We start from the raw sequence: 288,358 nt of genomic DNA on the forward strand, positions 1-288,358 counted from the left end.
AAGTAGAATGTAATCTTCAGGAGGGCCAGCACTGTTTTCATTTTTATCTTTGTAAACCCTGAAGCTTTTACAGAATCTTGCACACAGCAGACATTTAATGTCTACTAACCTGAAATTACAGGATTTGAAATCCCAGAAAGCTTTACAAAAAAACCAAAACAATTAGTTATATTATTTAGGTATGAGAAATTCAATATGAAATACAAAAAAATTAAATAATGTATACTTTTATTATAAAGGATGTCTCACAAAGCTATTTCATCAACATAAAAAATAGCATTTTGTAATAGTCATGATTAAAAATTTACAATAATTTAAAGAATAAAGTCACTTAACAAAACAAGATCCATATAGCAACTAAGTTTTGTGTCCTAAATCAAATAAGGAAAATTGACAGGAATGCTGATAGTATATTATGAGGGCTTAGAACTGACCTTTTCATTTTTATTACAACTGTTAAATGGGAAAACAATAGAATGTAAGTCAAAACTTTTGTCATGAGTCACTAGTTATCAATTGTGATCACTAGGATCCAAATTTGGCTGTTCCACGGATCTGGTTTACCAGCTTAAAGTTGATGCTCTATATTTCAAAACTGGAACTATAAATTTATCAGAATTCATTAAATATGGTATTCAGTGTCTAAACAATATAACTAATCAATAATGATAAAACAAAACTAAATCTATTTTCATAATTTTAAAAAATTTATTAACTTGAATATTAAATCACTTTTTTTTTTTCACTGGAAGCATATAATATGTCCCTCATGGCACAAGTGCTTGCTTAACAGTCTCTGGAACACGGCTTGCATAATAGTCATGATTCCTCAATGTGGCAAGGACACCAGCAGAATTCATATGCTTTACCTCCTTATGATACTGAAGGGCATTTCCATGAATGTCAGTCAATTTGCCTGGAAGTAAAAACATATAATACATTGATTCCTCATCAGAAACTACATTTCAGGATAGAAAAAGAAAGTGGTTGTTTTTTGTTTCCTCTCACACAAATGGTTTTCAATTACTTCTAAGTATCATATAAAAACACAAAATTAAAGGAGCAACTCAAGTTGAGAAGATGAACAAAAGGAAAAAATTTAGATTAGAAGAGTGAAAATTTGAATTTGTTTAAGAGCTATATCTCTAACTCAATTTTCAATTAAATGAAAGATAGAAATCATAAAATTTAAAAGCTGGAATTGACCTAAAAATTTTATCTAATCCAATTCCTTAACACTAATTCTGAGAATCATTTTATTCATGTTAAGTCTGTAGTCACCAGGACAATTTAAATATGAGATTAAAAATTCCAGGATTACAAATCCTAAAAAGAACAGAAATCTTAGCCCTAATATAAGATCAGTTGAATATTCAAAACAGGAAATGATTTATGCTTTTTCTTTCCCATTTCAGGGATAAGGCAGAATACTTATTATATATATATATATATGTATAAAATAATGTACTACATAAAAAATATACTCTATTATATACTTATATGACATCATATAATAAGTGTGGAAACTGTATAATGTCAGGATTTTTCTATGTATTCCTTCCTTTTGTTGAACTATTTACATTCTTTTTTATGAAGAACAGCTCTATGGGAAGGTGAGGTAAGGAATGTAATAGGAAATGTAGGTGATATAAAAACAAAAGATATCAATAAAATTTAACTTTTTTTTTTTTGTTTGTTTCTTTGTTTTTGCTGAGGCAATTGGGGTTAAGTGACTTGCCCAGGATCACACATCAAGGAAGTATTAAGTGTCTGAGGCCATGTTTGAACTCAGGTCCTCCTGACTTCACAGCTGATGCTCTATCCACTCTGCCACCTAGCTGCCCCAAAATTTAACTTTTTAAAAAGAAGACATTATCTAAAGTAAAATGGATGAATAAAAAAAATCAAGCATGTTCCTTGAGTTTATTCTAGCTGATAAATTAATTTCATGAGGCAGTTTTTACTAATAGTAAAGATGGTCCAAGAAACAATTTTTAAAGTCATCTTAATGTTATGTGTTTACCATATTCTTTTAGATGGGGTGGAGAGCTTTCCTCTAAATTAAGGCCTAAGGACAAGAATAAAGAGATTACCTTCTTCTGCTTTTTAAAATATGTGATATCTTTTGTTTTTATATCATCTACATTTCCTATTACATTCCTTACCTCACCTTCCCATAGAGCTGTTCTTCATAAACATATGTGAAATCAGGTCCTTCCTAATTTTAAATATGTGGGAAACTACGAATTTGAAATACTACATAGAACATCAGACTTTTTTGATATGGTAGTTATTACTTTTGCTGAACTTTTTTTCTAAAGTCACTTATTCTATGGAATGGATTTCTAGGACAAGGTAGATGTCAGGATACAATGAGAAATGAAGACGATAATTTAAAACAAAAGTTATTAATAAAATGTATGTGATGTTATTGATACTAATAGATCTAATAATAGATACTAAAATTTCTCTACTTCATCCAAAAAGTCTCTGAATTTGCTTACTTACCTCCCACAGCGTGTAAAATAACTTCTGGAGCACAAGTATCCCACTTCTTACATCCAGGACTTGCAAATACATAAGCAGATGCCTTGCCTTCAATCAGCTGAATGATCTGTAAGGATTTTTTTTTAATGTTTTTTAATGTTACAGGCTCTAGGAACATGAATCTTTTTGCCTATAGCAATAAATATAGCCAGTTCAAGTGCATAACTTTCAAATGAAATAATGCCTTTAGTGGATTTAGATGTCTACAGTATTACAAGAAAAACAGCAAGACAGTTTGATGACTTTGTTAAAAAATAAAATAAGTTTAAGGGGCAGCCAGATGGTGTGATGAATAGAGCACCAGCCCTGGAGTCAGGAGGACTTGAGTTCAAATCCTACTTTAGATATTTTTCTCATACTAGTTGTATGACTCTGGGCAAATCATTTAAACCCAACTGCCTCTCAAATTAAAAAATAAAATAAAATCAGTTTTTGTATGTTCAGAAAATCAGGTGAAAAAACACATACAAATATGAGAAAAATTTATTGAGCTCCTCAACAATTACTCCTTTCAGCATCACTCATGTTCAAAGGTTAATTTTAATTTGAAACCAGGCAACAAAAAAAAGATTCTGACAGCCACCTAAAAAACTTGCTATTAGCTTTCTCAAAAGACAAATATTGGGATGCTTAGGTCACTTTAACTACTTTCTAGCTTAGATGGGCTATTTCTAATGTAAATGAATGATTACTTCAGAAAAAGTGCAAGAAAAAACCAATATATCAAAAATTTTAATAGGTTTGAATTTAGAATTTAAAAACCAGAAATAGAACTGGTTTTATAGTTTATAGTTATGTTAGTGGCATCATTTTACAACTTCCATTCTTTCCACACGTTTAATACTAATATACCAAATGAACAAGTTTAAACATCATCAAATCACTGACTCTGTATAACAAGAAGCTTAAGGGTGGAAATGATAATAAATTTAATATTTCCCAACTCCCCTCAATGTTTTATTTCTGACAAACACCAAATGTATTACCTTATTTCCTGCTCCTCCCACTCTGAGAACATTATCAGGATTCATAGCAGAAACGCAATCATTTACCAACTTGCTCGAATGTGAACGAGTAGTGGTGATTATATGTTTCCCATCAGGCACTTCATTCAGCTGAAACCCAAAGGCACCCAAACCTAAAATTCCCCAAATTGTCCTCCCGAGCACAGCATCTGTTCCTGCCTAAAAAAAAAAAAAAATCAATGAAACAATAATATGTAATAATTCTGTAGCAAAAAGCCAATAAAGGTATGATGTTTTATTATTTTATATGAAAAGATATAAGATTAACAAAAAATTATTAAGTACCCAAATAATATGAATTATTTTACTATTTTGTGAAATAATATAGTTTGAAATGCATGGAATTCTAGTGCTATCAGGATCACTCAACAGATTTTTCTTTCTTTTTTTTTTTTTTTTTTTTTTTTTTTTTTGGTTGGGGCAATTGGAGTTAAGTGACTTGCCCAGGATCACAAAGTTGGGAAGTGTTAAATGAGGCCACATTTGAAATCAGGTCCTTTCTAATTTCAGGGCTGGTGTTCTATCCACTGCACCACCTAGCTGCTCTTCAGATTTTCAATATGATACAGGACAACAGTTATGACTGAATAGTGTCAATGAAAGGCTGTTGGGAAGAAAGAGGTAAAAAGATAAAGATAACATAACTTTGGACTTGAATCTACCTAAAACAAAATTAGATTGTGAACTCCTAGAGAGAGCAGGGACTATAGTCTGCCTCTTTTTGTATTCTTAACATATAGTAGGTGCTTAATAAATATTCACTGATTATTTTAATGATTGATTTCAAAGATCCTAAAGTGTCTTTGTATAATTTATCATTTATACACTTACAAATAAATGGTCCTATGGTAATTTTATTTCTGATTAAAATATCCCTTTTAATTATCAGTCTGATTTCTTTTTAGATTTTACACTGTGATCTTGACTGTATCACAATCTGAATTGGCACTTTGGTGTGGATAATTCCAAAAAATATATGCTTCGACTAATAAATAAAAATCAACCACCAAAGGCATTAAGGAGCAAATATCCTATAATGTTGTAAAAAGTGTTAAAATGTCATGGAAAAACAAGTAAAAGATGTGTTTTTGAAAGGAGCATATATCTATTCCTAGTTAAGCATGATATATATGATGGGCTTCTGATTACTTGTTTTCCCTGTGAGTCTTAAAAGAGTTCTTTTCTCTCAGTTCCTTCATTTAAAATGTATAATTTTAGAATACTATATTTCAACTCTGGAATTACTGAATGATGGAAACAATACTGAGCTTTCTCCTTTCAGTCCTTGGGGAAAGAAAAAAAGATCATTATATTAGTATAGCTGACACAGCACTTAAAAGTTCTTCCCAGTGTTTTACATACTTTATCTCATTTGATTCTCAGGACAAACTCTGTCAGATGGGTACTTCAAGTATCATAATTTAACAGATGTGAAAACTGAGGCTAGAGATCATGCAATTGATCACATATTTAGTAAGTGTTAGAGTTGGAATTTGAACCCAGATTTAACTAAATGCAGCACTTTTCCCTCAGTACCATGCTGTTTTGTTTTTTTTCCCAAACTGATTAGGAATGATACCAGATCAACAAATAGAGCAAATGGCAATCTAATGTTGGTTATTAAATATTACTCAAAAGAAAATGACTCATAGTATTGCTTGTTCCTAATATGTCATTTTTATGACATATTCCTAGCTCTCCTTAAGAGATGGGTGTCCAGGTTAACAAACTAACTCTAATTCCATTGATACATACCTGCAATCACATATATATACACACACACACAAACACATTCCTAAGAGGTCAAAGACAGAAAAGTCCCATATATACTAAAACATTTATAGGAGCACTTTTTCTATACTAAGAAAAAACTAGAAACAAACTAGATATTAATAGACTAGAAAAACCTGAACAAACTATGTCATCACTATGCTGTAAGAAACAATGAATATGATTCAGAAAAGAATAAAAAGAGCACATGAATTAATGCAAAGTAAAGTAAGCAAAATCAGGAAAACAGTATACAGAATAACTACAATGTAAATAGGGGACGGAGTAGGAACCAGCAATAAACACTTCAAACTGAACAATGAGATTAATAGTAATAACCAAGGATAGTCCCAACCAAAAGTTTAGAAAATTAACTTTCCTTTACTACAAAGTTTGAAAGACTAGGAGTTTGGAATACTGAATCCCATCACCATCTTAAAAACCCTCTTCTGTACATACTATGTAGCCCAAAATTCTTAGTCCGTTCTTAAGCTTTACCAGTTTTAGGCTTCAATAGCTTAAACTTAAACTGGTAACTTCTAGTCAATGTTGCTCCTCAAATGTGGTGAGCAAAATGAAGATATTGTACTAAGAAACTGAGAACACAAAAAAAGGAAAAAAAAAATTTCTTCCTCAAGAGCATATGTACTCTTAATAGTAGAGACATCAGTCAAATGATGTATTAGCAAATCTTTCCCAACTTCCTGTCATCTATTAGATAACAAGCTATCAAATTTTTTTTATTCAAGTCCTTAATGACAGTGTTAAAAAAGTAAAGACAAAAGCTGGTCTAGATCTCAGATGGCCCTTTTCCATGCCCATAACGGAAATTTACAAAATTTATTACAAAACAAATGAATTTTTCTACATTAATATATTATACCTGATAGTTGTAATAAGGCTGGTTAATAATTCCTGCTATTGCTTTTCCTTCATAAGCAATTCCAATAAGGACTGTTACATTATCCAGGAGACCTGTATATACAAAACAAAGTCATTTATTTATTTGTCCATTAGTTTCTTGAATTATTTTATGTGAAAAGAATGAGATAATAAATAGATTAGAGAAACAGAAAATAGTCTACTTCTCAGACCTGTGGAGGAGGAAGGAATTTATGACCAGAGGAGAACTAGAGATCATTATTGATCACAAAATAGAAGATTTTGATTACATCAAACTAAAAAGTTTCTGTACAAACAATACTAATGCAAACAAGATTGGGAAAATATTTTTAAAGTTAAAGGTTCTGACAAAGGTCTCATTTCCAAAATATATAGAGAACTGACCCTAATTTCTAAGAAATCAAACCTTCTCCAATTCATAAATGGTCAAAGGATATGAACAGACAATTCTCAGATGATGAAATTGAAACTATATCCACTCATATGAAAGAGTGTTCCAAATCACTACTGATCAGAGAAATGCAAATTAAGACAATTCTGAGATACCACTACACACCTGTCAGATTGGCTAAGATGACAGGAACAAATAATGATGAATGTTGGAGGGGATGTGGGAAAACTGGGACACTGATACATTGTCGGTGGAGTTGTGAAAGAATCCAGCCATTCTGGAGAGCAACCTGGAACTATGCCCCAAAAGTTATCAAACTGTGCATACCCTTTGACCCAGCATTGTTGCTATTGGGCTTATATCCCAAAGAAATACTAAAGAGGGGAAAGGGACCTATATGTGCCAAAATGTTTGTGGCAGCTCTTTTTGTTATAGCTAGAAACTGGAAATTGAATAGATGTCCATCAATTGGAGAATGGTTGGGTAAATTATGGTATATGAAGGTTATGGAATATTATTGCTCTGTAAGAAATGACCAGCAGGAGGAATACAGAGAGGCTTGGAGAGACTTACATCAACTGATGCTGAGTGAAATGAACAGAACCAGAAGATCGCTGTACACTTCAATGTTGTATGAAGATGTATTCTGATGGAAGTGGATATCTTCAAAATAAAGAAGATCCAACTCACTTCCAGTTGATCAATGATGGACAGAAATAATTACACCCAGAGAAGGAACACTGGGAAGTAAATGTGAATTGTTAGCACTACTGTCCATCTACCCAGGTTACTTATACCTTCGGAATCTAATACTTAATGTGCAACAAGAAAATGGTATTTACACATACATATTGTATCTAGGTTTTATTGTAACACATGTAAAATGTATGGGATTGCCTGTCATCGGGGGGAGGGAGTGGATGGGGGGGGATAATTTGGAAAAATGAATACAAGGGATAATATTATTAAAAAAAATTACTCATGCATATATACTGTGGAAAAAAATCCTAAATAAAAAAAAAGAATTATTTTATGTGATCTATCTAGTATGAATTCATTAAAATGTATCTGAAAACAATATTTTCATTAACACATAAAAAAAGAAAATGTAACAATTGTCATCCTACAAGGGCAATGCTGCTGATGGCTGCAGGCCAGCAGGGTTATAGTCTTTCTTTGTAGAATCTAAAGTGAATTTAACACCAACAGTTCATGGCAAGTTTAATTCAAGCCCAATATTTTATGTGAGGTTCAATGAGTATTATTTACTTGCTTAAGGTGACATAAGCAGTAAATAGAAGATCCAGGATTCAAACCTAGGGCCTCGGACTCCAATTTCAACTGTCTTTCCATTGAACCACACACAGCACATAAGCTTGTTCCTGCCATGAGGAGTCCTAGACCCCTCCATGGAACAGATGGCTCTAAGTCATGGAAATATGGATCAAAATGGCATTAGAAATATAAGATTATTCAAGAAAAATGAGAGGAATAAGGAGCTATGCATTTGTGATTTAGTGGGTGGTGACTCTACTGGTTAAGACTCTACTGGTTAAATCCTAAGCCTGCTATTTGTTGAAGTGACGTTCACAAGACACAGCATGTGCATGTATCTAGGGCAGGGATGGAGGCCTCCTGACCTTATCAAAACCAAGAATAACTATCTGATTTTACAATTCATAAATGGTCAAATGATATGAAAAAGATTTCCAAAGAATACATTAAAGCTATGAAAAAATCTTTTAAATCACTGCAAATTGCAAACTAAAATAACTCTGAGGTCTCACCTCACACCTATCAGATTGGCTAACATGACAGAAAAGGAAAATGAATATAAATACTGGAGGGGATGTGGGAAAATCAGACATTGATGCACTGTTGTTGGAATTGAACATCCATCCAATCATTCTGGAGAACTGTTTGGAATTATGCCCTAAACTGCATATTCTTGATCCAGTAAGACACTACTAGATCTATATGGCAAAGAGAAATTTTTAAGAGAGGAAAAGGGTTCATTTATACAAAATATTTATAGCAGCTATTTTTTGCTGGCAAGGAACTGGAAATAGAGGGAATATGCATCAATTCAGCAATGGCTGAACAAAATTATATGATTGTAATGGAATATTTTGGTGCTTTAAGAAATGACAAGAAAAAGGAACTGCTAAGAAAAATCAAGGAATAGAACATTAAGACCGACAAATAGATGCTGTGGATAGAAATCAGGCATGAGATTAAGGCTTAATTTAAGAAAAATCTTTCTTGCAATTGATGTTATTTAAAAGTAGAATGGCTTCCTCAGGAAGTAGTGGGTTCCCTGCCTTTTAAAGATATTTAAACAAAGATTATAGGATCCTTTCTTTAGCACATTATAGAGGAAACAAGTACAGGGATGAATTGAATTAAAGGGAATTCTTTCTTTTCTCTGATTCTATGAGGGGATTGTATAGGGAATGTTACTTAAACTGGAGTCAAATATGTATTAATCAATGTACTTGGTAATCAGCTGGCAAGAAATGTTTGTTTAGATCTCTATGACTAAGACTAATCTTATGTACTGGTGCCATTCCTCTTAGTATCCTTCTTTCTTTCTTTCTTTCTTTTTTGCTGAGGCAATTGAGTTTAATTGACTTGCCCAGGATCACACAGCTAGGAAGTGTTAAGTGTCTGAGGTCAGATTTGAACTCAGGTCCTCCTGACTTTAGGGCTGGTGCTCCTTATCCAATGGGCCACCTAGCTGCCCCTTCAGTATCTTTCTTAATCTGCTCACCTTTCCTTCAGATAGCTCTCCTTGGGCATCAGAGTCAAGATTTGTATAGAGACCAAAAGAAGAATGTTCCTATCTGTTTGAGATCATGAAAGTTCTCGTACTTCTCTCTGGCACACAGTCTTCCCAATTAATGAGATACCCGAGTTGCCACCATATTTCTTTAACATTTTAATAATAATCTAATATTCCTCTATCATGAATTTTTGTTGAGCATCTATCTACTGGAGTATAAAGATCTAGATGGTAATGATAAGGGAGGTGTCAGTCTCCCTATATATTGTCAGTCAGTCAACAAACAATAACATATTAAGCATTTACTATGAGTCAAGAATTATGTTAAATGCTAGAGATATAGCCCAATCAATATATGTATTACCTCTTTAGAGAAACTAAATTCTATGATAAAAATATCAAATGGCACAAGAGTCAAGGACAAATCTCTAAAGGACTTTAATAGAAACATCTTTCCTGGATGACATCAATTAATCACTACTTTTTGATTCTAATCATTAAACAAATTCTAAATCTACTTCAGTGCATTAACACACAGTAAGCATATTTACATTTCACTGACATATCAGAGAAGATTTTATCAAATGCCTAATATCTGAGATCCATGTACATTTTTGATCTGATGTCCAAATGTTTCCTTTTTGTCTGACTCTGTGACCCAACTGGGCTTTCCTTACCAAAGACACTGGAGAAGTTTGCTATTTTCTTATCCAGCTCATTTTATAGTTGAGGAAACTGAGGTAAATAAGGTTAAGTGACTTGCTCAGAATCACATAGTTAGTGTCTACAGAGGAATGCGATCTTAGAAAGATGTCTTCCTAACTCCAGATCCAGCATTCTATACACTACCCTATCTAGTTGCCCCAATGTATGTTATTCTGTGTCATTACTTTGGTTTATTAGATTATTAGTAACCCTGTCAAAAAATTAATAAGGCTAGATTAGCATGATCTATTCCTGATCAAACCATACTGGCTCAAAAAAAACATTTTTCCTTTTTTTCCCCCACAAATAAGACCACTAATAGTGACTCAGCAATCATACCTGCCAATTCTTTCAGTATTATTACAGATAGGTAACTTTTACTACCTCCTTATTTAATATGGCTTTCAATACCTAATAATTACTTTTGTTCTACCCTCCCTCTTAGATCCCAAGATTGGCAGAACTAGATGCAACAGGTGAAATTAATTAAGTTTAATTTAAGGAAAAATTTTCCACCAATTGATGTTATTTAAAAGTGGAATGCACTTCTTCTGGAAGTATTAGATTCTCTTTCACTATAAGTACCTAAACAAAGATCATGTAACCCTTTTCCTTAATAGAGAAAATAAAAGCAAGATTAGTTATTGTTAGCTCTGCTTTTTATTACCCAATGCCTATCATGAACTTCAAAGGACAATGAGTAATAATGACAGGCTAGAAGAAAAGATGGACAGTGCATTTTCACAAGCCACTACTCATATCTGGATTATATTCCCTTTACATTTCTTTACTTGGTGAAATTTTTTTTCCTTAAAAATCTACATAGGTATCAGCTCTTTAAAGAAACCTCTTTTGATTACTTCTCTAATGAAACTGATATCACTGTCCTAAAATTTCTTATTTCACTTTGTCTGAACCTCCTCTGTACTTAGCATATTAACATATTATTTTTGTACAGATTTTATGTCTTCCATTATACTGGAAGCTCCCTGAGGATAAGGAAAAACTTTTCATTTCCAAATTCCCAGAAAGTAAGAGATTGGCTAGTAAAGAATGTCATTTAGTAAAGCCTTTTTAAATTGAATTGAGACAGAATCTCCAACACCACTGAAATCTAGAAAGAGTAAAATTATGAAGGTTTCTTCATGTCCACCTGTTTCTTACCCAAAATATACATGCTTCTCAAGAGAGGAATAAAAGTGAGGATAAAATTAACTAGAAGTGCTAGGATGTTAGAATGGCCTGGGGCCAGGAATTGGTGGTAATGTCTCCTCCAAAGGGCTCCTAAATTTAGCCTTGTGCAATAAATCATAAGCTTGAGATTTATTTTGCCTTCAGAATTGATGGCCACTGGTGGTATTTGAATCGGGTCTTCAAAGATCTATCTAATTAATAAAACAAATTCCTCCAGTAGAAAGCTGTCTTAGCACTGCCATAGAACTAGAGCTAAGTAGTCAGCAATGGAAATGGAAAAATTCAACGACAAGGGAAGCAGTTGTTACAACTAGGTGAAAGAATTTGGAGTTCAACATCCAAAAACCTGTGAGTTTACTTTAATGCAAGGCACCAGCTTAAGCCTACATTAATCCCTTGCAGCTGTGTAAGTACTAGAGGCAGATCATGATTTATCATCAACTGTAATGGTAATATAGATCAAACTAAACTATGCTTAGTCTTTGTTGGTCAAATGTATGAAATTTCATACAGCTGGCTGAAGAAAACAAAATTCTCTTACTGGTCTATAGGAGAATTAAACTCAGCTTCATTATTACCATACTCTAAATCAGTGGTGTTTCAAATAGACATGAATCATTGTGAGCCCCATATCAACTTAGAAAACCATAACATTACTTAGATCAGTGGTTCTCAAACTTTTTAAATAGGGGGCCAGTTCACTGTCCCTCAGGCTGTTGGAGCGCCTCACACTTTGTCTCCACCGCCTCAGCCCAGTGCTGGAAGTGTGCATTGCTAATGCGAGTTTAGGTCAAAGTCACTTAGGGTCTGATTTTGCCATAGGCAGGCCGCATAAATGTCCTCAGTGGGCTGCATCTGGCCTGCGGGCCGTAGTTTGAGGACCACTGACTTAGGTTGTATATATTTTGTATTTTATTTATTTTCTTAAACATTTCCTAAGTACATTTTAATCCCTTATTTGGCATTCATTTTATGGGCTGCCCAGAGTTTGACGTCTCTGCCCTAATTACTGAACTAGATATAAACTATCATTATGCTTTGTATCATATTCTATCACTGGATTATAAACCTGTTCTGAATTATTAAAGTTGATACCTTTTCCACCATAACTTATTCTTTTTTCCCCCACTGTATTACAGAGAATACTCTGGTATATAAATAATGGCAAACAACCCATCCCTTTTGCTAATCTCCATATCTGATGGCTACTTCAAATACATTTAATGTTTCCATTAGAAAAGTCTGAATAATAACAATAACAACACATTTATATTATATATCATACATAATAGGACATAGTTATCAAAAGTTTTTAAGACTCCTGAAATATGTTCTGCTTTAGACATGAAATATGCAAATGATTTTTTAAAATAAAGTATGTCCTTTTCTTCATACATGAAAATAAAGGAAACATGAATATTTGGAGGTCAAATCTCTGGCTTTCTGTCTCTTTCCATAAAGAGGATGGCAGTTTTAGTGTGATTTGTTGACTCTTTAATTTTAATTCTTCTTATTATTAAATACTAAAGGAAACTTTGGAAAGGAAAAAATGATGACTTTAATTAAAGATCATCTCTATAGAATAAAATAAGATGTAAGAAATAACTAGCATTTATACAGTGCTTTAAGGTTTACAAAATACTTTACAATTATTTCATTTAATCCTCACAACAAGCCTATGAAGTAGGTGCTATTATTACCCTCATTTTACAGATGAGGAACCTAAGCCAAACAAAAGTTAAGGGACTTGTCCAGGGTTACACAGTTACTGTCTGCACCTGGATTCTAATTCAGGGGTTTCTGTCTCCTTGTCTGGCACTCTATCCACTGTGTCATCTAGCTGCTTCAGAATGTGGAAAGCAAGGTACAGGGTAAGGATAAAAATCTGGAAGGATGTAACCAGGATAATATATGTGACCAGGAAAGGATAGTCAGTTGGTGATAGCATGGATGCAATGTCTCTCTTAGGAAAGGTATGCTTCCTTTTCATATAAGGGACCGAAAATAGGTTCTGTTATTTATTTGTATTAAAGTGTTAAGATTAGTTTTGCCATATAGAATTCCAAATAAGAGACTAACCTTCAGTGTATTCCTTGGTTCCATCCAGAGGATCAACCCATACAACAAGCTGAAAAACAGCAAGAAAAATATTATACCGGGAAATAATATCACAAGTATAAATCTAACTACATTAAATGACAAGAATTATTTTCCTTCTCATTGAAATTAAGTTATACTTTTTTTCTGATATGATAGCAAAAAATTTAAGGGTACTCACCAGTTTCATTAGGCCTCACTACCTTGTTTACAAGCATCAGGGAGAAAGCCTAACTGAATTGTTGGAAAGTATTGGTATGATACATTGTAGAATACTTTAGTAATTCTAAACGAACAAAGCTTTACTATAATTCTACAAAGTCATTAAAGAACTAAGAACAATGTCATATATCAAATAGATTCTAAAAGGAACTAAGCAAAGATGGGGATATAAAAAAAAGCTTTCAATTGAGGCACAAATCTGACTCTAACAATATACCAATTCAAGAGTATAAACCTTAACTACAAAATAATGAATAGGCTTTTTTTAAAAATCAGAACTATTTTTATAGCCAAATGAATACCATACTTTAAAATAAGATAATATACTTAATTCAACAATCATTCCCCAACATATTACTCAAAACATTTTTTGGTACTCCTTTTTAGGAATTACCCTAAGTTAACTTACAAGAAAATCAATTTCATTATTTTATATTTCAACCTCAACTTTAAACCAAAAATCTGCTACTAGTTTGATAACTTATTTAGGAAACTTGATTCCAAATAATTTATGAGTATTTCAAAAAAAGTTTCCTCCCTCAAAATACAGACATTTCTCTCTACTCCAAGAATATACCAGATCTCTGAAAGGCAACTTCAAAACAGAAACTCCAAAAATATTTTAAGCAATGGCAGCTTCATTGTACAAGGCAGACCATGATGAATACTTTTAATGGGGGCAATATTAAACGAATAGACAACTTTGAATACATTTCCCCACCCTGAGGCAATTGGGATTAAATGACTTGCCAGGGTCATACAACCAGGACCCTCAAGTGTCCAAGACCACAGTTGAACTCAGGTCCTCTTGATTTCAGGGTTGATGCTCTATCCACTCTCGCCACCTAACTGCCCCAATACTTTTTTTTTTTTTTTTTTTTTTTTTTTAAATATCAGTTGTGTTACCATATATGTATATGTTTTGGTACTGGCTTGTTATTTCATCAGTGTATGGAATTTCTAGAATAGAAACTTCTACAAAGTCAGATTAGCAATTTGCAATCTTAGTTTTACTAAGATTGCAAGAAGTTGTAATTAACCCACTGAAAATATGCATCAAAGGCAAGACTTGAAGTGAGGTCCTATCTTTCTAGATTCATTATATATTACTTCCCTTCTCTGTACCTCCTCACTTTCCATCACACTATGATCCAATAAAACTGGTCTTATCCAATTTCCTTGTCTTCACTGCATACCTCACATGTCTTATGCACTGCTTCAGTATTGCCATCTCACAGACTTCCTTTTTTCCTTTAAGACGAATTACCTTGGGGCAGCTAGGTGGCGCAGTGGATAGAGCACCAGCCTTGAATTCAGGAAGACTCTGGTCTCAGAGTTCAAATCTGGTTTCAGACACTTAACACTTCCTAGCTGTGTGACCCTAGGCAAGTCACTTAACCCCAGACTCACAAAAAAAAAAAAAAGATGAATTACCTTGAAGGCAACTAGATGAGCCAGTGGATAGAACACCACTCTGAAGCCAGAAGAATGTGAATTCAAATCTTGCCTCAGACACTTAACACTTACTAGTTATAAGACCTTATAAGTCACTTAAGTCCAATTGCCCTCTCCCACCAAAAAAAGAAAGAAAAAAAAATCAACTATCTTGGTGGTTTAGATATTTTTTATTAATTTATATTTCATCACTTTTTATACATGGTGTTTATGTGACCTCCCAGACTGCTCTGGTGATGTAATCACACCTGGCTAGTCTGTGTATAGCTTGTTATATTTCTAAGCTGTACTTTCCCAGGCAATTCTGGCCTACTCAATCTGCACTCAGTTTGCAGTAATTTGTGTCATTCTGGCACAACCCCCCCCCCCCACTTTGGGCTGGCAGAGTCTGAGAAGTTTTGGGAGCAGAGATGTTATGGGAACGGATCTGCAGGAGCGATAAGCCACCTGCCCAGATTAGGAGGAGAAACAGTTTATCTGAGAATGTTAAAATTTCTCCTTGAACCCAACTTTCACATAGTCCCTTCCTACACTGACTGACATCTACTTTTTGTTTTCATTTGTATTTCTTTAGCAACATTGTGGTTAGAAAGCATTTAAGGGTACAGTCAATGATAAACTACCTCCTTTTTATTTGACTTCACTTTGGAAGAACATCAGTGTCTTTATGTCTTTTTTTTCTCTCAACTTTTCATGATCTTTGTGACAGGCAGAATAGCTGGTCTGACTTCTGGCATTTTCACGGATTGTGCATCCCACAGTTTACATTTATATGTTCTTATTGTCTCCTTCATTACAATATAAGCTTGATGACAGTAAAGATTGTTTTATTCTTTGTACTCATATGCCCAGTACCCAGAATAATTCCTGATGATCTATAACAGGCACTTAATAAATGCTTGTTGATTTATTTATTGATTTTCTGACTCTATATTACTATCTGTTTTATTATGATGCCGCTTCATTTCTTTTATATACAACAGAAAGATGAATAGACTCACAACTGGCAATAAATCAAAATCACTTTCTCCACAAAGTTTAAAAATCTAGTTGTGGACACTGAAAACTGGAAATTATTACCAGTAGTGATATAAGTAGACAGATTTTTTAAAAGGATATAGTATATCTGAGGCTAGGAGGCATACCATATTTACCACTGTGTATCCAACAACAAAGATGTCAAATTCAAAGCCCTTTGTACCCAATATGATTAGACTGCAATGCAAATGGACTAAATGCAATTGGGAAATGTTTAACAGTATTACCATAATTGATCATATCAATAACAAAACCAACAGAAATTATATGATAATCTCAATAGATGCAGGGGAATGTTTAACAAAACAAATTAAAAGCACAAGTAATTCATGTTTTCTAAGCTATTATGTGGCCAGCAAGGATCCATTTCTGTTACTGAGCTAAACTATCTAGGTAGTAATACTGAATATGTGTTTACAAATGAATAAACAAGTTCAATTTGAAGAAAGAAAGAAATGCAGTATATATTCATGGTTACAGGTTTAATATAAGAGGATACACAAAGGCATCAGAATAGCTTTTAATTTCTCCCAAGAAGATATAAAAGGACATTCTACTTCATCTTCTCTTTGAATGATGTTAGTTAAAATTGTTTTTTGTGATCTTAATTCTCTAAATAAAGACATGGCTTCAGGCATTTCCAGAGATTATTTTATCAAAAATAAAAAGGCAAGTAATGGCATTATATCTGTCTGTAAAATCGCTCCTGGTTCAAGGACTAGACATATTGTTACATTATTTGGAGAGAGAGACAAGGAATCAGGAAAGTAACATCCTGTCTCTGACATATGTGGCTGTGTGACCACAATCACTTCAAAATTTTCTGACAAGCAACTCTCAGAGACTGTAAATTAGGCAGTCTATATAGATTCACATCAATAAAAGGAATTCCTTCAACAAATGATTATATTCCAAATCCTGTCTAAAAACTTTTGATTACACTTTCTCAGCTCTTAAGGAATTTAATTTTCATTGCAGGCATCTTTTATAAATGTTGAATAAACATTTTAAAAAAAAAAATAGCACCACATGAATAGCCATAGTTATATACTATATCTGCAATGTTCCTTTAATTTAATGTCTTTCTTAGAAGGCAAACTCTGGTCTAAAATTGAGTTAATCATAAATATTAAACTTACATCTTCCTCTTTGATAGCACTGTATTGTGTGGGACATGGTTTCTTCAGAATTTCCTCCCATTGACCATCTTCAATCAAGTCTTGATCTACCTCTTGATCAGGCAGATCCTAAAGCAAAAGAAAGAACACTGGAAAAAAAATATCACTTTACCGAAATTGTACATCAACAGCATTGGGAATCGTTTCATATATTTCAATACTTCTACCCAGCCTACCATTTGGGGCAGGGATTACTTCAAAAGAAACCTCAAACAAACCTGATATTGTAAGGAACATCTGGTTCATTATCACTATTTAGTATGTGTCAATTTCACTCTCAAATAGAAGAAGGAAGTAAGGAAGAAAAGTTGGAAGAAAGGAAAGAAGGAAGGGAAGAAGAAAGGAGAAAGGAAGGGAAAAGGGAGGGAAGGATTAAAAAAAGAGGGGAGGGAGGAAGAGAGAAAGAGAAGAGCAGGGAGAGAGGGAAAGGAGGGTAGAAGAGCAAAAGGAAAAAGGAGAGGAAGGAAAAGAAAGATGGAGGAAGAAAGGAAGGGGGAAACAGGAAGGAAGAAAGGGAGAGAGGAAGAGAAGGTAAAAGGGGAGGAAGGAAGAAAAGAGGGGAAAGAGGAAGGGAAGGAAGAAGGGAAGGGGAGAAAAGAAGGATGGGAGGAGGGAAGTAGGGTGACAGAAAAGGGAAGAAACAAAAGGAAGGAAACAAGCATTAATTAAATGCCTACTAAAGGGTTTTACAAGTATTAGTTCATTTAAACCTCACAACAAACTTATGAGATAGGTGCTACTATTGCTCACATATTACAGTAAAAGAAACAAAGACAGATAAGATTAAGTGACTGGTCCAGAGTCACACAACTAATGTCAGAGAGTCTTCCTGACTCCAAGTCCAGGGCTCTAATATATTGTTCCCTTATTTCCAGTTAAGTAAAACCTTTAGAAAAAGAAATTAAGGAAAAAAAAAAAAAAAAAGATTGGATGTAGTCCCAAAACCAATATACATAAATCTGTGCCTGGATATTTTAAAATTTCCACCATCCAATTCAAATCAATAAATATTAAATACCTACTATTAACAAAAGCGCTGTGCTAGGTACTGTGATTACAAAAACAAAAGTTAAATAGTTCCTGCTCTTTGGAAGCTTACATTCTATGGGGAGGATATAACAATAGCTAGGGCAGCTGGGGAGTGCCATAGTGCACGAAGTGCTGGCTCTGGAGTCTGGAAGACTCATGCTGAGTTCAAATGTGACCTCAGACACTTACTAGCTAGGTCACCCTAAGCAAGTCACTTATCCCTGTCTGCCTCAATTCCTGAGAACTGAAGAAGGAAATGGCAAACCATTCCATTATCTCAGTTAAGGAAAACCCAAATGGAGTCAGAGAATCAGATAAGACTGAAAAGGACTGAACAAAACATGCTACATAATTAAGCAATTAGCACATGACCTCTAAGATAAGGTAGTTCTAGAGGCTACAGGACAAGAGTCCTTAGGTGATTCAATTTAACAAATTAGGAACACTGAGTTCATTCTAAGTGAATGAAAAGAACCCTTGAAGGAAATAGGCAGGGAAGAATTGAGATGTCTGGGGAAGCTGGTTCTTCAAAGATAAGGGCCTAAGGTAATCATTGTTCTATTTGATGAAACAAAATGTTAACCTGAACAATGTGACAGTTTTATCATATGAAATCTCATTGTTCAATGTAATATTTTTCTCTAAAATGTAATATTCTCAGTTGAGGTTTTCTTGAAGTCTCTGGAGGCAGCCTTCCTTTCAGTTCAGTAATCACCATAAGTGCAGCCAGGTATTAAGGTCCAAATCCTTTATTGTCTCTTTCCTAGTCTTGTCTCCTTTCCTGAGGCTAAGTTAGCTTTTCAGGAGGCCTATCTGTTCGAGAATCCTATTACTTCAAAATTCAAAATGAGATGTATGAGGGCATAAGGGACTCTGGCAGTTTGGACATTTCTCCCTCAATGATATGGCCTGAATTTAAAATAGCCAAATTAATGAAAATTGTTTCTGAAAAATTTGTGCCTAATAAAGAGTACAATATCCCCCCCCCCCCCCTTTTCTCTCTAACTCCCTACTTTCTGGGGAAATCTTAGACAAGACTTAAATTTGTTAGAGGAACATCGATGGTGGCAAGTTATTATCAAATCAAAGAATTAGAGTATAATTGCTTTTTAGAATAGGGCACTTCTATCATTGAACCCTACATAAAAATCATGTAGCAGAATAAAGGAGTAAGAGAGGTTGCCAGTCCCTGTGATCTCAGCCACGGGATAGTCCTATGGCAGAATTTAAACAAATCTAATGCTTCATAATACCATACTTTTCCTCTAAGTTAGAAGGAAATATGGTGGGTATAAAGATTGCTAGACTTGGAGCCAGAGGGTTTGAGTTCAAGTCCCATTTCTTGCTACTTATTACCTATGTAATTTTAAGTAAATCATTAAATATCTCTGCATCTCAGTTTCCTCCTCTGTAAAATAAGGAGGTAGGAATGAGGTTGATTCCATTCTAAATATATGTTGATATACTACAGCTAAATGTAAAGTTTTTCAAACTGCACTCTGTCGCAGTGCAAGACCTGGGTATGGGGATGAAGCACTGACCAAAATTATTTAATTTTATTTAATTACTTAGCACACAAGTAATTAAATTTTAAAAATTGAAAAAGTTCAAATCAAAGTTAATAAAAGAAATAATATCACAGAAAATTTTGTCCAATTGGCAATGAATGAAATGTAGCAATTATTTAATGTACCATGCACAAAGTCAAAGTTGGTATTGGAGAGTGATCTCAGCATAATCTGTCACCATAACAAGCTGCTAGTGATATCTGAATACCTGTTTAAGTTTGAAATTAAACTGTCTTTTGTGTAAGTTAAAAGTACTATATCTATTATATTTTTAACATCAGTTTAATGATGATATAAATTGGTCTAAAAATCTGCAATTTCAAAAAACCAAAAAAAAAAAAAAACTTTAGAATGGTTAGTAAGAAATTTGCAATAAATTTAAATGTCTTACATTTTTTGCTGTCTCTAATTTTTATATAAATAAATAAAAAGCCATTCATGATAGAAAACAATTGTTTTGAAACTAAAACCCCCCAAATAGCAGAAAATCTAATAAAAACAATGGAGATAGCTTTAATTAAATTTAAATTAATTAATAAAATGGGGGAAAGCAAGAAGCCCAAATCCAAAATATATGATTCACTGTACTGATTATAAAGATTCAAAAGAACTGTTACTGCTGAAAAGACAATATCGTCTGCTAATATTTTAACTTCCAAGTACGGAATCTAATTAGTTAAAATAGCTTGAAAGTATGCATATACAATACGTTGACAAGGCAAGAAAACTTTTCCAGAGAAAATATTCTTAATAAGGAAAAACATTTTTAAAAATTGTTTGTAACAGCAAAAAAAAAATATTTACATTGTATGTCAATGCTAACAAAATTGCTAAATGTAAAAAAACCTTTTTAAATAGAAATTTGGTATCACTTGATGCTATTGATATGAATGAAATTCATAAATTATGCCTCCAAACAAATCTGACTTCATTTACAATCCATTTGTTGCCCCTGATGAACATACTTTTAAAACCTGTGTCCACAAAATTCCTTCTTCCTTTACCTACTACATGCTAATCACTGTACTAAGTGCTTTACAAATATTATCTCATTTGAAAAACCAGAAGAATTCTCTGAAATAGATTCTATTATTATCTCTATTTTATAGATGAGGAAACTGAGGCATATAAAGGTTATTGCCTTGCCCTGGGGCACTTAGCATCAGAGGTAGGATTTAAACTCCAGTATTCCTAACTACAAACTTAGCGCAATACTGCACCACTTACACATGCCCTTCCAGATTCTCAGGAACACTAGTTCTTTTAATACCAAACTATAGTTATACTTTGCTTCTTTATTACACATGTACTGGCACATATACTTGGGTCATCTCCACCCAACTCCTTCAAAAGACATTGTTTCATCCTTTGAGCACAGATTGCACATGATAGTGAGTAGAGATTTCTCAAGCTCAGTAATCAAATGAGAAACTGAAATCTTTTAATTTTGTATTTTAAGGAGATGAAATTATGCATAATTAAGAATACTGACTTGATTATGTATAATATATTGATGAAATCAATGCTAGGGAAAATGTTATTTTGCAAAATCATTGATAATGACACATAAAAAAGAATTTTTCTGATACTTTTAAACAAAAATGATAAAATATGAGGTAACTATACTCGGTCAGTACAGCTCTAATGATGTCTGGATATAGAAATGGTCATATATAAGAGCCACAGCCAAAAAGATCTTTGAAGGTCACCTAATTCAACCCTCCTGCCCAGTATTAGGTGGCAAGGTGACAAATTAAATCCATTCCTATCACTGCAAATTATGGGCTTTTCCCACTATACTAGTCTAAAAGTAGAAGTTAAAGATGTCCTCATGCAGTCAGAACTTATTACATGTTTCATAATCACTTGTATTGAGAAATATGAAGGTGTAGCTCACTTTTTAAATTACAAGAGTAAAAGACTAAGTCTTGAAAAAAAGATTCTTTAGGAAATTATATAAAAATTTAAGGGTTAAGAATAAGGTATTTGTATAGAAGTGCTTATCAATGGGACATACTGATTTATGGGGGTTCCTGAAACCTGTTCAGGGAATCCATGTGGTTAAAAATACTTTCACAGTAAAATTTTTACTTATTAAGTCACTTTTCTTTCTCAACTACACATGTGTGACGCTAGATTTTCTTCATATACTTCCATCTAAAACATATTACAATAGCTTGAATGCTGAAGCAGATTAAGACTCCAGATGTCTTGCATTAAACTAGGTATTAAGGAAATTTGCAAACATATGTAATATTCTTCACTTAATTTTTTTTTTGTTTTGGAAAAGTTTTTTTTTTTTTTTTTCATGAAAATGTTCACATGTCTATGGGAGGGAGAATAATTTGGAATACAAGGTTTTGCAAAGGTGAATGCTGAAAACTATCTTTGCATGTATTTTGAAAAATAAAAAGAATTAAGAAAAAAATAAATCAGCTAATAAATTTTTTTTGTAAATGTTCAACCAACATGCAATTTGTCCCAGGCCCAAAAAATTTTGATGTCCTCCATTCTATAGTACCGTCAAACCCTCTGGCACCAGCAAGACAAAATGCAAGTAAATTCATCTTACAAAAATGTTTTTCTCTTGAAGCTTTTATATTTGTTGGAATGAATAAATCAACACAATGTCCTGAAGTTAATATACCAGTCAAGAAAAAGATGAAGTTCCTACTCTTTAAAAAAAATTTGGAGCTAAAATTTCACAAAATTTTTTACATTTCCCAATTTTTAAAATAACTGCCCTAAAAATGAATTAGAAACGGAGCTACTTATTATTAATCACTTAACTAGTCTACAAAAGCAATTCTTATTTTAAAGACATTCGCACAGATTTCTCAATACGCCTAGACAAGGAACACGCTGACAAAAGACAAAGTGACACGTTGGTTCATCATCTTAATAAGAACCGCTGATACACCAGTCTTGGGATGGCTCATCTTTTTCTTCACAAACTCATTAGTCTTTATTAATGATTTTTAAGTGTTTCCTTATGAAACATACAAAACTGGTTTCAAACATAAATGTTATTTATCTTCATAAGAATTTTTTAGGAACCCCCCCCAACTTAAGGCTGTTTTTCTCAACCAATATTTTAATTGAAAAATGTTTACAGTACACTAAAAGAACTGGCACGGGATGGAGTAATGCTTCATGATTCCGGCTGCGGTTGCCACGAAGGAGGCCTTTTGGGGCGGCCGTCAGGCAGGCGAGCGTCAGTCCTGGATTTTAAGACTGCATCTCTTTTCCAGGTCATTCATTTCTTTCAGGATCAAGGCCACGTTGTACCTTAGTTCCTGGAACTTGGCCACCGGCACTTCAAAGCGATGAGCCGCCCCGTCCGAGAGCCTCAGCTGCATCAGGATGGACGGCTGCAGGGAGCGGGCCAGCGAGCTGGTGGAGATGGCCACGTCCACCCTCCACCTGAAGTCCTCCACCGTGGGCAGCCGAGCGCCCCGGTCGCGGGCCAGTCCGTCCAGGCCCGGGCGCCGGCTGCCGAAGACCACGCTGGCAAAATCCGCCACAAACTCGTCGGGCACCTGGAGCTGCTGCAGATCTTCCCGGAACACGTCGGGCTTGAGGGCGGAGGCCGGCAGCCGCAGGGCCTCCCGCAGCAGCGCGTACATGCCCGCCACCAGCACGCGCAGCTGCGCCTCGGACAGAGGCGACGAGTCCACGAGACTCCGGGTCTCCTCCCGGCAGTCCTCGCCCTGCAGGGCGCTCACCACCACCTTCAGCAGCTGCCGGAACAGGTCCTTGTCCAGGCCCGACAACTGCCGGGCCATGGCTTCCACAGCTGCCGGGGGACGGGGGCCCAGGAAACTCCCTCGGCTGCCGGGCCCGTCCCCAGCTGGGGGCAGATAGGGAGCCGCCGGCTTCAGGCCGCGGCCGGCAGCCGCCCCTGCCGCTGACATAGCGGTCGCAGTTTGCGGTGAAAAGAGCGGAGCACCAAAATGCGGGAAGTAGGGGACCGAGCGGGGCGGGAGGGGAGGGAGGAACCGGCGCCAGCAGCGTCCGGAAGCCCGGGAAGCCGCTTTCCCGGAGCTGGGAGGAGAGGTAGCTGCAGTCAGCCTGCAACCCCCTAGCGGGCGGAGGGTAGAGTGCACGTAAGTCCCGGATAGAGCCGGCCGCCAATCACGCGATCTCCTCAGACTCCGAGACCGAGCCGCCCCCCTCCCCCAAACTCCAGGGTAAGGCACTAAATACGCCGGCAGACTAAAAAATCTTTTTTGGACTCTAAGCAATTAAAGAGCTGTGGTTTATCAAATAAAAAAATGCTACTTGATAACTGTGGAAATATGTATACTAGAATTGCAAAGAATATGTATAGAAAACTTTTAACATGCTGCATTACTTGCTGTCTAGAAGGAGAAAAAAATTGGAACATAGTTTTGCAAAAGAATGTTGAAAATTTTGAAAATAAAAAGCTGAAAACATTTTGCTGATGTTAATAACATCTGTGTAAAATTGGGCTTGATTATTCTTTGATAAATAATAAGTCAATACTGCCTACTATGTAGCATGTGCTATGCTTTATAATTAAATCATTTGATCCTCACAACAACCCTGGGAGGTTACTGCCCCATTATTATTTCCATTTTACTGCTGAATAAATCGAAAAAAACAAGTTAAGCGCCTTGCTTAGGGTCCCATTGCTAGTAAGTGTATGAAACTGCATTTGAACTCAAGCCCTGATTCAGGACCAGAGAGTCACCTAGCTGGAACCCAAAAAACAATGAGTAACAATATCAATGATACTGTATTTTAAGAAAATGTATCATAAAAAAGTGTACCCAGCACAATAATAATATTATTATGATTATTCATAATAATTTGAGATGATTTAAATAAAATTTATTATTAGTAGTTAGGATTTGTTGCTATAAAATTGTAGTATTTTCTTAACTTTGTTTGAATAAAATATAAGGTAAAGGTAATCCATGGATTATTTTATGAAAAATTGAAATATGAAAATATTTTGTTTTTTAAGAAAGGCAAGTATTTACTATATGAAATCTGAATATCATTGTCTTAAAATAATGAGCATCCAAGGCCCTACTTACTAAGTATTATAACTAGTTAAATTTTCAAATGACAGTAATTAAATTTAAAATCAACAAAAGAGAAGACAAATTTTGTCACCAGAAAACTTTTACCTCTTCTCCTATTATTGTTAGTTTGGGGAATTTCTGTGCCAATGAAGAACATATACTCATCTGCACCAATCGATCAGCTTTGGTTTGTAGATCTATCGAGGATGTCTACAACAAAAGATGAAAATTATTATGAAAAAATTATCTCTACTGTGAGCAGTCTTTAGTCTACATCCTATAGTAGTACACAGTTTCTATTTTTGAAACCACCCTACAAATTCCCAAAATTTCTCTCTACTTGAACTATCCCTGATTTTCCCAGCTTTCCCATTTTGTTTCATAATTATATATTTAGATAATCATAGAGCTTCAAAGAAACTTACATTTCATCTAGTCAAACATCTATTCCCAATATGAAATCTCTTCTGCAATATTCCTGATAATCAACCAATGTTGGCTTGAACTTTCTCGTGATGGAAACTATCTCCAAGGAAATCTCTGCTCCTCTTTAGTCCCTCTCCTCCCCCCCCCCTTTTTTTTTTTTTTTTTTTTTTTTTGGTAACTGACTACTCTGGTTAGATAGTAAGCTTCTTGAGGGCAGAGAGTCTTTTCTTATCTGTATCCTCAGTTTGTAAGGGATGGGAACAAGAAATAGGGAATCAGGCAGTAGAGGAAAAAATAGAGCATAGATGATGATCTAAAGGAGTACAGAATCACTAGGATGTAGATTATTCATCATTAAGTAAAAATTTTAGAGTTTTTCAAAGGCAATAATAATATGACCCAAGGATGGAATACTTTCAGAGGTTTGGACAGTTCAGGTGCAGGGGACAAGAACTTGGATCAGAAGGAGCAGCATTAGTACCTTTCCTTCTCCTTTTGAGTACTCTTATCTAAGTTTTCATGACTGACTTACTGGTTCTCTCATGCTGGCTTGGCCACTCTTCTGATCCTCCTTTGCTGGGGGTGTCCTACTGCAGGTGTCCTCTTCTAACCTTACTCTGTCCCAGATAATCTTATGAGTTTTTCACTATACTTTTCATATTCATGCCACATATCAAATCATTCTGTTGCCAAATCTTGTTTTCTTTTTGTTATTGTTGTTTTTTTTAACCTTAACATCATCTCTCAAACATGTCTCTTTCTCTCTACTTGCAAAGCTACTGTCCTTGTATAGGTCTCACAGCCTCATGCTCAGTTTCTTGAAGCTTATTAACTGCTTTCTCTACTTCAGGTTTCTCCCTATTCTTATCCACACATTATTCAGCTAGGATTTTTGGTGGTTTTTTTTTTTTTTTTTTTTTGTAACTGTAGGTCTCATCATGTCACCCTTCTAGTAAATTAACTCCAATTCTTCCTTATTACCTCCTGGATCAAACAGAAAATCCTCTCTTGACATTTAATCACAATCTGGCCCCTTCTAATTTCCCCATTCCTTTAACTCTTTTCTAGCTGAGTAGTGAGTGGATAAGTCTTGTGGACCATTTTTCAACTAGATAAACAATGGGCAGTGACAGCTTTTCCTGGCCTTACTCCCCAAACCTGCTGAGTTCCATGGAGTCTTTTGATAACAATTAATTTTTAAGTCCTTTCATTTTTTTTTTTTGGTCTGTTCTAGCAGGAAAACCACCTTACTTCTGCAGCACAGTAAATAAATCGGTAATTACATCAAGCAGGATGACACACATAATGCACATTACATACACTAATTTACTGGAATAAAACCTTTTGGGTCCTATTTTTAAAAGGACCAAGTTGAATAACATTTATTGATTATTTTTCTCCATAAATTGTCATTAAAAATTCTATTCCCACTCAATTTAAGTCTTATTTTCATGTATTTTTAATAGTTTGACTTCAGCAAATGATATTAATGTTTTTCATTTTTAACTTTAATTCATTTTCCAGAATATACTACAAAGATCTATAAGTTTTTTTCTTTTTCTATTATTCTCAGTTGACAGTTTTCCCGCAGTGGGTCTTCTAAGTTACTCTTTAAAATATTACCTGAGTTACTACAGTCCAGCCTTCCAACAGGATTGGTTTGATTGTTAGTAGAATTTGTACTATGAGTTTATCTACTATGAATCTATACATTTCTTGTCTTTTTTCCAAATCAGTAAAATGTTAATGATTAACTTCCATTCCATAATTTGCTTACACAATGATATGATACAGTTCTCAAGTTTACTATAGTTTAAGGAAATGCTATATTTATTAAAGACTGAGCAAAGCATTAGTTGTGCCTTACTCTATCAGTTAGTAAGTCAACTAGCATCCATTAAATGTTTACTATATGCCAGGCACTGTGCTGAATTAGGGATACAAATAAAGGCAAAAAACCAGTTTCTATACAGTGATATAATATTATTAAGCCCAGATAAAGATGAAGGAAATTCGAGAATATTTAAAAACTTGAAATATATACATAGTAATAGTTACTATCACTATTATCCCAACTTGTAACTCTTGTATTAGAGAGAAAAATATTGTGTGAGGATTGTGGATTACACTATATCATCAAGACTCCTTAATTGGTCTCCAATGAAACTTCAGATAAATAAATACTTGGTAACATCACATTTTATTAAAATCATCATACCAAGGATTATGTAAGAAATAAAATAGCTGGTCTAACTAGAAGCCTAGCTCTAAAAATCATGGAATCATATATCTGGAGTTGGAATAGACTTCACAGGCCAACTATTCCAGCTTCCTCATTTAGAGAAATGAGAAACTGAAACCCAAGGAGCTTAAGTGTCTGAGAATGAAAAGATAGTGAGTGTCAGAAGCAGGGTTTGAACACAGGTAATGTTCTTCTAAATATTGTTCACAACCAAGACTTAAGTAAGTCACACATAAAGCTTGAAACTTCTACTTATTCCTTCTATAAAAGTCAAATGATAGAATATATGTGAAGTGTTTTGGGAATAAAGCACTCTATAAAATGTTAACCACTATTACTGCCTCATACATATGGCACAAAGCTTTTATACTTTCCCAATGAAAAACATGCTATTTTTGACCATTAGACTGTCAGAATTGATTATTGAACTGCACCTAAGTATACATAAAATTAGTATGAAATGAGATGTGACTTAATACCTTCTCAACGATTCCAAGATCACCCCCAGCCATCACATTTCTGACTATCATTCCAGCTTTCTGAGCAATAGAATATGCTGAAGCAACCAAACGAATCAGGATAGTTGGACTGGAAGCCATGATTAACACTGGAAAGAAGTCAAAAGAAACACTCTAAATATACCAAGGCAATAAAAACTACCAACTTAATTTATTCCTATATTTGCATAAAGGCAGCAAAATTGAATTAAATTCATATAGTATGAGTGCTGCCAGAAACTACTATCCCTAATATTTTGCAACAAAAATATTTCTATACTAATAAATTATATATTATATAATTTTAGTAACCCCAAAATGAATCCAAGCAATTTTGTTTTCTACTTAACTCACTTGTATTTTTTCTTTATTTTACTCACTTGTGTTTTTGTACTTTAAACTTACTTTTACTTGAATACTTGAGTATAGCAATAGGAAGAGGGGTTCCACTCCCTTCTCTGTCATACTTATTAACTGTGTATAACCTTAGACAAGTCCAATTTCATATACATGTTAATCTTTCAGTGCCTTAGTTGTTTATTGCCCTCAGTTCCTAACCAAGACTATAGGTGTTTACTGTTTATTAATTATTAATTTATTCATATTACATAAATTAATTTATTAAATATTGATTAATTATTTATTAAGTACCTACTATATATCAGGCACTGTGCTAATCCAGGAGAGAGTCAAAGAAAGGCAACTCATTGTATCTGGAGGAGCTCACAGTCTAAATGAAATCCAGACAGGATAAATTGGAGGCACTTTTAGAAGGAAGGCACTATTAAGGATAACTGGGAAAGGTTTCCTGCAGAAAAGCAAAATTTTAACTGAGCCTTGAAGGAAGCCAGAGTCAAAGAAAGTTTATTATGTGGTTTTCAACCTTCTGGTGATTATAAGGATGTTAGGGCAAGATTATTAGAAACCATATATCCAATTCCCTCTTTTGAAAGATGAGGAAACAATATTAAATAAGATTAAGTTAAGGCAGTATTTGCCCAAAGTTCTCCTTGCAATAAGTGATAGACCTTAATGAACTTTTTCTAATTTAAGTAGGATGGTTCTTAGATAACGGATACTCAATCCATTTTAAGGCCTAGAACTGAAGCATTTAGATGTGTCAGAGTTTGTGCTTTATGTTGACTTAGCAATCACCTTCACGATCCACCTTCATATTAAAATGAGGCACCCAAATGAGACTTTAGTGGAAGATGACTAATAAAGCTTTTCTCAAAGTCAAGTTATTGCTGCTTTGGAATCTAATACATCTTTCAAGGTTCACTCACTTGCTATTTGTGTTTTTAAAAGAAATCATGATTTTATGAGAACAATTATTTCAATATGGATTCATGGTAATGATACTAAGATAATACCTACAAATATAAACAGCATGCAATTTTTTAAGTACAGGAAACTCCCAGACTGTTATCTCCTTCTACCAATAAAAACCTTTGTGATTTAGTAGAAAAATTCTAGTTCTAGGCTTCTTGACTTCATGCCCAGCATCCTGTCCACTGTGCCACCTAGCTGTCCTACTTTATTATGCTTTACTGGGAATAACGGGAATCTAAGATTAAGTTAAAATTATCTTTTAAAGGATATGAATGCATGGGTCACAAATAGTAATAGAGTTCCACAGCTCACAGATGCTTCAAAGATTATCCAAACCAGCCTACTCATTTTGGAATAAGAAAATTAAATCCAGAAAAAATGAATTAATTTGTCTAAGATCACAGTTTGAAAACACACAGGAAAAGGATTCAAGACTAGATCTTCTGACTTCAAAGCCAGGGCTCCTTCTATAGCATTATGCAGCTTCCTTTCCTCCACCACCACCCGTCACATATGGCCACAGTGAAGTAAAATAACAATATGAAAATTAAAGAGAAGTTAAAAGTCTTTGGGGAAATTAGATGGTTTTTCCATTAGGAAGTCACTGGAGGGACAATTAGGGGGTGGCCCAGAAGAAAGAAATAAACAGTTTCTAAGAAAGTATGTATGTCTTTCAGAAAGAAATTTGATTAGCTTCAAAGCAAAGAGAAGTCTCTCTATACAAAAACACACACAAATATATTTATTAAATTGAATCTTCTAATTCTAGCTTCATTATTCTCTTTTCATCATCATGACAATGGAGCAGACACACATCAGAATTGAGCATGATTGCAGAATTGAATTCTTGTCTTCCCACAAGGAGAGAGACCTCCAGCAAAAGAATTAATTTTCTTGGTGCTTTAGTTTTTTCAGCAATAAAATAAGGAAAATCAATAATCATGCTTTTGATAGTTCATGGTTAAATAGTTTAATGTTACAGGATCATACAACTTAGAGCTAGAAGGAATCTTCAGTCAGGTTCAAACCTTTTATTCTACAGATGAAAAGAATGAGGTGGTAATGTGACCCATATGTACGAAATATTCCTTATTCCAAATAAAATTTCCTACTACTCTACCTTGTTGTGTTTACAAAGCATTTTCTGTATTCTCTATAGAATTGTGAAATCTATAAAACATGAAGTGCTTGAAAGCCTTCTTAAAGACAAAAAAAAGATAGGAACAATGTGTAATTCTGTTCCTGTTCACTTTATTTAAATTTCAAAAACAATCAATAGCTTCTCCTTTTTCTTTTACAGTACACAGCACATAAAGCATAATGTTTAGAAGAGATGTTATAGCTATTACTAATTTAGAAATCATTTAATAACTGGAAACCGGAGAAAGTGCATGAATATGACTTGCCTTCATATTTCTGTTTATACAAACCAAGAGTCTGATTTTCATAAAAGTCATCTTATCTCTAATTTGCAACCCTGATTTGCAACACTCAGAATTTTTAAATGCCTGCTGCTATTTTGTCCTTATTTCATTTAACATTTCTATTTGTTAAAGGCAGATAATTTGCTTCATTATATTGTTAACTTTAACAAATACCAATACCTTTGAACTCGTTAACCTTTAAACCAATTAACCTTTAAACCACACCAGACTTCACCGGAGGTTTCCACACCTTTCCACAGGTTTGTAAAACTATATTTATTCCAAAGAAAACATTTTAAATGATTTTCCTTTCTTTCCCCACCATCATACAATTGAGCAACCTGTCAAAATAATATTAACTTACACAATTAGAAGAAACAAGGAAGAAGGCAAATACAATTTGTCATGAAAGGATGCTTAAATCCTTCATGGGTTGGCTGCAAATAATCAACAATCTCCACTTTGGCCTCATACATTTTTTTTAGTTCTAACTGAAATAAATAACTTAAATGTAATCATGAAAAATTTGACCCTTTTCCCCATCTTTTCCCAAAACAAACAAATCTTGGCTTATTTGTTGAGAGAAAATGGGATTGATCTGGATAATTGAGGGCTCCTTTTTGACTCCTAATTTCCCCCCTCATCCTGATACTTGCCAAAGATTCTAAATAAATGATTATAGCTCCGAATGAGAAATACCTCTTTTTGTAGCAGTAGCACGTGAAGAACAAAACCAGCTACCAGGAAATAATCCAGGTCCTTAAGAACAGCCCAAACTACAATTCAATCAGTGTTTCCTCCCTTGGATTTCTATAAAACCCTCTGGGTCCTAGAGCCCTATCTTTCGAAATTCTTGCCTGACTCAAAACACAGAAAAGAACCAAAACTTCACTCCGTAGATGCTGAATATCAAATAGCGGCTGTACTTTAAAAATCATTATAAGTTCCTGGTACTGTGTGTTATTACTGATGCCATACGTTAACACAATACTTAAGGGGGCGAGGGGAATTGAGTCAAATCAAAAAAGCTGAGATATGTCGAGGGTTTAAAGCACCTTTTTAAGTAGCACACCGAATTGACAAGATAGTGGAGGAATTTAAAGCATGTTGCCTTTTCTCTTACCCAGCTTCCAAGGAAACAACAGAAAAGCAGGGTGCAATTTGGTTTTATATATTGAAATACTAATGATAACACCAAGTTAGAGATCAAAAAATGGATTATTATCTAATCTTGGGCTATAGGGACAGCTTAATAAATGTCATATCTAATGTCAGTCTTTTATTGAATGACAGGTAAGATATCAGGAAGCCATGACAAGCACATAAAATAGAATCATAGCTTCAAGGTGTAACAAAATGGCGTAAGACAATACCATTAACTTTTAGCCATAGGTTGTCAAACCATGTTCCATGAAATCCAAGATTTTTCCTAAAAGCATAGACACAGTAGACATGTGTTTGCTAGATCATTCATGGCACCGTCCTAATAGTAATAGGATAATAATATTTATATAGTGTCTTAAAGTTTGCAAAGCACTTACATCATCCCTTTTGATCATCACTTCACAGATGAGCAAACCAAAGAAAACTAAAGCCTACAGTAATTGTTGGAGGAGTACGCTTTTTTCTTTTTCTTTTAAATAATCAAGACTCAAAGTTAGAGTTCCACATTAAAAATTTTTGGCTTCAGAATGCTTTGTTTATGTTTACTAAGAAATAATGGCTTTTGTCCCCATATGATTAATATTTTGTGATTCTCCCCACTTCTGTTAATTTAATGCATCAATTAAACCTTGAAACAAACCATGTTAATTTCTTTCCATACTATTAGGACAGCAATTGTTCTTTGATCCAATAATTGAAAAATGAAAGTCTGTCATGCTATTAACATGCAATACAGGACCCATACACTTAGTTGTTGAATTTATAATACTATTAGAATAGTAGAAAACGATTCAGTATTTTCGTTTCCTTTTTTAATCTTAGATGTTTATGTGAAGTAATTGAGATTTTAACTATCAGACCTAGCACTCAGGTCTGTTCGCTATCAAAACATTCTAGGCCCTACGTGAAGTGTTAACACTATTTCTAACGCATTGGCTGTGGGAGTGAGTCCAGGGGGTGGCAAGTTTTGAAATTGATTTCATTAACATGAATACCTGAAAACCCTCAGACACCAATTGAAAGTAAGATCGAGGTGGTGAAACCAGTTGAACTTGCTCTAATCCTCTGCTTAATATGCGGGGACTTGTTTGACCAGAGGGGAAGGAGGTAAGGAACTTACTTGTGATAAACTTGAAAACACTCCTAGATGCGACGCAGATTTAAAAAAAAAAAAAAAAAAAGCAACGCATTTTTAAGAGGTGAGTCCCTCATTTGTTTCCGTAAGTACATTCTTTACGTTAGAGAGTGACGTCGAAACGTACGGGCATAAACTACTCCAACCCATGGGGACGGGGTAGGCTCATCCGTAGGCGCATGCCCAAAATGTCATTCCGCTTTCCTGAACACTTTAGGAAGTACATCTCAATTCGTTTTCATGTCACCTTGAAACGTTTTCTTTTCCTCCCTGACCGCGCGTGAGGCAGGCTGCTTGTCTGCCCAGCCACCGAAATTACTACCCCACCCCGTTCTCCCCTCTTTGGCCGGCCACGATTTCGGCTTAAAGTCACAGGAACCCTTTGGATCCTCACCTTCCGGTATCAGGCCAGAAGTGAACCTTGCACTGCTGTGGTGCCAGGAGACAGTCGTGCTCTCGGCTGTGAGAGTAAGTCGGTCTCTGCCGCAATGCCTCCTTGTAAGCATCGGTTTCCTGAGACGCGAGCAAAATCGGCCTCCCTAGTCCTCAAGAAGCAGTCGATGTCTAAATATTCTTTGTGGGGTGGAGGTTAAACGATTACAACATAGGTGCCTCGGAGTCTAGGGGCTTCTGTTTGATCCCACCATCCCATAAGATATAATAAGGAGCTCTGGATTCCTAAATCCGAGCTGTTGGAAGTGTGACTATACTCAGACACAAACATTTGGCACGATGGTTGACCTTCAGAACAATCTATTAATCAGGAGCCTTTGGATTCAGATTGTTCTGACATTTCGTCTCTTTGCAACACAACATTCTGACATTATTGGAATGATGGTACTCCATGTGGATGCCCAGAAGCCAGGGACCAAATGATTAAATGGAGCAAAGGGAAAAGCCCTTTCAAAATGGCTCAAGGGACAACGGCAAAAGGCTAGGTTCTGGACCGGGTCAGGGATGGTTGCCTTCCCGATCTCAAATCTAGTCTCAGACACTTACTAGCTGTGTGACTCTCCAAAAGACTCGACCCTATTGGCTTCAGTCCCTGATCTGTAAAATGAGCTGGAGAAGGAAATAGCAAACCACTCCAGCATCTTTGCCAAGAAAACTGCAAATGGGAATCACAGAGGCTAGGACTAGGAAAAAATGATAACAACAACAACAACAAATTACAGTTCCAAAGAGAGTTTTTATATCTGATTCTAGAGGTGATAGGGGACAATGCTCTTTATTGAAATTGGAAGGGGAAGGGGCTTGAAATAGTGAGACAACTTTAAGATGGATTGGAATGGGCTAGAGGCTAGACTAGAAGAGACTGTTTTGGGGTATGCCTGGTACATAAGAGGTGCTTAATAAGTGCTTATTGACTTGATAACTGGTCCTTTAATGTTTGGCAGAGTTTTTTCTTAAACATGTAGAAGTTTATCGATAATAGTAACACTTATTTTATTTTTTTTACATCCAATTTTTTTTTTTACAAAAATTTTGTGCATAGGTAATTTTTCAGCATCGATAATTGCAAAACCTTTTGTTCCAACTTTTTCCCTCCTTCCCCCCACCAAGGCCTTCCCCCAGATAGCAGGTTAATCAATACATTTTAAATATGTTAAAGTATAAAGTAACATTTATTTATGTAGCATTTACTATGTGTCAGTTACTGTGCCAAGTGCTTAATCGATATTCTTATTTGAGCCTCACAACAATCCTGGGAGTTGGGTGCTATTTTTGGGGGTTTAAAGGAGACTCTAAAAAGGTTGAGATTCCAGACTTAGTGTCCTCGAGGTGTCTCAAAAGAATTTGCAGGCTGGGATCCCATCTCCAAGTCAAAGGGCAAAGTTTATTAAAATTGTAATGCCAATTAAAGTGAGCTAAGTTTCAAAAGAATTTCGAAAAGAACCAGGAGCAAAAAGAGATATTTATAGGAAAAATATCTGGTGCTTCATGTCACCAATATGCTAATTTTATGGTCTTAGTACTGAATTCTATGGCTTAGAAGTGGAGTTAAGGAGCAGTCTGATATGCACCTCATTATTGTCTCTGAAACTTTGTTATTACTGACCAACAGATTATTATCTGACAGCCAGCATTGCTTGTGGAATACAGCACTCCCAAGGTCAGGGGACCTTAGGGTTATTGCTACATTTTCTGTAGGAGCTACACCACAATGCTATTATTATCCCCATTTCACAATGAGGAAACTGAGGCAGATGGAGGCTAAATGACTTGTCCACCGTCCTACAGCTAGTCAGTGCCTGAGGATGGATTTGAACTCAAGGTCTTCCTAATTCCAGACTTATTCGGTTTCTAAGTGTAATCAAGAACACAAGTCTACATACAGGTTTGTGTGTGTGTGTGTGTGTGTGTGTGTGTGTGTGTGTGTGTGTGTATACAGACACATACATATTGAAGATTTTATTTATATACACACTCATATTAGTCTTGATTGACTATACTATATATATATATATATATATATATATATATATATATATACACACACACACACACACACACACACACACACATTATTTCTTTATTGACCTACATCAGGTTTCTAAGTTCACAAAATTGTAACAAAACCACTTAAGTTGTCACCCCTTACTAAACGAAAGCAGGGAATGTCTTTTCCCTCTTTTTGCCTCCTCAGCCTACGGAGCGCAGTCAGAAATGTAACGAATGCTTAATGCTTTACTTCCCCCCTCCCTTAGCCGAAGTCATTAGGACCCAGTAGGGAGTGCACAGTCTAGGTCTGCTCCTAGAACAGAGTGAGCATGCGCCCAGAGGGAACTGACGCATGCGCCGCGCCGGCGTGAGGGGTGGGCTTCCTTGGGAGCGTCAGGGGCGGGGGCAGCACAACTCCTCTGGACAGCGGGAGCATTGCACCTCTCGCGCGCGGACATCCTCGCCATGCTTTGGAGGTTGAGCATAGGAAACCTCAGCTCGCTGCGCCGACCTCTGTGGGGACCGGGATGGCGGGGAACAAAGACGACGAGCTTCTTACGGAGGGTCAAGTCGGTCAATGGGGCCCACGACCAACAGACACCTTCGAAGGCCAGCTCTCACCGCGAGACGGTGCTGCTGCCGAAGACTAGCATGCCCATGAAGCTGGTGGGCCGTCAGCAGACGGACATGGAGCTGGAGATTCAGCAGGTGGGCGGCCCCACCCGGGGGCGTGGTCAGGGAGGGGGCGGGGCTTCTGCCGCGGAGTAGGTGCGCGGGTAAGTCACCTAACTTCTCTGAGCTTCCTGCTGGTTTAACTTGACTTTGCCCTTTGCCACGATGATCCCGTGTGGTTCTCGTTGCCATCCTGGGATGTCGGTGCTATTATTATCTCCACTGTGTGCAAGGAATAACTGAAGCAACTATACTGAACCATTCTCCATGACCCCATTTGGGTTTTTCTTGGCAGAGATACTGCAGTGGTTCACCATTGTCTTCTCCAGCCCATTTTACAGATGAAGAAACTGAGGCAAAGAGGATAAATTGAGTTGTCCAGCTCATAAGTCTGAGATCAGATTTGATATTGGGTCTTTATAACTCTAGAAACTCTTATTTAAATCTAACTCCCAACTACTCAAACTGAGGTAAACTGAATGACTTGCGAAGGATATACGGGGCTCCCTACTGTCAGAGGTCGAATTTGAACTCAGATATTCCAGCCACTCCACTAGTGGAGTATGTATTTAAAAATATATAAAGTAATTACATCAAAAGAACTATACAATATGTTATAAGATTGTTATAATAACAAAAGCGAGTATTTACAAAGTTCTTCAAGATTTTGGAGAGTCAATGACTCATTTTCTCCTCACAACAGTTCTGAAGGATAGATTATGTTATACCCATTGAGGAAGCTGAGACAGAGAGTTACATAGATTGTTTGCTACCTTTGGGAAGAAACTTAAGGCAGAAAGATCACTTAGAAAAGTATTACGATAATCCAGCCAAGAGGACTTCGTAAATAGAGAGAAACATTTAGGTAGCAAAGATATATGGGACTTGGCAGTTGAATATATGGAGTGAGGGAACCAAGCTGTAATGAAGTTTTTGCTGAGGCTGTGAATGTGGACTGTAGTGCCTTCCACAGAAATAGGAATGTTTGATGAAAAAGAGGGTTTGGGGGAAAGTTGATTTTAAGATACCTACAGAATATCCAATCTGAGATGTTCCAGAACAATTATTTGAGACTGATCTTTTATTAGGTGAATATATAAGGGTTTGAAGAAAGAAAGAAGGGTCCAGAACAATCTTGGGACATACCACCAGATTAAGACTGTGAGATGATGAGAGAGTAGTCATTAAAACCCAGAGGGGAAAGTACAATAGGTGTAGCAGAGAGGTTAAGCATGGTGAGGGCTCCAAAAATCCTTCAGATTTGACAATTTAGAGATCATTAATATCTTTGGAGAAAAAATTTCAATTAAGCATATAAAATTGCAAGATTGTGAGTATTGAGTGGGAGGAAAACAAATGGAGTCAGTAAATGTACTTAACTTTTTCTATAGTAGTTTAAGTTTAGGGGAAAGGATACAACAAAATTCCATTAATTTGTACACTCCCTTTCCATATTGATATTAAATAATTTGGAGAACATTCAGTAAGGCAGCCAAGACTGTCATAGTTTTGGACCTGAGAAGACCCTAACAAGTCATCTAGTCCAGTTCCCTGATTTCAGAAGAAAGTTGATAACTTATAGAGGTGAAGTAATTTTCCTAAAGCCACACAGACAGTGAAGGGAAACACCATGATTTCTTTTTCATGAATTATTTTGTTATTACTATAATTAAAAGTGGATTTCAGTTACCTATTTTATTTTTTTTTTTCCATTACAAGAGATGTGTTTGTTACACTATTTTATGGAACATATAGTAATTATCTTTTAAATGGTAGTATTTTATTGTTAAAATTATTTTTCATTTAAGTGTCCCTTCCACTACACTTTTTCCCTCCCTGAAAAGGAATGTTCTCAATATCTAGTTGTCATATAGGGAAACAAATTGCCACTTTACCTATGTCTAAAAAATGTTTCCTTGGACTCACTTCCAGAAAGTGATTAGCCTGTTTCATCTTCGTTCTTTTGGACTTGTATGAGTCTTCTCAGTTTTCTTCAGAAATTTTCAATTTTGTTTTTTCTAATGGAACAGTGATTTTTTTTTTTAAACATTCATGTACCATAGTTTTGTTTAGCCATCCCCAGTAGAACAATCTCTTAGTTTCCAAATTTTTGGCTGCTATTAAAGAGCTGTAAATATTTTTTGTATAGATTATACATATAGGATTTTTTTTATACAACCTTTTCCTTTTTCTTTGAGTTCTTTGGAGTATAGCTTACATAGGTAGAAGACTAATAAGCTGATTATGATAATTTAAGTAAAATGACCATGCTATCAAAATTAATTTTTACAATTTAAAGTTAATTACAGATGTGTTATATTAAGCAGATCACCAAAACTAAACCTAGACAAAATGATAGAGTTAATTTTAAGAACCAAAAGTTCTAGAATATCAAAGTAAAGAATAAAAAAAAGAACTTAAGGAGGGATAGCAATTTTAGACCTCAAATTGGGCAGAATCCTTAAAACTATTTGATTCTAATTAAAACATAGAAAAGTAGCTCAGTTGAACATTCTTATAAAGAAGAGTCAGAAATTACTGAACCCAAAAACCTAAGTGATAAACCCTCAAACATAAATTATGTAGCTAAGGAATCCCTGTTTGTAAATATATTTCTAGGAAAACTGTAAAGCAGTTTGGCAGAAATTAAGCTTAGACTATTGACTTAAATTATATTCTAGAATAAATTTTAAATTATTTAAATTAATATTCATGACATGAATATTAAAGATCATACCATTAAAAAACGAAAAGAGAAGCAGATCATACACTTTTCATGGGTAGGAAATAAATTCTTAACCAGTTAAGGAATAAAAAGAATTGTAAAAGATAAAAGAATTTTGAATGAATGAGTTTGAAAATCAGCTCAGCAAAATGACAAAACATGAAAACCATGAATGTTGTAGGGCTAGGCATATAGGAAGACTGCATGCTAATGCATTGCTAATGGACCTGCAAATTTGTCAGTAATTCAATAGTTGAGTTGGAATTATGTAAATAAAATTACAAACTTATCAGTGTTTGATGAATGTCCTAAGAAAGGTCATTGACAAAAAGAAAAGTTTAAACAAAAATATAAAAGTAGCACTTTTTGTTGTAGCAAAATAACTGGAAACAAAGTAGATTCCCAGCAGTTGGGGAATGATTAAACAAATCATAGGACATAAATATATTGGAATTTTCCCATGTTATAAGAAACAGCGATTATGATGAATACAGAGAAACATAGACATATATAAACTGGTTGAAAATGAAGTATGATAATATAAATAATGACTACAAATTTGTCAATATAAACTCTGTAATATATTTTTAAACTGACACCGAATTGTTTATTATTTTATTAAGAATTTATTTAAAGTAAGGTGAGTTGTTCATATATTAAGTGTACACAATGTATTTTCTTCTGTCTTTACAGAAATGTGAATTTTCAAAACTTTATTCATGGCAAGAAAAAAGAAATGTAAGGGAAAATTTTTGTCTTCATGATGGACCACCATATGCTAATGGTGAAGCCCATGTTGGTCATGCCTTAAATAAGGTATTTATAATTTTCAATTTATTTATCAATCTTATGTACTGCACATATTTTCATGTTCTTTCCCCTGAAAAATATTTTTCAACTCAACAAAAATATGTTATAGTTATGTACCCTAAACTTGTACTTTGATGCTTCATTATATTGTAGAGAAATTCTGGTGCTCTCAGAATCTGTTCTAGGAAAGCACAAGCTTAGGTAGGTTGTACAGTTTGGAAAAGCTTTGAATATGGGCTCTTTAGAAGCAAAGACATTTGGTGGAAATTTTAAAACATAAGTAAAGCTAAATTTTAAGATGTCAAAGTTAAAAGGAGACCTAAAGAGAAGAAATGGAGACCTAAAGACACAATGTGTCTTCTCCATTTTCAAATAGCTATATATGGAAAAAATCCATTACTAGAATATAGATCCTTTAGTTTCAGACCTCGTGATGTCTTCCATTATATTATGGTAGTATATTCCAGTATCATTCACTTCCTCTCGCTCTTCTCTTGGATTATTTATAATGTGTTTGGTATAGGTACTTTTTTGCCTGTACAGGAGGTAACAAACAGTGCTTTTTTTCACAATTGCTGGCAATATCAATGTTAACTGTCTGAAATAAAAAGAAACTACAGACTGAGTGTTTTGTGATTTAATTTGCAAATCTAGCATTTGCATGTAGTGCCAGGTTATCTGACTCCTCAAATGTCAGAGACAAAGGAGTGTTATTTTATAACAGAAAGAGGGATACAAAAAAAAAATTACAGAAACTTGTTTTGAACATTCAGTTGGATAGGGTAGGTCATCTGACTAATTAGCTCCTCCAAGGCTTTCTTCATCCTACCACAGAAGTCCTTGATTTAGAAGTGTAATCAGAAATGCTACTTTGAAGAGGGTCCCAAATATTTTCCAAAAAGAGGAAGAGGGAATCCAGAAGAAAAGGGAACTGTGACTGGAAAAGAGGCATATGTGATTGGTGGTTCATAAGACAGCAATCAACCCCATCCTATCAGTTGCCAGAAAGGGAAACTCAACTTTAACTTAACTTTTGGTTAACCCCACTTACTATAGCTTCTAGAAATGGTGGACATAGCCTTAAAAAAAAAAAAAAGCCTTATAAGCCTATGATTATTTTATTTCTCTAAATCAGAGCTTCTTTAGCTTTTTCTACTCATGACTTTTTTACCCAAGAAATTTTTACATGGCCCCGGGCATATAGGAAATAAAATAAGTATAGAAATCAAACATTTACTTATTCATGGTCCCTACATTCAATTATGAAACCCCACATAGGGTTGCGAACCACAGTTTAAGAAACTGGGCTCTAAATTATCTGCTTTTATATGATAAAGTCTTATTGGTTGATCTATTCACTAAATCTATAAGTAACTTAGATTCAATAGACTGTGTTAGTTGGGCTTAGTTTTTCCTAAAGAAGAGAGCTTGATCCTATAATCAGATTAAAAATAAATCAAAATAATTAATACTAACTAATTTCCTTTTCAGCAACAATCACAAAGGTATGCTGCACTTGATTGTGCCAGGGGCTCATGACACCATGATTCTCAGTGTTTCACTTCTAAGAATATAAGGTGAGCTGTGTTTTTAAAAGACACAACTGTTAGCAATTTCACCTTATATTCAAGTCATTATGGTCAGTCTCCTACATTACTATGTTCTTGTTAGAATTTTTTGTTAAAATTTCATAATGAGGATAATAGGGGATAGATGTAAGTACTGAACCTATTTTCCATTTCAAAGTATCTGAAGGGCAGTTGGAGATTTCCCAACCACAAGTCAGCAGAGAAGGTAGGGAAAAATAGGTAGAGTTGAAATCAACATAGACATGTCTGGGGGACTAATGAAATCACCTTGTGATATGTATAGAGAGAAAAGAGAAAAAGACCCAGGAAAGAACCTTGGAGAACACCTAGGGTTATAGTAGGGAACACTGTGGATGAGGATCCAGCAAAAAAAAAAAAAAAAAAAAAAAAAAACACCAAGAAAGAGTGGTAAGCAAGACAGGAGGAAAACCAGGAACTATAATGTCCTGCTAGAGAGAAGAGTATCAAGGAGGAGAGCATGATAAACAGTGACTGCAAAGAAGTCAAAGAGAGTAAGTATTAAGAAAAGGCCTTTGGATTTGCAGTGCAGAAATAATTGGTAACTTTGGAGAAAGCAGTTTATGTGGAATGATGATGTCTGAGCTAGATCTAAGAAGAGAAGTGGAAAGTACAAGTTGTAGATGACTTCCTCAAGGAATTGCAACATGAAAAGAAGATAAAGGATGATGGATAACAAGGATGAACATAAAAAAATGAGAATTTTTTTTGTATGCAAGAGGAAAGCAGCCAGTAGACAGGGAGAGATTAAAGATTAATGAGAAGAAGGGAGATGAATGAATTTCTGACTCTTAAGACTTTTCACCTTGACTCCCAACTATATTCCTATACTGGGGACACCTCCATCTCTGTTGATTTTTCTTCCCATTAGAGATTTCCTATCTGAATCCTTCATTTGAGGAAATATCTCTGATAAACATACTCATTTCTAACTAGGCTTAGTTCCTTCAGAGTTTCTCATGGTACCTTTCTCCATTCCTCCCTACCCTGCCTTCAGCTCCTTTGTTGTACTGTCGTTTGTCTCTCTTCCTCCCCATCCCCCCCCAATAGAATGTAGACCTCTTGAGGGCAAGGACTGGCTTTCTTTTTGCTTGTATTTGTATTCCCAGTACTTACCACAATACCTAACTTATGGTATTTTGTAATAAATGCTCTAACCTGTAATCCCTTTTCTAATAATAATAGAGTAGGCAGAACTGCTTAAGAGCAGGGGTTTTCAAATATGGCCCACGGGCCACAGACATTTATGCAGCCGCCGGGTTATGGCAAATGGGTTGAGGGGCGGAGACAGAGTGTGAGTTTTTGTTTTTACTATAGTCCGGCCCTCTGGCCCCCCTATTTAAAAAGTTTGCTTAAGAGGATGGGATGGAATGGATTCACTTGTGTATATCACTTCTTTTGATGAGATGGGAAGGAATTGATAGTGGGAAAAGGTATCTGGAAGAAATTATTAGTGTACACCTTATACCAATCAAACTATCACAGGAAGTCATTTTAGATTTTGATATAAGAATTATAAAATTCATTTGGGGAAACAAAACAATCTAGATATCAAGAGGAAATTAAAAAGGAATAGCACTTTTCATACCTCAAATTATTCTATAAAGCGGCACTCATCAAAAAGCATTTAGTATTGGTTACAAAATAGAAAAGTAAATCAGTGAAACAGTATAGACAAGGGTAAATCAGAAACAGTGGAACTCAGTAACCCAATATTCAACAAACCAGAAAGAAGCATATATACATAGTTAGGAGAAGAAATCTCTATTTGATTTTAAAAAACCAAAAACTTCCAGAAAAACTGGAAAACATTTGAACAGAAATTAGGTTTAGACCAATTCTTACACCATATTCTGGGTTGTATGTTCAGGGAAGACTAGTACTTTTGGTGTGATAGCTGCCAAGCCCAGAACTGCTTTCTGTCTTTGGTGTCTACCTGCCACCCAGCTCACCCAGCTTCAAGGAGCTATAGCATGCAGAGGCCATACCCCAGGAATACTATCCAAGCAGATAGGCTAAACCAGTTTGAGGGCAACCAATAGATCTCAAATCTATTAGTGAGTTAGAGGAGTCAACCTCAAGCAGATGAAGATTTCTCTGGTGTAATAGATAGATGTGAGCAACTTGTTCCAAAGAGCCATAAAAGGGGTGGAAGCAGGTATCTGTGGAACTCTTGGTTTGGTTAGACATCAAAGGCCCCAAGGTCATCCTCTGCATCTTAAACCTTTGCCAATTGTCTTGATTTTTGTCTTGCCATTGCACTTCAAAGACTGTAAAAGAGAGAGTGAGGCTGATGACATCAACCATGATAATTTTATCATTTACTCTTTCATCATCTTAATAGATCTATGGCCGGAGGCAAGTGATGACATAGCTGATATGTATACACTAGGACCCATAGTTACAGCCTTGATCAAAATGGCTAAGGCCATAGGGGTGACCTACTCACTGGACTGAAGCATCAGTGATAAAAGCAGGGATTCAATAGATTGTCCAAGTGTATTCTTTTAAGGACTTGCACTGATCTTGGCAGGAAGAAGGGACTAAAGAGGGGGCCTAAAATTTTGTCTTTTTCACCTAACCCAACCCTCATCTACTTACCAAAGCAGGCAGGTATCCTAACCTGTTGGTCAAAATACAAAAAACTTGTACAAAAACTTTTGTAAAGATAAATCCACTCATTATTGATACATGGAATGTGTACTTGCTCATGAATAAGAAATCCATTAGATCTGAAAGAGAAATTAGGAGGTATTGCATCCTAATAACAATACCGAGTGAAAAAATGCCAGCAAATTAAAGTGAGCTTACCAGAATCAGAACTGGATACTTCATAAAGCTATGGAGAGGAGATTTTAAAAATTATTATTATTAATATGATTAGTTTTTACATTATAGGTTTTTCCTACTTCATGAAAGGTCTCATAACAAAGTGAAAAAAATAAACCTAATAAAATAGTGACCTCATCTGGGCTCATGATTTCACATATGTGGACCCTCCCCTCTTCTCTTTTGAAAAAAATTAACACATTTTTATTTTTTGTCAAGGCAATTGTAATGAAATAATTTGCTCAAGGTCACAAGCTGGTGTGTATTTTGTATTTTTTTCTCCAAGTCTACCCCATTGGGGGGGAACCCAAATTTTCAAAAAATGAATATGAATAGTAGCAGCTAGGTAGCATATTGTATAAAGCACCAGTCCTGAAATCAGGAAGACCTGAATTCAAATGTGACTTCAGATACTTTCTATTTGGATGATATAGGATAAATTACTTAACCCCAACTACTCTCCCATCCTCCCCAAATAAATAAATATACATATATAAAGAAAAATTTCCATATATAATTACATAAAAATATATATGTATCTTAATGCACTGTAAATCTGTCACTTTGTAAAGTTGTTTGGTTTTTGGTGAGACATTTGGGGTGTCTTGCCTAGGGTCACCTGCTAGTCAGTGCCAAGTGTCTGAGGCCAAATTTGAACTCAGGTCCTCTGGACTTTAGGCCTGTGCTCTATTTGCTATGTCATCTAATTCTTTTTTTTTTTTTTTTTTATTCAACAAATAATATATTTGCCTTAGTTGTTGAAAGGGAAGTAACATTTTTCCTACTTAGCAAATAAAATCATTAGGAACAGGATAAATTTGGATGAATACATTAAAATGAAAACATTTTTGTCCAACTGACATTTGTTCTCATTATCATCACAGTCATAACAACAAAAAGTAAAAGTGAAAGAAAAAGGAAAAAAACGTGGAGGAAAGATTTTTGGCAAATATATCAACTTGACATTTTGAATAATAAAGAACTATTTAAAATTCCTTTAATACAGTGGATAAATAACCAATTTTTAATGACCAGTTCAAAAAGAACAAAAATATATTGTTAATAACACTTGAATAAAATGTTCACTCTCACTAATCAAAGATATAAATTTCAGAAACTTCAATGTACTATCTCCCACTAATGAAATTAGCAAAAATTATTAAAAGCAGCAAAAGTCAGTGCTGGCGATCTGAAGCAGATATAAACTTAGATATTCATTTCTTCCTGGTAGAATTGTAGACTTGTAGAATTTTATTTACTACTATCTGGCAATATGCAGTGAAAATTACCCAAAACAAATCATATCTTTGAGCATATACTTTAAAAATATTATGAAAAACCACCACAACAAAAAAATAGTCTATTAAAAGATTTAAGAGCATTGGGTTTGCCAGAAATTTGACAATTTGAATTTGAATTCAGGTTCTTCTACTTGCCACCTATGAGACTTTAAGCATATTGAAGTCTTTGGAAATCTTATCAAGATTATTCCTATGCAAAAATTGGATTAGATAAAATATAAATAATCCTAGATGATCTTTTTTAGCAATATAGCTATACTTTACAATAACATTATTTGAAACCTAAATTTCCAATGGAAGGAATGTTAAATTATTGTAATAATATGCTATAATATAATTAGGGCCAAAAAATTCATGAAAGATAATGAAGTTTAAGTGAGAACTTTGTTTAATAATGCTAATTTTACGGGTATGAAGATCAAAAAAATAGTATATGAAATATGACCATATAAGGTAAAAAATGAAAAATTTGATGACTTTTAAGGAGAATGACTAAAAATATATATTATATGTGTTAGTTTGCTTATTTTACTAAAACTAAAGAGCACATTTAATCATTAAGATTTTAATAATTTTTTTATTAATAATTTTTTATTACATATATATATTTTTTATAATATTATCCCTTGTTTTCATTTTTCCAAACTATCCCTCCTTCCCTCTATTCCCTCCCCCCGATGACAGGCAATCCCATACATTTTACATGTGTTACAATATAGTCTAGATACAATACATGTGTGTGAATATCATTTTCTTGTTGCACAATAAACTTTAGATTCCGAAGGTACATGTAACCTGGGCAGACAGATATTAGTGCTAACAATTTACATTCACTTCCCAGTGTTTCTTCTCTGGGTGTAGCTACCTCTGTCCATCATTGATCAACTGGAAGTGAGTTGGTTTTTCTTTATGTTGAAGATTTCCACTTCCATCAGAATGCATCCTCATACAGTATTGTTGTTGAAGTGTACAGTGATCTTCTGGTTCTGCTCATTTCACTCAGCATCAGTTGATTTAAGTCTCTCCAGGCCTCTCTGTATTCCTCCTGCTGGTCATTTCTTACAGAGCAATAATATTCCATAACCTTCATATACCATAATTTACCCAACCATTCTCCAACTGATGGACATCCATTCATCTTCCAATTTCTAGCTACTACAAAAAGAGCTGCCACAAACATTTTGGCACATATATGTCTCTTTCCGCTCTTTAGTATTTCTTTGGGATTTAAGCCCAGTAGTAGCGCTGCTGGGTCAAAGGGCATGCACAGTTTGATAACTTTTTGGGCATAATTCCAGATTGCTCTCCAGAATGGCTGGATTCTTTCGCAACTCCACCAGCAATGTATTAGTGTCCCAGTTTCCCCACATCCCCTCCAACATTCATCATTATTTGTTCCTGTCATCTTAGCCAATCTGACAGGTGTGTAGTGGTATCTCAGAGTTGTCTTAATTTGCATTTCTCTGATCAATAGTGATTTGGAACACTCTTTCATGTGAGTGGATATAGTTTCAATTTCTTCCTCTGAGAATTGTCTGTTCATATCCTTTGACCATTTATCAATTGGAGAGTGGTTCGGTTTCTTATAAATTAGGGTCAGTTCTCTATATATTTTGGAAATGAGACCTTTGTCAGAACCTTTGTTTTTAAAAATATTTTCCCAATTTGTTACTTCCCTTCTAATCTTGTTTGCATTAGTATTATTTGTACAGAAACTTTTTAGTTTGATGTAATCAAAATCTTCTATTTTGTGATCAATAATGATCTCTAGTTCTCCTCTGGTCATAAATTCCTTCCTCCTCCACAAGTCTGAGAGGTAGATTATCCTCTATTCCTCTAATCTATTTATTATCTCCCTCTTTATGCCTAAATCATGGACCCATTTTGATCTTATCTTGGTATATGGTGTTAAGTGTGGATCCATATCTAATTTCTGCCATACTAATTTCCAGTTTTCCCAACAGTTTTTTCCGAATAATGAATTTTTGTCCCTAATGTTGGTATCTTTGGGTTTGTCAAAGATTAGGTTGCTATATATGTACCCTTTTTTGTCCTTTGTATCTAATCTGTTCCACTGATCTACCGTTCTATTTCTTAGCCAATACCAAATGGTTTTGGTGACTGCTGCTATATAATATAGCTTTAGATCAGGTACACTTAGACCACCTTCCTCTGAGTTTTTTTTCATTAGTTCCCTTGCAATTCTCGACCTTTTATTCTTCCATATGAATTTTGTTGTTATTTTTTCTAGGTCATTGAAATAGTTTCTTGGGAGTCTGATTGGTATAGCACTAAATAAATAGATTAGTTTGGGGAGTATTGTCATCTTTATTATATTCACTTGGCCTATCCAAGAGCACTGAATGTCTTTCCAATTATTTAAATCTGATTTATTTTTGTGGCAAGTGTTTTGTAATTTTTCTCATATAATTCCTGACTTTTCTTTGGTAGATGGATTCCCAAATACTTTATACTCTCAACATTTGTTTGGAATGGAATTTCTCTTTGTATCTCTTGCTGTTGCATTTTGTTAGTGATATATAAAAATGCCGAGGATTTATGTGGATTTATTTTGTATCCTGCCACTTTGCTGAAATTTTGAATTATTTCTAGTAGCTTTTTAGCAGAGTCTTTGGGGTTCTCTAAGTACACATACTTAATCACCTTCATATACCATAACTTATTTGACTGTGCTTCCATTAATGTATGTTCCCTAAGTTTCCATATTTCACTGTCATCAAAAGAACTGCTATAATACTTTTATATATAAAGATCTTTTTCTATTTTCTTTAATCTCTTTTGAATATAGGCCTAGCAATGAATCAAAATTATCAGCACACAATGGTGCTGATAGGCACTGGTAGACAAGAATTCTTCATAACTTGTTATCAATAAAATTATGTATTCTCTCCACTTGTCTATATTTATCAACATTTCTTTTTTATGTAATGGAACAAACTGATCTTGAGGTCTTGAAGGAGTGGATCAGTAGAGCACAAGCTGTGGTGTAGACAATGTTACACATGACTCAAGTTCTGGCTATAGGTTTACATCTGCATTATAGAGGGCATTGCTACGTGGATAAAATCATAGATGTTTGAAGTATTGATATACAAACTTATTTTCATGTTTCTTTGATTAAATTGTAAAATATGTATACATTTTCATAGCTATATGATAAAATCATATTCATATGTTATAACAATTATAAATTTAAGTATATTACATAAAGATATAAGCAGTAGGTATATTTACATATATGTCGAGCTCATATTTTTTTCTTTTTTTTTTTTTAATAGATCTTGAAAGATATAACTAATCGATTCCAGATGATGAGAGGTGCAAAGGTGCATTTTGTGCCAGGTTGGGATTGTCATGGATTGCCCATTGAATTAAAAGCACTTTCAGAACTTGGAGAAAAAGCTCAGAATCTTTCACCAATAGAAATTAGAAATGCAGGTAAATTTTCTGTGTCTTATGCTTTTAAATAAGGACAAAGATTCTTGATCAAACTCACCAATTTCTTTCTAATTAAAAAAATTATCCTATTTTTATTGATGTTTTCTATTTTCATATCACCTTAATATGTAAATTTACCTTTTTCTATTCTCCTATCTAGCCAACTATGCTATGTAATAAAGCTTAAAAAAAGATGGAAAAGTTCAGCAAAACAAATCTTGCATATTGATCATATCTTTAGATACAATCCTATAAATGTCACGTACATTTCTAATAAATTACTGCATGCTCTGCAAAATTATACAATAAAAATCACAGGGCAAATAGGAAAAAAATGAAAAAACTTTGTTAGTGATTCATTTAAAAAGATAGGAATTTTTAAAAAAAAGCAGCACCAGATTTAGATTTATTAAATGATTAAGAAATATATAAGTACTGAGTTTAATTGTAGCTGTGTCTTAGGCTTTGGACTAGTGCTTAACTTGTGTCCCAGTTCCTCCGGTACAGTTGACAACTTTGAGAGATTTGTCTCAGGCACAACTCTACAATGGAGTGACCCTTGTGGAAGAATGGAGAAAGCAGTTGCACACCAGTCCTTTGCCTATAGCTTTTTACTACTAAGAAGATACTTTTAAAAAATATATGCTATTTTACTTTGGGCAAGTCCTAAAGTTTGCTTATGGAAATAGTTATAGGAAGATTTGCAACTTGTAAATTATTTTGAAGAGTTACACTTTTCTGCATTCTCACTGAAGTTCAGCAAAAGCAAATTCATAATTCAAGGTTCCTTGTATATCAGTTATGTTGGAATAAACGTAAACTTTCAAAACAAAGGTTATGACAAACTGCCTATGTATGCAATAATCTAAAAGTGCGTTTTCTAAATTTTTCTGGGCCTTCATTTTAAAACTACAGTTTCCCCTCCCTCCCTTCCCTCCTCCACACCCCCACCCCACCCCTATAATACAGTGAAATCTGTCGGGCATAATTTTGTTTTTCCTATCCAAAAAACTGATGTGTTGTTTTCTACAAAGTATGGTCTTACTGAATCAGAGCTTTTGGATCTAATGAGAAACTTTTAACTGTTGGATATTGGAAGAAGAAATTAAAAAACCTGTATATAACTGTGTTCATATTTAGCCCTGTCTTCTAATTGCATGAACTTCTTATTTCAGTCAGTAGTTGTATTTCTGATTTAAATGAAAAGCAAGTTTAAAATTTAAAATTAAACTCTTTCATGTTCTTCTTTCTACCTTCTGGAAAAAGAATCTCATATAAAATTATACTGTTAGTGATTATTGTAATTTTTTTCCTTTTTTGCAAAGAATAATCCTTTTTTAAAGATAAGGGATTAAACCATTTATCATAGTTCTTTCATTATGTATATTGAAATGCCATTTTGTAAAAACTTAGCAAGAAGCCATAAGAAGGAAGGGAAACACCCTGTAGAAATTATTTATCTTCCTCTCTACCCTGCTTTTCTGTGTTAAATGTTTTGTGGCCTATGATTTCACTGTCACAATCCTGTTTTACAAATCAGATCTATATTAACATGTAATTATGCTGACAGTAGGTAATTTTTGACATTTTGGAGAACATATATTTAACATAATTTTTTAAAACTTGATTGAATTTTTTTTTAAGAATGTGTTACCTTTTTCAGCCAGAGCATTTGCAGAAGCAGCTATTGAAAAACAGAAATCTGCATTTATTCGTTGGGGTATAATGGCGGACTGGGATAATTGCTACTATACATTTGATAGAAAGTATGAGGCCCAACAACTTAAAATGTTTTATCAACTGTATACTAAGGTATTTTTATGAATACTTTTAAAACATTTTAAAATTGTGTGTTACAAAAATACTGTTTTAATATAATTTTATCTTCCACAGGATTTGATATATAGAGCTTATAAACCTGTATTTTGGTCTCCTTCAGCAAGGTAAGTTTAACCAGTGGGCTGTTAAAGGGGACAGTTTTGAGTTAATTCAGAGCATTCATTTGTTAATATGGCTATGACAGAAATGTTTTGCATTGACTTCACATGTATAATCAATATTGTATTGTTTGCCTTCTCCATGGATAGGGAAGGGAGGAACAGAAGGAAGAGAATTTGGAACTCAACATTTTTTAATGTGTTAAAAATGTTTAATGTAATTGAGTAATAGTTAAACAATAAATGAAAATATACATATTTTTAAAAAGCATTCATTTGTTAATGTTGCAAAAAAATTTAGGACTGCATTGGCTGAAGCTGAACTTGAATATAATCCTAAGCATGTCAGTCACTCTATATATGTCAAGTTCCCGCTCTTGAAACCTCCTCCCTTGCTGGCCTCTGTCTTAGGTAAGATATAATGGGGTTACAGTTATGGCATCGGGTTATTTGCTGTTCCCTCACTCCAACCTGTGATTTTTTTTTTCTTGCCTTTACCTTCTTTAATTCATGTTTTTTCCATGTGCCTAGACTATCTCTGCATTCTCTCCTCCTCCCCTTTTTCCCTTCTCCCCCTCCCCCCAGTTCCCTGCCACTTGTACGGTAGAAATCTTATCCATCTTTCGTGACTTTTCTGTCATTTGGAACTGAAGTCTTAAACATTTTATATGTAATTCATCTGTTCATATTTTCTAGATTTATTTGTACAAATATAAATTTTTTATTATAAGCTCTTTTGGGGCAGGAATTAACCTATTTCCTAAACCTCTTCTCTTTCCTTCAACACTTCAAGTACCTATATATAGTAGGAGTATAGAATGCCATTTATTGGGCCACTCATAATGCATTTCTGTCTCTACTACAGAAGGTTCATCGCCTGTCAGCGCAATAATCTGGACCACACAGCCTTGGACTATTCCAGCCAATCAGGCTGTTTGTTATATGCCAGAATCTAAGTATGTGTGGGGATGTTTTGTTTTATCCATATTTGATGGTAACACATTTAATATCAAAAATCTTAAAAGCTAGTGGATACTACTATCCTGGGGACAATACAAACTTCATTAAGTTTATTTAGTTTCTTATAAAGTTGTAAGGTTTCTTCTTAGCTATATCTTTTAAAAATGTTATTGGGAATGGATAGAGGAAGGACCTGGACCTGTGATTTTATTAGTTACAGGAAACTCCTGTGAGTTCACTTCCTCAGAAACTCTGAATCTTGAGGAATTAGCCTAGAACACAAGTGTCAAACATATAGTCCTAGGTCTTATGATGCCCCTCTGCCCAGGTACTCCATGTAGATTACAATAGAATTGGTAAATATGTAGCAAAATAAAAATGCAAGAAAACATAAATAACCTTACATTTTAAAACTGAGTCAATAAGTGGCCCAGAGGGAATCTTAAGTACTGAATAGTAAGCCCTGCTTCTCTGGTAATTTAACATCTCTGGCCTGGAGCACTGAGAGGTTATGTGACTTCCTAGGATCACATAGCCAGTGTGTCAGATCCAGGCTTGAGCCCTAATTATCCTGGCTGGGATTCTCTCCTGTGACAAGCTAGGCAGAAGTGCAACTGTTATGTATGTTAGGAAAAGATTAGAAAGTAGTATCTTGTCTAAAGTCTTTCTAAGAATTGCTCTTTTAGTTGGTTCTAGTATGATAAGCATAGACATATCAATGACTTCTGTTTTATCACCACTAATAAGCTTCTAATATTTCACTTTAGGTATTCCATTGTCAAATGTACTAATTCAGGAGAATTTTATTTACTGGCTACTGAAAAAGTATCATCTGTGGCTAACGTTTTGGGAACAGAATTTGAAGTTATTTCAACATTTTTAGGTAAAGATTAATAAATAATTGGAACGTCATATTTATCAGTTATGTAAAGCATTGATTTGAATGTAATGCTTTGCTTCCTATTTTTCATAAATGGTAGACATCTTTCTCTTCTAGGAATTTGCCTTTTAAGGGTGGGGGGGTGAAATTAAAAAAAAACATGGATTAGATGTGTGTAAAATATAGAATATTAATAAAGTAAGCAAAAGTTATATGCCTATTTTGGATAACTGATTGAGTTTTTAAAAATATCTACATAATAATACATAACCCACATATGTGTACACACAATTGAATACACATTCATACACACACATATACACTCCTAAAATTTGTTTAATACATTTAAGGAGAAATTACATTTTTGAGAGTCAAAATTTTGATGGTGGAGAAAATGTATGAATTCTAGAAAGTATGCCAAAAGCAGCTTTCAACCAGTGTCCAAAAAGACAGCTAAACATCAATAAGAATTTTTAAGATGAGTGAAAAGAAATGAATAAATATCAATTTTTGGAAATTGTTATATTAACTTGCTAAAGAACTGGATGATTAAAAGTATGCTTTATTTTTTTTTTATCCATTATCCCTACCATATTCCCTGATTTTTAAGTTTTAGGATAAATTTTATAAAGTAATGTTTTTTATAGCATTTTATTTTTCCAAATACATGCAGAGAGTTTTCAACATTCACCTTTGCAAAACCTTCTAAATTTTTCTCCCCCTTCCCTCTCACTCACTTACTCAGCAAGTAATCTGACATAAGTTAAACTTGTGCAGTTTAAAGTAATGTTTTAAATATAATAGAATAGGCATATAGAATTTATTAACCCAGGAAGTGGTGCAAGTAATAGATATAAATAACTTTTTAAAATATTTAGATAAATTCAGGCACTAAGATCAGGAAAGTTCATGTTGGATTATAGACCTAATCTTTTGAGTTAATTTCCTGTAGTACAGGTACCCTATTCTCTCACAGATCCTTAAGTGTGGACCAACATTCATATTGAACCAATTTGGTGTACTTTTCTTAGGTGGTTATACAATATCCATATATCAGGAAACTTGTTATCAGCAATATGCTGTTCCTCTAACCCATATGCTGTTCTCCTAATCTTGCATCCGATTCAAAGTAACAAACATATATTAAATACCTTCCATGTACTGTGGCAGGCATTAAGGATGTAAGTATTGACATAAAACTCTTTTCTCAAAATGATTAGGGTTGGATCCACTAGGAAGAGAAATCAAAACATCTGAACGCAATTTTTTGTTTGTTTTTTTTTTCCTTTTAGGAGCTGATTTGGAAAGTGGATCTTGTGTTCATCCTACAATTGCTGACAGAGTTTCCCCATTGTTACCTGCCCATCATGTAAATTTGTCCAAAGGCACAGGCATGGTTCATATAGCCCCAGCTCACGGGATGGAAGATTACATTGTGGCTTCCAAGCATGAACTACCCATGGTAGCATTTCTTGTTCTCTCTCTCTTTTTTTTTTTTCCTTTGGAAGAAGGAGAGCCTACGAAGACTAGCTATTGCATTTATCGAATTAATGTGATTCATTCGGATCATTTTATATTGTGTTTTATTCTATTATTTTTTATCCATTCCCACTTTTTTTTACTTATTACTTGTATTTCCCTTCTTTAGTTCTCACTTTCTGAATCAGAAGATTTGAGGGTAAAACTAAATGATCTATGGTTATTTTTAGCTCTAAGTGAAATCTGTAAAAATTAGGATTTGTTAAATTTCAAATTCTATAGTAAAATCTTCCTTTTGGGCACTAATTGTGAAAGGTCCTAGAGTTAAAGATTATAAATTGGGAAGCAATTTCACAAACCATCTAATCTAACCCCTTTCTTTGACAGATAAGGGAACAGACCTGGAGGGGTTAAGTGAATTGATTCAAGGCAGATAGGCAGTGTCAGTTTGAATGGAGGTTCTCTGGTCCTAGAACAAGTATACTTTCAGGTATACCAGCTGGCTTTAAAAGAGTGTCATTAGTTAAGATAGTGATAAATAGAATGAGTATTGGAAAAGTAATGTAGTTTTGTTACTTCCCAAGGTACTTTAAACAAACTAATAGTTAACAAAATTGTCTTAAGAAGAAACTCTGTCTCAGTTATTTTAATACTTTAAGGGCACTTCCATTTAGTGCTTTTGAGAATGAAGATGGTTTTTAAGTGTTATAAATGTTTATTAAGTCAGAAAGAAAAGTATTCCTTTATAATTTGTGATTCTGACATTTTATTATTTGAACAGAAACGTTTTGATAGCTTTTGCTATTAAAATTAAGGTGTGTCCCTACTACATTAGAACTAAAATGTATCCAAGTTTTCATCTTAGAGCAAGAATTGGTTATTAGATCTTACATCATTGAATGTCCATTGAATGTCGCAACAAAATGATGCCTCTTAACATTTTGTTTTAATTGACTAAAATGAACTTCCTAGGATTGTTTGGTGGATGAAGATGGGAATTTCACAGAAGCTGCAGGAAGTGAACTTGAGAACAAGAAAGTCCTTGAGGAAGGAACTGATATTGGTCAGTATTTCCTCCTCTTGTCATGCAGGCACATTCTGTGAATAGCAGGAGCAAGTAGCATCTCTGTGTCTCTTTTCTTTAGGGTTCTTTAGAGTTCTGTAACACAAGGTGACTCTTCCGTGAAGAAAGCAAAATCTTTAAGTGGCTTAACTTAATTTATTTTGCCAGGTGGTATACTTCTTTGTGTTTTTAACTGATTCTAATTAGTAGCAATGTTTCATTCACCAGATTCATGGAAAAATGAATTTATAATGAAACTATTCTCCTTGAATCAGAATAAATTTGGACATTTCTAGGATTCCAAAAGACTTTAGAGTGATATTGTGACGTGGCTCTGGTTCTTATGATCCTATGTAGTCACTTCGTTTTTACACTTTGCTTTCAACTGAAGAGGCATCTGCCATTATGTGGAATAATAGTTGTTAAACATATTACCTGCCCAGACTTTTCACTCTTTTTTTCTGAAAGAGTGACTGACCCGTTTTTTTTTCTTCCCTCCCCCCCCCCTTTTCCTGAGGCTGGGGTTAAGTGACTTGCCCAGGGTCACACAGCTAGGAAATGTTAAGTGTCTGAGACCAGATTTGAACTCGGGTCCTTCTGAATTCAAGGCTGGTGCTCTATCCACTGCGCCACCTAGCTGCCCTTTGACCTGTTTTCTATCAGGAGTTCTACAGATTAATTTTTTTTTCCCATGATAGTAGATGTCTTCATTGATAGCAACTTCTAGCCCAGACTTTATCCTGTCAAATGATTTTTGGGATTGTACTTAGAAGGTTTTAAACTGCTATGTACCTTCTTCTAAGAGTCCCTCCTCCCCCTTTTTTTATTAGTGATAAAGATGCTTCGATCTACAAAGAATTTGCTAAAAGAAGAGGATGTTATACATAGTTATCCCTATGACTGGAGGACAAAGAAACCAGTGATAATTCGCTCTAGCAAGCAGTGGTTTGTAAAGATAGGAAATATGACAGCTACAGCCAAGGTAAATAATTTTTCCTATAAATATAGGATAACTCCTCTCCCTGATTTACATACATTTACAATCTTTGGAGAAACATATTTCCCTTATACTTGCTTATATTCATAGGATCATAAAATCTATGACGTTTAAAGCTTAATAGGACCTTCAACATCATCTATAATCTTTTATTTTATGAATGATAAATAAAACATGGCCACAGAGGTTATGTGATATGGATGTGGCTGCACTGCTAGCTAATGAAGTGTGAAATGTGTAATCAATCTTTTGACTCACATTATGCTACTAAATACATATACACTGCTACATTAAATGATAAGAAGAATCTCTACAAAAGTAGCTGGGTTTTGTTTTCAAAAAATAGAGTTTAAAACTATAATATTTCCTTTATTTAATAATTATTAATCATTCAACTTAGAATTCTATGCTTTGGAAAAATGAATTTTCATTGTGATTAAATAATATTTTTGAATTTATGGAGTAAAGTTTTTAATCATGTTAGAAACATTTTTATGAAGTATTAATTTCTAAAATCTTTATTATGTTTTTAGCATTCATTTTAAAATGTTGAATCCCAAATAATTTCCCTCCTTCCAACCCATCCCCACTATTAAAAAAACAAGCAATATAGTAATTATACATGTGAACTCATGTAAAACATGTTTCCATATTAGCCATGTTGGAAAACATGTGCATGCATATATATATATATATATACACATACACATGAAAAAACAAACTGAAAAAAATATGCTTCACTTTGCACTCGGAGTTCACTAGTTGTATCTCTGAAGCTGGATAGCATTTTTCATCATGAGTCCTTTCAGATTGTGTTGTACCATTGTATTGATTAGAAAATCTGAGTCTTTCATTTAAGTCTTTTAGCTTTTCATAGAGCATTTTAGTAGTTGTACTCTGAAAAGTTTTGAATTGGGATGCTATATTGATGGACTTGGCTTTTCTAACCCCATATATATTATTCAACTTTGAACATGTAGATTAATTTGAAGGTTAGTTTAAACCACTCTTTGTTTTGGGTAGTGTAGAAAAAGACCCTATTATTTCTGTTGGCCAATTCCCCATTATTGTTTTGATCTCCTTTTGGTTTTAGGGACTTGAGCGTCTTTGACTTAGCATGATCCCACCTGAATTTGGTTAAAAGGTTAGTCTCAAATTAGGAATATAGTGTAAATGGAATCTATTGTTATATTAAACAATCATTATAGTATGGGTCCTTACTCATTCATCCTTTCACAGATATGTAAAGTTAAAGTAGGGACAGGGAACATTTTTTTTTCCTAACTGGAGGCAATCAACACATGTTTTAAAAAATTATTTGAAAGCCATATATTTTTTTAAAAAGACATTGAAATTTTTCTTGAGACAAGTATAAGATGTTCCACATATTTTTCAAATTTATTGGAGGAAACCAAAAAATAGCAAGTACCACAAATAATAAAAAGTATAATAGTTTAGTGTTATAACTAAAGGAGAAAACATCAAAGTAAAAGGTCACAGAACTACATTGGATAGCATTGCCATTTTGGGGTACTACAATTGAACACGAGTGTTTTTTTACAGCTAAACTCAACATTTGTCCTGTGGGTTGCAATGAAATAAAAGTTTCCCTGTTTTATATCAAAAGAGAAATTCTTACAAAAGGATAATTTGTGGCTATTTTTTTTTTAAATTTTTTTTTTTTTTTTTTTTAAATAACAGGAGTTCTTAGTCCTTCACAATTCCCTTAGAGATCCATGGAGGAATTTCATGTGGTTTTGGAACTTGGTGGGGAAATTACAACTTTATTTTCACCAATCTCTAATTGAAACGTATTCCAATTCTCAATTAAAAAAACAAAACAAAAACAGTTTGACATTTGATCTATAGTTTCCACTAAACAGAAGTATCCATATATAAAGGGTAAAAAATGTTTTCTAAAATATCAATTGAGCTGACAGCTTTAGGTTCTGAAATACTTCTTTAAAATATACTAATTTGTTTTCTACTTGTTTTTCATAAATTTTTATGGGTATATTTTGTTTTTATGTCATATACATATTTCACTATATCCCTTTTCTTCCTACATAGCTAGCCTCTATTTTTAAAAATAGAATAGAGAGGGGAAAACAGTTGAGTAAAACTAACCAACATAATAAATAAGATAAAATAAAATTGCCTATGTAATGTTCCATATCCATATTCTCCTGCTTCTTCAAAGAAGGAAAGATGGAAAGGTGCCTTCTCATATATCTTCCTCAGCTTCCTCAAGCTTTGTCATTATAATTTTATCAGCACTCACTGATTCTATTAGTGATTTTTTCCCCCTTCACATTGTTGTCATTCTGTACATTGTTTTCCTGGTTCTGCTTACTTCATTGCAATCAGTTCTTAAAAGTTTCCATGCTTTTGTGTTCATTTTTGTCATTTTACTACATAGTTGTATTTCATTATATTTGTGTGTCATAATTTGTTTAGCTGTTCTCCAGTTGGTGGACTTCTAATTTATTTCCATATGTTTGCTATTATGAAAAAAATAGATGCTGTAAATGTTTATGGAACTTTTGTTTTTGTCTTTTGACTTTCTTTGGATATATGCTTAGCAATGAAATTTCTGTGTAAGAAGCTATAGACATGTTAGTCATTCTCTTTGCATAATTCCAAATTACTTTTCAGAGTGGTTGTACTATTCTCAGCTCCACAAAAATTCTTTAATGTGTCTCTCCATAATCCTATTCAGTGTTGACTATTTTTCCTTTTTTTAATACCCTTGCATTTTCTGAGATGAAACTTTTTTTTCTTAGTAATAGTAATTTAAATTATTATTTCATATAATTGTTAATAGTTTACAATTGTTCTTTTGAAAACTGTTTATATCCTTTAATCATATAATGCTAATTTGTTTTTTATGATTGGAAACAGATGCAATTAATTTTATTTGTCATTAATGAAGTTTGGTAGTTCTAATCCTATCTGTTGTTATGGTCTTTGATAAATATCTGCCCTGGATTATCACTTAATGGGTTCCTCCAGTAAACACCTGAAAACATTTTTAGTTTCTTTTACTAATTTTATATAATTTTTTCTTAGCATAACATCAGTACCCCAATTTTAAAAATACATTTGTAAACTTCTTGCAGGAATCATTAAGAAAGGTGAAATTTATTCCTGCGTCAGCAATGAACAGTTTGGTGGATATGACAGAGAGAAGGCCATATTGGTGTATCTCAAGGCAAAGGGTTTGGGGTGTTCCAATTCCTGTGTTCCATCATAAGACAAAAGATGAAGTATTGATCAACAGGTAGAAACTTTTTCTGTATGTTTTATAAAATTTTAGTAAGTTAAAAAATTATTCAAAAATGGAAAAATATCTCAACTTCACTGATCTTTGTTTTTATGTTTTTTGGAATACATTATAGGATGTATACTTTGTTCTCTAGATAAAAATTTATCAAAATTTTCCTCTTTCATTATTTGGTAAACAATTATTTTTTCCTAAAGCCAAATACTTCTGCTGCAGGAATAAATCTATAGATAGCAACTACCCATTTCTTTTTAGGAAATAACACCACTATTCTAGTTTTTTCCCTTTTCCATTATTCTCTTCCTTTAACCTTAGTTTATCTATCCATGATCCTAAGTTTCTGGAACCCCTACTTGCAATTGATGAGGAATTGGTATAAAAGGTGCGGTTTTAAAAATTTATAATTAGATGAGGTAACTTTTTCTGTTGATTATACCTTGAAATAAGTAACTTGTTATTTTCCAATGAGAATTGAGGAATTTATTTTAGATTTTAGATAACTGAAGGAATTTTGGAGACTAGATCTGAGGTCTCCAACAGTTTTGGGAAGAAGAGGCACTCTTGACCTACCTGAATTCTTGAGATTTTTAATGAAATATTGACAACAAAATACCTGGGTGAAATTGGGGAGAATATTAATAGAGTTTCTTACTGGAGCTAGTAAAGTGAATACCTACATTTCCTTTTTTGGCAAATCAGGGGTTTGGTAGAAGTAGGTGCTTTGGTTTGATGATCACTTACTAGTTCTGGCCCATGGAGCTGGTTTTAAGATCTGTCATATAGTTGCTGTAATTTTATAGTTATTAGACTTACTTTTTCAATAATTGCTTTATTCTTCTAATCCGTTCTACTTAGTGAATTTATTGCAAGTCAAATTTAATTAATTTGAACAAAATTTTTCTTTCTAGTTGTGTGTGTGTATGTTAAAGAGGTTGGAGGTATAAAAGAATCTGATGATAGATGGATTTCTTTTATGTCCTGCAACTTTGATGAGTTCAGTGTTTCAATTAACTTTTTGGTTAACTTCAGGATTTTCTCAGTAAATCAGGGCAGCAAAAAGCAATTGTATTTCCTCCTTGCTTATAATTATTCTCTCAACTTTTTTTTCTTATTTTATTGTAAGAGTCTTAAAAAAGTCAGTTTAAATCAGTTGGTTCTAATTAAGGGCCAACATTTTGCCTGTCACAAGAAGTTAAATAATTTGCCTGTGGTCATGTGTCTAGTATAATGTCTCTTCTAATTCTAGGATCAGCATTATTACCACTATATCATGTTACCTCTCACTGCTAAGAATAAACCCAAATGATAATAAAATATTTTTTAGTTTACAGAAAGTATAATAGAAAAGATATATCATCATAATATGGCATATTTTGGTACATGGTAATTTTAACTCTATTGATATTTTTTGTTGGCAAAGATAATAGAGTAGTTTGATGTTTCTTTCTCTAGCTCATTTTACAGATGAGGAAACTGAGGCAAACAGGGGTAAGTGACTTGTCCAGGGATACACAGCTAGTAAGAGTCTGAAGCCAGATTTGAACTGAAGGTGAATCTTCCTGACTCCATGCCAAGTAGTCTATCCATTGTATCACCACTTAGCTACTTAGACCTGATATTGCTATTACTACTTGCAAAAACTTACAAATCAATAACTTTATTTTTTTCTAGCTTAGTGTTTGCTTATTTATTGAAAACAAGTATACCAAACTTATTTATACATTCTTAAGAATTTCTTGTATTCCCTGTGAAAGTACTGCTCATTTTATTTTAATTTTTTCTTTTGAAACATTTTATATTGTTATTCCCTTGTGGTATAATTGTGCCACCTAGAGAAAGAAGGTACAAAGATCCCACCCAGATATAATCATCACTGAATCTATGGTTTATGATCTAATACCACAGAAACTGTCTGGCCCCATCTTCTCATTTAAAAAATAAGGAAATCAGAGCTCAAAGAGTTTTAAGGGACTTACCTAGGATCACAAGTAGTAAATGTAAGATATGAAATTTAAACCCAGATATATTTTTATGTAAAATATTTTACCAGAAAAATTAAGGATAGCTTGTAGACATGTTTATTTTTTCATCACCATTATTAGGAAAATGTTTTCTGAATGTTTCTATATGAAAGAATCTTAAGTGTAAATAAAATGAGCAAGTAGACATTTTTCAGTCCGTTCCTTCTGTTAAGGAATGTGGACTCATTGAAATGAGCATCATAAAGGTGAAACAAATGAAAACTTTTATTAAAGTCTGAAAAATTCAATTGAATTTCCTTTGATTATCAGTATTTTATTGATGGTTAAGAATTAATTTTATTTATTTTTTATGCTGTAGCTGCCTTTAAATTGTATGATAACTAATAGGTTTATAGTTTTGAAGTAGCACAGATATACATTGGCCTACAGAAATGACAAACTTAAAGTATACTTTCTGTAAATTCATAGGTCATTTTCCTGTATCTATTTCACTGATGGCAGTAGTTCCTTCTTCATTACTATAACATTTGACTTCAGAAAGGGAAAAATGTGCTTGGTATTCATCTTTACATGAAATAAATTTTAGAAAACAAATTGAGTAATTTTTTTGTCTCTTGTTCTCCAACACCAACCTTTCCCTGTCCTCTGTCCTCTGTCCTCTTGTACCTAAATTAATTGTGTGAAGCCAAATGATTCTCTTCTTTATATAGTAGTATGCCAGTGCCCATCAGGAATAACAGTACTCTACTGGAATTATTGTTGTATTTGATAATCCCGATTTCCTCTACATGATTGATTTTTCTTTTTAATATTTGGACAACATAAAACTGGGAAATTGCCTATCTGGATACATATCAAATCTTTAAATAGAAGAAAAACTAGATTTAGATTCATGTCCTAAATTTAATGACTGGTGGAGATAAAATAATAAAAAAATTATTTCGGTCATGAAATCTATTTTCTGATCATTTGCATTTTATATTTGGTATTATATCTTAAGAAATTCGTTTTTCTTTTTACATAGGTAGTAGTATCTTTCTAAGATTATAATTATGCATTTTGATATAGTGTGAAAATTGTTTGTAGGTTATTTTAACAAGATAACATTTAAAAAGGGACACTGTATTTGAAAGGAGTAAATAATGATTTGATATTTAAAGTTAAGCTGTTAAATATTTCTGTATTTTCCCATTTTCAGGGTTTTTTCTTATTACTAAGTCAACAACTAATGATTTTGTAGAAAGTAATTTCTTATATGTAGGTTTAATATCATTATCAGTTACCATAGTTGGTAAGTAAAGCATTTATTTCCTGAAGAATTATAGCAATATTGAAATTAGCTAAACTATTCTGGAAATTTAAAGTACAATTTATAAAGTTTCTTCAGTTACCATATAATCTTATTTATCTTAGTTTTTGAAGAGTTCTCTAGTTGGAAATTATTGATTTCTTTGATTTTTCCTATTTAAAATGAAATTCCCTCTACTAAATTGTCCTACAAATATAAATTAAAAATTTAGAACACAGGATTTTATTCTTGGAACTTTGTTCTGAACTAGCATTCATCTCATTAACCAAATTCATACCTCTTTCCAAATAAGCTACCCAAAGAAGTTGTTTAATATTGTCTTGTAAATGAAAACTTATCTTTCAGTGCTTGCTCTTCTACTTATGATGACAAAAAAAGTGATAACTTTGAAACAGAAATAGTTTCTTTATTCTTTTAGTAGTCATGATACTGCTTAATTTCTGGTAACAGGTCAAATAAGCATTCAGTATAGTCATTTTCAAAGTTCAGAATGATTGGTGTTAAGGTAGCTTGAATGTTATTACTTTTCACTGTTTGAAACCTGCAAGTAATTCATAAAGTAATGTTTTAGATAAGGTCTACATATACAGAAGTTTTATGGACTTCCTGCTTTATGAAATGAAATACCTAAATAACTAGATTACATAGTGATAGGTGAATTTTCTGCTACCTTTATCAAAGGTAATGTATACTATCTTAAGCTTATCAATTAAATATTTAATGTAAGGAAAATAATTTGGAGGCTATTATATTCCAGAATAATAAAATGAAGAAAGAGCCTTGGAATTATGATTATTCATCTGATTTGATCAACTATAGCATTTACCAAAATTAGAACTAAAGTTTTAAAGGTGTGAGGAGGATTTATATTCTCTTAAAGCAATAAAGTTTTGCAGTTCTGAACTGTAGTCTTTAAATCATAGCATTGTGCTGTAGTGATATTAGAGAGATTTAACTCTGAAAAGCTTGAAATTGATTTTGGCACCTAAACTAGACAATACAGCTCATGGGATTAGAGATTTAAGAGTAGAAAGAGCCTTAAAGGACATCAAGTCCAGCCCCCTCATTTATTTTATATTTTTGCTTATTTGTTTGCTATTATTAGGAGGACTTCAGTTCCTGGGCAAGTCACTTAACCTTGTTTGCCTCAGTTTCCTCATCTGTTGATTGAGTTAGAGAACAAAATGGAAAATCGCTTCAGTATATCTATCAAGAAAATCCCAAAAGGGGTCATGGAGAATCAGATATGACTGAAATGATTCAATAATAATGTCAAGAACATATTTTTTGGTACCTTTAAAAAAAAATGATAAACCTTCTGTCAGGAAGGCTTTCTGAACTTATATTCTCTTGTTAAAAAAGATTTTCCAAAATTTGGGCTAAGTCTCCAGGAACCTGAGATCACCTATTTAACTCTGTACCACTGGACTAGTTTGGTGTAATCTTAAGTACATTTTTATCATTTATCAGAATAAAAGGCACTAGTCTAAGGACTAGTGGACCTAATATATTTTATCCTAAGGACCAAATATATTTTATTCTAACATCTCAGTTAGTGTTGGGAGCACACCTACCAGCACCTGGGACACTTTTCAGACCTGCAGCCAGCCTGGAGCACTGAGCCTTAGCAGCATGAATGCCATCCAGATATTGTCCTTTATTTATAATAGAGTTTGTTTTTTTGTTTGTTTTTATTATAGCCTATTCCATCAGGGTAGCTAAGCTTGATATGACTTTAATTCTTTCAAAAGTTAACTCATCCTTTTTGGACTTGAGAAATGGCATGAGCAGCACCTAGTTTCAGCATTTTTTGAATCTATCACCCAAGAAGTTTCTAATTTCAAAAAATGAGTCATTTTCTTGAATAGTATTTTTAAAAATTTTTTTCTTTTCTTTTTTTTTTTTAAATTAATTTTATAATTATAACTTTTTTTGACAGTACATATGCATAGGTAATTTTTTACAACATTGTCCCTTGTACTCCCTTCTGTTCTGAATTTTTCCCTTCCTTCCCTCCACGCCCTCCCCTAGATGGCAGGCATTTTTATATATATTAAATATGTTATAGTATATCCTAGGTACAATATATATGTGCAGAACTGAATTTTGTTGTTGTTGCAAAGGAAGAATTGGATTTGGAAGGTAAAAATAATCTGGGGAGAAAAATAAAAAATGCTAACAGTTTACACTCATTTCCCAGTGTTCCTTTTCTGGGTATAGCTGATTCTGTCCATCATTGATCAATTGGAATTGGATTAGCTCTTCTCTATGTTGAAGATATCCACTTCCATCAGAATACATCCTCGTACAGTATCATTGTTGAAATGTATAATGATCTTCTGGTTCTGCTCGTTTCACTTAGCATCAGTTGATGTAAGTCTCTCCAAGCCTCTCTGTATTTCTCCTATGTTCCTCTAATTTATTTATGATCTCGTTCTTTATACCTAAATCATGGGCCCATTTTGATCTTAGCATGTGGTGTTAAATGTGGGTCCATGCCTAGTTTCTGCCATAATAATTTCCAGAAAACCAGCAGTTTTTGTCAAATAATGCATTCTTATCCCAAAAGTTGGGATCTTTGGGTTTGTCAAACACTAGATTGCTATTTTTATTCACTCTCTTGCCCTGTGAACCTAACCTATTCCACTGATTCTTGAATAGTAATATTGATAGGGAAGTGATTTATTCTGGATGTCATCTTGATCCCCAAACTTAGGGCAACTCTTCTGATCATGTTTTGCACACTTACAGAGTATGTAGACTCTGGTAAATTCTTTTTAATTTTCTTATCATTTGTCACTCATGAGACTTTTCCCCTCTTCTTTAAGGAAATTGAGCTTTTAGCATTGTTATGGTAGAAATTGGTCACTTGATTTTTCTGAGACCCTTTATAATAACTGTGTAGCCCTTCAGAGAGATGTTAGCATTTTCTGGTTTATTGATGGTGGTTTTTTACAACATTTTTCTTCATTTTAGTTGTGTATTGGTCAAAGAGCACCATTTGTTTTGAAACAGGATTTGTACTGAGGTCTTCCTGACTTCAGACTTAGCACAGAATCCATGGCACAAATGATTAAAATGTGAATTAAGTAGTATGCATAAGTAATTTAATAGAAGAGGTGACAAAATTGGAGTGTCCAGGAAGACCTCATGAAGGAGGTAAAAACTGAAGTGAGTCTTGAATGTGTGGGGTTAAGTCAAAGAAATAGGAGGCATCTTCTTAGATAGAATGGAACAAGAGGAACTGGATGAGCAATTGTTGGAAAGCACGAGTCATTTAGAAAAAATGAATGGCTCCATTGGCAGAGTTAAGAGATTCACTATAAAAGAGTATTGGAAGTTAAGAATAGAAAAATAGGGGCAGCTAGTTGGTGCAGAGAATAGAACACCAGCTCTGAAGTCAGGAGGACTTGAATTCAAATGTGGTCTCAGATACTTAACACTTCCTAGCTGTGTGACCCTGGGCAAGTCACTTAAACCCAGTTGCCTCAGCCAAAAAAAAAAAAAAATTAAAATAAATAGAATAGAAAAATAGGTTAGGTCCAGATTGGAGGTCTTGAATACCTGGCTACTAATTCTAGTTGGTTTTTAACAAGAAAGTAACCCAAGGAAAGTTGGGTTTTAGAAAGAGAAATATGTCAGTGTTTTGTTTAGTGAGAGTATGTAATGAATGTAGGCAGGAAAATAATTTAGAGGCTATTATTATATTCCAGGCAATAATATTGACAACTGTCTCTAGCTCAACCAGACCATAATTCTTTGCTTCATATCCATCTGTCTGTCCCTAGCCATTTTCTTATTATCTGCACTGCTGCTACATGTGTATGTCCTCTTCTACTTTGAACAGTTTTTTTCTCAGAACATAATTAATACATGCATTGCTCCTTTTGAAAATGGATGTTGACAATTTTTTTTAACATCACCTAATTTCTTCCAGTATCATTTTCCTTCCCCAATCCAGAGAACCATTTCACATAACTAACGATATTTTTTAAAGACCAAAAGGAAAAGGAGAGGGGAAAAAGCAGCATAACTAATTTTAAAAGTCTAAACATGTGTATAAGGTACAAACCTTGTGCATCCCTAATATCTGCAAAGGATTGTGAGGTGGGAGTGTTTTGTCACAATCTCTTCTTTTGAGCTAGTGTTATGCTTTATAATTTTGCAGCATTCCTTTTTGGGAGGGGGGAGTGTTTATGTGTGTAGTGGGTTTTTTCATTAATGTTGTCATAGTCCTAGTACATAGTGTTATCTTGGTTCATTCTTTACTCAGCATTGGTTCATATGGATCTTACCGTATTCATCACATTACATCGTTTCTTATAGTATGGTTATGTTCTTTCTTACAGCACAGTTACATTTCATTCGTGTGTCATAGTTTGTTTAGCTATTCTGCAGTTGGCATCCACTTCCAATTCATTATTTATTTATTTATTTGGGTTTTTTTTTTTTTTTTTTTTTTTTTTTTTTTTTGGTAAGGCAATTGTGATTAAGTGACTTGCCCAGGTTTGCACATCTAGTTTCTGAGTTAAGTTTCTGAGACCACATTTGAACTCAGGTCTTCCTGGCTTTAGGGCTGGTGTTCTATCCATTGCACCACCTTGCTGTCCTCCAATTCATTGTTATCAACAAAAAAGACTGCTATAAATATTTTGGTATATATGAATATATATTGCTCTCCTTGGGGTATAAGTGAAGAAATAGAATCTCTGGCTCAAAGCATTTGGATATTTTAATCACTTTTGTTTCTCTAATTTTCAAATTGTTTTCCTCAGTTGGTGGTGCTGATTCACAGGTCTGACAACATTGCACTAGTGTGCCTGCCTTCCCTTAAACCTCCATTATTGATTATTCTAGCTTGTATTACCTTTGTCAGTTTACATTATGGAAGATGAAACCTTAGGGATGTTTTCATTTATTTCTCCTTACTAGTGATTTGCAATGTTTATATGGTAGTTATTCTTTCGAAAACTGTTTATACTCATTTATTGGAGAATGATCTTTGTACCTTTACTTTTTTGAAAGGGAATGTCATTAGATTTCCCTTTAGTTCCATTTATTATCCTTATGCTTTAGTAAAACCAAGCACCCATATATAGTACATCCTAGTTCATATATATGTAGCTTCCTACCTTTAAAAGTGCAAATTCCTAAAGATAGGAACTTTTGCATTTGTATCCCTTCCATGTGGCACATATTAAATATTTAAATGGTTTGGTTCATTTGAGGTGATTAAAATATTTTGAGTCTTTTAATTGGTAGAATAATGATTCCTTTAAACATAATAAGAAAATTTTGGAGCATAAATTTTAGTTTTGTGGAAAAAGCAGAATAATGGGTATGTTTCTGAAATAGTTTGAAGCGAACTGGTGTCTAGTAGTTTACAGTTATAGTTGTGTAACTGTAGACCTCAATTTGGGGTTGGAAATAAAGGCACTAATTCTATTATTTATTTATTTTTATCTTACCTACTATCTCACTGTCTCTGATTATTTTTTTCCCTTCACTAGTGAAACTATTGATCATCTTGTTCAACTAGTAGAAAAACATGGAAGTGATATCTGGTGGACTCTTCCTCCTGAAAAGCTTTTGCCTCAAAAAGTCTTATCTCGGGTAAATTTCTAATTGCAAATTTTGAATAGTATAGGCCTTAGGGGGTGATTTCTTTCTTTCTTTCTTTCTTTCTTTCTTTCTTTCTTTCTTTCTTTCTTTCTTTCTTTCTTTCTTTCTTTCTTTCTTTCTTTCTTTCTTTCTTTCTTTCTTCTTTTTTTTTAAACTTTAGTAATTATTTGATAATGTAATTGATAAAATACAAAAATATAAGAAAAACACATTCTAGCCCTAAAATAGGGCATGTATGATTGGACAGGATAGAATTTAATTTAGTGGTAGATAATATCGAAGCTGTATGATATAAAAAGAGCATTAGATTTGGAATCAAAAAGACACATATACAAGTCCCAAATCTTATAATGTCTGGCATTCTGCTACTATGCAAATTATTTCATTTTTGAGCTTCAGTTTCCTCATTTGCAAAATAGGAGTAACAATACTCACATGAATTATTCTCAAGATTGTGATGGAAAAAAGTGCTTTATAAATGAAAGTTGTATGTATGTTTCTGCTAATATTGGTGATTTGGAGTTCTTTATTAAGCTGCAATGTATTACACATCCTTGCATTTGTATTGAAAGTTGCTCAGTGTTAGTTTATAAGAATTGAGAACACTTGAACTTTGCACAATTCACTTAAAAATTAATCAGAAATATATAGTTGATAGTTTTAGCTGCTCTTTAAATAATGATGTCTGAAAATGTTTATTTTCAAAAAAATAATAATGCCCAGACATGAGCTGAAATTGTGAGTGTTATCTAGTGACTATGGAAATTACAGTCATTTAATTAAATATTTAGCAGTTTATATACAACACTAGTTAAAATGTTCTTTTTACTTATATCTCATTAGCTTGGTGATCCTGGTGCATTGGAATATGTGCCAGGTCAGGATATCTTGGATATCTGGTTTGAAAGTGGAACTTCATGGAATTGTGTTCTTCCAGGTATTTAATAGAGAATGTTAATATTATGTTATCATTGAAAGATTTAAGATTTTTAAAATGTGAACAAACTCAAAACCTGTAATAAATTTTCTCCTTTTAAAAATTAGAATGTCTTAGAGTTGTAACATAGCCAAAGATTTTTACAATGACAATATTAGACTGATGGAGGTTAAGTAACGTATTTTGAGAAATATTCTACTGTAGGACTGTATTGTATATAATATAGGTTTGCAATAGACCATGCTTTCTATATACTTCACAGTTTTTTTTTCTTTTTTTTAAATTACAAGTACATAACTTAAATACTACTCTTATGCTTAATTAGTTGTGAATAGAGTAAATTAGACAGGTGAAATGAAGAGGGGAAATGTTTTCCTAAGGTAACTAATCATGAAAAAATAGGGAAAGGAGAAAGCGATTGAAAGTGGCTAAATAAATAATGAATTCGGAGTAGTTAGATTTAAAGCGCTTATTTTTTTCTAGAAAATTTAAACTTTTTAGGTTTTTTTTCCCTCTAGAAATGTCACTGATGAGCAATGTCAGGATTTAATATCTAATATTTTCACATATCACCTTTGCTTCCAAAAATTTTATTTCAAGAGGTCTTTGCTAGCATGTTTAAGAAAAATATTAGGGCTGCTAGTTGGAACAGTGGATAGAGCATCAGCCCTGAAGTCAGGAGGACTTGAGTTCAAATTTGGCTTCAGACACTTAAAATTTCCTAGCTATATAACTCTGGGCAAGTCACTTAACTCCAATTGCCTCACCGAAAAAAAGAAAAAAGAAAAATGTTTAAATTACCAATGTTAATATCATTAGTGAATGAATTCTTAAAAAAAAAACAGTCACAGAAAACAAAAGTCTTTACTGAGTATAAATTAAATAAATTAAATTCAGGGCTCTTAATTGGTTTCAAATGTAATGAAACTGTGTCACTGATTTTCTTAATATATGAAGTTCAGACATTGCTGCTTCTATTAGTATCTTATAGAAAAATGATATCCACTCTTAGTTCAGCATCAGATCATGTAAGTCTCTCCAGGCCTTTCTGAAATCATCCTGTTGGTCATTTCTTACAGAACAGTAATATTCCATAATATTTATATACCACAATTTATTTAGCCATTCTCCAATTGATTGGCATCCACTCAGTATCCAGTTTCTGACCACTACAAAGAGAGCTGCCACAAACATTCTTGCACATGTGGGTCCCTTTCCCTTCTTTAAGATCTCTTTGGGATATAAGCCCGGTAGTAACACTGCTGGGTCAAAGGGTATGCACAGTTTGATAACTTTTTGGGCATAATTGCAGATTTCTGCATTAGTTTTGTTTGTACAAACACTTCAATTTGATATAATCAAAGTTTTCTACTTTGTGATCAATAATGACCTCTAGTTCTTCTTTGGACATAAATTCATTCCTCTTCCACAGGTCTGAGAGGTAAACTATCCTATGTTCCTCTAATTTATTTATAATCTCATTCCTTATGCCTAAGTCATGAACCCATTTTGACCTGTAAATAACTATTTTTTAAAAATAATAGCTTTTTATTTTCAAAATATATGCAAAGACAATTTTCAACATTTTAATAACTATTAACCTATATTTTTCTTCCTCTTGTCAACTAAACTCCTTGAAAAATTGCCTATAATCAGTGCTTTCTCAAATTCTTCTCTCAACTCTCTAAACCCTCTGTAATCTGACTCCTGACCTTTTGCTTTCCCATGGTTACCATCTATTTACTGTATCCTCTATTTATTTTCTTTCTTCATCATTATAATACAAACTCTTTGAAGGAAGCAACTGTTTTTGCTTTCTCTTTGTTTCTCTGGAACTTGGCACAATAATTGACACAGTAGTTAGTAAATGCTAATTGATTGATATCAATATTCTGAATAAACAAGACTGTTAAAAGTTGTAGTAGCTATCCATGTTTTTTTAAAAAAAAAAAGGAAGACAGCAAATTTTCATAACTGCAAGATTTTGAGTATTAAATTATCTTTTTCTATTGTAATTAATTTTGAATTTTTTTTTTCTACATGTTTCTGTAATGTACAGATCAAAGAGCAGATTTATACTTGGAAGGAAAGGATCAGGTTGGAGGTTGGTTTCAGTCTTCTTTATTAACTAGTGTTGCAGCAAGGAAAAAAGCCCCTTTTAGGTAAGTATCTAAGTCACAAGTAAACTAGTCAGTAAATTTCATTTAATTTTAGCATGAATTTATTGAGCACCAAAATGGACCAAGCACAATATTAGGAGTGGAGTAGGGTGCCAAAAATTTTCTAAGATGCTTCCTGCCTTCTGAGAGCTTATAGTATCATTGGGGCATAACTTATATGTGAAATAAAAGGCTAATATATATTGAATTATAAATCCTCTAGGGGAATCATTATGGTTTGTTATAATTGAGGGGAGGGAATTTGATTGAGGAATGGGTAAGCTTTGGATAGGCAGAGAAAATGAAACATACCCAGAGGGGGAAAGAATATCTTATAAGCTTCAAATGCCATTATATTTCTTGGCAAATGATATATAGAGCCTGCAAATTAGCATTAGGCTTAAAACTACAGTACTGTAATCTTCCAGCTAGTATACTTCCATTGGATTAGAAACTAAAATATACCATAAAACTATGAGTTTTATAAAAGTAGGTTGAGATTAAGAGGCAGTGTGGTATAAATAGCAAGTATAATAGAAGTCAAGAAGATCTGGGATCAACTTCCCCCTCTGACAAATATGCTTTTATGACTTTTAGGAGGTCATTTTTAATTTTTCAGTGCTTTGAATAAATTCTTTTAAGACTAGAAGTTGCAGAGCATTTGTTTATGTGTATTATAGGAATTATCTACACTGATAAAATCACAAGTTCAAACCAGGGGGGAAAATGTATTGTCACAATGCTTTACTGGATTGATTACTGGATTACAGTGAATTACTGGATTGAAGCTCTTATCTTTTGTCCATTCCATCATCTTGACTTTCCCCACATGAAACCAAAACAAAATAGTTTAATGTTTCTTCAAGCTTTCCAGTGTTTTTCATCTCCTCTTGATGAGATGCTCTGAGAGCATCCTTTGAGAGAGCTCAGAACAGAAACAAATTTCTTAGAATTTTATAGCCAAAAGGAGAAAAAAATTTGACTATTGTTGTCAATTGTGCCTACTTCTAGAACTCAATAGAAGAGTAGTGTTTTTTTTCCCCCAGATTCCCACATTTTAAAAAATACTTATTTATCTTACTCATTTTTCCTTCTTTTACTCATGAACTGAGTAATCACATTTAGACTTATGTTTTCACCAAAGAATTTGCTGTTGACTTTTTTTTTTTTTAGCAATCTATTTTAAGCAACTGATGAAGTATATATATATATATATTTTTTTTTTTTTGACATCTATTCATTTTGGTGATGATAAAAAAAAAAGTTTTATTAAATTTTAAGGCAATTTGTGTTTTATCACTTAATACTTAAATGGTTTATTTTCTTTTTTAGGGTTCTTTTGGTTCATGGTTTTACTATTAGTGATAAAGGAGAAAAGATGTCGAAATCTCTTGGAAATGTGATTAGCCCAGATGTTATCATCAATGGAGGCCAAGTAAGTGACTCATAAGAAACGATTGACATTTTTCTTATTTTTCAAATTTTAGATTGTCCTAACACTTGGTTCCTTAAAAAATTTTAATTGCCTTATGTTTGCTTACATATGGGTTCACTTGCATGGGATTTTGTTTTCTGCTTTTATTTTAGAAATGATGATTCTTAAAAAATGGAATTTGTATATTCTACCAAAGATTTTGCTATTATTCAGTAAAAGATCAAATTTGGGTTTGTTTATTTGGGGAGGGGCATTCTTTTCTTCTTTTTATTTTAGCTTTTTATTTACAAGACATATGCATGGGTAATTTTCCAACATTCACCCTTGAAAATCTTCTGTTCCAACTTTTCCCCTCCTTCCTCCCACCCCCTCCCCTAGATAGCAGGTAGACCAATACATGTTAAATATGTTAAAGTATATGTTAAATACAATATATTTATACAGTTATCTTGCTGCACAAGAAAAATCAGATTTAGAAATAAGGTAAAAATAACCTGAGAAGGAAAACAAAAATGCAAGTAAACAACAACAGAAAGAGTGCAAATGCTATGTTGTGGTCCATACTCTTTTCACTGGGTGTACCGGTTCTCTTCCTTACTGAACAATTGGAACTGATTTGATTCATCTCATTTTTGAAGAGAGCCACGTCCATCAGAATTGATCATCATATAGTATTGTTGTTGAAGTATATAATGATCTCCTGGTTCTGCTCATTTTACTTAGCATCAGTTCATTTAAGTCTGTCCAAGCCTCTCTGAAATCAAACTGCGGGTCATTACTTACAGAACAATAATATTCCATAATATTTATATACCACAATTTATTTAGCCATTGTCCAATTGATGGGCATCCACTCAGTTTCCAGTTTTTTGCCATTACAAAGAGGACTGCCACAAACATTTTTGCACATACAGGTCCCTTTCCCTTCTTTATATGTCTTTGGGATATAAACCCAGTAGTAACACTGCTGGGTCAAAGGGTGTGCAGAGTTTGACAACTTTTTGAGCATAGTTCCAAATTGCTCTCCAGAATGGTTGGATTCGTTCACAACTCCACCAACAATGCATCAGTGTCCCAGTTTTCCCACATCCCCTCCAACATTCATCATTATCTTTTCCTGTCATCCTAGACAGTCTGAGAGATGTGTAGTGGTATCTCAGAGTTGTCTTAATTTGCATTTTTTTGTCTCTCTGGTAAACAATTTGTCCAGGTTTTTTTTTTTTTTCTGTTGTTGTTGTTCTGTCACTTTTTCAATTATGCCTGCCTCTTCAGTGACCCTATTTGGGATTTTCTTGGCAAAGATACTGGAGGGGTTTGCATTTCTTTTTCTCCAATTCATTTTGCAAATGAGGAAATTCAGACAAACAGTTAAGTGACTTGCCCAAGGTCATACAGTTAGTAAGTGTCTGAAGCTAGAGTTGAACTTAGGAAATTGAGTCTGACTCCAGGCTTAACACTCCATTCACTACACCAACTAGCTGCCCTGGTTTAAAAAAAAAAAAAAAAAAAAAAAGTTTAATCATGAACAATTAGTTTTTAAATGTTATCCAGCTTTTTTAGATATAGTCATAGGCAAAGTTTCCAGGAAAAGATAAGACTTCAGAAAATGAAAACTGTTAAATATTCACTTTAATTTTGTACTTTTAGAAAATATTTTTCTTTAGAGAATTGATTATCATTATTGCTATTATTATTATTGATTAGCGGACACAAGTCTGGTATTACTGATAGCCTGGCCCTTTTTACACATAAAACAGATAAAACTTATTTTATAAATGACGAAACTTAAGTCCAACTAGATCTAGTGCTTTGTCCATGAGTACACAGATAGTAAATGTCAGACTCAAGTCTTTTAACTCAGAAACCTCTGTCTCTTTATAATAAGCCAGTTTTTTTTTGTTTGTTTTTTTTTAATAAATGAAATTTTCCAAACCAGTAATATATTCCTATTCTGGTTTGTCAATGATCTGCTGTTGCCCATTGAATGCATTGTTCCCAGAATTGTTAGAGAATATTGGAAAACCTTTCTTTGATGCCTACCCCTTCCCTTTCATTCTGTTTTATTATGCTCCATCTGATAAACTTATATGGAGCTGTCTATTCTACTTAAATATGTGTGGCAGTGCCTGATAGATGAGGTAATAATTAAAGTATGCCCTTGATGAAAGTAAAGAGTTTGACTTGAAATTGTTGAACCTCATATACTTATGTTGCCATTCTAAACCTTCAGTGTTAAGCTGAAATGTTCCTATTTCATATACTGCAATGTATATGTAGTTTATATTTGCTTTTTTTTTTTTTTAATAATATAATTTGTATTGCTAATTTGTATTTTTCTCACAAAAAGGACCATAGCAAAGATCCTCCCTATGGTGCAGATATCCTTCGGTGGTGGGTAGCTGAATCACATATCTTCAGCGAAGTGAAAATCGGGTCACGTATACTTAATGCAGCCAGAGATAATATTGACAAGGTTAGAGTAATTAAGCTGTATATTTCTATAAGCAAAAAGTTGCCAAACAATTGTAATTAAAAACTATATTTTCTCTTATATAAAGAAGTTTAGAAAGTTATTTTAGTTTGTCCTCTAATTATCATGCATTTATAGAGAATATTTTTAGTATGTTTTCACACATGCTAGTTTAGCCTCTACAAATAATAGTTTTTTGTAATAACTTATATGCTGCTTTAACTTTATACTTAATGTATTTGTTTTATCTCGTTTATATCAATGACACATTTCTGAAGTAGCTAGCAACAGATATTAATTTAATGTAAGCAACATTTTCTGCTATTTCATTTTTTAATTTTTGAGTTATTTTACAGCACATTTTTGAATGTGCTCCTCCCTGCTTTCCCTTTGTAACTGGATTTTTAAAAGAAAGAGAAAAAAGTTAGATCACCAAAGCCCACAAGTACATTTACTATATCTGATGTGCAGTATTATATCCATATATCATGTCACTGCCTCCATTTTCCCAATTACATCTACAGTTTTTAACATTTGTTTTTTAAAATTTTGAGTTTCATATGTTCTTTTTTCTCCACCCCTAAGAAAGCAAGCAGTTTTATATAAGCTATACATGTGCAATCTTGTTAAACAGATTTCCACATTGTGTTGTGAAAGAAAACACAAACTAAAAAATCCCAAGGAAAAAAACTTATTTTTTAAAAGTGTGCTTTGATATGTATATCAGTTCTTTGAAGGTACATAACATTTTTATATTAGTAGTGATTTAGAGCATTTTTTCATTTGACTCTTGATCGCTTAAATCATTTCTTCTAAAAACTGCCTATTCATATCGTTTGACCATTTATCAATTAAGGAAATTATTTGTATTCTTACAGTCAAATGACTTAATTTCTCTACATTTTTGAGAATTGAGTCCTTTATAGAAACATGGTATAAATTTTTTTTTTAAGTTAGGATTTTTAAGTGTGTATTTCCCCTATCTTATTTCCCCCATTTATCTTTCTTTATGTCTTGTTCCTCAAAAGTGTTTTGCTTCTGATCATCACTTTCCCCAATCCGTCCAACCTTTTGCCCTCTCTCCCAGTTTCTCTTATCTCCTTCTCCTTCTCTGTAGGGTAAGATAGATTTCTGTACCTAACTGAGGGCATATGTTATTCCCTCTTTGAACCAATTCCAATGAGAGTAAGGTTTATGTACTGTCTACCACCCTATCATTTTCTCTTCTACTATAAAACTTCTTTCCCACCTCTTAGGTGAGATAATTTACCCTATTCAATTTTTACTTCACTCATTTTTCTGTGTATCCCTTTCTTACCCTCTTACTCTAAGTGCTGGGAAATATGAAACAGACATGAAACAGTCTTTGCCTTCTGGGAGCTTACATTATGTTAAATGAAAATAATTATGTTATTTATATATAGTTTCAAGAGAGGCAGTGTTGTAGGTCTGGGTTCAAGATTTTCCTCAGAGAAACATTGGTTGGATATCAGTGGACAACTTGTTCATCTCTCAATGCCAATAGCTTTAGTTGGCGAGAGTTTACTGATTTGCATCAGTGAAAGTAATTTCCCTATTGGGAATATCTCATTTGTAGGAAAAAATGGTTGTAAACAAGTTTAATTATATTAATGTTTACTATAAATTTTTAATAAATGATTAAAAATCAAAATGCAGAATGAGAATGGCTACTGCGAGAATTTGTTCTGCTTGATTCTGCAAGTGTTTTGTTTTTTTTTTTAACTAGAAGAAGCAGGTGGAAGGGATCAGGAAATAAGGAATAGGGTTCCCTCTTCCCCCAAAAAAACTGGGAAGTGAATAGAAGGAAAGCCAAAAGGAATCACAGTCTAGCAAGACAATTTAGAAATTCATGTTGAATTTATTACATAGTCAAAAAGAAAAAAGAAACTCTATATAATAGAAATTTATAGTTTGATATGTCTTTTACTCTATAGTATGTATGCAAAAATCCTCATTTTGGGGTGCTTTAAAATTCAGAATCTGAAAAAGGGAGAAAATAATGAACAGTTACAAAATAAATTCATGCTCTATGTTTATTTTCATTTATAGCTAAGAAATACACTTCGCTTTCTTTTGGGAAATTTGGCTGACTTTAATCCTAAAACAGATACTGTTCCCTTTGAAGAGATGTATATTATTGACCAATACATGTTACATTTACTTCAAGATTTTGGAAAAAAGGTATGTTGTTAACTATGTGTAGCACTATAAATATTAGGAGGTTGGATAAAAATGCAATCACATTAAGTGATTAGTCTGTAGTTTGGTGTCTCTAGGATTGGTATCTTTCTCCCTGGGAAGGCTTAGAGCTTTTGGAATTGGGTAATACTCTTATTTTTCTTTCAGATGAAGAAATGTCTTTCTGAAATAGTAGCAACATTTTATTCTTATGTAGGTCATCTATTTTTTTTTTCTACATAGCAGTAATATATAAACTTATTTTACTGTGTTTCTCAGCAAATGCCTCTTAATAAAGCAGTTTAGTTTTGTTTTTAAGACACTTATTCATAATTGAAAATTATATGCTTTGGTTTTGAAATTTTTTAAATTTAAATTAAATAAAATTTTTCTGAGATTTTGTTAATGTGGCTCTGTCTGGGATAGGTTTTTTTACCCTGTGCACAGAGTGTATTGGTGTAATTTTGCCTTGAACTTCCCATTGCATTATCCCCATTCATTTGGGGAAATGATGATGCAATAAATTACAGCTGTCATTCTAGGTAAAAAATACAGTTTTTATCATTAAATACATACTATTTTGTAGATATGAAAGAACAATGTATCTTAGTATTTATATACATAATCTTTTATTCCCTATTAAGATGTAAATTAGGAACATATCTATTAAATGTGAGCTGAGTGAAACCCTTTAACATTATTATCTAAATTTTTCAATTTGTTTTCCTTTCCAAACAAAGAAAAATTTGTAGAAGCAACATTGTTTGGCTCATGATTACTACTTGCAATATAGATCTTCACTATTGTTTTCACTTTTTTTTTATTCTTTCTCTCAGGTTACTGAAGCTTATAGGCAATATGATTTCGGGAAAGTTATTCGGCATTTACAAGCATTTTACCCTAGCCAACTTTCTAATTTTTACTTCAGCGTAATCAAAGATAGGTATGTATTCCTAGATATTGAAGGTGTGCTTGAAATTATTAATTTTATATTAAAGAATCTATCCTGTAATATTTCAAGATATTAAATATCTTGGAAAAGGAAAAAAAAATCCTTCATTTTTATCACTAAACTGTAATTCAAGGAGAATACTGAAAAAAAACATAGAAACAAACATCTCAAAATTCAAGAGTTCCTTATTTAAATTAGAAGATGGCAATTTGATTTTATTACAATTGCCTTTCAGAATTTGTGTATCAGAGCTTCATTTATTCACTTTTTTAATAAGATAGAGTATACGTAACCTAAAAATTGGGCTTTCTTCTCCTCTAATACTTCATTATGAATGTAGTCTGGCCAAGCCCACTGATGGTTATAAATCTGGGGATGTTTCAGGGATCATCCTAAAGGAACAGGTTCTCTGTAGCAAAACTGCTTAAAACTCTCCACTTGGGACCTTTTTTTGCCCAAGAAATTTTTTCATGACTCCAGGTATAAAGATATGCAAATCAAATATTTACTGATAATAAATCATAATTTCATGACCACATATGGGGTTGCAACCCACAACTTAAAAAGCATTGCTCTATAGGATGTGTTACTGTACCTCTTTAACACAGAGAAAGGCTAACACATAACTATTATCATTTAATAGGACTTTTAGCTAAAAGTGAAAATGAGATGGAGACAGAGGACATACACCAGAGTAAAGGTGTGTTAATTAGGAAGTTTGGGTGGGAAGGGCAATGAGAAGCTTTGCTTGGTTATACTTAGAATAGGCTGCTAACAGGTTGTCACCAGTTCTATACAGCAGATAGCTGCTTTTAGACATTAAATACTGGTAAATATAATCAGTATAATCTTTGATTTGTTAAAGGGTAAATGGAAGCATAAAGGATTAATAAACAGGGATCTCACTTGTCTTAATAATCCTAGTTTGTGAAAACTGCTAAGCTCAGAATATATTATTCTTTTGTAGGCTATATTGTGAAAAAGAAAAGGATCTCAAGCGGCGTTCTTGTCAGACAGCATTAGCTGAGATTTTGGATGTAATGGTGCGTGCGATTGCACCCATTCTCCCACATTTGGCTGAAGAGGTGTTCCAGCACATCCCCTATGAGAAAGGTGAGAAGTGCTCTGCTTATAGATAGTAATCACTTAGTGGTAGAGCCTTGAGTTTTAATGGCCACACAGGGTTATTGTAAGAATCAAGTATGATCATGTATAGTGAAAGTGCCATGAGAACTCTAAAAGCAGAAGTTAGGGGGCAGTGCTGTACACATTTCTAGGGAGGCAAGGATTTAGAACCACAAGTCTGTGTGTTCATTTTCTCTCTATGTTCAAGGCTTCGATTATCACAGGTTACTAGCAACTTCCAAGAGAGAAAAAGATTAAGACAGGCTATGTTTTTTTCATAAAAAAACTTCTTAATCACTCAGACTCAAAACTCTGTCATAAAACTCGGATCTCTGTGCTTTGGATTTTTCTTGGAGCATTGCAGATCACAGCTTATTTATGTCTGTTCATTCTGTGCATGTTCCCAGGGGACACCCAAAGCACCTCATTACAAGCATACTAGGCAAGTGATTACTGGTGATAACCATTTTCAACTATTAGGAAATTTTTTTCACATGTCTAATAGTCATATTACATCACTAGCAGAATATTGATTTTTTTTTTCCCAAAAAAAACGATTAATTGGTTTCTAGAAGGAATTTTTGAAGTCTTAACAGGAACTTGGTGATTTCTTAAGGCAATATAGCCTGCCTTACTGTTTAATTCTCTATATTTTACACTTTTATTCCTTTTTTCCCCCATTGTGGCAATTGGGATTAAGTGACTTGCCTAGGGTCACACAGCTAGGGAGTATTAAGTGTCTTGAGACTGGACTTGAACTTAGGTCCTCCTGATTTCAGGGCTGGTGCTCTGTCTAGCTGCCCCTTAATTTTACATTTTAAACTGAAGAAAAGTTCTAGTGATAATTATGATATTTTTAAGTTCACATAGTACATTGTAATTTATGGAGAATTTTTATCTCATTTATTATCTCCTCTTCTTTTTTTTTTTTTTTTTTTTTTTTAATTTTAATTTTTTTTTTCCTGAGGCTGGGGTTAAATGACTTGCCCAGGGTCACACAGCTAGGAAGTGTTAAGTGTCTGAGACCACATTTGAACTCAGGTCCTCCTGAATTCAAGGCTGGTGCTCTATCTACTGCGCCACCTAGCTGCCACCTAGCTGCCCCCTTATTATCTCTTCGAATAAGCTTGTAACACCTTAGATTTAGAAGGTCTTCAAATCTTACCTCCTTTTAATAAGGGAATGGAGACCCAGAAAAGTGATTTTCTTAGGTCTACAAAGTGAGATTTTAGAATGAAGTCACTAAATTTCTGTCTGCCTCAGATTTGACATCTGAAAAATGCAGAATAACCATCTTAGAGAATTGTTAGGAGGATCTAATTATAATTTGTTTAAAGCACATTGTAGTCCTTAAAACCAGAATAAATATCTGCTATTATCTTCATCCTATGTGATTCTTCACTGCTCTCTAACATAAATTCTCTCTAAAGGAGAAGTTCTTAATTTTTTAGGTGCTATAAGCCTTTTTGGCAGTCTAATGAAGCCTATGGACCCTCTTCTCCGAGTCAGATTTGTAAATGCATGAAATAAAAATTACAAAGGAAACCAATCACATTGAAATATGATTTCCTCATTTTCCTAATTGAGGAAAGATATTTCTTTCCAATTGATCTGGTCTACATTTTTCTCATAGGGTCTCATATTTCGATTTGCATCATATTTATTTGTGTGTATAGCTTATTTTGCTTATCAAATACTTGTTACATAGATTGTAGTAATAAGCATAAAGTTTATGAATAAATGCAATTTATGAAGGGCTTGTTTGTTTTGCTTTAAGAACCCAAGAGTGTATTTCGTTCTGGATGGATTACTACAAGTACTCTCTGGAAGAAACCAGGGCTAGAAGAAGCAGTGGAGGCAGCATGTGCAATGAGAGACGCATTTCTTGGAAGCATCCCAGGCAGGAATTCTTTGGAATATGATGTTACTGTTGTGATCGATCCTGGACTACTGTTTGAAATTATTGAGGTTTGTGGACTACCATTCTTTCTTTTGAAATAACATTAGTGTTTTCAACTATTCCATAGATCTTTATGGTAACAGTTGCTGTACTTCATTTGAAATCAGTTTGAAGAACTTCTTGGAATTCCTATTCCAGTACAATTTTATTCATGGGTAAAATTTAAGACATTTCAATTCTGCTCCAGGCTTTGCTTTTCTTGTAAAATGTTAATCTATGTTGTGGTTGCTTTAGTTACTTGCCTTTCATAGGAATTCCTGTCTGTAAAATTAAATTTTTGTAGTTACAATCTATCTAGACAATAATTAGGAACTGTTGTAACTCTCTTTGCATTTTTCAAGTTAACTTCCATTTTATAAATGAGTATTAAAATGGCATTTGATTTTTTCATTGTTACCTCAGTGATAGGTAAAAATAGGTAGAAAATACTGTTACTGTTGATTTCTGTCAAAAAGAATATACTTTAATTTAAAAATATACTCATTTAAAGATCTAGCTTAAGATATCTCAAATAGAATGAAAAATTGTGAATTTGGTAATTTTTACATTTTCTGTAATTAAAAAAGTGACTGCTAAATCTCAGGAAGGACTTGTATAATCTCCGATTGGTAGCAGTGATCATTATTGGCCAAAAAACAGGGAGGGAAGAGAAGGGGAGAGTCCTTAGGATTGAATTGAAATGCTAATTTCTTTATACAAGGAAATTTACTGGAATTATATTTGATTAAAGCCTTTAGTATTAGTAATGATTGATGTATTCATTAGAATGAGGACAGGATACTATTATTATTTAAAAATGCATAGAGACAACCTAAACAATGTCTAGAATTCATTGTTTTCCTTTGTATTTTTGTTATAAAGAATTTTTGAATAATTATAGTAGTGACTATGTCAAATTCTTATTTCCAGATGCTACATGAGCAAAAAACCTCTGGTATGTCTCAGTTAAGTGAACTAATGATGGCTTCACAAACATCTCTGTTAGCTCAAGATTCAATAGCAATCTCTGGAGATGCAATTGAACTTAAAGGGAGTTATGAAATCAACTTAGAAGGTAAGATCATGAGATACAGCTAACAAGAGATATAACTGAAATCTAAGGAATCAATTAGAATACTATATATACCCTCCAAATTTAACAAAAGATTTTATTCCAAAAGAATTAAGTCATGTTAAGTCACTTCTGAAATATTTTTAAGAATTTGAAGCATAGGAGCAGTTAAGTGGTTCAGTGGATAGAGCACCAGCCCTGAAGTCAGGTTTTGAGTTCAAATGTGACCCAGATACTTAACACTTCCTAGCTGTGTAAGCCTGGACAAGTTACTTAACCTCAATTGCCTCAGCCTCCTCCCCCCAAAAAAATAAAAGAATAAAAGAATTTGAAGCATATAATTTTCCCATAGAAATTTTAATGATCAGATTCTAAAATCAGACTACAAAAAGACTTGTAATATAGTTGGAATACATTACTAATAATAGCTTCTTAAAAGGTATAGAAGAAAATGCCAAATAGGATCTTCTTATTTGCTTGGGAAACTTGTATGGTTGTATTATTCAACTGAAACTGCATTTTCCAAAGTTATCTATTATAGTTTGTTTTTTAATTCATTTTGTCCTTACAAAATAATACAAAAATTAAAATACAAAAGTACCAAAAAAAATTTCCACCTATATAGTACAACAAAAAAAAGAGGATTTAATGTGATACCAAAAATTTTTATTCACATTTTACTTTTAAATTATGCAGTTAATACTACACAGCTACTTTTTTTGTTTCCTTTTGAGTTTTCTTTTGTTCTGTGTTGTGCATTTTTTTTCCCTCCATCACTTAAACACAGTCAAGTCTATATATGTAAAATATATTACACATACTTCTATTTATCATCTCTTTTTTTGGAGATGGATAGCATCTTCCTTCATAGGTCCTTTGTAGTTGAGTTTTTATAATATAACTCAATATTAATTGTTTGTTAGTTAAAACAATTAGTTATTCACCATTGTTCTTTGAGCAGTATTGCTATTACTGTATACAATATTTTCTAAGTTCTGCTCATTTCACTCTTCATTATTTTTTGCAATGCTTTCTGTTTTTCTAAAATCAACCAGCTCATCATTTATCATAGTACAATAGTACATACCAGTAATTGTTTAGCCATTCACCAGTTGAACTGGTGATATCTCAATGGCCAGATCTGACATCTCTTTTTCATTCCATTTTGGCTTCTTTGCAGCACTTGTCATTGACCACTCTCTCCTCCTGCATGCTCTCCTTTTCAGGGTTTTTCTGATACTGCTTTTATTCTCCTGCCTACTTGACCACTAGGGGCAGTTAGCTGGCCCAGTTTATAAAGTTGGGCCTAGAATCAGCAAGACTTGTCTTCCTATGTTCATATCTGGCCTCAGACACTTATTAATAATTGTGTGACTTAGGGTAAGTCATTTTACCCTGCCTCAGTTTCCTCATCTATAAAATGAGCTGGAAAAGGAAAGGTCAAATCGCTCCAGTATCTTTGCCATGAAAACCCCAAATGTGGGACAGCTAGGTAGCATAGTGGATAGAGCACTGACCTGCATTCAGGAGCACCTGAGTTCACATGTGGTTTCAGGCACTTAACACTTGCTACTATCATGTGACCTTGGGCAAGTCACTTAATCCCAATTTCCTCAGCAAAAAAAAAAGAAAAAGAAAACCACAAATGAGGTCACAGAGAGTTAGATAGAACTGAGACAGCTGAACAACAGCGACAACACTTGATCATTGATTTTTAGTCTCACTTGTTAATCATCCATAACATGCTCTTAGCTGTGGGTGAACCCTAAGGTTTTTCCTGGACCTGCTTCTCTTGCTATACTCATTCACTTAGTGATTTTATTAGCTCCCATAGGTTTAATTATCACATTGCCACTTTAATTCTAAATGCCAATCTAACCTGTGTTCTGATTGGATATCTTCTGTTGCCTTCAGGATTTTTAAATGGAGGCATCTCAGGTTCAGCATATGAAAAACAAAATTTTTCAGTTTCCCCAAACGTGTCTCTTCTTCATTTCATTGTTTCTGCTGAGCATACCACCATCAGTGTCATCCTTGTTCTAAATCTTGTCATTTCTACCTCATCTCTCGCCTGTGGTTTTTTTATTGTCTCCTAATTGATTTTCTGTCCTCAGGTTTCTTCATTCTAATACATCTTCCATATTACTGATAAAGTGATTTTCCTAGAGTGCATATCTGACTATGTCATTTCCCTACCTAATAAACAACCATGAGTAGTTTGCTTCCCAGATCAAATCTGACTGTGTGACTTTTATAACCTTTCATGGCCAAACCCCATCCTTATCTTTCTATTGTAGTTGTTGATGAATCATTTCAGTCATGTCTCACTCTTTATGACCCATTTGGGGTTTTCTTGGCAAAGACAATGAAGTCATTTGCCATTTCTTTCTCCAGGTCATTTTACAGGTGAGGAAACTGAGGCACACAGGGTGAAGTGACTTGCCCAGGGTCACACAGCTAGTTAAGTGTCTGAGGTTGAATTTGAACAGAGCTCTTCCTGACTTAGGCCTGGCACTCTATCCCCTTTGCCACTTAATTATCTTTCTAGCCCAAGAATTTAGTTACAATGGCCAAGCTCCCATAGTCGCCAAGCAACAAGCTTGATGCTGTCTCCCACTTCCATGCCTTCTCACAGGCCCTCCCTAGATCCTGAAGTGTGCTGCCTCCAGTTTGATTCTCAGAGAAGTTAAGAAGGAAGTAACATGGTCAGATTTGAGTTTTGGGAAACCTGTTTGGTAGAGATATGAAAAATCATTTGGAAGGAAGAGAGATGTGAGGCAATAAAGCCAACAAAGAGGGCTCTATTGGCAAGGACAATGGGCTGCGAAGTTAAGTGAACCAAAAAGACAAAACCTTAAGAGTGAGGTTTTTAAGTAGCTGAAAATAATCTCTTCTTACAAGACATGTCTGAAATTTTTAAGGCAGAATGGGAAAAAAGGACTAGTTAGGGAATCTTCCTTTTAACTCTCTTAAGCTATTCCTGCTCTACAAGTCTTTTCTTTGATTGCTGAACTCATTTTTCTCTTGAAATTCCAGAATCTTCTTGCCCTTCAACCTCAGGTTTCATGGTGATGAGGGGACCTCTCCTCAAAGCATGGGTAGCTGCCTAGCCTGGATTTTAATGCACTCTTGTGTCTCCTTTTCTCCTTATGTAATTTAAATCTGTTGCTTACTTTAGATGTCTCTGAGAATATTTCTGCCACTGATAAGCATCTTATATGTGATTATTATCCTCTTAAATTCGTCAAAGAATAGCTATTTAACTTGCCTGCTTGAAATTTTTTCATTTTTTTTTTTTTTATCATCTTGGCACATCAATCAAATTGCTTTTCCTCACATTATCTATTTGTCTAGCCCAATCTACTTTTCTAGGCATACATTTTCAATATCTTCTGCTATACCTTTGCATCAGAATATTCTTAGGGAGATATGTTCTGAGTAAAATGAGCTATCAGTAATTCTACCACCTATTTTCCTTTTATAGGTATTCGTGAAGAGAGTTCATATAAAGTCATTGTCACACCATCTACCAAAGAAAAATGTCCCCGCTGTTGGAAGTACACATCTGATTCTCCAAATGAACTTTGTCCCCGTTGCACTGAAGTTCTTGCTTGAAAAGCTAATTAACAAAGCAAAACACTCTTTACATGAAAGCAAAAGGTCTCTGGCTTTGAAATTTCTAGTAGCTTATCTGGATTGGCCAGTGAGGGTAAGGGTAAGGAATAAAATTTTGAAAGATTTTATGTTCAGGCTTGAACCTCTGCTAGTCATTGTCTAGATTTTGGATTATTTTTCCAGTGAAATGGAAGATATGGATGATGGTGAAAGTGAAAATCACAGTATTATAAAATATTTCATGTGACAAAATTTTCATATAAAAACCTAAATATAGATTACTGACCCTGACTCTAATCCAATCTGCCTTCAAATGTATAGGTCAGTTCAAAATGCTTTATATTTTGTAAATATTTTCTTTAACAAATGTATTCAGAGTTATCTCTGAAAATAAAGCTCTTTATTATTGAGTTTGTTGCTGTGCAGTTACATTTATTTGAAAGATGATTAATTGTTGTGGGTCTGCTTCCCTGCAGCTTCACTAGAAACTGAAAGTTTCTTACTGCACGCTTCATGCTATCACCAGCCTTCGGATGTCTCGGCCCCGCTCCAGAGACAGGAGCGGGGAATAAGCAAACAGAGAGCCAACATGTAGCAGAGCTATTCTTTATTGTCTGCACCCAAAATGTCTCCCCAGCGGTTGCTGTTCCCTACTTTTATACAGAATCTTCTTGGACCCTCCCCGATTCCTCCCATCGTGGGCGGGGCCAGCTCCTTTAGCAATGCCTAGCCGTTTTTCTCCTTATATGGCCAAGCAACTCATAGTTCCCCGCATCTACTGACACGTAGCTCTATTAGTCGACCCGGAACCACATCCTGGAGATGACTGACATTAGGGCGTCTCCCTTCCGCACAGGGAAGATCGGTTCTAGGTCCCTTACAATTCCCCCTTTTTGTTTAATACGAGGGTAGTGGTTCAAAATTCAAGATCTTTCTTTTGTAGCTAACACAATTTGGGGTGACAAAGGCGAAGACAAAGCACCAAGAATGACAGTATCAAAAATATATATATAACAAACAGTGCATCAAGAGTGGTAGTATCAAAAAACAATATCAAAAGACCAAAAATATTTGGCATCAGACTCATTGACCAACGGTCAGTTACAATTGTATTCCCTTCTTTTGTTTAAAGCATAGGACGCTTTCATTTCAATCAAAATTTTTTGAATTACAGCAAATACAACTCGAAATATCAAAGGGAGGATACAAAGCATCAATAACAACAGCAGGAAAGCGACAGCTCCTATAATTAGCCAATGCATGATATCATTGAAATTAACATTTTTCCACCAATTAATAAAATCATGTTCTTTTCGTTCCCACTCATCTTCAAATGTTATAGTAGCGTTTTGCATAGCTAACAATATCTCATCCAGAGCAGCAAGTTCAGAAGTAGCATTTGTCATAAAAGTAGCATTTTTCAGAATAATTTCAAGATCATTATACAGAGAAGAATTAAATGGAATAGGAGTTACACATAAAGGATAATATTTATAGTGACATTGCATTCTCATATATCTCAACATCAATGCCTGTTGATGTACAACAATTTGCATTACATCAGATAACTGTGAGATTCTATTTAACATTATCCGATCCTAACTTTCTTGATGCCGCCAAGCAGCATTGTTTTTTAATCATAAATTGTGGTAGACTTGCAGCTAAAAAAGCTACCTCCTGTTGAATTTGATATATTTGTATTTCCTCTATCACATTAAGAGCCAAATTAACCACTGATATACCTGTATCAAAAGAACTGTCTCGTTTCATTCTAGTTAATTTTCTTATCATGTCTATAGACAAAGAAGGATTTTTGCCAAAAAATTATATAAGGGTTTGGCACATACATCTGTGTAGGTGCGGGGTAAGGAAGGGCTTCACTAGTTGACTCGTTCCGTATCATCTGTATCTTGACAGTTCTTTATTAATTGTCTATGCCCAGGGAGGGAGCCACTCTTCTCTGGAGCACAAACATCTCTAGGAATGGCTAGTTCCTAGCATCTAGTGTCAAAAATATACAGAGTCCATGGAACGGTCAAGTTCCCATAATTTGGAAGCTGAGGCCTGTTATATTTGAGTGAGTTTATAATCCTAATATGAAATTTTAAATTTCTTATTCATTTGGCCTTAAGATCACGAAAATAATAAGAGGACTGAGCTAGTGGGGTGAAATTAGAGTAAATTAATTTCATTTTCCAATACATAAGACAATTACATATACATAATATAACTAGAAAGAGTAATAATAATACTATGGGTATAGCTAAACTATTAAAATAAATGGTAGCGCTACCTGATCTAAATAAGAAATCGTACCAATGGTGGTTAGTATCCGATGTTACTAAATGAGAGGCCTCGATAAGTTGTCCTGCAGCTATAAGAGTCTGTATTCGATGTTCATTTAATGCGCACTGATAAGACTCTAATAGTTTCTTCATAACTAAAAACTTGTTCAGGATATCCACAAGAGGTTGTAGTGACAAGGAGACATGGGGTAAAGGAAGAAGCTTGGGTACCCAGGTTATAAGAAGCTATGTTGCGAAGATACCTCATATATCATGGAGAAGTTATTCACAGGGTACAATGTTAAATCACACAAATTGGATGAATGTGAGAGAAGGCAGGGTTCCATCTGCCGAAACATCATCCCACGAACAATCCCCCTATCAGTTGCAGTACAGTCAGACAAAGTGTGGGTTACATTATTCAAATCTATCAGTTTCCATACAGTTTCCATATAGTTTCCATATATATGAGTAAAGCAAAGTAATTAGGTAAGACAAAAGGTAACACATGAAATTGACACATAAGAGCCCATATCTTAACTTGACAATACACAATAGTTCCAGTACACCAAAAAGAAGTACACATAGCATTTTCAGATCATTGTTTCTTCCATGCTTCTAGTAAATTAAACATATAATCCCACATTGCAACAATCTGAGTATTTTCTTTTTGTATCTAGGTATACATATTTGTAAAGAGCATTTGGTCCACTTAAATAATTTACTAATATTTCCAGTAAAACCCAAACTAGTAATAATACTATCATTAAAAATCTGTAGAAATTGGCCTTGATATTTTAATGTATTTTGGTGGAGTAGGATCGTCGTGGGCAACTATTGAGCATTTACAGTCAAAGCCTGAGAAACAGCTTGTCCAGCACTGCGCAGTCTGCTGGCCAAGGTCTCAATTGAATTAACTATATCCAAACCAGTTCCAGCACCACCAAATAAAGTGTCATACCAGGTTCTTTTCTTTCTAACACAATTCATCAGAGGAGGAAAAGTTACATATTGGTAAAAGTTTTTAGGAACTCTTATGATTGATGGAGGATGTTTTGTAGGAGGGGGAGGTGTCAGTAATAGATATTTTATCTAATAGTGAGGTTTCAATACCGCTATCAAGATTTTATATGCACAGTTCATCAGTTGCTTTTCAATGTTTGTCTCAGCTTGTTCTCTGCATTCAGTTGGGAAGTCCACACCCTCAGAGTCCACTCTCTTTCCTATGTAGCACTGCTGGATCTGGATCTGGATCAGTCCTTTCCAGCTCAGGGTCAGCTTGTCCTCCTTCCATGTCCCAACCAGGACCCCGTCTCCAAGCTAGAACTCATGCACTGTTGAAACCCTAAGGGAGGAGTCTGAGCAATAAGCCTGTTTAGTTATAAAGTTTTCAGATGTTACAGTAAAGACATAACATATTTCCTTAAAAAACAAATCCTTGGTTTCAAATATTGGATACAAGGAAGAATTTTGAATCCCTTTAAATCAGTTTGCTTTCTTCAACCAGAAACAGCTTCAGCTTCCTGTTGCTGCTTTACCCCTGCAAAAATACGTCCTGTCTCGCAGTCATCTCTCCGTGTCTACCTTTTCCAACAAGTTCCTTCTTTTCCCCACTGATTTCTTCTTGAAATCATTTGCTCCCACTAATAAATCCTTCTTAAATCACCTTTATTCTCCTGTCCCATTTCTCTGTTTCTCTCTTCCCAATGCCTGCTTGTTCAAACTTTCTCTGACATATTTTAAACACTTCCAAACCAATAACTCTTCTGACTAGATGCTTCATTTAAACTATTAATTGCTTTTGTAAATCAATCTCTCTTGTCCCTTTTCTTCAGGACCACTTGTGGACTTCTGCTTCGTGAGTGGAGTATCTGTCCTCTACTTACCCATCTTCTGGGTCTTTGGTCGTCACCGGCTTCCAAGAAAGAACTAACACAGAGACGAGTTGCCAAGCACGAGAGGTGTTTATCTTAACACGGGGGAATACTATTACCCCCTCCCATCTTCCCTGCTCCCAGCAGAGGCGTCTCTGTGAAGGCAGAAAATCTGCCGAGGCAGTCTCTCTACACTTGCGAAAATCCCTCAAAGTCCCTGTTCTTTAATCACCCCATTTTTTTTTTTTTTTTTTTTTTTAGACTTTAAACTTCAAGATTCATAACCCATAATGATAACAAATTACCCAATGTTTCAGAAGCAAACCAAATAGTTTTTTTTTTTTTCTTCTGCCTGAGTGCTTCAAGGCCACTAGTAAGAAGCTTCCCAGGTGGTATTAAGCAGATAAGATTGTATTGCCGTTACTCCCCTTTAGCAGACTTTGAAAATCTGCTTTTCAGAGAAAACTTCCCCACCAGTTTAAAATAGTCAAGTTTTTTTTTTTTCTTTGTTTTACTTACAAATTGGTACAACAGGTTAAAAAGTTTAAAATCACAATTTTTAAGACCAATACATTTTGAACCACTCTGAAAGAATTACTATTCTGAATGAATTTCAATTTCCACAATTCAGCCTGTTATTTTTCTAAGCCTGTAACACAGAGGCTGAATTCTTATCTTTTATGAGCTTGCTAACTTTTAACACAGAACAAAAAATTCAAAGCAGACATACACAGACAGACACAGAGCTCTATTTTTTCTATCCAGGCTCTGCATGCTTTTAAGTTAAGATCCACTCCATTCTTTTTACAGAGTTTATGAGTTTATATAGCTGTGAAGCATATACTCCTGAATCTGTTGGCTCGATTTGGGCTTTAACTGCTTTCTGCCCCATACCTCATCTAACTGCGTCTAAGCAATTAGGCTGTTTGCTTCTTCTTGATTAAAAATCAAGGAGCGCGTCTTTCTACTTATCTTTCCTCATTCCAGCGAATACACTGCCCAGGTCCCTGTTCAAGGCGCCACTTGTTGTGGGTCTTCTTCCCTGCAGCTTCACTAGAAACTGAAAGTTTCTTACTGCACGCTTCATGCTATCACCAGCCTTCGGATGTCTCGGCCCCGCTCCGGAGACAGGAGCGGGGAATAAGCAAACAGAGAGCCAACATGTAGCAGAGCTGTTCTTTATTGTCTGCACCCAAAATGTCTCCCCAGCGGTTGCTGTTCCCTACTTTTATACAGAATCTTCTTGGACCCTCCCCGATTCCTCCCATTGTGGGCGGGGCCAGCTCCTTTAGCAATGCCTAGCCGTTTTTCTCCTTATATGGCCAAGCAACTCATAGTTCCCCGCATCTACTGACACGTAGCTCTCTTAGTCGACCCGGAACCACATCCTGGAGATGACTGACATTAGGGCGTCTCCCTTCCGCACAGGGAAGATCGGTTCTAGGTCCCTTACAATTAATTTTATTAGTGTGAGTACTCCTGTCAATGAAGATCATAGTTCCTTTCCTGCCCTAGAAAATCATCATAATGATTTGCTATTGCCAAAAAAAAAGTCACCTGATAACCACCTTTCTAATAATGAACACCTTGGTCTTTCAGTTGTCTCTTTTTTTTTTAGAGGAACACATATATGTTGTGCCATTAAGCTTGAAGTCAGTGCTCTTCCTTTGTAGAATCTGGCAGAATCTGTGTGCTTTATAGGCATAACTTGTGAGAATGCCACAAACCCAGAAAGAAAAAATTCTTTAATTCTCTCCACTAATATGTGACATTTATATAGACAGTGCACATTATTATTAGACCCACAAAACAAATCCTGCAGTTATTACCCATCCCTATTTTTACAGATGAATAAACAGTCTTAGGAAAGTTATTGACTTGCTCATGGATGTAGAGATACTTGGTCTGAGGTGGGATTTGAGTTTAATAAGTCTTTCTCTGACACCAAGTCTTAATACTTACTAGCTATATAGCATTCTGTCTCTCATACATTAGTTGAACACTGAAAATAATTCCTGAGCATAAATTAGCTTTGGAGAATTGAAATGGAAAGACATCAAGAATGCTAAATATTTAACTCAGTATTTCCATTTATAACAATTAAGAATAATAATAAAAAAACTCATGTCTCTAAGAATAAATCTACAAAGAATGATAATGAAAACAAAAATATATAAAATCTCTTGCTTTCTACAATACAATTAAAATGGGAAAAATACCTTAAGCATTACTAGAATAATATTTATTTCTACAGTACACATAGCAAAAATCTTTCAAGAACCCAGGTAACTTTTTCTGTTAGCTTGTGATGGTCTTCCCACTGTTTCAAGACTTCAATAATTCCTAGGAAGTTCAAAATATATTTTATCAATGCAAAGGTTTTGCTTTAAAGAGAACAATGGATATTTTGTGTGCCAAATACATGTACTTGAAACTATTTAAATTTTAGAAAAGTAAAATTCCATGTGCAGAAATGTGTGACACACTTGTTGGACATAACTTTTCTGGGCCCTTTGAAGGGGTTTTACATCTTATCTGCCACTTCTGAGTTCTTTTAAACAGTTAATCTAACAATTCAGATTGTAATATCTTTATGACTCAAAAGGTTGCCTTTAAGAACTGATGATGGAGGGGCAGCTAGGTGGCGCAGTGGATAGAGCACCAGCCCTGAAATCAGGAGGACCCCAGTTCAAATCTGGTCTCAGACACTTAATACTTCCTAGCTGTGTGACCCTGGGCAAGTCACTTAACCTCAATTGCCTCAGCAATGTGATGGCAAGATGGCAGAAAAAAGGTAGAAACTAACTTGAGTCTCCCAAATTCTCCTCCCAAAAAACCCAACTTTAACACTCCAAAGAAATTCTGGAGTGGCAGAATCCACAAAAGGACAGGACTGTTTTCTTTTTTATGAATGTGCAACTTTTAAAATTTAAAAAAAATTTTTTCCTCTTTGGCCCCACCCCCTCCCTTAGATGGCAAGCAGAATAGGAGTGAAGAAGATTCAAGTATAGGCCAAGCCCCAGTAAAACCGCAGGAGGCCTGGGTTGTTGAATCAAAAATGGCAGCAACAGTTTCTGGAGCTCTCGTCCACAGATGGTACAAGAGTTTTTAGTGGCACTCTATACAGGACTATTTTGCTTATGTGTGGATTTAGGTCATCATTCAGGGCAAAGCAGCACTCTAGAGCTTGTGGCTATGGGACTGGGTTCAATATTTGTGGTTGCTCACAGACCATAGCAAGGTCAGTAGAGTTGTGGGTTCAGAGGTCCTTAGACTGCATGGAGGAACTGAAAATTTAGAGACTTCCAAAACTAGCACTGAGAGCTATAGCAAGAAAAGTCTGAAACTTGGGAAAATGCCCCTTTTATTTCAGGAACAAAGCCTCACTTTAATAGAGAGGTAGTCAAAAAATAGGTTGGAAAAAGTGAACAAAGTACAAAAAGAACCTGAACATCATAGAATATTACCGTAATGATAAGGAAGATCAAATCAGATCTTCAGAAGACTACATAGTCAAAACTGCTACATCCAAAACCTCAATGTGATTGGGTCTTTGTTTCTACCCCAATTCCTGGAAGAGCTGAAAAAAGGATTTTTATTTATTTTTATTTTAAAAATTTATTTTTAATATACATTGCTTTATGAATCATTGGGAGAGAAAAATCAGAGCAAAAGGGAAAAAAACTATAGGAGAGGAAAAAAAAAAACCAGAAAAAAGTGAACATAGAATGTGGTTATTTATATTCAGCCTCCTCAGATCTTTTTCCAGATGCAGATGGCATTTTGTGTCCAAAGTCTATTGGGATTGCCCTTGGATGACTGAATCATTAAGAAGAACCAAGTCTTTCATAGTTGATCATTTCACATTTCTGCTGTTACTGTGTACAATGTATTCCTGGTTGTGCTTGTTTCACTCAACATCAGTTCATGTAAATCTTACCAGGCCTTTCTAAAATCAACTTGTTCATCTTTTTTTTTTTAATAGAATAATATTCCATTACCTTCAACTTGTTCAGCCATTCCTCAATTTTTTCAGTTCTTTGCTACTACAAAAAGAGCTGCCAGAAACATTTTTGTACATGTGGGTCCGTTTCCCTCCTTTAAGATCTCTTTGGAATACTGGCCCAGTAGAGCCACTGCTAGATCAAAGGTACTGTACATTGTAATAGTCTTTTGGGCATAGTTCCAAATTGCTCTCCAGAATAGTTGGATTAGTTGGGGGAACCCAACAATATATTAGTGTCCTAGTTTTCCCACATCTCCTCCAACATTCATCATTATCTTTTTCTGTCATCTTACACAATCTGAGATGTTATGAAGTGGTACCTCTTAGTTGCCTTAATTTGCATTTCTCTAATCAATAGTGATTTAGAGCATTTTTTCATATGACTATAGATAGCTTTAATGTCATTATCTGAATTGTTCATATCCTTTAACAATTTATCAATTGGGGTGAGAAAGGATGTTAAAAGACAGGCAGAGGAAAAAATGGGGAAAGAAATGAGAATGATTCAAGAAAAACATGAAAAAAAGAGCCAACTGATAAAGGAGTCACAAAAAAAAATACTGAAGAAAATAACACCTTAAACAAACAAAATTGGCCAAATTAAAAAAAAATCCAATGAGAAGAATTTCTTAAAAAGTAGAATTGTCTAAATTGAAAAGACAGTATAAAAGCTCACTAAAAAAAAGTAATTCCTCATTTTTACATTTAAGGGTTCTGATAAATGCCTCATTTCTAAAATATATAGAGAATTGACTCAAAGCCATTATCCAATTGATAAATGGTCAAAGGATATGATCAGACAATTTTCAGATGAAGAAATTAAAACAATTTCTAATGAGAAGGTGCTCTAAATCATTATTGATCAGAGAAATGCAAATTAAGACAATTCTGAAATACCTACTACACACCTCTCAGATTGTCTAGGATAACAGGAAAAGATAATGATGAATGTTGGAGGGGATGTGGGAAAACTGGGGCACTGATACATTGTTGGTGGAGTTGTGAACGGATCCAACTATTCTGGAGAGCAGTTTGGAATTATGCTCAAAAAGTTATCCAACTGTGCATACCCTTTGATCCAGCAGTGTTACAACTGGACTTATATCCCAGGGAAAGGGAGCCACATGTGCAAAATGTTTGTGGCAGCCCTCTGTGGTGGCAAGAAATTGGAAACTGAGTGGATACCCATCAATTGGAGAATGGCTGAATAAATTGTGGTATATGTATGTTATGGAATATTATTGTTTTTAAAGAAATGACCAGCAGGATGATTTCAGAGAGGCCTGGAAAGACTTACATGAATTGATGCTAAGTGAAATGAGCAGAACCAGATCATTGTACACAGCAACAAGACTATACGATGACCAGTTCTGATGAACATGACTTTCCAACAATGAGAGAATTCAAATTAGTTCCAATGATCTTGTGACGAAGAGAACCATCTGCATCTAGAGAGAGAGGACTGTGGGAACTGAATATGGAACACACTATAACATTCTCACTCTTTTTGTTGTTCAACCTGCATTTTTTCTTACTCATTTACTTTCTTTTTTTGATCTGATTTTTCTTGTGCAATAAGAAAATTGTATAAATGTTTATACATATTGTATTTAACATATTTTAACATGTCTAGCATATATTGGATTGCTTGCCATCTAAGGTGGGAGTAAGGAGAAGAAAATTCTTTAAAAATTTTAAAAGTTGCACATTCACAAAAAAGAAGAAAAGGAATTCCTTAAAAATGGGAATTGGGCAAATAGAAACTATTGACTCCATGAGACATCAACAAAAAAAAAGAAGAAGAAAATGTGAAATATCTAATTGAAAAAACAACAGACCAGAAAACAGATCCAAGAATAAGAATTTAAGAATTTTTGGACCAGAAAGCCATGATCAGTAAAAGACCCTAGATATCATCTTTCAAGAAATTTATCAAAAGGAGGGAGGTGAAGACACATTGAGTAAAATCAGGAACTCACTCAATCTCTCCCAAACTGCTCTAGATTCTATTAAATAATGACACTAAACAAATTTATAAGACCCAGAAAGATGGAGACAACTTGGAAGCTCAGGCAGAAAAGGTCTGTGACAATAAGCTGGGAGTGCAGCACAGTCCCACCAAGCAGGACTGTTGCTTCCTGAGGCTTTAGCTTATAGAAGGTCTCTGACCATGAAAAATTATTATGGTGACAAGAAAGATTAAAACACAATTAAAAGACGATAATAAAGTCAAAGTTCCTATATCCAAAGCCTCCAAGAAAAATAAGAATTGGGCTTAGCCATGGAAGAGTTCAAAAGGGACTTTTGAAAGTGAGCATGATAAATGTGGAAATATATATAGAATTAATTGTACATGTTTAACATATTGGATTACTTACTGTCTAGGAGAGTGGATGGGAGAATGGAGAGAAAAAAAATTGGAACACAAAGTTTTGCAGGGGTGGGTGTTGAAAACTATCTTTGCATATATTTTGAAAATAAAAAGCCCTTAAAAAAAAAAAAAGAATTGCAAAAGGAAATACAAAAGCTAATGAGAAGAATGCCTTAAAAAGCAAAACTGGTCACTTGGGAAAGGAGGTACAAAAGCTCATCAAAAGTAATTCCTTAAAAATTAGAATTGAGCAATGGAAGCTAATGACCTTATGAGAAGTTAAGATACAATAAAGCAGAACCAAAAAAAAAAAAAAAAAAAGTGAAACATCTCATTAAAAAAAACAAATGGCCTAGTAAACAGATTCAAAAGAAATAATTCAAAAATTATTAGTCTGACAAAGTCATGATCAAAAAAAGAGCCTGGATATCATTTTTCAAGAAATTATCAAAGAAAACTGCCCTGATATTCTAGAACCAGTGTAAAATAGAAATTGAAAGAATCCACCAATCACCTCCTGAAAGAGATGCCAAAGTGAAAACTCCCCAAACCAAATTCTGGAACTCCCAGGTCAAGAAGAAAATATTGCAAGCATCCAGAAACAAACAATTCAAGTATAGTAGAGGCATTGTCAGGATAACATAAGATTTAGCAACTTCTACTGAAGGATTTAGAATTTGATTTTACAAATACAGGACTCAAGAGAAGTATAAAGAGGTAATCAAGAAAGTGATATCATAAGAGACTTAATAAAGTTTATTTACATTCCTACATGGGAGGATGATAATTTTTAACTTTTTAAGGACTTTCTCATTATTATGGCAGTTAGACATAACATATATACACACACCCACACCCACACACACATATATATATACGTACACATATATATATATATATATGCATATAGAGGAGGGCACAGGTATGAGTTGAATATAAAGGTATACTATCTTTAAAAATTTATGAAACTAAGAAGTGAAAGAGGAATGTCTGAATATAGATTAAAGCATACTCACTTTTAAACTTTTTTTAAAGGTTTTTTTTTTTTTTTTTAACAGATTTTAACAATCTTATTTTGTTTTTGTTTTTTCCTTCTAGGATAGGAGATCCATGATCTTTCACAACATGATTTTTATGGAAATGTTTTGCATAACCACATATAAATGAGTTTCTTAATGGGGGCTGGGGATGAGGATAGGGGAGAGAATAAAATTCAAAGGCTTTAAAAGCATGTAAAAAGTAGTTTTAAATGTAATTGGGGAAAATATTAAATAATTTAAAAAAAGAAATTATCAAGGAAAATTGTACTGATATTCCAAAACCAGAGAGTAAAATAGAAATTGAAAGAATCCACCAATCTCCTCTTCAAAGAGATCCCAAAATTATTATATTTATTTTTATAACCAAATTCCATATTATTATAATATAACCATATTATATTATAATCAAATTCCAGAGCTCTAAAGTTGAGAAAATATTGCAAGTGGATAAAAAGAAACAATTCAAATACTACACAATAAGATAACACAAGATTTAGCACTTTCTACAATAAAGGATCAAAGGGCTTGGAAAATATTCTAGAGGGCAAAGAAGGTGGGATTAGAAATAAGAATCAGCAAAACTGAGCATTAATTTTTGGAGGGCTGGGGAAATGGACTTTGAATGAAATAAAGAGGATTTTCGAGAAATCCTTCATAAAAAGACCAGCCCTGAATAAAAATTATGGCTTTCAAATAAAAGATGCAAGAGAAGCATAAAAATATAAGCAAGAAAGTGAAATCAAAAGAAACTTACTAAGGTTAAACTGTTGAAGATAACTTATAAGAACTTTTTCATTGTTGGGATAGTTAGGAATTTTATACAGAGAGAAAAGACCCATCCATACGAGTTGAATATGATGGAATGATATCTTTTTTAGAAAATAAGAAAGAGGAGTGCACTAGAACAAGAGGAAACAGGCAGATTGGGGTAAATTATCTCAAATAAAGGTATGAAAGCTTTTATAGTAGTGGGGAAGATGGGAGAACTAGAAGGGAGCACCTGAACCTTACTCTTTTCAGAATATGCTCACAGAGGGAGCATGTATGGTAATACAGGTATAGAAATTATGTGTGTGTGTATATATATATATATATATATATATATATATATATACATATATATATATATATATATATGCATATAATTACCCCTAAGGGAAAGTAGGGGGAAGGAGATGAGAAAAAGGAGGATGTGATAGAAAAGAGGACAAATTGGGGTGGCTGTAATTAGAAGCCAAACACTTTCGAGAATAGAGATGAGAGAATGGGATAAACAAGGAAAATAGGATGGAGGGAAATAGTACTTTGAACAATGAAAAAAGATTTATGGAAAATTTCTCTGATGAAGGCTTCATGTCTAACATGTAGAAAGTTGAGTCAAATTTATAAAAATAAACAAGTTATTCCCCAATTATGAACAGGGAGTTTTCAGACAAATTAAAGCTATCTATAACTACATTAAAAAAAAAAACACTCTAAATTAATATTGATTAAAGAAATGGAAATTAAAACAACTCTGAGCTAGCACCCCACATTTATCAAGTTGGCTAATATAAAAGGAAAATTATAAATATTGGAGGGGATGTGGGAAAACTGAGACACTAAAGCATTATTGATAGAGTTGTGAACTAATGCAAATATTCTGGAGGGCAATTTGAAACTATTAATTCAGTAAAGGCACCAGTACCACTCCCAGGTCTGTGTCCCAAGGAGATAAAAAAAAAAAAAAAAAAAAAAAAAAAGAAAAGAAGCTATATATACAAATATTTTATCAGCTTTTTGTGGTGGCAAAAAATTGGAAATTGAAAGAATGTTGACCAATTGGGGAATGGCTGTAGAAATTGGTATTATTTGACTGTGATGGAATACAATTGTATTTTAAGAAATGAGCAGAATGTTCTCAGAAAAATATGGAAAGCCTTACAGGAACTGATACAAAGTGAAATAAGCAGAACCAGGAGGACAGCAATATTGCATGATGATAAACTGTGAATGTCTTAAGTTATTCTCAGCAATACAATGATCTAAGACCATTTTGGACTTCGATGAAAAATGCTATCCATCTCCAGAAAAAGCACTGATGGGGCCTGAACGCAGATTTAAACATAACTTTTTTTTTCTTTAAACTTACTTTATTTTAATGGTCTGTTTTGTTTTACAACATAACTAATATGGATATGTTTTGCATGAATGCACATGTATAACATTTATCAAATTGCTTGCTTCTCAATGAGGGTGAGGAAAGAATTTCGAATTCAAAATTTTAAAAAATGTTTAAAATTGTTTTACATGTAATTGGAGGAAAACATTAAATACATTTTTTAAAAGAACTAGTGTTATCTTTGAATTTTTTTTTATCAAGATTGTTACTCAAATATGGCTTATCATCAATGGGCCTGTACTTTTAATAATGATGATGATAGCTAATATTTATAAATACTGCTTAGTATGTGTCAGGTATTGTGTAGCATTTTTATTATTTTATGCTCACAACCATCCTGGAAAGTAGGTGCTATTATTATTCCCATTTGATAGATAAGGAAACTCTGATAAACAAAGAGCAGTTAAGTGATATTGTATTAAGGGTCTATTATGTGTAGGCACTGTACTTTGTGCTGTCACACAATAAGCTTCTGAGGATAGATTTGAACCCGTTTCCCTCATTCTAGGCTCAGGGTTCTATTCACTGTGCCACAAAACAACATTCAATAAATTTATACCTTTTCATCATTAAAAAGTGACCTGTCAGACTGGAATTAGCCTTTAACCTGTGAGTGGCTGGAGCTAAGCCAGAGCAGGCCAGAAGCAGGAAAATCAAGACACAAAGAAAAAATAAATTAATTTCAGTGAGAAAAATGACATTTGCAAATGGACAAAGGAGAGTTTCATGCTGATAAAGCTGGAAATACTTATATACATGAAAGGGGTTGAGCTACAATACAATTATTCTTAAGTCTTGAGATGTTTCTCATGGTTGGTATTTCTTATGACAATACAGGTGGTTCTTGGATCCTGTGGGAAGTAATTTTCTCAGGTCTTGTGAGTCTTGATTACTCTGTGGAGTATAGAACCAGAGCTCTGTGATGGAGACAGGAGTACAGTACCTGAGAGTTACAAGGAACAAGGATAGTGAACATGTACATGTAATGGATGGTTCTGAAAAATAGGGGAAAGTTTAATCCCTCAGTGAACAACAAGCAATATACTTCGCCAGAGGGGGAGGGCATATACAAATTGCTTTCTAGGCTTGCCCTAGCTCTGGGAAACAGGGTATCTCCAAAATATTTTGACAGACCCAATGGCATCCAAAATAGAACAGAATATACTTACAATGTGCAGGTCTGTGGATATGAATGAAAACTATAAATAGGTAGGTTTAAAAAAAAAATTTTAGCCCTATAGACTTAGAGTAGGCCTGTTTTTGTGGATGAGGCATCTGTGGTTCTTGAACAATCAATAGCCAAACATAGTCTAATTTTAATTCTAAATGAATTGCTTTGTTTTAAGTTGTCCTTCAGGCACTATAGGATGTTAAAAAAGAGCAGAAAATTAACATTGTAGTTACTACCAAAAACTATATGAAGAATATATAAAGTTTTCAAACACACTCATATGCCAGACTTCAGGGAAGAGTTTTATGTTTCCAATGCTTGTTTGGTAGAGCAATTTAGCTTTAATTCTCAAATTATTGCTAGCTAATTTTCCAAGAGTGCAACTGACAGTAATTTAAAAAATCTTAGTGTTTATTAAAGTGATTTTATTTGTTAAAGAATATATGCCCGGGGTAGATGGCCCCGTGGATAGAGAACCTGCCCTGGAATCAGGAGGACCCAGAGCAAGTTATTTAACACTAATTGCCTTAAAAAACAAAACAAACCATATGCCCAGAGTCCTATACTTGCCTGGGCAAGCAGAAGCTTAAATGAGAAAAAAAAAGTTGACCCATACTATTTTATACCACAGACTCACTGCATATTGATCATATTACTTAAATATATAAATGGCTAGAGTGCTGGGCCTGTAGCCTGGAAAACTACAAACCCAGCCTCCAGACACACACACTAGCTGTGTGATCCTAAGTCAGACATTTAACAATTTGCCTCAGTTTCCTCTTCTGTAATTGACCTGGAAAGGGAAATGGCAAACCACTATAAAAAATGCCAAATGGGGTCATGAAGAGTCATCCATAGATGAAATGAATGAACAACAAAAAACTTAATCTTCAGTGGGTTGTAAAGGCTCAGGCAAAGCAATTGAATACACATGGCATTCTGAAAAATGTAAGTGATTGACAATTGTATTATTTCAAGATTGAAAACATTGATTACCATCATTTGGAAGGGGAAATCCTAAATGTTCACTAGGCTTTAATTTTGAGATTTCAGGAATACAACATACTTATATGTGCTAAATAAAAATATTTTTACTATTTGTTCTCTCAAGTTCTATCAGAGAAATTGCATTTTTCTCTTGAAAGGAATTTTTATAATTTTATTATTATTACTTTTACAGATGTCAAGGTTGGATTCTAACATTAGGAAAAAGTAACCATGAGTTATTATAAACAATTGCAATTGATGACAAATACATTAATTACAATGTATGGCTATACTCCAGCAATTTACTGTGATAAATACCTGGAATTTATTGAGCACTTACTATAAACCTAGCTAGCTACTAGGCACTATGGGGTAGGTACAAAAGATGTTTTAAAGCTACTGAAGCCTTCTCAACCCCACTGTGAGGTAGGTAAGTATTCTAAGTTCTAGCATCAATATGTGTTTTCTTATTCCTGAGCACAATGCATTACTTAATCCTAAATCCGGATAGTTCTCAAGTGTTCAGAAATCTTAAATTTAACATTCTTTTCCCTCAGAGCTCTGACACCCACCCTCCTTTTTTTAAATACAGGATTTACAAGATAATACATTTTTTTTTTTTTTTTACATGTATCTGATGTGGACAAAACTTAATACCATTTTTAAAAAAATCACATTTTAAATCTGTCATTGTAATTTATTTTAGTTTTACAGTGTTGATCATGAACCTCAGACTTTATTTCTTTGGCATTTTTAATAGACCATAGATCCTTTCTACCATACTTCCTGTTGGTAATGTATATTACAAACTTGAATTGCCTTATTCCACAAGGAAGGCCATCTTTCTTTTATGAAAACAGTGTGTATACTTTCTCTTAAAAGGGAGCTTTCTCATATCTAAAGATCTTCTTCATAATAACCCATGTGGGATAAAACATGATAGCAAAAAGCAATTTCCTAATCTTTATTTAAGGAACTTGAGATTTCCACCCCCACCCTTACCACCAAACTTTCCTGGTGAAGACTGTACAATAACATATTTCAATTACAACAATTAACATTTCAGAATATGAAATATAGACTCTAAAGTAGAGGTAAAATTATTATTGATTTAAAACAGTTAATTTTAACAATAAAGTTACACCACAAGTGCTGGAGTTGTAAATAAACTACGAAACTACTGGATAATTAATGTCTGGCTATATTTAACCTGTTATCCACAGAAGTGGAACTTAGCCAAGATTCCATGTTTTAAAATGTTCAAGTTTATTTCTCATATTTTACAAAATCCATCTGGAAGTATTCTTGCCATAAATTCTGATGTTTTTGTTTGTAAAATAGCCATGCACTAATTCATGTTGAAGTAAGACAGTTTTAAAATACTCATTAATCCAGCTGGTGAGTCATGAAGATGGAACAGAGATGGCTTCCACAGCTTCAATGAGGTGTAAGGCCAGACTGTACTGCCCATGGTTTTCTGGTAAAAGCTCTATTACTTTATTTACTAGTTTAGCTGTTGTTGCAATTGGCACTTCAGTGTTATGAAGCTCTTGGGGGTCCTGCAAATCGACAAGAAAAATGTTCCATCAGGCAATTTAAAATTAGTAATATTTGTTATTAATTTTATAATAAAATATTAAAGACAGTATTTTTAGAAGTCTTTTTTCCCTTTCTTCCCTAAATAAAATTAGAAGCATTAGACTGACTTCAAGCATTTTATGTGACAGGCAGGTTTGGGAAATTTGCCAATCCTACTAATATGATAGAATAAAATAGTAATTGCTTTTTTTATGCATTTTATGCAGACTTTTAAAATTTATAAGATGCAAATATATTATGGAGATTAAGTGACTTGCCAGTGGTCACATCATAGTAATTTCTTCTGATTCCAAAGAAAGGACTCCTTTCACTCAATCATGCCACAATATATGGTGGGGGAAAAGGAAGCTAACATCTGATCACATTTGTTAGATGAGAATTAGGCATTTCATTCAGCCCTGAATAATTTCTTTGGACAGTTTTGGAGAATAACTCCAAAGAATACCATGGATTAGACTATAACATGAACCAGGATGACTATCCTTAAAATTTTTTTATCAACACATAAAGATTAGTTAACACAGTATGGACAATCTTCTGGTTCAAATTCAAATACTTTCTAGATTTTTGTCTCCTAAAATCTTATGTTTCATCTCCTCTTTGCACTTACCATAGCTTTGAGCCAGGTACAGAGTGTTGGTGGCAATCTAGCCAGCACTTCCATGCCCTCTTTGGTCTGAGTGTGGAGTAAGGCATAGGCTAACCTCTGCCCAGTTAGCACAAGGAGCTGAGATGCCAGAACCTCTTGGTCTTGCACCTGCAGAATGGCCTAAAGGTAAGAACAAGAAAAATGCAGTCACATTACTTTTCCATCTAAGCAGAGTGAGGAGGGAAAGAAAACTTTTTAAATATCTGCTAGGTCACTTAAAGAAAATGTCAGTTACCTTCCTGAACTATAGCTGTACATTATTATAAATGTCAAACAACTTAGAATTTAGCCTTTAGTCTTGATTCTCTCTCTGATCAAACTTTTCCATTTCATATATCAGTACAGTAAGACTATGCTCTTAAACTTTTAACACAGAAAGAATGACTGATGAAATGAAGTCAGGCACTGAATTTTAATTTTTCCAATTAAATATGATTTCTTTACCATCAAACAAGAGATTTTAAATGAAATTTGTTAACCATTTTAGAAAGGCCAATTTTACTCATTATTTTCTTAATGTAAACCTTATTTGTATATGCAAAGAGCAAGAGTTACCTCTTCTCCAAGATGGTCAACTCCATAATTATACAGTTCCAGTACATAATGTCTTCTAATGACATCTTCATTAACTTGAAGGTGGTGGGCTAAATATACAGCCAGAACTGGCCAGTCTCTATCCTTTCCAAGAGGAATAATTGGTGCTTCATCAGAAATGTCTTTGTCTTTAGGGACAGAGTGTTGTACCTGAACAGCTGCACTGATGATTTTCAATAAAAACTTGAAAACAAAGTATGAAAGTGAGAAAAACAAAGAAAGAAATCTTATTAATGAGTTTTATTAAAATAACACCTCATTAAAAATATTAGCTATAGCAATCAGAGAAGAAAAAGAAACTGGGGGAATAAGCATAGGGTAAAAAAAGAAGATGATTTTTTTGTAGATAATGTAATGGTTTACTTAGATAACCCCAAAATAATCAGCAAAATTAATTAAAACAATAACTTTAGCAAACCTGAAGGATATAAAATGAATCTATATAAATCTCACCATATCTGTACATTACCAAGACCCAAGAGGAAGAGATAATGAAATTCCATTTAAAATAGCTACTGAAAATGTAAGTGCTTTGGACTTTGGACTAAGATATATATTATAGCTATACGAATATGACTATAAAACACTTTTGTATGATAATCAAGATAGACTTAGATAATTAGAGAAATGTTAAATGTTTTATGGGTAAACCAAGCTAATATAATAAAAATGACAGTACTAAGGAGTAATGAAAGGGAAAGGAATAAGCATTTATGCAGCACCTCCTATGTGCTGTTACTGTGCTAAGTGCTTTTACAAATATCACATTTGAGCCTCATAATCACTCTACAGGATAGATCCTGTTGTTAGTCTCATTTTATAGTTGAGGAAACTGAGGCAAAGAAATTTGCCCAGAGTCACAAAATATCTGAGACCAGATGTGAACTCAAGTCTTCCTAACTTGGATCTTCCAGGCACAAGCTCTCTATGCATTGCAACATGGGCTGTACTCCCTAAATTAGTTTATTTCTTCAGTGTCATACCAAACTACAAAAGAAAAACTTCATAGGGCTAGAAAAAAGAACATTCAACTAGAAAAACTAAAGATAAAGAATCTAAAAAAAAAAAAAAAACTGGAAAGGAAGGAAAATCTATTAGATCTCAAATCATACTAAAAATAAGTACTTAATTTAAAATACATAAGTACAATAGAAGTTAAGTATAAAACTATTTAGTATTGGCTAAAAAAATAGAAAGGCTGCATGGCAAGGCTTAGAGAGACAGACACTAGGGATGGAGTGTTGTCAGGAATATTACAGAATTTATGTGCCCAGAGAAGAGAGGTCCCAGCTTCATTAATTCAGACCTGCTAAATCTAGCAATAATCTATTGTTAGATGGCAATTTGTAGAACTTGGACTAACACACTGAGACAATCAGATTCCCTGGATAAATCAACTTTTGGAAGCACTGAAAGCTTATAGGTCTCCAGTTTGAATGGTCCATCCTTGAGACGATGGGGATTTTTGTAAAAACAAAACAACAAAAAATTGTTGGGAGAGGAGAGGATCTAAGACTCAATACTTCAAGAAAAAAGGAACAAGACTGGTTCAGATCTTTTCTTTAGAAATGCAAGAACCTGGCCTTAACATCAACTCCAAAATCAGAAAGTAAGGAAAATAAGTAAACACCAATAATAATAATAATAATAACAGTAATAATAAATATGGTGACAAAGATGCTCAATATACAATCCACAAGAGAATGACTCCAAAATATCTAGAGACAAAACTTCAAATAATAATTTTTTTAAAACCCAGCTTAAACAAATTTAACTATAATTCTTGGAAGAGAGAAAGCAAAAGTTTAAAAGTGATTTTTATTAAATGAGATTTTATTTTATTTATTATATATATAATATATATTTATTAATAACATCTCATTTTATTAAATGAGAAATGAGAGAACTAGAGAAAAAAATTAGAAAAGAGTTGGGAGGGGTAAATAAAAGCAGGGTTTCATCTGAACTTTCCTAAATTCTGCTCCAAACAACTTTAAATAATGTCTCAATACAAATTCTGGAGTGCCAGAACCCACAAAACAATTTTTCAATGTAAAAATAACATAGAAGCTGGCAGGAAATGTTCCTTTACTGAGGTAAAAGTGGAGTATAGTATAGTATAGGCTGCCCCTGGTAAGTTTAGCAGTAGGCCTTGGGGGAAATGAACTAGCTGCTTCCAGAGCTCTCTGCACACATGATAAGAGGGTCAATCAACTGGTTAGAAAGGAATTTCCAGGACAGATTCAACTTTGTTGGCAATGGATACAGGATTCTACTGTATTGCACATAAGCAGTTCTAGGTGACACTGTCAGGGCAAGGAGGAGCACAAACACATTAAAGTGTGCAGGCATCCAGAAACCCTGGTCATAGTTCCATGGCAGAAAAAATCCTTAGGATCACTCTAAAACCATAGCCAGACCAGAAGAACAGTGACTACATCTCTCCTTAGACTATATGACCTCAGAAGAATTGAAAACTTAGGGACCCTCAGAACTAGCTCTGAGAATTGCAACAAGAAGTCTGAAGCTTGGGAAAATGCCCTTCTCTATCTCAGGAATAAAATCCCTTTTAACAGAGAGGTCCTAAAAGTCAAGAAACAGGAGGGAAAAAATGAGCAAACCACAAAAAGAACCGGAACATAGAAAGTTACAATCATGACAGGAAAGATTAAATCAGATCTTCAAAGGAAGACAACAGCCAAAATCGAGACATTCAAAACCTCAAATAACAATGTGAATTGGGCTCAGGTTCCATCCTGCTCTCATCCCCAATTTCTGAAAGATCTCAAAAAGGATTAAAAAAAAAAACAAAAAACACATAAGAAATGAAAGATAGAGAAAAAGTAGAAAAAGAAATGATACAAAATACAAAATAATACAAAAATAATTTTTAAAAGAGCCAGTAGCTTGCTTAAAGTAAAAAAAAAAAAAAATTTAAAGAAAATTAACATCTCAAAAAACAGAATAGGCCAAATTGTAAAAGAAACTTTACAAAAATCCACTGAAGAGAATTCCTTAAAAAGCAGAATTAGACAAATGAGGAAAGAGGTATAAAAATACACTGAAAAAATAATTCATTAAAAAGCAGAATTGGGTAAATGAAAACCAAATATTCTGAGATATCAAGAAACAATAAAACAAAATAAAAAGAGTGAAAAAAAATCAAAGAAAATGTGAACTATTTAATTGAAAAAACAACTGAGCTGGAAAACAAATCTAGCAGAGGAGACTACCAGTTAGTCATGGTTAGAAAAAGAGCCTAGACATCATCTTTCAAGAAATTATACAGGAAAATTACTCTGATATCCTTGTGGTTGTTGTTTGCCTTTCATTCTTGAAGAGGGCCATGACATCAGGGAAGTGATGCCATGATATGCAATTAATTGAACTGAATTTAAGTAAGGGAAAGCTGTGCATAGTCACCAATTTCACTTTTTCCTGCAGAGCCATTTAGGTTCAGTGAACAGATATATATCAGGACAACTGGAAATGGCCCTAGATGACTCTGATATCCAAGAACTAGAGGGCAAAATAAAAATTGTAAGAACCCACTAATCACCTCCTGAAAGAAATCCCATAATGAAAGAATTCAGTAATATTATAGCCAAATTCCAAAGTTGCCAGGTCAAGAAGAAAAATATTTAGAGTCAAAAAGGGTCACAATATGGAAGATGAAAGATTTACTAGCTTCCACATTAAAGGGAGAAGAGAGCTTAAAATATGATATTCTAGAGGGTAAAGGAGCTAGGACTATAAGCAAGAATTAACTACCCAGGAAATTTAATATATTATATTAAAATATTTAATGAAATAGAACACTTTTAAGCATTCCTAATGAATGGCAACTTGACTAGAAAATCTGACTTTCAAATAAAAGACTTAAAAGAAGCATAAAAAGGTATACAAAAAATAAAAATCATAAGGGACCCAATAAGGTTAAACTGTTTTACATTCTTACATGGGAATATGATACAACTCCAAATAATTTTCTCACTTTTAGGGCAGGAAGAAGTATAGAGTCAAATTTATGCAAATAAAGAGTCATAGTCAATACAACAGTCAAAGAATATAAACAGACAGTTTTCAGATGAAGTAATCAAAGCTATTTATGGTCATTTGAAAAAATGCTCTAAACTACTATTGCTTAAAGAAATGCAAATGAAAACAACTTTGACTTACCACACTACACTTATCAAATTAGCTAATATGCCAGAAAAGAAAAATAAGAAATATTGGAGAGAATGGGGGAAGATTGAAACACTAAAACACAGAATTATGAAATGATCCAACCATTCTGGGGAGCAGTATAGCACTATATTTAATCTTTTATTTTCTTGGTCATGTAACCTTGAAGTTACTCTTAAACTACTTTTCTAATGCAAGCTTTTACTACTGACATTCAGCACAATGTAGTATAAAGAAAGTCAAAGTAAGAGAATCTGGGTTTAAATCCTGGCTCTCCCACTTGCTGTCTGTTTGACCTTGGACAAATCACTTCAATTTACTGAAACAGTCTATGGTTTTCTTATCTACAAAATAAGAGAATTAGACTAAATGATCTCTTTGGTTCATTCTATTCGTAACTTATAAGACCTTGCTTATAGACATCATTTGTTTCCCTCTTTTTCTTTCTTTTTTAGTTATCTGCCATTTTCATATGATTCCTAGTCATTATTTTATCACTGGGAATATCTTGTTGCCAATATGGGCTTCTAAGACAAATGAGTAACTTGGGATTGCTAAAAGTACCCCAATGCAATCTGACTAATCTCTCTCCTCCTCAATTCTGGGTCCAGATCACTGTTCATACATCTTTGACAAACATCTTGTCTTCCTTTAACAATCAAATGATGAGAACACACTATTCATATTCACTACCTCCACATTCTCACCCACTATTCACTTCTCAATTTCTTGCAATCATGCTTCCAGTGCCACTACTGAAACTCTTTTCAGGTACTAAAATAAGCAATGAAATCTTTATTACTAAATTTTCTTATCCTTTTTGATTTCCTTTCAGTATATACTGCTGACCATGCCTAGTTCCAGATGTTTATAATATAAATTATTATTATTAGGCTGTGAGCTCTTTGAGAGCATGAATTATTTTTTACCTTTATTTATAATGCTAGCACTTAGCACAGAGTTTGTACATAGGTACTTAATATAACTTTTTTTTTTCAAAAACCCAACACAAGATGTGACCAGACTATCCTGAATGTATTACTCTAAGGAAAAACTCTTTCTTTTAAATTTTGGTATAGTTAGAATTTAATATTATCATAACTACTTAAAAGTTATTTTTGACCCTGTGGCTATTATAATTTTTTGTCCTACCTCCTATTCAAAGTACATAATAATTTGTAAAAGGAAGTACTGGAGATTCTTCTGCAGATGGATTATTGTTGATTTTTGTCAGTCTGTTTTGTAGTATCATTAGCATCATCTTGCTGTTTATACATGAGTATACCAGGGGGTTCTATCTTGGATTTTTTATCTTCTCTCCTTATACTTCCTTGGTGACTTGATTTATCATCTCTATCTAAACAGCTCTCATCTGATTCCTGAATTTCAGTCATGTGACTCCATGAGATAATGGGTACCTTCAATAATTAATAAGAAAAGGAGTTGGAAATTGAATGAATGTATATCAACTGGAGATTGGCTGAATAAGTTATGATATATGAATGTATTGGAATATTGTTCTATAAGAAATGACGAACAGGCTGATTTCAGAAAAGCCTGGAAAGACTTACATGAACTGATGCTGAGTGAAGTGAGTACAAACAGAACATTGTACACAGTAACAGCAAGATTATGTGATGATCAACTATAATAGATGAAGTTCTTCTCAGCAATGCAGTAATTCAAGACAATTTTAATAAACCTGGGATGGAAAATGACAGCCACATCCAGAGAGAGAACTATGGAGAATGAATGTGGATTGAAGTATAGTTCCCCCCCCCCTTTTTTTTTTTTTTTTTTTTGCTTTTTTCTTTATTGTGTTTTTTTTCCCCCCTTTTGATACAATTTCTCTTGCACACCATGACAAAGACAGAAATGTGTTTAAAAGGATTGTGCATATATAACCTATATTATATTTCTGACTATTTTGAGAAGGGGAGAGGTAAGGCAGGGAGAAAAAAATCTGGAATACAAAATCTTATAAAAATGAATACTGAAAACTATCTTTACATGTATTTGGAAAAATAAAATACTATTGGGAGCTGTTGGTTTTTTTTTTATGTCCACAGTCCAGTAATTTATTTTAAATTTGAGTAATTTCAAATTGCACAACCAAAACTGAACAGCAATATTTTGTTTGAATTCTCTCTTCTGTACACTCAGTGATCTAAAACACCACAATATCCAACATACACATACCTTGGGGAAGGGTTAGTAAATACACATGGATTGGAATCATGGTGCTCTTTGTTCCTGAATGGAATGGTCCCACAAAAAAAGCACAGGATACAGCACAACATAAGGGCATCTGTTACATATGGAGTGAGCAAAACACACTAGCATTTCTATATGTGTAACTTTAAACCTGCATAGGTTAGAGGGCCTTTTATGCTCATTTTAAAATATCAGGCAAAGTTGTCTGTATGCACTTTATGTAAGTAATTTGAAGAGCTATGCAATCCAACCAGTGTAGGAGATGCTGCTTAGTGTTGTCTTTGTTGTCATTGGCAGTCCTGCATGGTCAAATACCGATTTTTGCTTTAGCTTTCTTTGAATATACAATAAAACTTAAATGCATTTAGACAGTACATATTTTAAGCTGGTCGCGTACACTGAATTTAAGAGATTTGATATTAGAGTTTTGTTTTTTTTTTATAAACACTACAGAGTGCAAATCAAGTTCTTCACAACAGACTGAATGTTAAGCAGTTCTGTAAAGGAGGAGGGGGAGGAAAAAAGCCCACATGAACAAACATTTAAACTATTCCCCTTTGAAAATAAATTCTAAGATGATGTGGAATGTGAAATAAAGGTTCAAACATAGGTGATCCAAGTCTGCGCTAGGAAAAAAAAAAAGTCCTTCATGAAACAAAGGTTACAAGAACACGAAGCAAAAACACTTGCTTTTTTCCCTGTTATGAACTGAGAGGTGCGTAGGAACGGTGGAGTTTCAGTAAGAAGATAGCCAGGGGAACTGGTTGTTTAAAAAGAAGATTTTATGTAAACAAAATGACAGCAAAATGTAAAAAAAAAATTCAAAACTAATAAAATATATTGAATATAATATATATATATATATATATATATATAAATTGAAAAAATATAATAGATTAAAAAAAAACAATTAATAGGAGAGGTTAGAAGAAGAAAGGGCTTGAAGGAAAGAAACAAATTCGATTTTGGACATTTTGACCTTAAAAAGTCTATCCAAAAGACTGTTGGAGATTCAAGACTGGAGGTCAGAGGAGAGACTAGATAAATAGAATAGAAATGCAAATCTTCTGAATGGCAATAATTGAAAAATTATTTCAATTCACTGGTCATGAAAGACCGAACACTCAATTAACATTTAGGTATTTATAAATTGTCAAAGAACTATATATTTTTTACTTTATGTCCCCATCACTACCATGTCACTGTAGAAACAGAAGGACCACACAAGATGGATAATTGTTTTTTATTTTAATGATTCATATATTGCCATGGCCAAAGAATTTTTCACTTCAAGCCAATCTTCTGGGGATGTGCTTGCTTAGTAAGGTGGTCATTGGAGAAAAACAGCAAACACAATCCATTATTTATCTATTCATCTATTTATTTATTTATTTATTCATTTATTTATTTATTCATTCATCCATTCATTCAATTATTTATTTATTTATTTATTTATTTAATTATCTATCGCTTATCATTATTTATTTGTTTTTATTCATTTATTATGTTCATATTTATTACTAATTTTTATTTATTGTTATTTACTCACCACCACCCATTTATTATTTATTTCTTAATTTTACTTATTTAATTTTTTAATTTATCTTATTTATTATTGTTTATTAATAAACTGGGAAAAAAGAACAACTAAAACTTACCTGTTGTCGGAGAGATATGAAATTTGGATCCATCTCACCACTGGGTAGTAATTGAATTGAAGTCAGATCTTTAAAAAATGCATTTTTGCCCTAAAAAAAATGAAACAAAATTATGTGATCTCTTTTTAAGGGTATTACTGAATCGTTCCCTAATTCTGTAAAGTTCAAAGCTTTTTAATTTAACCTTCTCTTGATCTTAATCTCAGGAGAAATTTGGTTTATTTAATTTTTATCATCAGAATGTGGTAAACAGTTATCACAAAAAACCAAAACCAAAACCAAAAGTTCTCAAATATATATGAAACAGCTTCATAGCACAGTGTATAGAGTACCAGCCTTAGAGTCAAAAGGATCTGAATTTTTAAAATTAATTTTATATTTATACATTTTTGACAGTATATATGCATGAGTAATTTTTTTATAACATTATTCCTTTTATTCATTTTTCCAGATTTTCCCCTCCCTCCCTCTACTCCAAGAGGACTTAAATTTAAATATGACCTGAGATCCTTAACATTTCCTAACTGTATAACTCTGGGCAAGTCACTTAATCCCAAATGCCTCAAATAAAAAACAAACAACAACAAAAAAACTTCAAATAGTTAACCTTATGAGTATTTAATATTTGGATATTGACATAAGATTTAGAAAGATTTTATCTAAATTTCACAAGAGCCATAAAAACAAACTAGTGAAAATTAAATTCATAGAGGAATAAATTTTCCTTAAAAATTTCTTATAATATTGTATCAAGATCCTTTTTTTGATCATAGCTTTCAGGTAGTCCTAAAATTCTTCTATCGTCTTGATCTATTCTCCAGACACGTGTTTTTCTGATAAGGTGTTTCACATTCTCTTTTATTTTTTCATTCATTCTTGGTCTTACACTGTCATTAGTTTATCTTTACCCAATATTTTTGAGGGAATTTATTTTCTTTCTTAAGTTTTGGTTTCCTATTTTCAGTTCTTTGATTGATTGACTGATTGAATTTTTAATTTTTTGCTGAAGTGATTGCGGTTAAGTGACTAGCCCAGAGTCACACAGCTTAGAAAGTGTTAAGTAGTCTTAAGCCAAATTTGAACTTGAGGTCTCCTGACTTCAGGGCTGGTGCTCTATCCATTGCGCCACTTAGCTGCCCTCATTAATTTATTTTCATAATTTTCTCATATTGCTCTGATTTTTTTCCTCTAATTTTCACCCCTAAATTGAGGACTGATTTTAAAATCCTTTGGAAGAACTTCTAAAAATTCTTTTTGGGCTTTTGGCCATTTGATGTTTCTTATTGAAAAATGACTTTTTTTAGCTCCAGTTTCCTCTGAATATGAATCCAGATTGCCTCTATCTCCACAATATCTATCTTTCTCCTTTTACTTACTTTTATTTTATTTTGTTTATGGCAGCTATTATAATCAAATTCTAATCCTGAAGTTTGGAGAATGATGCCCCAGGCCTCAGGTCCTTCTTGTTGTTACTTCCTGAGCTCTGTCTAAGCCCAACCTTAGGTACTCCTCTCCACCCTAGACCATGGCCAGGTCCCCCACACTGTCCTGTAAATGCTCTCTGTGGTTCCTCTGATGCTGCAAACTTCAACAGTCCTCTCTGCCTTGGAACTGCCTCTCTGCTACCACACTCACTAGGCATAGCTGTTAACTTTAGCTGCTGCTTAGGACCACATATAATCAGCAGAGTTGTGGTTAGCATTTTCTAAAAACAGATGATTCTTTAATCTTCTACTCAGACATCAAAACCCCCACTACTGTCAGCTTTAAAGGCTGAGGCTGTCTCCCAACCCAACTGTCTCCAGGGTTTGTTTACTGACTCAGGCAAAACCACCCTGGAGGTCTAGTCTTTCCTGGGATGTTCTCAAGTTGTCTTAGAAGGAAACTCCAATTTCTATTTATTTCTGCTGTTCTATATTTCCTCTGAGGAAAAAATTCATCTTAATCTACCTCAGAGAGATTCTACATGAAAAACATATATAAATATTATTGCTAAATTTCAATACTCCCAGATCAAAGAGAAAATTATACAAGAAACAAATGAACAAACAAAAAATTTAAATACGCTAGAGTTACAATTAAAATTGTATAGGATTTAGGGGCAGCGAGGTGGTGCAGTGGATAGAGCACCAGCTCCGAAGTCAGGAGAACCTGAGTTCAAATCTGGTCTCAGACACTTAATACTTCCTAGCTGTGTGACCCTGGGCAAGTCACTTAATCCGGACTGTTCCAGCAAAACAAATAAATAAATAAATAAATGGGATTTATCAGCAGCTACAATATAAAAACCTCAGGTCCTGGAATAACATATATTGACAATCAAAAGAACTGTGGTCAAAAACATTACATCCAGCAAAACTAACCACAATTCTGAATGGGGGCAGAGGAGGAGAACATTTGACAAAAATGCTGATTAAACTCAATAGACAATTTAACATGTAAGAGCCAAGAGCCAACATCAAAGATTAATTTCAAAGGACTCAATAATGATAAATTGTTTATATTTCTTAACACAAAAATGTATATCATTTATATTTAAGACTGATATCAATAAATGGGTAGCTCAAAAGAAAGACTGGGGAAGAGCTGAGTACGATCTGATTCTAAAAGCAAAACTGTCAAGGAAAACGTACTATGCTATATGAATGATGTGCAGAGGAAAGGAGACACAGAGGCATTACAGAGAAGAGGAGGGCTAGTAGTTTTGAAAATCTATTCACATCAAGAGTAGGTTAAACAGGAAATGAAACATATATCTATACTATGAACATAGTATGTTCATACTATGAACAGAACCTTTTAAAATCTATAAATAAATAAGGAGGGAGTAAATGGAATAAGGTGGGATATAGAAAAGCATATAGATTTATGGCATTGGGACAAAGTGTATAAATTAATATAAAAGGGATAAAGAGGGAAGGAAACGGTGGGAGAAGAATATAAGAGAAGGATGCATAGGTAGAGGGAGATTAACAGCTAGGCAAATTAAAGAGCTTTTCTAAAGTAGAAGAGCTAACAGAGAAGAAATAAGAGCTATATACAAACACTATAACAAGGATTTTGAACAGAATTCATTAGGAAAAAAAAAAGTAGGGCTAGTAATCACTGATCTCAGACAAAATCAAACTTATTCAATCAAGACAGAAATCTATATTATATGTCAGCCATATAAATACTGTTTTCAATGCTTGTCTACATAGCTTAAATGTGTATGTATGTGTGTATATAGACATGTGTGGGAGTATGTCTCTCTGTGTGTGTTTGTGTGTATGTGATATACCTGTGCTTTAATTGTAGCCTACTTGAAGGAAGTGATGGGGAGGGTTAGGGAAAGAGGGAAAAGGGAAAAAAAGAATAAAGTAAAAAACATAGCAGAGAACAAAAGAATAACTTACAAGGAACCAAAGAAACGATGGACAATCATGAATATATGATCTCTTCTATCATTATATATGTTTTCTTGAAATGGAAATCTATTGTTACATACTTTGAATCTGCCCTGATGTTCTGCTAGAAACATGACAATGTTTTGGCATGTTGTTTCATTTTCTGCCTATTTTTTCTTATTTTGTATTTAGTTTTAAGTGAACTTTAAAAAAAAATTATACTATTTACCTTACTGTCAAAGAGGGAAAGAGGTTTTACAGACTTCAGTGAAAACCTCATGATTCCATATAAGATAGAGCACAGCACAGAATGGTGTTCAACAAGTGGATAGTGGATATGTTTCTGTTCAAGAGCCAATTCCACTATTGATATCGGTCCTTCAACAGATACCCAGGCATCTTCAGTATCTAAGACAGGCATTTGCATTTCATCACTGCTAACATCAGCCTAGGAAGATTTTGAAAACAGAAAGGATTACACTAGTAATTACTGAAAGAAACTCATCAAATTTAAATTCTCATATGCATTATCCTTAAAAAAGAAAAGCATAATAATAATTTTTCCCAGGTCAAACAAAAACACAATACTTTTCCAATATTATAGTAATAGTCAATCTCTAAATGAAATAGATTTTTCTCCTAGTTGCCTATAGTTAAAATTGAGGATTATGATTTTCCAATATTCTAACATAATTATTATATATTGTAAAGGGCTGAAACTCTTGAGTCAATGCACTGGGGCAAGATAATCAAGTACTTGAGGCTAATTACTTATTGGACAATATTCTATAAGAATATGCTTGGAAAATGGCCCTTCCCACTATCGTGTGCTGGCCCAATCATTTGGTGTAGACAGAGAATTGTGGGAGGGATTAGGAGGTGCAGTGAGACTAGCCAAGGTCACTTCGGTGAGAGAGCTGAGGAGGTGAGGTCGCAGAGATCCTATGAGTCCACTCTCTCTTCACCTCTACCGCTAAAGACCAAGAATAAAGACTTTTGCTTATCCTGATTCCACCTGACTCTAAGATACTCAGGGTCCTAACATGGTCGCCACAATATATTAAATGATATGTATATTTTTACCTCCATTAAAGTCTGAAGAAGATCCAAGCAAGAGTCAAGAAAAGATGTCATTGCTGTGTCACTCATACCCACATCCTAATTAAAAAAACAAACAAACAAACAAAAAATACAAATTAAATTCTACAAAACTTCTGTCATTTAAAAAACATCTTTAAATTGATTTTTTACATTGAATTAACAAGCTGGAATTATGAGGTTAGAAGGTATTAACAAATTTCAAGTCCTCTTATTAGGATTAAAATACTTGTAGAGTTGGGCTAAGAAGCTTATATTCAGTTTGTAGTATTAATGACAACATATATATAAATGTGAACACATTTCAATATTTTATGTATATTTCATATATAGCATATATACAATGAATATTTTATTAGAACTGTGATTTCATTAGGATGGTGAGCTCCGAAGGAGATATGTAATGATGGATACAAACAAAAGGTAAATAGATTCATATGAATGTAAGAAAAAAAATGATTTGAGCTCAAATTTGTTCTCAAACACTTAACACTTCCTAGCTGTGTGACCCTGGCTATCACTTAATCCCAAATGCCTCAGCAAAAAACAAAAATAAAAACAAAAACAGAAACAAACAAACAAAAAAAAAGGAATGATAGCAATGACTGGAGAATGTATAAAATTATAACTATATGTATTTATAAATCTAACTGAATAAGTGCCTACTTAAAGGCATTTTTCAATGAAAAAGAATCAAAAGTTGTATACTATAATGCCATCTTGTAATTCTCATTCATAGTTCAAAGTTTTGGGTTTTTTAAAAGGGCTTTCTGAAAATTTATTCTGAGTAATGTTACCTGACCATTTAGAAATATAAATTTTAAAAGATAAAAATTCATCACTAGTTTTATCATACTACTCATTTCCAACCTTTTTATTATCTGATATACCATAAAAATTAAAAGAAATCTAGTTCATTTAGCACAATTAAATAGCTTTGATATAAAATGCAAGGTTTAGAAACTACCTTCACTTCAATGTATTTAATATAGAGAAAAAGATTCACCTACCCTTCTACATAATCTATCCTTTGGAGATTTTCCAACCTAAAGAAAAGGAAAAAAATGTTATAATATTTACTGATTCAAGGAAATCTCAAATCCAGAATTCAAATTCTACCTCTGACAATTGTAGTGTCACTAGAACTTATATGCTTTAGGCAACTCCATAAGACTTATACACTAAGTCATAGGTAAGTTATGATCTACAATTATGACAAGTATTTCTATACCAAAAATTTCTTACACTGACAAAATTACAGATTCTTTAAATACATATGTAATCATAAAAAGAACAAAAAGTAAATGTGATATGAAAACTAGTTTACCTTATCCATCAAGTATGTGGCAGAAGAAAACCTTTTAACTATGAATGTATTCCACATCATTAGTGCAATGCCTAAAAATTAAGGACAGTAACAGTGAAAAGAATTGACAAGACATCTATAATAGCTCTACCATTTTTGAAGAGCTAGAAACTTCTTAGAACTTAGAAATATTATGAATAAGCACAGATATCCCTGCCCTCAGAAAGCTTACATTCCTTACTTGGGAGAAATATGTATAAATACAGATATACATTAAAAAAAAAACCAAAACATTCTTGTGATTTCATTTTTAAAGGGAATTCCTGATAAGAAAACTCCCTCTACAATGCAAACCAAGGCTTATTCTGCAACTTAAGAGTGTTACTGAGCTATTTGGGGGATGCAGAGAGATTATAACTTACTATGGTTATACAGTATATATAAAAGACTAGAGCATGTCTCCAAATTTTTCTGATAATGTAGTGCATACCAAGAATTTGAGCACATAATTCTGATATATATATACTTATTGATTTATAATTTTAAACATGTATTACTGAACTAATAATTGGATACATTATGTCATATATGCAAAATAGAAATTTTTATGTTTTCATTTTTTTAAAAAAGAAATATTATGGGTGATTTAATATTGGTTCATTTACTTATATAAGTTAATGAAATCTCTTATCTTCAGGGTAAAACATCAAACATTAATGTATTAAAGGTAGAATAGCACAGCAGAGGATGGGACTTCTACAGTCACTGGTGTATGAGCACAATTATGTACATTTTTTTGTCTCCTACATCTGTTAAGTCCCTTGATGGGAAAGCAAGTCAAGTCAAATTAGGTACTATTTTGCTTATGTCTTTAAATCCCTAGTAGTACTACTAAGTGCATAACTATTAAGGAATTAATTATATTTTTAATGATAAAGTAAATCTACTTCTTTAATGAAAACCTCTTAATAATGAGAGCCACTCTTATGATATCTTGATTTTCCCCCTAAAAATCAATTATCATTACAAGCAGCATACAAAATCTATACTCAAGATATGATGTGCAGGTATCAGCTTTTGAGTTTTAAAATTAGATTTTTGATGTACCACTATTCTAGGTTCTGCTGAAGAATACAGAAAATAAGGCAAGAATTTGGGGGAGAGACCAAAGTCTTTCCAGAATCTACAAAAAGAGTTTATATACAATGGAGACATTCCATATTACCCATTTCAGGCATAGGAAGTATCCAGTGAACACAAGAGAGAAATGACCTCTTTGAGTATATCTGCCACAGTAACATGACCTTCATCCTAATTTAGCTTTAGTAGCAGAGATAAATTCAAAATTTGTAAAGATAACAGCAGCAATTCAGATATAATGGTATCTTGGAACTACAATTTGAAGTACTATGTATAAGTACACATAATTTGAAACATTTTTAATTCATTACTTAACAAGAACTAACCAAATAATGGCCACTTACCATGCTGTACATGAGCATTAAGAACACTCTTCAAGTGTTCTATAGACCTAATGAAAAACCGTGCTTCCTTATGAATGGAAAAATAAAAAGAAAAATGATAAAGAATAATTTAATGTAAGTTTCACACGCAAATAGAGACTAAAATCATGCTTCTCAATAACTAAAGTTAAATTAAAATCTAATAAAAAAGAAAAATGTAAAATGTTAATTTTTTACAAGGTTATTTCAATGGTCTCTTCTCAAGTAATTTACTCATTAATGATTTTCTCTCCTCTGATGAGACAATAGCATCTATACCAAAATCTACTTTGATATTATTCCTACATTGCTACAGTCCTATCTTCTCATGAGTTTTTATGTACAGATAACCAAAACTACTTGATTAAAAAAAATACACCTTTTAAAAGAAATAGATTTTCATTTTCTAAGAGAACAAAATAGAGGATCTAGACTTAAAGCCACTTAACTATAAATAAATGGCTATTTTTTTCAGCAAAAAACATTCAAATGAATAATAAGAAGGCATGATCAAATTATCCAATAATATTAACTATTTAATTTTGGAAGTGTAGATATAATCTAAATATTAAACCTTTGCCTCAAGCATACCTACATTAGTGTATGTTGAAAAGCAACTTTAGGTGTTTGATACCCAATTTTGAAGGGTCAATACATGAGTGTATGTGAAGATAAGAGATATGTACATAATTCACAAGGAGAAACAACTATAATCTGAATTGTAAATAAATCTCATGTTTAAATATATCTATATATTGCTATAAATATTTCAAGAAGTAATGTCACTTATTAAAAACTGTGTGAATGAATTTGTAAGATTTTTTCCCCCCTCTAAAAACTAGTTAAGATCAAGGTATTGATCTAACAAGATTTTTGATTTGGAAAGAAGCAAACATAATTTGGAGGCAAGGACCAGTCAACATCCAAATATCAAGTCTATTTGGGGTATTATATTTAGTAATGTGAAAAGAATTAACAACTTAGAACCACAGTTGGAGAGGAAACATGAGGATTCTGAAGGAAGACTTCAAATTTTATCTAGAGTTTGTCTAATATACCTTACACAAACAAGATGACTTTCTCTATAACAAGATTCTAAGAATACAGCAAGATAATTTTATTAATTTCATAAACATTAATTATCAAACAAAAATTGGACATGGTTCAATAATGATACTTTTATCTTGACTAGTAATACGTTAACTACTTCATTCTTAGTTATGAGATTTTAATTTCACAAAAAAGTGAAAAAGAAATAAAAGTAATTGAGATTTGTACTTATTACAGTGATGTAATAATTATGTAAAAAATCCACTGTGTATTGGAAGCTACTTATTAATAAAGTTTCACATTTGTAAGAGTATTATTATTATAAAGAAAAATACCTAATATTTAACAGTGAAAGAGAATCTTACCTCTGGATCTTTATTCCATTGAACAACATATTCCCAACAGCAATGAGCATGTAATACATCTAAATCAAGACTACAGGGAAATTGTTGATAGGCTAAATTCAGCAATTCTGAAAATCAGAAATTGGGACATATTTTTCATTTTCTCATGTAATGAAAATCAGCAATGTCATTCTATTCTAAGATTTTTGCTTTTATGTATTAGTTTATTTACCTAGGATGGGTTGTAAATCCTCTGGCTCCTTAAGAAAATCTTTACTAATATAGTCTTTAGGTTCCTCTGAATTTTCTAGAATTTTTTCTTGATGAGCCAATTTTAATATATGGGGACTCAAGTCTTGTTTAAAGATCCATTTTGCTACGCTGTCTGCAATTCCCCCTAAAGTTTGGGAGGAGAAGAGAAAGAGGACAAAGAAAATTAAATTTTATACAATGTTATATCAGTATTAACAAGATAATTCTGTGATAATTCTGTATAAGAAAGAAAACTAGCTTATGAACCAAGATTTCTAGCTCTATTTCTGGCTTTATTCTCAAACATGTCAAGTTGACAAACCCCTTCCATATGCCAGACACTATACTAACAATGTCTCAACCTTTGTTTTGGATTCTCCTTTGAGTGTGGATCATAACAAAGCAGTTTCACTTCTTTTGTTGATGTTTGCTTGAATTTTATTTTCTTTCTCATTTTTTCCTCCTTTTTGATCTGTTTTTTTCTTGTGTGGCAAGATAATTATATGCCTATATTAGATTTACATATATATATATATATATATATATATATATACACTACGCTAAAATAAAAATAAATAAAACATGAGCTAAGACAAGTGGGATAATATGCTTCAAACATATCACTAATGTTAGGAGTTCTCAGAATTTTGTCACCATGCTCCCCTATTAATACTCCTCCTAATTTTTCCTATCCTCTAGAGAGTAGGGACTTTCTTTTCTTTTTTTATGCTTCTATCCCCAATACTTAACATAGTGCCTGTATAGAATACCATAGTATAGAGCCATTGTAAGCACTTATCAAATTCTTGTTGTGATTTGCAAAACAGAATATTATAAAAATATTTCAAATTATTTATTTAATGTGAATAAATATGTATTATATGTCTAAAATGTTAAAAAAAACATATAGGGCAAAGGAAATGAAGTCATTTCCTTTTATGTTTTTACAACAACGAGATTGAATTGATGACTGGTTAAGTGCTTTTAAGACATACAAGATGATCTTTAAAAGATGAAATCTATATAGTGGCTTTTGCTTAAAGGAACATATTCTAAGACCATGATAATGTTATATTTTAATGACACATATTGTTAGGATTACTAAGTGAGAACTCAGGTTGTCTGGATGGTGACAAGGTGAGAATTCAGGTTTTCTGGACAATTACAAGGTGAGAACTCAGGTTGACTTGATAGAGGGGGCAAGCTCATTGGCTGGGGTGGTTCTTCCCAGAAGCCCTTGCATTATCCCACGCCCATTCTCTGGGAGGATAAAAAGAGACAGCACTGGGCGCAGAGAGCAGATCGGCCTGGAGAAGGATAAGAGCTGGAGGAGATTCAGAGCCAGGATTCAAGAGAAAGACTCTCTGCATTACATCAGGCCTGACGGGGCTCTCTGCAGGAAGGGAAGTCACTTCTAAGGACAAGAGTTAACAGCAACTGCCTGGAGACAACGGTTCACTACAGGAAGAAGAATCTGTCTGAGAGATTTTAGTAGAAGACACAGCAGATCTCTTCCCAGAGAGTAATCCGGCAGCTTCTAGAGACGACAGCTCGCTACAACATATGACAGTAAATGAAAAGTGTGAGTACGACAGATGAAATGACTTAAGGAAACAAAGGTTGGAACTTCCATGTATATAAATTTATTAGGCAGTAGATGCCAATTTTTAATGAATTAAGACTAATCCCCTTCCTCAGATTGGGACTGCACCCTAAATACACAGGGAAACACATTTTTATATATTAAAAGCAATAAAGCAAATAAGATCAATTAATTAAAATGAAACAATATATCATTAGGGAATTTGGTTTCTAATTGGAGGAAAGTTTAAGGACTTTCCAAGTTGAAAGAGGGCATGCATACAATTTCCTGAATTCTGAAAAAGAGGTGTCTCACTTCCCTTTTCCCCCCCACCCCCTCAGTGTCTATAAACAAGCAAAGAAACATGAAAACAATAACTGATTAGAATATGGTCAGTTTTCAGACAAGTTATGTGAGTTGTTTGACAGGTATAACTGTAAGAAAATTCCTTTAATCAGTCTTTGAATTTGAGTGGGTTTCTGGTCAGTATAACCTAAGATCCTTAGGGTTTGATAAACAGCAAGTATCAGCTTCCCAGACATACAAGGATAAGTTCAAACAATGCAAATAAGGTTTTCTCAGAATTCACACAGCTTAATAAAGTATTCTCCCAAGACAGAAACTGAACTAAATTCATAACTGAACAGAAATGGAAATGAACTAGCTCCAAATCAGAGTCACAAGATGGAGTCAGTTGTGGTTTACTCTATAACCACCAGAATTTGCTATTTCAATACTCTCAATTCCCTCAACAGCAAATTAGTTTAGAATTTAAAACTGGGGGAAAATATTAACATGGAGAATTAATGCAATTTACTACCAGAATTCAATAAACTTAAGAACACAAATTACTTGGGAAACTATCTATTTGATAAGAGATGCTTAAAAAAATGGAAAGAGGTTTGACATAAATTAAATTTAGACCAACATCATATGTTATATAACATAACAAGCTCAAAATGACTGGGGCCTGAATATTTAAAAAGTCAGACCATAAAACAATTAGAGGAGAACAGCATCAGGTGCCTTTCACAGATATAGTTGGGGAGGAAGCTCATTGCCAAACAGGGGAGATGAGCAATCAAAAATGACTTTTTTGGGTATTAGACCCATGACTTCATTTCTGTAAGGACTTCAAGTGAGGAACCAGCTTCTACCAATGTTGACTGTCACTTGCTCTGCAATGAGTTTTGGAAAGTTGGTCAAAGAAGCATTAATGGACTTGGGACCTACTCAGGGTCACACACTGAATGGGGTTGTCACAAAAAAAAAAAAAATCTATGCAACTAAGAGAGGAAAGAAAGTAACAGAATGGGAAAAAATATCTGCATCAAATATCTCTTATAAAGACCTAATAACCTCTTTGTGTGTGTGTATATGTGCATGCACACATATGCATATGCTACAAATATAAAATACCAAGAACCAACACCCAAAATGGATAAATGCTCAAAAGATATGAATAAACAGTCATGAAAGGATGAATACCAAATTCATTAGTACATGAAAAACAGTTCCAAAGCACTTTAACAAAATGAAAACTGTAAATGAAAATCCTTGGGTTTCACTAGGCAATCAGAAAACTGAGTTTCTTTCTGGTCCTTCTATAAGCTAGTCTCCTCTAAGGTTAACTTTTCTCTCTTGTATATGAATCTTAAATATTACCTATTTACTTCCATGTTATCTCTCTCATCAGCAGGAAAGTTCCTTGAAGGCAGGACTGTTTTTCTTTTTCTTTCTTTCCTTAGCAAATGCCTAGGACTGAGTGAGTACTTTATAAATGCTTGATGATTAACTTGTTCCATCAATATCAGAGGAGACAGGCATACCAATACTCTGCTGGTAGAACTGTGAAATAGTCTAATAATTTTGGAAAGCAATTTAGGATTATGTTAAGAAAGTGAAAAAAAAAACAAAAACACTCTCTGACATAGAGAATCCACTTCTAGGGAAAAATGCTCCCAAGGGAGTTAAAGACAGAAAAAAAATCCCATAAAACCAAACTTCGATAGTAGTACTATCTATGGCACTAAAGAACAGGGAAAAAAACAGTTATTATCAGAGAAGATTCTGGGAAGATTCCAAGCTCTCCAGATCTCCCCCCCAAAATAGCACCTCAAGGTGAACTTAAGAGTAGTTGGGGCAGAGCAGTGGTCCTCCTGGGACAACAAAAAAAAAGATGCCAAAATGGAAGTTTAGCACATGTGAAAAATAAATACCTCCAAGTTAGTTTCACTGAAACAAGCAAATGGCCAACTTTGGTGCTAGAAGGGTTGGGAGATAGGTTCTGCCCCAGTCACAGGGATTTTCACTTCTAGACACTGTGGGGAGTTGGGAATTACAGTAGGAGAAGACTGAGGGAAGCTCTGCTGTGATGCCAAGACTGGGCTTTGAGCAAGGAGCCAGCACTGGCCCAGCAAGGACAGAAGCAGTGGGGCAGGGATGCTTCTTGCTATGGGCACAGATAGGATAGGAGAGTTCTTGGTTTCAGTTCCGGGCCAGAGGGGAAAACTGAAAGAGGAGCTGAAGCCAGAAACACATTCCTCTTTGCCCCAGGATTACAGGTGATTACACTAACAAATTGCTATTAAAAAAAAAAAAATTGAGCAGGCAAAGGAGATAAAATCTATGGGTTGGGAACTGAAAAGACTGGGATTTGTCTTCAGAAGAGTACACTGAAGCAAAAAAAAAAAAAAAAAAAAAAAAAAAAAAGCCTCTCCTACCCCAAAGGATAATATCAAATGGTTATCTGCCCCCAAAAAAATTCATAAAAGAAAAAAAAAACAAAAAAACTTTGAAATAAAATGAAAGATATGGAGGAAAAGATTACTTAAAAAAAAATTCAAGAAAAAAAAGAGGACTATGAAAATAATTCAACCAACTATAAGAGGAGATCCAGAATCTTAAAAAGAAGAATAGCTCCTTTGAAATTAGAACTGAGAGAAAACCAACAGTTGTAAGACCAAGAAATAATAAAACAAAATATAAAAAAATGAAAAAATAGAAGAGAATGTAAGACATCACATAAAAAAAAAATAACTGATCTGGAGAACAGATCAAAAAGACAAAATATAAGAATAATTGGACTACCTGAAAATTATACTCAAAAAAACCCATCTTGATATAATAATAATACAAGAAATAAAGAAAATTGTTCTGAAGTGTTAAAACAAGAGGGGTAAGTATAAATAGAAAAATATCCACCAATCTATCACCTGAAGGAGAGCCTATGAGGAAAACTTACAGGAAAATCATAGCCAAATTCTACAAGCACAGGTCAAGGAGAAAATATTGCTATCAACAAGAAAAAAACAATTCTAATGTAGCAGAATAACAATAGAAATAAACAAAATGTAGCAGCTACATTAAAAGCCTGCAGGGCTTGGAATGCTATAAAATGAAGAGCAAATGAACTAGGGCACTGGCCAAAACATCATACCCAACAAAGTTAAGCATAATCCTGAATGAAAAACAAATGACAGTGTATAAATCATCACTTTCAGAATTTTGTTCCAAAAACCCCTAAATTTGGTTGAAAATTTGACATAAAATCCAAGAGAAATCTAAGGTAAACAAAGACTAATTACAAGGGGACTTAATAAGGGCAAACTTTTATGTTTTCTATGTGGAAAAGTAAATTATGTTTTAATTTTGTTATTAGTAATTGAGTGCTTTGAAAGAAAGACTGAAGTATAACTGAATAAGATGTGATTCTAAAAAGCAAAGCCATGAAGGAAAATATAAAAAAAGAATAATTATACAAATGAGGTGCAAAAAAGAATAGATACAGAAGAATGAGATAGGAAAGGAGAGTTGGTAGTTCTGGAACCCTACTCTTGCCAGGAATGGTTAAAGAAGGAACAAAACACACACACACAGCCCCTCTAGAAGGACATAAAAGTCTTCTAAACTCAGAAAGAAATGAGATAAGAGGATAGGGAGGAAGAAAAGAATAAGGAAGGGACTTTTAGGAGGAATCTTACTCACATCAAATCTGGGGTAGAGAACAACATAAACATCAGAATTTATAAAGGAATAAGAGGGTGAGAGAATAGGATAAGGAAGATGACTGGGTTTAGAAAGGAGTTTAGAGATGGGATAAAGTGTATGGATTAATGAAAATAAGATAAAAAGGGAAAGTAAAGATAGGAGGAAAGAATAAAGAAGGGATCCTTGGAAGTACAAAATTGGAAAAAATTTTTTTTTAACAGACATTGTTTCTAATAAAGGCCTCATTTCTAAAATATATAAAGAAGTGTGGCAAATTTATGAGAATACATATCATTTCCCAATTGAAAAATGGTCAAAGGATATGAACAGAAATTTTCAGATAATGAAATTAAAAGTATTTATAGTAACATGAAAAAATGTTCTAAATCATTACTGATTAGAGAAATGAAAATTAAAACAACTCTTAAATATCACCTCATACCTCTTAGATTGGTTAAGATGGGAAAAGATGATAAAATGTTGCAGGGCATGTGGCAAAACTGGGACACTAATGCATTGTTGGTAGAGTTGTGAATTGATCCAACCATTCTGAAGAGCAATTTGGAACTCTTGACTAAAGGGCTACAAATTGGACATACCCTTTGACCTAGCAGTGCTGCTACTGGGTCTGTATCCCAAGGAAATCATAAAGTAGGGAAAAGGATCTGCATGTGTAAAAATGTTTGTATCAGCTCCTTTTGTGATGGCAAAGAATTGGAAAATGAGTAGATACCTATCAACTGGGGAATGACTAAATAAATTATATATATGAAAGTAATGGAATATTATTGTCCTATAAAAAATGATGAACAAGTTGATTTTAGAAAAGCCTGGAAAGATTTACATGAATTGATGCTGCGCAAAACAAATAGAACCAGGAGTACATTGTACACAGTAACAGCAAAAATGTGTGATGATCAACTAAGAAAGACTTGGTTCTTCTCAGCTGCTCAGTAATCTAAGGCAATCCAAATAAACTTTGGATAGAAAATGCCATTTGCATCCAGAAGGAACTATGGAGATTGAATGTAAACCAACACATAATATGTTCACTTTTTTTTTCTCTCTTGTGATTTTTTTTTTTGCTTTGATTTTTCTCTCCCAACCTGATTCATAAAGAAATGTATATTTTAAAAATTAATATACATGTATAACAAAAAAAAAAAAAGCAATTAATGTGAAGGAGTCCTTGGAGGAAAGATAGGTTAGGTAATGGGTAGTAGGTAGAAGTAAATAGAAGAATCAGGAGATTTAGGAAATTAAGAGATACATATAAAGATAATAATAAAGATCAGGAGTAGAATTTATTAGGTTATAAAAATGAAGAGATAATAATCATTGATCCAAAAGTTAACAAACAAGCATAGTATAGGCTTTCTATAGATGCATATGTGTATGTATATATAGTGTAGATATGTGTATGTGTATATATGTATATACATATGCCTATAGGTATAGAGAAATAAAATCACATTTAATTGTAGCCTTTTCAGAGGAAGGGAAGGAAAAAAAGGGAAAAAAGAATAAAGTAAACTGTGTATAGCAAAAAACAAAAGAAAACAAGCAAGATTAGAAAGATGGATAGCTCTGAACACGAAGTATAGTATTTATTATATAAAAAGCTTTCTTTTTCTTTCTTTTTTGTTTTTTGCTGAGGCAATTGGGGTTAAATGACTTGCCCAGAGTCACACACCTAGGAAGGAATAAGTGTCTGAGACCACATTTGAACTCAGGTCCTCCTGACTTCAGGGGTGGTGCTCTATCCACTGTATATAGGCTTTCTTGAAATGGAAATTTATTGTTTTATATTTTGAATCCTCTCCTGTGTTCTACTGTGTATATGGCAAAGTTTTTATTTTTCTATTTTGTATCTAGGCTACAATTAAATGTGGTTTTATTTATCTATACCTTTAGGCATATGTATATACACATACACACATACACACAATATATATACATACACATATGCATCTATAGAAAGCCTGTACTATGTTTGTTTGTCCTGTTTCTCTGAAACTTTCTTCCTTCAGATGCTATGCCCATCTAATGGAAAACTGTTAAACAAAGGATATTATTGCATCATAATAAACAATGAATATAAATAATCCAAATGAAACATAGAATTAAATGAACTGATGCAGAGTGAAGTAAGAAGAAGCAGGAAAACAAAATACCAGTGAAAATGACATAAATGGAAAGACTGAACTGTGGCATAATAATGTTAACATCAAGCTTGATTTCAAAAGAGAAACACAGAAATATATCTTCCTCTCTTCTTTTCAGGGGTGGGAGCTTATGGGTTTGAAAAATTGTATATATTACAAAACTTTGTTGATATACTGGTTAGCTATTCTGAACTTTTTTCCCTCCCTCTTTTTAACTAGAGGAAAAGAAAAGCTATAATTGTAAATGAAATGCTAAAAAAAGAATTTAAGATAATTATAAACAGATATATAAAAAGGGTATAATATCTCTATAGACGTATATATATCCACTTGTACATTTGTTTCCACGTATAGTTAAAATATGATGTAAAAAGTTAGGTTGAGAAACTTAAATTAATTCCAATTTAATTTACCTTTTCCTCCTTCTAGTAATTTCTTAACAGAAAGACTGATAAGTGGTTCAGTTTGCAAAGAAGATAGTTTGGAGCTTGGAGTTTTCATTTTACTATGAAGCAAAGTCTGAAGTATAAGGCAGTCTTCCAATTGCTTCAAGAGAAGTTTCCAGTATTCGGTATCAAGGGATAGAGCCTCCCAGGAATCAGTGAGTCCTTCTGGGTCAGTACCTACAATTGTTTGGGAAAACTAATAGAAAATAGACTAATTACAATCTCTCATCACTCTAAAAAAATTTCATACAAAAACTGCCAGATAATAATTAGAATGTAAAACTTATAGCATCAAAGAAATTATATGCAAATCATATGCAAATAATCTAATTTTCCACACCTTAGTATGATCTTTGGGGAACTGTCCCCAAAGGCATACAATTAGAGTCCTAATCTCCTTACTTTTATCAACTATTCCTTTGTAGTTTCCATTTCATGTTAACTGGATCAAGATTATGTAACTGTACAGCTGCAGAAAATGGCTACTTTTTAACCTAAGAAGCATATAATTTTCAAAACTGCTAAGGCTGCAAAAATTTTGTGCAACATTTAGGCTACCCAAGAAATTAAATTCAGGTAAAATGATCTTCTCTTTAAATATAAATATAAAGAATATCTTTTTTTTTTAATTCCATCTTTCTTAGGCATGTGAGAAGAAAAAGAATAGTTTTTACTAGGTTAATTTTACTTTTGTAATTCCTTTTTTTTTTTTTTTTAAAGCACAATTAAACTGGAGAGGTGGGACTGAGAGGGCAAGTTGGAAACTTGAGAAAAGAGTGGAATAGAGTTCAGATATCTGAAGTGAGACTTACTTTAATGCTATCAATTTAACTAAGCTATATTTGAAAAGGTTTTTCAGTTTATGAAAAAACTTTAATCAGTGCAAGTCAGACTGACTATGCTTATTTCTGAACAACTTTTGGTAGTTTCAACTTACTGATTATATTTGGAAAATGTTACATGTTTTATTTATTAACATGAAATTCTGTATAAAAGTATGGGACTAAAAAGGTTTAATATTAACATCTGCAAATCTATTTTAGCTACTTTTTATCACTTGTTTTGTTAACACAAATGGAAGGATTGGATTTCAACAATCCATGATTTAAAAAATTTGATATTTCTTAACTGAATTTATAATCACTAAGATCTAAGATAGTCCCTAACTTTCAAACTTCTCTAGTTATGGACAAGAAAAAGACCCCACAGAGACAAGCCAATGGATAATCATTTGTGCAACTCAAAATTAAAGATAAAATCATATTTATTGATATTTAAGAAAAAAACACTGAACTTCAGACTTTGGAAGAACTTTTGAGAATCCTCATGTGAGAATCAGGAAAGTGAAGCCTTATGAAGTTAAGTTACTGACCCAAGGGGACTAGAACCAGGTTTTTTGACTCCTAGATGAAAGTTATTACTCATTTTAAAATAATGTGTGAATATTATCTAACTAAGAAGACTGAGATTATCATCTCACAATCAAATATTTGCAGATTTTCAATCAATACTATCAGGTATACATTTCAAATAATTCTAAAGCTTTACCCATGGGGCAAGTCACAAAGAAATATAAATGTTCTACTGGAAAAAGATATTGCCAAAGATTTATGAAGCATCTTTGTTGACTTACTTTTTTCTCAGCTATATTATCAGATATTTGTGCTGCAACAGAATGCCCAACATGTGCAGATAACAAGGCAGCTGCATTGTTCTCAGACTGTATACAAGCCATGCGCATTTGTTGCCACCAAGGGGATACAGACTGTGAATCCCATGATTCATCTATAGCAACTGCAAAGGAGAAAAAGTCCATTTGTCTGCTGTAATTAAATTGTGTTAAGCACTAACTCTGAAAATAAAATTTATACTGACATATCTGTGTGTCAGAATAGGTTAGAAGGTGAATAATTTTAATTCAAAAACTTAGATTTCAATCAGGTAGTTTCCATCTATCCATCAATCAATTATCCTATTCTTTTTTTTTTTTTTTTTTTAAATTATCCTATTCTTAAAGCTACATCTCAACTGAGCACATCACAAACTGGTCACTACTTCTAAAAACCATTACTGTGATTATATTCTATGGTATGACTGTAGATCTTGGTTCTTACATATAAAAAGAGAAATCAGAGCTGAACTTTTCTTGACATTGACTCATTTTATAAAAAATGTCTTTTGCAGTTTTATACTTCTTAAAATAAATTTAAATTACCATTGATAAGTACACATAATCTTATATACAAGAATACAGAAAAAAAGAATTTAAAAGTCTAGAAACTCTTATTATTAGGCCTAGAACAAAAGATATGTCTTTGATCAAGCACTAGCCACCTAAACATGTCTGTGTTTCCCTGAGCTCTTTTCAACACCATTTTTGTATATTTAACATAAATGCACTTTTTTGGTTTTCTTTAATTAGATCAAATTGCGGTCAGAATATATACTATTCTTTCAGATTTTTTTTCTTCAATCTGCTTAATTTCATAAGTCTTTTTATATTTAAAAATTTTTTTAATATTCGTAATTTCTTAGGTCAGAATAACATTACATAGCATTAATATACCATCATTTTTTCAATTATCAGACTTATTTGTTTCTAGGATTCTGTCATTCCAAATAATGGCTATAGTTCTCTAGCTAGGTCTTTTTTTTCTTATTAAAATTTTTCTTGAGTATTAAAACTACTTGTAATGAACCCAATGAGTATCAACATTTTTTGTTAAGTCACTGTATAACTCCATATCCCTTTCCAAAAATATTAAAAGCTTTTTTTTTTCAAATTTTAGCGATACTATTCTTGATAAATACTATTACATACAAAAATAGGATATATAATGATACACTTTATGATGTGTTTCCTAAAAATGTTTAAGTTCAATTTTATAAATTAAATCATATTTTAAGGAACCCTAAATAACTAGCAAAATAAAAAGCTATGTTCTTAGTGTCTTCCAAACAAGTTAGTACTGACCTGATACTGATTAGGAAGGACATTTCAGAAGCTCTGCAGCTGCTTATATAGTTCAAGTATGACAAATTACAGAAGAGCAACTGGTATAACAAGAAGTATATATGTAAAAGCATTTTTCTTACAGTTTTTAAAAAAAGAATTTTATATATATATATATATATATATATATGTTTTGGCTAAGATAAGTGGAGTTAAGTGAATTGCTCAGAGTCACACAGCTAGGAAATATTAAGTGTTTAGGGTCAAATTTGAACTCAGGTTCTCCTGACTTCAGGGCTAACCATTACCTAGCTGCTCCTAAAAGGAATAATATTTGAGAATTATGAATCTCTATATGCATTTTTAAAGCAACTTACCTTTCATCTTGCTCAGAAGAGAAAGCATAGTGTGAAGACAGCAAACAGACTGTGGCTTATCAAGAATATCCTTTTCTTTAGAGAGCCAAACATTCAGGAGTAGAGACTAAAATTAAACATTTTAAAAGTTGTTCATTCTAAAGCAAGCTGGTTTCAAAACAATCTTGCATACACTAGACATACTATATACATCTTTGGAAAAATCTTGTATTTTTGTCAATATGCTGTATGCCTCAACCCTTTTATGGCATTTTTACGTACTAACTGCCTACATTGTGGGCCTTAAGGGTCTTTACTAAGCTCCTGCCCACTTAAGTATCTTCTTTTTCTTCCTTTAAAGTATCTGAAATTATCTTGGATTAAAGCATTGTTTCCAAATACTCATATTAAAATATAGATTATGTGGAAGGAGTATAACATTAACATAGTTTAAGTAGCTTAACTAATTTTTACTTAGTAGAGAAAGGAAATGAAAGAAGGCTATAATGAGATGGTTTTGATGGAGAAAAGAAAAAAAGAGTCACTAAACAAGTAGGGAATGTGGGAGGGGTTATTGAAGTTTACTTTACATATATCCCAATTCTGCCTAGGATTAGCCTTAAAAAAACAAACAAACAAAAAAAACCCACCAGACTATTATAACATTTCTCTACTTTCCCATAAATGTTCATACTATTCAATCACAAAAAAGATCTTTTGAGCAAAAGCCCTGCATCAACATTTATGTGCTTGTCTGGCAGCCATCAATCTCACAATCTTAAACTTCACCCATTCTGAGCAAATAACATCTATGATTTATGAAATTTGCTCAGAGTAAAACTTGGAGTTTACAAAGAGCTTAGTAGCACAAGATTATATGGATGTACTAGGGGATTAGTTACAGTAAAATATTTTCATCACTAACAACAATGTTGTAGTGAATTATGGCTTAAAGATGTAAAGTAAAAGGTGATTAAGGATAGGGATTAGATAAGTTAAATATGCTTCAACTTTAAAAAGTTTTCAAAAATTAATAAACTTCAAAATTTTACTTAGGACCTTTTATAAATCCCATTCTACAATTCTAACCATTCTCATAATGTATGCTATTATTTTAATTTTTACATTCTTATCATTAGGCTAAAAAACAAATACAAAAACCCAACCCTCTAATACATAGAACAGATATTTCAATATCAACTACAAATATTTTTATCACAGTCAAATCACAAGGAAAGTAGAATTTATTCTTCTTTTTGGACACAATGCTAAGTTTCCATTAGATACATTTAGATATCTTTTAATTTCAAGACATATAAATCAATATTTATTTTATGTGATTATATCAATGTAGGAATTGAGTGAACCCCATTGACTTCACCTTGTGATTCAATTCTGAAACTAGGTCAGTTTCTCTTTTGTTCAGTTATGGGTTTACTCCAATTTCTGTCTTCTGAGAAAATTTTATTTATTTTAATCTAGTCCTGTGTGGCTGAAAAACTACACCACTTCTGTTTACATATCTTTAACTAAAGATTTAATTAAGTAATTTTGATCAGAAACCCAGTCAGATACAAGGAGTTTTCTCAAAATTACGTGTGTGTATGTGTATTTGTGTGTTTGTGTATCTCTGAAGCAATTCACATATAATATCTGACAACTAGCTTCATATTGATCAATCAGTTACTGTTTCTTTTTTTCTTTGTTTGAATACAAACACTATGGTAGGACTGGTCTTGTCATGATGTTAGGAAATTGTACTTATTTACTAACCCCCCCAACTTGGAATCCCCCTCTAATTTTTCCTTTAATTAGAAATCAGATTACCTAATCATGTATACTTATTTATATCCATTAATTCTTTTAATATGTAAAAATATATACCCCCATGTTAGGGATACAGTGCGCCAAGCTAAAAAGGCATGATCCTGATTTATTATGCAATTGGCATGCACTGCTTAATAAATCAAAATGCTTGGGTCTCAAACCTTTGTTTCCTCAATTTATTTGCCAAACCAAATCCCCAGAACTGGTTTTGGTATCAGGTAGTATTTCTCACAACAGGAGTTATAAAGATCATTAATACTAATGTGTTTAAATTTTCACACAATGGGGTTTTACTTTTTATCCTTGGTGTTTTTGTGGTTTATTTTGGCACTGGGAAATTTAACATAAGAATATTATTTTTTCATTAAAGATAGACTACAGGATGATTACTAAAAAGAAATATGTATTCTGTACCTTAAAAAGGCCAAGCAGAACATGTTTTACAAGTCTAATTAATGAATTTTATATTAAAATTTTCTTGGTAATTTAAATGCTATTATAATTAATGTGATGCATATAAAGAAAAATAGTTTAGAAGGACTAAAAGTTTAATAAAAAAAAATTAAGAACCTCAAACTAAGCAACCAATAAGCTAACTATGTCATAATGCCAAAGCCATCTCCCCAAAGGAAAAAAGAAACAAGAAAATAAGTCGTAATATGCTATGCTTCTACTATAAATATCCTTCCAAAAATCACAGATTCTCATGTTCCATGTATTAATTTTATATAGATTGCTTTTAAGATTTTATAAGAATCAAGTTAATAGTTTTTATTCTGATACAGTTCATTAGTACAAATTACATAGTATTCTCCATTAAAGTTTGCAATTTCTGTGCTTATCCAATTTCAAGTTTATTTTACATTTATTGAAACCTATGAGAAAACTTGTATAGAACAGAAAAAAACAAAACAACTTTATATGATTAACTAAATCTGGAAATTAACACACTACTTGAATTATTTGGAAAGTTTTCATCTACTTTTTATGACATTTCTATAAGGATAATCATTTGCTACCAGCAAATGCTGAAAGCCTGAAGATTATTCTAAACAAATAAACAAAAAAAAAGTATGCAATAATGAAAAATCAGTATTTTACCAATAAAAGTTGTGGGCTAAATCCAGCAGATTCCAAAGTATGACACATATCTTCTGTGGAGTTTTCTCCATGCAAGCACTTCCAAAAAAAGAAGCTGCCTAGTGAAAAAAAAATTCAAATATGAATTCAAATAAAAATTCAAAAACTCTAACAATATTAACTCAAATCTATGACATTCTCAATTGGAATCAATTTTGATTAAAAAAAAGGGTTTTTTATATGAAATCAGATATAACAGGAAAATAAAGGTAGATTTTATGGTTCTAAATGAGACATTTTTGGAATTGCTAAGATATTTGAAGCAAAACTTGAAGAAACAGCAATTAGCTGTTTAGCTATTAGTAATTAGCAACTAGCAAGGTACTGTTTTACAGTACCTAAGATACTGCTTTATAAAGACTAAGCATTCAATAAATATAGGTGACATAAAACACAGGAAACACAACAATAAAAATGAATGGCAGAGTAAATAGAAAGAGGGTCACTGAATTAGGATTCAAAGTCCCACCTCAAATACATACTGGCTGAATGGCTTAAATAATCACTTACTCTTTCTCTCAGGGCATCTCTACAAGGCAAAGTTACAGAAGAGGGGGTTGAAGTATTATGAGTGAAGGAATTTTTCATCCCGGGAGTACCCTACTCTGATAAAATCAAAGGTCTGGCTCCCCAACATCATAACTACTATTCTGACAGTAATATATAACTTTCAAATTTTCAAAGTGTTTTATATACATCATCTGTCTTTAGCCTCATAACAAACTTGTAGATGGGTATAAGAGATATTTTTAGCTCTACTTTACAAAAGGACACTAAGGGATTCACCAAGGACCAGCTTGGGTCCTTTGAATTTCATAACCATATACCTCAGATGGAGTGGGCAGAGCAAGGAAGAATGTATGACCTACCTAAAGCCACATATTCTAATTCACTTATTTTCTTTACACTGATCATATCTTTCTCATATTCTAAATATTCCAGGAATGTTGTCACAGGCAATACACCATCTTTATCATCGGCAAATCGGACAGTGGTCTTGGTATTTTCTTGTTTATAGTTCTCCAATAATGCCTGAAGCCTAACCAGTTCTTTTTCATCAAGCCTCAATAACACAGCCAGCTCCTAAAAGACAAAAGATACAAAATCATGATTCTTCCTCAATGTGTCTAAAAACTGCTTCATCAAGTCCCTCTAAATGGGATTGAAAGACTTTTATATTAAATTATAGGCAAAAAAATTTGCTTATTGATAAAAAGACATTAATGTATTCATGGAGACATCATGTGATAACAATGCAATAATCATGGAATAAAGAAAACTATTTTTGTAAAACCACTAAAATAACATCAATGAAAAATTTATAATTCTCAGTACTAGATATGTATGACTGAAAATGGAACATTCTAAATTGTTACACAGTATAAAATACAAAACAATAATTTGGTCTAATTTTACTATATTCAGCAGGAAAATCAGATAGCAAAAAGAACCTCAAATATTTCAGAGGTCATAGGTACTCCACAAACCTTGGAACCAAATCCTTCACATTATATATTAGTATTAAAAAGATCTCTTAATAATAATACAATAGACTTGGAAAGAATTTTAAAGGTTTTTCTGTCCAAATCCTGTTCAAAGCATTCATCTGTATATCTCCTACCATTATCAGTCAATTTCTGCTGAATCACCTCCAATATAAAGGAGACCATTCTTTTCTGAGGCTGACCATTTTATTTTGTGATAGTTTTCTAATTGTTAAGAAGACATTTTTCCTTATATTAAACTGATATCTGCATTCTTGGTAACTTGTACTCATTGGGCCTAGTTCTGCCCACTGGGAATACAGAATAATTTTTTCCTCCCAATTGGCAGTACTTTAAACATGTGAAGACAACTAACATGTCTTTAACTTTTATCTACATTAAAATTTACCAGTTCTTTAAAGTATTTCTGTTATTAAGTAGTTTCCAGTCCTTTTGCTATTCAGGTTTTTCCCAAATTAGTGAAATATACTTGCATAGGGAAGATACCTCTGCTGAAATCTTACTCTGATAACTAATCATGATACAGGGATGACTAAATTTTTCAAAGTTATGCCAGCAGAACATAAATTAGTTAAGTAACTAGACTGAAAAAGCTTTGATAGGGACTCAGTAAGATACCATGAATCTGCTTACTAAGGACCAACTTACGTAAATTTGAAAAAGAAATTCACCAAGTTAGCAATTTAATAATGAAATTTTTGACCACAACAATTCTAAAAGATAGATTAACCAGCCATAAAGGAGTAGCAACTGGCATTGATTGAAGGGAGTAATCATACTGAAAATATTGGACATTTGAAGAACTATAACAAGTAAAGATTAAGCTAAATGATAACTTGTATGCGTATGTATTATTCCTATATATAAACTATAGATGTTACTAAGGGACTATGAACTCTAATCTGAAATATGTAAGATCTCTAGAATTTGCAATAATTTGCAGTCATACATACACATACACACACAAACACAATTCTGGAGTAGGAGAAACCTAAGAATTCACTTCAGTTTAACTCATTTTATAACCAAAGAAACTGTGTTATCAGAAATGAAAAGAAATGGAAAATTATAATTCAAGAATCATTGAAATACACTAAACTTGATAGACACTTGACAAACTCTACATAACAATCTATATGAGAAAACTGAACTCAAAATTTTTTTCTTTTAATTATAGCTTTTTATTTACAAGATATGCATGGGTAATTTTTCAGTATTGACAATTGCAAAACCTGTTGTTTCAATTTTTCTCTTCCTTCCTTCCACCCCCTCCCCCAGATGGCAGGTAGACTAATGCATGTTAAATATGTTAAAGTATATGTTAAATACATATCCATACAGTTATTTTGCTGCACAAGAGGAATCAGACTTTGAAATAATATATATTTAACCTGTGAAGGAAAACAAAAATGCAAGCAGACAAAAATAGAGGGATTGGAAATGTTATATAGTGTTGAACTCAAATTTAAAAAAATATTATTTATTATCTGAAAAACAAATGTATTATGTATAAATCATTAAGATAAATCTTAAAATTAAACAACTTGTGTTATTTTTATTTTTATTTCACTTTAGAGGCAACTTTCATTTATATATATATATATGTATATATATATATATATGCATATATGTGTATATATATTTTTTTCTTTTTTCTGAGGCAATTGGAGGTAAGTGACTTGCCCACGGTCATCCAGCTAGAAGTGTTGAGTGTTTGAGGTCAGATTTAAATTCAGGTCCTGCTGACTTCAGGGCCTGCACTCTATCCACTCTAACTGCCTCTAGGCAACTTTTATTTTAAGGATTGATAGAAATGTAACATACTTTTAAACATTGATAGTAGTCAAAGTTATGTGTTATTTCCAACAAAAAACAAAATACATTAATGTAAACTAAAGAGATAAGAATGACACTAAATTTCACCAAAAATTGGTCTAGAACATGAAGGTATTCTTTATAAAATAGAAAAAAATTTAACTAAAAAAAAAAAAAAAATTTTTTTTAAGTTACCCACAGAAAATTCTGGGAAGATGGCAGATTAGGACAGTAATTTTCAAGCTCTTCAGATTTCCCCCACAAACAAAACAAATTTACACCGCAGAATGAACACAGAATGGTGAAACACAAAGATGACTTGGAGCAAAACTTGTCCCCCTCCTAGGACAAGGAGAAAGACCACTCAGGTTGGGGATTAGCCAATGTGAAGTACAAACAATTCCAGCCTAGCTTTACAGAAACAACAAGAGGGGAGTCCTGGGGTTAGCTGGGTTTGGCTGGAGTCTTAGCAGGAATCACAAAAATTTTCACCTCTCAGACACTGAGTGGAATCCTGATTCTGGGTTCAGGAAGAAAAAGAAAATCTCTACTGATTAGGAAGTCCAGGCCCAATTGTACTACTGAGATGTGGCCCTGGGTGAGAAGGAAGCAGCATACCCAATGAGTGCAGGGTAAGTGGGGCAAGGATGCTGCTGGCTGAGGACAACTTGTAGAAGGGGGAAGTTTTTCTTTTGGGGTTCCAGGTCAGAGGGAAGAGCTGAAGTGAAGCTAGAAGCATCATCTCCTACCACATGATTAGGTGCTTACACTATTACTTCTCATTTAGACTAAAAAAAAAAAAAAAAAAAAAAGAAAGGTGTTCTTAAAAAACCTAACCATAGAAATTTATTATGGGAATAGGGAAGACCAAGGTTCATCTTCAAAAGGCAGTGAAATTAAAAAAAAAAAATCTTCTTCTACTCCAAAGAGAATTTATACAAGAACTCAAAAAATCTTGTCACTTAACCCCAACTGCCCCTGCAAAAACCTAACAATTAAATAAATAAATACTGGGGGGAAAATTAGTTAAGCAATTAGGAAAGGGTTTATAGAGAATTAAGGAAGAAAATAATTCTTTGAAAATTAAAATCAGGCAAGGAGAAGTTAGTGAAGCTATAAGAGACCAAGAGATAACAAAACAAAAGAATGGGAAAAAAAAAAAAAGAATGTGAAATGCCTTATAAGAATAAAAGAGAGTAGAAAAGTCTGAGCTCTTCCTGATTTCCCTCAGATCAAGCTTCTGAACTGGTTTTGGAGTGATCAAACCCACAAATATTTGGAGTGTAATAAATTTCCAGCAGAAGATATTTTGGAAGAAATTCAGAAAGGTCTATTTCAATTAGGCACAGAGGTAAGAGGGTAGTGGAGGAGAAAGCAGCTGAAGGCATGCACAGCACAGGGATTCAGGGTGGTATAGTGTCCATGCACTGGGATAATCTACCAGGACGCTCCTAGCCAAAATACAGCAGCATTTTTCAGAAGCCAGTGGATCAGCAGACTAGCAGTGAGACCTCCAACAAAACTACATCAAGCAAATAGTGAGTCTCTGAACCCCAGAATAAGCCTGTAAAGGAAGCTTGAGAAAATCTCCCCTTTTCCCTAAGAGAAGACCTCAACCTTTAAAAATGAGCAAAAAAGCAAAAAGAACTCTGACGACAATTAGCTTTTATGGGGACAGAGAAGAATAGACCTTAAACCTGAAGACACTAAAGGCAAAATGACTCCAGATGAAATCCCAAAGGGTGATATGAGTTGGTCTCTATCTCACTTGGAAGAATTCAAAAAGGATCTTAAAAGAGAGTTAGAAGAAAAATGAGAAAAGGAAATGAGAACTTTGCAGAAGAGTTTGGAAAAGGAACACAAAAATTATCTGAAGAAAACTGTAAAAAGAAGAAGAAAATATAAAATATCTCATTGGAAAAACAATAGATCTAGAGAACAGATCAAGAAGAGAAAATATAAGAATAATTGGACAACTTAAAAGCTGTGTAACCAAGAAAAGAACCGTGACACAATAATGCAAGAAAAAAATCCAAGAAAATTGTCCAGGAAAGATAGAACACAAAGGGAAAGTAGAAATAGAAAAACCCCACCAATCACCACTCCAAAGAGATCTTTTGTAGAAAATACAAAGGAATATTATTGCCAAATTTCTTCTTTCTTGCAAAATTTTCTCTTTCATATGGGGTTTTTGAAATTTGGCAATAATATTCCTTTATACTGGAGTAAAAATCAGAATTGTATAGGACTTGGCAGCAACCACAAAAACAAAAAACAAACAAAACCTCCACAGACCATGGAATCATATATATTGGCAATCAAAATAACTAGGTCTGTGGTCAAAAATATCATACTTGGTAAAATTATCAATAATAATGAAAGAAAAATAAATGGACATTCAATGAATTTGCAGATTTTCAGGTCTTTCACCCAAACTAGAACATAATAGAAAATTTAACATATAAAAGTCAATGTCAAAGATCAATTTCAAGGCTCTTTTTAAATTTTTTAAATTATTATTATTATTATTTTTTGCTGAGGCATTTGGGGTTAAGTGACTTGCCCAGGGTCACAAAGCTAGGAGCTGTTAAGTGTCTGAGGCCAGATTTGAACTCAGGTCCTCCTGACTTCAGGGTTGTGCTCTATCTACTGTGCCATCTAGCTGCCCCAATTTCAAGGATCTTAACATGGACAAATTGTTTATGTTTTTACATGGAATTGTTTACCATAAGTTTAATACTGACACAGTAGGGGGCAACTAGGTGACGCAGTGGATAGAGCACCAGCCCTGAATTCAGGAGGACCTGAGTTCAAATCTGTTCTCAGACACTTAACACTTCCTAGCTGTATGACCCTGGGCAAGTCACTTAACCCTAGCCTCAGGGGAAAAAAATACTGATACCAGTAACTGAGTAGCTCAAAAGAAAGACTGGGGTAGAGTTGAGTATGATATGACTCTTAAAAAGCAAAACTATTTAAGAAAAGGTAAAAATAATAGTTATGTTATGCAGATTTAGTACAGAGGAAGAATAGACACAAAAAGCATTAGAAGGGAGAAGAGGGCTCATAGTTCTGAAAGCCTACTCACATTGGGAATGAATTAAATAGGCAACACTACATATATACTATGAAGATTACAGCACCCTCCAGAATCTACAAAGAAATAAGGGAGAAGGATGGCTGATGGGTGGAGAGGTTAGGGAAGACAGGAATAGAATAAGGTGGGGATAATGGGACAAGGTATGTAGATTAATGGGAAAGATCTGCATAAGATAAGTGGAGGTACAGAAGGGTATTTAGATTAATAGGAGTGGGATAAGGTATGTAGATTAATGGGAATGTGATAGTGAAAAATGGGGGGAGAAAATAAAAAAGGAATCCACGCATGAGGGGAGATTAAATAATAGCAAGGCAAGTAAAGGAGAAGAAGTAGAGGAGTTATGAGAGAAAAGAAATAAAAGAGATATACAAAAACACTGTACTAGGATCAAGAGTAGAATTTAATAGAAAAAAAAAAGGAGAGCTAGTAATCATTGGTCTTAGACAAAGTCAAACTTTAAAAATTCGATCAAGAGAAAAATCTTACATTATACATCAGCCATATTTTTATTGTTTTAGGGTGCATGTTTATATGTGCAAATACTTATGCATATATATATTCATGTATGTATATATAGGATGTGTGTGTGTGTGTGTGTGTGTGTGTGTGTGTGTATGTGTAAAAATATCTGTGCTTCACTGTAGCTTACTTGGGGAAGATGGAGGGAGATGAGAAAGGGGAAAAAAGAGTGCTCAGCAGCAAACAAAAGAATAACTAACAAGGAAGCAAAGAAAAGATGGATACTCAGGAAAATAATTGTTATATATTTTGAATCCTGATGTCCTGTTGGGCACATAAAAATGTTTTGTTGTGTTATATAAAATTTTTTTTAAAAGATAAAAAAAACAAATTTTTTAAGAGTTTTAAGAAATGCGTTATGTAGGTCCACTGGAAAAAGTTATAGATGATCACAGGCAAAAATAACATTGATGAAAAAGCATAAATAGATTGCATCTTATAGGTAGAGGGACTAACTGCATTGATGAAATTATATATTCATTGAAGTATCAAAGCAAAGAACAATTTGGGCTATAGTTTTATTCCCTATAGAACCTGAAAAGTCAGTTACTACAACAAGTAATCAATAAGTAGTAGTTCATTTTTAAGGAATTTAGTTTTTCATTTTATGACAAATATATGTATATACTTGTCATATGTATACATATATATACATATATATATATATATATATATATATAGTGAAGCATCTATGATATTTCTAGGTAATAATGTAGAGACTACTGAAATATGATGATTCTTTTCCTTGGAATACTATTCATTATTGCTAGTATCAACACACAATTCAAGATAATGAAGAAATGGCCCTTGCAATTTCTAATGACAGGACTGTGTATCAATAAAAATATTACAGCATTCAAGCAAACAGCAAAAACAAGTTTACCAGTGATATCAAAAGATACAAGATCAATGATTTAGTAGATGGTTTGTTTCTATGAAAGTGAGTTTCTCTTGTTCAGTAAGTCTCCCTTTTCCCATTAAGAAAAGAGATATACTTCAAATCCAGGGTTGATTTTCATAACATGGAGGTATACTAATTGTTTTAATGCAAAAATATTAAAAGGATTAATGACTTCACAAACCTTAATAAACTCATTTTCATGATACCTCTTTTGACAGATTGATAAAATGTACAAAGTTTTCACAGAGGAATCTGGGGGCAGACAAAGTTGAGAGTTACTACTATATACTTCATTTTAAGGAAAACTATTTTTAAGTCTATGGAAAGGAAAAAAAATAAGTCTATTAAAATTAGTCCAGTGCCTATCACACAGTAAAGTGCCTATCACACAGTAAATGTGCTCCCAATAAATGCTTTTTTGATTGATAAAAAAGTCAAGTAAAAATATCAGTTTACAGCAAATATTATGGAGTATTTTCCAACAGTAGGGAAATCAAAAAGTAGATTTTATAATTATTTTTAAAACATGTATTTACATTGACCTATTTTATAAAACTAAATTCAAAATAATACCCAACAGAACAAACAGAATGAATTTTCATTAAAAAAAAAAAAAACTAAGAAAACTAGTGTCTTTTAATTCCTCAAAGCCAAGTTTTTCCTATATCTTTCAACAATATTAAAATTGTACAAATATGGTGATGCTAACCTATTTTACTGAAGAAACCTGTCAGACGAAGCTAGATTTCACTGAACTTAAGAAAGGTAAAAGGCTCTTTGAGAAGAAAAAATGGATTAATAATAATACATACCCAAAGCAATCAAATAAGAATTCAAGAAGGCTAGCTAATGTTCTTTTAAAGAAAAATAAAGTAGTTCACAATTTCTATTTTTACCACTTTCAAAAGACACAGGATAAGCTCCTATATTGCCTTAGCATCTATGTATTAAATCTTCCTACACAGCTACATTTTGGGATTACTCACATTATTGGAGAATGATGTGTCTGAACACAACCCAAGCGAATTCAGTTTATTGACTGACTCATAAAGATGGAGTAATTTAAGCTTGTTGTCACAAAACTGGAGCAGTCCTTCATCAACACATTCAAGCTCTAAAGCATTGGAGGGAAAATCAAATTAAATAGCTATATTTAACAATGTATTAAAATCTTCATACTAATTAAATTTTTAAATATTACATTCTTTGATATACTATAGTTTATAATTTTCCTTAAGTAACAACATGACTATTTCCCCAACCCAATCAACTGCAGTGATTTATTAACTTTAGAATAAAATATAAATTCTTCTATTTAGCTTTTAAAACCCCTTAATAAACTGGTCTCATCCTATATTTCCAAGCTTACCAGATATTATTCTACTTTTTACTGAGTCCTACAGCCCAAATGGCTGTCCTTCTCTTCTTCACATATGACAACCATGTTGTGTCTCCATGCCTTTGCACTGGAAATCTCATACGCCTAGAATGTACTCTGTCTCATAGGAGTTCCTCTCTTCCTTTAAGACACAATTTAAGGATCATCTTCTACATGAAGCTTATCATAATCTCTCTAACAGTGTCCTCTCTCTCAAACTACCTTGTTTTCAATAAATTTGCACTTAATTTGTATTTATTTATTATATATTTGCTATTTGTTTATTTGCTCACTTATTTATTTATTTGTATGCTCTTATTGTTTTCCCCATTTGAATGTAAATCCCTTGGAATTAAGGTTTGCTTTGGTTTTTGGTAATTATATCCTAATAGTGCCTAGAACACAGTCGGAACTTAATAAATATTTACTGATTGAATATATTATGGTGTTTTAACCATGGTAGATAAAAAAGAAAAGATTTTTCTCAGTCCAAGTATCCTACTTACTTAAGTTGAAAAGGATTTCTACTACATATTTACAAAGAAAAACATTAAAGAAAATTATTAGTTTAAATAATAGATTGAAAAAAAATTTTCATTGTGTGATTTACATATTAAGAAAGATTTAAAAAATAATGTACATATAGCTGATTGGCTCCAAACAAGAACACTATTTTCTATCTTTAGTCTTTGACATTCTTCCTGAGAAATACTTAATTTCTCTTACTTCCTTCTAACATTGCGGAAGTTAATTTGAATAATGAATTGTTTTAAATGAATTCAACAGAAGATGAAATGATCAAATTTTTCTTTAAAATTAAGAATTATCTCTAGTACTTTTCAACATTTTTATTTTAAACGTAATGTTGAAGAAAACAATTTTTAACATTTTTTAAAAAGAACAACAAACAACATAAATTTAAAAACATTCTAATTCTAAGTGATCTGTCTTCAAGCATGATAAAAATTCAATTTTTACCTTTGAAATATATTTAAGGGTCTCATTCAAGACTTCAGTTAAAAGAGTAATTTAGTTTTGAATTTTCAATAATGACTAATCTATTTCATGACAATAGAAGACAGCTACAGTTTAGGTTTTTGTCAAAGGAAATACAAAATTTTTTACTGAACACAAAATTAATTGTAGGCACACCTGTTTTGAACAATAATAAATTTCTTAAAAGTAAAAATAAAATGTTTAAAAAGTTTAAAAAGAAAAAAAAAGATAATTTAAATTTACCAGGGAAGTTCATTCTAAAAGTTAGGTGTGGATATTAATTCAGGATAAGAAAAAAATTCAGGAAAAAACCATTTAAGATAAAAGTGATGTGATGGAGAATATCCTAACCCATACTTTATGGTACCTTTAAAAATCCATACTTTAAGCTATGGAATTTAAATGCAATTAAGTTGAAAAAAACAAAGCCTAGAAGTAACTATTAGGGCACCACTAGTTATAAAGACAAATTATCCCAGGGATAATTTTATATACAATATTGATTTCATGAGAAGGCCTAAAATAGGCTCTTTTAAACTTAGGAATAGTGCTAACAATTGTGCAGTCACATTTTCTGTCCCTGTACAAGCTAGTTTTAGCTTTATGCAAATAAAAAAAAATCCACTGATCTATTCCAAAATTAATATACATAGTAAAAATATATGAAAATGACCACAAAGAAAATTACATGAGTATAGATGGGTTAGCACAAATTATTACTATTAGTAGGAAAGCAATTCAAAAAGTATATGTAAATGTGGATTGTGGGTTATGAGTATCATCTTTCCATTCAAAGTACAATTTATCTTCTTTCCACAGACCACATTTATACCCAGAGCACTTACCCTCTACACAATTCTTCTTCTTATTTCATGAAATAAAACTAAATTAGGGAAACAACATAGAGGATAGTATTGCTTTCTATAAGTGACCAACTACTATTTCCCTCATGCTAAAAGTACAGAGATTCCATTAACATAGTCCTATAAGCTGCACATTACTATGCATTATAATTATTGGTGAATGTACCTTATATTTCAACTAGAAGGTAAACTCTATGGTGGAAAAATACAAGTTTATTTGTAAACAGAAGTTTAGAAGTCTTATCTATAATTTTTAAGTTCTCCCCAAGTACTCAATAGTACTCTGAACAGAGCAGTCACTTAAAAAATGTTTATTAAATGTAAATATACTTCACCTTTTCTACTAAATTACGGGAATTTACGGGAATATGTATCAAATTACAATCTTCCCAATTATATCAATTAGGAAAAAATTAACAATTACTCACAGGAAGTCAAGATAATAAATTTTATAAAAATAAAAAAAAAAATTTAAATTTGAAACACATTTATATCCATTTTCTCATTTAAATAACCTTTTACATCATAATCATTAAGAGAAACATTTAACATCTCTCTATAATTAAAAGCATACAATCATATTTTAAATATCCAAACTCTTAAATAGCTGGATTATAGCAGTGATGTGATCATTATTTTTAATTAATGTGAACTGTCATTTTACCTTGATTTGTTAAAGTGTCCAACAAGGTCTGAGTGATGTTTCTAAGGCAGGAAAATGGTAAACGCTCGCTTGCTAAAATGCTTTCCAAAGCCTAGGCAAAGAAAGAAATTCAGCAACTGAATGACGAGAAGCCAGAAAATCCATTATCTTCATTTCATTATATTTAGGGATACATTTTCAGAATACTGAAATTTAAAGGTAAAACCAATTTAAACATAAAACATTTTATATGAACATTGATAATTTTAAAAGTATCAGAGACTAATTTATTAAATTGCTGGTGTTCACATGAAATATTTTATACAAATAAATTTTGCATCATGCTATATTAAAATACAAGGTCAGACAACAAAATAAAGGCTGAGGTGAAAAACGAAGAGAAGGAGCTGGCATGGAAGAAAAACATAGAAAAATATTTAACTAATAGAAAGGGGTTCAGTAAATCCTATGCTTCTAATGGAATAAAGAGAAATAAACAATAGTTACTATCATGACAGTAAGAAAAATACTGACACAAGTTTACATTTAAATATTGATTGTTATATTCTTACATGACTGGCTAGTCAAGTCAACAAGCATTTATTAAGCACTTACTATATGCCAGGAACTATGTTAAGTCCTGGGGATACAAAGAAAAGCAAAAATACAGTCACTGCCTTTAAGGAGCTTATATTCTAAAAGGGGAGATATGTAAACAACTAGGAAAATGCAAGATTTATAAAGAGGAGATAGAAAGTATTTTTGGAGAGGAAAGCATTAACTGTTTTTTTGTTTGTTTGTTTTGTTTTTTGTTAAGGCAATTGAGGTTAAGTGACTTGCCCAGGGTCACATAGCTAGGAAGTGTTAAGTGTCTGAGACTAGATTTGAACTTAGGCTGACTTCAGGGTTGGTGCTCTATCCACTGCACCATCTAGTTGCCCCAAAAGCATTAACTATTAAGGAAATCAAGAAAGCATCTTACAGAAGTGGGATATTTATTAGCTGAATTTTGAAGGAGTTAGTAAACATTCTAGGAGTGGAGTACAACTAATGTTAAGGAATGGAAAAAAGGAGATGGGATGTCTTCTTCATGGAACTGCAACAGTAAGGCATGGAAGAGAACAAGGTCCAAGAAGCCTAGAAAGGTAGAAAGGGTTCAGGTTATGAAGAGCTTAAATGCCAAAGAAGTTTCTATTTCTTCCTGGTTATAATAGTGAGCCAAAAACTTTACAGGGGAACATAGATCTTATACTTCAAAACAATCACTTTTTTTAGCTTAATGGAGTTTGGACTGAAATGGAGAGGGATTTAAATCATGGAAACCAATTACAATTGATTAGATCCATAGGCCACATTAAATAGGAATAGTGGGGAGCAGTGAGGGAAAGAAATAAATATTTATTAAGTACTTGCTATATGCCAAGTTCTATGCTAAATGATTTACAAATATTTCATTTTAATTTCACAACTCTTTATGAAATGAGTGCTATACTTATTCCTGTTCTGTAGTAGAGAAAACTGAGGCAGAGTAATGTCTGTGATTTGGCCAAGGTCATACAGCTAGAATCTGGGGTTACATTTGAATTTAGATCTGGCTGATTCCAGGCCTAAATGCCCAATTAAAACAACTAGCTGCCCAGGCAAGACTAATTTCTCTTTCTTCCATAATTTTCATTATCAGTATCATTAAAGAGATAAAGCACAAAAGTTAAGGTGCATGTTTGTTTCTTCTCCCATTAATACACATTATACATTAATCTGTTAGACATTAATCACTTAAAAGTAGAAAATTGAGAAACAATGAAAATTTCAGGGAGAAGGTTGAAATAAACTCAATGAAGCTAAGCAACATGGTTTACACATATGAAGAAGTGAATGGAAAAAGAACAGGACAAGCAGTGGTTCAGAGTGAAATATGCAGAGTGTGCAGGTGCAGAAAAAGGAGATAATTTTTATCAAAGATGTATGTGTATATATTTACCTGTTTTTTGGTTGCAGGATACTTAATATCAAGAATTAATTCTTTTACTTCAGCTTCAATTAAATCTGAAAACAATTAGTTAAATAAATTTTAAAACATGAAAAATTTGCAAACATCCATATTATATAAATTATTCTATAAGTTTCTAGATTATTCATTATCTTTCAATTTATTTAAAAAACCTCCAAATGTGCCAATATAGGCCAATTCAATTTTACAGATAAATTCTAAGCTGTGTGTACAAATTATTAAGGTTTTGGAATGTACTTCTTAGACTCTATTACTGATTTTTAAATTACCCAAAATATTCAAAAATATGATTTTCATTTAAGGATACTTACCGAGATTTGGCGTTTTCATTTTCAGTAAAGTTCCTAGTTTCTTCACCAAATGCAGGTCCTTGGCTCGTTCACTCTTCTTATCACTTAAAACAGTAAATGCTTACTTTAAAATGGAGAAAGATGAAGTTTCCTATCTATTCTAAAAGGTTTAAAGTTTCTTTTTCCCTTTTTTTTTTTTAACTTTTTGTATGCTATCATTAAAGATACTAATTAAATCTGAAAAAAAAAATGGCTCTTTATGGACTTAGAAAAAAGAGTTTGCAGAGGCATATTCAATAGAAGAGAGATAATAAACCTTACCTTAGAGCTAAATGGAAAGGAACATTAACTGTTTTTATGCTTCCAGATACAGGATCAACAAGACAGATCTGATAAGTCTGTGGCTGCCAATTCTGACTGGTAACGTTATTTAAGCCCATTATTTTATAACCAGGATACAGTAACCTACAGAAACCACATACCAATATTATAAATACATTGGAGAAAGGAAATATTGCCAAAGTGTACTTTTGTTAGAATTACGGATATCTGAGAAAATACTTATTTAGAAGCATCAATCAACTCTACAATTATTGATTAAAATCAGAAAAAATGAGCTATCAGGATTCAACTAACAGGGATTTGCTTTTCCTTAAAGAAGGGTCGACATCACAGAATTATCCATGCATATGTTTTAAAAAATAAAAAACTTTAATAATAATAATAAAAAAATAAACTCAGTTGAAAAAAGAAAGAAAGTTATTCCAGCAAAGCATGATCAAAGCAACATGGCTGGAAATGATCGTTCTGTTAATAAATACTATAGAGATTTCAATGGAATTCCAATTACTGATGCACAATAAACTGTCATTCAAATGGGGAAGGGGGGTGAGAGGCAAAGTAAGAGACAGTAGCAGTAGCTTCTGGTCATGGTATCTCACATATGCCATAGCTTAAAATGTCAGTGAAGACAACTTCTAAAGACTAAAGACTCTGTATTAAAGAATTAACAGCATTTTTTATCTCAAGGAAATTGTAAATACAGCTATCCCTTCCACATCACAGGGGCACAGCATCCCCACAATTTGGAAAATAGGTATAAAATTTTTTGGCCCTCTCTTTATACCAGAAAAGAAGTTTGAATTTTTTCTTGTTCTTTTATGATGTGTTTATAGTGCCTTGGGTTAAGTACTGGTCATGGGCTCTATGTGGTCTGTTGGCTTTCACATGTCTGCAGCTTCCATAAAACTCCCCCCAAAATTCCTATTCAATTTCTTATGTTAACCAACCACATATCAAAACCACCATGGAGAAAGGTGCAATGTGGAATGGATAATTGTAATTTATTTCTTAATTTAAAATAAATCTTTTCTTTTTGTTTAATAAGAAAATAAATTGTGTTACCCACCTACAATGTTTCCCCACATTAAAAGCTCCCACTCTAGGCCCCTGTTGAGTGCTCCACACTTCCAGAATCCCCCTCCTTGGAGCATAGATCACAAGAAATTGAGCGACTCTGCTTGGACCTTGTGTACTTCCAAAAGGAGACAAATCCATTTTTTCTGATTCTCTTTCATGAAGGTCCTCTACAATTTGGATCCATCCAATTTGTGCATCACGGTAGCCTTAGAGAAAGAAGAGATGAAATAATTTTATCTAAATGTACTGGTTTCCACAGTTTATTTAATGATTCTTCCTCTATTAAAGTTTATTAAAAATTTAATGATTTTATAAAAAAGACAAAGGTGCTGAAGATTCCTGCACTACAGGAAAGATTGAATAAATGATCTTTCTAACTTTGATTCTATGAATCTTTATAATTTAACTCTTCTTTCTACATATAAGGGCCAGCTAAATTTGTAACATCATCCCTCTAACCTTGCCTAAGAGCTCCAACTTATCTTTCTCTCTACTGACTTATCAGCCAGAAAAGCGAATGGTACTATAGCCACATTAAGAAAGGCTATGTGTCTGTGACAGTCCTATTGTACTTTATCCTGGTAAGACCAATCTGGAGCTGTGTTTAGAAGTTTACCCTTTTAGAAATTACGTTGATGAGGGTATAGAATGAGTTGATCAGGCTGGTAAAAAGCCTCAAGTTCATATCGCATACCAATCAATTGAGGGACATAGAGTTTTTAGTTTTTCATGCCTCTCTTGACTAATTTCAAATTTTCTACTCAGTTTGGGTCTTTTCATCAGTAATGTCCTCAAAGTCCACTAAAGATTCATTTCCCTCCAATTATACTCAATTTTGTTGGATATGATTTTTGGTTGTAAAACTAGATTCCTTTTTTTCTGAAATATATTCTAAGTCCTTTGCCTTCCCCGCCCCCCCCCCCACACACACACACAAAGGTGGCTGTTAAATCAAATGTGATCCTGATCCCAGAATCAGGATCACATTCTGGGCTCCTTGATATTTGAAATCTTTCTTTCTGATTGATTATAGTACTTTGCCTTGACATAGGAGTTTTAGATTTTGGCTATAATATTCCAGGAGATTTCATTTTGATGTATCTTTCAAAAGGTGATTGGCATATTCTTCTACTTTATTCTCCGGTTCTAAGATATCAGGACATTTTCTTTTGCGATTACTTGATTCTTTTATGAATAGATTGAAGCATATTATTTTCACCTTTTTGTTTTGTTTGTAAACATTTTCAAAGCATTTTTCTGTATTTATATCTTGAGTTTCCTTGTCACCATAATAGCTCTATATTTTCAAGTTCAACTTTTGTTTACATATTGTATCAGCCTTCTTCTTGACTTTGGACTTTATGTTAATGCTGAGCTACATTAATGTGTGCTTTGTACTTTTCTGAAGGAGATGTTTGGCCTGAGTTTCTGTCTTCTTATGTCTATCTGCCACTTTCACAGCTTCATGTGGAGTCCTGCAAGCTACTCTGATCTGAGATCGGCAAATTCCTGGCCCAAGTATCAATCTTTCAATTTGTTTCTTGTTGGGGGTTTGGGGAGTTTCAACAGACTGCTACTTGTCAATAGTGGCCCATTATAATGTGCTACAAATTCAGAACATCTGAACTACTTCCCTTTGGCCTAGAAACTCTTTCTCTCTTTTGAGCTTCTATTAACTTCTATTGCTCTTGGGCAGCTAAGTGATAGTTCAAATCTGGCCTTATACATTTACCAACTGTATGACCGTGGGCAAATCATTTAACCCTGTTTGCCTCAATCTACTTATCTGTAAAATGAATTAAAGAAGGAAAAGATAAATCACTCCAGTATCTTTACCAAGAAAAGCCCAAATGGAGTCACGAGGGAGTCAAAATGACTGAAATGACTAAACAACAATATGGTACTCTTGGCTATTAGCTCTCAACCATATTGCTTTAATCCAAGACTCTAATATATGCATTTTGCCTTGAATCATGCTTTCACCTTACTTCCTAGTTACTAGCTCCAAAACCAAAACTGCACATGGCACTTCACTTCTACTTTTTAGCTTCCCTTTATATGTTGTCTTTCCCCTGTTAGCTACTAACTCCTTGAGGACAGAAACTGCTTTGTTTGCTTCATCTGTATCACCAACTCTATAAACCAACCAACCTGTATCACCAACATTTCCTGACAAATAGTAAGCTCTTGATAAATGATATGTCTATCTAGTCATATTATAGTAAGCTATGAATATAAGAAATCTATCTCTTTTCTACATCATAAAGCTTTTAGAAGACAGGAATCTTGTCTTATACAACTTTATGTACCTCATAGGGCCTTACTCATAGTAGATACTCCATAAATATTTGTTAAACATCTCACTAATCTATTGAACTTCTTTGAAGGATAAGTCTAAAGACAGAGAGAATTAATGGATATAATACTACTTAGAAGATTTTTTTAACCAGATTTTATATAAAAGACTATTAAAACAAAAACTGAATTACAACTGAATTATAGAAATGTTTTGTTATAAACACAGAACTCAATAAAAGGAAAAGAGAAACAAGTATTTCTTATGCTTGTCTGCCATCTGTTAAATTAGGTGCTACCCAGAATGAATCAACAAAATGATAAAACTTGATTTTGGCCTATAAAGTATGATTTTACTCAATGCAAATCAATTTAATTTAATATGTGTTTAAGTGACTACTAGAGTGTGTGTATATATATCTGTATCTATCTATCTATCTATCTATCTATCTATCTATCTATCTATCTATCTATCTGGTATGGTAGGGAGGCATGACAATGAATAGAGTGCTAGAGTTCAAGTTAGGGAGAATTAATGTTCAAACTTAAATCTCTGACATTCATGAATTCATAGTATGATGCTGCAAAAGTTACTTAACCTCTCTGAGATTCAGGCAACTGTCTAAGACAGTAAAATTGGGTTATGATTTATATTAGTGTAAGGTTTTCCTGCAGTAGCAAAATCAAAGATTTTTCTTCTAGTTCTGTGAATGACACAACAGCAGGAATGGATTAACTATAATTGACTTTAAAAAAAGAGTGGCTAGCATACTATCAACTGAAAATATTAGGTAGGTTAATATTTTAGTTTTGATTTAATTAGTTGAAAAATTCCCTCCATTGATGTAAATCAAGTACTCTTTTGTTGTCAAGGGGCAGTAGAAGGTTAATTGATTTGCCTATAGTTGTACATTTAGTATACGTAGAAGGTGGGACTTCAGATTTTTCTGAGTCCAGTGCTCTTTCTACATTGTGTAAGAGTGTATGTTTATATATGATTAAGTTGCAATTTTCATTGGTGAAAAGAAATTTATGAATTGATATAATCATAAGATATACTGAATATCCATGTATTACATATAGTTAAGCTATGGAAAATAGATCCAATAACATTTCATTTCTACAGTGATTACCATGTTTATCTTTGAAGTGAAATCAAAATTAAAATACAACAAAGTATTTTCAAATTTATTACAAAATGTTTTAGTTAGTTGGGGGAAAGATAAAATATCTATTCAAACAGAGAAAAGAAAGAAGTTCCTAGATTTATCCATGGAAGTACCTTTCCACATGCGAATTGCAAGTCCTCTTGCCACATCTAATAAAATAACTCTGCCAAAATCATCAGTTACTGCTGCTAGTGTGTTACACGGAGAGAGACATATGCTTTCACCATGGCGCCTTGAATCAGGAAGTCCAAATCTAATATTAAAAAGAAAACACAAAAACATATCACAATCTTGTCAAGCAGAAAAAATCATTACACATATAAACAAAAGAGTGCATTTGTCTCAAGTTTTTAAAAATGAAACTTGCTTCAGATTAATATTAATTTTTCTGGGCTGATAAACATGAATGTTTTCTAATTAAAACTTTGGAGTTATAAATTGTCTATCTAGAATAAGAAAATAAACCATTCTGGGTAAATTGATTTTCAAAATAACTGAGAAATAACCTTTTAAAACATCAAACTATTTATTTATATCTGAGTTAAAATCTTTCTAAGATGTAGTTTCACTTCTCTGATTTTTAAAAATAAAGCTGAATAAAACATTTTATCCTTTTTTTGTTGTTGATGTTTTAGGAACAATATTAGTTTTCTTCACTTCTCCCTCTCTTCCCCCTCCCCCCCAGGCAATTGGGGTTAAGTCACTTGCCCAAGGTCATACAGCTAGGAAGTGTTAAGTGTCTGAGATTTGAACTCAGGTCCTCCTGACTTCAGGGCTGGTGCTCTATCCACTGTACCATTAGCTGGCCCAACATTAGTTATTTTACATTCATCTACTATCATGGCTTATTTGAGATAGGTATATAAAATGACACTAGATTGTTATATTTTTTATATTCATGTGTCGACTACCTTTTCTGTTTTCTTCCTTATTTTCATGCTGCTAGCTTTCATTTCTTTTAGTTGCCAGTATGCCTATCTGTCAATAGTCTGTCCTCCCTTTGAATTTGCTAAAGATCTAGAAAGCTAATCATTATTTTTGTTTGATTTATATATTACTTAAGAATAAATCTCTAAGTTAGGGACAGAGGGGTCTCCTAAGAGCACGTGAATGTTGACGCATCAACTTTGTCACAAATGTTTTGTTTCCTGAGAAGCCTGGCTGTGCCTTTTGTCTTATTTGCTCCTTCTTCCTCCTCCTCTTCCACCTTGTCTACTGAATAAAGTATGAATTCTTAGTCCTAGAATCCAAGCCTCTCCATGACCTAGCTCCAATTTAGTTTCCTAATTTCATCTCTTATCCCAACTAAACTATCCTTCAACTTCTGTTCTTGTTATTCGGTCTTAGATCTTTGTGCATTTGTTCATAGTCGTCTATGCTTAGAAGGATCTATTCTATCTGACAACATCCAGATGCAAAAATCTCTCCATTCCTTCAAGGCCCAATTCTGGTGCCATCTCCTCCATGAAATTTTTCCCTTCACCATTCCTTTCCGTTAGGGGAACTGTTCAAAATACTTTGCCTCATTCTCTTAAATTCTACACTTCTTCCATTACAATCTAGTATACTGCCTTCTTCCCCATTAGACTGTAAACTCCTTGAGAGTAGATCTATGTTATAGCTATATTTGGGGTCATAATTATCATTTTACATTTCTCTAGTGTTTTAAGATTTACAAAGTTCTTTCCACAAAAAAAAAAAAAAAAAAAAAAAAAAAAAAAAAATATCCTGTGAAAGAAGCAGGTCAAATAGGATACACCATATTTCAGGTAATTAATAAATATTTCACTAATTTATCCTGTATCTTTCCTGGTTCTCAAAATTGATGTACTTAATAAACTTGAAATAATAGTTCAGAAGGATCAACTAAAGGGAAATTTAATTAAGTGCTTTCTTTCCTGACTCTATTTTAATTTCACTCAATAGTGAGTAGAAAATAAAAAAAGAAGCAAAAATACACAGACTATTCTGTAATATTATCAATGCATTCCAGATCAACATAAGTTGATTCTCTGATGCATGTACATATATTTTGATCACTTTGCTTTGGTTCTATTATTAATATTTTTAAAATTAATTAGAGCTTATCCAAATTAGAGCATTGTTTCAGGTCTACTCCTGATAAGAAAGCTCTACCAATGCAAATCAATAACTTTAACTATACCTTATAGTTTTAAGAGTTTCTGGATCATTAAAGGGTTAAAGTGCTTGCCCATGGTTACACAATTTGTGCATTGTCATACAGATGAATCATAGATGAGGCTAGATAGAACTCAGGTCTTCCTAATTCCAAGATTATGTTACTTCTCTTAATGACATGCTAGTATAGCTTTTTAAAGAAAGAAATTCAACAGTTTTTACTGAACTCATTTTACATTACAACTAGGAGAGGAAAAAAGTAAATTCCATTGGTATCCTAATAGCTCAAAGACTAAACAGACTGATGGACAACCAATGATGAGTAGGAATTTGCAAAAATTACAAAATTCAACAGTCAAATTGAACTTATAACGACTATTTTAAAAAACTACACATCAGACTTGCCTTACAGCTAATGGTGTCGCTGGTTCCACTTTTGGTTTCTGCTTTTGAACAGCTTCCTCTTCATGCTTACTCTTCCAACCAAGCCAGCCACTTGAAACAAAATGAATTGAGATTAACACTAATGATTTTAAAACATTAAAATGCAGATAATAAAATTCTAAATTAAAAAAAAGCTAAGTGTATCTGAAGTTGTTTTTAATTCTATTACCTGGCAGCATTAAATAAAGCCGAAGTCAGTTTACTCGCAACTGCTAAAGCAACGTGAGACAGCAATGGCTGTGAACTTCCCTAAGAAAATAACAAAAGAACATAATTTTTAAACCTAAGAAAAAAGATAACCATCCTTACATTAAAAAATTTGTCAACAGACAGAAGAAAATAATTTTTCAAAATAATTTTAATTCAAAGAGTTTTTGGAAGAGTAAAAAGTCTACGCTAACAAAAATGTACAGCTAACCCAAAGATACAATAATAATTTTAAGAGGGAATCTAATTTCCAAAGTAAAATTTACTTTTTTAAGAGTATCAAAAAAAAAAAAAATCTACTTTTTTTTCCCCCTTCCAAACTTATTTTTTTTAAGCAGTATTAAATTTATTATCTACACTACACTAGATCTCATAATATCTACATATAAAAAGTTTAGAGAATTCTGAGATTATTTTTTACATGAGAAAAGTGGGCCAAATCTGAACTTTAAATCAAAAATTTAATAATCCTTAAAAAAAAGCAATGTACAAAAGTTACAGGAGCTAGAATTTGCTCTTCAGAAAATTTAGTCTCGTAGTAAATGTTCTGTCTTTCAAATGCCTTGAAGCTTACTTTACTGTTTAAAATTCAGGTATAATTCCCAAGGCAATGAAAAATACAAATGACATAAGGACATACAAGTTAACTATCAAAAATTTGAGGACATCAAAAACTGTTAAGTGTTTTTCCAACTGAGATTTGGAGGAAAAGGCAATGAGACCTTAAATTAGTATCAGCACCATTACTAAATAATTGGGGTAGATCAGTTTTTAAAAATACAATAACTTCTTTTAACCCTGCTGTTCAAGTACTTTTTCTGTCAAAGCATTATTTGTGAGATTCTGGGCAAATCAAGACATTAATCCCTTGATGCCATAGGAAATTCTTTAAGTTATAGGGGAAAAGGAAATTTCCTCATTGGGAATTTTATTCTACCAATGAAATTGTTGCTAGAAATGTAGTTTTAGAGTTGAAAACATTCTAAACTAATCACTTCTTTTAAATATATGAAAAGTTTATGTTAGTCTGACCAGATCACTAAGAATATAAAGTGTATCCCTAAAATATCATGATAGGGAAATTATAATTACAAATATTACCAATATAGCACACACTGACCTAGAAATCTCATTTTTTTCTAAAACTAACCAAAATAACCTTTGCCTCTCATTGAAAATGCAAAACATCATTGTAAAAAACTCACAAAAGTAGAGAAGCTAAAAATGGCAAATAACTATAGAAAGCTGAGTCAGTGAGTCACACAGATAATATTACTTTCCTTCTCTTCTTCTCTTATTCCACTCCCTAAATGAAACCTAGAAAATCAAAATTCCATATCATCTACCAGTCCAACCCATGACAATAAACCTCACAGTCTCTGAAGCTTCAAACAAGTCACTATTGTCATTTGTATGGGACAAAGTATTAGTGCCTAGAAGATCCCTTCCCATATACCACATCTACTGGATAATTATAATTTCTAAAACATGGGAGATGAGCAAGGGAGATCTGATGAACTTTAAAATGAAATCCCTATCTTCACAAGGATTCAAAACAGGGATGAATGTGGTTTTTCTGAACATGTACGCAGGAGAAATCTGTATGTTACCTTGAAATAAGATACGTGACAGCATCAGATTCATTGGAATCTTTTGGGGGGCAAAACTATTTTTGTCTGTAACACAACTAAATTTTAATCATGAAAAGCATTATTATAAATTTTACTCAGGTGTCAAATTTGGGGAGAAAGTATGGCATGCTAACTTAGAATATTGAAACTATAAAAATAAGCATTTCAAATACACATAGTTCAGAAGAAAAGACATGAAACTATACATTAGCAATAAGAAATAATTCACATTCAATTTTAGGTCTATAAGAAATTTTCTTCCTATTTTCAAACTGAATTTTAAAATTTAAGTGGTTTTTCAGAGTTTATTAAGAGAAAAATGTACACTAAATTTCCTGTTGATGACCATGCTCTGAATGATTTTCATTAGCAAATCTTAACAAAGCAATCATGATACTTACGAATACATTTGTAGTTAAAAATACACTTAAAAACAAATGTGATCCATGAAACACCAAGGATATCAATAAGATAAAATTTGCTGTCAAAGAGTTTCTTGAGTTTAACTTAAATTTTCTATCAAGCATATTATATGACATACTTAAACTCTACTATTGTAAAATAAAAATTAACCTTTAAAAGTATATTGCTTAAAAATAATTTTGAACCATTTTATTTTAAAATAGGAAACAATAAAGTTTGAAGTAAAAGTAAATTTCTAAAACAGAATAATTCAGAAATTTCTATACACATATAAAAATAGGAAAGAAGAAGAGGGGTTAAAAATATGCATGTTCATCATTACCATTTATGGAATACATACCTCTAAAGCATAGAAGAAACCAGTAAATGGATTTGACCCAACAGTAATATACTGAGACATTGCAGGTGGACTATTTTTTATTGCTGCATTAAATCCACCTATATTGGAAGCAGTTTTCATTTGATCAAATGGAGATAGTGTCATGATTCCTATGACAAAATAATAGTATTAAGTATGAAGCAATGTTACTTTAGGCTGCTAAATTTTTAGTTAAGATTTATTTTTAAATATAGTAAAAGCAAGGCAGAAAAGGCAAGGTAAAAAGATCTGGAAATCTGAGATCAAAATACCCTAATTTAAATTGGGGCTCTACTACTTACTAGCTATGACTTTGGGAAAATGACAAGCCTCTGGATCTTAGTTTCCTTCCTGTAAAATGAGCAGGCTGAACTAGAATATGTTTAAAATCTGTTTCTAGCTATTTTAATCCTAAATTTGTATTTAGTTTTAGTTATACTTCTATTCATTTAACAAGTTTTGTTACCGAAAAAAGAGAATCAATAAAATATTCTAAAAATGTTGAAAGGATTACTACACATTAACATTAGTAATCCATCTTTCCTGATTCTAAGAAATATATCAAAAATGGTAATGTAAGTCATTACATTAAAACAAACTATTCTATAAATCAGGTATCTTTAACTTTTTTTTTTTGCTGAGGCAATTGGGGTTAAGTGACTTGCCCAGGGTCACACAGCTAGGGAGTATTAAATGTCTAAGGTCTTATTTGAACTAAGGTCCTCCTGACTTCAGGGCAGGTATTCCATCCATTGAACTACCTAGCTGCCCCATTGTTATTCATTTTTAATGAATAAGTGACTTTTTACTTCCAAAGTATTTAGCATACCAAGGGGAGATCATCATTCCTTGCTAAAAAAGAGAGAAGGAACTTTGCTCTTGGTTGGATTGTGTTTGTTCTCCCTAAATCAAAATGAGTACAAGGATAGCCAATTACATTTAGATCCATGAGGTAGGTCACAATCTACCTTTTGGAGGTATCTTTGATTTAGCCAATTAACACATATAAGATAATCTTCAAACTGCCCAACAAGTTCAAAGTTGGTCAACTTCCAAAACTAATAAACATGTCTAACTCAGGCCTGTAAAATACATTTTATTTTTAGGTCTACAACAGAATATTCATTATTTAATAATTTTTTCACATAAACTTGATCCATATCTACTAGGCACAGTACTGATGAATTTAAAAGCTATGAACACCACCTGGATCATGGCATTAAAAACGGTCCTTCAAAGCTTTAAATAGTTCCAAAACATGCCAAATATAAAATAAAAAATATGCCAATTGTAATCCCTGAAATAAAAAATCTGATCTCAAGCTAACTCTTTAATCAGAGAAGACAGAAATCAAGATGTTGAAAATGCTGCTACTTGGGCAAAAGTAAAGTGAAGCATTACCAGGTTAGCAAATATATACAGAATAACTAAAACTTTCAAATGAAATCTTACAATGTATAAGTCAATATAGCAATATAACAATTATTAGATAAATTTATCTTGTGAATGTATATGTATATTGTGTAAATAACCACTAATAAACATATACCTTAGAGACCAGAACCTAGACTAACAGATTCTATTTCTAGTCTTAAGATACCCAAAACTGAAAGGGTAAGAAATCAAGCTGTGAACAGCTTGGATACATGAGAAAATGAGAGTGGAGAATCAAAGATGACCCTGGAATTGTAAGCCTGGTGACTTAGGAAGATCACTGGGTGACTGGTCCCTTTAAAAATAATACGGGGGAAAAAAACAATAAAAAAATTTGGAAGAAGGAATATTACTTTCCCCCCACCTTCCCTCCTGCTGAATATTCAAATCTATTTAAACAAATCTTTGTCTGAAGGAATTCAAATGGCATTGATCTTTTTTTGGAAAGAGAATGGGAACATAAAGGGAAGGAGGGAAGGAAAAGATAATAATAAAATCTTATAAACATAATTAAAATGTTCTAACAAAATTATATTTCAAAACTATAATTAAATTTCAACTTCTTTTTAACAGTTATTCAAAAGTCTTTAATTTACAATTATTAATGCTTTGCATCACTTCTTATTAGACAGTAACTACAAATTCAATTTTAGCTTAATTTTAAAAACAGAAATTTAGTTTGAAGACTATATTTCTGAGAAAATGAACTATCCACAGGTTTAAAATATTTCTGTGGAAAAATAAGGTTAACTGGTAAATAGACAAGTCAACTATCATATATAACACATATTTTTTTAAAAGTATAGTAATGGCACAAGTCAGATATTTAACATCTTGCTCTCCATTATTTCAGACATGAAGTTATGTGACCTTGCATAACTGCTCAATCTATTAATTTTTCACTAAGAACATTGCATTTATCTTTCCACAGAGGACCATAGTTTCTTCTCGTTAATTACTCATAGTCACTACTCATTATTTCTTAAACATCTGGAACTCAAATGTCTTATAGGCAAGACAGAATTTCATTATTTTCCCCAAAAATCTTGCCCTCTTCTCAATTTCCTTATTACTGTCCCTATTACTACTCAATGTCCCTAATACTAATGTCAATGGCACCATTATCCTCCCAGTAACAAAGGCTCATAATCTAAGTGTCATCCATAACTCTACACTCTCACTCATCCCAAAAGCCAATTTTGTCATTTCTAGCTTCATAACATTTTTTTATGTCCCCTTCTCTCTACTCAGTCTGTATCACCTCTTAACAATTATCTTTTAACTATTTTCCATGCCTTAATTCTAATCCATGCTCCTCTCAGCTGCCAGTGATTTCTCTAAAGTGTAGATGAGACTTGTCACTCTTGTCCTCAATAAACTCCAGCCTCCCTAAATCAGAATCAAATGTAAAATTCTTTGTTTGGCACTTAAAGACCTTCATAACTTGTTCTTTTCTCCTTTTTCCAATTTTATTTTCCCTTTATTCCCCTTCATACTCTTTTACGATCCAGCTCTGGTGACTGGTCTCCTTGCTGTTTCTTTTTTTTTTTTTTTTGCTGAGGTAATTGGGGTTAAGTGACTTGCCCAGGGTCACACAGCTAGGAAGTATTAAGTGTCTGAGGCCAGATTTGAACTCAGGGTCCTCCTGACTTCAGTGCTGGTGCTCTATCCACTGTACCACCTAGATGCCCCCCTTGCTGTTTCTCACATATAAAACGTCAATTCACATCTTTTGGTCTTTGTCCTTATATTCCTCATACCTGGACTGCTCGGCCTCCTTATCTCTAAGCTTTCCAGATTTCTTCACGACTCAGCTAACATACTATTTTCCATAGAAGGCTTAATCCAGTAATTATTAATATTCAGGTGCTAAACCCTTCCCTTTTGAGAGTATCTTCTACTTACTTTGCATATATCTTATATAATAACTTACATGTTGTCCTCCCATTAGATTAAAAGTCCTTGAAAGCAGTTACTTCTTTTTATCTTTCTTGGTGTCCATAAAACTTCTAGATAAATACTACTAAAGTAATTTTAAAAAATTCAAATATTAATGCTTACCAATACTTGCATGATCAATTATGGTATCAATATCCTGGAGACCCCATTTCTTATAAGCTAATGGTGGTGGCTGTATGTTTTCATTACCCGATGCTGCAGCTGTAGAGTTAAGATTTACAGATGCTATAAAATTGTTTTTTAATTTCTTCCCAAATTGTTAAAATTCAACCAAAATTTTTTACCATGTAAAACCAAAATGAAGTCACTCAATTTGTTTTTTAAAATTGTCAACTACAGCAAGGAAGCAAAAAATATAATTGTTATCTCATTTACTATCTTTAATGAAGAACATATAAAATAGAATATTAAAGACAGAATTCAAGTAGTAATAGCAGATCACAATGAGTTTTAACACATTCAGGAAAGTGTTAAAACATATAGAGTAGAAATTCAAACACTGTTATTAACTTCTGTCAGTCTGATAGACAAAGTTGTTAATAGCAATACTAGAATGAGTGAATGACAAAGAAGCTCTATCTATTCACAGTAGAAGGTAAAGAAGAGTAAAATTCAATGTTCCCCTCCATCTACCACTCCACTGCTAAGGAGTCCCCTTTAAGATTATTTTGTATCTATTCTGACAAAATCTTGTACCTATAGTTATTTACAGTTATCTCACATAATGCTCCAGGTAGGTAAATATTTACTAAATATTTGCTAAATGATTGAATCAGCTAATCACTAAGCTAGATATTAGAATATAGTTAAATTCTCATTCACTTTCCTCTATAAAGCTAAGAAAATTATCTTAGTAAAAGGAAAAAAAACTCAATTTTTAAATGTATGATGAATGAAGATCAAGAAAATGGATTTATTTTTTCCATATCATCAACTGAACATGATCCACAATGCAGATAAATAACTAAAAGTATAGTCAGTGCAATTCAGAATTAATAATAGGCAATAGGCAACTATATTTCTTTCAAATAAGAAAAGTACATAGTTTCACCAAACAAATTACATTTACCACATTAGAATCTAGATATTTCAAGTAGCAAGAACTATAATAATATCAAATAAAAACATGATAGTATACGTCCTAGGAAGTTATTTCTAACTAAAAACAAATCCTTTGACTTTACTGTTAATAAATAACAATGTTCTAAAATTCATGTATGAATTAATGTGATTTTATTATATAAGATTTATTATAAAAAATAACTGAAGTCAAAGAAGAGAAGTTTTATATGTTGAAATATTTTAGAGAAAAATACTATAGTCTGAAATTCGGGTCCAGAAGAGAGAAAGCAGCTATAAGAGTTCCTAAAATGTTTCCAGTGCAGAAGTTTTTGAAATTCTTTTTATTATGCTAAAAATAAGTATAATAAAATTAGAATTATGAACACTGCAGTTTCTTATCATAACTTTACCTTTTGCTACCTGATTTCGACAAGCACGAAGGGACTGAAAAAGGCTGAAACCATCAATAGTCACAATTGCAGCAGGATATAAGATACTCAACTCTTCATTCTTTTCAGTGAACAAAGAAAAAAAGAGTCAATTTACAACATGGTCACATCTGACCTTTTTATTTATTATACCTAAATGTCCTAAATAATCTAGGAAAACAAAAAAGGCTAAACAACTAATTCTCAGATTTGAAAAAAGTATCAGGAAGATAAACAATGAAAACAAATAGAAAATTTTCCTAAAGATTTTTGGCCAATGTTTTAACATTCTAGACAAATATAAGTTTTCATATTTATGATAAATCGTGGCCTTAGATGGACAATTTTTAAAATCTTTGTTTACATTTATTTTAATCAAATGTGGAAAAGTATAGGCATAATTTCTTTAATATTCATTTACTCCCAAATCTATGGCATTATCTATTGTTATTATATCTCTCACATCATTATCACTAATGAATTATTCTTTCAAAATGATCACTATCAATTTCCTTATCAGCAAGTACAATCACCTTCATTCTTCATAAGTCTAAATCTCCTTGCCTAGAATGGCACTGGACTACATAGCCTCTAAGATCCTTTGTAGATCTAAACTTATGATTCTATGATTCTCATATTCTCCTTGCACACTTTTGTACATTTCTGTATATTTGGTATTACTTTGTTCCACTTTCCACAAACTCTACTCTATGATAATCTGATTCTCTTTCTACTGGCATCTCTAATGCTGATCTTAAGCACTGAATTGCTAGCCCTGATTCTAGTCCCTTATCAATTTACTCTACACATAACTTGTTAAATTCAGCTGATCTTCCCATTACATGAATTTCATCATGTCACTGTTCTTTTGGGAATCCTTTCAAAAGGATCCCTATTGACTCCTATATCACACCTAAACTTCTAAACTTTTTTACTTGACTTTCTAATTCTAATTAAATATCTTGAATCTTAGCTCTCACTTCCACATATGTGTGTATATGTATACACACATATACACAAGTACATACGTGTATTTTACGTACACATATGCATATAAATGTGTATGCTTCTAACACATATACATACTATACCATCCCCTATTCTAGCTAAGATTGTTCTTTACCTTCTCAAGAACATAACCATCTCTTCCTTAATGCTGTTTCTCTTAACTATAATTGCTTCCTCTTTTTCTATTCAAGTTTTTTCTAGATGTAGCAACTAATAATATACTATTTTATATTTTTGATTTACTTTTATATATGCATGTGTGTATATGTACACACATGTACACACACACACACATATAATCTCTCTCCAAATATGTTGCAATAACCTTAATAGCAAGATTGTAGTTTTTTATTCTTTTTGGATTCACTACAGCACTTTAACAGTGATGATATAATGTTACCATCTAACAAGACAAGACATGGAATATATGTCTCTGGGGAGAGCCCTACAAATGGAATAGTAAAAAAAAAAAAAAAAATCTCTATTTGATTAATTATTTTGCCTTCAAAGAGCTAAACTTAACATGAAGTATTTTTTATAATCTATAATTCCAGATATTTGGTACAAAAATTCTTATTTTGTGCATTTCATCTTCTAAAAACATTATAAGTATCAGTTATAACTAATAATTATATATCTTTATCATTGAGATGTGACAGTATTATGCTATTATAGACCTATATATTTGTATATATAGGTATAGCTATATAATGTGCTATTAATGCTATTATTATGAGAAATCTCTTTCCCTTTTCTAAGGAAAACTTCACTTGGCAACTATTGCCATAAAAGAAAATTGAGAGAAAAAAGGATGTAAATATGTTCTATAATTAAAGCTACTTTTTCCCTTGGGAAATTGAATAATTATTAAATGTTACAAACAGTAAAAAACTGAGTATACCTAAAAATATGATACTCCACTAAACAAAGAGAAGCAAACCTGAAATTTTTAGTATTTAATTGTGAAGATATAACAGTTCTAGTTTGAAATAGTTTTGTGTCTGCAGGAAAATTCTAAATTTTATCTCTGCAAAAGAATAAGGAAGTATTCTAGACAAACGTCATTAATTCTTTTGTTTTTGGGTTGGGTTTTTTTTGTTTTTATTTTTTTAATCTGCTAACCTGCTCTGTAACTCCAGGATGCCTTGGGATTTCATAAGTTCTGCATTTTAGCTGTAGTACAGGGTCTTCATTCAAAAGTTGTGCAAGCAACAATACACCACTCTAGAAGGAAATCATAATAGATATAAATAATTAATCCCATTTAAAAAATAATCCATGCTTATAAAGAACATTGAAGAGGACAAACATTTCCCTTTACCCTAGTTTTTCCTCTTTCCTCCTATACTTTCCTTTCCCCCATTAAATTAGAACTACTATGTGGAAATTCTTAAATCCTTGCCCTTTTAATGACTATTTGTCCCACTGGCTACTTAGAATCTCTACACTTTCTCATCAAATGAGTAGGATGTTTGTTAGTTAATATAAAAAAATATTTAAGACAATCAATTTGATACTTCTCAAGGGGAGTCAAAGTAATGTTGTGAATAAATAACTCACCTCAGTATAGAATCGAACATAACCAGAAGTAAAGCCCACCACAATGCAAGTCCAGTCAGGACGCCCAGTGGAACTCCTGTTGCAACCAAAATGTCACAAAAATTTAATATCCTATAAACTAAGATAAAGACAAAAATATTTTTCTTTGTTCTTACCTCTTTTGACTCGCCAATGGAATACACAAGGCACTACTTACACATTCCCTAAAAACAAAATCATATTTTATAAAAATTGACAATGGAGATTGTTGTTTCAAGTAAACAATTCATAAAAGTAGTAATAGTAGTGATGGTAATTACTATTTATACAGTACAAGAAGATTTGCAAGTTGCTTTACTTAATTTGAGAAAAGGGTTTAAAAAGAGGGATAGTGATGGAAAAGATATACAAAAGTCTCCAGTAGTGTTAATAATGAATCACACAAAATGGAGATAAATTCAAATTCTCTATTCAAAGTTATATTATGTGATTGAAATATGGCAATTACTTTTGGCCAATGGAAATTTAAATAATGCAGCCACTTTGGGATCCATTCTCACTAATTGGGACACACCCATATACATACACACTAATTTACTATATTGGTTTTTCTCTACCTGGTCCAATCCCACAAATTTTCCTACTATCTTAGAACTATAAAGGAGGCATACTAATTTCTAAAGGAAACTCACCTCATTTTCCAAAAAGTTGAGTTTCTGTCAGGCAGCAAGAAGTAATTAAACCATTAAATTCCAAAGGACATCTTATTCACTTATCCTTCACCTGACTCCAGCCTAATTCACTCATCACTAACTCACATAGAAATATCAAGACCATTTTTGCCTACTACCAGCATAAAGAAAAAGGAAATTCAAAAGATTCATTGAAACAATGTGCACTATTTAGAAGAGAAATTAAATATCTTTATTCAAAGTATCTGATTTAAAAACTAATTTATATTTCTGATAAAATATCTCTGGGATTACCTTATTAATTCCAGGAGGAAATTTTGAGGCATGGTAAAATTAATTAATATCAAGTTTCTTGGCTTCCTGTGCTAAAAGCTATATACTTTGATGCCACAGATAGAATATTGGGCCTGAAGTCAGGAAGAAATATGGCATGAGAAACTTCACTAGCAAGAGACTTGACTCTGTACAAGTCACTTATCTGCTTGTTTCATTTTCACAACTATAAATGTACATGTACCTAATATATGTACTTAAGACTGTACTTAGGATCAAATTATTTAATATCTGTAAAGCACTTATTTGCACAGTGCCTAACACATAGGCATTTAAAAAAATGTCCAATTCCTTCCTTTCCTCCTTTTCTCTCCTTCCTTCCCTTCCATGGTAGAAATTAGAATTCTTCATTCTATAGGGGAAATCCATTTACTAAAGTAACCTCTATACTTTGAAGCACTTAGAAATTTTAGAAATAAAAGATACGATATATTTCCTTCAGGTGTTACTCTATATCTTGCCTAGAGAGTACAAATGATTTATTGAATTCTTAGAATATTAGATGGTAAAAGGGATTTTGCATAATTTCTTCAAAATTTTTGAGTATTCCAAAAAAGATCAAATTCTCTTCTTTATCACAAATAAAATTTTCTAATGAGGCAATGTAAATAAATACAAATGTTTTAGGAAAGTTGTAATTTAATATTAATTTCAAGTATTTTCTATAGTTGTATTAATAGGTACTTTTTGACCTATTATACATATTTTGTAGATCAAACCAATAATTTCACATCAATAACATATTTCTTTATATGAAAGATCATTACTTAGTACCTACCCTTCTTCAACACTTAGAGAACCACTCCAACCAACAGCATATTGCATTTCTTCCTTTCCTTTGTCACTGTATTTCCATTTTGCTGAAAAATCAAGATATAAATCTATATAAAAAAACTCAAGTATATTAAAATATTTCATCAAAATTTTTTCTTGTTCTTCAAAATGTTTTTACAAATAGTATACTGGTATTTTTGAGCTTCTTCTGTAGTGTATATTTTCTAATCTATTGCCTTGTATTTACCAAAATGTCAGAAATAATGTTTTTAGCATGTAAATAAGAGACTAGTATTATTTTTAGCTTAAATACTTAAAGAGTATTGTGACAGGTTTTAGTTTTATTTATTTGTTGGAAGCATTTGTTTGGATAATAGATTGTAATATTTAGTTCTTCTCTAGCACCATTTTCTCCCATATGCTTGCTCAACCAACAAATATTTACTGAACATTTGTGCCAGAGGTCCCAATAGGAATATAAAGAAAGAGGAAACATAATTCTTGTTCTTAAGGTGTTAAAATATAGTTCAGGAAATTAAAAGACTTAATTAACTATACAAAGCAACAGCCAAATTCATGGAAGAGGTAATTTCTAGAAGAGTTCAGCAGAGATCATTATATGTTAGGGTAATTGTAGAGTACTTGAACAGAATCTAAGCCAAAAATTCAGATCAGAACTTAGAACTCTCCTGTTCCCATGAGAAGCAGACTCAGGGTTCACGCTCTCCATGATACCTTTCCCACAATGTACAAGCCACTAAGTCAGTGAGACAGAGAGGTGCTAACCTGGCTCCCATGGGACAGGGTCCAAGTATGTCTTATCTCATGCTCTATATAAAACTGAGTTAGTTATGAAATATCTCCCTTAGAAATTTTCCATCTCCTACAAGACTCATGCTTTAGTCAGCTCGTCCACAGCCCATCCTCCTCCATGGCTAAATTTTTCAGTTTTTAGGCTGACAGAGCTTAAGCCTATGATCACATATAATACAGAAACCAAATTTAAACTCAGGACTATAAACTCCAAGTCAAGCATCCTATCTACACTACCACCAATTCCTTTCTTATTATCACCTAGAAGTTACTTCATAAGAGAGGAACTATTTTATTTTTGTCTTTGCATTTTCAGCACCTAGCATAGTATCTAGTACAGAGTAGGTGGGTGATAAATATTTGTTAACTGATTTATTTATGGTAGGGTATAGAAGACAAAAACAAATAATTTTAACAAAAACTAGAAAGTGCTAAGTATGTTGGAGGATTATAAATGTTACCAAAGATCCAATGAGGGAAATGACATCTGAAATCGTTTTTTAAGAATGGAAATCATTTATCTTCAACATAAAGATCTAATTCACTTCCAGTTGATCAATGATAGACAGAAACAGCTACACCCAGAGAAGGAACACTGGGAATTGAATGTAAACTGTTGTGCACTACTGTCTTTCTATCCAGGTTACTTATACCTTCAGAATCCAATTCTTACCGTGCAACAGGAAAATTGGTTTTACACACATATATTGTATCTAGGTTATAGTGTAACACATGTAAAATGTATGGGATTGCCTGTCATCTAGGGGAGGGAGGGGAAAATTTGGAAAAATGAATACAAGGGATAATGTTTTTTAAAAAAATTACTCATGCATATGTACTGTCAAAAAATTATAATAATAAAATTAATTTTAAAAAAAGAATGGAAATCATTTCAGCAGATGGAAAAAAATGAAATTGTATTCCAAATGTGATGAAATACATGAATGAAAGCTTAAAAATAAGAGACAGAATTTAAGGAAATGCTTGGAGTTATTCACAAGATTATTGAATAATGTGCAGATTGATGGCATAGGGAAAACTAGAAACAAGGAGAGAAATTAGAAGAAAGTAAAAAAGTACTGAAGGCCTAAACTAGACTTGTGAGTAGAAAATAGGAGGAAGATGTAAAAGATATTGAGGAAGCTAGTTATTGAATGTAGAAGAGGGAGGAATTGAAAATGACTATAAGTTTTGGCCCTAAGTTTTCCCTGAATAAGAAAATGCTTCAGTCATGGAGCTTCATAATTTAAAAAAGAACCTATTCTGGAGGTGAAAATGATTCAGTTTTGGATATAGTAAATGTACTATATCAGCCATTGATTTAAGTATATGTATCTAAAGTAGCAGTTAAAAACCTAAGGCCATATTTTAATGAAAGGTTGAAAGTAAAGATAGAAATATGGGAGCTAGAAACTTCACACCAAGTATTAACTGAAGTTGTGGTAATAAATAAAATTACCAAGAGAATGCTGAAAACAGAGATTCATAAAGCACACATATTTAAAATACTGAAGGAAGAAAAATCTAGTAAAATATCAGTCCAAAAGGAAATGATTCACTAAGTATAGTGTCATAAAAACCAACAGAAAAAGGGTCAAAAGTCAAATATGTCACAGGGAATGAGAAAAGAAAATCCATTAGATTTAGGGATAAAGAGTGTAAAGACAATAATTTTCACTGAATGACAGAAATGGAAGCTACATGTGTCAGAAGCTACTCAGTCCAAATACATGTAATATATTCAGTAACACCTGTAATATTTTTAAAAAATACAAATAATTGCAGTTGAATTCTAAACTTAGCAATGGTATGAGGCAGAAACTGATTTTTAAAAAATCCTCAATTCCAATTTTTACCCTAAATGTAAATTATATCCTACTATTAAAATACATCTAATTAATTCCTTTTTCCTTTTTTTTTTTTTTTTTTTTGCTGAGGCAGTTGGGGTTAAGTGACTTGCCCAGGGTTACAAAGCTAGGAAGTCTTAAGTGTCTGAGGCCAAATTTGAACTCAGGTCCTCCTGAATTCAAGGCTGGTACTCTATCCACTGCGCCACCTAGCTGCCCCCCTTTTTCCTAATATTTGAATTCAACAAGAATTTATTAAGCACCAACTATGTGCTGAGACTAGGTAAGTGTCAGATTTACTAAAATAAAAATGAAAATCTCTGACCTCAAAGAGCTTATATTCTCCTAGAAAGATAAAACATATCCAAACTTAAGTAAATACAAAATATATCCAAAGTAAACATAAATAATTACTCATAACTAAGGTAATGCATAAAGGCCTCATTTAGGTTCAATTAATTTGGAAGGGATATATATATATATATATATATATATACACACACATGGAGAGTAACATGAATAGTATGAATTGTCTGGATTCAAATTTAAAATTTTTACATCAATGTTCATTAAGGAAATTCTCAATTTTTTTTTTCTCTGTTTTTGCTTTTCCTAGTTTAGGTATCAGCACCTTATTTGTGTTGTAAAAGAAATTTGGTAGGATTCTTTATCTGTTTTTTCAAATAATTTATACAGTATTGAAATTAATTGTTCTTCAAATAGTAGAATTCACTTTTGAATCCATCTGGTCCTGAGAACTTTTTCTAAGGCAGCTCACTGATGTCTTATTTAATTTCTTTTTCTAGGATAGAAGTATATGGCTCATAATAATTGCTATAATTTCATCTTCCTTAATGGCATGTTCACCCATTTTATTTTTGAAACTGCTAATTTGATCTTCTTTTTATTTTTTTACATCAAATTAACCAACCGTTTATTTTATTTTTTTCCCCTTAAAACCAAGTCCTAGTTTTACTGATTAAGTCAATGTTTTGCTTGGTTTTTTTTTTTTTTTTTTTTTTTACTTTTAATTTTATTCCTCTCTCCTTTGATTTTAAGAACTTCTAATTTGGTGTTTAATTTAGGATTTAAAATTTGTCCTTTTTCTCATTTTTAAAAATTGCATTGCCAATTTATTGATCTGCTCTTTTCTATTTTATAGATAGATGGATGGATTTTATATTTAGAAATATAAAATTTCCTTTAAGTAGTATTTTGGCTGCAACTCACAAATTGTAGAATATTGTCTCACTGTTGTTACTCTTCTTAATGAAATGATTGATTGTTTCTATGAGGATTAGTTTCCAGTTAATTTTTATTCTATGTTTTTTTAATTGTCCTTTACTTAATGTTACTTTTACTGCATTGTGGCCTGAAAAGAATACATTTGATATTTCTGCTTTCCTATATTTGTTTATGAGCTTTTAAAATATCTCAACATATGGTCAATTTCCATTCCGTTTTCTCCAGTGGTCTATCATATTTATCTTTTTTATTTATTTTGTGGTTAGATTTATCCAGTTCTGAGGTTCCCCACTTATATAATTTAATTGTTTAGTTCCTTCTGCAATTCATTTAACTTTTTCTTTAAGAATTTAACACTATGCTATTTGGGGAGCAGGGGGCAGAGAGCTGGTGCATAGTGGACAGATATGCTTCAACATCTAAAGTATCTTTTAGCAAAATGAAGTTTCCTGTTTATCTCTTTTTACTGGAGTTATTTTTTTGCTATAGGAGGTTTGAGGGGGGAGGAGACTGCTATTGCTTCATTTTCTTTTTTACCTCAGCTATAGCATAATAGATCCTGCTCTAGCCCCTTATTTTTACTTTGTGTCTCTATTGCAAGTGTGTTTCCTGTAAACAACATATTGCTAGATTTTTATTTCTAATCCTTCTTATCCACTTCCATTTTATGGGTAAGTTCATCTTATTCATATTCACAGTTGTTTCTCCCATTTATCATTCTCTCATTCTTTCTGTTTTATCTTGTCCCTTATTAAAAGTCTGTTTTGAGGGGCAGCTAGGTTGTGTAGTGGATAGGGCACCAGCCCTGAAGTCAGTAGGACCTGAGTTCAAATCCGATCTCAGATACTTAATACTTCCTAGTTGTGTGAACCTGGGCAAGTCATTTAACCTCAGTTCCTCAGCAAAAACAACAACAACAAAAAAGTCTGTTTTGTTTTTGACCACTGTTTCTTTTATTTGGCTTCTCTTTTACTTTTACCACCCCTCTTTCTCATCTCCTTCCTCTCCTATTTCCTTATTGGATAAGTTACATTTCTATACCCGAGTGTGTATATTATTTCTCTTGGAACTAATTTCAATCAGACTGAGTTTCAAGTGTTGCCCACTTCTCCCACCATCACTATTTTTCCCTCCACTGTAAAAGTTCTTCCTTGGGAGCCTCTTTTATGTGAAATAATTTTCCCCATTCTGCCTCTCCTTTCCCCCTTCTCCCAAGCATCCCTCTTTCTTACCCTTTCAATTTTTTTTTTCAAATCATCCCATCATATTCAACTAATATCAACAGCCTCTATGTATTCTCCTAACTACCCTAATAAAAAGTAAGTTCTCAGGAGTTATAAGTACCATCTTCCCATAAAATAATGTAAATAGTTTAACCTTATTGAGTCCTTTAGGCTTTCTCTGTCCTGTCTACTTTTTATGCTTCTCTTGAATCTTTTACTTGAATGTCAGGTTTTCTATTCACCTCTGGTCTTTTCTTCAAGAAAGTCCTCTATTTCATTAATTTTTTTTTTTTCCTGTGAAGGAGACTTGATTTTGCTGGATTGATGATCTTTGTGGTAATTGTCACTCTTTTACCCTCCAGAATATCATATTCCAAACTCTTTGCTCCTTTTAAAGTGAAAGCTTCTAAATTTGGTGTGATTTCAATAGTGGTTCTACAACATCTGAATTGTTTTTTTCTGGCTGCTCACAATATTTTCTCCTCAACCTGGGAACTTTGAATTTCACTGTAATATTGTTGGGAGTTCTCATTTGGGGATCTCCTTCAGGAGGTGATTAGTATATTCTTTCCATTTCTAATTTACCTTCATATCTAAGCTATCAGAACTGTTTTCTTTGACAGTTTCTTGAAATATGATGTCTATTTTCCTTTTAACATGGTTTTCAGGCAGTCTAACAATTCTTACATTGTCTCTCTTTGATCTGTTTTCCAGGTCAGTTATTTTTCTGTTAAGACATTTCACACTTCCTTTTATTTTTTCATTCTTTTGATTGTTTTATTGTTTCTTGGTGTCCAATGGAGTCATGAGCTTCCACTTGACAAATTTTAATTTTTAAGGAATTATTTTCTTTGGTGAATTTCTGTACAGCTTTTCCATATGGCCAATTTTGCCTTTTTCTGTTGTCATCCCTACCTGGCTTCCTTCTCTCGTCTCCTGGCCCAGATGGATTTTTGTGCCTCTTTTATCACGAGGCCAATTTTGCATTTTGTTTTATTTTTTTTCCCTCTACCACTCATCTCTTTTAACTCTTTCAGGAATTTTTTTTTACAGATTGGGTCCAATTAGCATTTTTCTTTGAGGCTTTGCTTGTAGCTGTTTAGACATCATTGTCTTTTCCTGAGTTTCTGTCTTGATCTTCCCTGTCACCATAGTAGCTTTTTAATGATATTTTTTGTTGTTGTTGGCTTTGTTTTTTTCCCCAACTTATTTCCTCATTTTTAACTTTATGTTAAAGTTGCATTCTGCTATCACAGTCAAGGGGGCATTATTACAAGCTTCAGAATTTTCCTGTTGTTGTTTTTAGAATTAATTCCATCAGTTTTCAGTGCTTCCAAGGTGGTGTGATCCAGAGAGAGGCATGGTCACTGCTCTTCTGGTCTAACTCCAGTCTTTACCTAGTATAGATATATTGTATAGGTTGTCCATCAAATTACCTGTCCCAATGTGAGTAATACATATTCTTCATCTCTTTGGTATTTCCTCTGTGGTTTGTCAGGCCAAACTCTTGAGGGATACAAATCTCCATGGAGCTTGACAATGTTTTATAATCAGTATGATGTCATTTGTAAATAAGAGCACTTTACTAATAACATGTTTACATAACATTTCAATATACAAAGCAATTTCTAAATCTGAAAATTTCTGATTAGTTAATATTCTTATATATGGTTCCATGTAATTTTTAATTAAAATAATCATGACATCCAAAGTAATTAGATATCAATGGACTAGTGCAAATTCATTCTTTTCTACCATGTTTTCCTCAAGATGAAGTGGTTAATAATAATTCATATTTATAGATATGTGCCATAAACATTGAATATATTCTACTTTCTCAATTCCTATGTCTACTAGCAGGTTAGGTCTCAGCAAACAGTTGATACTTCTCATTTCAGGGCTCTAGGAGACCATGAATTTGTTGGATTTTTTTCCTACTGCTATAGCTCATGAGCCCCTAATAGTTTTTCTTCCTCCATATTCACTTTATATTAATTATTCAATGCAATTTAATTAGCTTTTAGTTAGGGCCAATTACTAAGGTTGAATAGAAAGAACAGTTGGGTAAAAAAATATTCCTTCAGAAAGTAAGACACACTTTCCCATAAGTACATGTAGAATCAAAGGGATTCTGCAGTTTTCTGTTTGCCATCTTCCAGTCAAAGTATAAAGTCTTTCTTTCTCTTTATAGATATATTTTTTGGCCTCCAGAACAATATCTATTCCAGGACTTGGCTAGAAGTCTCTAAACTTGCCAATGAAAATTCTTGAATACAAAACTGCTAGCTATTCTATACAAAACTCTTAGGGCATGATTGAGTTTCTTCAGCCAATTCTAATGCAATTCCTCTGTAGCATCATTTCATTTATTCAATGGCCTTCATTCTTTCCAAATTAATCAAGGACTTTTTCTATACTTACTTAAAAGCCTTTGATTGATGAGTCCTTTGAATAATGTCTAGACTTCCTTCACACTTAGTTCATTTCTCTGACTAATTCAAATCAAGAAATCAAGGGTCTCTGTAATTACTGAAGTAGTAATCTAGGACATTACTCTTATACTCTTTCCTCAAATTAATGACTGCTATCCTCAGCAACTCTTTTGGCGTATATTTGGCAGAGTCTGTAGTCTCAAATCCTAGATAGCTTTACAGTGAATTGTGAAACTTCTGTTCTTTTTTGAAGGCCTTCCCTTGTGGCGATCGCGTTAGAATCCTGGGTCAGAGTCAGGATAAGCAAAAGTCTTTATTCTTGGTCTTTAACAGTAGAAGTGAAGAGAGTAGGCAGCACAGGATCCCTGGGACCTCACCTCCTCCTCTCTAGCAGAAGTGCCCCTGACTAGTCTCCCTGTACCTCCTAGTCCCTAGAATTATTATTTCTTTGTAGTTCCTTAGTGTTTCCATGGTCTTTTGTAGACATGCTTCTAACATTTGTTCCTCAGGTGCACATCCCATTATATTATCCATGTAATGTAATAACATTATTTTTGGAAATGCTTTTCTTACTGGAGTAAGAGCAGCAGCAACATACATTTGGCACATAGTAGGGCTGTTTTTCATTCCTTGTGGCAAAACTGTCCATTCACATCTTTTATAAGGCTCGGCTAAGTTAACGCTGGGCACTGAAAAGGCAAATTTTTTCATATTCTCCTTATCTAGAGGGATAGAATAGAAACAATCCTAATGTCTTTAACCCAAAGAGACCATTCTCTAGGTAACTGAGTAGGACATGGAAATCCAGGTTGAAGAGTTCCTATAGTTTCTATCTGTTCATTTACCTTTCTTAAGTCAACATCTTCCATTTTCCAGATTTCTTTCTTACAACAAATACTGGGGAATTCCAAGGACTAGAGAAGGTTGTAAGTGTCCTTGGTCAAGTTGCTACTGTTCTATATCTAATAAGGCCTGAATTTTATCACTATCTAAGGGTCACTGTTCTAGTCACACTGGTGTATCAGTTTTCCATTGGACAGGAACAGCTGAAAGTGTTGGCAGGCCTTCAACAGCAGCCCTGCTCATTTTTAATCCTAATTGTTGTAAAATGTCTCTTCCCCACAGATTGATAGGGATTTTTTCAACTATAAAAGGAGTAAAAACTCCTGTTTCACGTTCAAATATCCATCTCAAAGGGGTAGCACTAACTTCAGTTGCTATTGATCCTCCTAAGCCAGACATGTAGGTGTCTGCCTTAATCTTTGGCCAGTGACTGGGCCAGTTGGCACCTCTAAAGACTGTACAATCTGCACCAGTGTCTACCAATCCTTCTAATGGTATATCATTTATATAAATAGTGAGCATAGATCAGTTAGCTGTTCTATATATTCCTGGATTTTGTTGCTTGGAAGCAGAATCTGGACGACTATCACCAGATTGCTTATTAGGAGTCTGTATCAGTAAACCTGATGCCACTAGTTCTCCTGGTTGGTAAGTCACACATTGTCTACCTTTATTAGTGACTGGGATATTATCTATACATTCCCCAGTTTCCCACATCAGTGTATGTATGGACACTTTTTTGTAAGCACACTCAGGAAGTGAAATGGTCAAGCCTACTGTGCCTGGAGGCAAGAGATCCACAGGCTGGAGAGGAACAGATTTCACCTCTCCAGGGGGTATCTCAGTTGTCCCAGCTGCATACAACTCTATTCTCCCCAACTGTAATCCCTTTCTCCCATCAGGTTGATTCCTGGCTGACTGCCCCAAGTATTTTTTGCCTTGGGCCCTGGGGCTGGGCCCCTCATCCCGTTTCCCTGTCTACATTCTGATACCCAATGGAAGACTCTGTTGCATTTTGAACATGGGTTTTAGATCTTGTTCTCCCACCCTGTCTCTTTGCCAACATTGAGCTTTCAGATGCCCTACTTTACCTATTGAAAGTCTCTCTAGAAGTTCCTTGCCAAAAGGGACCCTGTCTTCCCATGTTGGGATCTTGGGAAGTCTGCATCATAGCCTGGCTATAAAAGGTATTTGCGTGCTGAGGCATCCTTGCGTAGTCCTTGTATAATCCTTCTACAAACCTCATTAGCATTTTCTTTAGCATAATGCCTGTTACTGCATTTTCACCATTATTTCTTATGACAGCTGTCTGCAAACATCCCACAAAATCAGCAAAGGGTTCATTTGGCCCTTGTGCAATTTTTGTGAAGGCCTCACCCTTGTCATTTTTACTGGGGAGAAAAGACCATGCTTTGATAGCAGCAGCAGCAATTTGCTTATATGCTGGTAAGGGGTAATTAATCTGTACTGAAATGTTTGCGTAAGAACCTACACCTGTTAGTTGGTAATAGGTGATTGGAAGATTAACTCCACTATGACTATTTTGTTGGGCTTGTATCCTACAGAGCTTACTATATTCAGAAAGCCACAACAAGTTTTGTCCAGGTGCTAAGTATGTCCTTGCTATAGATTTGGGCCAGCACAGGATAGCAGGAAGGGCCATTTCCCAAACATATTCTTATAGATTATTGTCCAATCAGTAATTAGCCTCAAGTGCTCGATTGTCCAACCCCAGTGCATTGACTCAAGAGTTTCAGCCTTTCAGATTCCCTGGTGCCCTGTATTGCTGAATCTCAGGAAAAAAATTGATGTGACATAATTTGTAATTAAATTTAATAGTTATCCTCTTTATTTCTAAGTGCATGGTGATACAATTTAACAAATCAACATTATTTTACAAAGTTATAATGGACTATTGTTTTTAGTGCTTACAAAAAACTCTGGCAAACCCCAAAACAATTAAAAAAACAACAACACAGAATTAGTCAATCACCTTATTACATTTAGAGCAATTAAAAACAATGTTTATCTTTATTAGGTAAAGATGCCCCTACATATTCAGTCAATCAGAGATATGAACTAAATGTGACCAAGAACCAGACATCATTATTAAAACCAATCAACTAACCAATCAATAAAATTTGATTACGCTCAGAAATACCTGAAAGTCATTGAATAAAATGGAATGGTGCTTCACAAGAAGTATGCTGGCATTTGCTGGGGAGATCAAATCTGCAGGTCTTTTAAAAATAGAAGTCAAGTTGAAAATTGGAGAATTAAAACACTTGGCTGGAAAAGAGAAGTTAGTTATATCCCTGTGAGGAAATCAATCATTTGGAGCAAAGAGAGGACAGAAAACATCTGTCTACTCCTAAGGAAAACTTTATGAATAACTCTCCAAACAGGAGTTTCAGCACCAGGAATTCTGAGTTACTCTTTTGCCACATTTTAGCTAAGAACCCTCTTTAACCCTCTATAATAGTGGAAAAATATATGTATATGGGTAGAAGGGAAGGGAGAAAGGTATTATATGTTAGTAAATACTCCTTTTCTGAAAGCTAATTAAGGCTGATTGGCTACTGATATAAAATAATGGTAGAAGAATGCATATTGCTAGGGGTTCTTAAAACAACAGAATTACAAAAATTAGCCTCTAAGGGTCCCATGGATACATGAGAGAAGATGTGGCAACTGCTTTTTGAGGACTCAACTAAGGACTCAACAGACTGGCAAGTATGAATGGGAGTTGTGTTACTAGTTCCAGAGCATATACTGTTGTTAATTTTGATAATGAATGATGATGATAGGATACACTATACTATAAGGTTTATACAAATTTTCATCACAACAACTTTTTTGAGACAGGTTTTACAAGTATTATTATCTCCCTATTACAGATAAGGAAATTGCCCAGAGTCAAAGATCTAATAAATATTAAAAAGGATTTGAATTTCATGTCTCATTGGATGGGGGGGAGGGGGGAGTGAAGAGGGGGAAGCATGGAGCCATGATGGTAGAGAGGACACACTTCTTTCTGATCTTCTCCCATGACCCTCAGACTAATTAGCAAATCCAGTCTCTGAATTAATTCTGGACTGGCAGAATCCACAAATATTCAGAGTGCAACAAATTACCAGCAGAAGATAATTTTGAAGATCACTAGAAAAGGTCTGTTTCAATCTGGCACAGAGGGAGGCGGGCTAAGTACAAGCAGGGCAAGGACAGACTCCAGTGCAGGCTGTGCAGACCAAGGTGGTGGGAGTTCCATGCAGTGGGGAGGAATCTATAGCAGTGTTGGCTACTCTGCCCTGGTTGCAAGCCAGTAGATCAGCAGAGAAGTTATAAAACACCCAACACAAACACAAAAGGTAAACTCTTAAATATCAGAATCTCCTGGGACTTGGCCACACCCACCCAGCACTGGAAGGCAGTACACACTGACCTAGCACAGCCACTGCTGGGGCCACTTATAGAGGAAGCTTGGACAACCCCCCCCCCTTGCCCTAAAAACAGATATCAACTTTTTTAAAAAATGAATAAAAAAGCAAAAAGAACTCTAACCATAGATAGTTTTTATGGTAAAAGAGAAGAACAGATTTCAAACCCTGAGGAGACTAAAAGCAGATCGTCTCCAGATAAAGCCCCAAAGGGTGATATAAATTGGTCCCCATCACATAAGGCTCTCCTAGAAGAAATTAAAAAGAGTCTTAAAAGAGACCTAGAAGAAAAATGGGGAAAGGAAATTAAAACTTTGCAAGAGGGTTTGAAAAAGGCAACACAAAATAAACTTAGTGAAGTGGAAAAGCATATAGCTCATTAAAAGATAGATTTGACAAAATGGAAAAAGAAAACAACTCTCAGAAAAATAAAATTTGTGAAATGGAAAAAGAAAATAATTCTTAAAAATTCCATAGAACAAAACAATTCATTTAAAAATTCAATTGAACAAATACAAAAAGAAGCAAAAAAAAAAAAAAAAGTAAATGAAAATAATTCAATAAAAATCAGAACTGAACAAATGGAAATGAATGACTCAATGAAACAACAAAAATTAGTAAAGCAAAATTTAAAAAATGAAAAAATAGAAAAAAAATGTAAAATGCCTAAATGGGAAAATAACTGGCCTGAAAAACAGATCTAGGAAAGATAATCTAAGGATTATTGGCCTCCCTGAAAAACATGATGAAAAAAAAGGGCGTAGACCCTATTTTCCAGGAAATCATTAAAGAGAATTGCCAAGATTCATAGAATCAGAAAGTAAAATAGCTATTGAAAGAATTCACCGAACACCTCCCGAGACCCCAAAATTAAAACTCCAAGGAATATTGTGGCTAAATTTCAGAACTATCCAAACAAAGAAAAAATATTACAAGCAACCAGAAAGAAACAATTCAAATACTGAAGAGCCACAATAAGGATTACCCAGGATCTAGTAGCTTCCACCTTAAAGAATTGAAGGGCTTATAATCTGATATTCCGAAAAGCAAAGGAACTTGGAATGCAGTCAAGAAAAATTACCCTTTTACTAAACTGAGCATTTTCTTTCAGGGAAAAATATGGATATTCAATGAAACAGGTGAATTCCATTTATTTCTGATGAAAAGACCAGAGCTAAATAAAAAAAATCTGACCTCCAAATATAGAATTCAAGAGAAGCATAAAAAGGTAAAAAAGAAAAGAACTCTTGAGAACTGTATTTCTATTATGGGTATACATAGAGAGTACATTCGATTTTACTGATATAATATAAAAAAGAAACTACAGGAGGAAAGGGGATTGTAGCAGAAAAAGGGGAAAGGGGAAATAAAATGAAGGAAATTACATTTCAGGAAGAGGCAAAAAAAAAAAACCTATTATAATTAAGGGAAAGAAAGGAGGGGGATGAACATTGTGTGAATCTTACTCTCATCATATTTGGCTCAAAGAGAAAATATTAGACATATCTGGTTTCACCCAGAAACTTCTTTCACCTTATAGAAAAGTGGGAGGGGAAAAGGGAAAAGGGAAGGAGTAGGTTAAATAGAAGGGAAAACAGAAATAGTTGGGGAAAAGTATAAGAAAGGGAGAGGAACTTTAAAGGGGGGGATTGCTTGAGGCAAGTGGTGCTCATAAGTAAAATACTGGGGAGGAGGCAAAGGGGAAAAGGAAAGAGAAAAGTATAATGTGTGATTAATAAGATGGCGGGAAATACAGAATTAGTAGTTTTAACAGTAAATGTGAATCAGATGAACTTTCCCATAAAGCGTAAGTGGATAGCAGACTGGATTAAAAGCCAGAGTCCTACAATATATTGTTTACAAGAAACTCATTGAAAGCAGAGTGATACATACAGAGTAAAGTTAAAGGTTAGAACAAAATCTATTATGTTTCAGGTGAAGTAAAAAAAGCAGGGGTAGCCATCCTGATCTCAGATCAAGCAAAAGCAAAAATTGATCTAATTAAAAGAGATAAGGAAGGAAACTATATCTTACTAAAGAGTACCATAAATAATGAATATCAATACTAAACATATATGCACCAAGTGGTATAGCCTGGAGATTCCTAAAGGAGAAGTTAAGAGAGCTGCAAGAAAAAATAAACAGCAAAAGTATAATAGTATCTCAAACTTGATCTCTCAGAACTTGATAAATCAAACCACAAAATAAATAATAAAGAAGCTAAAGAGGTAAAGAGAATACTAGAAAAGTTAGTTATGATAGATTTTTGGAGAAAATTGAATGGAGACAGGAAGGAGTACACTTTCTTCTTGACAATTCATGGAACTTATACAAAAACTGATTATATATTAGGACATAAAGATCCCAAAATCAAATGTACAAAGACAGAAATAGTAAATGCATTTTTTCAGATCATGATGCAATAAAAATTCCATTCAATAAAAGGCCAAGGGAAAATAGATAAAAAAAAGTAATTGGAAACTAAATAATCTCATTTTAAAGAATGAATAGGTGAAACAGCAAATCATAGACACAATCAATAACTTCATCCAAGAAAATGACAATAATGAAACAATATACCAAATTTGTGGGATGCAGCCAAAGCGGTTATAAGGGGAAATTTTATATCTCTAGATGCTTACTTGCATAAAATAGAGAAAGAGAAGATCAATGAATTGGGCTTGCAACTAAAAAAGCTAGAAAAAGGCCAAATTTAAAATTCCTAATAAAATACCAAACTTGAAATTCTAAAAAATAAAAGGAGAGATTTTAATAAAATTGAAAGTAAAAAATATTGAATTAATAAATAAAACTAAGAGTTGGTTTATGAAAAAAAAAAAGACCTAACAAAATAAATAAACCTTTAGTTAATTTGATTAGAAAAAGGAAAGAGGAAAATCAAATTGTTAGCCTCAAAAATGAAAAGGGAAAACTTTCCACTAATAAAGAGGAAATTAGAGCAATAATTAGAGGAGTCCAACTTTATGCCAATAAATTTGATCACCTAAGAGAAATGGAGGAATACTTATAAAAATATAGATTGCCCAGATTAACAAAAGAGGAAATAAATTACTTAAATAATCCCATTTTAGAAAAAGAAATAGAACAAGCTATTAATCAACTCCCTAAGAAAAAATCCCCAGAACCAGATGGATTTACATGTGAATTCTACCACACATTTAAAGAACAATTAACTCCAATACTATATAAACTATTTGAAAAATTAGGGAATGAAGGACTCCTACCAAATTCCTTTTATGATACAGACATGGGAATAATACCTAAACCAGGTAGGATGAAAACAGAGAAAGAAAATTACAGACCAACCTCGCTAATGAATATTGATGCAAAAATCTTAAATAAAACATTAGCAAAGAGATTATAGAAAATCACCTCTAGGATAATACCCTATAACCAAGTAGGATTTATACCAAGAATGTAGGACTGACTCAATATTAGGAAAACTATTACCACTTTATCAATATCAATAACGAAATTAACTTTATCAATAACCAAATTAACAAAAATCATATGACTATTTCAATAGATGCAGAAAAATAATTTGATAAAAAACCAACACCCATTGCTATTAAAAATACTAGAAAGTATAGGAATAAATGGACTTTTCCTTGAATTTCAGGTCTCCTGATTCCAAATCCAATGTCCTTTTCACACTATCAAAATGTCTCTGCAGTGATTACTGCCATAAAACTTACTTACTATATAATCTATTACTTATGTATGTAGAGGGGCACCCTGGACTTGTTTTCTTAAATTACCCTGTTTTCCAGAAATGAACCCCACCCCATAACATAAGTCATTTTTTGAAATTGAATTCTATTAAACTTTTCAATGCCCTTGGAAACTGAGTCAACTACAAGCCTAGATCCAATCAATCTGCCCAGCAGAAAAACTATGCAGTTGGGACTCTTTCAGATAAGGGAGGCCAAATAGCCTCCCTCTGTGGTACAATGCTCCCAAGTCCTCCTCCTCCTTCTTTTGACTCCCCCTCCTTTACTACTCCTTTCTTCTTCCATGCCACTTCCATTTGATTCCTCCCATGAAACTTCCCTTTTTGCTGTACCCCAAAAATATCCAAGGTTCTGTTTCTATAGCAGGCAACTTGGTATAAGAAGTTTGTATATTCATGTGCCTTTCTCTTACTATCCATGTCTTGTAGAGTCATGACTTTTGGTAAAGATGCATTTCTATACCAAACTCTGTGTATGGGTGTGCGTATACAACCTATTACAGATAATAATGAAATTCATCCAATTCTAGTTCTTTTCAATATGTTTGTATATTCTCTTAAGAAAATAGTAAATAAATTCCCTGTCTTCCTCCTTTCCATAGTTTGACAGGATAAGATACCTGACATTGTACCAAAACCGTATATGGTTCTCGTTCTCCTCATAATACCCTTAAATTTACCCATCTGGGACTTCTGTTTTCTCCTTCATTTAATTCATTCATTATTTATAATGTTCTGTAGTCTCTGGATTGTGATCCTTCTCTGGGAGCAGGTTTCTTAGGGAGTTTCTGGAGGAAACCTTCCCTTCAGTTCAGTAATCCCAAAATGCAGCCAGGAGTAAAAATCCAGATCCTCTATTATGTCCTTCAAAATCTTAAATCTTTTCCTGTCAGAATGTCTCCAGCCATCTTGAAGGTAGACGTGGGAATGAAATCTTGACTCTGAATCTCCTAGAGTATGAGAATTAGACTCTACCTCCAAAAGTATAAGAAGTCTTCTCCTTGACCCAATCCAGACTGCCTTCCCCACTCAATGTTGGCTCCTTATATCCTCCTGCAGAATGGGCTTGTGGAAACTCCTTATAGAACCAATGAGCAAACTCTTTTAAAGGTGTATACTCCTTCAAAGGTTTGAACTTTAAAAATGTAAACTCTGAGCTAGAGAATTGTTAAGTACCAGACAACCCACTTAGCACCTAATAATAATCCTAACAATTATTCTCTGAAGACATCAAGGTTCTAAAGGGAACTCTATTATTTCTATTATATGTCAGCACTACAGCATCATATAACTCCTTCCAATTGCTCAAATTTACTTCTCTAAGTTTCTCTTGACTCTTCTTTTTTTTTATTTATTTTTTCCAAATTCCTATTTAGCTCTGGTCTTTTCATCAGAAATGCTTGAAAGTCTTCTAAATTATATTAAATATCCATTTCTTCCTCCTCTATGACTGTATTCAGTTTTTGAAGTTGTTATTCTTTTTTTGAAAGGCTATTTCTTTTTTCTTTTGGAATACTATATTCCAAGATTTCATCTCTCTCTTTGTAGAAACTGCTGACGCTTGTGTGAGGATTCTGATTGGGATTCTTTGGTACTTGAGTTGCTTTATTTTGAATCTTTACCATACTTTTATTTGACAGCAGAGATCTGAATTCTGGCTATGACATCCTAGGACTCTTCCTTTTGGAATTTCTTTTATGAGGTAATTGACAGATTCTTTCTATCTTTTCTTGCCCTCTCATTCCAAGAGAACTAGGTGGTTTTCATTCATGATTTCTTAAGAAATAGCATTAACATTCAAGTTTTTTTTTTTTAATCATAGTTTTCAGGGAGTTAAATGTTTTAAATTATTTTTTTAATCTGTTTTCCAAGTCAATTGTTTTTGATATCAGTTATTATGCATTTTCTTCTATTCTTTCAGTTTTTTGATTTTGTTCTATTACTTTTTGCTATCTCATGGAGTCACTGATTTCTGTTTGGTCTATTCTAATTTTCAGGGAATGTTACTTGAGTTAAGTTTACCATACTTCACCTTATACTTGGATTCTCTTTGACCCAATAACATTAGTTTTAAAGAGTCTCACTATCTTTAAACCAAAGAATGGTCCAAAAAGTTTTCCATGGAAGTAAACATGTAAAAATCACATCCTTCTATAAAATGTACTCATTTTCAAAGGACTTTCTCTAGTATTACATTATAGAAATGTTTTCACTCAGTAAGCTCATTTTACCCCTGGAGGAGTAATTCACAATGGAAGTACTTGCCATTCCTGAAGCCTTTCCCTCTGATTGGCTGGTTTCTCCTAGAACATCCATTTTAAGAAAGTGATATCTTCCTCTCCAGACCACCCTCCCTATTCACCTCCATTGGACTTTCTCTAATATACCCTTTATACCAGGTACTTTCATCCTGTTACCTCTTTTCAAAAATTTTTTATAACTTATCAGAATGTTAAGTTCCTAAGGACAGAGACTGTCTTTCTACTTGTCTTTGTATTCTGAATGCTTAGCTAGTGCCAAGCACTGTAATTACTTAATAAATGCTTGTTGAATGATTGAAACATTCCACCATCTATCTCACTATTTGCACATCTATTTTCATCCTTGAATAATACAGAAAATATTTCTATAAAGTTTATGCTATCAGATTAAAACCTGATAATAAGTATAAGTACTTTATATCTGATCCTATTTTGACTATTAAACATGTCATTTCTCCAATAGAACATCCTTGAAAACAAGGATTGTTTCATTTTTGTCTCCGTATTCTTAAGGTCTAGAATAGTGCTTTGTACAAGATAGGCCCTTAATGTTTACTACATATAATATATATTTCCCAAATTCATGTTAGAATTTCAACTCCTAATCATAAATTGAAAACCTTTGCCTAAAACAAATAATTACTTCAACATATTATAATTTAAATTAAAGCTGAAGAGATCTCCTATATCACCAAAGTAGTTTATCATCCTCTAGATTTTGAATGACACAAAGCTAAACTTTACCTGTGATTGTCCTGGATGCCACTGACATGCCTAAGGTACATGTAGTCATATAATAGAGAAGGAAATAATCAAGGCAAAAAGGGGGAATAGGGAAAAAGGAAGAACAAAGTAATAAAGAGAACTAGTGAAAGTAACATCAACAAATACCTCAACTAAAATATACTGCTCTAGAACCATAGCATTCAAATCACAATACAAAACTGAAGTCAACAGTATGAATTAAAACTTCACTTGTAAAATTAAAGAAACTTCAATAAAGAACATACTTACGCACTAGAAAGACAGCTTTTTGTTCCCGAGCTATCACCATGAGATCATTAGTTGGAGATAAAGATAAAACACAGTCTTGAAGCCAATATGATTTTTGAGTTTTGCAAGTAGTCTCTTCTTCTTCCTGGGGAGGAAAAAACTGGTGATTATTTGCATGAATCCTCAACAGTGACATATTAAATAGGCCTTTTTCTTGGAGTCTTATGTTCCAAGCTTCATTATCTCAGGAAATTTGTGTAACATTACACAGTTTACAAAAATGCTTCACATACAGCAGACAGTAGGTAGTATATATCTTCATTCTATAGAAATGGAAACTGAAGCTGAGGAAGTCCCTCAGATTCATAACCTCTGGTTCTTTGATTCCTCACTATATCCCACAAGTTGACATTTCTAAATCTATATGACCTCTTACATCTGAACCTTCTACACACCTATTACTTTTAGTTCAGATTCTCATTACCTCTCTTCTAGATTGTAACAAAGCCTTCTGACTTCTCTGCCTCAAGTTCCTCTTCATTCCAGTCTATCCTCCACACAACTGCCAAAATGATTTTTTCCTATTCTGAAGTCTGATCATGACATTTTCCTACTTAAAAAAAAAAAAATTAGTTGTCTATATAAGATAAAATATAAATTCAAGCCTAACCCAAGTCTATCTTCCTAGCATCACTGAACACCACTCTCCCTTCCTCATTCTGAAATTTACTATGTCAGCCTTCTCTCTGTTCCTCACACATAGCACTCCATCTAATTTCTGGCAGTAACCATCCTTGATCCCTGAAATATCCTTTCATTCCTCATATCCTGCTCTTAGAATCTTCTCTTTTTTCAAGTTCAAGCAATATAGGTCAAGCAAACATTTCTTCATGAAGCTGTTGTTAATTACCTTAACTACTAATACCCGTCTTCCTTATCTTCTATTTATTATCTTCATATTTTCTATACTTACTTATCTATTTATGAACTCAATTAGAATATAAATTCTTTAAGAGAAGAGATTGGCACTGAAAATACAAAGAATGAAGCAGATACATAAGTAGATACTTAATGATTGTTTATTCAACCATATCAAGAAACTTTTATTGTGTCTTCTTGTGCAATTTATTTATTGTGAAATTAAGTCACTTTTCCCAAGGTCATAAAGGTATTAGTAAATATCAGTGATAAGATTTGAAACCAGGTTTTCTGACTTCAAGTTCAAGTTTTTTTTTCATATCCTCATAATATAACATATTATCAAGTAAAAATGAAATATACAATATTTGTTAATTACAAGTTGATTCTTCAATGACTCTAGTTAAATTTAACGCATTTGATTAATTGACTAGCCTATTATTCATTCTTCTCATAAGTTCAAAAAGAACAAGAGTACAGAACTCAATTATAAAACTAAAAAAAAAATCTGGTGCTAATGATCTTGTCCTGCTACCTCATATTCAACAAAATGACTTATGTGGTAAATACTTATCAATTCAAGTATGAGTGAATTCTTGAAAGAAATGAAATAGCATTTCTTAAGAGCTTATTATGTATGAAACACCTGGCTAAGCACTGAGGATACAAACAGAAAGGTGAGACAAGAAGCCAGATTATTGAAGCTGAAGTAGGTTCAGATAATGGACACATTTAAAAGATAACTACTACAACTTTACCTGAAAATATGCATAGTCTAGAACTTTAAGTCAAGCTATCACCAGGCTCTGCCACAATCTCAAAATACAACTAACATACTGGTAGCCAGCAGGATGATTTCAGAAAGGCCTGGAGAGACTTACATGAACTGATGCTGAGTGAAATGAGCAGGACCAGGAAATCGTTATATACTTCAACAACAATACTATATGATGATCAATTCTGATGGATGAGGCCCTCTTCAACAATGAGATGAACCAAATCAGTTCCCAATAGAGCAGTAATGAATTGAACCAGCTACATCCAAGGAAAGAATTCTGGGAGATGACTATGAACCACTACATAGAATTCCCAATCCCTCCATTTTTGTCTGCCTGCATTTTGGATTTCCTTCACAGGCTAATTGTATACTATTTCAAAGTCTGATTCTTTTTGTACAGCAAAATAACTGCTTGGACATGTATACATATATTGTATTTAACTTATACCCTGAGTACTTATGGCTACATAAAACACTACTCATGTGAGTTCAGTGCTCTTCAGAATGATAGATAACAGAAGATTACACAAATCATTATACTATACCTTGCTCTGATGTACAGATAATTTTCATAGGAAAAACAAATGGGACTATTACCATGGAAACTAAATGCTTTATTATATATGTTCCATATCCTTCCTACATTAGGATTAAGTAAACTTTTTTTGTTATCTATTCAATGACCAATACATTACATTTCATTTCAACATCAAACCTACACTCCCAGGATTTGAATCAGACCTGCCTATCACCTTTCTCTCTGAAGACACCAAATATGAGAAGATCAAATAAGGCTAAACATAAGTGCATAGAATTCTGTTAGAATTTAACCTTGAATTCAAGGATACTCATTATCCACTCATCTTAAATTTACATGTCCTTCATTTTGCCACTAGGTGAAGAGGCCTGATCTAACCAAAATTCATCAAGTGTTACCTACAAAATATTAAGGAAAAGAAACTTTATGTACAAAAATATTTAAAGTAGCCTTTTTGGTAGAAGCATAGAATTGGAAACTTAGGGGATGCCCATCAACAAGAGAATGGCTGAACAAGTTTTGGCATATAATTGTGATGAAATGCTATATTGTACTAAAAGAAATGACAAACACAAATGCAGAAAAAATATATATCTATATATAAAAACTGATGCGAAGTGAATAGAACTAAGTGAATATTGTACATAGTAATAGCATTATTATAAAGATGATCAACTGTGAAAGGCTTAGCTAACTTCAAATTGATGAACTGAGTACAGATCAAAGCATGTTTTTTTTTCCATTTTCTTGATTTTTCTTTCTTTCACAACATGACTAATATGGAAATAAATGTTTTGCATGATTTCATGAGTTTCTTTTCTTTTTTTTTTCTTTTTTTTTTTTTTAAAGATTCCCACGAGTAAAACAGACAGAAAGTGCACAAGATAAAAAAGCATAGATGGATCACAATCCCTACCAAGGAAGGTAAGTAGCCATTCTAAGGAGATTAGAGATCAAACAAAACATCAAAGTATATTATTTTTAAAACAAATGCACATAACCACAACAACTTCAATGCATATAGGCATACAGAATGTTAAACTATCTCTTTAAAGATAGTTGAAGTTTTATATAGTTCTTGAAAGTTTTGAATAATTATCAATTTAATATGGTAACACTTGTCAATTAGAAGTGATTTACATTGTAGATCCCCACCATGCTTATTTCTCTAATATAGTAGTGCCAATAAATTCCAATATAACAATGTGGTTGTTAGAACATCCACTGTAACTTAAACGGCTAAGTGTCTAATTATAAAAATTAAAATGCCATTACAATCTTTGAAAAAAAGAAGTTTCATAAGTACTTTATCAATCAGAAAAAAAAAGGAAAAATGTAGAGATAATATAATAACACTAGGCTTTTCCTTTTCCTTTTCTTTTAGAACCACAAATAAATGATCTCAGTTAGTAGTGTCAAACTCACCTGGGAGCCATTAAACCCTCATGGCACACTGAAATTTAGAAGTGCTATTTCAGATATAATTGTCAGTACTATCACGTGACTGCAAAGTTCAAATAATACACTAACAGAAAACACAACTATGTGAATACAGACTTACAGGTTCTTGTGTTTCTGTTTCTTCCCATGCTCCCCAACCATCATCTTCCCAGTTTGTTGATTTATCTGTTAACAAAAGATGAAATGCTTTTATTAAATAAAGATTCAAAGCATCAAGACACAAAGATAAAATCAGAAACTAAACATTTTAAAACCATTTTCTTGAATTCACAGAACCAAACTTTTTGTAAAACTGACAAAAGGTCAGAATTCATGTTAATCATTCTGTGCCAGACTTTTATTCTGTATAAATGTATATATTCTATATAACTTTTATTCTAAATATATATATATATTTCAGTGCACATGACTCACTATGTTTTCAAATCCATTTAAGAGTAAGCATAATTTAACAGAAATCTACTACTGTTTGACTTTTAATTATATCTAAGTGATATTCAGAAAGACTTATTACAAAGGTAACAATCAAAACCTAAATTAGTAAGCCAATTTATCATGACAAAAAAAAATCGCTTAATGCATACAGGTACAGAGAATGGTATCTCTAAGGATAGTTAAAGTATTTTTCAATCAAATTAATTGAAATTTTTAAACAAAATTTTTTTCATTTTTAATATTACAGTTATTGATATATAGTTTTTCTGAACATTTTCACAATTAATAACATGAAAGAAATAGTTCTCTTCCACTCAGATTCAATAAGAATTTATACATATAATTTAGAAACACACCAAGTATTACTACTTATTCTTTTGTCTGCTTTTTCACAAATGAGACTACCTGTATAATTTAAATTACATGCTCAATACAAATATAACTGAAAAAGAAATTATGAAGGCTCATTATCCAAAGAGTTTAGGGGGCAGCACTATATTGTTTATCCTTCTTCTACCAACATAATCCACTTTCTAAAGTAGTATCCTTTACCAAATAACAGTAAATTAAAATATGAATACCATGATAAATTGCTCATGAGTAAATCAAAATAATATGATAAAAATGGAAATGCTACTACCTAAATTAATTTACTTAGGAAGTACCAAACTCCAAAAAGAATACTTTATAGAATCACAAAAAACCCTCATTAACATTTATATGGAACAAAAAAAAAAAAAGATAAAAATCTCAAGATACTGTTTTTTAAAATGAGAAGGAAGAAGGTTCACCTACTAATACCAGATTTCAATCTATACTACAAAGCAGTAATAATTTCTTAAAAAACATAGTGGTGACTAAAAAAAGTTCAGTTATTACAATTGATTAGGAATTATACTATAGGACCAAATTAACTACTCTAGTATTCTAAGACCCCCAAGTTGTAGGAGAAGGACTGAATATTTGACAAAACTCCTGGGAGAACTGAATAGTCATCAGGTAGAAATTAGTTTTGAATCAATATCTCATAACATATACCAAGATAATCTCCAAATAGGTACATGACTTAAATAGATCATTTCACAAATTATAGGACCAAAGAATAAATATCTTTTATATGTATGGCAAAAGAAAAGGTTCATGACCAAACATGAGACAGAGAAGATCACAAAAAATAAAACTGGCAATTTTGATGACATGATATGTAAAAGCTTTTGAACAAAACCAATACAGCTAAAAATAGAAAGGAAATGTTAATTGGGGGAAAGTCTACAGTAATTTTTTCTGATAGAGATTATTTCCTAGATTTATTTTAAAAAATTATTAAAATTATAAGAATAAAAACATTCTCCAAATAATAAATAAACAAAGGATGTGAACAGTTTTCCAAGAAACTAAAGTATCTATAGTATCAATAGCTCTATGAACAAAAGCTCCAAATTCACTAAAAACTAGCAATTCAGATTCTACTTCATGACCATCAGATTGACACAGCTGATTAAAATAAATAAAAAGGAAAATGACAAATATTGGACAAGTTTCAGAAAATCCTTAATGCATTTTAGTGGAAGCTATGAATAGGCCACTCTAAAAAAAATGAAGTCCTCAAAGTTAATGAATTGCACATACTCTTTTAACCAGTAAGCCCCTTACTAGACCTACAGTTTAATAAAATTAAAGAAAAAAGAAAACAAACTATATATACAATCAATTACTAAACATTTATCAAATGTCTATTATGTGTAAAACTCTAAGGATACAAAGAGCAAAAGACAATGCCTTCCTTAAAAGAGTTTATAATCTAACAGGAAGGGGTGGCAGATGGATAGGAAAGAGGATGTGCAGAGACACTATGCAAACAGATATATAAAATATAAAAATATATAAAAAGATAAATATATATGTGTGTATATATATATGTAAAATAAATGGCATATAATTAATTGAAGGTACTGGAATTAAAAGGGGCTTGGGAAAACCTTCTGCAGATAGTGGGGTTTCAATTGGGACTTAAAAGAAATCAGGGAGGTCAGTAGTCAAGAGTAAAGATGTGACAGTGATCCAGCTATAGGGGTAGCCAGATAAAGGCTCAGAGCCCAGAGAGAAAGTATCTTGCTTATCAAACAGTAAGGAGGCCAATGTCATTGCATCAAAAAGTATATTTGGAAAGTAGCATAAGAATACTAGAAAGGTTAAAGGGGGCTAAATTATGAAGTGCTCTGAATAACAGAGAATTTTTTATTTGCTTCTAATGTTCTGAATGATAGAGAATTTTGTATTTGCTTCTGCAGGCAGTAGAGGCTTTCTTTTTAAAACAATAGTACTGATTTTAAAGATAGTTTAACACGGAAACAGGAGTTATGCAATATGTAGAATCAAATCAACCATAATAATAACCATGTATTTGTAAGGCTTCCTAGCCACAGAGTTTACTGAGTAGGGAGGGGACATGATCAGAAGTGCATTTTAGAAAATTTATTTTAGTGGATAAATGGAAGGTGGACTGGAATAGGGAGAGACTAGAGACAAGCAGACCCATCTGCAATCTGTTGCAATAATGAAGATGTAAGATGAAGGTGTGCACTAGAGTGATGGAAGTGTCAAGGGAAAGAAGGGAGCATATTCAAGTATCATGGGCCAGAACTCTGAACTTGAAACAAAGGATTCTTACAAAGTACTAAGTCAGCAGAATTTATAGAGACAATAGTTATCTAATTTAACATGAACCAAAACGAAAGCTGCTCCCAGAGACCCCAAGAAAACCTCAACAGATAACATTATATTTTAAAGAGAATATTACATTCAAAAGACACAACAGCTTGGATATGGGTGGAGCAAGGGGAGTGTGAGAAACTGAGAATTTAAGATGAGTCCTAAATTTTGAGCCTGACTATGAGGATAGTTGTAAAAAAGAAGGTAGAAATAGGAAGAGTTTAGGGGAAAAGATAATGAGCTTGATTTGGAAGATGTTGAATTTAAGATGTCCACTGGACATCCATTTTGAAATGTCTAAAAGGCAGTTGGAGATACAAGGCTAGAGGTCATGGGACATGAGAACGTGAGCCAAGATAGGTAGATTTGAGAATCCTCAGCATAGAGATGGTAATTAAATCTATGGGAACTGATAAGACCACCAACTAAAGTAATATAAAGGGAGAAGAGAAAAGGGCCCATCACAGAACCCTCACAGACATCTATGATTAGAAGGCTTAATCTGGAAAAAGGATCTAGCAAGGGATACAGAAGAGATCATATAGGTATAAGGAATACAGGAGAGAATGATATCCTAAAAACCTAGCATGAAGAGAGAAACAAGGAGAGAGAATGATCAACACTGTCAAGGATACCGAGAGGTCAAGGAAAATGATTAAGAAAATGATTAGATTTAGCACTAGAAAAATCATTAGCATCTTTGATAAGAGTAGTTTGGGAGGGGTGATAAGGAGTTAAAAAGAAAGTAGAAACACCTACTGTAAATGGATAGAAGATGATAGTGGAAACAGAAGGATCCAGTAAGGGTTTTTTTTTCAGGACAGAGGAAAAATGGGCATATTTGCAATGTTAATCAATAGTCATGACTTCATAAGACATGGACAGTAACTTCAAGGATTACAAGAGAGAGGCACATGCAGCATGAGCTCTTTATACCAAGGAGCCCACAATACAGAGCCTTGGATATTTATGGGGTACAGCAAAAAGGGGAAGTTTCTTGGGAGGAATTGAGGGCAATCCCCTCCTAAACAGGAGTGGCATGGGAGGAAAAAGGGAGAAATAGAGGAGTGGGAATAAGAAGGAAGAGGAGAGCTTAGGAGCATCAGCCCATAAAAGGAGGATGTTCTGCTTATTTGAAAGAGTCCCAGAAGTTCAGTTTATCAATCTACACAGATTGGCTAGAGCCAGGCTCATAATAGATTTGACTTCAACCGAACTGAAAGATCACTGTTATATTAGCATAGGAAGTAGGGAGGGGGGGCTTAAGGATTCATTTTTGGAAAAGAGGTCAGCTCAAGAAAACAAGTTCAGGGGGATCCTTCTTAGTAGGCAGTTAAAAATGAGTCAGTAAAGAGGGAGATATTGAAAATAAGTGAAAGAGTGAGGATGACAGGGAGAAATCTGTTGAAGACAAGATAGAATGGGATTGGCAGAGCAGGTAGAGGGGTTGGCCTTGTTAAGATAAGGTCACTTCATCATGTGAGATAGGACTGAAAGATACTTAAATGATAGGAAATGAGGAAGAGAGGAAGTTCACAGTAAATGATCTCAATTTTCTCTATAAAATATGAGGCAAGGTTCTCAATTGAGAGAGTAAGGGAAGGGTGAGCTATAGGAGGGTTAAGAAGGAGTAAAAAGGTTTGAAAGAGTCACTGTGGGGCATAGTATAGTGAGCTGAGAAGGGACAAATAGCAGTATTGTCTCATGGCAGTGAGGGTTCCTGAGACTGTATGACAAATTTTTAGTGAACCTAATCAGATCAGTTGTATGATTTTTCTCCATCTCTGTTCAGCAGCACATGTACAGAAGTGAAGGCAATGAAGAGAGGAAGAGGCTTCAAATGAGGCCTGGCTGGGATAATTGGTATGACAAAGGGGTTGGGAATTCTAGAGAAGACAGTATAGAGTTTAATTGATTCACCAAGGAATCAAGATGGGAAGAAGAAGAGAGAAATGGGATGCAGATGTCTTGGGAAAGAACAGAGGGGCAAAGGATTAGAGGTCATGGTGCAGATGAAAAGTAGGACTATATAGAGGAAGGCAGAGGGAAAAATGAAAACCATTAAGTTATGGTAAGATATGGGAATTTCAGAATTCTTGAATGAATGAAAATGCATATTTATGCAAGACCAAGAGGATAATTATATATCAAGGCTGAAGCAGGATGAAAAAGTGGCTCATGGGAGGTGAAGTTGAGGAACTAAGTGGTTAAGATATTTGAGGGAGAATCAATATGTATTTTGAAGTCTCCTAAAATAAGAGCAGAAGTTGAGGAGAGAAAAATTCCAAATAAGGTATTGAATTCATTGGGGATAGAAGAGAATTGTTGTGGGGGATCTGTAAACAGCTACCAGGATTTTGGTTGGATGGCTAATATACATAGCATTAACCTCAAGGAAAAGAGGATATTGAGTGAAAGAGGAAGGAAAAGAACCTGGAAATGGCAATGGGGAGCAAGGAGTATTCCAACTCTCCAATTTCAATCAGTGAGTGGAAGAGTATGAGTAAAGATGAAGCCAATACTTGGAAGGATGGCCAGAGAGACTGTGCCATCAAGGAGAAGTCAGGTTTCCTTCTAAGAGTTGTAGATGGAAAGACTGAAAGAAGTAGATTTACAAGTATAACAATTTATTATCTTATATTAATAGGCAATCTTCTATAGATATCAATTTATAAAAAAAAATGCTAGTTCTAGGCCATTAAGGTTAACTTCTTAAATATGTAGTTAAACATGAATAAACTTTCCTGTCACAACTGCTTTTCACTTTGGCTCTCCTTTCTACCCTTCTCTAACTATACTCTCAAAACTCATCATATCATTTCAAAGAAATCAGAAGTAGCTCCTCATTAAGAAAAGGCAATTTATCCCTGAAGTAGAACTGTCAGATATACTCATGAGAATTTAGAGATTAGAGTTCTAATGAACTGAAGTAGTGTGGTAAAGCTTTGTTGAAGTAATTGACTTGGTCTAGAGCTTAAAGTATTTTGATACCTTTAAGAGAAATGGGGAACATTTTCAAGATGAAAAAGTAATCACTTTCTAGGAGGAAGTGATAGCAGGAAAAAAGTCACAGAAGACAGAATAACAAAACAAATTTATCGATTTTCAAATGACCTATATTGTAAATACAGAGTGCTATCTCCACTGTATGCCTCAACATAAACATCACAAAAGTGTAACTTTGAAGGATGCCTTCTGTTACATAGCAATGAAACTACTTAGTTATCAAGTTAACTTTCATATTCAAATATTATGCTTTCCTTTTATCCCCTTCTCTACAGCCTTCCTTCATGCCAACAGAGAGTTAAAGATGTAATTTGGATTATATTCTCCCATAAAAAAGAATGTCATAAGTAAAGTTTTTAACAAGTCATAAATATAAAAAATTATTGGTTAGGTACATTTGAAATATTTCAGGAACATTATGGGGTAATATGCCTTTTGGGGGATAGCCTGGGAATTTCATCACCATCCATAATATTTGTTTCTATAGGAAAGTTAAGAGTTCTAGATCATGAAAATACAACTGAGTTTCTGAAGGCACAATCTGTAAAGTGAGCATTATCAAAATATTCGTTCCTGTTCAGTCCCAGTGACATAATTATTAGTCTCCTGACTGCAGTTGAGAAACATGTGATACTGCCTTTAAGTCAGCTCCTTAACACTTAATATCATCTGTTGGAAAGTGTTGGAATCCAACCATTTTGCTTTCCCCCTATTCATTTCTATGTCTAAAGACTACTTTGGGATTCAATGTTTTTTAAAAATAAAAACCAATAATCAGGCAGACAAAAATCTCTTTTTCCATAGTTTTTTTATGATTGGTATAGACATCTCCTTATAGTATTCTTTAACTACTAATATTAGTAAACTTTAAATAAATATCCATGGGATGCAAGTAAAGTGACAGCAATGTATAAGAACTAAAGAATTTATTAGAAATTATCTAAGACAATCTCCAAAGTATCCACATCAGCATATTCACTAAACACTTAAAAATTATGTACTACTGACACAGAATGGATTATTTTTGAAGATTGTGAGAAGGTAAAGATTTAAATGGTCTATCCATTTGTTTTCAAATAGGGAATGAATTTTATTGTAAAGTCTATGGATTCTCACACACAAAATTACTAAAAGCTAATTTACTTTGGATATAGTTTTTAAGATAGATTAACATAAAAGATCCTGGAATACAGATTCTCACTGACGATCAATAGTTTTATGCTAGAATATTATTTCCAGTAATCAATTAAGCTCCTTGCAACACTTTGCCAAATGCAGGAACTTTTTTCTACCACTGGATAATTTCCCCCAACAAAAGATTTCAATCCCCTTCAAACATCCAAAATGTGTTTCCCCTTTCTTTATGTTGCCAAAACTATTTTATGCTACTTTTCCGATAGATTCCATTTAATACATGATTCAATTAAAAAACTATTTAACTTATTGCTTATTATGTGCTCAGAAGTTTAATAGGCAATGTTATAAGGTGGAGATGAGGGTTGTACAAAAGAAACATAATACTTGTAGATCTCCCTTATAGAAATATAATTAGCTAAAAAAGTTACAAATATGGCAATGGTTAGGGAATTAAACATAAAATAAAATGAAGAGTAAATTATATGGTACAAGAGTCTCAAAATGCCAGTCATTTATTCTATAAGTGAATCTTAAAGTACTAATGATTGATCTCTAAGCAAGCCATGGGTTGAAAGAATTATCTGAGTGAAAAAGAAGACTGCTATTTTATTGCAACTGCTTTTTCATTTCAGCATTCTTTCCCACCCTTCTCCAAGTATACTTTGAGGTCTAACATAACATTTTAGAGAAATCAAGAAATCAACTCCTCATCAGAAAAAGGTTGGTGATCCTTATGGTAAAACTGGCAAATACTCATAAGAATTTGGAGAAAAGGAGACTGGTGAATTGGAAGCTATGTAGAAGAAACTGGACTTGGTATAGGCCTTAAAATATGTTGATACTTTAAGAGAAATGAAAGGCATTTTCTAAAAGAAAAAGGAATCACTTTCTAAATGGAAGAGAATGAAAAAAGAAGGCAGAATTGTAAGGCAAATGTGTACAGGGAACAGTGAAAAGGCCAGTAGAAGCAGAACAGAAAGTACATGTGAAAGATAAAATAGGTTAAGTTGTAGGATGATTATTCTGGGCCTTAAAAGGACTTGATAAGGAGCTGACAGATATAATAGGATGCAATATAAGTCCCAGTTCAGGTATTCATCTTCAAAATCATCAAAACTAATTCAAATTAAATGCTAAAATCTCTTTTGAATCTAAATTATGATATCGAATCAGTAAGAAAAATATTTATACTTTTATAGAATCATTAGACTGAAAAAGTATCCAAAATTAACTATACTTATTTGTTAATTTGTTAGTATAGAAGGCTTCTATGTAGGGGACAAATGTGTAGCAAGTGATTGAATTATAAGAAAGAAAAAGTCAATAGTAAAGCATTTTTAAATACACAGAAAAAAACAGAAACAAATTTAAGAGACACAAAAAATAGAGCAATTGTTACTGCTGTATAAGTTGAATATATACTTTTGAAAACAATGTAACAGTTCCATTTCATTAAAAACATCTTTTTTGTTCTTTGTATACTGAACCATTATAAGAAAAAGGAAAAAATTAAAACCCAGGCACATTTTTTAAAAAAGCCTATGCAAACCAATATCAGATTGTCATCTTAGAGAAGGGTGAGGGAGGGAGAAAAAATAGAAATCAAAATCTTATAAAAGTAAATGTTAGAAACTTAATTTTTTTTAAAAAAGCAGTAAAAAAAAAAAAAAAAAAAAAAAAAAGCCTATACAACCTCTTCTTTCAGGAAGGCTTATTTTATACACACACACACACATTTATTTATTTTTGCTGGGGCAATTGGAATTAAGTGACTTGCCCAGGGTCACACAGCTAGGAAGTGTTAAATGTCTGAAGCCAGATTTAAATTTAGGTCCTCCTGACTTCAGGGCTGATGCTCTATCCTCTGCACCACCTAGCTGCCCCAGGAACGTTTATTTTCAATGGAAAAAATGCTTCAAGAGATATGTGATTTCATCCATGTCAGTACTCTCTCTAGTGGTACTTACAGCAGCTCATCCCTACCTCATCTGTGATATTCTTCCATGTTCCTTTCGCAGTTCTCCAGAAAAAAGTCTACCAAATATCTTGAGCTGCTTTTTCTAGATTTTTTTTAGCAGTGCATGTATTCCAGTGCAAGGTTATCAGATAATTCTTGCTCTGACCAGCTTACTTTTTCTAAACATACATTTCTTTGATGATTTTTATGCTGCTTTTTCCATACAATTAATTGTAGGTAGTATGGTTGCATTTTACTAACCCTCTTTTCCTTTCCTCCCCACCATTCAATGCTTCATTACTCTTTGGATGACCTACAACTTTAATTCTTCAAAGCCTGGCAATTCCATGATTTGTAGTCTCATAGAATCACTGTGAAAATATTAAGTTTTAAAAATTAGGATTTTTATTTCAGGAGAAAGGGTCAAGGCAATCAAATCCATTCTCTCTACTACTGAGTTTTATCCCAAGCTATTGACAATCCCCACATTTATTGGTGATCCACTCAACTGAATATTATAGCCTAAAAAATAGGAAATTTTCACTGATTAAACTCTTCAGACATGATTTTCCCTGTATATGCAAAATCATTCATTTTCATTCTGACATGACCCAGTCATTACATTGCTAAATATTTCTATAACCCCAAATATAGAGAAGTCCGCAAGTTACTATAAATAGGTGCTTATCTCTTGAAATTTTCACAATTACTTCATATGAAATGCTAAAGTCTCTTAATTCTGATATTCTTTGAGTTAAACTGAAATCTCTTAAAAGACTAGAGATCTCAAGAGTAATGTTCAATGTTCTGTGACTTGACACAATCAGACATGCCATCTTCAAACAGAAGATCTAGGAGATCTTATCATCTAGAGGGAATCTAATCCCTTTTCATTAGTTTTTTACGTTAGCCACTCTCCAACCATCACTGGCAAATGCATACTGCTCAATTCTCACCTCATATATATATATTCAGAAGGACAAAGTTATCTCTGTTGCACATTACAAAAAAATTATATATAATTTTAACATTTGCATTAAAGACTGTTAGAAAAGAGCCTTTGGTCTCATTTCCAAAATATATAGAGAACTGACCCTAATTTCTTAAGAAATCAAACCATTCTCCAATTCATAAATGGTCAAAGGATATGAACAGACAATTCTCAGATGATGAAATTGAAATTATATCCACTCATATGAAAGAGTGTTTCAAATCACTACTGATCAGAGAAATTAAAAATTAAGACAACTCTGAGATACCACTACACACCTGTCAGATTAGCTAAGATGACAGGAACAAATAATGATGAAAGTTGGAGGGGATGTGGGAAAACTGGGACACTAATACATTGTTGGTGGAGTTGTGAAAGAATCCAACCATTCTGGAGAGCAATTTGGAACTATGCCCAAAAAGTTATCAAACTGTGCATACCCTTTGATCCAGCATTGCTGCTATTGGGCTTATATCCCAAAGAAATACTGAGGAGGGGAAAGGGACCTGTATGTGCCAAAATGTTTGTGGCAGCTCTTTTTGTTGTAACTAGAAACTGGAAGTAACACTTCTAAGGACAATAGTTAACAGCAACTGCCTGGAGACAACGGTTCGTTACAGGAAGAAGAATCTGTCTGAAAGATTTGAGTAGACACAGCAGATCTCTTCCCAGAGAGCGATCCGGCAGCTTCTGGAGACGACAGCTCGCTACATTTGGCGCCCAACGTGGGGCAAGGACTTTTGCTTATCCTGACAAGAGGAGCTAGACCAGACCTTCGCAATTTGGCGCCCGAACAGGGACAGACACGGTCCTGATTCCAGTGGAAAAGCTTCCGATCTAGATCTCAGTCTCTCTGACCCAGAACCGTGAGTAACGAGGAAACTTTGTTAAAGATTAAGTGAGCGTGCTAATAGATAAATAAGGAACTTAACTTGTTAAGGGCTAAACCAGGAATCTCTTATAGTGAAATGGGGCAAACACCTTCTGTTCAAGGAAAATGTTTAGAGAGCATCATCAAGGTTATGAAAAGCCAAGGATTGATTATAATTTTAGAGGAGATTACTGAACTTTTAAGAACTGTGAAGGTCATATGTCCTTCTTTTTCTCTGGAAGAAGAATTGGATCCAGATGAATGGGCGTGGGATAATGCAAGGGCTTCTGGGAAGAACCACCCCAGCCAATAAGCTTGCCCCCTCTATCAAGTCAACCTGAGTTCTCACCTTGTAATTGTCCAGAAAACCTGAATTCTCACCTTGTCACTGTCCAGACAACCTGAGTTCTCACTTAGTAATCCTAACATCGAATGGATGTCCATCAATTGGAGAATGGTTGGGTAAATTGTGGTATATGAAGGTTATGGAATATTATTGCTCTGTAAGAAATGACCAGCAGGAGGAATACAGAGAGGCTTGGAGAGACTTACATCAACTGATGCTGAGTGAAACGAATAGAACCAGAAGATCGCTGTACACTTCAATGTTGTATGAAGATGTATTCTGATGGAAGTGGATATCTTCAACATAAAGAAGATCCAACTCACTTCCAGTTGATCAATGATGGACAGAGGTAGCTACACCCAGAGAAGGAACACTGGGAAGTGAATGTAAATTTTAGCACTACTGTCTATCTACCCAGGTTACTTATACCTTCGGAAGCTAATAATTAATGTGCAACAAGAAAATGGTATTTACACATATATATTGTATCTAGGTTATATTGTAACACATGTAAAATATATGGGATTGCCTGTCATCTAGGGGAGGGAGTAGAAGGAGGGAGGGGATAATTTGGAAAAATGAATACAAGGGATAATGTTATAAAAAAAATTACTTATGCATATATACTGTCAAAAAAATTTATAATTAAAAAAGAAAAAGAAAAAAAAAAAAGAAAAGAGCCTTTGAAGTATCATTTTGCTCTACAAAATCAAATGCCTTTTTTCAGTCAGCAAAAAATAGGATATTTAATTCGCTGCACCTTTTAATTATATTGAGTGATTATAAAGATGTGGCCTGATGCATATGTCATTAACAAAAATTTATCAAGAATCTTCTCAATGAATGTGAAGATCATTCTCAGATTATAGGGATAGAAAAGTTGGCAGACAATTTAGTAATTATTTTGACAATCAACTTCTCTCAACAATATTAAAGTCTGAGATTTCTCCAAGCATTTGGTAACCTCTGTTCTTCCAGATATCTTAGGAATCAGTTCCTTAGTGTCCTAAAAATCATGTCCCTTCTAGTTTGGACTGCCATTGTATGTACATGCTCTGATCAAGCTGTTTTTAGCATTTTTTTTTTCTTTTTTCTTTGTTGCAATTTCTGCTTCCTCATGTAGTACATCAAGGATTATGTTGGTGCTTAAAGTGGTAGATCCAGTCACTGATAAAGAGAATAACTTACTATAGTAAACTTGAAAACCCTTCCATTTTCTATTTGTTGCCTTCCTTCTAGTTTCATGCTTAAATGCTTTAGGGAGTTCTTGGTTTAGTTAAGACTTTCTGTAAATTTATTTTTCCTTCTTACATCATTCCCTACCCAGCCAATCTCTTGGATTTCGTGATCCTCAGAAACTCCTCATTTTGCAAAATAAATCAACTCTGTAATTCACAACTCCAGAGACATTTCCCATCCTAGCTATAAAACTTCATTATGCTCTGGGCTAAATAAATACTCTTCTTCCTCAAACCCAGCCCCCAACTAAATTTTTAGTTTCTTCAAACTCTGTGAAGGCAAAGACTATTTTATAACAGTCATTCTCTGTATACTCAGTGCTTAGCACAATGCCTGGCACAGAAGATATTTAATAAATGTTTATTAACTATTATTGTTGACAACTTTGTTTTATGAACCAATACTGCTCATTATCTACCATTCTTAGTAACTTCTCAAATCTATATTCTAAATTAGTGTTGCCCTTGGCTGCTGTACCTATCCTTCTAAGAATATCAAAATTTGCTAGCTGAGTTGGTTTCTTCTATGCCTGATATCCAATCTCTGGAATTAATAACTTTTAATTAAATAGGTCAGTTTAAAACAATATACCATATCTTCTCATTTTTACTTGCATTTCAAATTTTGCACTGGTTAAAATCAATTGGTGATTCCTTATTGGGAAATGACTCCCACATTGGTAACAAGACATTTCTTGTAAAGATATCAATTTTAACTTTTGTAAAATTTTATTTTTATCATTTAGTGCTCTCCTCCAGTGACTCTTAAAAGCATTCATATATAGGCATGAAATTTCTATATATCTATAAACCTTCAACCTCTTTAACTTTTACTTCTAAAATATATTGCCCCATTTCTTCCCCCCCCCCCAAGCTTACTTACACTTCTATATTTAAGTCAGTAATGAATTAAAGCATTGTCAAGGGCAGTGATTTTGCAGATTGATTTTGCATACATAGAAACTCTTTACACCGATATATATATAGACCCCATAACAGTTAATAACTTATTGAATAAGTCTTAGAAAATTATCCAAGCTCTTTGTACAGAAGCCTGACCCTCAGTTATCAGCAAAATGGCCAATAGTATGCATATGTTTTCAAAAACAGTCGATATGTTGATTAATTTTGACTGATTATACTTACTTATTTTAAAAAGAGATGTTTATTGTGAGGGGTAGGATAATCATTGAAAAGCTACAATGATTTCTGAAAGAGCAACTTTTTTGTAAGTTTGCTATGTATATTTTGATACTATCATTTATGTTTGGATAAACAGCCAACTCAGCATATTTTATATCAATTATTGCTTATTTAAGACTTGCATCTTTAAGAATCTTTTGTCAGTATACAATCTGCTTACAACACTTGATTATCCAAAATAAAGAAAGGAACAATGATACACATAAGATAAAACCAATTGAAAGTCTTCAAAATGTGTAAAAATTGGACTTGTCCTTATTAATCTGAGAAATGCAAATTAAGACAACTCTGAGAATACCACTACACACCTGTCAGATTAGTTAGAATGCCAGGAAAAGATAATACGAAATGTTGGAGGGGATGTGGGAAAACTGGGACACTGATACATTGTTGGTGGAATTGTGAATACATCCAACCCTTCTGGAGAGCAATTTGGAACTATGCTCAAAAAGTTATCAAACTGTGCATACCTTTTTTTTTTTGTATTATGAATGAGTTTTTTATTAAAGTTTTTTTTTTGTTTTCTAAACATATATGCAAGGATGATTTGTTCAAACATGACTGTTGAAAAACCTTGTGTTCCAATTTTCCCCCTTTCTCCTCCTCCTCTTGCCTAAATGGCATTAATCCAATATATGTTAAACATGGTTAAAATAGATGTTAAATTCAAAACAGGCATATATATTTATGCAATTATCTTGTTTGTGCATACCTTTTGATCCAGCAGTGCTACTACTGGGCTTATATCCCAAAGAGATCTTAAAGAAGGGAAAGGGACCTGTATGTGCAAAAATGTTTCTGGCAGCCCTCTTTGTAGTGGCCAGAAACTGACAGCTGAGTGGATGCACATCAATTGGAGAATGGGTGAATAAATTGTGGTAGATGAATATTATGAAATATTATTGTTCTGTAAGAAATGACCAGCAGGATGATTTCAGAAAGGCCTGGAGAGACTTACATGAACTGATGCTGAGTGAAATGAGCAGGACCAGGAGATCATTATATACTTCAACAACAATACTATATGATGATTAATTCTGATGGACGTGGCTCTCTTCAATAATGAGATGAACCAAATCAGCTCCATTTGTTCAATAATGAATAGAACTAGCTACACCCAGCAAAAGAACCCTAGGAAATGAGTGTGAACCACTACATAGCATTCCCAATCTCTTTATTTTTGTATGCCTGCATTTTTTATTTCCTTCACAAGTTAATTGTACATTATTTCAAAGTCCGATTCTTCTTGTGCAGCAAAATAACTGTATGGATATGTATACATATATTGTATTTAACATATACTTTGGCCCCACATTGGGCACCAAATTGGTCTACCTGCCATCTGGTAGAGGAGTGGGGAGAAGAAGGGGAAAAATTGGAACAAAAAATTTTGCAATTGTCAATGCTGAAAAATTACCCATGCATATATCATGTAAATAAAAAGCTATAATAAAAAAATAAATAAAAATTGGACTTGTGTCAGTTGTATTTGCAAAACAAACAGAGCATATTTTTATACCAATTTCTATTATCTCATTGATTTCCAATAGCCTTTTACAGATACTCACAAAATTTTTGGAGGCTCAGAGATTTGTGTGTTCTCCAGTTAGATATTAAGTAGAGAACTGAAATTTTAGTCTTCCTGATTCCATGTCCAACACTAAACACATTACACCAAGCTGCTTGTCATTAAAAATATCTATTGACTTAATATGAAAAAATTCTCTCTACTAATCTTTAGCAACAGATATTGGCACATAAGTTATAATCTCAACAGATAGCAAGTGACCAAGTGATCCCTGAAATAATATTGTTGTCTTAAAATACACAATAAAATCTTCTACAAGGAAAACCTGTGAGCCAGCCTTCCACTTAGATACAACTTTTATCTTCTGATTTATAAGAAGAATGTCAAGGTTGATATGATTTCAAGTCCTTTAATAGCATACCTATTTGCTGGTCATAAGCCAAGCATCTCAGCAACAGTTTAATTAATGTTTTAATTAATGTTTGTAGAAGGGCTAAAAATTGTATGATTCTTAGCTATTTTCTTACCCCTATTCACTAAAGAAGCACTGAGGGATGCACTGATGTGAGTCATTTTGTATTTTTTTTTCCACATAATCAAAGCCAAAAAGTTGATCATTAATGACAAGCTTGCTGGTAATGAATCTTTTCTTTACTTACCAAAACTGATCCTTGGGGCAGCTAAGTGGCACAGTGGATAGAGCACTAAGCTTGCATTCAGGAAAACTCATTCTTCCTGAGTCCCAATCTGGCCTCAGACACTAGCTGTGTAACTCTGGTTAAGTCATTTAATTCTGTTTGCCTCAATTCCTCATCAGTAAAATGAGCTGGAGATGAAAATGGCCAATCACTCCAATATCTTTGCCAAGAAAACCCTAAAAGTAACCATAAAGAGTTGGACACAACTAAATAACAAAAATTAGTCCTCAAACAATGTGGCAAGCAATATAACTGAAACTTTCTCTGTCACATAGATCTTGATAGAATTACTTTCCATTGGCATATAACCTTTGAGAACCCAGGGTCAGCTCTTTACCACAATGAATAGATTAGAGCTGGGGCTTTCTTGAGTAATAAAAATAAAAATTAATAATACTATCTTGACAACTATATAGAACTTTACAATACATTATAAGGTGCATTCACTTACATTATTTCACAATAATAAGAAAGGAAATTTCACTTAATTTCCTAATATTGCCTTTTAATGTTTTTTCAAATAAGCTTCTTCCATAAGAATAATACTCTATATGAATATATTTTGTGTTAGCCTTTGAGTTATTTCTTTTAGGAAAAAAAATTTTCTCATTGATTAAAGACAAGACTAAAAATTTATTAAGTGACTACTTAATAGGACAGTCACTATATTAAGTATTGAGGATAGAAAGAAAAAAAAAACCCAAATGTAAATATTATTAAGAAAAATAGGTGAATTGTTGGTATAGTTATGAATCAGTGCAACCATTTTAAAAAGCAATTTGGAATTATGCAAATAAACTGCATAGAATGTCCAAGCCTTTGATCTAGCAATTCTATTGCTAGCTTTATACCCCAAGGAAACCACTAATAAGAAAAAAGAAAAAAGAAAAAAAACACATGTTTATACTTACATAAATTACATAAATATTTATAACAGCACTTTTTATTATACTAAATTTTTTTTGGGGGGGGAGGCTAGGGTTAAGTGACTTGCCCAAGGTCACACAGCTAGAAAGTGTTAAGTGTCTGAGACCAGATTTGAACTCGGGTCCTCCTGAATTCAAGGCTGGTGCTCTATCCACTGCACCACCTAGCTGCCCCCCTATACTAAAAAATTAAAAGTTGAAGAATGGCTAAAAAAACTGCAATGTATGAATGTAATGGAATATATTACTGGGATTTAAGAAATGATGAAGATAATAAATTTGGAAACACATAGAAAGATCTACATGAACTAATGCAGAATAAAGTAAGCAGTTATAAAAACAACATACTCCACTGGTCAATAAGTATAGTACATTGCACATATTTTCAGTCTTCTTCGGTATTGTATTCAATATTGTTGATTTTTCTCTCTTTAAAAAATATTTGTCATATGGGATGGCTCTCTAGTAAAGAAATGAAAGAAGATAATGGGAGATGTTGCTATCATTTAAAAAAATAGGACATCAATTAAAATTTTTATCAAAAAAAAGAAAAATGGCTAAAATTAAAGCAATTTTGCTACCTAAATTCTTCTCTAATCCTAATAAAATAATTGTATAATTTTTCTTCCTAATCATTTTAATATTTAACAATACTCTTTGTCAAAAACTAATCCTATTTTGCTTCTTCCTCAATAAAGAGTTTGTAAAAATCAGAATATGGCACAGACTATCTGAAGTTTTGGTTCCACACTTGGATAAATGTATGAGATGAATGTGGATGGATATTGTACACTGGAGCCCTTCCATGCTGTAACATCATTCTGTGTGATTATCATCTACTTTTTTACCTAAAATTCATGGATCCACTTGAAGGACTGGAGACCTTTATCTCAATTTTTTAAATTTTTTCAAGATTTTTGGATGTAACCCTACAGATCTCCATAAGGGATCTCATTCTTTCTATATGATTATTCTACTTCCTTTTGCTATCATAAAAATCTTTATGGTGTTTTAGGTCTCTTTTTCCAAAATACTAACTTAAAAAAAGAAAATAGATAAAAATCAATACAAAGAAACAAATGGAAAAACATATAAGCCTAACAATTAGACAATTCATTAAAAAGAAAAAGAGACAGACTAGATGAAAAACAAAACCCAAGTATTTGGTAAATATAAGAATCACTTTTTTTTTTTTTTTTTTTGCTTTTTTTTGCTGAGGCAATTGGGATCCAAGTGACTTGTCAGGGTCACACAGTTAGGAAGTGTTAATTGTCTGAGGCCAGATTTGAACTCAGGTCCTCCTAACTTCAGGGCTGGTACTCTATCTACTACAGCAACTAGATGCCCAATAAGAATCACATTTTAAAAGTAAATATAGAATTAAAAAGATTCAATACCATTCTAAATAATTACTTTAGCTGTCTGGGGAAAAAGGGAGAAGGGAGAGGCATTTGGAGAATGATATTTTGCAGGGGTGAATGTTGGAGACTATCTTTATATGTTTTGGAAAAATAAAATGCCATTATAGAAAAAAAAATAATTACTTTAATCCTATTTTTCTATTTTTAGTCTGAATTTCTATAATAGTATCAATTACAATCGGAGCAAGAAAGCCACATGACATAATGGAGATCAGTGGATTTGGAGTCAAAAAGATGTGAGTTCATGTCCTACCTGCTGACCCTGGGTAAATTACTTATTCTATCTGAACTTCAATTTCTTATTCTGTATAATGAGTGGGTTGGACTTAATGACTTCAAAAGTTTCTTCCTGACCTAAATCTATAAGCCTATGAAGTATACATTAAATTTAAAAATATAATGCTAGAAATATTATCAATAGTAATGAAAGTTGAAGGGAAAATAGGATAAGCAAGGAGGCGAAATTATTTCCTTTTTCAAACAACACAATAGTTATTTTTAAAGATACTAAGAGTCAATGTCTTCAGGAAAGTTTCAGAATACAAAACAAATCCAAAACAAGATTTACTAATAAACTCTTAAGTGCTAAAAAAGAAAAATTGCATTCAAAACATTCCATTCACAACATACAAAATATTTATATTAACCTACCAATACATTTAGAATTTTTTTAAAAAAAATGCAACTACAGGGAAATTAGTATGGCAGAAATTAGATATGGATCTACACTTAACACCATATACCAAGATAAGATCAAAATGGGTCCATGATTTAGGCATAAAGAATGAGATCATAAATAGATTAGAGGAACAGAGAATAAGTCTACCTCTCAGACCTGTGGAGGAGGAAGGAATTTATGACCAGAGGAGAATTAGAGATCATTATTGATCACAAAATAGAAGATTTTGATTACATCAAACTAAAAAGTTTCTGTACAAACAATACTAATGCAAACAAGATTAGAAGGGAAGTAACAAATTGGGAAAATATTTTTAAAAGTAAAGGTTCTGACAAAGGTCTCATTTCCAAAATATATAGAGAACTGACCCTGATTTATAGGAAACCAAACCATTCTCCAATTGATAAATGGTCAAGGGATATGAACAGACAATTCTCAGATGATGAAATTGAAACTATTTCCACTCATATGAAAGAGTGTTCCAAATCACTACTGATCAGAGAAATGCAAATTAAGACAACTCTGAGATACCACTACACACCTATCAGATTGGCTAAGATGACAGGAACAAATAATGATGAATGTTGGAGGGGATGTGGGAAAACTGGGACACTGATACATTGTTGGTGGAGTTGTGAAAGAATCCAGCCATTCTGGAGAGCAATTTGGAACTATGCCCAAAAAGTTGTCAAACTGTGCATACCCTTTGACCCAGCATTGCTGTTATTGGGATTATATCCCAAAGAAATACTAAAGAGTGGAAAGGGACCTGTATGTGCCAAAATGTTTGTGGCAGCTCTTTTTGTTGTAGCTAGAAACTGGAAGTTGAATGGATGTCCATCAATTGGAGAATGGTTGGATAAATTGTGGTATATGAAGGTTATGGAATATTATTGCTCTGTAAGAAATGACCAGCAGGAGGAATACAGAGAGGCTTGGAGAGAGTTAAATCAACTGTTGCTGAGTGAAATGAGCAGAACCAGAAGATCACTATACACTTCAACAACAATACTGTATGAGGATGTATTCTGATGGAAGTGGATATCTTCAACATAAAGAAGATCCAACTCACTTCCAGTTGATCAATGATGGACAGAGGTAGCTACACCCAGAGAAGGAACACTGGGAAGTGAATGTAAATTGTTAGCACTACTGTCTATCTACCCAGGTTACTTACACCTTCGGAAGCTAATAATTAATGTGCAACAAGAAAATGGTATTTACACACATATATTGTATCTAGGTTATATTGTAACACATGTAAAATGTATGAGATTACCTGCCATGGGGGGAGGGAGGGGATAATTTGGAAAAATGAATAAAAAAATAAAAAATAAATAAAAAATTAAAAAATTAAAAAAAATGTAAAAAAATGCAACTACAAACACTCTATAGAGAAATAAAGCATGTTAATTGTTTGTGTTTGGACTGAACAATTATACAATGTAATCCAAAGTCTTAGTGAAGGTGTATATTATTAAGTCAGTGAAATCTTAAGTTAGCAATACTAAAAAACTGAACTAAGCCTTTTGAGATACCCCATATAATAAAAATGATGCACTTTGAATTTAAAGATTTCGAGCTACACAAATCAAACTACTAAGGGATAGAATTTATAGAATTACACAAAATAATAATTAAAATTCATGTGGATGAAAAAAATGTAGAATTTCAAAGGAAATTATGGGGGGAAAGGAAGGGAAAAAGAGGGCCTTAACTGTATCATTTCTCTAACTATATTAGAAAGCAACAACTATTAAAACTATTGGCCAGTGTTTCATAAAACCAAGAACACTGGGGAATCCCTATTTGATAAAGACTGACAGGATACCAGTTGCTATATAGCGTAGCTGAAGCACCTACTTTGGCTTCAGGAGAATGGGAGGTCGAATACTCCTTCAGATACTTAAGATTTAACTAGTTGTATAACCCTGGACAACACCTGCAAAGCAGCAGAATTTGCCAGGCATTGGTTTGTCTCAGCATCTAACAACCATACCTACAACAAACTCCTAATCAAATAGTATTTCTTTTTTTAAAAGACAAAGAGAAATTGATACTTTTCAGACCAATGTTTAGAAACAGAATTCTTAAATGAATAAAAATAACCATGATCATAAATGATATTTAAAAAAAAAAAAAAGGACACTTCAACTGCACAAAATTAAAGCGATTTCACCCCCAAACAAAGGTTTTTAAGAGAAACTAATAAATTGGGGGGGGGGGGAAATCTAAGTGATGGGAACTGCCAAATCCTGTTCGTATAGAATAATGTGAAATCAGAGTCTAGTGTTAATTCATCCATACTACTTCCAATCTAGTTAGCATCTTTAAAGACATTCCTTCAACTTCAGCTTTCCCAGACAATCTTATTAGGCATATCTTTAGAAAGGTTCACCAGGTACAGACAGACCTTCGAGCTCTCTGACCCTCCCTCTAGAGAGGGAGAACTGAGAAAGCTCCAAGGCAATATTTTCCCAATAAAAGATCTGCTTAGGATGAAGATCTTTGCTAAATTCTTTTTTAGATTAAGCCAACTATGAAGTACTCTTTCTCCCTTCTAATGCCTTCCCTTTAATGGTTCCTTTCCCTTTATTCTAGCTAACAATGGCTTTCTCCCACCTCATGGAGTATTTACTTTCTTCTAATTAACTGTGAGTTCCCCAGTGGAACTTTTCTTTTTCCTTGCTAACCATAAGCTCTCCCACCTCTATTTCATATTTGCCGCTCCTGGTGTCTATTTTATCTTGTATTTGTCTGTAAACTCTTCTCCTAAATAAACTTCCCTTTTGGCAAAGAGAATGCCATTGTGAATTTGTCACATGTTTATTTTGAACTAGGCACTGCTACCTCAACCCCATAAAACTAAGATTTATAGCAAACTAATGAAAATAAGAATAACGAACAACTTTTTAAATGTTCCAAATATGTAAATTAAACCCAAAATCTCATAGTCAAATTTTCAAAGAAACAATTCCTAGTTGAGAGGCTTGGATTGCATTTAAACGAGGAAGGACTATGCAAGGTCACCTGCCTTACTTTTCCCTCCTGAATTATCTGAGTCCAGTGGCCAGATATCGATCAGGATAGCTGAAGATGGCCCTCGATGAAATGGGAAACCTTAGCCTTATTAAGCTAAGGTCTTCCACAGGTCTCAGTTTGACTGAGACAGCACCTATTCAATGACTAAGGCTAGATAGCAATTGAGGCAAAGAATCTCTTTTTTCACCTAGTACAAAAAAAAAAAGTCTAAAAGGCATCATCTCTCTGATGTCATAGTCCTCTTCAAGAATGAAAGACAAACAACAACTTCTATGAAGCTGACCCACAAACTGGAATTGGTCTCTAACTGGAGTTGGAAAACTCCGTCCCTCCCTTCCATCCTTTCTTCCTTCTTTTTCTTCCTTTCTTCCCTTTCTCTCCCTTCCTACTTACCTCCCTCCCTCCATTCATTCCCACCTTCCCTTTTCCCCCTCTGTCCACATAAGATATCATACCTTTATCTACAAATGCTCTTAAAAGCATTTTTTTCCTCTTCTCTTTTGCACCTCTGAACTCTACCAAGGTAACTTGGGGTTTACTGTCTAGAAAGGAGCAAACCTTAAACCAAAATCCATCTGATTATCATTGACTGATCACCAATAGTTCCCAGACCAAGCCCCATTTTGTCATTGATTGGGTCCTCAGTGACTCAGATTGAATGTAAATATCAGTCATTTCTGCTTTGATCAGAAACACAGAGAGTTTTCCCCTTCCAGATTCATTTGTTCATTTATTTAGATTTTTTTTTTTTTTTTTGGACTAGGTAAAAGAAGAGATTCTTTGCCTCAATTGCTACCTAGCCTTAATCACTGAATGGGTACAGCTTCGGTACAGCTTCAAACTGAGACCTCTTGAAGACCTTAGCTTAAAAAGGCAAAGGTCTCTCACTCCATCCAGGGTCATCTCCAGTTATCTTGATTATATCTGGCCACTGGATCCAGATGGCTCTGGAGGGGAAAGTGAAACATGTAGCATTGCATAGCCCTCCCTTACTTATATCCAATTCATTTTCATGTCATGGTCCTCTTCAAGAATGAAGGGCATTAAAAAAAAATTGCAACAACAATTTGTGAAGCTATAAAAAAGGAAACACTAATACCAATACTAAATAAAAACTGCTCAAAATGTTCAGAAATTAATTTATAACAATGCAAGAAAATTAATGTCTTTTGACCCAGGGATTCCACAATATAGGGGATATACACTAAGGAGAATGATTGTAAAAATAAAGATCCTAATTAGAAACTGAATGGGTGCCCATCAATTGGAGAATGGCTGAATACATTATGGTGTATGAATGTTATGGTACTATTAATGTTCTATAAGAAACAATCAGCAGGATGATTTCAAAAAGGCCTGAAGAGATTACATGAACTAATGCTAAGTGAAGTGAGTAAAATCAAGAAAATGTTGTACATGGCAACAGCAAAATTATGTGATGGACTTTTCAAAAATGAGGTGATTCAGGCCAATTCTAATAGATTTGTGATGGAAAGGGGCAGCTAGGTGGTACAGTGGATAGAGCACCAGCCCTGAAGTCAGGAGGACCTGAGTTCAAATATGGTCTCAGACACTTAACACTTCCTAGTTGTGTGACCCTGAGCAAGTCACTTAACCCCAATTGACTCAGCAAAATTTTTTTTTTTAAATAAATAAATAATTAAATAAAAAGATTTGTGATGGAGAGAGCCATCTGCATCCAGAAAGAGGACTGTGGGGACTGAAGGAGGATCACAACATAGTATTTTCATCTTTTTGTTATTGTTTGCTTGTTTTTTTTTCTTTCTTACTTTTAGATCTGATCTTTCTTGTGCAGCATGATAAATGTGGAAATATATATAGAAGAACTGTACATATTTAACATATATTGGACTACTTGCTTTCTGGGGGGAGAGAAAAATATGGAACACAAAGCTTTGCAAGGGTGAATACTGAAAACTGTCTTTGCATGTATTTTGAAAATAAAAAGCTATTTTTAAAAATAGGAAAAGAAAAACATTTGCAGAGCAGAACATAAAAGAAGATTCAAAATATAAACAATAAATTTCTATTTCAAGAAAGCCTATATAATAAATCCTATACAGTCTTAAACAAAATTGTTTTACATGTAACCAAGGAAAATAAATAAATAAATAAATTTTTAAAAATAAACAAAGATCCTACATACTCTACAGTCAACAAAGTAAGTGTTCATTGTCTACTATGCATATGTTTTGCTTCTTGGCACATAAAAGGTATTTTGATAAATGTCCAATTAAATTGACTTATTTTAGGAAGAACTGATCAAACTATGCTATATGAATATAATGCAATAGTATGATAACAAAATAAATAATGAATGTGAAGAAATGCAAGGATTTATATGACAGTAAAGAAAGCAGAGGGAAATAATAATAAAAATGAAACAATAATAATAGTTAGCATTTATATCGTGCTTTAAAGTTTTCAAAGAATTTTTAAAATACTCCCTTGTTTTAACTTCAGAACACACCAGCAAGGTAGGTGGTATCATGGTACACATTTAAAAAGAAACTGAAGCAAGTTATTACAGATAGGTATGAGGTTGGATTTGAACTCTGGTCTTCTTAATTCTAGATTCAAAAGGATAGAAAGGCAGATAGACAGATGGATACCCAGATTGTGGAAGGATTTAAATGCTATGTTGAAGATTTCCGATTTTGTCTTAGAAGCAAGAGAATACCAATGAATATTTGGGAATTGGCAAATTAAAAGGGCAAAGAAAAGAAACAAGTATTTATTAAATACCTACAACATACCAAGCTCTGGACTCATTTGTAAATTCATAAAACTAACATAGTAGAAAGGCACACCACTCAAGGTCTATAAGTATCTATGTTTAATCATAGAATCAAACCTATTATACTGTTTGTTCCAGTTTCTATCTTCCTGGAAAAATAAGGAAGAAGTAAAAAAAGTTCAGTTCCTCATCAGGTCAAAGACATGATTACTCAGAGGCAAAATTAACAGGTTCTTCTTGTTGTAATACCCCAAAGTTTGGAAATGCTCTGATGCCCCTTCTGGATATTCATTCGAAATTTCTAGTAGCTCAGAAAGAGCTAGTAATTATAGGTTACTAAGAGTTACCAGCAAACTTATATATCACCACTGTCCCCAAATTCTAAGCAAGTTAAATCCCACTTTTAAAACTACTGGTATTTGGTTAAGGAACAAAATGTGATTAATTATTGGGCAGAACTCATTACCTCTGAAGTAGGAAAATATGTCCCTTTCTTAATAATTGAGGACATAAAGTAATAAAGACATACTGCTACAAAAATAGAATATGGATTTAAAAGTATTGGAAGCAATACATCATGTATAACTCAATATAGTGGGTGCTCAAGTCAATAGTTATACTGTTATATAAAAAAATATGCTTATAAAAATTGTCACTTATTTGGGACAAATAATCTATACTAAGCAGTAGATCAGTGCCTATTTTACTGTTTGCATAGTAGGTAAAAGAGGGTGCAGGTAAAAAAGAGTAATGAAAATGGCTTTTAAAACTGTTAAGTTAGAAAAAATACTCATTTACAAAGTCTTTGAAATTGTGATTTCAAGTCAATCAATCAATAAACATTTATTAAGTGCCTACTACAAGCTAAGCACATGCTAAAAGCTAAAGACATTAAAAAAAAAAAAAAGAAGAAGAAGAAAATAAAAGACAGTCCTTGATCTCAAAAGTTCATAGTTTAATATGGGGCATAACACGTAAAAAGTTACATATGCTTTTAAAGGAGGATAAATTGGAGGTAATTAATAAAGAAAGGGTACTAGAATTAAGGAGATTTGGAAAAGGGTTCCTGTAGCATTTGAGATTTTATCTGAAACTTGAAGGAAGCTAGGAGGCAGAAATGAGGAAGGAGAACATTCTAAGTATGAAGGATAGTTCATGAATATTTCTGCAGTAGAAAGAGAATCATTGTGAGGGGTGGGGAGGAGAATTAAGGTATAAGAAGACTACAAAGTGGGGAGTGGGGTTGATCACCAAACAAAATTTTTTATTTGATACTAGAAGTGAAAGAGCCAGTCACTGGAGTTATATTGAGTACGGTGAGTGATTATGTTCAGACCTGCAACTTTAGAAAGATCACTTTGACAGCTATATGGAGATCAGCAGAGTAGAGTGAGGAGAGACTTGTGGCAGGGAGACACAGCAGGAGCATACTGCAAAACAGATTAGGCAGGAGGTAATGAGGGCCTGTACCAGGGTAGCAGAATCAGAGTAGATAAGGGGGCATATTTAAGAAATATTATGAAAGGGAAATTAACAGTTCTTAATAACAGAATAAAAGATTTCACTGAGATTGTAAACTTAGACAAATGAGAGGATCATGGTACCCTTGACATGACAGGGAAGTTGGAAAAGGGCGAGGGTTTGGGGGAAAAGATAAAGAGTTAATTTGAAGGTATGTTGAATTTAAGATGTCTATGGGATATCAAGTTCAAGATGTCCATCAGGCAGTTGGATTTGTGATACTGTGATACTGTTAAGTAGTCAGGAAAAAAGTAAAAATGAGATAAATACATTTAAGAAGCTTTAGCACAGTGATCAACGAATCCATGGGATATGAAGTTTTCACCAAGTGAAATAGAAAAGAGAAGGAAGACTTAGGATAGGGCTAATAAGGCCTGGTTGAAGATCCAGGAAAGAAGACCAGAGGAGGGGTCAAATAGGTAAGAAGAAAATCCGGAGAAAGCTACCTCCCAAATCAATTATTCAATTCTGAAAAGCCTCTTATTGAAAAATAATCAAAACAATTGGAACAAGAGCAATGTTGTGAAATTACCCATGCATATATCTGGTAAATAAAAACTAATTAAAAAAAAAAAAGAAAAAAGAATAAAAAAATAATCAAAACAACCATAAAATCTAAGTTCTAAAACTTAAGTTCTTATAAATGTAGAGTGAATGTCAGATAATGAGAACTTATTTATGATGATCTGAAAATGAATTTTCAGTCTGTAAACCGACCCAGTTATCCTCCCCATCAACTTGACTCCTTATAATTTCACCTTTATGACATGAAATGTACTAGGAACAATTTATTTCTGTATGATAACAATTCCCTTGGTAAATGTAAGCTCTTTTCCTTTCAATTTCAAAGATTTAGCCAATTTTCTTTTAGATTAAAGTTATTGACCTTTTTATTACTTATGGCATAGGTATTTTTAAAAAGTAATCATACCATACTACAAGACAAAAATGTTTGTAATTGGAAACAGAACATAATTAAAACATACTTCTTTAAGAAACTCCAAGAATTCTGATAATCACTGGTACTTTTGAAAAGTAGACCTGAAATTGCTGTAATACCAATGTATTATAATACTGTCTTAAACCTGCCCGAACCCTGTTAATAAGTCTTTAGAATTTAATATCATGTTCATGTGGATGCTAATAAGGACAATAAACCATCCCACCTGGAGCAAACTTGCTTTCCCAGGACAAGGTACAAATTACTGGCAGATATAGGACTATCAACCAGAAAATCCTGCTTGGAAAGGTCAGCTGCATTGTAGAGGAGAAGCACATTCGCTTCAGGACTGAATCTTCAAACAGTTTTATGCGTTTGTGGCCTGGGAAGTTGAGAAAGAAGGAAAAGGACTTTCCAACGGATGGAGATGGAGCCTCGACAGAGAGAGCACAGATGACAGCTGGCGCTGAGTTGGGAAGGAGGAGGCAGGGGACACGCTGAATTTCGATGGGGGGAGGGGAGACAGAGAGACATGACTCTAGGGTCCAGGAAAGGGGAGGGTGAGAGGGGAGATTGAGGAAGGTGCAAGAACCGAAGCCCTACCCCCCTTCCTCCGCGACTCTGCCTCCTAGCTTCCTTTAAGTCTCAGCTGGGACCAGACTTCCACAAGAGACCCTTCCTTCCCCGTGAGACTACCTCCCGTCTGCCCAGACAGTCTCTTGCTTGGACAGTTGTTTATATGCAGTCTCCTTCATTTAGCTACGAGCTCTTTCATAAAAGAGGATGTTTTTTCTTCCCCCTCCCCCCCAATACTTAGTCCAGTGTCCGGTATACATAAGGTGCTTAATAACTGTTTACTGCTTCACTGACGGTAGCTACGAGACCGGCTTCCTTCGGGACGGGCCAAGGAGGGGCGCTGGATGGAGTGGAGGAAGGGGAAGCAGGAGTTGCACCCCGCCTGGCAGGGCTGAGGAATGTAAGGACTTACCCTCGTCCCTCCGGACCGCGCCGCCACTGGGGGTCTCGTCCCGCAGGTGCGGGAAGAGGAAGTCCCGGGCGGCCTGAAGGTCCTGGAAGTAGCAGAACTGGAGCAGGGAGCAGGCCATGGCTCTTCAGGAGGCCGCGCCTCACCTCACCGCACCACACCCCCAACCCAGCCAGCGAACTCCCCGGCCCCCCGCAGCCACCGCCGCCGCCGCCCAGGAGTCCGGCTGGGACCGTCAACCAAATTGGCGAAGAGCAGGAAACGAAAGCGGAAGCTGTCAGCGCTCTCCCTCCTCCCGCCCACCTTGGTCCCAAGCCAGCAGCGCGCATGCGCCCTTAGGCTGGCGACGGAGCTTGGGGAAAAGGACTGACTCGCTTTAGTCAAGTGACTCGCTGGCGCAGGAAGCCCGGGCGCGCGCGCACTTTTTCCTTCCCCGCCTCAGGTTAAAGGCTGGGACGACTTTCAGCTGAGATATTTGCTCAGTTGTAGTATTTCTAGTTTGCGTCATTCATTCATTCATTCATTCAAGAAATGCAATGCTATTAAGTTTTTAGAGACCTCAGGCCTCAAGTTCTGCCTGTGACACAAAACCTTTACCTCAATTGTTAATCCTCCCTCCCCTTCCCCCGGCAAAAAAATTACCTTGTGGTCTTGTTGACTTCATCGTTTATCCCATATGTCTTCGTGACCTTATTTAGGGCTTTCCTGGCAGAGATACCGGACTGGTTTGCCATTTTCTTCTCCATCTCATTTTACCGATGAGGAAACTGAGGCAGACGGAGGGGGGGAGGGGAAGTGATTTGCCCAAGGTCACAGAGCTAAATAAGTAACCGAGGCTGCATTTGAACTGAGGAAGATGCGTCTGCCTGACTCTAAATAACGGCACTGTATCCTCTGGTCACCTGTCCCTCGTTATTGGCAACGTACCTTCTTTAGTATCACCTCCTAAAATTACACTGTATTTACGTATAGTTTTTATTCCTTTACCTGTGTATATGAAGGTTCTCCTCAAAAGAATACAAGCTTCTTTATTATCTTCCCTACCTAGTTCAGTTCCTGATACTTAGTATTCCATAAAGTTCAGTAAACCTTGTTGAATCAATCAATGTATGACTATGGCCATATCTAAATATTCATTACTGAGTAGGAAAGCTATCTGAATATTAGGGTTTTTAGTTTATTTACTCCACCTTAAACCTGCTTCCAGCTTCACAAAACATGATCTTTCCCCCAAAATCTTCTCATCTTCCTAATTTTCCTGTTTGGATTAAGAGTATCACCATCCTTCCAATCACCCGGGGGTTCTCAAACTATGGCGGGCGGGCCAGATGTACCGGCGGAGGACGTGCGGGCTGGGTCATGGCAAACGGGCTGAGGGGCGGAGACAGAGTGTGAGCTTTTGTTTTTACTGTAGTCCCGCCCTCCCACAGTCTGAGGGACAGTGTGAGGACCACTGACTGCACCTTGATTCTTCCCTCCCTCACCTTTCATTCAGTAAATTTCAGTTAGTTCCATCTGTAGGAGGGGGTGGGTTGGGGGTGTTTTGCTCATGTAAGTTACATATGTTCATATGAGTATCAAAATGTGACTTTTAGGAAGACATGAATATACATATGGTCTCCTCAACCCACCCTTGTCCAAGGGAAACTGATTCCTATCTAGTGGGACAAATTGTCTGGGCAAATTGGCAATTTGCCAGTTCATTTAGGTATCAGAGTTCCCAAGAGAAGAAATTTATTTCTTCATCTGAATTTTTTTTTTTTTAATGTACAAAGTACAAGCTACTCTCTAGTTCCCCCAGATCACTGGGCAAATAAGAATGTCCTAAGGAGTCCCAAATTTATGACTTAATGCAAATGTATTATCATTACTTATAAATGCTACAAAGTTTTTGAACAACTAATTCCTGAAAACTATTGAAATCTCTTGCTAGGATAATTAGGGTCTGTGGATTCAACTGCACTTGGTTAAAGCTAGAGGCCTTTGTTATAACCTGAAGTGCTCACATCTATTGTGTGGTGGGTAGCCAGTGAATTTCGTTATGACATTGGCCCTATTTCAGTAGTGAAGTTAGTACTGACTTCCTACAGTAATTGCTGAAAATGATTACTCATGAATGTTTTAAAGGGCTTTAGAAATTGTGTAGGCAAAATGCAGCATATTAATGAACTGAGTTGAAATGGAAGTGTTAAAGCCACAAAATTTGGGTGTTTATTTGAAGAGTTGCCATAGTTTTGCCTAAAATGTCTAAATATAGTAACAGTCCATTTTGAGACACATCATGGAAAGCTTCTATAAAGAAGCAAATGCTATTTAACTTCCCCCCCCCCCCCCCCCCCCCCCCCCGAGGCTGGGGTTAAGTGACTTGCCCAGGGTCCCACAGCTAGGAAGTGTTAAGTGTCTGAGATCAAATTTGAACTCAGGTCTTCCTGAATTCAAGGCTGGTGCTCTAGCAAATGCTATTTAAAAGATTATAGCACATTAAGTTATTATTAGCTACTAACAATTTAGATATTCACTTATCTTGAATGAGGTTGGAGAGAGAATAAAATAATGGACAAAAAGGAAAATGGATTTTTTCAAAAAGGGATATTGGACTGGGGGTCAGCAGACCTGGACTATAGTGCCATTATCTGCAAATTTATTATTTGTTACTTAACTTCTAAGAGCTTCATTTATTTGTTGTAAAATGAGAAAGATTAAAATAGATCTCTTCTAGGTTGCTTCCAAATAAACAGAATTTGCTTTTGAATGATCAATCAATTTAACTATGTGCCAAATACTGAGAATACAAAGACAAAACTAATAATCTCTTGCCCTCAAGGAGCTTGTAATCTAATAAGAGAAAGAATGTGTAAAAATATAAGAATATATAAAAATAAATCCAAATATATAAATATATATAACCACATATACATTATACATATAAAATATTCTATGTATAATGTATATGTGGTTATATATTTTCTATGTTTTTATATATGACATTTCCATACATATGTTTTTGTTATGTTCCATATTTATGATTTACATGGTGTGGGAAAATTTGCAGTATGGAAACTCACTTCATAGATCAACAATTTGTATTTTGAAAGTATAAATCAAAAGTTGCAAGGAAACTCAGAAGCCAACTAATCCAAAGTCTTTAATTTATAGATGAGGAAGGAAACTGAGATTCAAGAAAGTTAAGTGATTTGCTAAAGTCATACAAGTAACAAGCATCAAAGGTGGATTTGAACCCAGGTCCTCTGATTCTAGAGTTTATTTCAATTTCCATTGTACTATTCTGTCTGGCCTTAATAGACTTAGAAAAAATGAGACATTAAATGACATTCCCCAATATCCCCCAAGTCAATAGGCTAATCAGCAGAAGCAGATCTTAAATCAAGGTCATCCTTACTCAAAGACTGGCCTATTGTCCATTCTTCCTTACTTGCCTCTCACAATAAGTATATCACATTTTCAAAGATGAAATATTTATAAGATTTGATACTGAGTATTCTGTTCAAGTTTTCCAAAAAAATGAAGATTAATTATTGATTGATCCTTCTTACTCAAATAAAAATGTTTTCATTCTTTAGTGCTTCATGTCCCCCAGCTCAACAAGAGAAGGTAGTTAGCATCACAGACCAACTGCTTGGAAGATTTTAATTGTGAAAATAAATCTTACTTGCACAATAATGCAAAAACACTCTTGTAAATGGCAAAGAACGGCTTGTTTTTCAAGGATTTGTGTCTCTCCTTCAAAAGAGCCTAGGCTCTGTTCCTCCCACCCCTGCTAATCACAACTCCTTCAAAGCTTAATTGATGATAACATGAGTTGCTGAGGGAGGAAAATTCTATGCCTTATGGCCAGTCTTCTAGTGATAATGCATATCTTCCTTCAGCTTGGTGGATTCTTGGATGACAGCATCATACTGCCTTTCCAGCTTGATTATGTAAACTTCCAAAGACACTAGCGTAGCTTTCATGAATCAAGTATACTACTTTCCTTTTAGTTTATTAAGCAAGTGCGTTGGACAGCAAAAAAAGATGTAAGAGTTTCTTTGATATAAAGTATATGTCCCAGCTCAATACTATTAAAAGGTTTTTTTGGGGAAAAGGTTTTGGTGAGATTTGGTATCTGAAAGATATTTCAGACACTTTTTTCTTTTAAATATTTTCCCCTAGTTACATGTGAAGACAATTTTTCAACTTTTAAAATTTTGAGCTTTAAATTCTGTTCCCTGCTCCTTCCATTCCTCTCTCTGAGACAGTAAATAATCTGATAAAGGTTATACATATGTAATCATGTAAGACATTTCCATATTAGTCATTTTGAGAAAGGAGAAAGAGACAGAGACAGAGAGACAAAGAGACGGAGACAAAAATAGAGACAAAGATAAACAGAATGGTAGAAAGAGAGACCAAGACAGAGAGACAAAGAAAGAGAGACCAAATCAGAGAGGAAAAGAGGGAAGGAGAAATAGTCAATGACATTAGATAGTTAATGATGCTGGCTGGTTGAAGGGCAGAAGACTGCCTGTAGGGATTTTATTCAAGCATCTTACTTTGAGACTAGCTATCCATATTCTGAAGAATAGCTAGGTAACACTGCAAATCTGACTTCAGACACTTAGCTCTGTGACTCTGTTTATCTCAGTTTCCTTGCTGGAGAAGGAAATGTCAAACCATTTTAATATTTTTTCCAAAAAAACTCCAATGAAGAGTGAAACAGGACTGAACAAGAATAGCCCTAGTCTTGGGATTTGTAGTACTGCAGTAATAGCTTGGGCTGTCAGCTGATTCTGTGATAAAGATTTTATCTTTATATGTCTTTGTTTACTTGCAAATGTAACTACTCTGTAAAGTAGGACTCTTGTCTGGAGGAGGAATGGTTTGGTGCCCTTAAATAGCTCTCATTAAATTTCGTGGTTTTCCCTACATCCTAGAAAGTAAGGATAAATCAACATTTCTTAAGCTAATTGTGAGAATTCTTCATTTGTTTATTTTCTACTTTTGTGTCACTTCCTGGATTGTGTATTTTTTTCCCCTTAAATAGTTGAGAAACTTTAGAAAAGTAGAAATTGGGCCTGGTAAAATTCTCTAAATCATTCACTCTTTCTTTGCCAGAATTTCCAGAATTACTACCTATATTGTATTTTACAGGGTAAGCTAAGGATAAAGATGTAAGCCAGTCTAGTATTGTATGTTGGTGTTCTGCTTTTCTTTAGGAAGAAAAAAAATCATAATAGATTTTCCATAATTTAGAAGCTTACTGCAGGTATATTCCTTTTTCAAATTTCTTATTAGACTTTCTTTCTTTACTATTCTTCTGCTGAGATTTTTTCCCCCATTTGCAGATTTTAGTAATGTTTCTTAAGTAATTAATTCTAACTTGACTTTTATATAATCTTAGATTACATTAATCCGAGATACACTTGGATTTGTTAATCTTTCTAAATACTTTCTTAGTTATTTAAATCTCTTGCCTGGATATGTATTCCTGAAATAGAACATAATTTCTCTATTGTTTTAGTAAAAAGAGAGGCACTTACAAGGCTAGTTACTATAATGGCTCAATGCTTTGACCCTTTATTGAGGGCAAAAATATGCTAACAGTAAACCAATTACATGGCTTATGATGCTCCCTCAGTGTAGATTGTGATGAAGTTACAGGACCTTCATTCGATTCAAGGTTCATTTGTGAACCTTGAAGGAGAGATAGAAGAATAGTAGCCAGGACTATGAGGAGATGTAATTAGGGAATTTTATCCACCCTCTAACTCCTAATTTAAAAGACTTTGATAATTAGTCCATCTGGCATGGAGATGAGCTGTTTGTGCCTGTATCTGGGCACAGTTTCAAATCTCTACTTCTGGAGAATAATGTTTGTACTCAGTCATAGCAGCTGAGCCTTGATCATCTATGATCCAAGGAAAGGGCACTCTGGTGGAAAATACCTATCCTGGTACATATCAACTGCAAAAGAGACTCTGGTCAGCCCTTGAATGACTAATCATTTACTTCTTTAGCATGCATTGTGAATGAGAGCTTTGCCTCTTTAAATCTTCAATGCTTGAAGAGAGGAGACATACATACATACATATATAATAGTCTATCTGTCTGTATATATGTGTGAAAAGTAAACTTCTTTATTTCTCCCTCCAAGAGACTGAAGGGAAAAGACATTAGCTCCAAATTGGAAAGGAGAATGGGAAATAAAAAGTGCTTAGAAATGCTGAATGCTTATAAAATGAAAGATCTGAAATAGATGGCCTCTGAGGTCCCTTCCAACTCTAGATCTCTGATTTAATGCTCTCATGGGAGGAAGAAACAGGGGATACTGACCAATAAGGACTCACTCTTTTGAACATGTAAAAATATTCTCTGCTACCAATATAAAATGTGGAAATATAGAAGTTGGTTTTGGCCATGATGACTCAGGTTTAGTACTATGTGCAGATGAAAAACCTTCTAATTGGATTTGGAGTCAGAAAAACTGATGATTCAGAAGAGGATGGACTGGAACTGAATGTTCATGTAGAAAGTTCAAGCAATCAATTTCTTACTCTCTCCAATATAGAGAATTGCCTTGAAATTCTGAGTGGAGGGATAAAGACAGCTGCTCTATCACTTACCCTATTACTAAGTGTACCACAAGCATACATAGCCACTGTTTGTTTATTCTCCTAGTTTTAGGTAAATGAATATTCTGATATGGTAATGCCTATGTGACAGATAAGAATGGAAAATTCATATGAGATTTCACTAAGTTTGAGTTAGTAGCAGTCTGCTGGAGTGGTAGTGTCTGATGTTTGGTTGTTGGTAGTTGTTTTCCTTAATTCTCAAAGAGGACCAAAATTATAATTGAGTTATAGTGTGTCTGATGGTGGCTGATCAGACCAATATGGGTTTGGGATACTCTGCAACAAATCAGATACAAACAGTTCCCATGAACATTTGGGATAAATTCTCTAACTTGCGCATTTCATATTTCTTCTGAGTTATTTCAATTCTACTTTACTCAGAGAACACAGCACCTTCTCTGATGAGATCACACTATGATGGGTGGTGCTGTGCCAGTGTCTCCCATGTCATAAAATCAATTCTAAAGTTCTTAAGAGAGAGCTTGAAAGTGTCTTTGAATTGCTTTTTCTGACCAATTTCTGAGTACTTGCCTTATTTGAGTTCTTGATAAAATAGTTCTTTTTTAAAGCACACATTTGGCATTCAAACAATGTGGCCAGTCCAATGAAGTTGTGTTCTCTGCAGTAGAGTTTAGTTCAAGAAAGGAACTCAGTGTTTGGTATCTTATCCTCTGAGGTGATCTTGACAATCTTCCTAAGACAATTCAAATGGAAGCAATTCAATTTCCTGGAATAGTGCTGGCATACTGTTTAGGTTTCACAGGTATACTACAATGAGGTCAGCACAACAGCTCTGTAGACTTTCATTTTGGTAGTAAGTTTAATACCTTTCCTTTCCCAGGAGCCTGCAAAGAGAAGTGATGAAAAATTCTTTCCCACACCCATCCCTAAGGGATGGTAGTGGCTTCAGGAATTAGGGACTCTGAAAGGTCCTATATCTAAGGAGAAACTCATGAGGACTCCAAAACAAGAGAAAAGATCTTCCTGTGTTAGAAGTTTGGAAGTACCTCTTTGTCACATATATTCTTTCAATATTTTCATCATTCCCATTATTCTTGAAGTTTGAGCTCATTCTTCCCCAGAAACTTTGGCTATATAAGGGAAAAAATATGCCACCAGTTTGGGGTGAGGGAGAGATATTTTCTAACTGTTGCTAATGCTATGCCTTCTCAATAGCCTCTTCTAGAAGCCAAGAATCCTACTGGTTGGTTGCTAATAGGTAGCACAGCAAATGGGAATTCAGGAATGACAGTGTTAGAAGCCACAATCCTCATAGTTATCCCTAGGTCCCTGTTACAGTGGAAAATTTGGCCAATAATTCCAAAGGGAGTGTGTCTGTGTCCAGAACTTTTTGAGTTGATTTTTAATATAATTAAAATATGGTTAAACAGCATTCAATATACACTTCTTCGATCTTCCACCTCTTTTTTTCATTTTTATGATTTTTATTTGGAAGACAATTTAGCCAGTTGGGGTTAAATGACTTTCCCAGTTAGTTAAGTAAGTGTTAAATGTCTAAGGCCAAATTTGGACCTTTCTGACTTCATAGCCAGTGCCCAATCCACTGTATCATCTAGCTGCCCCTCCTCTTCTTTTTTTTTCAAAACTATCACTTCCCTTTTACTTTTTTTCCCAGTCACAGAGATTAAATGTTTCCAGTTCTCCTGAACAGTGAGCTTTTGATCTTGTTCCCTCCTACTTCTTCCAGGAACTTTCCGTAACAGTTTTATTCCCTCTATCCAAGTTAACTTCAATTCAATTCAACATATTCTGCTGGCTCTTTCCCACCTTTAATTTTCTGAGATCAGCTATGAAACTTTTTTTTGTCAAAGGCCTTCAATGACTCCCCAGTCACCAATACATTGTTGTTGTTATTTTTTTCCCATTCTCTATCAAATTGATCTCTCTGTAGCTTTTGGGATAATTGACCAAACTCTATTTCTGATTATGTTCTCCTCCCATGAGTTAAAGATATCATATTCTCTTAATTTTTCTCTGACATTTAAAACAAGTTCTCTGTCTCCATTAGAAGGGTGTCTGCCACCTCAGACTCTTCCTGATTCTTCAGAATCCTTAAGGATTTATCCTTTGATCTTCTCTTTTCTCAATTTACATTTTTTCCCCTTGGTAAACATAGCTACCCTTTTAACTTTTATGCAGATGGTTTTCAAACTATTATCTTCAATTCTGGGCTTTTTTTTTTTTTCCTGAGCCTTTCTTAGACTTGGATCTTTAATTTTCTACTTGAAATCTCTGCCTTATTGTCTCATTAGTACATCGAAGGCAATATGTTCAAGAAAGAGTTTATAAACTTTTCTCCTTAACTTTTTCCTTCTTCTGATTTCATTATTTCTATTTGTGGCACTGTGGAACCCTGAAACTGTCCTCCCTGACTATGGGGGGGAAGCCATGGAGCTGAACTCTGAGAAACTCTCCTCTGGGAGAGGCCTGCTTCAAGGAATCAAGATAAAGTGGCTTCATTTTGTTATCTTGGTGGTGACTAGCTGCACCCTCTATTGAGCTGAACATTAGTCCAAAATCACTCCTAGTAGCTGGAACTTAAGTGGTCTTGTTCAATTGGAAATCTAGACCTAGGGGCAGTGACATCAAAGGAATCTCATTCAATCAATACTCCAATCTCAGATTTGGTATAAAGAAAGCAATTTAAAATTCATTTTCTTTCAGAATGTCTGAAGCAGGATTATGCTTTGTCAAGGAACATCTCTCCGTAGCATACCTGCCTGCCAGGACTACTGTCTGCTGTGAAGAGACCCTCTTCTCAGTGAAAAACTTTTATTATTTCTCTGACAAGACCTTGTCACTCAGAATTCTGTCTTCCTAGCAAAACTGGCTTCTGCAGGGCCAACAATAAACTTCCCTTTTGCCAGTCAAACTTTTCAGGTTGTGAATTCTTTCACATTGAACCTGCACAGACCAGAAGGGGATTCTCACACTTCAACACTCTGCACTGCCACTAACTGCATCAGCACCACCATTCATCCTTTTATATTTATAGATCAATGGATATCCAAAACTTGAAGTAGGGTAAAGAGAGCCTCTGTTTAGTAGACTATTGAAATAATCCAGGAAAGATGTTATGAGAACCTGGAGTGATATAATGGCTAGATAGATGGAGAAAGAGGGACAAATTTGAGACATATAGAAGTACAAGTTAAAATATCTGGAAAGTGATTAGATATGCAGGGTGAGAGTGAGACATCAGAAATGACAACAAGGTTGGGAGCCTAGACAATTGGCAAGATACTAATGCTTATATAAAAGAAATAAGGACATTTAGAAGAATGGTCAATTTTAGAAAAACCTGGAGAGAGAAGTGAATAAACTAAGAGAACATTCTACACAGCAATAACAAGATTTTGTGATGGTCATTTCTGATGGAAGTGGCTCTTTTCAACAATAATGTGATTCAAGCCAATTTCAATGGTCTTGTGATGGAGAAAGCCATCTGTATCCAGAGAAAGGATGATGGGGACTGAATGTGGACCACAACATAGCGAGTTGCTTGTTTTTTGTTTTTTTTCTAATTATTTTTCTTGTGCAGTATGATAATCATAGAAATATATATATATATATATATGAATTAAACATGTTTAACATAGATAGAATTACTTGCTATCTAGGGGATGAGGTAGGAAGAAAGGAGAGAGAAAAATTTGGAACACAAGGTTTTGCAAAAGTGAATGCTAAAAACTATCTTTGTATTTATTTTGAAAATAAAAAGCTATTATTTAAAACAAAAGAAATCGAGAGTTCTTTTAGTTTAATTATTGACATCCTGGTCTCCTATAGTGAATTTTCCTCAATAGCTTGCCTCTTGATATCACAACACAAATTTTCTTGCAGCTGAAACATTAAAGTCAGTCAGACTATAACGGGGCAAGAGATTTGGACTCTGCCTATACTGCTGCTACTATGAGTTTCTTGGATGGAACTTCCAAGTTGGATGAACTTGGATGAGTTCATTAGTATTCAATTAAAAAAAAAGGGAAGGGGGGATTTTATTCATAGAAATGCTGGGTATTATTAATAGAACTTTGTAATTCCTAAAATCATTCCATTCAATCTTCTTTCTTCCTCCTGTCTAATTCTAGACCTAGATAATTTGATTTTTTCAATGTCTAAGATATTTATACTGGTAGAGGAACTTTGTAGGTGATCTATCTAACTACATATCATGGAGTAGACATTCTTTATCCTCTTGCTTTTTGTTTTCTTCTATGTGGATAATTAAACTCCACTCTTTTGAGTAGTTATGGATCTCTTTTAGGAAATTTTTTACAATTCTGTGTCTTTACGCAGTTAGTACAATGTCATCTTCAAAAAGGAGCATCTAAAAGATTTTAACACTATGAAAAATCATTTTTCATTTTGTATTTTCTTTTAGTTTCTCAATTGAGGATGGGGGGACAACTGCCAGCTAACCTCAGGTCCTACAGTTCTTCAATAAGTTCCATATGATCAGAAAAAAATTTGTTTCTGAGTTAGAAAGCTTAATTTTCTTTGGCCTTTTCTTTTCTTTATTGCATTTGTGTTGGGGAAGCTTCAGTTGCCATCCTAATCATAACCCCAACTGGAGTACATGAGCTCTTAGCCAACTCAAGCAGGGCTGGTTCCTTAGTGGCTTTGACTCCTGCAGCTATTTGCAGAATCTCTCATGGACTCCAGTTGGTGTTTCTAGTGGCTCTTCCAAGCAATGAAAGCTCACAAGGTAATAGCTTGCTTTATTTTGTCTCAGATACTCAATCACCTAAGATCAAAAAAGAATAAATATAATATAGTAAGAAAAACCATAGCTTCACTTAGGCAGTTGGGTGGTTTATTGGATAGTGTGCTGAGCTAGAAGTCAGGAAGCCCTGAATTCAAATCCAGTCTCAGAGACACACAGCATGAAACTGGACAAGTAACTAACCATCTGTTTCCCTAAGTTTTTCATCTTTAAAAATGGGAAAAGTAATAGCACCTATCTCTCAGAGTTGTTATGAGGATCAAATGAGATAATAATTGTAAGTGACTTAGCATTATAACTAACACATAGTAAATGCAATGTAAATGCTAGTTATTATTATTATTATTATTATTATTATTATTATTATTATTATTATCCGTGGACTCAGAGATATATGATGCCTGGGTGAGGGGTCTCCCCTGATTGACTACTCATAACATTTCTTCCTATTTATTCAAAAACTTCTAGAGACTGAGGATTCTTCTTTCACTTTAGCTACCAACAGAAAGCCCCGAACAGTCAAAATATCTGCTTATAAGTTGAACGAGTGAAGAAAAAAAGTTCCTTCAATATATACAGTTGGAAACAAACTCATCAAGTTTCCGTGTGAATTGATATTAAGCAAAGTATTCATGCTTTAAGGACCAGGACCTTCTTTAGTCAGTCCCCCATTGCACAAGAAACAGCCACATAAATAATTCATAAATGATCAATCGATTGTTAGCATTACTGAATTTAATATTAAACTTAGTAGCATTTCATAAATCCCCACAAGATATCCATTAGTATGACTATTTCTTTATAATAATTTCATCCGTTTTTAATTCACTTAACAGTCTTACTTTTCAAGTCATTTTGAATAAATTTTTCAAGTAATATGGCATGATGCACAGCAGCAAGTATTATGTCATTAGTTAATGTCTATTGTTTCATGGTACTCTGATTGGTGCTAAAAACCATGGAGATTTTATTTGACTTTTTCTTTTATCTGATAGATTTATAATTCTCTTATAAAAGCTTTCAAGACTATGGAAAAAGAACATACTTGTTCTGGGTGGATTCAGGAGTACTAAATAAGTTACAAGAAAAGAGATTTCAGTTTTATGTAAGGTAAGACTTTCTAATGATTCTACTGTCTAAAAGTAAAATGAGCTGCACTGGGCTTTAGTGAGTCGCTGCTCATTGGAAATTTTCTAATAAAGGCTGGATGACCAAATGGTATGTAAGTGAAGAAGGATTCTTTTCTAGATATGATTTGGCTTTTCAGAAGGCCACTAAGACCCCACTAATTAGTTCTGTGACATTCTATGACTCTTGAAAATATTTATTTTTATTTGAAATTTCTTCATTGTCCATTATTTTTGGCTATTTTGAGATTTTCTTTATTCTCAAGTATTGTCCAAATATTTTTATTCTTTAAAATGTAGTCAGATTAACACAATGACAAGGAAATTGTTTTTGAATGATTGAGGCAAGATTATGTAGTTTTTGGAGTCATGTTTCTTATAGCTAGAGGAAAGACTATAATGGAAAGAGCAATGAATTAGTCACTAAGAACTAAGTTCTATCCCAAATGATGCTACTAGTTAAAATCAGAAAGTTACCCCACTTCTCTGTGCTTCAGTTTCCTTTTCTGTACATTGAAAACTTTGTATTAGCACAGTGTCTGGCATATAATATGTTTATTGATTGATTGATTGATTAATCTCAAAGCTCCTTTTATGACCTTAAAAATATTGAGGTTTTTTTTTTTTTTTTTTTTTGTGATGGCAAAGAATTGGAAATTAAGGATTCCCATCAATTTGGGAATGACTGAAAAAATTGTGGTATATGAATATAATGATGAAATGCTATAAGAAATGATGAGAAAGTAGATTTCTAAAAAACCTGGAAAGACTTATGTGAACTGATACTGAGTGAAGTGAGCAGAACCAGGAGAACATTGTATGCAGTAACAGCAACATGGTACAGTGATCAATTTTGATAGACAGCTCTCCTCAGCAACACAAAGATAATTCCAAAAAATTCATGATGGAAAATACTATTAACATCCAGAAAAAGAATTGTGGAATCTAAATGCAGATCAAAGGATACTATTTTCACTTTTGTTATTGTTTTTTTTATCTTTCTTGTGGTTTTACCATTTGTTATGATTCTTTCACAACATGATTAATGTGGAAATGTGAAAAAATTGAGCTTTTGTTTATATGGGTTATACCTAATACCTATCAACATAAATTATATCTGTTCTATTATGAAAATAATTATACTTCTCATCCATATTCAGGAATTCCTGGATTACACTTTGAGAACCACTTGATTAGAAGATCTGTAAAATTCTTTCTACGTCTATGAATAGCTTTATCTTTCCTCTCTACTTTTTCTGAGAAATACTAGAATAATTTTTTTCTTTAAATGAACATAACATCATATTTCAATGTGACATCAGCAAAGAAATGAAAGTAATTCTCCTAGTTGTTTATACAGGTCTTTGCGATTTTCCCAGAGCACTTCAATTTAAATAATTCTACATTTATTGTCTAATATTGTGGAGAATACTAGAGACCTCCCCAAACTACATAATTCATAAAGAATCTGGCAGAAGAATAAAAAGGAAATAAGAAATAAAGAAAGAAGGAAGGAAAGGAGGGAGGGAGGAAAGGAGAAAGAAAAGAAAAAAGAAATAGACAAAAATTTATTTTTTTTCTGAATAGTTACATAGTGAACTATAATTTATAGTAAATCACTTGACCAAGAGAACACTGGATTTAGACTCAGAGGCTTTAAGTTTGGATCTTAGTTTACTATTCACCTATATGACCATTCTTGAAAGTCTCCTAATTGTCCTGCTTCACACTTTCCTCATATGTAAAAAACAATGGAGCTAGACTCTCTGATTTCAAAAGTCCCCTTCAGCTTTCAAATTCTATAAATTAAAACCTATTTTTAGTGATTGTACCAATACTTATATTTTTGAATTTTTTGGTTTTTAAATTGGTTAAAATTTTATTTTATTAAATAAATGAAATAATTAATAACAATGTAATTAATATTAATAATTATTTCCCCCCAATTTCTTCTTTAAACAATTTTTAACATTTGATTTTTTTTTAAATTTTGAATTCCAAATTCTTTGCATTCCTGCTTCCCTTCCTCTCTATCCTCCCTGAGACAATAAGCATTCTAATACCAATTATATGTGTACAATCATGTAAAACATTTCCATATTAGTCATTTTATGCAAAAAAGACTTGAACAACAGCAAAAAGAAAATGAAAAAAGTATGCTTCACTTTCATTTGCTCTTTCCCTGGAGGCAGATAGCATTTTTCTTCATGATACCTTTGGGATTGTCTTGTATCATTGCATTGCTGAGAATAGCTAAGTGATTCTCAATTTTTTATTGTACAAGATTGCTATTACTATATACAATGGTCTGATCATTTTGCTTTGTATCAGTTTGTGTGAGGCCAGGTTTTTCTGGAATTTTCCTGATCGTCATTTCTTATAGTACAACAATAATCCATTACAATCATATTCCATGATTTATTTAGCCATTCCCCAACTGATGGGTCCACATCCCTTCAGTTTCCAATTCTTTGCCACCTCAAAAAAGTGCTTCCATAAATATTTTTGTATAAATAAATTCTCCTCTCTTTTAAAAAAATTTTTTTGGAATAGAGACATAGGAGTGAAATTGCCGGATCAAAGGGTATGTTTATTTTGGTTAACCTTTGGGTATAGTTCCAAACTGTATGATTGGATCAGTTCACATCTCTACCAACAGAGCATTAGCATCCCAGTTTTCCTATATCTCCTGCAACACTTATTATTATCTTTTGTTGTCTTATTAGCCAATCTGATAGATGTAATGTGATACCCCAGAGATGTTTTAAGTTGTTCTTCTCTAATCAATGATTTGAAGCATTTTTCTATATGAATATAAAGAGCTTTGATTTCATTATCAAACTGTCTGTTTATTATCTTTTGACCATGTAGCAATTAGGTAATGACTCGTATTCTTAAAATTTTAATCCAATGCTTGATATATTTGAGAAATGAAACTTTTGTCAGACATACTTTCTATAAAAAAATTTTCCCCAGTGTTCTGTGCTTTGTTTGCAATTTAAAAAATTTAGTATAATTAAAAATATCTGTTTAATATTTTGTAATGCTCTATTTCTTACCTGGTTCTAAATTCTCCCCTTACACATGTTATATATATGTATATATACATATATATACATACATATTATACATATTATATATATATATATATATAGGCATATATAGAGAGTTCTCTCTTTCTGCATACATATACTTTAAACTTTGTATACAGAGAAAGAGCACTCCAAGTTTAAAGACATTTAAAAAGAAAAACATCTTTAAGCAATAGAGATTATATCAAAAACACAGATACTAGATAATGTATATAAATTCACAAGTTATTCTCTCCAATTTTTTACACTCCACCAAAAACTTGAATTCTACCCTTCTTCCCCAGGCTTTGATAGATAAACCTTTTTCCTTACTTTGACAAGAACAAGTTCTTCACAGAACTTTCTGGAGTCTCTTTGCAATGATCCCTTACTCTATCATATATCCATGTCTCTCTCCTCTCTCCTTCCTATATCCCTTCATGTGTGCTGTCTTCCCCCTAATGTGAGCTTCTGAAGAACAGGAATTATCTTGTTGGCTTTTATTTGTATTATATGCTTAGTACAGTTCGTGGCATATAGCAAGCACGTAATAAATGCACTTCTATCAATTTATCAATACAATTAACATTAGATTATATCTAGTAAAAATACAAGTGGTTAAAATACAATTCTATGACAGAAATATGTGAAGGCAACAATGAAGACTGTTTTTCCTATAACTGAAAGTAAAAATAAAGATGAGGCACTGAATCAGCAATTGTATAATTGGAATTGGGTCAAATATGATGATATTGTGTTTTGTAATTTAAAAAGCATGATGCTTTGGTTTTTAAACTATCTGGATATGTCATTTTGGAGCTAGAATTTTGAGAAAGGAAACTCTGAAGCAGCTTTACTAGTAACCATTAATCCTAATAAATAAGAAAAGAGTAAAATGGCATAGATATAATTGAGTTAATTCTCTGTGCCAAAGTCCCATGCTCTATATACCCCAACTTCAAGGACAAATAATTATTTACTAATCACCATTGCATTACAAATAAGGTGGCTTATTAGGGAGGGGAATAACAAATTTGGGCAGGCTATATTATAATGATTTTTGTTAATCATAAGGTATAATCAGTAAAAATTCTAGATATAGAGTAGAAAGAGCACTGGATTTAGAATTGGAAGACATATTTAAAGCCCTGTTCTTTATATTACTTGTGTGACCACAATTTGATCCTCAGTTTACTGACAGAGAAAATGTCAGGTTAGTAATGATATCTAAAGTCTCTGTTAGTTCTGGAACTTATTATTGTTTGTAGGGATGAGAGAACTATATATGATATATCTGATTTATCACAAATAGCCTTTAAAATTGTCATTATTTTGGATTAATTTAATTAATAATATAATCTATTTTTCCAGTTCTATAATAATTTGTTCATTATTGTCACTAGCATCATTTCTAATTAATTCAACAATTATTGAAAGACTTTGCAAGGTATTGGGGGTGAGGAAAAGGAAAAAGATGTCTGAGGAATCCTTAAGAAACAAACCATCCTTATGCCAGAACTGGGAGCAGCTAGGAGGAGTGGTAGGTAGGAACTAGTCATGGAATCGGGAAGATATCTTCCTGAGTTCAAATCTGGCTTTAGAAATGTAGCAGTTGTGTGGCCCTGAGCAAGTAATTTAACTCTGAGCAAGTTACTTAATTAACCCTGTTTGCTTCTGTTTCTTCATCTGTAAAGTGAGCTGAGAAGGAATGGCAGACCACCTCAGTCTCTTTGCCAAGTAAACACTAAATGGTCATGAAGACGGATGCAACTGAAAAAAAAACTGAACAAAATGCTAGAACTATTTATGTGTATGGCACTTTACACAGTATAAAATTTTATAAATGCTTGTTATTCTAGACAATGTAATGTAAATCTTTATTATTATTGTCACCATCATTATCACCATCATTATATTAGTACTGCTGTTTTACATAGGCAGTTTATCATTTTTAAAGGCATTTCAATAAAAGTTATATTTTATGTTAGCAAAAAAAGATTTATTCAAGATACTAAAAGTCGTTGAAATAGAATCCTGTCCATATTAGTTTCTGATCTACTCTAAGAAGGTAAACTCCAAAGTGCTGAGATGTTAAGTGATGAATAAAACAAGGGAATAAATAATTCAATAAATGTATTAATAAATATTTCAGTGCTAAATGGAGCCCTAGTAAATGTATATTAGTTTCTTAGTAAGTGAAATTCTTTCAGTGTTTAATTGTACCTTTTCCTCCATATTTTAATTATTCAACATTTTATTGCACATAGAAGAGTTTGAATTTGACTCATAAATTTGAATAGAGTTTTGAATATGTTCTATAAATGAATACATTAATACTATGTTAATAACACAGTGTTCCCACACATGTAAAGACATATACCTACAGTTTTGAACATACTTTAAATCAGATTGGGTAGAGTTCTTTCCACTTAGACCAAGTTGCCATGACTACATTTTGACTAAATACTATAAGAAAATTAGCATTATTTCATTCTACATCTACCTTTATTTTATATAAACAGTTATGGTCTTTTAAAATCCACACAAAATATAATGTTTATGAAAGAAATCACATATGCAAATATATACATATATAAACATATACCATATCTGTCATAGGCAGAGGTGAGCTGGTTAATTGTTAATGAATCTAAACAATTGAATAAAACAATAAATCAAGTCATGATTTATAATTTGTGCTGATTTCTGAGCTATAAATATTCAAGCTGAAAAATTTAGCAATTATTTGGAACTCTTTGGAACTTGTCTTTTGAACTTGATCCAGTAGACCTCTGGTGAACTTGATAATTAACCAAATTCTATTCACTTTTCCTTGCCCAAGTGTTTTCCCTCATGTCTGGACTTCTCATTTCTACCTTTTAGAAACTCTGGGTTCCTTCACAGCACAGCTAAAGCCCTTTCCTGATCCTCTCAGTTATTTTTGTTGTTGTTCAGTTACTGGTACATCATGTATGACTCTGTGTGGCCCCAGTTGGGGTTTTCTTGGGAAAGAGTGGTTTGCCATTTCTTTTTTTCAGCTGATTTTACAGATGAGAAAATTGAGGTATATAGGGTTAAGTGACTTGCCCAGGGTCACATAGCTGGTAATTTTCTGAGATCAGATTCAAACTTGTCTTCCTGCCTTCAGGGCCAGCACTTTATCCATGGTTCCAATTCTTAGTGCTCCATAATCTGCCTCTTTTCTACTTTTCTCCCCTTTCCTGGTTTCTCAAATATTACTTTTTCTACATACTGGTACAGCCCCATCTCTTTTATCATCTCCTTCAATTTTCCATTTTTTGTTGAGGATACCACCAACTTCCAGTCACTCTGATTTGCAGCCTTGGTTTATCTTTGACCCCTAACTTTTCTTCATCCAATATCCCATTAACTGTTAAATTTAATTGTTTTTTTTCTTCTTTTTCTGTAGCATCTCTTATGCCTATCTCCTTTCCACTGAAATGGCTCCTGCCTTATTTCAGACCCTTATCACTTCTCATCTGAACTAGTATAGTGGCCTCTTAATTTGTCTCTTTGCCTCAAGTCTTTTCCCTCTTCAAATTAATGTTCCATAAAGCCATTAAAATGATTTTCCAAAAGTGTAAATCTGATGTCATTATGTAGCGGGCATAGCCCCTTTAAGATTCCTTGTCTGATCTACCTTTGGGACAAGATATTCCTAAGGGAAAAGATCTGTATCTGATTCAGTTTGGGCTATACCCAGCCCCCAATTAGCTTGGGTTTTCAGCCCCCTTTGATACAAGATCTGGTCAGAACTAGTTTGGGCTTGTACCCAGCCCCCCCACTGGATCTGAGCTGGCTTGGATAAAGCCCACCGAAAATCTGGCCTTCAAAGAATTAACCTGAGCTCCGCCCATTACTTCTTCAAGCAGATAAAAAGAGCAAAGCTAGAATTATCTTTGGTTCAGAGATTTGAAAGATGCTAGCTAAGATGCTTGCATCAGAGATTCTCTGTCCCCGCCGCTTTCAGCGTATATCTTCCTCTATCTAATGCCTTTTACTAACCAGACCTTAACCTTGCTTCCAAACCTGGCAATAAACATCTTTTACCCATCTAGGTTTTCGGCCTGTAAATTCATTTACAGGGGACTCTCGCCACCACTAGACCTGATTTAACTTTGTATCCTTGCGCCAAATGCTAAGGGGGTTGCAGGGGAGCTCCATGTGACTCCCTGTACCCTGAATCCTGCCACTAGACCTCACTTAATCCTATTGAGGTATATACTTCATTATTAGGTATTTACCTCATGATTTGGTTCAAGTTACCTCATCATTTTGAGGTTCCCTATTACCTCATCAATTCTTCCACTTAAAATAAATTCCAATGGCTGTCCATTACCTCTAGGATTAATTATAAGGTTCTCAATTTAGTTTTCAAAGTATTTCATAACAGGTGCTAATTTACAATTCCAAAATTATGTATTATTCCCAAATTCTACGGTTCAGTCAAATTTTATTTCTTATTGTTCCTCAACCATTCCATCTCTTATCTCTGCACTTTGCCTATGGCTACCCACTATGTTTTGAATAAGTGCACTCCTTCTTCATCTCTGCTTCTGAGAAATTCTTCTTAATTCTCTTTGAATTACTTCAAAACTCAAATGCCACTTTCTAAATAAGCCCCTTTCTGATTTTCCCAGTTGCTAGGGTCCTTCCTTTTCCCTCATTTACTCCATATTTATATACAATTTCCTCTCCCAATATAAGAATCTTAAGGACAAGAACTATTCTATGTTTGTCTTTTGATATCCAGCACCTGGCATAGGGCTTGGCGCTTGTCAGTTGATGATTGTTCATTACTTGTTTCTTTTGGCTAAAATGGAGCCACTGAACTACATTTGTTTTTCTCTTGGGTCTAGAGGAATACTTCCTAGATCTATTTATCTGGCAGACTCATTTATTTGTATTTCGTTGCCAGGCAAATTTTCTTTTTCCCCAAAGGAAGAACACTTAAGGGCATATCATCCTTATGGTTACTTGTCCTGGGTGTTTCATGTTCTATGTCATAAAATCAGATTTAGATTTAAACCTTTGTTCAGTCATTCAATCATGTCCAACTTTACATGACCATGTATGGGGTTTTCTTAGTAAAAGTATTGGGATGGTTTGCCATTTCTTTCTCCAGTACATTAAATGACTTTCCTATGGCTAGGAAGCATGAGGAGACAGGATGTGAACTGCATCTTCTTAAATCCAGATCCAGAATACTGCCCACCATATCGCATAACATCCATAGAGATAAACAGGTTTTTTTTTTAGCAAGCTAAGGAAAAACAACTACTGCATTTTTCTCCTTACTTTTTGTGCACCATCCAAAATCAAAGACTTCTAGGATATGGGCTATGTGCCACTATTTCTTACTATTTTGCCTTCTAGTCTTCCTATACAGTGTTTCTATTCCCATTCAAGGATCTATGCCAACGGCAATGAGAACCTTGGATATTGCTATGTCAGTAAATACAAATCTAAGTAGTAATAGTTTTATTTTGTGATGCAGTAGAATAGCACATGAAGTAAATTAGAAGAATATTGCCTAAAGCATAATTAATAGGGGGTGTTCTTGGCTTCCACTAACGAGAAGAGAAGAGATAGCATTTCTAAAAATGATTTTTATTAAAATAGAGTCTCTGATCTGATCTTGCTTAAGGCAAGGCTTGCAGCAAGTCATTTCAACTTTTTTTATTTCCTTATCTGTAAAATGAAGGAACTGAACTAGAGGATTTCTTAGAAACTTTAAGGATCTTGTGATTCTGATTCTTTGACTTTCAGCATGAGTGCCCTATGCCTGGGATTTGGGGAATATGGATGACCACTAAGAGCACTCACCCAATCAATGGAGGAATGGGCTACCTTGAGTCATAGATCAAATCACCATCAATTTTTTGCAATCTTAGTAGTTTTTTGAGCCTTGAAATACTGCCAGCATCTCAGTTAGTGCTTTTATGATATATAATATCCTTTCTATCACTGATTTGCTGATCAGACTTCTTTCCTTCCTACACATCCTTCCCTTCCCCCAACATTATTAATTAACTTTAAGGTCAACAAAAATTTGATATGTCTTCCCAAAAAAATTTGTTTCAATACTAGGTGGCTTTAATTTCCATATGATGAATAGAAAATGACAAATCATAGTCCCATTTTGCTTTTCAATAGTCAGTCTACATTTAGAGTAGTGAATTCAGGTCTGAAAGCCAAAATTTAAGGAAATTGTAAAGAAACATTAAGGAAAATGTGACAAATGTATATAGAAAAGAATATGAAAGGTATAAATACTAGCTTTTGAAGTGCTATTAAAAAGACCTGGTGTTATTTAATCTGAAGAAGGGAAGATTTAATAGGCAATGGGAACAGTTATATCTTTGAAAGGCTGCTCTAAATAAAAGAGGAGTTGTCCTTATTTTGAACAATTCCAAATGACAGAATGAGAACCAGTGAGTGGGAGTTAGGAAGTAGCTATTCCCTCAATATAAAGGGAAAAGAATAAATAAATTAAATAAAAAAATAAAAATAAATAACAATAAAAACAAAACAAATAAATAATTAAAAGAATTAAATAAAATAAATAAATAAAGTAAGAGTTTCTTACCAATAATTAGAGCTGTGCAAAACTTTCTTAGGATGTTTATACCTTAACATATTTAACATTATTGGTCAACTTGCCATTTGGGGAGGGGGTGGGGGAAGGAGAGGAAAAATTGAAACAAAAGGTTTGGCAATTGTCAATGCTATAAAATTACCCATGCATATATCTTGTAAATAAAAAGCTATATAAAAAATTAAAAAAAACCTTTCTTAGGATGGCGACCTGAACTTTCTGTACTTTTCCAGGATCAAAGTTAGTTCTTGAGTGGAAGGCCACTGCTGCTTTGAACTTTGATAACCCTCTTCTCCAGAACTCTATTGTCCTGGAACCTTGGGAATTTGATTGACTTGATCTTTTTTTTAATTAATTTTTTAGAGATTTTAAAAAAATTAATAGCTTTTTATTTACAAGATATATGCATGGGTAATTTTTCAGCATTGATAATTGCAAAACCTTTTGTTCCAATTTTTCCTGTCCTTTTCCCCATCCCTCCCCCCAGATGGCAGGTTGACTACTACATGTTAAATATGTTAAAGTTTAAGTTAAATACAATATATGTATACATGATTGACTTGTTCTTTTACAAATCTGTTTCTACAATAAAGCTCTTTTCCATTTGACTTACAAAATAAAAAGTTTTCTTTTTTGGATTTTCTATTGCTTGTGTTTTCCCTCTTGACTAGTGACCACTAGAGGGCATAATGACCTACTCAAGCACAATTATTAATCGTCCTTCAAAGACTTCCTTAAGTCCCTTGACAAGGGGTACTTTTTCCAATAAGCTGCATAAATTTCCAACAGGAAATAATCTCTTCCAGGTATTCTCTCTTTTTTATTAAAGCTTTTTATTTTCAAAACATATACCTGGATAATTTTTCAACATTGACCATTGTAAAACCTTGTATTCCAAAAATTTCTCTCCTTCCCCTCAGCCCTCCCCTAGATGGCAAGTAATCCAATATATATTAAACATGTGCAATTCTTCTATACATATTTCTACAATTATTGTGCTGCACAAGAAAAATCAAATCAAAAAGGAAAAAAATGAGAAAGAAAACAAAATGCAAACAACAACAAAAAGAATGAAAATGCTATGTTGTAGTCCACTGTCAATTCCCACAGTTCTCTCTCTCTGGGTATAGATGGCTCTCTTCATCACAAAACCATTGGAACTGGCCTCATTCATCTCATCATTGAAAAGAGCCATGCTCATCAGAATTGATTATTGTATTGTCTTCTTGTTGCCATGTACAATGGTCTCCTGGTTCTCCTCATTTCAGTTAGTATCAATCCATATAACTCACCAGACTGAAAATCATCCTGTTGGTCATTTTTTATAGAACAATAATATTCCATAACATTCATATGCCATAACTTATTCAACCATTCTCCCACTGATGGGCATCCACTCAGTTTCCACTTTCTTGCCACTACAAAAAGGGCTGCCACAAATATTTTTGTACATGTGAGTCCCTTTCCCTCCTTTATGATCTCTTTGGGATATAAGCCCAACAGAACCACTGAGTGGAGCAAAAAGTATGTACAGTTTGATACCCTTTGGGCATAATTCCAAATTGTTCTCTAGAACAGTTGAATCAGTTCACATCTCCACCAACTACATATTCATGTCCCAGTTTTCCCACATCCCCTCCAACATTCCTCATTATCTTTCCTTGTCATCAGCCAATATGAGAGGTGGGTAACGGTATCTCAGAATTGTCTTGATTTGCATTTCTCTGGTCAATAGTGATTTAGAGCCCAGTTATTCTCAACATAGATTGACATTGACAGATTAGTCACTGGCCTTTCCTTGCTTATCAGCAATTTTATGGACAAGTTAGCTTCACTTTTTTGAAGACTGGTGATGAAAGAAAGAAAGAAAGAAAGAAAGAAAGAAAGAAAGAAAGAAAGAAAGAAAGAAAGAAAGAAAGAAAGAAAGAAAGAAAGAAAGAAAGAAAGAAAGAAAGAAAGAAAGAAAGAAAACATTTCCTGCCCTCAAGGACCTACATTCTCCTTGAAGGGAAATAATATATACATAGATACAACATATACATAGACACAAATCCACTATAGAAACCGAATAAATACAAAGTAATTTTTGTGATAGCTGAAAGAAAATTAGAAATTGGAAGGATCAGAAAAGGCCTCAAGGAAAAGATGGCCCTTGAACTAACTCTTGTATGGAGATGGGATTCTAAGAAGCAGAAATGAGGAGGGAGAGCATTTCAGGCATAGGGGGCAGCCTGTGGTAAACTTTCTGAATTTTAATTTACTCATCTATAAAATGGAGATAATATTCACCCTATTGACCTCATAGGGTTCTTCTGAGCTTATAAGATATAAAATCATTGCATAAATGTGGGTTATTATTACTAAATATTTACAAGAATTTGGTAATGGAATAAAAGCCATAAAAGTGATGCAACATAGAATAGATAAAGGAACAATCAATTAATTAATCAATCAACAAGCATTTATTGCATCCATGCAGGGTAGACTTTGGGGTTCAGTTGGTTGGCTATTGGGAGCACAAGATTGGAGTTTCGAGATATGATTCCTATCCTTAGCTCTGCCACTAACTTGCCCTATGATCCTTGTTAAATTATTTGATTTTTCTGGGCCAAAATTTTCTCACTGACTTAAAAAGGGGTTGGGATTACATGGTCCTTAAAAATTATGCCATCATCCCCATTATCATAATTATCATCATGATAAAGACAATGATAATAATAAATTATATTTATATAATGCCTTAAGGTTTGCAAAATGCTTTGCGTAGTCTCTTGATCTTCACATCTATCCCATGAGGTAAGTGCTATTATATACTGTTTATAGATGTGGAAACTGGGTTAAAGAAGTGAAGGCATTTGCTTTACTAATGCTAGTAAGCATTAGAAGCAGAATTTGAACAAAGTTATTCAGATTCCTGGTCTATACTGCCTCCCAATTCTGTGATTCAAGGGGGTTCTGATTAAAGTACAATGTTGATGAGACTAAGTTCATAGGCCATGTAAACCTTGATCTGATTATTTGTCTTAGAGTCAACAAAAGAAAAACCAGGAAGCTATTTTAAAAACATGTACCCTTGATTATAGGTGGTTTGATACATTGCTATCAAACTCAAATAAAAACAGATCCCTGCAGGTTCATATTGACTTAAAAAGCCTCAAAGTGACACTGTCATATTGTTTTTATTTAGTTTTAAAAACATTTCCCAATTATGTTTTAATCAGAGATTTGCAGGCCAAGATTCTGACATCTCTGGGTTGTCAAATCTATCATGGTAGTAAAGGAATAACTTAAATGTCTTAAGCTGCTAATGAGTCAATATAGTCATTTTTCTATACTAAAGACAGAGTTGTAATTTGTTAATGTCACTTATTTAGCTGAAAATCAGCCTTAAGATCAACTAATTTGTAGAAATATTAATATCGATTAAAAATCTTTTATATGATATGAGATCATAGCCTTATCTTCTTTATCAAATTATTTGTTGTACTTCTGGCTGAGTTTTAGATATTCCAGGGAAAGTGAATTTCTTCCTCTGAAATGTTAATTACTGCAAAGCAACATTTTTGTATTTCAGGGACTAGAAGAAAATATCTTTCTTCCTCACCTCAGATGCTGAGGTTTACTGTGATGCATTTCCCTCTCAGAATGTAAGAGCCAAGAGTTGCTAGGAGACAAGAAACCTGAGGTGACAGCATTACATCAGTCAGTTGCAGGATCCAGGTAGCTAAGTCCAGCTGACAAATAAATGGGTAAGAAAAGAAGCTTCCTTGATCTCTAATCTTTTTAATGCAATTCATTTCAACAAATGTTTATTAAATACCTTCTACATATAAGTCATGGTACTAGGAAAAACACAAAAAGCAAAAGAAATGGAGGAAATATGTAGGGGAAGTTGACAAGGAAGTCAGGAAGAGCATATGGAAGTATCTTATAACTGTATAAGTGATTGTGCCTCTCTGGGCCTTATTTCATAATTAATAAAATAAAAGGGTTTGGAATTTCACAAAATGATCTTGGATTTCCATCTAGCTGTTCTATGAATCAATTACTCTTGTGAATTTAAGCATATCTTTCATATACTTTGTGTCAGAAACTTGAATAAAATCCTGCCAAATTCATTTTGCAAAAACAATGCTCTTTGAAATCAGGAGTTCTTTCATTTTTATCTTTGAATTAGTATTTGATACATAGTAGGAACTTAATAAATGCTTGTTGATGAATTGATTGAATAACAAGTAAGTCATTCTAATATCATGCCTTGAGATATACAATGTGTTTTCCTAACAACAGTCTTGAGAGTCAGATAGTACAATTATCGCTAGTTGACAAATGAGGAAACTGAGACACTTTCCCAGATTCACTCAGGAGGCATCAATGATATGAGAGAAATGATTTATCTTTTTTTTCCATTTTTAATGTTTTTTAAATTTACCAAATACGTGTAAAGATAGTTTTCAACATTAATCGTTGCAAAATCTTGTGTTCCAACTTTTTCTTCCTCCCTACTCCCCACCCATAGATAGCAAGCATTTCAAATACAGGTTAAATATGTGCAATTCTTCTAAATACATTTCCATATTCATTGCGCTGTGCAAGATGAAAGAAAAAAACCATGAGAAAAAAAGCAAACAAACAAAACAAAAAAGGCGAAAATACTATGTTTTGATCCATATTCATTCTTGATATTTTATTTCTCCCTCATATTAATAATCAGTTATTTAATTAGGACCAGGATTTTTTCACAAGCTTTTTCATCCTCTGAAGGACATTGCTAATAATGAGACTGAATGAACTTCTCACTTGTTCAGACCCCATCTAACTTTACCAGGGATTTAATATAGGGGAAGAGGGAGCCCATAAAGCTCTACACGAGTATGAAAGAGAATAAATTTTTTGATTAGATTGTCCAAGGCTGGTAAATGACCAATCAAATTTAAATTCCCTCAGTCCCTCATTAGAAATAGATCCACCTCTCATTGTAATACTCATTCTCTTATTACTTGTTAACCAATCATAGTTGATTGTCACCCTCAAGAACACCAACTCTTCCAAGGGCATATAAACTATGAGCCTGCTGCCATGTTTTATCTTTGGTATTTGAGAGTGTCACTGACCTATTTTATTGGTGATATACTGGCATAATTAACAAAGTGATTAATTATCCAGAAATTATGTCCCTAAGACTTTTAAAATGTCACAACTAGAACTCAGGTCTTCTAATGCCAAGAGCAATATGCTATCCAATGTAACATTCTGAGGCTATTTAGCTAGAAAGTGCAGGAGATAAAAGTGCAAGATCTGGAGTCAGTCTCCAGAGCTTAAGTGCTCAGATGTGACCCTGGACTTGGTTTCCTCATTTATAAAATGGAGATAATAACATTGCATTCTCCCAAAATTGTTATGATGATCAAATGAAATAATATTTATGAAGAGTTTTGCTAACTTTAAAGTGCTACCTAAGTCTAGCTATCATTCTTAGGGACATGCACCTTATTGGAAAAATCATCTGTTGAAAAAATGAAAGTGCACTTTAATTATGGACTAGCCTCTGTAAGCAGAGACAGCTGTTAGGAGAATAGAAACAATCTGCTGAAAGGCATTGATTAACTGCAGGCTTTAAGTCCAGCCTTCCATTCCAGGCCATCTCTGATCTTGTATCCTGAGAGACTCTGGCAGAAAAGTATAGGCCCTGGCCATCTATCCCAAGAAAGAAGCATGTGCTTGTGCCATGTGATAAATGGCTAATATCTGGAAGATCAGCCATTCTTGGAATGAACAATGATCACTTTGACTCTGTTAGGAATTTCCATTGACATCCAGGATAAGACCCCTGCAAAGCAAAGTTATATCTTCATCTTTTTGTTATCCAGTACAGCTGACTCTAGCTTATACCTGTTGTAATCTTATTAATAGTTAGCATTTATATTGTGCCTTACATCTTACCTATATTGGCTCATTGGATCCTTTCAACCAATCCTGTCAAATAGATACTATTATTACCCTTATTATACAGAAAGTCACCATGATAGACATTAAGTTTCTGTCCTAGTGTTATTCAGCTGATATGTATCTGAAATGAGATTTGAACTCAGGTATTTGTTAGGGGAGCCACCTGCTAGTGACTATTGAGGATCTAATTCTGACCAGCAGCGCGAATTTAGCAGTAGTAGTGCTGTTTTAAAGATCAAATGAGATAATAATATATGTAAAGTGCTTAGCATAATGCTTGGCATATAATAAACATTTAATAAATGCTTATTCCTCATCTGTTTCTCCATAACTGATGTAGAATAAGGAATCCTGGGTTTGAATCCTTCCTTCTATATTTACCAACTGCGTTACCATGACCAAATCATGGTAATCAAAATTTGTGAGAGCCTCAGTCTGTTCTTCTATGAAATGGGATAATGATAATTATACTATTTTTTACAGGATTATTGTGAAGAAATAACTTTGCAAACCTACAATAGTTTTGTGGGGTTTTGGGTCAGGCAATTGGGGGTAAGTGATTTGCCTAGGGTTATAGAATAGTAAATGTTAAGTTCTTGAGTCCAGGATTTGAACTCAGGGCTGGTGCTCTATTCACTCCACTGTTTAATTGCCCCCAATAATTTTAACTCTGGAATCAGAAAAAAAAAAAGCATCCTTTTTTCTCATGATATCCTAAACTATTATATAATAGGTGCTTAATACCTAATGCTTTTCACACTTGAAAGTCAAGTTCTTATTGTAGGGGTGAATCAGTCCCCAGCTTCCACCATTATGTAAACCCTTAGCCCTTGACCTATACCAAAACTGCTTGTTCAGAAACAGCCAGATTGCTACTTGGAGGCAATAGCAACAATGACTAACAAGCTAGCATTGGGAAGAAGTACATCCTGGAATGATGTAATCTGTTCAGGATGTAGGGTGGTGGATGACATGAGTCTCTGACATTAGCAGGAGACTTCTGGGAATGAAGCACAGGCTAATCTTGCCTGGCAGACGCTGGAATTTGTCACCACTAGGAGAGAGAAAACAAAAACATTGACACTGTGTCTACTTCCAAAGCCTCCTTGACTAGATCACCAAAGGAAGAAAATCTTGATACCAGCTTTCAAATTTTATTAATTAGGGCACCTTCCACCTTTAGAAAATTTAGAATTATTGCTAGGTAGGGACCTTGGAGAGTTCTATGGGTTCATCTTCCTATTTCTAGGAAGTATTATACCTAAAAGGCAATCTGTCTACATTTTTATAAAAAAAAAACTTTCTAGAGACTTAATATTATTTCTCTTGATAAAAGATTCCAATATGTTTCCTTCTACCTCTAAAATTTATGATTCTCAAAATGAAGCCAAAACCAGATGAAATTGGTAGAGTGGGAAAAGTGATAATAATGGAATCAAATAACATGGATTTATTTTCTGGCTCTTCTACTTACTACCTGTATGATCTTGAGCAAATAAATCACTTAGCTGCACTGGACCCCAGTTTACTCACCTATAAAAATGAGGGAGTTGGACTAATGACTTTTAGGTTTCTTTCTATCTTCAAATGAATGATCCTCTGTCTTCTTACTGAGCCAAGAATCCTGAATGTCTCTAAGCTTCATTTGTACTTTACTTTTGACAGAATTAAATTCTTCCTTCTTAGAGATGGATAAACTATCCTACTGGTAAACCCTGTGGAGTTCTCATTTTTCATTTAGCCACTTTTGAATTTCCCCATCATTTTCATCAAAGCAGTCTTGATGTTTGGGAGTGCTCTGAGCCAAATGAGCAAATGCAATGCTGCATACCAAATCTTTGAAAATTGCCTACACCTTCTCTCTTCAATGTTGCACACAGCAACTTGGCTCAACTTTCCCTCCATGTTAGCAACAAACTTTTCCCACTGAGAGAAGTGTTATAATCTATTGACAATTCTTCTGGTAGTCATCTTGCCTTGGGGGAACTCATGCAGTGTAAGAGCTTACAGGTGGTCAGAAAAAAACCATATAAGGATACTCTCAAGAACTTTGGAATTGATTGTGTGACATGGATTGCTCAGCATGGTATGCCCTTATCAAAGCAGGTACTGTGCTCTATGAGTAAAGCAGAAAATTTAGAGAATCTACCCCAAATGTTCACCTGGACTATTTGTGCCTAACCTATGCTAGAATATTCTGAGATCATATTGTTCTGATCAGCCACAGTTGGACATACCATAACTTGATTCTAACATAATAATGTCATTTTGGTCCTCTTTGAAAATGAAGGACAACAACCAACCAGTTTAAAATGTATAATTCTATAATGCCTGAGAGGATCCTTATGGATATACAAAAAACTGTTCTGTATAAAAGTTGTAGAGAGTATTCAAATTTCCTATATGGTCAGGAAGTCTTTTCTAATGACTGAATGAAATATTTCTCCTCCTCTTTCACAAAAGAGAGAAAAGAATTTAGCAAGTGACTTGTGTGAGATCACAGGTCAAACCTGTAGGAGGGCCTAAGCTTCAAGACCATCTGGTTTCTTTGGGTTACTTCAGTCAAACAGAATGCACACTGGAATGCTCATTTCTAGTCCCTGTTTCTTCTGCTGAGATTTCTCAAGAAGCTTTGCAAAGAAAGATTGTAACATATCTCACACTCCATATTTCCTCTATTTTAATAATTCACCATGGATAAAAGTTGTTGTACTAAGTTACCATTGGCTCTCATCCATCTTCTGAACCTAAATGATCTTTTGGGAAAAGAGGCTAGTATCATCACAAGGGCTAAGTTAGCTTGTAAAATTGGAGCTAGTATATAGATTTGCATTTCCTCTCCTTCTAAATACACCTGGCATCAGGTTGAGATGACAAGGAATTCTGCCTGGAAGGACTGGCCATGGAAGCTGAAACACAATGACCTCATATTCTACACTCAGTCATCAAAGGACTCTGATGGGTGGAGACCTCCATCAACGGGTTTTTCTACTATTATATAATAGGCAGCTCCTGCTCACTAGCAAAGTTAACATTACTTGAAAATCAAATCCTTTTCTTCTCCTACCTCTCACCATTCTCTCATAACTAATTTAATTCTTTTTCCACTTTCACCCCCTACACAGTGAAGTTCCACAGATTCTCTACTCTCACATTCTGTTGTGTTGCCCGAAACTACTCTATTGTTAATAGATTCAAATTGGATCACCTCAATTTAATCTCTTTCTGCTTTCTTATGCTGACAAAGACCCAGATCCCTCCAAAAAGAATAGTATATCTGAGGTTCAAAGAAAAGTGTGGGAGAGAAGAGGTATTGGACTGAATACTGAAGGTCTACAAAGCTGTTGTGCTGACTTCATTGTATATCTGTGAAACCGGGACAATCACCAGCACCATGCCAAGAAACTGATGCTTCCATTTTGTCTTAGGAAGATTCTGAAGATCACTTGGCAGAGTAAGATACCAGACACTGAAGTCCTATTCTGAACTATACTGCCAAGTATTCCAACTCTACTGCAGAAAGCACAACTCCATGGGACTGGCCATATTGTTTTAAATAAAAATATTATAAATATTTTTAATTATAATTTAAATATATTATAAATATAATTTAAATATATAAATTTAAATATATAAAATAAATATTTAAATATATAAAATTTAAATATATAAATATAATTTAAATATATTATAAATATTTATAAATAAAAATAAAAGATTATTTTATAGAGAGTTCACACATGGCAAGTGCTTACAAGGGAGTCAGAAAAAGTGATACAAAGTCTCTTTCAAGGTCTCTCTCTTATTGAGTATTCATCTTCTAATGCCCTCCTAGAAAGAGAGTTGGAATAATCCTCATTCCTACCTATGACTTTCACACTATAACTATTCTTCCTTTGAGATTCACACAAATCTGTCTTTATCATATGATTTGTATCCTTGACTCAGTCATCTGTTAGCCTTCAGGTTATTTGTTTTCTCTTTTCTCAAGGAATTTACTATGTAGTTTATCATATTTCTTTTCACCATAACTCTAGCCTATTGGTGACTTTAATATACATATTAATGTCTCTTTAAATAGCCTGACATCTTACTACATCAGTTTCATTCTCATGACCTAATTTTTATTCTACCATAGCTACTCACATATATGTTTATGCCTTTGATACCACTATCAATTATGCCCATCATTTATAACATTGTGGATCAGGAACTCCAAAATTCCTCTTGAACTTGACTACCTATCCTTATATCTCTCCTCTTGACTTGTTCTTTCCAAAGCTATTCTTCATCTTTACTATAAATTCTAGTCCTTTTACTCTTAGTTTATGCCCCTGCTCTGGCTTCATTTTCCTCTTTTAAGTTCTTAATCCTACAATTGTCCAATTCAAATAACTTTATCCCCCATTTTAAGTCCTTTTTTCTCTCGTCCTCTTACCAATCATACTTTATCAAATTCTACCTCTAGATTACCTCTGATATCCACCTTCTCCACTCCTACTCAGATATTAGTCATACTCCTAGGGAATCAAGCAACCTCACCTATAGGATCCACTACAATTTTATGTCACCTAATATCAAGCTGTTGTATGACAATCCTCTTATCCTTCTGGGATCAAGCAGACAAGATATCCTTGAACCTCTTGTTGCAGTTGCTGTAGAGTTGCTCTTTCTTTTTAGACATCTATGAGATTTTCAGTAATTGTACTGGTTGGTATTCTCTTAGATTTATTCATCTATCTAGCGTTACTCATTTATTCTTTACTATACTCTCCAGTGGCTATTCCAAACATTCACTTGTCTCTTTGAGCCCTTTTTATACTCCTCCTTCTATCATGCTTATAGTACAAGTTCCTTCCTCCTATTTTAATAAGAAAATAGAAACCATCAGCCAAGATTCATCTCTTTTTCCCTACTGCACACCTCAACCCCCTTCTAAAATTCTTGTCAAAAATTCTCTTTTCCTTTGTGACAATCTCTGAGGCCACTGGGGGGAAAGATATATTCAAAATTATTATTTATTCACTTATAAAATGAAAATAGAAATAATAGCATCTACCTTCCAGGATTGCTGTAAGGACCCACCAAATGAGATATTTGTAAAGTATCTAGCATTGTATCTAATATGTAGTAGGTGCTATATAAAAATACTATAATAATAATAATTGCAATTAGATTATTATATTACTATTATAGTACTTTGTTATTATTCCCTGAGAAGTGAAAAAGGGTGTCATCCCATTTTTAGGAATTTAAAAGAGAATGTAAGTGATATCATGTTTTAGTGGACCCTTATAAAGCCCTGAAGGCCTAGATTTAGGTCTCTTTCTAATTCAGACTGGACAAAGTACATAAACTCTTTGTGCCCTTAGATAACTCTTCAAGATGGTGATTATCAATTTTTTTTTTAATTTATAGTACTTTGTCAAGAAAAATTTGAATTCTTATGGTAGAGTCAGGAGGATAATATATGCGTTTCACACAATTTATGCCCTACCTAGAGAAGCAAATAGCACACCTTTTGAGAACCATTGTTCTAAGCTGATAAATCATAGAAAAGCCACCTATTAATGTTGGTAGTGGAGTTTCTTTTACAGCATCAGTGCTAACACAGACACAAATTTCCCCTTCCTACCCAAATTCTGGTGCCCAGCATCTTGTAGGGAAAAGTATTTAAGGGACAATAATTTATCTCTATCCCTCTCACAAATTAGGTCACTATCAATGTTGCTCCCATCCTCCTTTACTCCTGCTTCAAAAACATTGAAAATATGAGAGTGATGGTACATTAGTCATCACTTAGACTCAGACTCCCAGCCTCCACAAAGCTTTCTATTTCAGATGCATAACCCCAAGCCCTGGTGAATCAGGTGTCCTTCCCCAATCAGACTTGATGAAACAGCAGGAATTTCTGGGAGGAAATATTGACAACCCTAATTGCTGGCACCAAGTACAAGATTGTTAGTGGCCAGGAACAAAGTTTTTGTCTCAGGTTTTCCAGACACTGAGCAAGCTCTGTCTACATAGATGGTAAGCTATTAACTTCTAAGCTCCAATCTAAGTGCTTTGAGTTCTTCAGATGATATTAGCTGACAACAATTACCATTGTTTGTCATATGCATTACACACACACACACACACACAAAAAAAAAGAATCAGGAGAATATCAGAACTACAAGGGACCTTTCATGCCATTTAGTTTAACTCCTTCAATATTATAGATGAGAAAACTGAGGGCAAGAAAGGTAAAGTAAAATGATTTATCCAAGGTCACTGACACAATTAGTGATAGCTCTAGAGATATATGTTCCTTACTGCCCAATTCTCACATTCTTTCTACCACATTCTGCTGCCTCACTTAAAATAGATCATAGTAAGAAAATATATTATTTCTAATGTAGCTTCTTATCATAACCCTCATTTATAAATTCCTGCTAGGTTTTCCTTCAGGGGTTAAACAGACATATTTAATCTCTTTGAATCTTTTGTTGCAGTTACTGTGCCGTTATTCTTTCTTTGAAGAGCTAAGAGATTATAAATAATTGTACTGGATAGTGCTCTCTTTGATTTCCTCATCTCTCCAACTTTAGTTCATGAATTAGTTGGGCTTGTAGTTTTATCCAAGATTCCCTGTTTTAATATAATGTGAGGCTTGTCCTATTTACTCTGTTATATATGTTAACTAAATATGACCTGAATACTAATTAGAATTACATTCCTCAATGCATGCAAACAAAAGTGAGTAATCAAAGTGTGCAAACAATGCCCTCTAAAAACAGACTACCACCACCCTGACATTTTAAAGATTTCTTTTTTACTAAACTAAATGAAAATTCTTCTGTTCAGTAGAAGGCCCAGTACCTCCCTCAAGGGCAATCTTCTCAAAAGTTTCCAAATCTTCCAATCAATCAGCACTGCCCTGGGGCCACATGGCCTAGTTCCAGTATCAAGTGTTGGGAAAACAAGAACAAGTCCCAGTTAGGAAGAGGCTGTAGACTGGAATTTCTGATGGATTTGTTTATATTTTTAATTAAAGTTGTTTACTACAAAATTTGATTGGTAGTTTATTTCAAAATTACTGATAAGCATATTTACAATACCTCCTCATTGGAGTTTGTTGGTTGTTTTTAAGAATATGTGCATAGAGGGGCAGCTAGGTTGCATAGTGGATAGAGCACCAACCCTGAAGTTAAGAGAACCTGAGTTCAAATCTGATCTCAGACACTTAACTTGTCCTAGATGTGTGACCCTGGACAAGTCACTTAACCCCAATATTGCCTTAGCAAAAACAAAACAAAACAAAAAAGAACACATGCATATTGACTATATCATCCACAAAAATGTTTATCTTATTGTTGAAAAATAACTTATAGGAAACAATTTTCTCAACATAGCTCAATCACAAAATAGAGGTTTAAAACATAGCAGAATTAGTTATGCTGTTGACAAAATATCTTAATTTAATAGAATGTATCCTCAATTATCAGTTATACTAAATTGAGAAACATTCCTACTATCTTAATGAGGCAATAAAACTCCTTCTTACTCCAAGATATACTTTTTCCTAGGTCTCCAGAATGATCACCACCTCCATATTTTATTATGGGTTCCACTGCCAGTCACCACCATCATGTAGTACAGCCTTTACTGATCAACATGTAGCAATTAAGAAAGAAAACTGGATTTTATTCATCCCTATGAAATAGGAAAGCTCTACGTACTTAAGGCCTCAAGAGAGATAGGGGAGAAAGGTAAGAAAAAGGTAGAAGTGATAAAAAACCAAAAACCCAAACTTCCCTAATTGCATCAACTTCTCCCGAACTGGCTCAGTCCCTTGACTCTTATCTGCTTCATATTTGCCAGTGTAGGGCTCTGCATACATTAGGTACTAGGTACTCAGCCTGTATTTGCTGAATCACTAAGCTTTAGAAATTCAAGCTTTATGAAGTCTTAAGAGATGGAGTAGATATAATCAGATAGCAGAGCACTTGCCAGTAAATTCTCTGCTCAATGCAGTTTAAATAAAATATTGATTTAGTGCTTACAATGGACAATGCACTGTGCTATGCTTAGAGATCAATTTAATTTAGCATTTATTAACTGTTAAGTGTGTATTTATCATTTCCCAGTTTTTATCCTCCCCAATTTGTCTTATCTCTGACTTCAGCAGCCAATTGTATCATCACATGCTTATTTTTTTCTCTTCTAAAAGCTTCCACATTAACCAGACTTCAGCACCTGGCTTACTGTCTTCTTGCCCACCCTTTTATGCTGATTTCAATATTCATGTTAATGACATTTCTTATAATTTATACTATCACTAACCTCATCAGTTCCCATTCCTACTCTATTTTAGCCATTCTCATTTTAGATCTCACTTTAGTTAGATCTTTGATGTTGTCTGAAGCCATTTTGCATCTTGAACTCTAAAATTCCTTTCTTTGATTATAATCTATTCTTCTACCTCTCTCAGAGTCTCACATCTGAACACATTTTTTTTTAACTTATATTATGATGTTTGGTTCCTCAGTTCCTTCCCTTGTTCCCATTATAATTCTGACTTCATGTCTTTTCTTATTAGTTGTTCAATTGTGTCCAACTCTTCATGATTTTATTTGACATTTTGTGGTTTCCTTCTCCAGCATGTTTTTATAAATAAAGAAACTGAGGTAAACATGGTTAAGTGACTAGTCAAAAGGCCCAAGATCACACAGCTAATAAGGGTCTGAAGTTAGATTTGAACTCAGGAAGATGATCTTCCTGACTCCAGGCCTGGTATTTATTCACTGTGCCACCTAACTGCATGTTCTCTCTCTATACACGTGGTTTTATAGTTGGACATTTCAACAGTACACTTTCCTTCAAACGTTAGCCTCCTATCTCTAGGTTCTTCATTTACTATTACCCTACTTATCTGCATTATTTATATTGTTCTTTCCCCCCTTCCCCACGCTTATCAGGCATTTCTGCAGCTACTCCTGAAGGGTTAAGCATTGTTGGACAAAGTCCCCCAAACCATGCTGATTGGATTTGATGATCTGGAAGCAGATTCATCTTTTTGAACTTCAAGGGGATCCTCATTGCAGAGCAAATCTGTTCATCTCAAACATTTTCACACTATTCACTGATCTTTCATACCTCCTAATATTTTCAAATACCCCACTCTACTGCTATTATATCTCTCAGCAGATCATATCAATTACCTTACTGAGAAGATACCAAGAAGGTAAAAATGTGATAGGAAAAGAGATATGTAAGAGATATTGTAGTATTACACCAGGAAATATTTGACAACTAATAATATGGTAATAATGATAACTATGTACATATGTGAGTATACATCTACATATTAAAGAAGATTAGATTCTCCAATGTATAGGAGTTTAGAGCTGACTTATGAGTGAGAAAGTCCCACACTTTGACAAAGATTGGCAGGAAGAATTTAGGAATTGAAGATAACTGACTCTCTGAGAACCAGAGAAACTTTTAGTGGTTATTCAGCACTTCTGCCAGCAGAATATAAACAAACTACTAAGGTGTGTGAGGGACTTTAGGAGAGCTGGATTAGGCAACAGGTTGTTAGTGCTGCCAGTTATTCTGGACTTCGCTACCTCCTTGGTCCTCTCAATCCCTGGTCCTCCAGGTCTCCAGTAATCCAATCTTTCAATAATCCCCTGAAGATATTTTCTTCAGGTTTTCCTGGGACCTGAATTACCAAATTAATGTCCTTTCCCCAGTACTCATTCTGAATCACTTGACACTGTTGACCACACCCTCACTATTTTCTCCATATCTTTTCACTTTTCTTCTGACTCTCTTCTGATTCTTTTTCTAGTTATCTGACCTCTGATCAATTCCTTCTTTGATCAAGTTCATCTTCATACCTTACTCCTGAACATCAATGCATAGAAGTCTCCATCCTTTGCTCTTTTCTTTCTCTAAAATCTCTTCCTCCGTTGATTAGCTGTGAAAGACTTTACTATTCTCATCAATACAATGACCCAAGACTGATCTGAAGAATTTATGATGAAAAATGTTAACCATATTGATGTGATCTTTGGATGTACTGACAATCATAATTTCTAGAAATGAAGAGATTTCTGGTTAGCCCACATATAAAGAATTATATCTAGTTTTGGGAGCTATATCTTAGGAAAAATGGTCAGTGAGCATCCAGCAATTCAATCAGGATGATGAAGACCTTGAATTCATACCACATGAAGGGATAGTTGAAGGACCAGAGAAGATTTATCCTGAAGAAGCATCAAAAAGCTGCCATGAAGGAGGAATTAAACTTATTTACTCAACTAGAGAAGGTAGAGGTAGGAATAATGGGTAGAAGTTTTGAAGAGGCTAGATGTCAGGAAAAAAATTCCTAAGAATTAAAGCTGCCCCAAAATATAATGAGTTGTCTCATTATAGAAGGTCAAAGTCTTCTGCTCAATGGAGGTTTTCAGACAAAGGCTAGAAGATCATTTGTTGGCTATATTGTAGAAAACATTTTTTTTCCAGATATAATTTAAAATAAATGGCCACTAAGGTCCCATCCAACCAGGGATTTACTGGAGCTAGTTTAAACCACTCTCAAAAACAAATCATTAATTTTTTTATTTGCGCATTAGTGCCTTGGAAATTGGAAAACATACCAATCAACAATCTTTTTTTTTACTGTCTACGCTTAAGAAGAAAATATTAATAATGCAGATTAAACAAAAGTATATTGTGCATTTTAAAAGATTTGATTGTTAAAACATTTGCCAACACACCCTGCTTCCAACTCTGGAATTCTCTGGTTTTGTGATTTTTGAGGCTTCAAATCTAAAGTATCATGTGAACTAGGATTAAGATTAAATCTTGGAGTAAACCTCAAATGATATCTTCAGTTTTAAGCTTCTGTAACTTTTGTCTGAGTTGTTGGAGGAGTTACACAGATTAGCAGGCCTGAGAAATGTTGCCAGATCTGACAATCTTGTTGTGTGATACTGTAAGATATTATCTAGGTATAATTACAATGTATTTTAAAAACTCATTCATGAAAGTACATTGTTCATCAACACAAATGGTTCATAATGGGCTGAATTTTTAAAAATTAATATATTTTTTATTTTTCAAAATACATGCAAAGATAAGTTTTCAGCATTTCACCCTTACAAAACTTTGTGCTCAAAATTTTTTTCCCTCTCTCTTCCTTGCTCTCTTCCCTAGAGAGCAAGTAATTCAATATAAGTTAAACATGTACAATTCTTCTAAACATTTCCACATTTACCATGCTGCATAAGAAAAATAAGATCAAAAGGGGAAAAATGAGAAAAAAATCAAGCAAATAACAATGGCAGCAAAAAAAGATAAAAATATTATCTTGTGATTCACTCAATATCCATTTTCCTCTCTCTGAAGGCACATGGGACTCTCTATTACAAGTCTATTGAAATTGGCCTGAATCACTTCATTGTTGAAAATAGCCAAATCCATTACAGTTGATCATCACATAATTTTGTTGCTGTGTTCTCTTGGTTCTACTCACTTCACTTAGCATCAATTCATATAAGTCTCTCCAGGCCTTTCTGAAATTATCCAGCTTATAATTTCTTATAGAACAATAATATTCCATAACCCTCATATAACATAAATTATTCAGTCATCCCATATCTGATGGCATTCACTCAATTTCCAGTTCCTTGCCTCTACAAAAAGGGCTGCTACAAACATTTTTGCATATGTGGGTCCTTTTCCCTTTTTAATGATCTTTTTGGAATACAAATGGATTGGATTTTTAGGTATAACTTGCCTTACAAGATTGTTATAAGGAAAATATCTGCTAAAGCAAATCGCTAGAGAAATGTAAATTGTTATTCTTATATATACATTTCTTAATCCCTAGGAATTTAGAAGAATTAGATGTTGCATATCCAGAAATTTAGGTGACTTTTTTATGGTGTACCATGGTGGTCAGCATGATTCCAATGGCCAAGGAAAGTGAAAAATGAGTTATTGAACCTAATCATTTAAAGAATTTTTTTTCTTTTAAGATCTAGAGAACTAGACTTAAGGTTTAATTCAAATGTCTTATTATACAGGGAGAAGTGAAGCAGATTGTGAAAGTTGTATATCTAGTTAGTGGCAAAGCTAGGACATATACTAGAAATGTCTGACTCTCCCAGAGACCATCAATTTGTGTGTGAAATAATAGGATCATAGATTTAGAATTGGAAGATATCTTAGAAATTTTCTAGTCCAACCTATTCAATTTATAGATGAGAAAATTGGGGCCCAGAGAGGTAAAGTATTTCCCCAGAGAGCATAACTAATAAGAATCTGGGTGATATTCAACCCTACTTCTTCCTAACTCCATGTCCATTATGTTGTTTCTCAGCGTGTATGTCTGTGTGTGTGTGTGTGTGTGTGTGTGTGTGTGTGTGTGTGTGTGTGTGTGTAGAAACATATGTTCTGAGCATGGGAGTACAGCTATCAGTTTGGCTAAATCTTGGGATATGGGGAGACTATGTAAACACACCCTTCTGGTACATCCTAGCAGCACAATGGACAGCTCCTCAATACCTCTACATGGACCTGGGCATAAAGGGGATGGGGTGAAGTATTACTACAGTCATTCTACACTAGAAAATTTAAGAAGGTTCATTTTAGAATGTCACACAGAGAAAGGACATTCATACTGAGAAAGGATACTTACTTCCCCTCTCCCTTTTTTTGGAAGCAGTTTCACTTCTGTTCTCTCATTCACAACATATAAATGTTGTTTTCCTGAATCCAAAAAGAAAATAGATAACTCAGTTTGGCCTATTTTAATGATTTATTGGACCTGTTGGAGCTACCATGAATTTTTTCTGTTTACATCTCAGCTAGTTTGATGTTGTACCAAAGAAAGAAAGAAAAGAGGATATATAGAGTTTTTATTAGAAATTGCCTCTAATGGCTTAAGTTTTTAGGATGCAAAGTTAAGGGCTTATCTTCTATTAGAAGTATTTAAAACATTAGACTTCCGTGTTCCTGAGAGGATCTGATACTTTCTAGTTTTTCCCTTTTGTATTCTTCTATCATTTCCCTACTATACATTTTTCTTTTTCTTATTTTCAGTGGTATCTCCTAGGCTTCATTCATTCATTCATTTATTCATTCATTTGATATTTATAGGGTAATTGGGTAAAGAAAATTGTAACTGCCTGAAAACTTGTATATATTAAGAACTACCCTACAACAGGTAGCTACTGTAAGGTTTAGGGATTGACCATCATAATCCCCCATCCCCAAGAATTTATGAAACATAAATTGGGGAATTAGTCCTTTATAAGCTCTTAGACCAATAGAGGGAATACTCTTGGCCAAAGAATCCCTCTGTCTAATAATAGAAGCAGTAAAATAAATAATCACATAAATAAATAACCTTATCTGAATACAGAGCTTCTTCCTGTGTTATACGGCTGGAAGAGTATTAAATTTGTAGTCCTTGGTTCATCCAGACCTATAACAAATACTTCCTACCTCTGTGGCAACTCACTTAACTCCAATTGCCTCAGACACAAAAACAAGACAAAAAAAAAAAAAAGAGTTGTAAGGGATCTTAGATATCATCTAACTACTCCTTTCTTTTAATGATGATGAAACCAAAACCCAGAGGTTTTAGATGGTTTACCCCAAATCACACATACAGTACCACCAGCATTAAGGAGCAAATCCTTTGACAACACAGCTAGCAATTTTCCAATGCTGAATCCCAGACCTGGGTTCAAATCCCAGCTCTGTCCCTTACTTTGTGCATGACTTTGACTCAATCCACGAACTTCACTTCTACTTGTAAATTGGTTTTTGTGGTTGTTCCATTATTTCTGACTCTTCATAACTGCATTTGTGGTTTTCTTGACAGAGGTACTGAAGAATTTCCTTCTCCAGTTCATTTTACAGATAGGAAACTGAGGCAAACAAGTGACTTGTCTAGAGTCACACAGCTAGTAAGAGTCTGTTCTCAAATTTGGATTCAGAAAGATAAATCTTCTTGACTCCAAGCCTAGAACTACATCCACTGGTGGCACTTTGTAAAATTATAGAAATGAATTGTCTATAAAGTCCTTATAACTTGTAACATCTTAAAATCTTGTGTAGCTGGACATGAGCTACAGTAGTGTACAATAAGTATCCTGTTGCTAGAGAGAGACCTCTGGCAAGATTGAGTTATAATTCCGACTAAAGCAGAAGAGAAATTTTGTAGGTTTACGGTGGCTACTATCATCCTCCTAAGGCATAGTGGGACCTCTAATGGCAAAAAGAAGAAGTCTTTGAGAGAGGATGCCGGTGAAGGCTCTCCAGTTGAGGGCAGCAAAGAGCTATATATGAAGCCATCTAGGCAATGGGAGTAGCTGGGAATCATTAGAATGACCTTGTCCTAGGACTAGGACTATGTGCAATATTGGATGAAGGATATTGTGGAAACTGAACGTATTAGAGGTCCCCTGGAGAATGTGTATTGTGTTCATAGGTTCTCTCCATATTAGTAAAGTTTTTCATAGGTATAGCACCAGTAACAATTGTCACTAAAATATGAGCTGTTCAATTAAGACAAGAAGCTAGGTGGTAGGATATAGAGAGCACCAGATCAAGAATCAGGAAGACTCAGCTTTCCAAGTTCAAATCTGGCTCCAGACACTTAATGGCTGTGTGATGCTGGGTAAGTCACTTAGCCCTGTTTGTTTCAGTTTCCTCATCTATAAAGGGAGTTAGAGAAGGAAATGGCAAACCATTCCAGGATCTTCAGCAAGAAAACTCCAAATGAGATCACCAAGAATTGGACATGAATGAAAAATTACTGAATGCCAACAACCAGTTAAGAGATCCCAAGATTCCTATGTGGAGACTTGTACCAAACCTCTCCCACTTCTCCTGGGTCCATCAAGTTTATCTAATAAAGGAGTTAGGCAGCTAGCCCTGCAGCTTCAGACTCAAGCACTTGTTTCCCAATGTGGCCACCTACTTCCCTACTTCTCTCCTCCTACCATCCCCTTTCCCCTCTTTTATCCTTGCTAGGACCAGGCTTTTGTTTTAGGCAGCTTAGCCAGACTAGAAAGACTTTTTTTTTTTTTGCCTTGCCAAGTGTTAGGCCCTTGGAGGGGGCAGATAGGAAAGAGCACTCTGCCAATATCTCCCGAGCTGAGGCAGACTGCATCCCGCCATTCTGCAAAAACCTACTCCCCAGAAATAGCTATGAAAGAGTGGAGGAAAATCAGGATTTATCTTAAGAAGCTTTGTATTTGAACTTCAGCTCTACTGCTTATCCCTTTGAATTGAATTGAAGCTAACTTCAATTTATTCTTTATATATTGTGTTTATACAAAATTGTTTGCATGTTGTCTTCCCTCTTTACAATGCAAACTCTTTGTATCCCAGCACTTAGCTTCATACTTAGCTTATAGTAAATGCTGAATAAATGCAAATCAACTTATTGACTTTTTATCTTGGACATCTCTAGCTGTATTCCACTTAGGACATTTATCACCTCTATCAATTCCCTATCTGAGAATGGGACTATTCCTTTAAAACTCCCTGGGCTTTGATAATATCTATGAAAATATAATATATGATATAATTTGATATAATATAATATATAATACAATATATAATAGAATATGATATGATATATAATATAGTATAGTAAAACATAATAAGTATAGTTAATATGTTATATTATATTATAATATATGATTATATATATTATAATATATACAATAACTATAATTATATTAACTATACTATAACATAATACACAATGTAATATGCATAATATATAATATAGCAAAATGTAAAATAACAAACTCTAGTGTTATCTTCCTTGGTTCTATACCTCCTCAAAATTTCTGAGACATCTCCAGTCACTGGAACCTAATTTTTTTTTCCAATTTGCTAGCTCCTCAGCTCCTCTTTATGTGTTATATTCCCCTCTTAGAAATTAAATTCTTGCTTCCTGCTTTCTTCTATTTGTATCCCTGGTACTTTGCATAGTGCCCAGCACATAGTAAGTAATTAATAAACAGAACTAGGAAGACCCAAATTCAAGTCCATCTCTGACACTTACTAGGCTATATGATCCTGGGCAAATCACTTGACTTCTTTCTGCTTCAGTTTCTTCATCTATAAAATGAAGATAATAATAATGATCACTTCCCAGGATAGCTCTAAGCATCAAATGAGATAGCATTTGTAAAGCTCTTTGCAAACCATAAAATCTTATATAAATATACTAACAAGTGTTAATAAATGCTCTATATTTATCTATCATCTATCTATCTATCTATCTATCTATCTATCTATCTATCTATCTATCTATCTATCTATCTATCTATCTATCTCTATCACCACTATGCTGAATGCTGTCAGGACAAACTGGAGAGACTAACAGTGTTTTTTCCTCCTTGTGAAGTGCCCTGATCTCCAGGGCAGTATTACTCCTGGAGGCAGCCGTGGTAATTGCTATTTTGTGACATGGAGCCCTTTCCTAGTGCAGCCAGGATTAGAGACCCACATCTCCCAGTGCTGGGAAGTCTGGTAACTGCTGCTGCTGCTGCTCTCTATCTCTGGTCAGCAGGAAGAGACATTAGGAGAGGGACTTGGGAAAGAGAATGAGTCATTGGCACTAATGGGACCACGAAGCTTCATTTCAGCATTTGTGTTTCCACTCTTGTGGTTTGTAACTGCCTTTGTCAGGCTTTCCTATTGGCATGAAAGCTCCATCTCAGGGAGTATCTCTGTTTGGTCCAGATGATATTTTTGTTTTTCAATTGCTGAATATGAATTTAATTACAGAGAAATGATTCTTATATATTGTTTCTCCTTGAGTACTGCCAGACCTTAAATAAACTTTCCCAGAAAACTGAGGTAAATGTAATATACTAAGTCACCTGAGTATTTGGGAAATGAGACCTTCATCACTGGATAGATTTAGAAGGATGGACCTGGAGTCTTCTTTCTACTTTTCCCTCTAGCTCTTTATAGTAGATCAGTAGGCAGCACTCCCTCATATTGTTACCAAGCAGCTGGCATTTCAACCAACCAAGGAAATACTCATTTGTTACTCCAGCAACCCCTGATTTATGTAATTCCTCTATTTGGTGACTAATTAGAGGTGATGCACCCAGACTGCATTCCCAGGGACATGAAGAGAGTGAATACCTGCTGCTGGCAATCAAGTGAATTTCCCTTCAATTTTCTGGCATCCTCATAAACAAAATGAAATCTGTCACCAATCATCATTATATTATGTTGCTGGCCCGACTTATTAACCAAACAGTACTCATAGTCTTCATTTGGTCTTCTCTCTTATAAAAATGTAGCGGCTCTAATTCACATAAGGCATTTAATTCACGTTCTCAGTATTTTAGCTATACTAGTTTATTCCTTCTAAAGTAGTTTGACAAAACAAAGCACCTCATTGTTTTAGTGGACTGGGAGGTAGTCTTCCAGTTATGACCTTGAGGGTTAGGGACATCTGTCTGGTCTGTCAAAAATTTGAGGATGTTAAGGGGAAAAACAGTCTACTTAGATTGAAAATGAGGATAAAGGGCTCACTGATACAACTGATACAACCTAGAAAAAGAGAAAGGGAGATTGAAAGACAGAAGTCACTTTCTCTTCTCTAGAAACAAAGTGAAAGTATCTATAATAACCAAGATCTAACTGCCAGAACCAGGAGAACACTGCATAGTAACAATAAGATTATGTGATGATCAACTGAGATGGACTTGGCTCTTCTCAACAATATGATGATTCAAGGCAGTTCCAGTAGATTGGGATGGAAAATGCCAATCACATCCAGAGAGAGAACTATGGAGATTGACTGTGGATTGAAGCATATAGTATTTTTATCTTTTTTGTTAGTTAGTTTTTTCTTTTTGTGTGCTTTTTTTCCTTATGGTCTGATTTTTCTTGTATAATGTAGCAAATATGGAAATATGTTTAAAAACATTACGTAATTATAACCTATATTAGATTGCTTTCTGTCTTGGGGAATGGGGAGGTAAAGGAAGGAGGGAGAAAAATTTAGAACACAAAAGTTTACAAAAATGTATGTTGGAAATTACTTTTACATATATTTGAAAAAATAAACTACTATTGGGAAAAAAAAAGGCTTAACTTCCAGTTTATTGGGAGGAAGAAATGGCAGAGAAATCAGATATGGGGAGAAAGTATTCCTGGGAGATCAGTTTAGAAAGTATATGATCAGGCTGAGCAAGGAGAGGATCTGTGTCATAATAAAGCAGGCCTAGATATACAGGTTAATGACTCATGCTAAACTTAGTAATGTGGGAAGTGGGGGTGGGATGGGAGTATTGAATGAATGAAAAAAAGTCGGGGTTTATGTAGCACAATGGGAGGTGGAGTAGTGGCTCCATGTGACCATCTCCCTGGTCCTGCAGGGACACTGTGGCATTGATGTACATATTGTCATGTCACCCAATGCCCATAGCCTCACTCCCTTTTTCTTCTAAAAGTAGAAGGGTTTTCATCATTACATGGGAACTCTAGAACTCATAGTTCTGAAAGTGATCCAGGGACCTTCAAGAGTCCTCAAAGACCCTTTCTAGGGGCTCATGAAGGTAAAACTATTTTTTAACAATACTAAGATGTTTTAGTTTCTTATATGGTAAATATTGACATGAAATTCTTTGAGGGAATTCTTGATAATTTTAAGAGCATAAAGGGATGCTGATACCAAAAAGCTTGAGAACCATTGGAAAAAAAAAAGAATACTTGCCTTATTTTATTTAGTTAATCACATGTTATGCTGGTAATCCATGAACCTGAGGATAGTAGCATGAAACCTTATGGAGAAAGATCACTATAAAAGCAATATGATAATAAGGAAAGGAGCCAGGGGATACAGTGGATAGATAGTTGGCTCTCAAGTTAGGGTGACCTGAGTTCAAATCTGATTCAGATACTAGTTTACTTACTCTGGGCACTGAATAACCCATTCTGCCTCAGTTGCCTTATCTGTAAAATGAGAATAACAATAGCACATATTTCCCTGGATTATTGTAAATATCAAATGAGATGATATTTGTAAAGTGTTTTGCAAACCTTTGAGCACTATATAAATGCTACTATTAGTTATATACTATGGAGCAAACTATAAAGATCTAATCTAATGTCTTTGGGCTTTGGTTATTTTCATCACTCCAGTTCTAGCTCAGTACTGTTGGATGCAGTAGGATGCATACAAGATTTTGAAGCAGGTAGTCTTCTTGCAATGCCTTAGTGTTCCTCCTTTCAAATCCTTTCTTCTTCTTGATCTGTTGTTATCTTGTCTATCCCCAACCGCCCCAGAGTCCCTCAGAGATTTACTCATTCCAACTACATCCCATGTTTGGGATCCTTCCAATTCATTCCACATTTTTTTAAAAGAAGTGTTTCTTATTCCTTCAGGACTGTGATCAGTGCCTCCTGAGATAGCAGTTAGTTATCATATAAATTAATATTTTGCTAGGTGATAATAAATGATAATGGGTACTAGTGGATATAAATATACACATTTAATAGTGATTTAAAAAAAAATTTCACTTTTACAAAGCCTAGATTGCCCTCCTCCCCCACATTCCTCCTCCCTTGTAGGAGTCATCCCTTATAACAAATAATTTTTTTAAAGAGGGAAAAAAGAGAAAAAATTTAGCCAAACCCATAAATACATTGAAAATACTATGATTATATATACAGTATTTCATACCTGCTGATCACTGCCTCTGTAAAGATGTTGGGGGAGGTGTCTTCTCAAATCAAGCATGTGCTTTATCCTTTTAAAACATAACATTCAATTTTATTTTATGGTGCTTTCTTTTTTTTTTTTTTTTTTTTGTCAATGATCTTGTTGGAGTATATGTCTAGCAATGGAATCTCTGGGTCAAAGAATAGGGACATTTTAGTCATTTTAGTCACATCATTCCAAACTGCTTTTTAGAATGTTAATTTACAACTCTCCCCCAACAAGGTGTGCTTGTCTTTTCACAATTCCTCTAACAACTATTCCTTTCTTTTGTAATTTTTACCAGTTTGTTGGCTATGATATGAACCCTCAGGATGGTTTTTGGTTGACATTTCTTTTATTGTTGCTGCTTTGGAGTATTCTTTTGCATATTAAGTTTACATTTCTCCTTTTGAGAACTCTGTTCTCAGAAGAGTTGTTTGATATCTTCTCTATTGCAGAATGGATATTTTAATTTTTAATAGAAGCCTGTTGGAGAAGAGTGCCTTAACCCAAAGAATCAAGTCCCTTAACAGTTGGAACTTCCAGCATTATGATATATCATCAAGGAAGGTATTTTTTAAAAGACTGACTTTGAAGCACTCTTCATTATTCAGGAACATGCAAACTCTGTGTATATATGCTGAAGTATTTTTCAAATACCACCAGTCACCAGGAATAATTTTCAGTTTGGCTGTCCTTAAGGACAGAACTATATCTGTTATTTACCTTAAGTCCTCGTTTATTTTTAAATTTATTTATTTCATGGAATAAAACAAGCATTTCTATAATATGGCATAATAAAAAAAGATAATTGCACATGAAACTGCAAATTCATTATGTACAGCTTGATATTCTCTCTAAATGTTCAACAAAGATATCATGTAATTTTTTTTCTCTTTTTTTCCTTTTTTCCTCTCCCTCCTCACCCTCTGCTCCAGAAATGGCCTCATATCCTACTTTGTGACCTTAGTACAGTGTTATATGCTTAGTGACTTCTCACCAAATATGATGGACTGACCAACTAAACCCTGAATGAACTTAGTGAATCCTAGTAGCAAGAATTTTTCTACTTCTAAGCCAGCTGCTTGATTTATAATTTAAAAATTTTTTTATTCCAAAGTTCAAGACAGACTGGAGTTTTAATAGAAGGTCATTCTCTTGAAACTTTGACTCTGGCTTGGGGTGGAGAAAGGGCAATGACAGTACTTTCATCTCTTTGCATACACCCCCAAGGTCATGGAACTCTATCCACAGAAGGAATTCATTTCTCTCTGAGTGTCAGCAGAAGCAAGTATCAGCTGTACATTCCTGAGTCTGAATCCAGTAGTTCAACACACCATGAAAAAATGAACAAAGTAGTTATGTTTAGTAATTATAAGGGAATTTTCCTTTCTGCACTCAAAAGATATAAATGCTTCCTCATTCTCTCAAACATTATTACCCTCTGTGCCCTCAAACCTATGGTGGGCAGTTAGTCTTATTCTTTCTTTTTTATTAGGGGAAGACACAGGATCAAAGAAACCCAGTGACTCAATGTCCATCTCACACAAGGGCATAGACCAAGACCACTAATAGTCACTTTGCTTGGCAGGCCACAACAGCTTTTTGGATGCGATGTGAGCTGCAGGGCAATATAAATAGCCAATTGTTAGCTACCAAATGAGTGTCAATTCCTGTAGTGGAAATGATTCAGCTGGGGCTGTGACTCCTTTCATTATTTTCTGTTCTAAAATTTCTACAATTTCCAATTATTAGATATTGTAACTTGGGCTGCTGATAAAGAAATATGAGTAGAAGTGTAATTAACAGTTTTCGTACTTGGGGCCAGGACCAGGTCCAAGGCAACCATAAGAAATTCTACCTTTAATCAATTTTGATAAAAATGCAGGTAACTGAAAAAATTCAATTGAACAAAAAGGGAAATTATTTACTTAGTAGCTCACAAATAGGTACAAATGTTAATATCCACTGATTATTTTTCCTAAACTAGTGCCAATTCAGTTGTTTCTCTACTCCCTTGAATAAATAAATAAGTAAATATATTTGTGTGTGTGTGTGTGTGTGTGTGTGTGTGTGTGTGTGTGTGTGTGTACCTTCTAAATGTCATTGTTCTGATTGTTTTTATCCTTATTATGATTTCAGGGATAAGCTTAGTGAGCCTCTTCCAGGTATGAAGGTACTTTCTGGTGAGTACACCATTTCCTTAACAGTCCATTCGGAGTGAGATACTTCAGTTTCTATTTTAGACAGAAACCATGTAAGGTGATTGATTAAGATTAAGTGATAGCTTAAGACTGGGGAGAAGCAGTATAAGATCTCACTGAGAACAAGTAGAAAAACCAGAAGTTTAATAAGGGTCAGTGATTCTGGATAGAGAAAGCACACTGGTTGGTCAGTTATAGAACCTAGGCTCAAATCTTGTCTCTAAAGCTTACTATTTGAGTGATTTCAGACAAGTCATTTATCCTTGGGCCTCAGTTTCCTCATCTATAAAATGATGGAATTAAACTACATGGTTTCTGAAGTCCCTCCCATCTCTAGATTTATGGTTCTGTGATAAATGCTTATCCCTTTTTCTTCAAGTTTTTCTGCTAACTATATAGTATAGTAACAGTGAATGAAAGATCTCACCACAGTGACCATGACCCTCCAAAATTAAGTGCTATCTCCTTCCCCTCCTGACACACTCTAAATCATGATTGTCACTGAAATTAGGAGGTGAAAAAAATGAACAAAGATTTCCCCATTTGCTTTTTCCACACGTCTCAATCTATATATAACATTATGTACTGGTAAGATAAGTAAGAAGATATAGAGATGTTCTTGTACTCTTTGTTTACTAGTTTACCCATCCAGGATCTGACATTGCTGTGCATCCACAGAGATTGAAAACCCAGACTCCCTTGAGAGTTGACTCAAGAACACGTGATTTCCCCTTTCAGATAGTTCATTGATTGTGGAGATGTCAATAGCTTTAAAGTTGAGTTTTGTGTTTTTGCTGGCAGGACTGCAGTGGGTTGCATTTAATTTTTGCTATTATTCTTGATGCCATTATTAATGATATAGCATCAGGAAGGATGAGTGAGGGAAGGAAGGATAGAAAAAGTTGGAAAAAGGTGGTGAAGGAATGGAAAGGAATTGTTTCTGAATGACAGAAATAGGAAAGTGGAAATGGCTTAATTTTGACTAAAGAGCACTTTCATATGCATAAATTCCATATGAGCTTCATACACATCCAAAGGGCTAGATGATACACTTCATATCTCCATTTTATAGATCAATCAATGAAGTATTTCAACATTTATTAAACACCATGTTCTAGTTACCAAATTCTCTTTTAGGGATGCCAACAGTTTATACCTTCAAGAAGCTTATAGTATGGTGGGGGACAGCATGATCTCATATCAACATATGCAAATTAAATACAAAGTAATTTTAGGTGGACTGTCAATATCAATTGGGTTGAATCAGGAAAAATTGTATATAGAAAGTGACATTTCAATTGTGCTTTGAAAGGAACTGAGATTCTAAGCAGCAGAAATGGGGAAGATTTGCTTTCCCAGGGAATACAACGAAGCAGCCTGTGAAAAGGCATAAAGATGGGAGATGAATGACCACCTAAGCTTAACAACTGAAAATCAATTAGTAAGAATTTATTAAGCACTTATTATGTACCAAATATGGTACTAAGTACTGATTGTATGATTAAGGGAAAACATATTTCTGCCATCAGGAAATTCATATTCTGATAGAGGAGACAATATGCAAATATTGTTGTTTGTTCTTCGTTTTGAAGAGGACCAATGATATCATAGGGTGATGTCTTGACTTGCACATGAATTAGATTTAAGTGAGGCAGAGTAGCACCAACTCTCTTCCAAGGTCATCAAAGTCTAGTAACAAGACAAAAGTCAGGATGCAGTGGATGACCTTGGTGTCTTTGATGTCTGACCAAGCTCTAAATGCTCCATAGTACTTCTGTGATGAAGACCCTAGAAGAAATAGGAAACCGATGGAGTTTTCTGAGTAGTGGAGAAGAGAGGAAGAGGGGACACAGTATGTCCTAATTTTTAGAAAAATGACTTTGGCAACTGAATGTAGGATGGATCTGAGGCAAGGAAATCAATTAGAAGACTTAGATAATAAGCCAAATCTGAGATGATGAGGACCAGAAATGGGATTAAGAATGCATGTAGAGGGGCAACTAGACACCAAAGTAGACAGAGCAGCCTGAAGTCTGGAAGACCGGAGTTCAAATTTGACCTCACACACTTAACACTTCCTAGCTGTGTGACCCTGGGCAAGTCACTTAACTCCAATTACCTCAGCGCGTAGAAAGATTTTCTTTGACCAGAAGACCCACATTTTCTTCATCCTAGGCTCTAAGGGAAAGGTAACAGTGATGTCTGAGTAAATCAGATGAGGAAAAAGGTAAAAGGAAAAATGGTTTCAATGTCTTTTTCAAATGAAGCATGAAGCAAAGTTCTCAGCTAAGAGAGTTGAACAGGCAAATTTTCATGGGAGGATTAAGGAGAGAGGACAATGTTTACAGCAGCTGCTGTTGAGAGGGGGCTATCTGATTGATTGAGGAGAAGTAGAGTAATTGTCTTGCCATAATGAGATTGAGATTGCCATTTGAGGTTAGGTAACAAATTTCTAGTGAATCTAGTTGGCAGTTTTGAGATTTTTTTTTTCCTAGTTCTGGTCAATAGTCCATGAACAGGGGTGAAAGATGTAGATGGTGGGAGGAATGAAAGGTTGGAGTTTTGCAAGGCACTAATGAGGATTGGTTAAGGGAGAAAGAAATTAGGATTACAGAAAGAGAGTAGGGGATAATATATAGTTTAATTGGTTCTCCAAGGGGTTGAGATAGGGAATGTATAAGGATATAGTCAGTTCAGGGTGTTGATCTTGCAGAAAATTTAAGGTTTGAGGAAATAAAGTTCATGGTGAGGACAACAAGTAGGGTTAGAGATTGTAAGGCTTAATGGCAAGATAAAAGATTATGATGAAAAAAATGTTTCAAATTTGCCCCAAAGTTAGTAAATGACAGAGTCAGGACTAGATCTCCAGTGATATTTCCATTATATCTCATAGCTTTTTAGGTTATCTATCTGATTACTTGCATGCTGAACATTTATTTCTTTTAAGGCTATAAGCAAAAGAGCTAACATTGCAAATTTTAGGCCCTAAGAAAAAGAATTCTTTCCAGATTTCCAGAATTTCTAGGACCAGATCAACTAAAATGTTGTCTTCTATAGGAGGCCCTTCCCAGTTTTCCTTTGTACTAGTGTCTCCCCCTTTGAAATTATCTCCAAATTGTTTCCAGAATTTCCAATAATTTTATGTGATTATTTTTTTCTTTTTTCATTATAGCTTTTTATTTACAAGATATATGCATGGGTAATTTTTCAGCATTGACCCTTGCAAAACCTTCTGTTCCAATTTTTCCCCTCCTTCTCCCCACCCCCTTCCCCAGATGGCAGGTAGACCAATATATATTAAATATGTCGAAGTATAAGTTAAATACAATATATATATATATATTTCTATACAGTTATTTTGCTGCACAAGAAGAATTGGACTTTGAAATTAATTAATCTGTGAAGGAAATAAAAAATGCAGGCAGACAAAAACAGAGGGATTGGAAATGCTATGTAGTGATTCATACTCATTTTCCAGAGTTTTTTTGTTGGGTATAACTGGTTCTATTCATTATTGAACAAATGGAACTGATTTGGTTCCTCTTATTGTTGAAGAGAGCCCATCCATCAGAATTGATCATGATATAGTATTGTAATGATCTCCTGGTCCTGCTCATTTCACTCAGCATCAGTTGATGTAAGTCTCTCCAAGCCTCTCTGTATTCATCCTGCTGGTCATTTCTTACAGAACAATAATATTCCATAACATTCATATAACACAATTTATTCAGCCATTCTCCAATTGATGGACATCCACTCAGCTGTCAGTTTCTGGCCACCACAAAGAGAGTTGCCACAAACATTCTTGCACATGTGGGTCCCTTTCCCTTCTTTAAGATCTCTTTGGGATATAAGCCCAGTAGTAGCACTGCTGAATCAAAGAGTATGCACAGTTTGATAACTTTTTGAGCATAGTTCCAAATCGTTCTCCAGAATGGCTGGATGATTCTATGTGATTATTTTTCTAATGATTTTTCAGTCTTTATTTTGCTTACAGTTTTTTCCTGGTTTGGTACATAATAGACTGCTGTCTTATCAAACTACTGGTTCTATAAGAAGTAGCCATCTACTTGTATCTTCAATTGATTCATTTAAGATACCAAGTGCAAAAAGAAAAAATGTTAAGAGAATAACTAAAAGCAAGAAGAAAGAAATATGGCCTTTTAGGGCATGAGTAAGATTCTGGAACATTCATTAGCTTGTAAAGGGGGGTCCAAAAACATTAATGTATTATAGTGATGTGATGAGAACTGGCCCTTTGGCACATTCTAAAGAATGCATACTGTGGGCTAATGTCTGTACCAGAAAAGTAATTTCATTAATTAAGGTCTTGATGGCCTTTTTTTTTTTTTTTTGCAAGGGCTAAGATCTGTCTTTATTGGAGTCAGGAATGCTTATTAGTAAGTAACAGTGTGCTTAGATTTCATTTCATTTATTCATTTTTTAAATTTAACATTTAATTTTCTCCCAATTACATGCAAAAAGTTTTAACCTTTCTCCCCAAATTTTGAGTTCCAAATTATTTTCCTCTCCCTTCCCCCCTCATTGAGAAGGCAAACAATTTGACATAGGTTATGCAAAACACATTTTCATGTAAGTCATGTTGTGAAACAAAACAGACAAAAAAACGCCCAAGAAAAATAAAGGAAAAGTATCTTTGTTTGCATTCAGACTCCACCAATTCTTTCTCTGGAAAGGGACAGCACCTTTCATCCTAAGTCTCTCAGAATTGTTTTGGATCATTGCATTGCAAAAATAGCTGTTATTCACAGTAGATTGTCATACAATATTGGTGTCACTGTGTACAATGTTCTCCTGGTTCACTATGGTATTGTTAGAGTTGTGAACTGATCCAATCATTCTGAAGAGCAATTTGGAACTATGTCCAAAGAGCTATAATACTAAGGTCAGTAGTGCCATTACCCAGCCATTACTGGGTCTGTATTCCAAAAAGATCATAAAAGAGGGGAAAAGGACCCACATGTCCAAAAATGTTTGTGGCAGCCCTTTTTGTAGTGGCAAGGAACTGGAAACTGGATGGATGCCCATCAGTTGGAGAATGGCTGATATTATGATTATTATATATGAATGTTATGGAATATTATTGTGCTTTAAGAAATGATCAGCAGGATGATTTCAGAAGGGCCTGGAAAGACTTGCATGAACTGATGCTAAGTAAAGTGAGGAGAACCAAGAGAACATTGTACACAGAAACCACAAAATTATGTGATTAACAACTCTGATAGGCTTGGCTCTTTTCAACAATGAAGTGATTCAGGCTAATTCCAATACACTTTCTGCATCCAGAAAGAGAATTATGGGAATGGATTACAATTTAATCTCAATGTATCCATTGGCAAATGTGGACTAGTATTGTGAAAGATTACTACATCTAGAAGCCAAGGCTTTGTTAGAATAAATTCTTAAAGGATATACATGATTGAAACTTGCTTTTTTCAGGTCTTCCTGCCATTTTCTTTTCCTCTTACAAAATGAATCCCTCTCATGATTACATGCTAGGTTCAAATGCATTAGATGAATAATCTTTCTCATTGTATGATGAAGAGAGAAATTGATGTGAAGTGATGTGAAAGACAAGAAAAAGGAAAGATAAAGGAAAAGCTGGAGAGACAACCCATTGGATAGACTTTGAATAATAAAGAATTAATAATTGTACTCAGAATAGATTGGCAATAACTTATCCCTGCTAAGTGTCCTTCCAAAAGTTAAAATTTACTATTTCCTTCTCCATCCTGATGCTGACTACCCAGTTTGAGAAACCCTCTTCTACCACATCCCTCCCCACGACTCTAAGAAGTAGTTCTCTATTTCCTGAGCAAATTTATTGTGGTCATTGCTGTTGTGGAGACAGTGGTTATTTTAGCTGTAGCCACCAACAACACAGTCTCTGTCCCAGCCGGAAAGCTCAATGACCTGATACTATCTCAGGTAACTGGAGCATGACTTCTTAAAGTGAGAAGCTACCTTTAAATTATTCAGTGAACCTTCTTCCAGTCCACAGGCCTTGTACACCAGCAAGGCAGTCACAAGAGGTACAACTTTTGAGGGTTGTCATGTAGAAGCACTTGAGGAGATAAATGGAAGAGAGTGGGGATTAAGGTCACAGTTTGAAGGATGCCAAACTGGAATCAGAATACCTTAAAGCTATACATTTTATTCTATGTTCAAGGCCAGTCCAGGGTCAGTCAAATCCTATGGGTGTAGATAATAATTGATTTAGGAGATTTTTGTGGAGTAATAAAGGGGATTTGAAAATTATCTGTGTAAAAAATTATTTTCTACAATTTCCACCTCACAATAACCAACTTTTACCCTGCTGTGGATTCTGATTCCCACCACCACTGTCAATTAACACTGAGAAAAAGTATTATTTTCTAGTATATTAATAATCAATTTTTAATTCAGTATCCAGTCTTTCATTTTTTAATTTCTCAATTAGGGACCATCCTCTGTAAGTCAGTTGGTCAGTCTTTGATGGGCAAGACTGATAATTGAGATTGGCCTAATTCTGCAGGAATTCACTCTTGGAGTTTTGGTGGGACCCCCACTCAACTAGGAGATCTTCTTTATAGCTAGAGTGTAAAGAGATGTAATTCAGATGAATTCCAGCCATAAAGCATTGAGCCCAGATCTTTGTAGTTTCCATTGGAGTTTAGGGTGACCCAGCTCATGAAGGAGAAAACCAACCACAGTGGTCTTGGGTAGAGATGGATTTCTCTGGCCAGATTACTGGATGCAGCTGAGTCTCTTGACCAAGCCACTTTCTCAGCTGGAGGAGCTGAAGACTTTTAGTCCACCTCCTCACTTAAAAATGCTCGCCCCTCATTATTTCACGGTTGATTTTTTGTCTATTCAGGGCACCCATTTTCCAAAAGTATATTAAGGCTTCCAAATCTCTTCATTCTTTTGGTTATTGAGAGAGACCAATGATCATCAATTTATTATTAGTAGCCTAATTTGTAAATTGTTGTTAATTACATAGAAACTTTCTCCTCAGAATTTTTTTCACCAATCCAAATAGATTGGAGAGAGAATACAAAAATAGTGAAAAGAAAGAAGAGAATGATTGAAGGACAAGAGGTTCAACTAATTCTTCATTTGAAATCTCTTTCAGTTCTGACTCTCCTTTTTTTTTAAACTATAATTTACTTTTTAAAGCTTTTTGGCTATAATTACTCTAGTCCAAACTTCTAACTATATCCCTAGAAATGGAAGCAGTCAGATATAGTGGAGAATACAATTAGAGGGGAGAATTAAGACCTAGCCTTTTCTTAGTCCTCATTTTCCTCCATCTTTGATCTTATTGATCATCTTTTCCCTCTTGATACTCTGCCCTCTAGATATTTTAGGACACTACTCTCTCCTGATTTTCTTCTTATCTATTTGACTACTTCTTTTCTGTCTTCTTTGCTGGATCCTCATTCAGATCACACCCCATAACTATAGATGTTTCTCAGGGCTCTTCTCCCTTTATATCAAAGCTTCTTAACTGTGGATTGGGATCCCACATGAAGTCATGTAACTGAATGTGGGGGGTCATGTAATTATGATAAATTATCAGTAAATGTTTGATTTGTATATACATTTTGTATATCTGTCCTCCTGGGGTCACATAAAATTTTCTTGGGTGAAAAGGGGTGGTGAGTGGAAAAAGCTTAAAAAGCCTTACTCTACATTACTTCACTTGGTGATCTCAGGAGCTCCTATGGATTGAATGAGCATCTCTATGCCTATGATTCTTAAATCTTAAATTCTTTCCCAAACCCTTTGTTGATGTCTAATTTTACATTTCCAATTGTCTTTCAGCTACCTTGAATTGGATATCCCATTGACATCTTAAATTAAAAATGTCCAAATCCAAACTTGTCATCTTTCTCCCTCAAACCCTCCTACCTCCTGTCTCTGTAGAGGGCAACATCACCCTACCAGATCCTCAACCTCATAATTTGGGTGTCATTTTCAACTCTTCACTATCTCTCAGTGACATCTTCAACCTGTGGACAAGGTGGTTGGTTTAACCTTTGTAACATTTCAGTCTGACCATAATCTCCCATGATTCAAGAGAGAGGAATTCTATTTTTTTATCTTATAGAAAAAAATGTCCTTTATAATAGAGCCCAACATTTTTATAGTATTTTAATCTTTATAAAATCCCTTTTTCTCAAAAATATATAGGCATATATATATATGTATATATATTAACTTATTTGACCTTCCCAATAACTTTCTGAGATAAATTTACTGACATTATCATTCCATTTTAAAGGTAAGAAAATGAAGATTCTGAGAGGTTATCCAAACATGTTTCAGATACTAAATATGAAACCCTGGGAAAATTTTTAAAAATTAACCTCTGTCTCAGTTTTCTCAAATGTAAAATGGAGATAATAGTAATTCATAAGATTCTTGTGAAGACCAAATGAGATAAAATTTTGCAAACTTTAGGTCACCATTTAATGCTGGTGGTTATTGTTAACCTCAAAAAGATAGCATGATATAGTAGGTTGAAAACTGGCTCTGGAATCTTGAAGATCTGTGTTCAAATTCCAACATTGAAACATATCAGCTGTATGAATATAGGGAAATAACAATCATTCTTTGCCTTAGACAATTCCACATTGAGGAAATCATGGGTCCTCAATGTATTTAGCATAGGCTAACACTAAAGAAGAGACTTTACAATCCATCTAGTTTTTGCGGTCTTTTTTTTATGGATGAAAAAGTGAGTCACAATGGGATTTAACGACTTTCACATGATCCAATTTGGCAGAACTGGGACCTAGACTAATGTTTTTTTGATTCCAAAACTAGCGCTCTTTCATTCTGTATTATCTAAGTGTATACCACCTCATCAGAGTGAGTTAACCAAGGTTGTGTTGGTAAACATATAACAATCAGCCCCCCAAACAAAAAAAAAAAGACATCCCTTTAATGATGGATTTTCTCCATCACTTTCTAAAATTTAGACAACAAAATGTTGAATCAAGTCCTGACTGGTACAGTATGCTACATTCTAAAGTTTAAATGTAGGCACTGAAAATTTAGCTATCAGATAAACCAATAACTAGTAGGAAATAGCTTCAGCACATTAGTGGAGGTCACTCAGAAACAGCACTATGCAAGGTAAACAAAAGCACCTTGGTTTTTTAAAAAAAAGTTCTGCAAAATCTACAAAGCAAATGATCTACAATGCAGATGCAGAACTAATTTTACTTTAGAAACAAATAATCAAAGAGATTAGAAAGGCCAAAATCAATCCTATATCTCTATGTAGTTCCTTTGATTTGTCAAATTTTAATCTCTTCCCACAATCTCCACCTTAGTTCAATCTACCTGATGCATACTTGCACTTGCTAGTCACAAGCAGTTTAGCTGCCTTTTGCCAAGCCAGGAAAAAATGGGGAGGGATAAAAGGACACACTGTACTTTTTCCAGGGTAACAATGTGTTTCCACAGGAAAATCAGTGTTAGTTTGACATCCTGGCTCTAAGAGCACTCTTGTGACATGTACTTTGCCCCAAGGTCCTCTTTCACTTAAATCTGTCTTTACTCACTATCTAATACAACTTTGGACTTTGCTTTATGAATAGCTTTCTACTCCTTCAGCAATGGCCTTTCCACTTTTATGACTCCTCATTCTCTGGAAGAACTGTGTGATGTGAAAAAAGCCCTAGACTTGAAATCAAGAGAGACCTGAGTTCAAATTATGTCCTGATAGTTACTAGCTATATGACTATAACTAAGATACTTGCAATCTCTGAGCCTCAGTTTCCTCATTTGTAAAATGAAAAGAATATTCTTGTAGCATCTTTCTTGAAGAGTTCAGAAAATCACAAATTTAGAAATGGAATGGACATTCAGTCCCAGAATTTTATAGATGAGGAAACTGAAGCCAAGGAAAATGAATGGATTGTTGTGAGGGTCAAAAGAGAAAATGCATATATAACAAGTTATAACTAGAACTGAAAATTTCTGAGAATTCTGATTCTAGAGCTCATCACTATCTTCTGAAGGCCTATAGAGATGTTTGGCAAAAGCAATCTAAGTTCCTTTCTAATAATATATTCTTTATTGCCAGATTGGTCAAGGGACTGCTAATCCAATAGCAAAAGCATTTAAAATGCAACAGCATGTAAACAATAATTCATTACTAGAAATATTTATTGAGTACCTATAATATACAATCCACTATGTTAGACTTTGGAGAGAAATTTTAAGACAGTCCCTGATCTCAAAAGCCTGAAATTTTGCTGGGAGCAAGTAAGACTCAAGTAATGGAATCATTTGCTGACTCATATAGAAATCAATTCGATTTTCCTACCTTCCCCAAAGAATAGATTGGGTAGAAACTTAGGAGGGCAGGAAATATAATCCTTAAGTATAAGGACCGAGAAAACTGTCAATCATTCCTCCCATTCCCTTCTCAGAATGCTCTTAGTGGTTAGCAGGAAGATTTGCTGACATCTCAAGGCTTTCTGGAATTTGCTAAGCAATCTTGACTAGGCTTTGGGGTCCTCAGTATTTTGCTGAGAAGTCAGGGTTCCAGGACCTCAGGGCACTGATGTTTCATGAACCACTGCCTTCTCTCTCCACTTTTATCACAGACCACAGTTTGCTATCCCATCTCTGGGCAGAGCAGAGATCCCAGGGCCATTTGGATAATGAATCAGAAAGCTTTCTACTTTTATCTCCTTGATTTCACCAGAATTCTTTTTTTTTCCTTCTCTTTGTTTTTCAATTTCAAATTACCTCATGAAGACCCTTACCTAGGCTCCAACCCCCATTTTGAAAAGTCTGATGTCTGGGAGTTTTTGCAGTGGTCTTTTTTCTCCCTCCCCCATGCCAGTAACGCATATGCTTGCAAAAATCCTAAATAAAATGCAAGCTAAAAGATTATAACAATACATTACAAAGATTATACATTATTATCAAGTGAGATTTATGCCAGGAGTTGCAAGAATGGTTTAATATAAAGAAAACTTTTAACATATTTGGTTATATCAATTATATCAAAAGTTTTAAAAATCATATGATTGTATCGATAGAAGCATGTTGTCTTAGGGAAATTGGTGTCTTTAAAAATGAAGAGTAAAACAAAAAGCAAAACAAACTCTTAAGCAATTGGGAAAGAAAATGATTCATCTCTCCCTTGAGAGAGCTAGAAGCTAGAGAAGCTAGAGGTAGATGACTCAGTGGATAGAGTACTGGACCTGAAGTTAAGGAAGACCTTAGATTTAAATCCTGCCTCAGATTCTTTCCAGTTATATTACTTGAGTAAGTTACTTAGCCTACAGGTTCCCCAAATGTAAAATGATAATAATATCTACCTTTCAAGGTTATTGTGAAAATTTAGAAATAATAGCATCTTCTAATCTTAAAGTGCTAGTTGCTGGCTGTTAGAAAGGAAATAGAGGACAAAAAAGTAGCAATACCCAATATACTAAAATATGAATACCCTTTTTGGCTTCTGCTCAGCTCCAGTCACACAGCATCCTTTTCTTTGCTTGCTTTGTTCTTGGCCAAGCAAGAGCAAGGAGCTGTGCTGTTGTGTTGGCACCTGCTCAGAGTTTACTCATTCTTCTCTCAATATACCTCCATTTTACCTTTCTAGAAGGTTTTGGAGGTTCTCACTCCCACAGTCCCTCTTCCTTTAGAATGGGAGACACTAGCCTTTCAGACACAGTCTCAATCCATTCAATCACATATTGGGGATTTTTTTTTTTCATCTTCACTAGCAGACATCTATTTCCCATGCCTATTCCAATTTCTAGGGACATTACATTTACATGAATATATGCAATATATAGATGATCCACTGTGGAGGAGGAAGAGGGGTAAAGGAGAACATAACAATTGTAGGATCAGAGCTAGAAGGAATACATCTTGCCCATCCCATTGGGCAAGGATTTTTTTTCAGACATAGCTTGGACTAGGTTTAGGTTAGTGTTCCAAATTCAAACTCTGAAGCAAGGGGTTTTCTATTTCATGTCTTTGAGTGGTGACTAAAGCAGGGATGAATGGGAGAATATGTCTTCTTTTATTTGCAGATGTTTTGGGAATATATAAATACAAGTAGAGGAGAATGACTTCTTGTTAAATTTCCTCAAGATATGCTTGGGGTAGGAAATAAAGGAGCAGATATGGTTCTGTTCCCTGATTCATATCATTCTCCTCACCTTCCTCTCCTCCATGTGCCAAATATAGTATGCCTTCCTGCTGTCATTTGAACCTTTGAGAATGAGGACAGAAGATGGTAAGGGGGAGTGGCTTGCAATTGCTCAGATATAGGTAAGTGGGGTTAAAGCTGCTGAAAGAATAATGGAAATGACATTTCACTATGCCATGATTACTCCTTTCCTTTTTTCTTCTCCTCCTTCATTCTTCCCACCAAGCTAAAGCACTATTCAGAAATTAAATAAAATGAGACCCTTTTCAATAAGATCCAACTTTCTAAAAAAGTCATAAAAGGCAAGGATCCCTGTGGTGCAGCCCACTCCAAGATTTAGTTGCCAATAGCAACAAATTGTTGTCTGCAGCCTAATTCTCTGATGCCATCTGTCCTTCACCAGGAAACTTGCTGGCAAACTAACAGAAGGTCTCTAGTAACACCTCACAATGAAAGTTTGGGATCATTTTAGATACTCAGAGACAGACACAGGGACTAATTACCTTTGAACCACCAACCCAAGCATAGAAGCTGCTTTTTTTCCTGTTTCTTTTTTCCTTTCCCTAGTGCTCAGAAGTCAAATTTACTTAGCTCTGGCATAAGCTTTATGAAAATGATGTGGAAGTAGATGGTGGCAAATATGAGGCACATTAGGAGATGTAACAGTGGAGAAAAGGCAGATTGTCTAAGGTTGGCTCTGAGCCTTCATTCAGCTTAATTTAATAACCATTCATTAAGTACCCCCTACCCAAGGAGCACTGCACTAGGCAGTGAGGCATTACAAAAGTTAAGGAAGACATGACCTCCCTCTCATGGAGTTTTAAATCTAAAGAGTGATCAAGTGGGAGGAATCTTCCTCATTCCTCAGCTGCCACCTCATCCCATTCCACACTTTTCAGGTTCGTGTGTGTGTGTGTGTGTGTGTGTGTGTGTGTGTGTGAAAGCTCGTGTGCACATCTTCCCCCATTAAGGTTCCTTGAGAATTCTTTCTTCTTCCTTCTCTCTTCCCCCTTCCCACTTTCCTCTTCCTCCTCCTTTTCCTTCTTCTTTTGAAGCACATAGTAAAAGCTTCTGGCTTTGTCTCACAAGGGGAGGACAACAGCCAAACAAAATAATTATAGTAAATGTAAACAGAAGCTCAAAGCTCATTTGCATTACAATTTTTCCTTGCAGCTTCAGAAATCCAAAACACCACCTTTCTTATCCCAAGCTCTTGCTAACTCTGTCTCTCCATTCCCCCTCTCCTTCAGAGTATTCACTAGTAAGGAAAGCCTTATGAAATTGAGTTTGGAGACCTTCCTTGATTATATACAAAATAGAACAAGCACTAGAAAAAGTTTCCTCATCAAGGACCAAACCAGTCTGAGAGATCCATAGAGCTATTGGAATTTGCTTCAGGTAGACCAGCCAGAGAGGAAAAGCAAAAATGCATGAAGCAGACAGACAAGAGAGAGGGACAAGGAGACACACACACACACACACACACACACACACACACACACACACACGGGGGGGGGGGGGTTCCCAGGGATTGAAGAGTAGAGATCTCATATGGCACAAGTAGAAACCTAAAGTTGAAGTGAGAAAGTTTGGGAGTCAAGACTTAGGAGAAAGGTCTTTCTCATTGAGGATGGGTAGTACATAAGAAGATAAGCTAATTCTTTTAATGATATGTCTTGGGTGATGGATGCTATGAAACACTAGGTACAGACTGGGAAAGGGGGAGTGGATGAAGATTATTAGAGAAATGTACTAATTGGCAAGACCTTAGACTGTCTCAAAATTTAAAACAAGAAAAACATATTTCCAAGAGCTGAGTTGTAGTAGCCTAGCCAGCCATTCAACAAGATAAGTTAGAACCTGGATAGCATTAGGAAAAAACTGGGCAAGAGAAGAAAAGGAAGGATCCAAGAAAGAGAAAAGGGCCCACATTTGACAAGGGGGCCTTTTTGTTTTGTTTTAGTTTTTTATCTAGTCCCAGGATTTCATTGAGTTAAGGAACTCCTACTGAAGCCATTGCACAAATCCAAAATTTATAGTCTCAAAGAATTGTTTGGGATAGTGAGAAGTGAAATGATTTGTCCAGAATCACATGGCCTAGGATATGAAGCAGGTCCTACTGATGCTAAATATATCCACTATATCATGTCTTTTTTCAGTTGGTGTTTAGGACTAGGATAAAATCATGAGGACCTCTGTAACTTGTAAACCCAAAGTTTTTTGTTTGTTACCACATCCATCTCTTCTTGAATGTTCGCCCTGCTTTGCAGTAACTCTGGACACTGAAAATATAGTAATATGTCCCTTTTAGAGAGCTGGAAGTGGGTGGGAAGGAACTGAGGTGGGGAGGAAAAACACCTTAATATTCTCCCTTCAGGTGTCCTGGGCTTGGGTAAAGCAGGAAGGTCAGGAGAAGTGATGATGGTTAAAAAGAAAGAGAGAAAGAAAGAGACACACAGAGAGAGACACACATAGAGAGAATAATAGTTGATATTTATATAGTTGAGGATTGACAAAGTATTTTATATGTACTCCTCACAACAACTCCAACAAGTAGATGCTATTATTACTCTCCTTTTTAAAGATGAAGGACTGAAGCTCAGTAAAGTTGTATAAATTGCCTAATCACTTAGCTAAGTCAGGATTGGAACCTAAGTCTTTATAACTCCAATTCTAGCATTCTTTTATATCATGATGGCTTCTGGTTGGCACTTGTTACACATAAAGGATAGTATTATAAGGAGGGTTCTAGGGGTAAAGTGTCAATACACTTTTGTTGTAGTCTTTTCAGTCATGTCCACCTCTTCATGATCCTATTTGGGGTTTTCTTGGCAAAAATGTTGAAGTGGTTTGGCTTTCCTTCTCCAGTGGATTTTACAGATGAAGAAACTGAGGCAAAGAGGGTTAAGTGACTTGCCCAGGCTCACACAGCTAGAAAGCATATGAAGCGAGATTTGAACTCAGGAAGATTCAGGCCTGGCACTCTATTCACCACACCAATCACCAATCACCAATTATCAAGAGGTAATACTTAGATTTTCATTATACTAATGCTACCTAAATGTGATATATTTATTACTGTAAAAGTTTTAATACCTTTAAATGAATTTTATTTTATCTTGTTAGCTAATCATATAGCAAGACCCAGAGAGAATGACAACAGAGAATCATTAAGTTTTGATGAGGGCATAAGGAATGTTTGCTGTTCTTTGGACCTACTTCTCATTTTTGAGAGATACTTGTAGATAATAGGAGCTGTTTATAGCTAACGCATATTTAATGCCCAAAGGAGAGCAGGGACAACTTTATGCACCAGAGATCAAAAAATATAAGCATATTGATTTCTGTTGAGAGAATAAAAATGCATATGACTTCTTTGTACAAGTTTGAATCTCAGGACATTCTGTTTCCTGATCTTTTAGCTGATCATGGACCACATTTTCTCTTTGGTTTTTGGATCTTATCATGAATATGTTGCTGACCTCTTCTTCCGGATTCCAGATGTTCCTCTTCCCTCTGGGTCCTACTTGCTTGATATTTTATGATCCCTGATACTGGGAAAGGTGCATCTCTTCAAGTTCCTTACTAACCAGGGGTGTTATTGCTCTAGAATGTCCCATTCAAACCAGACTAGTCTCCTAGCATTGCAGTCTACACCATGAAGATATTTTGGCTGAAACCCCTACGGTTATCCCTTCCACATCAAGACTTTCCCCTTCAGGGTTTCAGTATATCACAGGTCAGCATAAGAAATTAAATAAGAGTTATTCAGGGGTTTTGGTACAGATCACTACAGATGATTCTTGAAAGCCAGCAGACAAGGCAGAAAAAGTTTAGAAACCAGAAATGCATAGAATATATCTATAGCATTTTACAATATCAACATATCTTTTAATATCACAATAATTCAGACTTCTTCTTTGGTATGAAAGGAAGGCCAAAAATTTTATGTTGATTTTCTACATCACAGGGATGCCATACTCCTAACCCTAGTGATACAGAAGGGACAACTGTAAACTATTCCTACTCCTGGATGACCAGGGAGAGCAGCACTGGGAAAGGAACAAATCTGGATTGCCAGTCACTATAATTGATATTATGGAAACTTTTGAGTAAGAGTCTGTGAAACTTTAGATAATTTATAAGTCATATTGTGGCAGACCTATATGGAAAGAGGGAACTATAGTGGAGCCTTTTGGGCAGTTAGAAGATAGTATGCTAATGGCCTGGGTACTTAAAGGGGTATACCATATGAAGCAAGAGGGATAGAAGAATACCTCTGACAAACTTTAACCACTGCCCAACATTTTCTAACTTATCCTGTCTGTCTAAAATTGGTATTTTACATGGGACCTAGGTTGTTCAGAGGATAGAACTGTGGGCTTAGAAGCAGAAAGATTCATCTTCAAGAGTTTAAATCTAGACCCAGACAATTACTATCTGTGTGACCCTTGGCAACTCACTTTAACTCTGCCTCAGTCCCACATCTGAAATGAGCTGGAGAAGAAAATGGCAAACCATGGCAGTGATCTGTACCAAGAAAACCTCTAAAAGTGTCACAGAAAGTCTGACATGACTGAACTACAACATTATTTGTGGAAGAAGATGACTGAATCAGTTGATTCTTCTATTCATTCTTCTCTCTTTCTAAATTAAGAATTCTGTTATCTTAAAAGAAAATTAAAAAAAAACCTAGTAGGAATAAAATAAAATTAAAATTAAAAACTGGTAATATTCCTTTCCTTCTCTCTTCCTTCCCCTCTCTTTCCTTTTTCCTTCCAACTTTCTTTCCTCTCCCCTTATTCCCTTCCTTGTTAAAAATGCATAAAAATATAAATGCAAATAATTCCACACATATTAACACGATGTTCTGAGTTTTTTTTTTAAATCTAAGCAAACATACTTGCATGAGGATATTATTAACAACTATGTTTGAGTGTCAAATATGTTAAATATTCATAAGTTATATTTGCAAATAGGTTAGTATTTTGGGTAAATGATGAAATTATATATACATGTATATATATATATATATATATATATATATATATATATATATATATATTACTCAACTATTCACAAGATTTTTATAACATTCAGTCTAACATGTAGTAGAGAAAGACAAACCCATTGCAGATATCTAGTTAGAAATGGATGAGAAAATGAAAATAAAAGTGACTTGAATA

The 288,358-nt window shown here is 33.8% G+C and overlaps 4 protein-coding genes across 6 annotated transcripts; 1 reads left to right on the forward strand and 3 right to left on the reverse strand.

Moving 5' to 3' along the window:
- Positions 1-211: 211 nt before the first annotated feature.
- Positions 212-33,275, reverse strand: BPNT1 (3'(2'), 5'-bisphosphate nucleotidase 1). Of its 2 annotated transcripts, none has more exons than XM_074309195.1 (9): positions 33,161-33,275; positions 28,103-28,230; positions 25,061-25,165; positions 17,269-17,376; positions 13,397-13,445; positions 6,226-6,317; positions 3,534-3,731; positions 2,509-2,614; positions 212-916 (listed from the first exon to the last, which is right to left on the reverse strand). In XM_074309195.1, coding segments are annotated over exons 1-9 (936 nt in total). In that variant the 5' UTR covers positions 33,162-33,275; the 3' UTR covers positions 212-767. The 2 variants fall into 2 exon arrangements, with proteins under 2 accessions (XP_074165296.1, XP_074165297.1); XM_074309196.1 differs by lacking the exon at positions 33,161-33,275 and adding an exon at positions 31,576-31,684.
- On the reverse strand, positions 22,484-24,334 carry COMMD5 (COMM domain containing 5). Its single transcript, XM_074309197.1, has one exon. It carries the CDS (start codon positions 23,816-23,818, stop codon positions 23,120-23,122), a length of 699 nt encoding a protein of 232 aa, XP_074165298.1. The 5' UTR covers positions 23,819-24,334; the 3' UTR covers positions 22,484-23,119.
- Positions 33,276-35,701: 2,426 nt separating the features above from the next.
- IARS2 (isoleucyl-tRNA synthetase 2, mitochondrial) lies at positions 35,702-86,845 on the forward strand. The gene is made up of 23 exons (XM_074309198.1): positions 35,702-36,325; positions 39,708-39,830; positions 48,861-49,020; positions 50,684-50,832; positions 50,914-50,963; positions 51,259-51,368; positions 51,823-51,913; positions 52,685-52,800; positions 54,090-54,259; positions 55,249-55,339; positions 56,170-56,321; positions 59,456-59,616; positions 68,421-68,523; positions 69,376-69,469; positions 71,529-71,631; positions 72,961-73,063; positions 75,411-75,536; positions 77,604-77,735; positions 78,569-78,675; positions 79,652-79,797; positions 81,587-81,777; positions 82,679-82,823; positions 86,305-86,845. Exons 1-23 carry the CDS (start codon positions 36,083-36,085, stop codon positions 86,433-86,435), a joined length of 2,997 nt encoding a protein of 998 aa, XP_074165299.1. The 5' UTR covers positions 35,702-36,082; the 3' UTR covers positions 86,436-86,845.
- Positions 86,846-103,280: 16,435 nt separating this feature from the next.
- On the reverse strand, positions 103,281-221,580 carry RAB3GAP2 (RAB3 GTPase activating non-catalytic protein subunit 2). 2 transcript variants are annotated; one of them, XM_074309200.1, is made up of 35 exons: positions 221,538-221,580; positions 192,602-192,666; positions 188,828-188,951; positions 169,966-170,047; positions 168,339-168,386; positions 168,184-168,259; positions 167,746-167,847; positions 165,598-165,697; positions 164,228-164,326; positions 160,715-160,863; positions 158,283-158,362; positions 158,075-158,164; positions 155,644-155,783; positions 152,056-152,272; positions 150,969-151,112; positions 150,669-150,751; positions 150,328-150,392; positions 148,368-148,458; positions 145,453-145,580; positions 137,496-137,709; positions 136,588-136,685; positions 133,681-133,786; positions 131,984-132,144; positions 130,318-130,546; positions 122,148-122,312; positions 121,937-122,043; positions 120,504-120,570; positions 119,041-119,111; positions 118,724-118,759; positions 117,699-117,773; positions 116,845-117,063; positions 113,230-113,319; positions 105,134-105,355; positions 104,540-104,698; positions 103,281-103,889 (listed from the first exon to the last, which is right to left on the reverse strand). In XM_074309200.1, exons 1-35 carry the CDS (start codon positions 221,557-221,559, stop codon positions 103,734-103,736), a joined length of 4,080 nt encoding a protein of 1,359 aa, XP_074165301.1. In that variant the 5' UTR covers positions 221,560-221,580; the 3' UTR covers positions 103,281-103,733. The 2 variants fall into 2 exon arrangements, with proteins under 2 accessions (XP_074165301.1, XP_074165300.1); XM_074309199.1 differs by lacking the exon at positions 221,538-221,580 and adding an exon at positions 220,899-221,207.
- Between the last annotated feature and the right edge of the window lie 66,778 nt (positions 221,581-288,358).

Source organism: Sminthopsis crassicaudata, chromosome 4 (genome assembly GCF_048593235.1).
Source record: "Sminthopsis crassicaudata isolate SCR6 chromosome 4, ASM4859323v1, whole genome shotgun sequence".
In the NCBI taxonomy this organism is placed as follows: domain Eukaryota; kingdom Metazoa; phylum Chordata; class Mammalia; order Dasyuromorphia; family Dasyuridae; genus Sminthopsis; species Sminthopsis crassicaudata.

What these genes read in the sequence shown, in the direction of transcription:
- COMMD5 (XM_074309197.1), bottom strand. Translation starts at nt 23,818, where the DNA reads ATGTCAGCGGCAGGGGCGGCTGCCGGCCGCGGCCTGAAGCCGGCGGCT.
- BPNT1 (XM_074309195.1), bottom strand. An exon ending in AACCAAGGAATACACTGAAG is followed by an intron (nt 6,318 to 13,396) that starts GTTAGTCTCTTA and finishes TTGTATATACAG; the next exon opens with GTCTCCTGGATAATGTAACA. An exon ending in TATTTTACACGCTGTGGGAG is followed by an intron (nt 917 to 2,508) that starts GTAAGTAAGCAA and finishes TTTTACTTCCAG; the next exon opens with GCAAATTGACTGACATTCAT.
- IARS2 (XM_074309198.1), top strand. Translation starts at nt 36,083, where the DNA reads ATGCTTTGGAGGTTGAGCATAGGAAACCTCAGCTCGCTGCGCCGACCT. An exon ending in TGTTATATGCCAGAATCTAA is followed by an intron (nt 51,914 to 52,684) that starts GTATGTGTGGGG and finishes ATTTCACTTTAG; the next exon opens with GTATTCCATTGTCAAATGTA. An exon ending in CCAAGCATGAACTACCCATG is followed by an intron (nt 54,260 to 55,248) that starts GTAGCATTTCTT and finishes TGAACTTCCTAG; the next exon opens with GATTGTTTGGTGGATGAAGA.
- RAB3GAP2 (XM_074309199.1), bottom strand. Translation starts at nt 221,016, where the DNA reads ATGGCCTGCTCCCTGCTCCAGTTCTGCTACTTCCAGGACCTTCAGGCC. An exon ending in ATTAGAATATGTGGCTTTAG is followed by an intron (nt 136,686 to 137,495) that starts GTAGGTCATACA and finishes TTTTTTCACTAG; the next exon opens with GCAGCTTCTTTTTTTGGAAG. An exon ending in TCTTCTGAGCAAGATGAAAG is followed by an intron (nt 132,145 to 133,680) that starts GTAAGTTGCTTT and finishes TCTCCTTTGCAG; the next exon opens with TTGCTATAGATGAATCATGG.